The 271,239-nt window shown below is 42.8% G+C and overlaps 13 protein-coding genes and 1 long non-coding RNA gene across 25 annotated transcripts in view; 6 read left to right on the forward strand and 8 right to left on the reverse strand.

The window, feature by feature from the left end:
* Nucleotides 1-14,802, reverse strand: part of herc1 (HECT and RLD domain containing E3 ubiquitin protein ligase family member 1) — a 69,503-nt gene extending 54,701 nt beyond the window's left edge. For all 5 annotated transcript variants that reach the window (XM_035396085.1, XM_035396084.1, XM_035396083.1 and 2 more), the window contains exons 1-15: nt 14,565-14,802; nt 9,058-10,013; nt 8,443-8,538; nt 8,083-8,277; nt 7,259-7,570; nt 6,783-6,879; nt 6,490-6,633; nt 5,979-6,106; nt 4,813-4,957; nt 3,745-3,916; nt 3,317-3,451; nt 2,862-3,027; nt 2,142-2,267; nt 673-894; nt 1-37 (exon numbers count right to left, since the gene is read on the reverse strand). The exon at nt 1-37 is cut by the window's left edge and continues 116 nt beyond it. In XM_035396085.1, the coding sequence (XP_035251976.1) occupies nt 1-37; nt 673-894; nt 2,142-2,267; nt 2,862-3,027; nt 3,317-3,451; nt 3,745-3,916; nt 4,813-4,957; nt 5,979-6,106; nt 6,490-6,633; nt 6,783-6,879; nt 7,259-7,570; nt 8,083-8,277; nt 8,443-8,538; nt 9,058-9,987 (2,905 nt within the window). In that variant the 5' untranslated portion in view covers nt 9,988-10,013; nt 14,565-14,802. The remainder of the gene's footprint in view (nt 38-672; nt 895-2,141; nt 2,268-2,861; nt 3,028-3,316; nt 3,452-3,744; nt 3,917-4,812; nt 4,958-5,978; nt 6,107-6,489; nt 6,634-6,782; nt 6,880-7,258; nt 7,571-8,082; nt 8,278-8,442; nt 8,539-9,057; nt 10,014-14,564) is intronic.
* A 5,622-nt stretch (nt 14,803-20,424) lies between these two features.
* LOC118215838 (death-associated protein kinase 2-like) lies at nt 20,425-40,376 on the reverse strand. Of its 2 annotated transcripts, XM_035396850.1 has the most exons (12): nt 40,289-40,376; nt 39,295-39,507; nt 30,832-31,053; nt 29,539-29,677; nt 26,911-27,040; nt 26,624-26,672; nt 26,505-26,531; nt 26,246-26,398; nt 25,832-25,877; nt 22,036-22,125; nt 21,863-21,943; nt 20,425-21,498 (listed from the first exon to the last, which is right to left on the reverse strand). In XM_035396850.1, exons 2-12 carry the CDS (start codon nt 39,369-39,371, stop codon nt 21,421-21,423), a joined length of 1,092 nt encoding a protein of 363 aa, XP_035252741.1. In that variant the 5' UTR covers nt 39,372-39,507; nt 40,289-40,376; the 3' UTR covers nt 20,425-21,420. The 2 variants fall into 2 exon arrangements, with proteins under 2 accessions (XP_035252741.1, XP_035252740.1); XM_035396849.1 differs by lacking the exons at nt 20,425-21,498; nt 21,863-21,943; nt 22,036-22,125 and adding an exon at nt 23,834-24,799.
* Nucleotides 40,377-44,262: 3,886 nt separating this feature from the next.
* tbc1d2b (TBC1 domain family, member 2B) lies at nt 44,263-62,494 on the reverse strand. Its single transcript, XM_035396125.1, has 13 exons — nt 62,096-62,494; nt 60,639-60,789; nt 57,617-57,770; nt 55,262-55,425; nt 54,296-54,522; nt 51,240-51,632; nt 50,751-50,861; nt 49,857-50,059; nt 48,952-49,443; nt 48,358-48,475; nt 47,632-47,817; nt 47,099-47,220; nt 44,263-46,545 (listed from the first exon to the last, which is right to left on the reverse strand). The coding sequence occupies exons 1-13, from the start codon at nt 62,432-62,434 to the stop codon at nt 46,350-46,352; spliced, it is 2,856 nt and encodes a 951-aa protein (XP_035252016.1). The 5' UTR covers nt 62,435-62,494; the 3' UTR covers nt 44,263-46,349.
* A 1,895-nt stretch (nt 62,495-64,389) lies between these two features.
* LOC118214859 lies at nt 64,390-78,634 on the reverse strand. 3 transcript variants are annotated; one of them, XR_004762700.1, is made up of 3 exons: nt 78,517-78,634; nt 65,549-65,719; nt 64,390-64,792 (listed from the first exon to the last, which is right to left on the reverse strand). It is a non-coding gene; the product is annotated as an uncharacterized LOC118214859 (long non-coding RNA). The 3 variants fall into 3 exon arrangements; XR_004762699.1 differs by lacking the exon at nt 78,517-78,634 and adding an exon at nt 68,499-68,584; XR_004762698.1 differs by lacking the exon at nt 78,517-78,634 and having other exon boundaries at nt 65,549-67,018.
* On the forward strand, nt 68,609-74,264 carry si:ch211-112g6.4 (SH2 domain-containing protein 7). Its single transcript, XM_035395130.1, has 8 exons — nt 68,609-68,880; nt 69,487-69,626; nt 70,183-70,346; nt 71,098-71,187; nt 71,675-71,840; nt 71,943-72,134; nt 72,313-73,143; nt 73,287-74,264. Exons 1-8 carry the CDS (start codon nt 68,700-68,702, stop codon nt 73,329-73,331), a joined length of 1,809 nt encoding a protein of 602 aa, XP_035251021.1. The 5' UTR covers nt 68,609-68,699; the 3' UTR covers nt 73,332-74,264.
* Nucleotides 78,635-81,905: 3,271 nt separating the features above from the next.
* On the reverse strand, nt 81,906-119,650 carry cib2 (calcium and integrin binding family member 2). Of its 2 annotated transcripts, none has more exons than XM_035395177.1 (6): nt 119,088-119,650; nt 111,991-112,025; nt 92,841-92,952; nt 86,846-86,993; nt 86,484-86,679; nt 81,906-83,158 (listed from the first exon to the last, which is right to left on the reverse strand). In XM_035395177.1, exons 1-6 carry the CDS (start codon nt 119,136-119,138, stop codon nt 83,137-83,139), a joined length of 564 nt encoding a protein of 187 aa, XP_035251068.1. In that variant the 5' UTR covers nt 119,139-119,650; the 3' UTR covers nt 81,906-83,136. The 2 variants fall into 2 exon arrangements, with proteins under 2 accessions (XP_035251068.1, XP_035251070.1); XM_035395179.1 differs by lacking the exon at nt 119,088-119,650 and adding an exon at nt 112,245-112,979.
* A 1,311-nt stretch (nt 119,651-120,961) lies between these two features.
* LOC118215363 (leucine-rich repeat-containing protein 61-like) lies at nt 120,962-128,001 on the forward strand. Of its 2 annotated transcripts, XM_035396066.1 has the most exons (9): nt 120,965-121,458; nt 123,935-124,030; nt 124,141-124,287; nt 124,567-124,627; nt 124,901-124,986; nt 125,575-125,640; nt 126,133-126,201; nt 126,680-126,805; nt 127,391-128,001. In XM_035396066.1, exons 1-9 carry the CDS (start codon nt 121,428-121,430, stop codon nt 127,495-127,497), a joined length of 789 nt encoding a protein of 262 aa, XP_035251957.1. In that variant the 5' UTR covers nt 120,965-121,427; the 3' UTR covers nt 127,498-128,001. The 2 variants fall into 2 exon arrangements, with proteins under 2 accessions (XP_035251958.1, XP_035251957.1); XM_035396067.1 differs by lacking the exon at nt 124,141-124,287 and having other exon boundaries at nt 120,962-121,458.
* Nucleotides 128,002-129,108: 1,107 nt separating this feature from the next.
* Nucleotides 129,109-137,342, forward strand: LOC118215362 (isocitrate dehydrogenase [NAD] subunit alpha, mitochondrial). Of its 3 annotated transcripts, XM_035396063.1 has the most exons (12): nt 129,113-129,239; nt 129,887-129,965; nt 132,014-132,076; nt 132,606-132,689; nt 133,225-133,339; nt 133,425-133,612; nt 134,511-134,644; nt 135,449-135,551; nt 135,642-135,706; nt 135,796-135,880; nt 136,096-136,248; nt 136,787-137,342. In XM_035396063.1, exons 3-12 carry the CDS (start codon nt 132,026-132,028, stop codon nt 136,868-136,870), a joined length of 1,062 nt encoding a protein of 353 aa, XP_035251954.1. In that variant the 5' UTR covers nt 129,113-129,239; nt 129,887-129,965; nt 132,014-132,025; the 3' UTR covers nt 136,871-137,342. The 3 variants fall into 3 exon arrangements, with proteins under 3 accessions (XP_035251953.1, XP_035251954.1, XP_035251956.1); XM_035396062.1 differs by lacking the exon at nt 129,887-129,965 and having other exon boundaries at nt 129,109-129,239; XM_035396065.1 differs by lacking the exons at nt 129,113-129,239; nt 129,887-129,965 and adding an exon at nt 129,683-129,705.
* A 450-nt stretch (nt 137,343-137,792) lies between these two features.
* On the reverse strand, nt 137,793-146,263 carry acsbg1 (acyl-CoA synthetase bubblegum family member 1). Its single transcript, XM_035396060.1, has 14 exons — nt 146,086-146,263; nt 144,862-144,929; nt 144,383-144,657; nt 143,180-143,268; nt 142,645-142,765; nt 142,463-142,543; nt 142,103-142,252; nt 141,411-141,587; nt 141,077-141,258; nt 140,207-140,440; nt 139,732-139,949; nt 139,360-139,499; nt 138,582-138,828; nt 137,793-138,156 (listed from the first exon to the last, which is right to left on the reverse strand). The coding sequence occupies exons 1-14, from the start codon at nt 146,163-146,165 to the stop codon at nt 138,080-138,082; spliced, it is 2,139 nt and encodes a 712-aa protein (XP_035251951.1). The 5' UTR covers nt 146,166-146,263; the 3' UTR covers nt 137,793-138,079.
* A 1,295-nt stretch (nt 146,264-147,558) lies between these two features.
* Nucleotides 147,559-151,667, forward strand: LOC118215361 (dnaJ homolog subfamily A member 4-like). Its single transcript, XM_035396061.1, has 8 exons — nt 147,559-147,718; nt 148,043-148,188; nt 148,689-148,869; nt 149,169-149,273; nt 150,046-150,273; nt 150,520-150,750; nt 150,919-151,019; nt 151,174-151,667. The coding sequence occupies exons 2-8, from the start codon at nt 148,057-148,059 to the stop codon at nt 151,384-151,386; spliced, it is 1,191 nt and encodes a 396-aa protein (XP_035251952.1). The 5' UTR covers nt 147,559-147,718; nt 148,043-148,056; the 3' UTR covers nt 151,387-151,667.
* Nucleotides 151,668-152,729: 1,062 nt separating this feature from the next.
* LOC118215364 (40S ribosomal protein S27-like) lies at nt 152,730-154,950 on the reverse strand. The gene is made up of 4 exons (XM_035396068.1): nt 154,797-154,950; nt 153,853-153,961; nt 153,648-153,758; nt 152,730-152,954 (listed from the first exon to the last, which is right to left on the reverse strand). Exons 1-4 carry the CDS (start codon nt 154,800-154,802, stop codon nt 152,926-152,928), a joined length of 255 nt encoding a protein of 84 aa, XP_035251959.1. The 5' UTR covers nt 154,803-154,950; the 3' UTR covers nt 152,730-152,925.
* Nucleotides 154,951-156,079: 1,129 nt separating this feature from the next.
* Nucleotides 156,080-171,487, forward strand: LOC118215236 (ras-related protein Rab-8B-like). The gene is made up of 8 exons (XM_035395800.1): nt 156,080-156,320; nt 165,344-165,404; nt 166,004-166,064; nt 166,518-166,595; nt 167,552-167,641; nt 167,902-167,967; nt 168,369-168,419; nt 168,847-171,487. The coding sequence occupies exons 1-8, from the start codon at nt 156,197-156,199 to the stop codon at nt 168,937-168,939; spliced, it is 624 nt and encodes a 207-aa protein (XP_035251691.1). The 5' UTR covers nt 156,080-156,196; the 3' UTR covers nt 168,940-171,487.
* Nucleotides 171,488-171,764: 277 nt separating this feature from the next.
* On the reverse strand, nt 171,765-212,069 carry LOC118215582 (transient receptor potential cation channel subfamily M member 1-like). Its single transcript, XM_035396476.1, has 30 exons — nt 212,010-212,069; nt 210,142-210,228; nt 208,757-209,509; nt 196,947-197,066; nt 194,182-194,258; nt 192,997-193,201; nt 192,179-192,392; nt 191,177-191,301; nt 190,661-190,832; nt 189,859-190,033; nt 189,602-189,725; nt 186,377-186,449; nt 185,949-186,049; nt 184,846-185,013; nt 184,126-184,260; nt 183,381-183,431; nt 182,818-182,958; nt 182,671-182,700; nt 181,868-182,160; nt 181,157-181,385; nt 180,699-180,830; nt 179,938-180,066; nt 179,584-179,712; nt 178,779-179,030; nt 178,353-178,527; nt 176,092-176,112; nt 175,380-175,524; nt 174,657-174,856; nt 174,386-174,518; nt 171,765-173,818 (listed from the first exon to the last, which is right to left on the reverse strand). The coding sequence occupies exons 1-30, from the start codon at nt 212,067-212,069 to the stop codon at nt 172,465-172,467; spliced, it is 6,003 nt and encodes a 2,000-aa protein (XP_035252367.1). The 3' UTR covers nt 171,765-172,464.
* A 25,449-nt stretch (nt 212,070-237,518) lies between these two features.
* Nucleotides 237,519-258,228, forward strand: LOC118214911 (Krueppel-like factor 13). The gene is made up of 2 exons (XM_035395205.1): nt 237,519-238,316; nt 255,853-258,228. Exons 1-2 carry the CDS (start codon nt 237,878-237,880, stop codon nt 256,146-256,148), a joined length of 735 nt encoding a protein of 244 aa, XP_035251096.1. The 5' UTR covers nt 237,519-237,877; the 3' UTR covers nt 256,149-258,228.
* The last annotated feature ends 13,011 nt before the right edge of the window (nt 258,229-271,239 follow it).

The following is a 271,239-nucleotide window of genomic DNA, read 5'->3' on the forward strand; positions in this document are numbered from 1 at the left end:
TGTCACTGTTCTTCTCCAGCTCTCCAAATGCCTGGTCCTGACACCACCACAACACAGCCTTTCAGGACATGGGGGACGCTCAGGGGGACATTCAGGGGGGACACTCAAGGACATTCCGGTGGACACACCAGGGGGACACTACGGCGGACATTTAGGGGGGGGGGGGGCACTTGGGGGGACAGTCAGGGAGGTACTCGGGGGGAACATACAAGAACAGCCACCATGGGCAAAGATATTGACATGAGTGGTAAAAGGGTTCGATTTGGGTTTTTTGCCTGCGCAAAGCGAAATAAGTGGCATTTGTTGCTGTGAAAATACAGCCACCCATTTCACTTTTTACAAGAAATAAATGAAATCCGCATAATTTGTCACTGTTTTCGTATATATTTTCTGAATAGGACTGATCCACAGGGCTAAGATTCTGTATGAAATACACATCGCAGGAGAGAGGGGAACATGTGTACAGAATGCCGTAGCGTCTGATCCCAGCATATTTTACAATGTGACTTTTTTGTTTTTCGCTGTGTGGTGGTAAAAAAAAAGGCTTGTTTCCATGGCGAACAGCGGCCTTTGACGAATCCTCCCGCGCAGAGGAGCTGCAGTGAACAGGATTTATCTGTGAGTCATGCCCGGCTCTCCCTCATAAATGGAGCCTCTCTCCCCCTCCCTCACCGTGTAAAAGCCCAGGTTCCTCAGCAGGGTCTTCATCAGGATCTCGGCCAGGTGCGTGTCGGGGTGGCTCCCCGGGGAGCTGTAGGAGGGGTCCGGGGGCAGGCTGAAGGCCAGGCCCGCGGGAGGCGCCTCCGGGGGGTCCGGGGGGGAGCTGTACCCCAGCAGGGAGGCCACGTGGGTGTGGTCCTGCAGGCTGGTCAGGATAATGTCCAGCTGCATCCTCTGAAGAAGAAGAGGAGAAAAGAAAACCCCCGTTGACAGGCAGGAAAGGGCCGTCCGGGCTGGAGCGTGCTGACTCAGCACATTTCCCCAGCTCGCTCACTCTCTCTCTCTCACAGGCACTGCGGGCCTTTTTCCCACGCCTGCAAGGCACCGCGCCTTCACAGCGCTAGCGGAGAAGCAGGTACCAGCAGCAGGGCGGCCATTTATGGTCTTTCATTTTCAGCTTGCTAACAAAAACTACCCGCAAAAGAAGGCAAAAAAGTACATCCATAATCATATTTAAATGTCCCACCACACCCACAAATAACTGCGGTGAGAAAAAAAACTGATATTTTGAACCTGTCTGTCTGACAAATCCAGTTCCTCTGACAACTGCTGGGCGGGGTCATGCAGTGCAGATGAACAATAGATTTCAAGGCCTTCTAATGAGATCAGAATTCGCATATTTAATATTTAATGAGTGTAGTTTACATCAGTGGTTCTCAAACTCTGTGTATGCTGGTTTTCATTCCACCTCAACAGCAATCCCAGAATTTTAACAAGCTGTTAATTTTTCTTAATTAGGTGCTTTTTATGTTTTAGAGCTGGGGTTCCAGAAAGGGCCAGTTTTGGCGCACACACCTGATTCTAATAATCAATCACTAGAGTCATTGCTAAGCACCTTGATTAGTGGAATCAGGATCAGGTGTGTGCACCCACACTGGCCCTTTCTGGATAAGACTGGGGACCCCAGCTCTAAAACATGAAAAGCACCTAATTAAGAAAAAATGAACGGCTTGTTAAAATGCTGGGATTGCTGTTGAGGTTGGAATGAAAACCAGCATACACAGGGGTCCCCCAGGACCGAGTTTGAGAACCACTGGTTTACATCATGGGGGAAAAAGGACACGCCAACACATGATCACTCTTTTAGACAGCGGACAGTTTCTTTAGATGGTGGACTATTAGTTCAGACAACTGACTATTTCTTCAGACAGTGGTCTATTCCTTCAGATGGTGGACTATTTCTTCAGATAGCGAATCCCTTCTTTAGATATTGGACCAAATGGGTGTGTAGGGCCAGGGGCAGACTGCTCTCTATATGCCACTAAGATAAGAACATTCACAACAAGATACCGCATCCCATAATTACACTGTCTGTCTAGTGAGGAGCGAGGGGCAAGTAAGGGGCATCCCTGGACCTTCATTTCCTCTTACGAGGTCTAAATTTTTGTGCAATGTTGTCTGTGTATGGCACAGTACAATACCTGTCCTTTGGATAGGCTCTCCCATCTGTCTGGTCCCTGGGGGAGGAGGGAGTGCAGCAGTTCCATTCGCTCACGCAGAGGAGGGAGGAGCATGGTGGCTCCCACAGACAAGGTCTCTATAACAGCCTGGAACGCAAATGCAAAGGCACTGTGGTTCTCAAGGGTCAAACCGTTCAAACGCATATCAGCTACTCACTTCGACCACGGGGCAGCTCTGGCTCATCTGCAATGCCTTACACGGCACTTTTCTGAAAGACAATCCTACAGGGATGAAAACTCTTCTCCCACTGCACTGCAGTTTGAACCTTTTTTTGCAAAACCTGAAAAGGTCCTGCACCATGCAGGCGAATACCCAAAACTGGAACCTGAATGATGGTAGACGCCACTCACGTGTGTAATTTGTGATAACACACACTCATTAATGCTAGAGTTACACTCATTGACAGTAATTAATAACTATAGGATCTCAGAGGTAAAACAGAATGTAAAACGTGACCTCAGCATGCCACTCTTGGCTCCTGTCTCGTAAGACAATCCCGGTTCCCACCGCTCTGTGAGACGTTATTTACCCATGATGGCCGTGTCAGTCACAGGACACAAACATGGCCAAATTCCAAAACGCTGATCACAGGAGTAAACAGTGAGGTTGCTCAATGTCACAGTGGTGAAAATGAGGGAAAGGGTCGCATTCACGTAATGCTGGATCTGGAGGAGACCCACCTCCTGGATCTCGTCCGGCACAGAGGAGTCCATGAGGCGGAACAGCAGGTTCCTCAGGGGCCTCGCCTGGCGACCCAGGATGCTGGTGGCCACGCCTCCGGCCAGAGCCAGAGCCAGGTGATTGGACAGGAGTTTGAGACACAGTTTGAGGAAGTTGTGATGCTCCCTGTGCAGATGAACACAGGTATTTAAGCTGCAAGCTAACCTGAGCTGCACTAATAAACATGATCTATGATTCACCTGCTCTGTACAACTCTCCCACAACAATGGATTAGCACAAACGCATATTTTCATTCGTCTCTATACTTTCATGCAAAGAGATTCGACGTCAGACGCTTCAAGAACAAGGAGCAGTATTGTTACTAACGTGGTATGGTGAAATAGGGGGAAGAAACAACCCACAGGTGTAACCTGTTCTGACACATCAGGTGACCCGAGGGGCGGGGGGGGCGTACCTTGATGAGGGGAAGGGAAGGGGGGGCACCTCACTGTTGATGCCGTCGCAGTACCGCTCCAGAAAGGACCGCAGGTGTGAGAAAGTGCTTTCTTCCAAATCCACGCAGTAGGGGCGGTGCCAAGCCACCACTTGCCTTTGGAATGCAGAGGGGTGAAAAAGAAGAGGTGGTCTGGATCTTCTCTTTAAAAGTACAAACACAGCACGCACGTCTTTCTGTTTCTACTAAACAAAACAGCCAGACCTCCATTACTCAGGCCCTGCATAATAACCACTGCTGACAACACTGAGAGGGAAGTAAACTTCATTATTTATATGTACTTTTGACCTTTTGTTGCTTAGTAGTGCACACTTAACACACTGAAGCACCCATCCCTTCCCCCTGGACCCTCCCTCCTCCCCGTGCCATGCCCAAACTGCGCTGCTGACCTGTCCCGGGGCAGGGCGGTCCACGCCAGGCTGTGGGAGGTGCCAGCGGAGATCTGCTGGATGGCCACCCCGTCCAGGCCGATGGCCTTCTTGGGTTTTGTGATGGGCCCGGTGGAGTTTCCTTGGCCACACTGACCCATGGAGTTGTTGCCCCAGGCATACACCTCGTTGTCTGCAGTCACACAAAAAGACTTTGCACTTCAGAAAGCTTAAGCACAGCAGCAGGGACCTGCTTGCCCCCATAAAAGTTTAACCAGGGACACATTTCTCTGTACGTTTACATCGCATTGCAGATTGTACCTGTGCTCACGGTAGATGGGCTAGGATACTGATATCAATAAATCATGCGGAACAGTAACACATTTCAATGATTTATTTGTAGATGAATTACAGCATCTTTCAATGAACTTCCCCGCCATCAAACACCAACTTTAAACCAAGACATACTCTGCAGGATTTTTTAGCCTGGATTTACTATCAAAGTCTCCTCCACTGTCTTCAACCCCACCCATTAAACTGCAAGTAATCGGAAAGTCACTGACATGCAAATATACTAGGGGTAACTCAATTCCTCAGACAAGCAGTACGTTGTCTGGCCGAGAGACCGCGAACCGGACATGCACAAATAATCTGAAAACAGTACATTCCACTCTAAAAAAAATTATATTCTATATATATATATATATAGAAACATATTGAATGAGCCACACCCACCGCTCCCAGCCACACCACCACTCCCCACACAGAAAAGAGTGCCACGCCCAGAAATGTCCGGAACACATTTTAGAATAACAAATACAGGTAAGAGTGCACAAATTAGGCGAGAGCGTGTAAAGACAGAGATTGCCAGTGCATCATAGATGCCTCAGCGTGTTATTTTGCATTATTTTCAAGGTAAAAATCCTGCATAGTATGCCTTAATACAACACACTACAGATTATTGCTACGCAAGTTACACCTGGGGGGGGGAACAAGAAGAAAACGAAATCCGTTTAAATGTTTGGTTACAGAGCAGTTTCTTTTTACCCCGTGCACCGTGAGTGTGGCTGACTGGCCGGTGGGAGTTACCGTGCGAGAGGGCCAGGCAGTGGCTGTCCCCGATGGAGATGTCCACCACCCTGGTGGTGGCCAGCTCTTCGATCAGCTTCGGCCGGAGGGCGGTGGCTTCGGAGGAGCCGCACCCGAGGCAGGCCCCGCAGCCCCAGGCGTACACCTGCGGAGAGCACAGGGGGGCGGAGCACTCTTAACCTGGCCTCTCCCCGCCACACACGACCTCCACCTGACCGCCACCTGCTCCGACTGCTGCGGTTCCCAACAGCCGAAGAGACCAAGTTCACAATCACAACCGCATCTTTATGTGTTTGTTTCTTTGTTTCCCCAGCGTTCTCATTGTAATTAGCATTGTGTCAGGAACTTGGACGCTTCTGTGTAAAAGAATCTCTCTTCTCAGCTGCCTCGTGGCTGAGACTGACCAGGGCTACGCTAATTATTCTCAGAGTCAGCTCTGTTCTGGCACTTGCTATCCTGTAGTTATCGTGTAACTATCCAGTGACTACCCTGTAACTGTCCTGTTTTCATTTGGCCTTTCTGCCTTCATGGCCCTGGGAGATTGGACAAAAACTGTGGCCAAAAAAATGAGCAAATAGAAAAGTTTGTTAGAAGCCATGCAACAAGCTGATCTGAAAAAGAAAAACTCTAGAGCCAGAAAGCTGTCCTCGCAGACAGTTTCTACTGCCATCACAACATGAGAGAAGTAAAGTTGCACTTGAAGAGCTAGAAAAAATGAGTTCCTGTGAGGTAATCAGAGAGAAGCGGGGTGGCGGGAGCAGCGGTGGCTCGATGATTAGAGACGGCCAGGAAGCGGCGGTCCCTGCCCAAGCCTCTCTCCAGCTCTGTCTCCATGGAGATAAAGCACGGCAGACGCAGCACCCGCTGGCTCTGCGGCAATCTCACACGCAGCAGCAGGTGAGCGCTCGCTGATAAAGCCCTGCGCTGGGCCTGCACTGAGCCTGCGCCACTCAGGGGGCGAGGCCCAGGCGCCAGAACCGCCAGCGCCTCCCTCGCCATCAGGCCTTTCCTTTCCTAGTTTTTTTTTTTTTTGGTCAGACACATCCAAAGCATACCGCAGGACACTTTCGTACTTCTGTAATTATCAATTATCTCATAGAGAATGCCACCAAATACTTTTTGGGATTTTGTGGTATTTCCAGTACTGCAGTGTGTAAGAGACGTACCTGTCCGGTGGAGGTGAGGGCGAGAGAGGACTGGCTCCCTGCGCACACCTTCCGTATGAACATGCCCTGCAAGGCCTCCACCACTTTGGGTTTGTACACCCGGTTGGTGTCGCCATGTCCCAGCTTGCCTGTAAAGAGCGACACAGGATAGGACATTAAGCTCACCTACCTCCCTTCTGCAGTAACTATGATGCTTTTGCCCTGAACTTCTATTTACTACCATGCACCACAGTGTGGAGCCTCAACCAAATGAGTTACCCAGCAGCCCCCTGGACTACAGATCTACTCATTAAACCAGCGCAGCACCATTGCTCGCTTTCCCCTTGTCAACATAAATTCTGCTGGTCACTGAAAGGAACAGAAAAAAAGCTAAAATACCATGCCAAAACTCCCTAAATCTATGTTCATGCGCAAAGGCACACTCAGCTTAGCTGAACAGAGGCCTGAGTCTATGCTAAGAAAGGTATGTTATGCATGCTCGGTCGTAAGCCAACGCGGCAGATGAGCTCACCGTTGTCTCCGCCGCCGAAGGACCAGACGGTGCGGCCGTCTTTGGACAGCGCGATGGTGTGAGAGCTCCCGCAGGACACCTCCCCGACGTTGCTGATGTCCTTCACCAGAGTAGGAATGTTTCTGCTGTTGCTGTCCCCGTGACCTAGGCAACGGTGAGAAAACATTAGAGAGAGGGGCAGCTCAGAATGAGCTCAGGTCTCACCTGTGGACAGGCACACTGGGTTTAATGCCATCGTTCAACGGCCTTCGAATGGGTCCAGGCAATAGGAGCAGAAAGGGGGTGGGGCTTACCGAGCCTCCCGAAATCTCCCTCGCCCCAGGTGTAGAGCTCCCCGTCCTCGCTCACGGCGGCGCTGTGCCTGTACCCCGCGGACACGCACACCACCACCTGCGTGGGACAACACCGGCGTGCCGATCAAACAGGGGACAAACCAGGCGCCGTGGCAACAGCCAAAACATGCAATTCCGCTGCGTGAATTTCATTTTGGATTTCATTGTGCTGGGTAAATTTCATTTTGGATTTCATTGTGCTGGGTGAATTTCATTTTGGATTTCATTGTGCTGGGTGAATTTTATTTAGGATTTCATTCTAATGTGTGAACATTCTGATTTTAAATAACACGCAAAAACTGCTCAGCCGCCCTTGTCCACTTTGCATACAGCATGCGTCATTCTGCTCTCTGACCTGGAGCTCATTTTCTGAAGGCCCTGGGGCCCTAATGCCCTGTGCTCGGAGCACGGCAGGCGTGTCTACAGAGGGGGCCCACCTTTCCCTGCAGGGGCCCCTGGATGAGCTTGGGGTACTTCTGCGTGGAGCTGTTGCCGTGGCCCAGCTTGCCGTAGTCGCCGTCGCCCCAGCTGAACACCTCGCCCTCGGTGGTGAAGGCCAGGGTGTGGCCGTCCGAGCCCTTGGAGGACGACACCTTCTTGATGGCCCGGTGGGGCTCGAAGGTCAGCTTCTTGAGGGTGGACTGGTTGTTGGAGTCGCCCAGGCCCAGCCGCCCGTAGCTGCCCTTCCCGCAGGCCCGCACCGAGCCGTCGGACGAGATGACGAAGGTGCAGTACTGCCCCGCTTCGATCTGACGGGCGGAGGAGAGGAGGGTCAGCGCCGCCAAACACAACCGAGGGGCGGGGCTATAAACAAGTGCTTTTAAAAATAACTTTATCTGTTTACGTAAACCCTGTTAGCCGTGAAGGAGCCAGCACAATACCCGGCATAGTCCGAGGAGATAGCAGAAGAGGCTGTGGCAATGCATTATTTATGCCCTTCGCCATTATCAACAAAGATCTATGAGATTGCGTAACGGAGGGGAAAACCACACTGGACAGCTTCATCCATAGCTCTCCACCCGAGCCATAAGCACACAAGCAGTTTTCTAGAAAAGCAGGTTACAGCTTTATTACGAACCATGCATTTTTCCCTCTTTGATCTTTGCTTTAGGGCCTTTCTTTAAAGAAACGCAGGAACTCTCAGCATTAACTCCCTTAGCCGGTCTGCGATTGCATTATTGATTTCCACGGGCGAGCGCGGTGAGGAGTGTGCTTCCGCACACTGAGGGCTGCTCGTGGGAGACGTGCGCTGCCTCCTTACCGTCTGGGCGTCGGCAAAGCTGGGCGCCAGCTTGGGCTGCAGGATCTTCTCCTGGGTGCCTTCCACCAGCTGGTGGCTGCTGTTGCTGCCCCAGACGTACACCTCGCAGGTCTCCGAGACCATGGGCGCCTCCCCCGTCTGGATGCTGTCCGGGCTGGCGCAGGTCCGCGAGTAGTCCGACGCCATTCTGCACACCTGCTCCCCCCCCCGAAACGAAACGGGAGCTCTCAGAATGATGCACACGCTACTGCGCACAACGACGCAACGTGGTCAACGTTTACTGGCCGCGGCGGCGTTGTGCAAGTTACACAGAGCGGCGAGTATGAGAGTAATGCAGGCGTGAGAAGGGGACGGCGTTACCTCTTCGAACAGGCAGAGCGCCGCCTCGTACAGGGAGCAGAGCCCGTCGGCCGTCCGCGTGGGCTCCCTCCACTGGTTTCGATCCGCAGAGGAGCCCTGGGGCAGGAGAACACAGCACACAGGTTTAGCACAACGGCTCACATGCAGACTGCTACACCAGCCACAGCGGCCTACTCCTCTGCCTAGCTACACACAATCCTCTGCCCTATTCTCACAGATTCTTACTACTACAACTATCACTACCACTATTATTACTACTACCACTGTTACTACCCCTATTATTACTACTATCGCTGTTAATAACCCTGTTATTACTACTACCATTGGTACTACTACCACTATGACTACCACTACTACTGCTACCAATAACAACTTCATTTGTATGATGCTTTACAAGCATGGTGTATGAAGCACTTTACTAGGAGCAACAGAAATAATACTGAGCAGAAAAACAGTCCAATAAGACTAGGAAATGCAGCTATTGAAAAAATAAGAGCAGAACTAAAACTGAACAAATAGCATCAAGCAGACAATAATTGCAAGGATTTATAACGGGGACTGAAGGAAGGAGAACCCAAACGGGGGAAGGCGTACGGAACGTTTCGGGGCGGTTACCAGCGAGCGGCGCATCTGCATCAGGATGTTCATGAAGCAGTCGTAGCCGATGAGCCCCTCCTGACCGAGGGCGTCGCGGCTCTTCTCCATGGCGCTGACGACGGCCGACGCGGCCAGCGCCATCTCGATCCACTCCAGCAGGTAGCGCAGGGAGCCGCGCTGCGCGGCCAGCCCCAGCAGCAGCTCCGACGCCAGCCTGCGGCCCAGGATGTCCGCCCCCGAGTTGGGCATGGTCACGCCCTTCAGGAAGCCCGTCACCTGGGCCAGGCAGTCCAGGCCCATGGGCGGGATCTTGCTCTCGTTGGCCAGCGACAGCGGCGGCAGCGAGCTGACCACGTCGATGGCCGTGTGGATGACATCGTTGCACAGGTTGAGGCCCGGGCCGGGCGGCGGCGTCATCCAGCTCTGGCGCAGCAGGGCGAAGAGCAGGCTGAGGCCCGTGCGCACGCCCATCTCGATGAGCGCGTCGGTGCTGGAGCGCGGGCGCTCGCTCACCGAGTGCAGGTCGGCCGCCCCGGCGCTGCTCTCGGGCGAGTGCTGCTGCTGCTTCACCTTGCCCTTGTCGTGGTACTTGTTGGAGAGCGCGTAGAAGACGCGCTGCAGCACCAGCAGCCGCTTGCGCAGCGCGGCGGCGAAGGGCGAGTCCGAGCACACCGTCTTGGCCAGGGCCAGCTGGCTGCCCAGCAGGGCGTCCAGGTAGTGCTCCTGCTCATCGCTGGAGAGCGACTCGCGCTCAAAGTCGGGCAGCTGCGGGCCCTTCAGGCACAGCACCTGCTGCGGCAGCAGCACCACCTCTTTGTTGGCCAGCAGCTTGGAGTGGAGCACCGACACGCCCTCCCGCGTGGCGATGGACTCGCTGTCCTCTGTGATCCACGAGCTGTTGAGGTGTTCCAGCCATTTCAGCTTCACCGGGGGGATCATCAGGGCCATGGCACGTCACTCAGGCGCCATCAGTCCTGCGGGCGGGGCGGGACGCGTCACAGGGGCTCTACAGTAAACCCTAACTGACGCCCAATCACAGGGCCTTTACCGCAGCAGCCAATGAGACACAACCCACAGATTTGGGACAGCAAAAACTGTTCAGAAGATAGGCTAAACCGAACAGTGATGCGTTGGCTTAACAGACCCGTTCCTGTTCAGAAATGTGCCTCGGAACAGACAGTGAGTAACATTAATCGATCTCCTGGACCATTAAAGACCAAAGTCTCTATCCAGTCCCTAAAGAACCATGCTACGGGCGGGGCCTGTGCTAAACTGGCGCCAGCATGCAGGGTTTCAACACTCCAAGGATCCGTCCGTATCAGACTGTGCTTTGGTGCATTCTCTACATTACTAGGCCACTCTGAGCAGCCAGAGCATACACCTTGTGTCTACCAGCTGAAAGAAATAAAATGTACTGCATGGGAGTGGTCACAAATACTATTGATCTCAATCTGTGCAGATCCTTGATTGGATAAATTCACTTTTCCAAGACACTTCTCCAAAGCTTACAGCTCATCTGCCCATTTATCTGGAGGGCTCTGGGTCAGGTAATTAAATAAATCTGAATGACACATAACTCAAGGAGGCAATCTAGACATGAAATGACATATGAATGAGGAACCTCAAACCCAAAATTCTACCTGAAAATGCAATGGACAGACACAATGCAATGGAGGTGACACAGTAGAAAAGCCCACAGGACAAAGTTAAAATATCATATAACTAAAAATAAGCCAAATATCATATAACTTCACATTGCAGAGTTGCATAGCACTGCACACTAAACCATCCCTGAAAACAAAGGCTAATTTTTGCATCAAAAGCATTGTTTAAACTACTATTTACAAGTGTAGGTTGTGTAAACCCAGAGCACTAAGTAAGATAACACAGTTACCTGGATTAGCCTACATGAAGAGGTTTGCAATGCTTCAACGCTTTTTAGAAGCATCAATTACAGACATGCAACAGCCTACTTTTCTAAATTAAACCGCAACTGCCAAACAAACCCACCATTTACCATGCATGCATCATCCAGAATACAAAATAAACCTTACAACCACAAGAATCGTACCCAAAAGAGCTGTAGGCGATTTAAATAACTACAACAGTTAACATTTCTTCAATCATTAATACCAGGCAATGATAATGACCAGTTATGATCTCAGACTAGTAGAGACCTGTTGCAGAAAGTTAAGCTGACAGGGGTAGGGTAGGTGGGGTGGTAGTGATTTTGCATGATACAGATGCAGTACGCGAGGCACACGAGAGAACAGGCCCACTTTTTTACTTTGGTCAAATTATACATGCATCAGATCAAAGGATCCGTGACGAAGTAAAGAAAAAAATAAGAACTGAGCAGGCACTGTTCCTATCCGTTGTGCCTTCTCTGATGGCAAAATACTGTTATCGCAGCAGTCAGTCAGACTCCTCTAACCGGCCTATCAACCAGTCTGTGAGAGGTACCCTGTTGGTTCTGGGACTGCTTAGTTGAAAAATGATTGCCACATTAACTGTGCTATTATTTAATAAAATCCCAAATTGTAAGACCCAATAAAAGCTTGCAAATGAACTGAAGAATTCATCCATTTACAATTCATGTTTTCAACCATATAAAAGTGCCCATCCCAGAAAATGCACAGAATAGGAGTAACTGCACTGGAAAATGAAAGGGATGAAAGAAATCTGGCTTTATTCCTGGTCCAATTCAGGTAAGTTAGGCCTAAGCACTCTAATTGAGAAAAATAACCACTCTACTCCACTTTAAAGGGATGGTTCACATTCTGGAGTTTTTTTTATATTATTTCAGTTTCAGTGCATATTTTTAACTGGTCCGGGCAGTTTCTGTGTGCAGCAAAGGGTACTCACAGAAGTTTCTGTTCACCAGTCGGCTTTACAATTGCTCGTATAGGGGCACTTATGGATAAGCACTTCAAAAAAAACAAACAAAAAAAAAAACAATACAAAAATACACTTTCAATTACCTCCAAAGCAGCATGTTTAGCAACCATGTGCCTCCAGATGTTGTGCACTGTATACTACCTGATTCTCCCCCCCCCCCCCCCCCCCCCCACCCACCATTGGAACCATTCTAAAGTATCTAAAATATCTGGGCCTATTGAAGAACATACCCAAAACATTACATAAAGTCTAAAAACACCCAGAAAGTGAATTGTCCCATTTAAGTATGTTTCACTTGGATCACATTTCATATAGGCTATGTCTGATAATATCTGATAACATTTTTCAAACCACAGCAACCATGTGCACTTTCTTACACCACACCTGACATAAGACACAGCTATGGTACAACAAAATTTGCTCCCCTTTAACTTTGTTTTTTGTCCAATAAGTCAACTAAGCCAATGAGATGGCCAAACACACCCACAATTTACAAATGAACTAATTCTGACAATCCTCCCATTTTAAAACAGGGTTCATCAACCCATCTATATTACTTCTAATAGAGCACAGATTCTGAAATGTGTGCACGATTACATCGTAGGTGGTTGTACAGTTAAATATTAACACAAACTTTCACAAATTGATTATTAACCAGTTTTATCAAGTTGACATAGATCTACCTAGGCAGGTATCCATAGGCTATTCCCATATTCTGATTACTATAGCCTAGTTCCTCCATATATTCATAATTTCATTTCAGAGTTTTCATTCAATCCTGAATTTAAAAAACCCTCAAGCTAGGCAACATCTCAATAACACAACCACGTCTGAGACTTCCTAATCAAATTACAACAAAAATCAACAAGACATTTTACACGGAATGAGCCAAACTTCACCAAACTGAGGTCGTGATTAAAAAAATAAACACTTCAATTATGTAATGATGACAGTATATTTTCCCTTCAGTACCACTAATGAACCATTTCACAATGTCCTTCACTTAAACTGCGTGCAACAATGTATTGAAACTATTCAGGACTAAAGAATTACCTGAAAAAAATCTTCCCCAGAATTAATCGGGACAAAGTTCATGACAAAGCTTGCAGTTACGCAAAGTTTAATTTGTCTTATTTCCACATTACTACGTTACTTCTGGCCGGTACAACGAGCCGATCTCCTTGGTCGCACTGGTTTGGTGCAAAAGACAGGGCGGCTTCAGTATGTTCTTAGCTAGTTCATAACTGTGTAAGGACGACCATGGGAAGACAGCTCCGCGGTATGAACCCATTCATTGCCTCACAGTTGTGCCGCTGTATGTCTGACGTGCCTAACGTTAGTCAGACAGACATCAACTAAGATTGCTAGCAAGCTCGTAACCACTAGCAAAATGCTGAACAACATCGCCGTCGTGACTGCCATTACTACGACAGCACTAACCAACTATGTTAGACCGCTAATGCTAGCTATATACTGTGGCTATCTAATTGGCTACTGTGAGCTACTGGATAGTGACTGCTAGCTAGACAACTCAAATAGCCACCTCTAGCATATTCACCCATTTTACAGCTGCACAATAAACTCAATAAACAAAAGCAAGCCGGCTAGCTATCTTTCTTTATCCAATGTTAAATCCTTCTTTGATTAAAACAGCACTCATCATTCTGCATCACTGACTGTCAAATAACGATGCTGCTAACACAGCCCATGCCAAGCCCATGCCAAGTAATAGTAATAAAACTGAATTTAGCTAGCTGGAGTGGGAAACGATGCTGGGCTTGACCCTCACCTCCAATTATTAATTACCAATTGCCACTAACCACACAGACTATTCACAAAATGCATCCAGCTGCCCTTTATCGAGGCATTTATGCAAAAAATGTGGCAAAATGGCTAGCATTAGCTAGCCAGCAAATGCTGACTAACCTGAAAACTAACACTGAATAAAAACAGTACACCAGGTAAATAGCCATCCACATAACACTGACACTATACACTTCAAGATTAAAAGCTGGATTTTGATCAGCTTGGCTAGTTAGTGTTGTCTACAGCTATAACCTAGTTAAGTTACCCTTTTAGATATCTTAGTCTAGCTAGCTAGTTAATTAGGCTAGCAGACATGTTTAGCTAGATACGCATAGCTAGTTTGCTACTTTTGTTTCTAGCCAGTATGCGAAATTAGTTGTGGCTATATTAATTGAGCTCTGTAAGCATACTTCTATCATAAGATAATTGTTAGCCAAACATTAATACTAAGCTCTTCTCATAACTAGCTACCTGTACTAGCAACTCGCTAGCTCAGAACGAAGGCATGCTAGTAGCTAACTTATGTCATTATCACAAAGAATTTCCAATGCAGACACAGCAACCTAGCTAACGTAGCGAGCTGGCTACTCTTTGCCGCTAGTTGCCAGCTAAGAACCAACGCGTATCATAACGAAACCGCAAATATTTTCTTCTTGTCATTGTGACAAAGAACACCAGACTGGTCACCTCTGTCATTTAGCTAACGACAGGGCGGTGGGAGACGCGGATAAACGACGCACACCAGACTGAGGATGAAAGGCCTAACCAGCCACAACGGTTAGGAATAGGCACAGATTCCAAACAGAGAACAGCAGGCTTACCATTAACTGTCAATGGCCTCCACCGTACCTATACGCAATTGGACTTAAATGCTATTTGCAAATGATGCTGCACCTGCATGTTTACCGGTGCCGTTTTTTCAATATTTGCTGTTCTTTCTGGCGATAATTTGGTCAATCCGTCTTTGAAATAAGATATACTAAGTGTCAGCAGTCGTTCCCCATGCTCTCCCTCCCTTCTGTTAACTTCCACCGCAGTCAAGCTGGAGTCCCAACCCCTCTCCGAGCCCCAGCCCCTGCCCCAGCCCCAGCCCACTGAGGGCGCAGTGACGTCTCACTGTTTACTTTGAAAATCTGTTCAGGTACAGTGTCCCGGTGCAGGTGAAGAAGAGAAGTTTAATTCATTGAAAACACTTTGATGAGATTTTTACGAATTAATATTAAGTTACTGTGAGTCATTTAAATTGCCGAGTAGCTAGTTCTCACGAGAGTGGTTGTGTTCGCTTGGATAAACATCACAAGTTATGTCAGATGTTAGTAGGTCATGGCGTTTGTTGACTTACTTCAGACTGGTAGTAACTGGATACATTCTTTGGACCATTATATTCGGCAATTTCTGAATGTAGCAAATCAGACATTTGATTAATATTCAAATTTTAAATTTGTTTATGTATTTCAGTTATATTTCGAAATTATATATGTATAGGCCACACACACACACACACACACACACATATATAACTGAAATACAGACATTTTGAAATTAGAATATTAATGTGAAATTTAATTAAGGTAGGTACTTCGGGTGTGGTTAAGCGACCTCGGCTTTGCCTCGGCCGCATCATCATCCCTGTCGTACATTATTTTCCAATAACAGGACAGCCCCTCGTGGTTTATTCCTTACATATTAACTACAGTAAGAACAGTGAGACTACAGACATTATGTGCAGTGAAGCAAACCTGAAATCAAAGTAAAAATTGCTGAACTAGTTTTGTTGCAATTTTACAACATGGCACAACTGGTGTGTCTTTGTGTTGTTATTGCATTTCTGGCTATGGTGGCTACTGATACTTGTGGTTTCAATTTTCAGCATTTCTCTTTCATTTCAAAAGATGACTCATCTGTTTTTGTAGATTCAAAATGCATCCATTTAAAAGAGCTGAGCAAATATTGACCATTTCTTTCTCATTGTCACTGAAATTAGTGCCCAAACAGCAATATTTAAATATTTAATACATTTACGTTTACTTATATCCAAATAAAAGAAAATAATCGATAGGATTAAGGTCAGGTTTTTGAAAGATTAGTTTTCTTAGAAAGTGAAAGCGGCTGACTGTTCGGTGTTGTGAGTGCAATGAGCTGAATATACTAAGACAATTTGAGATTACATGTAATAAATTAAAACTGACCCATTTATTTGTCTGAAAGATTAAACACATTCATTAATCAAATTTTAAATAGACCGCTGATAATATATATAACATATTATGTTATATGTTTACTTTTATAGTGAGAATTTGAATGTATGAAGGTTTATAACAAAGCATGTTAAAAAATGAATTCTTAAAAATGTATAGCAGGTCTAAGGGTGCTTTTTCATTTAGTGCCATCGGTGCATTGTGAGATTATGGAGGTAGCGTTTTATAGTGTATGCTGCCCCCTATAGGGTTAAAAGTTTTGCAACCTCATTGCTTTAGATATACTGTGTATTTTCTAGGAACAAGCTCGTTATGATTTTAAGATGTGCAGTTGCTGAATGTTGCTGGCATTAATTTGTCAGCGCAGGAGATCACTATGACAAATGCACCAGGATTTTTGGAAAGTTGTAGCCTGCAGGTTTTGGTAAGGTTTGAAAGTAATAGCAAAATCAGACCACCAGGGAGTGCTATGGGAATAGGATATTGGTTAGCAAATTTAAAACAATAATTGTCGGTTTAAAAAATAAATACAGTTTATATTTATGTAAGCACTTATTCTGTAGTGGTGACAATTACAGTAGGCTGAACACAGTTGTTTTTTTTTGTTGTTTTTTTAAGTTCACTTCAGTCATAAGACTAGAAAATCTACAGGATCCTTGTTACTAAAGACAGTCTGAGAAATTTTGGAAATTGGTCTCTGCTATAGGCTACACTAAGGGTAAAATGTATTGTATACTGTAGGCTACTTGTTTTGAGGAATGTTTATATTGTGGCCTGATGCCATGTATGGTCATCTCTGTACGGACAACAATGTATGCAGTCTTGTCATTACAGCCCTGGGAACAAGTGGTCTTGGTTTAGCTGAAATTTTATACCTTTGAAAGAATGCTAGCTCTATAAAATATATTAGCTTTTGGAGAGCCACAAGCTCTGTTGGTTTTCAGTGGACACTGCACTTAATTAAACAATCAGAGCAGCTGATTACATAGTAAACTTACTTCACCTGGTTACTTGGGTGTGAATTGCGTGCTGATTTTAAGGTGAAAAAAGACAGCAGAGCTTGTGGCTCTCCATGATTAGGGTTGCAGCCCCTTGCTGTACATTGGAGTTCTGACTCCGACATGTCAAAGAACAGGCAACCATGAGAGAAGCTGACATTACTCAGCCAGAAAGGGCAGTGCCTGGGGTTAAACCCTTTGCAATTCTCACAACAGCATCACAAACCATACAATCTGTGATGAGGCCTGCCAGGAAGAGTCAGTGCAGCACATGATATCAGCATATTCCCCTATGTAAGTCCAAAGGAGTTAGTATATTACCCACTCTAAGCATTAGATCTACAGTAAAGATGAACAACAGTAGAAACATCAGGAGGCAGTGACCTAGCTTATAAGGGGGCAACAGTGTAGCAATGCAGCTTCCAAACCAAGTAAAGCAGCTTGAATGTATTCAGCACCCAAAGCCATAACAGACTGTTGTACCTCAATAATGCACTCCAGTAAGACACTAAAGTGAAAAAAGGGCAGGCCTTCCAAAATCTCTTCTACCCATTCAGCTGCAACCCACAATAAATATACATTTAATTTCAAATACCAAAATTTTCCAGATTTGTATTTGCAAAAAAATATTTTGTTGTATTGATGTTTCACTCATACCAATGTGACTGAAATCACATTGTCCAGTCTGTCTCTCACTCTCTCCCTCTCACACTGCTCCCCCCCTCTCTCTCTCTCTCTCTCTGTCTCTTGCACACACACACACACACACACACACAGTGTTTCTCTCTCACTCACAGAAACCCACGCTGGACAGCAAATTTTGTTGTTCTGAGCAGGCTTTGTATGAACTCCCATGCAGTTTATTGACTGCAAATGAGGAATGAGGCTTCAGGGTTTATGACAAAGGATAATAGAGGATTACAGAAACATGTTGGCCAAGAAGCAAGAAAAAATAGTATACAATGTACAACAGACATATTGACAAGATCTAGCTGCTTAAAAAAAAAAACTTACCCAGAGCATCAGGCACTGTCCTTTTTAGATGCGCGACAGTTCTATTGTTTGGCCTACATTGTGTAGGGTGACAGAGGCTTTGCTGTCTCTAAGCTATCCATTACAGTCACACCACTGCAAAGACCTTGGGAAAGTACAGAACATGATAGTCCATGTGTAATCCATGCGGATTTTCAAAAGGGCATCTTAAGCAAATCTGTCCTAAAGCAAAAAGGCAAAGAACCACAAATAAACTATATGCTGTAAGTTCCTGGAACCTAAGACCAATGGTAAAGACTTAAAGGACAGTAACAACTACAATAGCACTTCATAAGAATATTAATTTATATGGCCCTGGTTTAGGACAAAGTTCTCTTACATTGGTCAACACTATACCTTGCAGGTCAGGATGATGTTTTATAATATTGCTCTTCTACAAGCTAAGCTGGGTATGCCATCACTTTCAATTGTTGCAAATACTGATTAAGTCAATTTTTATTAGCAATTTATATCACCACAGGCCTGTACCTTCCAAAGCAATAAAGAAAAATACAAATTATTGAAATTGAAGCAAATAGTTCATTTAATAATTGAAATGGGGGAAAAATGGCAAGGCAGTTAAATTATATCAATAAACCATAAATATAGGAATTTTAAAAAGCCAAAGATACATTGTTCATATTGGAATGTTTAATTAATAAAGTGCACTAACTTACAGTGTACAAAAGGACAGAATAAGTAAAGGCACTTCTTAAAGTATACACATACAGCATGGGTCAGGTAACTCACACATCATGCATACTCATCAACAAATCTCCTTCTTTGTGATGCACTATAAAATATTGTACTCATTTTCAAAGATTATTGCGAGGTCATTCCTTGTAGAAAAGTATTATTCTGCTTTTACAGATCACTCCCTTCTCACACATACAATATACAGAAATTCTATGAGATGAGAAGAAGAATTTTATTTTCAATTCCATAAGGGGCTTTTAAAAGTCATGAGTAATAGCCGTATGCAAAACGAATTAGACTGAAGTGTTTTGACACATATTTGAAAGCCATATCTAAGTGAGGAAATTGTAATTACAATAATGTGCATGTGGTTTTCTGTATGTAAACATGTAAAATACTTTTTTTGTGTGTTTTAAAAAATATACAGCAATATATAACAGATAAATTAATTGTGCGGCAATCAAAAATTTTATAAAAACAGAAGCAAAATGTGGGGTTAAAATCAAACAAGCATTCCATTCTCTAACGCCTGTCAGGCACATGAAGTAACAGAATGCACATATGTCTGGTAAACAGTACGTGATACTGAAGCCAGTTTACCCTCACAGTCCCCTGGGGCCAGAACATGGGCATTAAATGCATGGATACATATACACATAAACAACATAACAACATGGATGCCACACCACTGTAGAGGCACAAGTGATAGTAATAATAATGACAAAACCCCCAAAGAAAAGAGAATTTAGTATAACATCACCTCTCAAGCTTGGCTTGAGTGAAAAAGACAGCGCTCACTTGTCTTGATCCAAGGAAATAGCATTTGGATCAAATCAAGAGAATGCTACCTTTTTCACTCAACCTCTGCTTGAGAGGTGACGTTATGCAGCATTTTATGTAAACACTTAAAGACCATCGGCGCTCGCCCCAACATTTTCTTCATTTTTATCGATTCCATGTACTGAAATATACAACGCGTGAAATAATAACGCAGTGCAGCTGACCATTTAAAGTAATAAAACATTTGACTAATTAATAAATACATTTAACTTTCCATATTACAAATTGCCAGGCAAACTGAGACAGGGGTCCAGTTAAGAGCTGTATACAGTCTTCAAGACATGCTGGGGAAGTCATACTTTCAGCAGAAGTTAAAATGCAACAAGCAGTCCCTTCTAGAGTCACAGATACTGCTGAGGCACAGTCAAGCATTTACTGCTTAAACTTCCCGTAATAATCATCACTTTGAGAAAGAGAACTGCCAGACACCAACCACAGCAGTTTGCAGAACCTATCAGAGCAAATGTTCTAGATCACATATTAAGACATTAGATACTAGCAAGGACTGAAAAAAGGGCCTTGAATCTAGGCCTCTGGAGAGACGAGAGCAAACACTCAAGGTCCTCAACTCAAGTCACGGCTTCCAAGCATTTTTTTGGCCAACCCCCTCTCCCCCCCCCCCCCCCCCCCCCCCCCCCCCCCGCCCCCCTTAGCTGAATTCTTTCACCATGGCCCATGCAGCTCTAGAGACACGCGCGGCGGATTCTTGGAGGAACAGCATCAGCATGTTTTCCCTGAATCCCGACCGGATGCCTGAACGGGCTGAACGGCTTCAGCAGAGCGGGCACGTGACTTTGGCAGGCATGCAGGCCCTCGCCCCCCCCCGTTCACTTGGCCGTGTGACTACAGCGCAGGGAGGGGCCTGGAGGAGGGAATCTACACTAATCTATTCACTGCTGACCTTTTTCCCTCTCCTGTCTTCCAGGCAGTGATAAACAGGTTTCCTCAATTGCAAAATACAAGAAAACAAAAATAATCATCCCTTCTTCATAATACTGAAAAATAGAGAAAATAATGTCAATAAATGTACATTTATTTGACATGTATGTTAATATATTGTACTCACTGTTTTTCTCTCATACAATGTTTAAGCACATTAAGCAAATTATGGCACTTTGGAATGTTGTGTAGGATAACCTGCATTGATAGTCTAGGTTTCTCAACTAAAGGCATATTATTGAGGCATATTTTTATCTATGCAGTATGATGTTAATAGATCCCAAAGAATACAAACTAGGGTACAGTAAAGCAACTCCTTCCAGCTGCTGGGAGTGACCTTGCTAGCTTGCCCGGAGCAATGTTAATATTCACTGCCAAAACAAGGTTGTGTTGAAATAAAAAAGCAGACTTACATGAGTACAGTGCTGTGTTTCAGCATACGTTTGGAATGACTCAAATATATAGAAGAACCTTTACCAAAATGTTTAAAGGGCTATGGACCATTCAGTTTACAAAGGCACTTATAGAGTACACAGTCAGTATATTTACAAAAGTTAATTGCCAAATGTGCATCTTTATAATGAAGTATACATTCAAGAATAAAAACCCTTTTAAAAAGCTCCCTTCCATGCTTTGTCATCTGAACATTGATACATTCCTCTTGTCTCTATTATTGGTCCATATGACCCAGTAATGTTGACTGCCCCTGTAGGCTTACCTCGACTTCAAATGTCCTAGATCTTTTGATCTGTCCTGAAAAGAGAGGGTACAGGAGCACCTGGACGTGGCGGCATTGTGATTTTGCCCTTTCTTTGAATGCTGAAATGCGGAATGTGTGGAGTTCATAGTGCATCATCTTGTCTCGTCTGGTCATGTGCAGTCTGTTTGTTCTTTCCTTGTTCTGACGTGTCGTCCATCCTAGGCCCCGCCCTGTCCCATTTGCAGATGTCATTCGTAGGTTTGGGAGACAGTGCTCAGGAGGTGCTGCTTCTCTTTCTTCTCCCTGACCTCCTATTCACCGGCTCCTCCTCCTGGTCGCTTGCACAGTCCCTCTGGAACAGGGTACAACCAGTCTCAACCACCAACTGCTCATGATGTACTGTACATGCAATAACCATTCCTGACTATGGGCATAAGTTGAGTAGACAGAGGTAGTTGGGGGGGAGACAGGGAGCAAGAGAGAGGTAGAGAGAGAGACAGAAAGCCTAGCACACAGCTGCTAGTCTTTCCTGAAAGGGATTGATTGAGGGATGAGCTCTCATTCCAAGGATAAAAAGATCATGCTCCCGTGACTATTTTAGTTTGATCAAGTTACCTGGGGCCTGGCTGGGAATGAGGGCCATGCTAGAGAGACACAGTGCTCAGCCTGTAATCAGTGAGCCTCTCCTAGCATTCAAACGCTTGGGCTGTACCTACCAGCTCATCCTGCAGTTTGGGATGTCCCTTCTTCATCATACGTGTCAGGTGATTGCAAAGGGCGACGATCCTGAAAGACATCTGTGGGGAGTGAGATTGGAAGGGGCTGAAGAAAGTTCTGAGCGCAACCCGTCCCTCACAGCGAAAGACCTGGTGGGCAAGATTTCTGTTACCTTCCACCTGCGCCGGGCGTACTCCCTCCGGAAGTTCTCCAGGTTGATGATGGACAGTCTGCGCACCAGGGCCTGCCTGGGGTTTGCGGGCTACAAAACAGCACAGACCCTCAGATCAGTGAGAACAAGCAGCCGACCCAATGATACATAAAGGCACACAGGTTTATACAGGATTATTTAAACACTACAGAAAATCATTTTGCTGTTACCCGAAACAAGAAAGGCTTCCGGTGTTGATCTGACCATTATATGGACTGTTATCCTGCAGTCTAATATTACATTACAAAGAATTTATGGATGTCAATTATTGTTCTTGTAACATATCTATTATCATAAAGACAGCCCTGTCAGCCATCTAGGGGAAGAACTGCAGTGAATGACTGTTAAAAGGCTCAGCACAAGTCCTTTTTGCATCTTCATGAATATTTGTGACAAGAGAGACTGTATAGAATATGTGTAATACAAAAGGATAAAATGGTACCTGCAGCTAGATAAATGTATGACATCCCATGAGTTCAGAGTGAACTCTTGGTTACTTCCTTCCCTTTGTCTGTGCGCTCATGTTGCCCAGGCACAACTGTCTGGATGATTGCTCTTTATGTGCTAGTAACATTGGTGATGTATTTAGTACAGTGTAGTGCAATCACACACAGTATTGTGTGGTGTGTTTTTGCCAAATAAAATGACCAATAGAAAATGACTCCAAAGGCACAAAGAAAAACACAGGTACAGACAATGGGTATTAAAGCGCAGTGTGTTTTAAAACCGGGGTTCAAATGAGTAACCTTTCCTTGTTTCCTTTAAATGCATAATACAAAAAAAATAGAAAAAATTCCCTGCTAATCTCTGTTGTCTTTATACGATTGTTTTAATAAATCTAATTACAGTATGATTATGGTGAAAAGCAAATGTACCTTCTGGAGAAAGGCTTTGAAATGTGTTGCATAGTTATCTCAGAGGAATTTTAAATAAATATGACCATATTACACACATAAATAGAGTATGCAGAGAAAATTAAGATGGCAGGATTTCACTTTCAATTGCAAATGCATCTTCTTCAATGACTGTATAATATAATAGAAAACACAGCATAAACTATATCACAGTTGTGCAATTCATTCATGTAATCCAGGAAAATCTGTGAAACATTTAAAGTAGTCTCAATAAAACAGCTATCAGTTGTTGTACATGTATGAATTAAGATACTTTGGACAGTATCTGTCTATCATAGCTCCAGTTCCAAAAGCAATGGTGAATTGAGGTGGTAAGATTTATCACTTTGTCAGGACACAACTGGAGGCTTGTACCTAAATTTCAGAGGGCTATAAACAACAATGGAGAATGAATTTAAAATAAATAAGAAAATGGTACAAAATTATCCAATACCCAGCAGTGCTGCATCATACAGTTTAACTGTACAGTTTTAACTTTGGGGCAAGTGCTTTACTGTACATGCTTTGCTTCATAAAAAATAATGAACAATTCATTCAGGTGGCAATTAATTCATTTAATGAATTCATTTAAATTAATAATTCGAACAATAATTCATCACTGAAACTGAAAAATGTATTTTACAATAGAATGTACATTCATTGGATTTAATTGTAGACATTGCTGTATGCCAATTAGCATGTATATACTACATTTTTATTTAATAATCATCTGATGAAATTGCTTCTTCCAAAATATTTTAATTGTAGCACCAAATATTTGAATTATAGTACCAGTTCAGAATATACTGTATATATATATATATATATAGATAGATAGATAGATATGTATTTATTTATTTATTCTTAATAAATCACATTCTAGACTTTCAGTTGTCATGATTTGAACATCATTAAGTTTATTAAATTGATTTAATTATAAAATATTTATGATGTACTATATAGCTACCTCATATACATATATCCATGATATAATTATATTATGACTTGCTTCCATGTGTAGAAAAGCGTAGGGAGTCAACCATTTTATTGAGGTGGGGGTCCTCATCCAGAGAGCAGTCATTTTAGGAGGCCTTGACATGAACAGGATCCCTGTTGAAACGCAATAAGAGCCTTTGTCTTATTTCATCCACATTGTCCTCCGTCTACCTCTGCTGGCCTGGATCTGTTATCTCCAGGTTGATGCCAGACAGAAGCTCCCCACCACAAGGTCGGTTCAGGAGCTCCTTGAGAGCCTCGTTGACGTCATTGTTGAAGACGGAGGAGAAGCTTCCATTGGGGTAGTCACCATTGCCTCCGCCAACCCCACCAACCTGGAAGGAGCTCATGACATCCTGGACCCACTTGAGCTCGGAGGAGAGCTCCTGGCGCAAGGCGTCCAGGTGAGACTTCCTTTCCAGGTAGCGGCCGCTGATTCCCGTCAGGCTGGCCCCCACCACCCTCATGTCCTGCTGCAGGTGCTTCTTCACCGCCTCCACCTTGCGGAACTCGTAGCGGATCTGCGACAGCTCGTGCCGCACGCTCTCGCTCTCCTCCTTGTACCAGGACTCCTTCTCGTTGTAGATGGAGACCAGGGCGTCCACGTCCTCCTGGAGGGAGGCGCGCGTGCCGGAGACCGCACTGAAGCTGACCTCCATCACGGCGATGTCCTCCACCACCTGGGCGAAGCGCTCGAAGTTGGCGTAGGTGTTGTTGGGAGGCATGCTGGAGTGCGACTTTAGCGTGTACTCCTTCAGCCGCTTGGTCTTCAGCTGCCGCCGCTCGGCCTTCCTGCGGCTCTCGGGAGCTTTGGCCTCCTCCTTGTGCTCGTTGGACTTCAGACACAAGAAAGGAAGATTACGGAGTGAAGCCCACGGCAGAGTGAGTCGCGCCTGGGACACATAGACACAGCAGCCTGTGTGCGGGTTAGTCCACTCACACTGCCTCAGATATCAGACCAAACGAAAGACATCCTTCGACTCCCCATGCGGTCAGTTCCCTCTTCTTTTGTTTTTCTCATTGGTTCATGCTTTTATTTCTTCCACAGAATGAACACCAATTTGTGGGTTAAAGTACAGCGTCTAAACACATAACAGCCACTCTTAAATGTGCAAAAGCCGCATATCCAAATGGCACAACAAACAGCTTCTTCTCTTTCTCAAAAAAAAGTCAAATACATTCCAGCAGAAGCAGGATGTTCTGAAGCAGAATATATTTTTAAAAGAGGCATGCTGGTCAAAAGGTTAGCCCTGTGCGATTCTGTATTTCCTGTTTATACAATGTCTTTTTTGGAATCTTCCTGAGAAAGTCATTGTGTTATTTTCTTGAGAGGAAGAAAAGGCATGAGCCATTTTCTTGCAGACCCTCTGTACATTGACACAGAAGTGAAGTATATGCACCTTGACTGGCTGGAGAGATCTGGTAGTACATAGTATTCTGCCAAGAGTAAGGCTAACCTTCAATGTGGGTCTTTACTATTTACCCAGAGGAACTATAACAAAGGCACAAACACACCTCGCCAGAGGCTCACTCTGATTGTCTGGCTGCCAAGCAGATGGAGACTTCAGTGCCTCTCTGTGGTCAGAAACTGAGTTCTTGCTCAATTTCAAACCTTGTGTGTGGGATGCTTCAATATTGCTTTGGAGTGTGCGTATGCAGCTTCAGTGCATGTTTGACATTGGTGTAAATGTACAAAAACAGCATGCATGGAGAGTCATGTGATTTTGATTACACATTTAGTGCAGTGAAGGGAAGATTCACTGTGTACAACTTTAAAATCGCTACTTTAATATAAGTCAAATATGCATGCAAATATGCAATCCAAAAAAACGCTTTTCTTAACACAAAAAAATAAATAAGTCAGTTACCTTAATCCAGGGGTGGTTCAGGGCATCCTGTATAGTCAGTCTTTTCCTGTAATGCAAACAGCACATTAGAAAGGAAGCAAAGTATGTGGCCTGAGAATAGAGCAGAAGATATCTAAACTATCTATAACTATGTCACAGTCAAAACAACAAGCTTTATTTCACTTAACACTGCCAGCTTGTGAGAGAAAGAATGTAAGGAATTTACACCACGTCGCACAGTTTTTGCATCCTCTTTTTCTTCAGCACAGAGGCACAGGCCAGAAATACAGCACTCGTGTACCAGAAATTAAGACAACACCACAGATCCGTGTGGCTATGTGGCTCCACGTGTGTTCTCATTTTAAATGTCTTGACGGAACCCCCCCCCCACCCCCCGCCAGGCACACATCCTCCATTGTGGTGTAGACCTCCCACCTTGTGTCCTTCTCCAGCAGCTGCCTGATGAAGCTCTTGGCCAGCTCGCTGGTGTGGCTGAAGAACTCCTCGTCAAACTCGTAGTTCATGGCTGAGATGTTCGCCAGCGTCTCCTGTTTAGACTCGCCGAGAAACGGAGAGGCGCCACTCAATCTGTGGGGAGTCACAGTCATAGCCAGTCACAGGCAGCCGGACACAGGCATACACTCTAGCACTTCTCAGTAGGAGCAACAGAAGCATGTCAGTGTGTTTAACTCACAGGATATAGGTGATGACTCCTATGCTCCTGTGGTAGAGGATGTGAAAGGTGGGTTAATCCAATAAAATGTATTTCTTTTTTTTATATGCATCACGACACAAGCAGAGAGCCAATCTTACCACATATCTGCTTCTAATCCCAGTGGCTCATAGTTCACTATCTCCGGAGCTGTAAGCACAAATCAAATCATAAGTGTAGCTGGCAGTCTCCCAAACACTAAAACCAACACTGAACAGAACAGTTGTTGAACAGAAACATTTTTCCAGCCATCAGTAAATACTCAACTCAGTGTGTTGCTGTAAGGAACAATTATCTCCTCTTTAAAGCAAGGTTCAAATGACCAGGTGAACTTTTGCCTCAGTCCACCCAGCCTACAATAACTGCGCTTCATTAAAAACCAACTTACCAACAAATTCAGGGGTCCCAAAAATGTTCTTGAATTCGACTCCCTCCTCAATTTGGTGAGCCAATCCGAAATCGATCAGTTTTATCCGGGGCAGGGGGAAGCTCTTATCCAGAAGCATTATGTTTTCAGGCTGAGAGAAAAGCAGAGAAAAAGTGTCACTGATCCAAACCCCAATGCAAACAACCAAAATAATACAAAGGATAAGCTAATGTTAACATGTTTCTCTGTAAAACACAATGCAATGTGTGTGTGTGTGTGTGTGTGTTTGTGTGTGTATGTGTCTGTGTGTGTGTGCGCGTGCGTGCATGTGTGCCTGTGCATGTTGTGAGACTTTCAAATTGTAGCAGCGTTATCCAGAAACCAGTAAAAAGCAGCATTCAGGAGCTGCTGAAAGCCGCAGACAGACTTCACCATCAGAGAACTAATAACCTGTAATGCACGGTATGAGCTCCTGTGCAGTTACACACAAACACACAACACTGGCTCATTCTAAGGCACTGCTCCAGAATGTGGATGCCCCCTACACACGGGTATCAAATCCCGACAGTACCGGCTGTGCAGCGCTGCATTTACCCCCGCAGACACTCCACACCGCATTCCCGGGCTGCCCGCACATCCTGGCCAACGTAAAGGCGGCGGCCCCACCCGCCATGCCGGGCTTCCCCAAGCACAAGAGCGTGAGCGCCGAGACCGGCAGGACCGGCGCCACGTCTGAGCGGAGGGGGTGAGAGCTCTCTGCCGTGGGGACCGCAGACAGACTGGTCGATGGCGGCTTGTCTGTGGGAGTCTGGATCCAGCCCAGTGACTGCACTAATTATATGTGTGCAGCACAAACACACCTAGAGGCTAATGACTATGCAGCGCTCGCCCCCCGGGTGGAAACCCATTCCCGCTGTGAAATATCTTCCAGACGATCACAGTCGGCACAGGGAGGACATCGCCCCGGTTCAGAAGCTTTGCCAAAGCTATTTCAAAGAATGCCATTATAAACATATTTGTGTCTGTCATTCTGTTGACAGAACTATCTGTTTGATAACTGATTGTCTTCCCCTCTGTGCCAACAGAAGTAGACAAGCCAAGAGCTGGAAATAAGTCACAACTGAACCACTGAACATAAATTACAGAATAACAACCATTAACAATTAAACTGCATTATCTATACCATACATATTCTTTAATGGAGCAGGTTATTTGATGGTAAAGAGGTCTTCATTATGTAATAATGAAAAATAAACTGAAGCCATCCTTCTTTCAGCTAGCGGGCATAGATCAACCCATTTAATCTGATTTCATACCTTCTATTAGTTAAAATGCATCATTATTATAACAATTATCAAGGTGGAAATAAAAAGCATGCTTCCATGGATAACCCCTCCTCCTGAACACAGTGGTCTGAGTGAAAAGGCACTTCAAAAATGTATATAAATGAATCACCTTCACAATTTGGTCACTTGTCTTGTGCTCACATGACCTTGACATAACTACACAGTCCAAAATCACAGAACCAGTGTAGAGGAAGGACCTTTTTTGGGGCCTTTGGCTCAGCAGATGCACCAGCTTTTCAGCAATCACAACGCAGCAGATAACATCAGTTAATCTGCATGAGCAGTGATGCGTTTTCTGGTTTGCAGATCCATTTCTGGCAGCCATGATTTAAAATGGCCTGATATGTACGGTCTGTAAGAGCAGAGAGCAGTTTAAGGCAGTTCAGCCACGCCCAGGTCCGTGTCCTCATTGTGTGAGGAGTGAAGTTTTCATCGCCTCCTCCTTCCTCTCTTGTTTTCCCTGGGCCAGTGGAGACTCCTTTGAAAACAAGCCTGCCTGAACACCTGCCCTTCCTCTGAGCAAGGAGAGGCATGCCACAGTGACAGAGCGCTGCTGCCCAGCCCTGCTGGAGAGGGAACTTCCTCTCACGTGCCCTGCCTCCAAAGGCCTTCCTCCTGTGGTCCTTCTGCAAGCCCCTCTGTCATCACCGGAAACAGGGCCACACCTGGGCCCGCTGACTCTGGGGCATAGCGCTTCTCTGTGTGAGGCCAGTGGTCTGCGTGTGTGTGTGTGTGTGTGTCTGTGTGCGTGTTTGTGTCTGCATGCATGTGTGTGCGCGCGTGTGCATATGCGTGTGTGTGTGTGTGTCTGCGCCTCACCGATGCTCTTTATTCCAGTCGTGCTGCACATAAAGCCTGCCGTGTGACATAATAATCGTAAAGTAATAAAGATAATCCTGAAGGTAGTGGCACTGTCAGCAGGCCCTCTTTATTTGCCACGGGCCAGGATGGCACTCACTGTTTTATTTGGACGTAACTTCAGTTTTGTGATGCATAATAAATATGGTGGTCTACAGCTGCCTGACTTCAGTGGCAGATGCTAGTTACTGTGAGGCAGCTGCTCATATTATTAAGTTTCCCATACAATGTGCTCTAGCATAGCGCTGACTCACCTAAATAAAATAAAGCCACAACGCTCGGGTTACAGCAATGATCCGTTACCATAGCTACAGCCCCATCCTCCCCTCTCTCAACCTTGGGCCTTGCATGGGTGTATGATTATATCTTGCTGACAGAGGCTTGCAATATCAAAGCGGAAACTGAAAATATGAACCAAACACGACAAAAAGTAAAAAGGGAGCACCTTGAGATCGAAGTGCGCAATCTTTTTGGAGTGGAGGTAGTGCACGCCCTCCAGAATCTGCTTAATGAACTGTGTGGCCTCCTCCTCGCTCAGGGACTCTTTCTGGGCCAGGAAGTCGAAGAGCTCGCCTCCAGACACCCTGTGGTACACAGAGACAGGGTCATCGTCAGAAACGCTCCAGTCCGACTACCAGCAAGCTTCACCCAAAACCCTGGTGAATGCACCTATGCGTTTTATTCTGTAAGTTGCCCTGGGTAGGAGAGCCTGGTAAATGGCTTAATGTGCTGTAATGTCATGTAAAAGCACAGTGTGGAAGCGTTGTGGTTATTATCATGATCAGCAAACAGTTTCTACAGGAAACGTATCATCAGTCCTGTGTGTGACTAACCACTCAGCATAGAAAAAGCAGAAATTATTCATATATACCATGAAACACACATCCTCTTTTTTTTGCTGCATTTCAGAATCCGGTGTGCAGAGTTTCATGGGGTTTTTATGGGCAGGCATTCACAGAGGGCACAGGCAGAACGGGCCCTGTGATTAGCCTTAATGAGGTCCCTGTGCTGACCTCATCACAGCCTGATGGAGCCTGGGGCAAAGGGGCCCCACCCGGCCTCGCTGCCTAGTGAGGTCACACAGCAAGAGAGTTTGGATTCCTCTCGCACTGCCAGGCAGAGATGCACAGTGAATGCTAAGCATAGGACTCTCTCAGGAGAACAACTACCACTGCAAATTACCCCACGTATTAGAAAAGAAACGCCTGAATTAGTGATGTACTAAACACTAAATATGTTAATATATATTATTCTGGGTTTTAAAGAGCTTCCCTGATGGGGATGTCCTGATTGTTAAGAGAGGCAGGTAATGTAGGTTCATTAGGTTAGAATATGTGCTGTGAGGGCTATTGTCTGCTGACTTCCTTAGCTTGCAGGGGCACTGACACAAACAAGAGCTCCAATGAGCAGGAAGGGAAGCTGCCTTTTATTGATTTCCCTGCACCTAAGTTACACCTAAGGGACATGTCATTCAACACAGCTCTATGCTGCAAAATCAGTGTTTATATGTATGCATAGTCATTTCTGACGGCAAATAATCCCTCAAAACATGAAAAGCATAATTAAGAAAAACGAACAGCTTGTTAAAATTCTGGGATTGCATTTGTGGATGGAATGAAAGGCAGCATACACAGGGGGTCTCCAGGACCGGGTTTGAAACACACTGTTATGAGCCATCAGTTCTAATTTCAGAGCCACAGCGTCTGTAAGCGGTCCGTTCTGCGTCAGCCACACTCACAGCTCCAGAATGAGCACCACGTCGGTGCGGTTCTCGTAGACGTCGTGCAGCGTGATGTTGTTGGGGTGCTGGATCTGCTGCAGGACGCTGACCTCGCGCTCGATCTCCTCCCGCCGCACCCCGCGCCTGCTCGCCCGGCTCTGCCGCTTCTTGATGAACTTGGCGGCGTACTCCTGCCCCGTGCTCTTCTCTCGGCATCTCTTCACGATGGCAAACTGACCGCTAGGGGAAAAATGAACGCACGTCCATATCTCGCCCCCAACAGACACCACAAGCAAATGTAAAGCTAGCCCTTTCGTTTTCAATAAGCTAAGGTAACCCAAAGCACTCCAGATTCTATTGGCTGAAGTCTAACCCTGTGCTGGTCACAAGGGCAGTCCGTCTCTCAGAAACTCGTGAGACAGCGGTCCAGTTATTAACAGTGGTTATTAATAGTGCCACACAGGTGTACTTTTGGGTTAAGGGTTAAATTTTTACATTAATTAAGGATTGTCAAACATCACTGCAGAAGTTTGGACAAATCGCACATAAATTACACTTAAAAACCAAAGACCCTTTGGTCTGTGCTACTTCCTAGCAGAGGTTTCCCACTAGCCCTTTACTGCTAGGTTACCACAGCTAATGCTAATGAGCTTTATTATCTCTGCATCAAATGAGAATCTGAGGCCCTGCTGACCACGCTGCTGACAGATGGTGTCTGAGCCATGTCTCCCGTCGGTCTGAAGCAGAACAGCTGCAGGACTGAAAAGTCCAGGCATCCCCATCAGCTGCCCTGGGAAACCTCCATGATTGTGTGGAAAAGGGCAGTGGAAATAAAAGTGCTCAACAGGATGATGCAAATGAGGCCAAAAAAGAGAGAGCAGCCAAGTATGCAAACAAACACACACGTATGAATTTGTGTGTATGGTCTACTTTTTTGACTTTGACATCTCTGTGTTTGTAATAGCCTCTCAGAAGGTGCTTAAATGGTATTTTAGGAACAGAATCCAATATTGTGTGGGGGGGGGGGGCATTTGGATGTAGAACAAAACAGGGAGGGGGTGGGGAGAACAGGTATCCTTCTCTGCCAGCCTTTAAACCTTTTGTCTATTAAATAAATGATGAAGTCAGCTGTGGATGGGGCTATTCAGGGTAGTGCCACCCTTTCCTGGGAGGGAAGAAAGGACAGAACATTGCGCACGGAATGCCTGCGCTACACCCTCTCAGGATGGCCAGGTCACTGCTCTCTGACATCCCAGAATGCTGTGCAGCGTGGGATACTCCTCAGAGCTCCTTGTGACTGTCCATATGCTGGCTCAGGGCAGACCACGCAACAAGCCAACATATTAGACTCTGGGAAGGATGGGAGTGCGTGCTTAAAGCAGGAAATTAGGCCAGGGCATTCCTGTTGGGTGAATTGCACTTTTACGCAGCAGATATATTGCTTGAGTACATAGACGCGGCATTAGGGTTTTAATACGCATTTATTCAGGTGTTTTAAGTTTTTACACAAGAACTGCTGTTTTAAGTGTAATAAAAACTCATTTTAGTTTCCAGTTTAATATGAAATTATGGTTAGTTCTTTCACACAAATGTTATATGCAATTTCAGGGATATATTGTAGTAGTCCTACATGATATTTGATCACATTATGTAATTTTCAAAAATTTCTACAGTTTCAGCACAGCATGAAAAAAGTAAAACTACGATTAACTCTTTTTTTAACCAAATTTTTCATATGCGGGAACCAGGTACATTGACATTTTGATATATCAATGTTGATATTGGCATATGCAGAACAATTTGACATGTATTAAAATATATTCCTTGTGTTTTGTGTTTTCACATTTTATTAGAGCACACAGATAGACATACCATTCTGCTGCATCCACAGCCCTATTAGAATGCCAGTGGGTGAGTGTCGGAGCATGCAGAGAGCCTCCTCACTCATTTTTAATTCTGTATTCTCTCCTTTACGCATGTACTTCTAGTTTTTTTTACTTCTTCTTTATTTTAAACTTTCCTACTTCCCTTCATCTTGTTCTACTGAAAGCCCCCTCAGAGACAGGTGTTGGAGATGAGTAAAAACTAGAAATGATATGGTCCAATGATTATACAGGGTCCACCACTTTATAGTCACATACAAATTATGCAGGACCATGCCAACTTTGTCCAGCTGATGGGGGTCTGCTATTAGCCCAACATTGGAAAATGAGCTTATATGACTTGGACGGAGAAGGAGCTGCAGTTAAAAAAAGACTGCTCAGCATGCATTCACACTCTCAAATTAAACACGGCATATGAGCGCATGTTGCTATATCGGGGGGCTTTTTCCACAGAGCAGTCATTTTGAGGGAGGACAGCTCACCCCTCTGACTGTCCCAGCCGCATCCGAAACCCCACGTCATGTCTCACCCCATCGATCTCACCCCGGTGGAGAGGGAGAGGAAGACAGTGAAAACACCACATCATTTTGCAACGTGAGACACGGGTGAAGGCTTAGGGTTACACAGAGAGACGGTGGTGACGGGGAGGGGGACAGTGAACCCCCCCCCCACACACCTGTTTCCGTGCGGCTGTCTGGGGCGCTGGTGGCCAGCATGCTCACACATCACTTCCTCCTGGGGGCACCCTGGGAGCCCCCCATATTACATGCACAAAGCCCTAAAGATAGATGGTCTCTTTAGGCAGCTGTTCTCAGAATGTTAACCCATCGCCTCTGCAGTAGCGCTCTACCATACTGGGCAGTGCAGCGGAGGGAGATATCTGGGGCTTCATTATGCTTTCAAGGAGGACTGTCCAGGAGATCAGAGAAATGCCATTAAACCATGTACAGCAAATAAGAGTGAGACACAGAGTCCACGTCTCTTGAAATGTAACACCAAAAATGATCACAAAATGTAAGCACAGATCTTCACCAGGCTAGCACACAATTGCGTGGCAAATTCAACAAGACTTTTTCCCTGAATTTGTCTGTCATATAGACCCTCCACATCCTCCCGTGTAGCACATATTAACAACGTCTTGAAGCCAAAGAGTAAACATCTTAAAGGAAAATATATGGTACTGTATGTACCTCAGTGCTTTGACACACATGGAAATATTAACACAAATGCGACACAACATTTCATTAAATATAGTGGCAGAAGCAGCCTCCAGTCACTCAAGAAATTCAGACCACAAAAATAACGCACAGCTCAAATTTATGGCTTCCATATTTAGAGATGTCTAAGCTTGTCTAAATGCATGCTCACATACACATACACACACACACACACACACACACACACACTCACACTCAAGCTCACGCTCACACACACACACCGTTTAAAATGAAATATAGTTTTAAAAGAACTATGAGTAAAATGCATTTATTCACTACAGGGATACACCGTCCACATCACCCGATTATACTTGATCATACTATGTATGTTAGATCACATGACATTCATAGAACTGCATTTTTGTTTCACATAGGATAAATAAGATCAGCATTCACACCAATAATGTATTCAAAGGGCAGAAGACCAGAATGCTGTGGTAACACAGATGTCATTTAACGCTGCTTTCAGTTCAGGGTTAAAATGATGAAGGCTGGCTGTAGTTAGCCATCCTGCATGTTTAAAGTGGGTACAGGGGGGGCAGAAGGTGCTAGACACACTCAATGTACAACAAAGAACCTTTCGGGGCTCCACCACTGCTGCAGGCCTGGCGCTACTGGGAGCATAGCGCTAATATTAGGCCCCGCCCAGCTGTTACTTATACCGGCCAGGTCCCTGGGGTTTAATTGCGTGGGTGGGTAAGGGGGTAAAGAGGTGCAAAATTAAGTCTGCCACCCTGAAAACATTGTACACACCAGCAGGTTTTTTGTTCAGAGCCTCAGAGTACGGGGAATTCTGAAGTAATATAATGATCATGGAGACTAATAAAAATATCAATCGCACCTATCACAACTTGAACCAGTTAAACTGTGCATTATGCCCATTACAAGTCCATATGCACAAACACAGATGGCTATCCATAAGGAAATAACAGAGAGGCATATTCCTGTTCACAACAGAAAGCTCTCTGGTAAAGGGCAGCACACTCAGGTTTAACACTATTCTACTGGTGGGAAGGCTATAACAGAGGTAAATCACTCACTGAAGGACAACAACACAGGCTGGATTTGTTTTCGAAAGGCTTACTAACCAACAGAGAATGGTAATCTATAGATTATGCTAAACTGCTAAGGATCCTAGCCTACAAAATTACTAAGTAATTAAACATTTCATATAGGTTCTTCATATTAACCTATAAAAAACATTTATATGCAGAAAATAATAACCTACCAAGAGATCATAAACCCGCAGGGACTGAAAGTCCTGTTCTTTCCACCTATTACTTCAGCAAATTCAACACTTGGAGACAACATTTAAAGGGTATTCAAGATGGAGACTTTAAGCAAAAAAAGCAGCAATGCATTGGGAAAGCAACAAGCAAGAAAAAAGGGCTACGAATGGATTTCTTGAACTTTGAGCTCGCCTACACCAACCTAAAGAGAGAAACTTTTCCACCCAGCATTGCATTCCGCTTCTGTTTCAAAAAATGCTGAATTTGTTCCAAATGTAAGCCAGAACAATGAAATCGCAATGCCATGGTTCTCACCAAAAGTTCACTCATTCAATTAATTAGATGTGAGTTTCATAGATAAGGGGCTGATCCTTCATGTGGAACATTGTGCCTGACTGAAGATACAGATGCCATGCTACGCATGAGGTTCCGTGCCAGGAGTGCCGTTGTCTCTTCAGCACATGGGACCAAAGGATGGTTATTAACCGAGCAGGGAGGTGGCCGTTTGCTCTAATATTCACATGTTCAGACTCGTTTCTCTACATTCCACCCAGGAAACACTCAGTGAAATGGCCAGTTTCACTGAATGCCCTTTCATCTTACAGATGCTGAGAGGAACTGAGGTACACTCTACTGTAAAAAATGTTTCTTAGTCAGGAAAAGGTGACACATACATGGCTGTTAAAAGCATGGTGAATTCATTCAGAATTGTAGACATGAGACTATGTACATTTATAACCTGAATCTTCTGCATCTGTATTGTGTGCAGATTGGGTATTCCTGAACAGCACTGCACTCTGTAATCACAAACACTTAATCACCTCTTCAGCCTGTGCAATAACCCAATATCCATGCAGCATGCACACATGATATCCATGCAGCATGCACATGATATCCATGCATCATGCACACATGATACCCATACAGCATACACACATGACATCCATGTAGCATGCACACACTATCTATGCAGCATGCACACATGACATCCATGTAGCATGCATGCCAGGCTGATATCTATACTGGAACACTAGTGCTGCAACTTCTCTTGCTATAAATATATCAAGCAAGTCCACAGAATCCCAGGAGAAGACTGACATAGGGCCGTATACCATACAAATCAGCTGCCACATGTCTGATATTTCATCAGTTCAGAATTACACCTAGGTCCCTGGAGCAAAAGGCCTGAGGAATATATTTAATCTTTGCACATTTTCAATTCATGCAAACTGCATGATAGAGCCTGCTGGTATGTGAGGATTGCTGCACATGAGTAGGGCTGAACAGAACACCCTCTACACTTGTCCATTACTTCCCCTTCCAGAGCCTAACCACAGCTGACGCTCTGGCCTGGAGTTCTCTCACTTCACATCCGTCTGGGGCATGACTTCAACTTCATCCACGTAGCTATCGTTTCCCCTTTTTATAATGTACATACATCACATTAGGACTCCGAATTTAGAATCAACAGAGCCCAGAATGAACCTGATAAAATGCAAGACCACTGTGGCCCCTGTACCCCAACACAAACCTCTTTCATTCCTGTTTCAAAAATGTGTTATTTAGACATTATTTCAGCTCCTGTTCTCTATACCCTTTACCTCTGCGCCTTCGTGTCAAGGTACTGTACATTGTACTACCAAAAAAAAGAGATCTATTTATGGCCGCAGGGTCCAGTCTGACTCAGAGGAGAGAGATGATGAGTCACGCATTTGCTCCTATGTAGCTCTGTCTCCTTTTTAAAATCGTGCCCACAAACACACGTGTACACACACGCATGCACACACACAGGCCTGTAAGGCCTCGCCAGAATAACAGAGGCCTACTCTCTGCTCACAGTGAACTCCACACAAACCTGGGGTAAGAACTACCCCCGTCCCCCAGTCCACACTACTGGCCAGTGAAAAGCCTCTGACCATCTGAAGGGATACACTTTCTCTTGCAAGCTGAGAAGTGTGATTATGTTGGCGGCAGAAACTTCTTTGTCTCTCTCTGACGAGCACATACCAGCCACGGACGTATCAGAGGAGGCGTCAGCAACTGCCTGGCAACTGCACAGTGTCCGCGTGGTGGGCGAGTTCCGCTTTCCACACTGCTTGTGGTGAAAACTGGCCATTCCCTCTGCATACATACACCAACTGCACATGCATTTACAAACAGCGTAGTAGGTAGGCCAGCACCGGGCCATTTTCAGCTTTTCTAGTTGCCAATAAGGAAAGGTACTACATTTACCATGATCCTCAGCAGCTCTGATTCAGTTTGAAGATAGTGAGCACTGTGTACCAACACTTGTTTCTGAAAGCCCTCTGAATAGTAGCATCAATATGTGGACATGAACTGACTGCTGAAGAATCAACCAGGCAAATGTTCCACAAGCCCTGCAAGAAGCAGCTTGAGTGGGTGAAACCATAGAAGAGTTAAGCCCCCCCCGCACCCCACCCCCCCCCCCTCAAATGCCGGATGCATCATTCAAATTGCAATTGAATGACAGTATTGAGAATAGGTTATTGCATGTTAGCTGGCATTCAGAAGGCATGACAGATGCTTAGATTATTCATGTATCCACATTACTGAGTTCTTTCTTTAAGGCCTGGATCAATTCTTTGGAGATTAGAACCCCACCTTCCCTACCTCATGCAGGGTCTCATTTGCTGGCTCCCCCCTATGCCTTCACTCTTCCTGCCAAAGAAGAGTTCCTGCTTCCTCACTGTGAAACCATATGTTCAGTCTAAGATTTTCACTCAGTCTTATCTTTATGATCTCACAAGAGCCTGGACTGCTCATAGGGCCAGATTAAGGAGATTTATAAGGGAGAACATAAAATGGCTCGGAAACAAACGCTCAAGCCAAGAAGCTTTCTACCTCCCTCCTAAGTGCACAGATATCACAGAGCTATCTGTAATAGTTTCCACTGAAAAGGCCCCCAGAAAAACAGGGCTCTAAATAATTTAGTCAAACCAGCAGAGATTTGTTAATTTGTAAATGATGTATTGTGAAAGCGACACTGGAATGTTGGGAAACTTGCTGTTTCTGGAGCTGGCAGGCTTGATAACAACCTCTCATGGAATGTCAGGAGCATCAAAAAGCCAAAAACACACTAATGAATTGAGAGGGAATATGCCAAACCCTTCCTAATGCTTTTAGGCCTGATACATTAACTGCATTAATGACCCCTGAGGAAAGACCTACAGTCTTTCAGCTGGGGTGGGGGTTTCTATTTTGTATTCTAGGGTGGAGTGAGTCCCCACAGGGGACAAGTTTAACAACTGAAACATCCAAGCCTCCAGGAAGAGATTTTATAGCACACAGCTGAGAAGCCCTCCCCCACAGTCTCTACAGACAGACTGCAGACCACCAATGAACAGGCGGAGAGAGCAAGGGGTTGGGTGAGAGACAGAGACAGAGTACAAATATGTCATGCCAATAAAGCGAATTGAATTGAATTGACAGAGACAGAGAGAGATGAGAGAGAGAGAGAGAGAGAGAGAGAGAGAGAGAGAGAGAGAGAGAGAAAGGAGAGAGAGATTGAGAGAGATTGTGGTAAAGGAGAGGAGAGCTGGATTGTGAAATTGTTTTCAGAAGGAAACCAATGGGCTTGGGTCATCCTCTGTGTTTCAGCACTCACATAATTAGTTCTGTTTTATTTTTGTACTGTAATAATACACTATAGCTGTGGCTCCAATTTTATTGTACAAAAACTGTCTTTCTATAATTCATATTTCTGTTCCATGAAGCAAATTTTCTTGGACCCTCAGGCTTAACAAGAACGCAAGAAAACCAGTAGAGACTTTATACATTACATTACATTACATTACAGGCATTTAGCAGACGCTCTTATCCAGAGCGACTTACACAACATTTTTACATTGTATCCATTTATACAGCTGGATATATACTGAAGCAATTTCGGTTAAGTACCTTGCTCAAGGGTACAACGGCAGTGTCCTACCCGGGAATCGAACCTGCGACCTTTCGGTTACAAGTCCAGTTCCTTACCCACTGTATACACTCCAGCTCTGACATATAATTTTCACCAATCCTTCAATAACTCGCACAAAAAGAGGTTTAGCTGACAGGGGAGAGAGTTGGTCCTTTGCACTTAATGACGATTGAATTTATATCTGCTTTCAAAAAATAAAAGGAAGCACTCACCTTCCCAGTTCCTCCCCAATCTCATAGAAGTCCTCTACTTCTTGTTGCTTGAACACAGCCATCACCACTGTCCTCATCGATGTAAGTTATTTCCCCGAAGGCAAACAAAACATTTAACTCCGTCTACCTTGCTTTCCTCCCATCATATGCAGGACACCCGTTGCCCAATGAAAAAAATTTAGGAGTACTTCAGCAGTGACCCAGGTTTCAATCCTGAAGGAAAGAGTATGAAGTCAGATTTTCAGCTTTTCTGTGAGATGACAAGGATCAAACTCTACATTTAAAGTCTATAGCCAGAGGTCAAGTAGAAATACTCTGAGATTCTTTGCAATGAGTGTGTGAGCTGTTGACTATCCCTCGTAAGAAGATGATGCACAGGGATGCACTTAGTCTGTCATGCTCAAGTCAGCTATATTTAGAGAAATGCAATCACCATGCTTTTTTAAAAGGAAAGGAAGGGGTAGCGAGGGAAATTTGAATTGTTGCACGAGGCCTTGCCAAATGTATGCGCAAATAAGAGCATTTATTCTATAAATGTATTAATTCTATTTGATATAATACTTTTAACCGGTCTATTATAGAAGTGAGAAAGGTTTCCAAATAATCCGCGCCGGCGCCTTAAGAATTTAGCTGACCAAAGTCGCCGAGCGGGCTACAAAAAATATTCAAGTTTTCTGACAAAAGCGACTGATAATGGTGCAGATCTCAACGGATTACACTAAATAACAATATTTTGTGCCTACCCAGTAAACATCAGAGTCCAAAGGCTATAGAATGCAAAAACGTGCGGAAGAGATTAAGATTGTTATTTTAAAACAAATGGTTCAAGGGACGGATGCTCCAATTAATAATGCATATAAATTATTTAATTTCCAGTGCCTTGTCACAAACAAAACAATCGAGTTACATTATTGTATTTTTAATCAACAAACAGTTCAAGTCGAGATTTTACAATGTAAAAAAACTGCGAGAAAGTTAAATTTATAAATCTCACCGTATCAAAACGTGCACAAAGGTGGTAACACCGCTTCACGGTTCTCTCGTATGAAACTGTCAGAAGCAGTCCCAGCCAGCAGTCTCGTCCTGCGCTGGGCGCGTTCTCAGACGTGGGCTCACTTGCGCGCCCATGTGTCTGAAACAGACGCCACCTGTTGTCAATTCACTTGATTCGTACCACTATAAGCGCAAATGGAGATGTCCATCTCAGTTCTGCAGTGTTTGTCCCCCAGTTTGAAAGTCCTATTTAAGATAGAATGTTTTTTTATAAGTTATTTATAACCATAATGATTTAAAATGAAAACGTTTTATCACACAACTCTAAAAAGGAATACTTGTTAAATTAATTTATTTTATAAGACCAGAAACCCACTGTATCATCTGACTGTACAGTAATTCATATGCAATAATAAAGTTTATTTACCACATCAAGTAGCCTATTTGTAAAATGTTTAAATTGACACACTTGTTACTTATATTAAATAATGCTATGTCTATATAGATAATTAGTGCTTATTAATCAAAATACTGAAAGCACAGGCCTATCATTTCCAATGCTGTGTGCTGAGTTTAAAGAAAAATAAAAATGTGGCTTTTAAAAAGTATATTGTATTAAAGATACCAGCATTCAATGAGTAAAACTGTTAAGCTATTGATTATTGTGATGTTTCTGTATCTCATTGAAACCATAGCAATGCCACTTAGCCCAATAGCAAATGAGTAAAATAAATAAAATCAAAACAGAAACTGGGAAACTGGGAAGAGAGTGTGTACAGTGCATTCAGCCAATTAGGATTCTTGCAGAGCATTGTTGGCATACAGTGCCAATCTATGATTTCCACATGATTAATTTCAGACTACTTGTAGATGTTTGTTGCACTCAGGAGAAATATTTATCATAGATAATGTCCCATGGTCATAAACTTTCATAGCATGGCCCACTTAATGTGTGAATACATATTTTATTAGCCACCCCATATTAAAAGGTACCTGGCATATATTCAAATAGGGAAATAAAAAAGTAAATAAATTAATGGTCAACGTTCAATAACCAGTCTGGTGATGAGCTTCAGAAGCTGTTTATGGAAGCGCTGGCCTGGAAGAAATACTGTAGGAGTGACAGAAATGCAGAATGTTCAAGCTTTACAAATGCACTGGCTACCTTGCACCAGCATGCCTGCCTACGCTGAACAACCATTCAGAGAAATCAAGGGCATGTAAGAGTTCACGGGAGTGAATACGTGACTGTGCACAAGCTCTGACACAGCAATGGCTGCTCGTTCAGTCGAGTCAGGACCAGGTCAATGAACCAAGAGCAGAAGCAACATTCCCCTGGGTACCTTTGGCCCCCTGGGGAGGCCAGATGAGCAGATGACATACACCACAGTGCTATGAGTGGGCTCTGGGGTTGTGCCAAAACGCCCAGGACACTCCCTCCTCTCCTCCACCCTCTCTGCACTCTGTACCAGATTGGCCAAGAGCTGCCTCATGTGAACCAGTTCACCAGCTCTGTGGGAGGAGTGGCCTCACGCTGCTGACAGTTTAAGCACGCTGCGGATAGTACGAGACACATAACATGGAAACATACTGCAGGATGCTGACCTCTATAAAAGCTTTATAGGAAATGACCTGTTGTTTCACTTGCATAACTGAAATCCTTATTCAGAATCGCTCAGTATGCTATCAGTCAATGCAAGTATAAAATAGATGGTGATATTAAATACATTGCATTATACACTAGTGTGCTTCTGTTATCATTTTTACTTTCAGTCTTTTGTTTATTGTTTCTTCCATTTCTTTCAGGATTTTTGTCCCTTTTTTATTCCTTTTGCTATTTTCCTCGATTTTGCCTTTTTCTTTCTTTCACGCTCACATTTGTAGCTAATTTTTCTCATTTGTAAGCTTTTTCTAATCAGACAGGAGGTGCTGTCTCATGAAGATGAGGTAACCCAGGGGGAATCTCAGGTGACTGTGATCCAGCCAATTACAGGCTGACTTGGAGCTGTGTAGGAACAATACATATTAAAGACCTCCCCAAGTATGGGATTGTGCTGTCACTATGAGGGACTTCCCACTCTGCAGTATCGTGAGCCTGAAAGGATAAATCCCTGCCTCTCTTCCACCCATCAATGTCTTCTGTGTCCTTGCATTTCCTAGGGATGTTTACGCCATGCAATAATGGAATATTGGTGTGTCTACCAGCTGTCCATGGTAACGTCTTGTTTCATCACTTTTCTGTTGAAATAGTTACCATTTTCTTTAAAGGAAATCAGGGCCGGTCATGCTGCAGCAGTCAAAGTGTTCTGTCAGCACGCTTCTCACTGTTGCGTAAGGGTCACATGATGGGATGAGATGGGACATTGGTCCACGTGGGACACCCAGAGTCTCCACTCGTACGTCATAAGTAAACATAGCTGTTCCAAACTAAAAGGTGTGCGGAAGTCTAATATGCCTGTGATTCAACCTTGGCCAACACCATTTTGAAGACCATCATTGTGGTCAAATGACACTCATCTTTCAATTTCAAAAATTTAAGTACGCACAGTTCTGAACATTGCAAAAGCTATATTGCCAATTTACTATCACAGAGCTATGCTGAAAAAAACAGACCCCATGAGTCAGGATTAGCTAATCCAAAATTAACTGCAACCCAAAGCCACCCAGGACAAAAGATCCTGGGCCTCTCTCGAGTTAGGGCTTTACAGCAGTTAGTGGTTGATGAGATACTCCTGCCATCTACTGGTAATGAGGGGAAATTAGATTTTTCACTGCATCGAGATTTGGTGTAGGTGATTTTTAAAGCACCTTGGAAGAAGAAGGAACAGGTGAAATTTTCAGGTGGTTAAAGGTATGACCACTTTACCCTTTTTTTGGATCTCCAGTTTTTGGAAAATTTGTAGCACCAGGTCATGAGTGACCACAGATGAACAGTCACACTTCACTTTTTTTAAATATCCAGATGGGATTTAAAGAATTTCATGAATTTCTGAAGCACAGATGTGAAAATACCCCCATGACTACAACAGCAGTATGTGTGTTCGGATAGGCATGCAGCCATAATCACCAGACTGCAAGAAGGAAGAGCTGTGCTGGCTGTACCTTTACATGCATCAGCTCATCCGTTTAGTTCTATGGAATTAAAATGGGCGAATGGCTGCTGCGGACACGTCGCTGCCTGCTTCATTTACCCTTTGACTTCAGCCACTGGCACAAAAGAGCAATGTCCGGCTCCAAGCAAGCCACAGACAGGTCATGTGATTCCACAGGACATTGATCCTCTTATTTCTTCATAACAGCCTCACCTTCTCTTTGTCATCCTTCATTCTTCACCTTCTCATTACAATGTCACTGTTGACTACAGATCAATTACCCATAAGGCACTGAAATTATTTCATGGCAGACAGATATTAAGATGAAGCATTGTCTTGAGAATCAGCTTTGCCTGTAAGAATGTGACTGTCCTCACTTTCATACTTTGGCATGCATTCAGAAGCTTATCTGATCCTTCTTCCCCAGTTGCCTTGACAACCAGCCAGGCCATTCCATTACAATAAAAAGAGGTTTAGTATTCTCTCTCTTACACACACATGAACACACACACAGACATGCATACAACAGAGAACACACACACACACACACACAGACATACATGTGTTTACACAGTACACTAAGAATCACATAAAAAATATTTTAAGAGTGAGTGTGCATAGTCTACATGTAGTATCATGGTTTGGAATCCGTACTTCATCCTCTGTATAAAGTGAAAATGACCTTGCCAGCCATCTTCGGTTTAGTTTCATTCCAGTTCTAAACAACAAAAATGGTTCACAGTGACACATATTTGAGCAGTTTTTCACCCAGCAGAACAGTGGACAGACACCCCATGAATCCTTATGAAAATGCACACCCTATCCTATTGTGTTCATAGACTCAATAATAAATATAAAGGAAAATAAAGGAAAGAAGCAACACTGGCAGCTATAGGAGGGTTTATTGACTACTCATACCTTTGATACAAAACATGAATATAAAGCAAATATACTGCAATACTACAGGGGAACAGAAACATTCAGAATAACATATATGACGATCAGGACAGTTCAGAAGTTTCAGAAAGACAGTGCCCATCCATGTCAATGCTAAATCTCTCGAGCACAACACTTTCAGGGTTATGTGCAATACATTTGGTGAGGAAATATAACTGGAATTCCCCATTACAGCTTATTCCATACAAGAGTGAACAACAGAAAAAGTATATATTTTTTAAAAGGCTATACTTGATTGTTTTGAATTTTTTTTTGTATGCCAGATAATACACAGTACTTCAAACAGAGAGTAATATAATACGGTGTGACAGAAAATCTCTAGCTGATTTACAAAAAAAGAGCAACATCTAAAAAACTGGAAGAAAAGTAAAACATTCTGGCTCCCTAACAGAGTATATGTTATAATTCTTTCTGTACATTGTTGGTCACATATTGACAATGAAAATATTACAGCATATAGTATCGCCAATTAAAAAAGATTTCTAATTCAGCATGGAAAAAAATATGAAAAGTTACAGATAAGGGACACTGATTAATATTTTGTCATTGTTTGGGTCTGAAAGGGGAAATAAGCCACAATTTGCAATAACTATTTTTCTCGCTAAGGAGATGGCAGGAAAAAAACAATGATGCATGTTATCAAAAAGGGACAAACTTAACAATTCAGGTCCAGAGAGACCAGCTCTCCAAATAAACTTCACAGTACTTCCATGATTAACATTCTTCATTGTTTACATTTGGACTAGACAGCATCATTCTGATAATATGCTATTATGACCAGAGGAGAATACAGGACTGTAATGACAATACCACAGCGACAAAATACAATAGAATTCATTGCAGCAACACATTTATGAATAATTATGTGAAAATGTGATTGATCGATATTGGAAGTTAGAAATGGGCCTGACATCATAACATTCATTAGATGTGCCATAAAAGGAATGTAAAATGTATAAAGTGTAAACAAAAGGCCTATTGTAAAGAGCAGGATAAAAGTTCTAGGTGTTAAGACTTTATATATAAAAAAAACAATAAAAAAAACTTCCCTTATGTGAAATGTCCTTCAACCAGACGGATAAACTAGAGCAAACCGCAAGGTGGAAAAATCCCCTTAATAACCTGCTGTCTGTAGCAGCTAATGGACCTGGAAGCCTTCTACATGAATGACTGACAACACACTGACAGTACACAATGATGCCTGAGTCTAACCTTCCACACGGTTCATCTCTCTGTAGGAAACTGTAAAACACAGTACCTTGGCTGTAAAGCTAGCCAGGTGCCACAGCCATGAACAAATAATTCAGGGGAGCACGTATACGATGTCCGGTATAAGGAGGAGGTGAACACCATCTACTCAAACATGGCAGCGACAGTACATTTAAAGCACAGGAAACAAGCCGCAGCAAGAGAAAATAGGTTGATGCAATCTAAAGAAGCTTGTGCACTGCAATAATGTGTACAGCATGCAACCAATCCGTTCCTGCTTCCGTTTACTCAGATGAGAATCTGTTTATTTTACAATAAAAAAGTGAAAAAAGTTGGTGAGTACAAATACTGATTTCGATCACTTGAAGGGCCAACGTCACTGGTAAAATTTACAAGCTGCATGGCAATGGAATTTTACTTTCAGCCCTCTCAGCCTAACAATCCCCACCATGAACGCACTAAGAATGTAAAACAAAAGGAAAAGTGGATATGATGGAACTGTTAAAAATACCAGTAAACATACCAGGCCCTCACAATCCATGGATCTGTCAAAAATACCAGTAATACCAGCAGGCCTCCGGACCACAATCTGCCAAATGCCTGCAGATCAAGAATGAATAACATTTCCAGCTCAAATACCTCTCGCATGAATACACCTTAAGACATGTCCAGCATATCAGGGTCTCTCAGAGTAGTGAATCTGCTGAGTCACCCTGGGAATGCAGCCCCGGGAATGCAGCCCTGGACCCACAGAGACAAATGCGCTCTCTCCACTGGCTGGCCCGTGAGGTGGCTGATCTTCAGTTAGTTGTCCTCCTCATCGTCGCTGATGAGCGTCCTACCGTCAGGGTCGGTCGCCCGCTCCTTCAGGAATGTCTGGCGAATGGCCTCCAGCTCGGTCAGCTCCAGGCGGACCCGCTCCAGGTGGAAGGTGCGACGGTTCTGGATTTGCCTGAGGGGGAAGGGGTTCATGTCCACGAAGGCTATGTTCATCAGCTTCCTGCAGAGGGAGACAGAGTGCAGCGTTAAGCCCCCTGTTTATGTTTCAAACAGGTCAGATATGATGCAGCTTTCAAAGACTGCCATCAAATACTTCCTTCCTTTCTTCCTTCCCTCCATCCCTGCCCCCTCATCTATTTGATGCCTTGCCAGGGATTGTTAGAATTGTTTAATACATGATGCATCCTTGTTTGCCTCCTTCAGTGAAGGATACAATGATAAAGCCTTTGTGGAAGCCATCTGACCTGAATGTGACTGCAAGTCCCACAATGCTTTGCATCCAACCAGGGTTTGATCAAGTCAGTGACTGACAGCTCACTGTAGCTCCATCCATTCAAAAAGCCTCAGTCATCCATCACTAGCTCATATATACATAGTTATATTTTACAGACAGCCAAATGAGCTAATATTAATTACAAATTGTAAATACACACATGTAAAATATTTGACCATTTGTATGGCATTCAATGTGGCATGATATAAATTGCCAATATTAATGTAATATCCAGATGAACCAGGGATATCTTTGTATCTTTCAGAAAGAGCCTTTTTACCTCGCATCCAGAATAGTGTGCGTGAAATAGCGGAGGTACTTGAAAATGGCCATGGAGTCCTGCAGCTTGAGAAACTCCTCCTCTTTGTACTTGAAAAGAGCGAGGGCAAAGCGAAACATGATCTGAGGAAGACAAAAGAGAGTGAGTAACAGTTAGAGCGAGAGAGTGAGAGGTGAGAGAGAGGGATATAACCCCAGAGAACGCCAATGTCACAGGGAAGATCCACCGACCTATCCATATATTACCAGGGCCATGCACTGCCTTGTTGTAAAGCACATTTTAATATAGCAGGTGCTCATGGCAGATGTACTTTAAAGAATATTAATATTCTACTTTATTCTATATTCTCCTGGGGCAGCATAAAATCACATTTCACTGGATACATTTTACCAGAATATACGTATAGCTACATTTCTTCAAAGTTTCTAATATTAGCACTCAGATAATCCTGAATCTCTTCACACAGTAGGAGACTAAGACTACTTTCTGACCTGCCTGCATTTGAGATTCAGTCCATCCAGCTGTGGCCTTACCTTGGGCCCCTCATACAGAAAGGCGTCCCAGATTTTGAAGAGGATGTCGCTAACCACGCTGTCCACAAACACCACCAGGAACCAGTTGAAGGTGATGAGGGAGAAGTCCACTTTGTGGAGCTCAAAATGGCTGTGGAGACGAGGGAGCTTCTCGCTCATCAGGTCCTTGAACACGCGCTGATCAACCTGGAGAAACATGGAGGGCGAGACTCAGAACCTCCACGCTTCATTCAGCCCAGTCCTCATAAACGTAGTCCACCATCAAAGTGCACATCCAATCATAACAGGAATAAAAAATTTAAAAAAATCTCCAAAAGTATATGTTAATAAAACTGGATAAAATGTTCCCACCTTAAATAAGGTTACGCTTTATTATCTCATTATATGAACTTGTGTGTTCCCTTTCTATTGATTAGATAAGCATCATAAATATCTGACATATGCAATGGTTGTGAGCAGCATTAGAGAAAACGTGGCGTAAGATGGACTTCCTACACTGCGTGCAAGTGTTGACACACTGGGAAGGAAGTGTGCGACACACACTCCAGGTCTATGTGTTTGCGTGATGTTGGCCTGCTGTTAAGCTACAGAAGACAATCACAGATCATGCCTCTGAACAGCACGCTTGGTCAAACGATGATGAGATCATCATCATGTGACACAGCATATCTCTGGGCCTCACAGAGGCCCATCTCCTCAGTCATTCAGGCAAGTAGGCAGGCTTACCTGTGACCCGAGCAGCGTCTTGGTGTAGTAGTCTCGCGGCATGAACACTTCTACGAGGACAACGAGGCACCAGAAGGCATCTACCTCTTCCAGATAGAGGAGAGCAATGGCAGCCAGTCTGGAGGGCAGACAGAGAACCACTGCATCAGTTTCTACAGTAAATAATTCAGAGAAGAACCAGCAGGGTGCTCCGCCCACTATCTGACCGCACCTATAAATATCCATCCTGTGGTTATTATTCTCTCATTGTTCACCTGGAGTACATGAGCATTACTACAATAGTACAGGACAATATGCATAAGATCTACATGAAACAGCATAAAATTTGAAACAGTGCCATATTGTTACAGTCTATCATCCAAGGTCTGGATTTCATCAACTTTTGTCCTTAAGATTAAATGTAATTTAAATATAATTTTTGGATTCTGAAAAAACTGTCTGGCAGGTTAATTGTGAGATCGATGAACTCACCAAACAGTGTATATGATGAAAGATTATTTAAGTTATTTGTAAATCTAGACTACAGATTTTTAGGCCTGGATTCTAAGCATAAAGATAATGCAGGTGGGCAGGAGAGGAGGCCCGTGGAGCTACCTGTTGAGGCCCTGGCAGTAGCCGATGTCAGGGTTCCTCCATGAAAAGGCCATGAGCACGTTCCTCAGTTTGTGGATTCCCTGGGACTCCGGGGAGGAGTAGTGCTTGTTGTTGGGCAGCGTGCGCAGCAGGTCCAGCTCGATCTGCTTGGAGGCGGGGTTCTGCTTCTCCCGGGCCACGCCCAGCAGGTTCTCATAGTAGTTGGCCTTTTCGCTCTCCGGGAACTTCTTGATGTGGAATTCCACACACGAGCGCCACACCTTGGAGCGGTGCTCGTGCGGCACGCCGCTCCGCACCAGGGCCTTCAGCTCTGGCGACCGCGCCATGTCCCGGGTACCCATCCCCGCCAGGTAGTTCTCCCACTTCACCCCGACCGACACCTCCTGCTCCGTCAGGGACAGGGACTTCAGGTCCAGCGCCCGCACCTTCGCCACCAGCCTCTCCTCCTCGTCATCCTCCGGGACGGTCTTGAAGCCGTACACGTCGTACTCGCTGCGGGAGGAAGGAGGGGGTGAATAAAGAGAATCCACAAAAGCACAGACACTGCCCCGTACCAACAACATCCATGTGGAAAAGCCACTCGGAAACACCAAGATGTTACTTTATCATTTATTATTTCAGTGGGTACAAGCAAGACACCTTTCAATGTGCTCACAGGACTGCTCACTTGAAGAAAAATGATAAAGGTAAAATTTGGGTGTCATAACATTAAATAATGAGTCAAAGTAACTTGGCAAGTAGAAACACTGGATTTAGTGTCCGGCGAGTGACACAGAATGAGATGATGTGTGAGACTCTGGCTGAGTTGTGATGAACACGGTGGGGTGATGTCACATGAAAGTTTGAGAGTGATGTCAGCGGGAGGTTTAGCAGGGGGTCGGGGCGAGGGGGTGGGGCTGCAGTACCTGACGGGGTGGGGCTTGAGGATCTGCTGCTCCTGCTGGTCGTCGCCCCCGCCTTCCACCTGCAGGGCGTCCTCCAGCAGGCGGGAGATGACCTCGCGCGCGGGACTCTGCTCTGAGGAAGAGCACACCGGGTTCTTCACCTCCTGCAGTAGCACCAGGTACTTACTCTCCACCTGGCACAGCTTGGCCTCCAGAGCTGTGTACTGTCAGCACAGGAGATACGCACAGTTAACAGAGTTACAACGCAAGAGTACTGGGAACAAGGGAGGGACGCAGTCATGCATGATCCATCCTTGCACAACTCCTCATGACGACTTTTAAAATGTAGAAGTCCACTTATGTATATTTAGAATTTTTTTAAAACTTTTTGTGCTAAAAGAAACTAATAACAAAAATAAAAAAAGGCAAATAGAGATTTAGTAGTGTACTCGCAGGATAAAAAGTTAACAAAATATTGCATAAGTGTACATACAACACATACAGCATGTGCACATGCAGCATTGGGACCAGCTATAGAAAGACACATAATAAATGGAAAGGTAGTGCACTGATCACCTTGGATATGCAATCCGGTCGCAGAATACATTACTACATACAAAAACTACACACGTTTAAAAACAAAATGTATTTAACAGCATGAATGACTTTTGTGCATCGTATTGTAGAACAAGTAATTCGGTTGAATTTCCCTTCCAAGAAAGCTGACTCAGCAGTGCTTACTTCTCAGAACTATGATAGGATCTCTCTCATTTGTGCTAAAATTGTGTGAGCCTCATTACACAGACAGACAGTCAGACAGACATGCACACACACACACACAAGCTTCTTCCTTTACTTGCATGGTACACTTCCTGTGCTAAGGCCAGAGGGACGCTAAGAGGAAGCTGACATTACCTTGGCCTCCATGGCCTTCTCTCTCCCCTCCGCATTTCGACGCAGGACAGTCAGCTCCAATATCTCTTTATTCAGGAACTTGTTCTGGTTCTTGTAGCCTTCGAGACAGTCCTAATATCAGGCAGAAATATCACAATTTTAGCACTGAGTATTTACCCTTTTTTGCAATGCCAAAGCTACCGCTAATCGCCACAATGACTCAAGTTACCAGGGATTCCCGGTTACCCAGTTTCTAAAGAATGACGCTGCTTCCTCATAGTCTACTTAGTCTAACACTGTCTTGTAATTCCTCCCAAAATGTACCAGATATCATTTGCTTATCATTGTTCATTTGAGTTCTGGAATGGAAACAGAGTATTCACAGAGGAGTGGGAGGACAAGAATGGACTGAATCAGCAGCATGAACATGCAGTGAACAGTGAATGTGCATGCAGAGAACAGATTCAAATCTTAAGAGCGAGTGCAGCTGCCACACACTGCAGGTTCTACCTTCATTTTGTCCAGCTCCTGACACTCCCGGCCGACAGAGGACGGCGAGCTGCATTCGGTGGGGCTGGCCTCCTCGCTGCCCCCAGCCCCACCCCCGGCCCCGCCCTGCTGCTGCGACAGCTTGATGATGACCTCGTCCTTGGCCTGGATGGTCTCCATGAGCATGCTCAGCTGCTCGTTCATCTCCCCCACCTTGTTCTTCAGCGTCTTCAGTTCCTGCTGCAGGTTTTCCTTCTCCAGCGCCAGCTTCTCCATGTGCCCGCAGAGGGCCTGGATCTGGCCGTCCCTCTCTTTGAGGAGCGGGGACGTGCTCTGTGGCCCCTCGGGGCCCGCCGCTGGCCACCTCTCAGTCTGAGAGCTCCGCAGGGTCTGCTGCAGGAGCCTCACCAGCTCCTGAGAGAGAAGGGAGACGGCCATAAGAACCAGCACCATGATGACTACTGGGGTTAGCACATTAAGGCCCCACACACAGCAGCTAAACAAACCTTATCGACACCTAAGTCAGACCAGCAAGCGTGCACACGCACGCACGCACGCACATGCACAGACCCTACACAAACACACATGCACAGTGACACAATGCATTTTCAGGGAAAGCTGACCTAAAGAAATAAAACCTAAATAAGGCATACAGACTGGCAGTGTACACACACACACACACACACTGCATATTCGGACTTACCAAAATAAGAAAAAATCCTAGTTTGCCAGCATTCATTATAATTTAACTTAAAGCCGACTCAATAGTTTAGATCATGATTGTGGAATACATAGATGCTACAGACTGCTTTTATACTTGACACTGACCCCACTGAATGCAACCTGCTGAACTAATCAACTCGCAGTCTTTATCCTAATGCTGGTTCTGCAACATAACTGTCATCATCAAATGACCAGTGCATGTGTGGATGCTTCCTGTGAGCACCACAGGGGCCACTCTGTGTTGCTTAGATCAACCTCCGCAGACGAGAAGACAGAAGCAGCAAATGACTCAATCACTATTCCTCGCGTCAACAGGAAGCCAGACATGTCTTCCTAGGAGTCCCTTCTCTCAACAGCCTGAGATACAGTACAAACAAATGCACTGTACACATGACACAATTCCATCTATCAACTGTTTAATCCAATAGCAGTATTTAATAAAAAACAGTAGGCTAATTACTAAAATTTTGGGAATGCTGTAGCAATTGAACATCTCTCTTAAGAAAGTTGAGTAACTCGCTATCCTGTAGCATTTTGATTTGCCAGAGACAAATTTCATTACAAAACATAACGAGGCAGCCAAGCAATCCAATTTGTTCACTGGACAGCTGAATGCTTTCCACAGAGTGTGGTTAATTTGTTCCACTGACTTCAACTAGGGGAGAAATTTGCAACAACAACAGCTCTGCGATCTAGAGAACTATTAGGTCTAATTCTCCATAATCTGCTACTAAAACACAATCAGGGCCTGGGAGTTTTGTCTACTCAAACTCCTGTTAACTCCATCTAATTTAATTTCAGGCACATCAGATTTAATTCCGAGTCAGTTCAATGGAGACAAGTACAGCTCTCATGAAGGCAACACAGTTTTTGTAAAACTAACAGCCAATGAGCTCCTGCATCATTTTCCATGCAGCGAGGCATTCATCAGGCCCAGGCTAATGGGCTAGCTCAGGAAAACACAGCACTGCCACAAGTACCGCAAGGGACCAACTCAAATCTCTGCACTCACTTATCCAAATTACAAAATGAGCTTTATGATTCATGCATTGCAATTTTGTTATTGTTTAGTTCCCATTTGCATAATGTTACTGTGCTTACTAAGGGTTTAGATAAATTGAATCTACAGCACACCCTGAGTGCTTTTACACACCCACAGCTGCAGTTTATTTTTTATGTTCGGTGCCGGCATTCAGCACATGGACGCTGAGAATTATTTCTAGCCTCATATGTGGCAGCATTAAAATGTGTGAAGAAAGAGTTGAAATGTCACGAGTTATTTAGTGCGACACCGTGCGCTCTTTCATGTCTATTTTTAGACAAGCGGGGGCGTGTGTGTTTGTGAGAACTGAGACATCTGTGCTATACACGTGGCCAGGCGTACAGCTGGGGTAAGCACATGGGGGAACTTCTCAATAAAAAAAGAAAGTCACAAGGTGGAAAACAGCGAGGTCACAAGAGCCTCTCTCCCCACCCTCTGCTAATGAGGAATAAGCCACCGTCTCTTGTGACCTGAAGTAGGCGGATGACATGTTCACCTGCTGGCACCACCATTGTGCTGTCCACCTAAGGTACTTCCCCGAAATTGCTTGAAGTTGTATACTGAAAACTCTCAGTTATAGCTGGGTTAGCCGTGTTAAAAATTAAGAAACGCAAGCCACTGTAGAATAAATCGCACAAGTAATGAGGATTATGCAATGCCAAAGGATGGAGACTTTTAACAGCAACTGCCCTATGGACAGTCGTCACAGTCTTATCACAACCTGGCGTCCATATTGCCACCCTCAGAGCCTAAGAGACTAAGCCCATCTGCTCAGGAGCACTGAGAGAGGCTCTGGGTGAGTAATGGCTCAGAAATGGCTCTGACGGTGAGAATATGAACGTCAGGCTGTGGCGGGCAGGGCGTGGTCATGTGGAATACAGACATGTCACAGTTCTGATAATACAAGCGTAAGACACATAAGCTGGAGCAGAAAACAGCATCCAAGCAAACAGACCATAACCATAAACATGGAGCAAGGAGAAAGCTGCGAAGGGAAGTGACACGTTGCCACTTCCTTCTTTCTCCTCGGCAGTGTGTGAATGACTGACTGGCCCCATGGAGGAAGGGAGAGGGAAAGGTCCAGGCTGCAGGAAATCCCCCACGCTCACTAATCAGGCCCTCAGCAGACAGCCGCCAGGCCCCGAGACAGAGCGGCCCTTCACTCCCGCGCTAATCGCCCCGGGTGACGCGCAGCCCTTCACTGTGGGGTGATGTATACCGTTCCGCCTCCTCGTTAAATATGCGGTGGGCCTGATCTATGTGTGGCCACCGTGGGTGGGGTGGGGGGTACCCACGATGCCCTGCGGCGCACCTTCTGACTGGCCAGCTCCTCCCGCAGCCTCCCCAGCGCCTCCTCCTGGCTCTGCAGCCGCAGCTGGGCCTCGGACGCCTTGCTCCCGTTACACTCCACGGGCGACGTCTCCGTGCTCCGGCTCAGCCTGCCGGAGCTCATCATGTCCCTCAGGAAGGGCAGCCGGGGGCGCGAGGAGGTGGAAGAGGAGCGCCCGAAATCGAACGTGAACGCAGAGCCAATGGAGTCTGGGGCAAAGGACAGGGGAGAGGAGAGACAGACAGGTGGATTAAACATCCACGCCACATTTCTGATTCATTTCATACTATAACTAAAGTCTGGGAATATAAAGGAAGAGCTCTGCTGGATAAGGCCATTACCTAGGCTGCTCAGTAAAGGCTTTTGTTTACTATAGCTGATTTTTCAACAGACAATAAACTTTTCACTTCCTCAAAAGAATGTGAGCACAACAGTGTAAAGTTGTTGGGGTTAGGTCACCAGACTTTACCTCTTTTAGCGCAGCTGTTTGTAAATATAGGGAAGTATCACATGTACAGCATGCCATACAAATATGACTATTTCCTGTTCTGCAGAAAGATTTCACATCGTATTTTCTACATATACCAATAATGTTAAAAGAAACAATCATTTATGATACAATATAATGAGATATATTTCTGTTTATTGAGGCCTTTAAAGTTTTCCACACAAAGTTTTAATAAGAGATGTCAGAGTCATCTGGGGGCAGGTCAACATGGTATGTAACGAATGTAGCAAAACATACAGATACGATGCAGGGTTGCATTTGAAAATTTCTTAAAGCAATAGGACTGGAAAATAAAAGAAAATGGAACATATTTTAAAAGGCTAGTGGCCACTTCACATGGGCAACTGCATCCTGCAACCACCACAGGCTATAATGCAGTGGCTATCTAACACAGAAGTACATGGAAGCATGGGTACTGTAAGCTAAAAAAGGCTCCTCACGTCTATGAGTGTCAGAATGAGGTTTTTTGGAGATGTCTGCCATCTGGTCCTGCAGGTCCTTGGACGGGTGGTCCACCATCTCCCAGTCCTCATTGCTGGGTGTGTAGAACACGCTTCGCCTTCCCTCTCCGCCCCGCCCTGGCCGCAGCTGGGACACGGAGTTCCTGACAGCGCCCCAAAGAGGACAGAGGGGAGGGAGAGAGGAGGGGGGGAGAGAGAGGTAGAGAGAGGGAGAGAGATAGAGAACACACAGTCAGTCTGGGCCAGGGGTTCCCAGCACTGGCCCCCTGGGCATGCCATGACAGCAAGTTGGGTTTTGTTCCAAACGGGACGTGATCATTAAGCTTGTTGGAGCTTTCAACTTGGTTCTGAAACAGTGCATTACCAGACCATTGTCCTGCTTGAAAAACCCTGTTGTAGCAGAGTGGCTTGGAGTACACAAACCAATTAAAATTTCAGGAGCTGTAGGACCTCGTTTCAACATTCAGTATTAATTTACCGAAGAAATGTGTCACCCTCTACTCCGCTCAATTGAGTGATTCAAGCACACAATAGGCAGTCAATCCAAACATGATTTCAATCAGTGGGGCTGTTTAGGGTACAGTTACAGCTGTTTGAGCATAGTTTGCTGTCATCTCCATAGATAAGACTTGCCGCTCTGAAGACACAATCGATCTCTTTACTCCACTATCTTATGGTAATTAGGAGGCATCTCCTTGTCTGCGAGAAGACAGGTTGAAGGTGATTCATTAGTTGAAATTTTTTGGCATTCTACACCCCACTACATTTAAGGTAATATCTGCTTTCTCAAGGCATAGCCTACTGTATGCAGGAAATTATTTTGTATACTTCTTCAGACTGGTGCAACTTCCAGTTGACCAGTTCTGCTTTTTATTTTTAAGCAAGACAAACTCTAAGTTTGTTTACGAAATGCTACTCCTGAATACCGGCAGATTTGTGCAGTTGCAGTAGATCTGGAGGGTTTTCACATCACTGTCCTGTGCAGCTGCTTTAGGAACTTTATTTGGAATTTTATTTACACCCAGCCAGGCTCAAATCTTTGGCATTCCACTGCACTACGTCACTCCTGCGGATGTTTCCAGACTTCCAGATGTGCAGAAGCAGTCTGGAAGCGCTTTTGCCAGCACATAATGCAGACCTATTCTCGCCTAACAAAGCAGGTGAGAAAAAGTTCAGTTTCAATCCAAACTGCAGCTACCTAATTTTGAAGGAAACCAATCATGAAATGAGAACAAATTTTTCAAATTTATTATGAACTCAAATTAATTACTTGGATCCGTATTCAAATGCTGGTTCATCTTAAAAACGTACGCATCATCACTTCATGAAAGTGTGTTTAAGAAGCCTGCCTAACATAGTAGATAATAAATACTGAGCATTTCCTGCCTTGCAGGTGTGAGTGAATGCACATCTCTCTGCAGTGAAATAGCTGGAACTTCAAACAGGACTTGGGAAGGACAATCAACAGGGGTTTTCTCATTCAAACATACATATAAACAAAAAAATGAATCAAAACACACATTCCTAATATCGACATCCTCTAAACATACAGTACAGCCGATATATATGAACCAGCCTGACGAATAACACTTGAACTGTGACAGAAACCTGGGTCACATGGAAGCCCAGGTTAGGTGCAATGCCACTGTAGTGAAACTAATTTCGCAGCAGCATACAGCCTCTGGAAACATAACATCACTGTGCAAGCTGCTGTGGAGCTAGTTAAAGTGCATTTTCTTGTGCCAATTCACAAACTGTTGATGCCCCTTCACTATTCATTGTTAAACCAGCAGGTCAGGAGAAACCTCCGTAAACATCTATGGCAGGGGCGCAAAACAAGGGCCAATCCGTTTCAGGATTTTGTGCCAACTTCCGCTTGTAATTATTTAATTAGCTCAATCGAATCTCAATCTCTTGATACATTCGATACCTCTTCATATCTTGATACATTTGTATAAGCAACAACTACAGCAAAATACCCGAGGTGTATTGTAAATATTTTACAGAGCTCAAGCACAGGAGTTAACCCGCATAGTTTCTTTACAGCTGTCAGAAAAGTAAAACTAAAGTAACTGGTTGGAAGAAAAGCCAGTGCGTAGACTTCCCCTCCAGAACGGGAATTGTCCTTCGTGGCACACAAAACTGTCTGATCAGAAACAAAAAACTAAAACTGAAATACCATTAAGTAAGAGAACAATCCCTTTAATGCTTACAGTGATAATAAATTAATGTCCCATCAAAGATTAGTGTGTAGACAGCTTTGAGTGCCCCTCCTTTTGACTGTCCTTATACCTTTTTAATAGTAAATGCAGCATTTTAATCGCCAGGACTCACCTCAATTCTGTGCCCCAGTGCCGGAGGGAAAAGTTGTGGGGGGCGGGGCCACGGGCAGAGTGCAGGCCCACCAGGCCATCTGTATTGGTCTCCATGGCAAAGTCACTGCGGACCCTCTCCATGCTACTGCACGGCTTCTCCAGCGAATAGGCATCTGGAACCAGCACAGGGTGTAAGTCAGTGCAGCTTGTCCAGCTCGTCAACATTCATATTGCACAACTTACAGTAAGCATGGAATTTATTTGCCACTGCTTTGCCAAAGAAATTAGCATTTTCAGTCCCAGGAATAGCGCATGGATAGTGGTGCCAAGTACAAATCAAGTCTACAAGCTCCACAAACTGCTGAATTATAGATGCTCAAAGCGGTCTACCTCTCTCTCACCAACTCTCACTCTGACTCACACACCGATTCTCACACTCACTACGCAGACAGTGATTTCATGAACAGCCCTGGCTCATATCTGGCAAAACATTTGGAAAAGAGGGTGAGGCAATCCCCGGGAAATAACCGTTCATTACGTGGGCCCGTTCAGCCGAGTCATACAGTCCCTGCTAAGTTTCCCTGCCGTAGGTCCCTATGACAGCAGATTGGGTCGCTGTTCGCCGAATGACATGCTGCTTGTATTAACCAGGGACCAGGGCTGTGGAGAACCACACTGGAACGTCCACAACAACCACAGGCACACTCAGAAAGCTGAGCAGTGACGTCAAGGTGCAGAGATGTACTGATGTGAGATATCACCTTCGCACTTTCGGGCCCTGCAGTTTGCCCATGTGTGTGGTTAAATGCAATGCTAAAGTGCCCGTGGCCTTAACGGCCTGTTGTTCCCTACTGTCAACCCAGCTGTCTGTCGAATATATAAGGAGTTGTTTTTTTTCCAATAAGCGAAAAATTTGCAGAAAGCTTTTTCGTTCATGTCACGGTTTTTTTTTTTTTCCTCAAGTGAGATACTTCAAACCTTTTTTTTTTTTTTTTACGGTATTTTTGTCCACAACACCTTCTACATGTTGTAACGGGGAAATAAGTACTTTACCAGTTACAACAGCCAAGAGCAGCAGCAGCCAATTTACAATAAATGCAGCCAGAACAGTGAGAAAAAAAGAGTCATGTAATATGTACATATCAGTCATGTCATGTCATATGCACATACCAAAAAACATTACCGACATGTGATATAGCTGAAATACAGAATTATATTCCACCACATGAACAATGCTGTTCATCCGTCTAGACCAAAATACTGGCAAGCTCACCTAATGCTTTGACTCAGAGAAGGAGAGTTGAAACAGACGGTCATAAACCCAATCACCATCAGCAGTGCTCCATAACTTGGCCTCAGCCCTGCTTTACTTTTCACTATCAGGCGAATCCTCACATTTTGCATAGTGCATGTCATGTTTCCATTCCCACAGACTTACAGGAAAGCAAAATGTGGGGGGAAAAAAAAATCTTGGCTCAGACAGGAACTCCTGGCATGGTAATGTTCTGGCAGAGAGCTAAATTAGAAGCAAATGCGACCTCAAATCTGAACCAGCAGCCGTCCCTTTGACAAGCTGAAAACTGAGGATGACAAGCAACAAACCGTATGCCCCAATTAAATGTCTGCAAATGAATGTCTGCAGCCAGGCCCAGCCAGCTGTCAGACGCACAAGAGCGACTATCGTGGCTGCAGGTCACAGCCACCTTAGATACGGGGGCCTTGCTGAAGATGCGCATGCTGATTCGTAAACAAAGATGGAGAAAACAGGCACGACCAGAAGAGCACAAATACGCTGGAAAGGCAGGTGGCTGAGAGAGCTGGGAAGAAACTTCTGAGCGATGCTCTACAGGGAGCGGTCCACACGCTGATCTCATAGGAATTAACACCATGCGTGCAGTGTGTGGCCAAGCGTTCGTGGTTATGAACGCTAGTATCAGGTTATGGGCTTGTTTGCCACTTCATATCTTAGCATGACCTAGGGTGAGTTGCAAGCCAGCCTAAATGCTATGACAGCTAAGCAACAAGTGCTTCCTGGTAATTGTTGCTTCTTTAATTCCATGAGCCCACACTCTCGAAGCTAGACTTTGTCCAGGCTAATTTTTGGTTTGTGCAACCTGTGAAAATTAAGAAACTAATCATAAAAAGACACAACTGCTTCAAAATTATACCTATATGCATATACAGTAGCAGCACTCATACATCCAGAAGTGGTGCAGCACTACTTCTACTCAATGCCAGGGGAAACATAGCACATAAATATACATGCAATTATCAAAACATCTAGTATCTTTTCTGCATGAAATAACTAAAACTGTGCATCTCTAAAACTGTGCAAACTCTTGAACAGAGAATAAGTGAAATGAAAAATGGAAGAAGCATCGAAAAAAATGCCCCACTGGGTTTTGTTCCCACAGTAGCAAGGAGGAAGAGCCATTCTCAGCCAATTGATATTAACCAGGAACAGGCACTTAAGGTAACCATGCCATGACCCTAAACAAGTGGGAACCAGTTCATGGCTGTGATAAATTCATAATTCATGCTACTCAGTAGAGAAGACACCCTCCTATCAATTGGTATGCCTTTCAGAATTTATTTCAGACATAATGCAATCTACTCACTCCTTTAACAATAATCTTTAAGCAAAAATAAGAGTAATTGTCAAATGATAAATATCATTAAGGATCACTTTATTTGCAGACATGTTTACAGAAAGAGATACTCTGAAATCCGCACAGTTATAATCTCAAAATCAAATGGATTCAGTACAACAGGAAATCTTTGAACTATGGTTTTGATGCATTATATCTGGGTTGTGAAGCATTTGACTATAATCATTTCCAAACAGATAAGTGGAACAGCACACGCCCAGTGTTGCAAGATAATGCTACTTATCTGCAGTGCTGACATGGCACTATTGCGTCAACACTACCGATAAATCCTGAACCGTGTTAATCTTTAGGGATGTTAAGGGGAGCCTGTACACCCAAGGCCCACTGCGAAGGCCACAGGTGACGCTGTGCTTTTACCCGGCCAGTCATTACCTGCGTCTCTGGCCACCAGGCCGGTGTGTGGCTGGGACTGGGTGGGGGAGCTCCAGCTGTCCTGCAGTCCGGATCCTCGCAGGTTACAGAACTCCCATCGCTTCTGTTGCAGCTGCTGCAGCCAATACTGCATCACCTGCCTGTTCGGTGCCTGTTAATCATCAGACAGAGAGAGAAGGAAGAGAAATGGAGAGTGAGCATACAGTGTGTTTGACACTTGCTCTGGTTCTGGTCGCATTGTGTGTGCGTGTGTGTGCGTGCGTTTGCGTGTGCGTGTGTGTTGCAATCACAGCAATAATACAGTATTGTATCCACTAGTGTCCACTAACAACAAAGTAGCCTAACAAACTGTCATTGCGCATTACGCTGGGCTGATGACTCTCAATGATGACGTTCGACATAAGCAAAAGTGTTCGGACCTTAACTTCAAATGCTGTGACCAAAATACACATCATACACATTAAGTCGGTATTGCACACCTTGGCCACGACTTGAATCAACTTAAACAAGTTCCGTTACTGAAGAAAGGGTGTCATTAATTAATTTTGGTTTTAACGTCCGGGAAATATGTGACAGTCCCACTGCGCCTGCAATAGTCTTTCTGAAAAGTCAGTTGCAACACATAAAACTGAATTTCAAAGCAACCTTTCTTATCTGTCCAACGTTCCAGATTATATACAGAGACTGGCTTTCAAAAAAGCATTAATTAAACAGCTTTGACAGTTGGGCGTTATGAGCACACACCGTTATAAGCACCGTTATTAGACCAACCATGTACCCTTGGAATTAGAATGATCCTCACAATTTTAATGTTAAATCGGCCGATTCTAAGATTACCGCGGGTGCTAAATAGGCTATGCATATAGCCTACTATACTAGGTCACAATTCATTCGTGTCAAAAAGTAAGCTTTTTTTAAGCTTTCGTGTGTTTAAGTCGTTTTCCAAGTCGTCTCCTTTAAACAAACGCCCATGGAACACAAATCTGTAAGTTTATGTCCCTGCCCAAAAACGGACAAAGCGAAAACGCGACTCCACACAAGAAATAAACTCCTGGCAGGCTACTTCCTAAAACGTCTTGCTGCAATATGAGCCGTGCTAGTTAACAAATATTCTGATGTTAAAAGTAATATTTACGCCAGAAACGCTTTCATTTTTATCTTGAATTGTGATGGGGTGTGTTAAGATTTGAAACAGTAGTTTCTAAGGTACAACTTGTGCTCAAATCAGTTATGGGGGCAGTTTTCATTGCCACAATTGTTAAAAGCATCTGACAGCTGATCACATTCTGACTCGATTACTGCAAACATATGTTTTTCAATGTGTCAAATAAGATATATCTTGTACTGTGTTTGTGTAAAACAATGTTTTGCCAAGACCCTTATGTGCAACAAGCCAGTTGTACAGACATGGATTATGAGCAAGATTTGCAATCTAGTGGTACATCTTGGTTCGTTACCTTGAGCAGAAAGTCTTTTCCAGAAGCGTGGATCTCGAACTGCCCCTCTTCCCCCTCGACATCATAGCTGAAACAGGCATCGGCTATTTCAATATATCCCAACGGCAGCGAGTCCTGGGGAGACTTGAAGTAATACAAATAACATTTTCGGGGATCGTAAACGAACCAGCGGGTTTTGAACCCCTTAAGCGGACCCTTGCTTGCAAGTTTGTTCAGATAACCACATAATTTCGATGCCTGGTCCTTCGTCTCATCCGAGTCGGACACCTCGACGGACTTGGTAGCCAAAATCCTAGAGCCCCGAGGACGTTTTGCCTCTCCCCCATCCCCTCCATGCATTTTTCTTTGAAACTTTCTTCTTCTGCCACAGTGGATGCACAGTTAACTGCTTCCATCCGCATGACTGGTCGCTCATAGGCTCGTGATGCTGCAAAGAATTAAGGGAACTGTAGTTTTACCTACCAGAGTTCATTTTTTGTAGTCCATTAAAACGTTTCGCTTGAAAGTGCTCGCTTTCCACTGAATATATTATTTAATTAATTACAACGTGTGTCATTTATCTACAGAAAAGTACGACGAAATAGGGTCTGAATGTAACGACAACGATGCTGAAACGTGCAACTGTTTTTTCCCCCCTGAATTTCTGCTGACTATCTGAAAGTCAAATAACTTGAATTAGTTTGTCAAGTGAAACGATTTCAGAAGCTGCTTGTGTAGGTAATGTGTTTACATCTGTAAGCGTTTCTTAAGTCGTGTTAAAAAATACGTTTTAAACCACAGAGAAAGTTTTTTCGCCGCCATATTAAATCATTTTTACACTGTGTATATTGAATATTTTTTTAAAATTAAAGACAGTTGATAACTCATCTGCGGAATTGGTGGGGACTGCAGAGCTTTTTAACAAGCATGAAATTCGTGGTTTGTTGGACATGAATGCTGAAATGTAAATTCCATGTTTGTAGCCTATTTAACCTACCACTTGGGGGAGCTATAAAATCAAGGTCTGATATTTTAACACTACCTCAATTCCTTCACAATTACTGATATATAAACACATGAAACTATGTACATCGTCTCTATGTCAAGCTTTTGTTATGCACTGGGCTATATAGTTAAAAATATAAATTTAATGACGCGCGTGGCATTAATGTACTATCTAGTTCGATCAGTAAAAATATGTATTATTTTATTACTCGATTGATATCAAGCACATTCAGTCATCCATTTTACTCTTCTATATCGCGGTATGGAAATAGTTTCATTGATGAAGTTTTTTCATTCAAGAATCACATTAAAATGTTGAGTCCATTATATAGGCTAGTTGCATTGTCTCAATTGAAAAAGCTCAATTATACCAAGGTTGTATTTCACGAAAATAAGACAGTAAGTAAGAGTTGTCTTTCAACTATGAAGTTTTAAATGTCAATAAATCAGGGAAAGTACACCTAATTTACACCAAATAATAATAATAATAATAATAATATTAACAGATGATAATCTCATTAAACACAAGAAATTTAGTAAGTCACAAACTGTTGTGTTTCTATTCTGACCACAGTGATAGAGAAATTTCAGTAGATTTATAGTGTGTGCCTGATATGACTGTCAGCCAAGAACAGAAGGTCACCTAGTGGATAACATGCAATAATAAGATACAATTATCACTGGCATTTAGTGGCTGCAGTTGTTATAACGTGGTGTCTGATGCTATATGTTATATTTGTTTAACATGGCACATTATAAAGAAAATAACAACTATATAGCATAATACAACAATATCATCAGACTACAAATATGAATTAGAGTGTTATAGTACAGTGGAGATAAAATATTGCACCACTAATGGCCCTGTGGATTTCTGCTCATATATCAAGGTGAAAATCTGAAACCTAACCCTGAACTTTCCAGGGTTAAAAAAACCTGAAATTCTCAGAAAATAGCCTCTAAATAAATCATGCTCTCACCATCCATATTCCCACAGGGACACAGAGACAATGACAGGATTTACAAAGAACAAAAAATTGGATATTATTGGAAAAAAAAACAATCTGCCTCAAATTCCTAAAATGATAATAAATTCAATTTCAAGGGATCGACATTACAATGCAGGACAAAATGATTCCTTTCCTTGCCGGCTACCGGGTGATGAGTCTCACATTTCTGCATCCTATTGCAGGAAACAAAGTCAAAAGCCTCTGGTGCTTTAAATGACTAATTGTATGATGGACACTATTTGGAGGCTACTGTAATGGAAGATTTTCAGTAAGGCAAAATTAAAAAGCCAATAAGCAGGATTTGTTTTTATGTATATCTTTACTTGACACAGGACATTAAAAAAATCAGTACCCATGGACTAAAAATGGGTCACACAAGGTTCAATACTCAACTGAAGGTTCAACATCATGGATGATGTTTGGAAATCCTTATGTTCCTAATTGGGGGGGGGGGGGGGGGGTGACTCATGACAGTCCTCAATATCTCAGTGATTAATGTAGTTATGCCATTAGGAGCGGGTAATCCAGACAAGCAGGAGCAGCATACTGTAAAAATGTTGTAAAAATGCCATTGAGTGGTTGGAGGGCCTTTTTTGATTTATTGCCATAGAACAGCAGTCTTCTGACTCCCCTTTCTTCCGAGCGGTTTCCTCCACCATACAGTATGCCTTCCCTCCATGTGGGTGAACCCTGGGGGCTGGCCCTAAAAAAGGAGATGATTGTTCATAAAGGGCCACTCCAAGGGCAGACTGTTTACCAGTGAGTCACCTGTAGGTTTTGGTGACAGCCACGTATCATTCAGGTTGCGTGACACCCATTCTACCCATGTTGGTGGTCATTGTGCATTGGGCATTTAACATAGATCTCAAATGAGAAATAACAGATTTAAATTTTTGCCAGTGTAAATCTTCCCTTGTAAAATATTCAGGGGAAATAAAACTGTGTTTCTATGAACTGCAACTCAAAAGGTAAAACTGAAGAGACTGTTCCAAGTTGCTATAGTTACAGCAAGATGTTGTTTATGTTACAGGGCAAACACTTAAAGGAAACACGTTGGCTTCCTGTGTTTCCTGTTTCCTTTCAGTAAACCTAGCGAACATAGCACCTGTTTTATGCCATTAGGCACTCACATGAACCACACTACATTATCTGGAATGACATGTTTGTTCTCAAGTTTTTATTTATTTATTTATTTATTTATTTATTTAAGTGTTCAGAAATCCAAAGCAGTACAAGAAAAGTGAAGCCAGACTACCACATGAGAAGCAGGCAGCAGCACACATCAAAGTATCTCCACCCCCCCCCCACCCCCCCCCCACACACCCAAATGAATTGAAAGGATGTCAAGAGGAAGGATGAAACTCAGGTCACATCTCACACAGGTTCTTCCATTAGCAGGCTGGGACTAAGCTGTCAGACAACACCCCCAGTGGACTGTCATCTTGCGTAACATGAGCACCTGTTTCCCTGCCGCTGTAGAGGCTGCTCTCAAAGCCTGAGAAGATAACGCCCACTAGGCCCTCTGGGGATGGCTGACTCAGTCTTTTGTCTCCCCACGCCTGTTGGAAGGGACCTTATGAGAAGCACATGACCACACCGCCAAGGGCACACAAATCAGCGGCTCCGGCACCTGCGATCACAAATGAAAAAACCTTCAATCGCATTGGCTACAACGTGCCACGGCTTTGAAAGCACATTATCGACGATATCAAAGTGAACAAAACCAATCGGCTCTAACATTTCACCTACACTGGCTTCCATAATGAAAAACAAAATGAAAAAGTATCGATGGTAATGTTGAGGCCGTATCAAAATCGGCCGATAACAGTTTTAAACAAAACAGTATAGCCAATACTTAAATGATGGCATATGTGATATGTTGATATGATGGCACACAATACATGCACCAGAGAGACAACACATTTGATGTAAATTCAGCGAAATGTCACAATGCAATAATAGTTATCTCAATTGTTTTTATTTATTTATTTATTAAAAATTAATAAATAAAGAATCATTTTTACTGGCCATATTCACAGACAAAGCCATGCAGACTCTGTACAGCAGCTGTTTTGGCTCATGTTCATTTAATAACAAAGTAAACGCTTTATAATAATTTGTTATACAAATAAAACATGCTATTTTTCCTTCGTAAGTACATATCTCTGCTCATTTACTTCTTCAGCTGATGAGTAAACTTGGTTTGTATTTGTGCAGTAATGTAAAACAAGGCAGAAAAAATATTCGTTAGATGTCTATAAATGTGCAATTTTATTCATTCTGAAGTAATTTTCACCTTTCACTGTTCACAGAAGTTAATGGGTCACGATGCCTTAGCATGGAATGAAGCCTGCAATCCACTGGTGAGAGCCTGACCTGTTAACCACTATGGTTATCTCACCCCGTCACTCGGAAAATCAGTTATCTGTGCAGATTTCTGACATTTTCTTTAGTAAATGTCAGCCCCACAGGTCTAGACATACCCTACTGTTCAGTTTCTCAGATTGAAGTCCTCTGCGCAATAAGTAAGACATCCTGGCTAATACTTCTGCTCAGAGAGAGCGTAGGTAACAACAAGACCATGAAGGGAGACATATGTCTGATGATTGCTGTTGCATACAGGATAATAAGTTCTGATTGTTACTCTCGCATATCATCTCTTAATGTGTCCATGCTAAAAAAAATAAATAAAATAAAAACAGACAGGTTGAAGACTTTGTATTTGTAGTAAAGATTATTTTACTAATAATTTTTTTAAACTAATTTAATTATTTGCTCCAAGGATAAAGTTATAGTGGTTTTGTTCAGATTCAGATGTAAATTATTGCTTTCAGACATACACCTTTGTATTCACATGCCCCAAGATCATATGCAACCTAAAATGAGACAAACCCCATTATACAATCCAAATATAAATATAAATATTACATTAATAACTACATAATAAATACTATAAATATAAAAAATACATTTATAATATTTATCATTATTATTATCTACTGATTAATGTAATTAATAAAACTTGTTGTTGTTCTTCTCTGTAATGTTGACTATTTTATTTCTGAATCAGATCCATACTGATAAAACAAATTTCTGTCCAGCTTGTGACATCATCAGTCCTGGTAAATCTGTATAGGTAAGGGATTAAAATGACCCCCAAAGTCACATCTTCCCTGTACATACTGAACATCAGAGTCAATTTATACAATCCGCCACAACCTTGTTTAGCCAAAATCACAAAGGCAAAATAAAATAGGGTGACAACAACATGATTGCTGACATAAATAAAACTGCATTGCAAGTGTATCTTAATGTATATATATGAAATGAGGTGGAATAAAATATATAGGGATCAATGGAATTGATTGTGGCCTATTTTAAAATACAAATGGCTGAATTATTTATGTTTCGTGTAATCGTTATACAGTTCTAGTAAATGGCTGGAATTTCTGAGGCTTCTTGTAACCTTGTTACAGGCATGGCTCACTCCTCCGTGGGGAAAATGAAAGGACTGCTCGCCTCCATACGATCTGTACAGTAGAACACATTAGTCATGTACAATGTTATCAGTGTTTCAGTCTCCAACGTAATGGTTTTATATTTCAATTTTACCTTTCTTCCATTGCAACATTTGCCAAATCCAGTAATGTTTTTTTTATAGTTTCTTGTCATTTTCCCTATTATATTTTAACTGCAACACATTATATAGTATGACCAATAGTTTAACATTTAAGACATTTGATTCAAATTTATACTTGCCCAGTAAACTTCATTATCTTGATAACTAATCATTTTAATCCTCAAATCTTCTATAATAAAATATTGAAGGTGTCATTTTTCTTGTGACACAAAGGCACTGTACCACCCTCAAAGTGTAAAACAGCCCCACTAACAATAAATAAATAAATAATAATTTAATGGCAAACTACAGTGATGGTGACCAGAACTGTTACTGCACAAGGTATTTTCTGAATAATTTTTTGCCACACATGCAAACAGAACAAATATTTCTATGGCATCACACACACACACACACACACACGCGCGCGCGCACACACACACACACATATGTCTGGTTTCCTAGTTTCTCCAATTCATAGATGATTATGAGTGCATCAACAACTAAATGTCTAAATGACTTAAACCACTTAATGTAGGCCTAATAATTCCATCAAACACTTGGAATAAAACCACAGATATGTTTCTGACATATCTGCAGAGATTCTAGGCTCCACGAAAACAGTGAAGCCTACAGAACACATATTGCATTGCCTTCTGCAAATGTAACATGAATGGCTACCAGACCAAAGAAACAGTGGGTACCAGACAGTCTTGTAAATGACCTTTTTCCGCAAGACAAAATATCTAGCACCATCACATTTAAACAGAAAAAATAAATGGCAACATACAGTAAGTCGTTTATATGACTTCCTGTCAGTAATTCACGTGATGCTTTGGATTGCTGTGCCTTCACCACTGTCTTCACCGCTTACTTTCCGTTCACTGTATGCTCAGGAAACTCTTGCTGGGTGAGAGCCCTACTTACTTCAGGGTTTTTTTCTGATGAAAATGGGAAGCATATTTTGTTCCGTTGCTCAACACCTTTCCGAATGAACGGAAACACAAGTAAATGTCACCCCGTCTATATTACACAAAGTTGTTCTTTGCACCCCCTCAGAACGCCCTTCCTTACATCTGAAGAAGCGGCCATACATGAAGAGACAAGCAGTTATTTTAATCGCTACAAAATGAGACTCCGATCAAACCGTATTCATCAATGCCTCACCACAGGTATGTTTCTGGGGTCTGTCAGGGGTATGTTTATTTTTTAAGAATACACATTTCAATACATATTATTAGTGATGTAAACAGCAATTATTTAATTCACTAGGGCAATGTTTATGGTGAAACAGATTATTTTCTTCTGATTCTGATGAATTGAGTCGACTTACCTTTGTCTTGAATTTCACACAGAAAACTATGTCATTCACTCACTTTGTAAACTGTATTTTTTGTAATTCAATGATAAGTATATTTATATTATATAATAAAATATTTGTTTTGTGCAACACCCGTGTTTTCTGTGGGCTGTTGAAAGAAAAATCTCCCTTAGGAAAACTGTTTCTGTACGGTAACAAATATCATAAAACATGGAATTCCCACTACCACTTTTCTGGTTGGGCCAGTAAGCCCTCATCTGTCCTTCAATCCAAATCGTGTCTAGTTTTGTGGTGGTATTGGGGTCCAATGTACGTGCATGTGCTTGTAGGCTACAATGAGACATTACAAAAAGGTTTGTGGGTCCCCAGCCAGTGTGATACACGTCTCATGACCCCGATTTGTGATATGTTTATTTATTGTGATTTAAGGAGAGTTTGTGCTGTTGGTTGTGTTTAGGGACTTGGTGGCACAGCTGGCCCTGCCTAAGACCACATAAGCACAGTCTACAGCTGTGTTGCTTCCCTGGGAAAAACTCAATGGATGAGAAACGGAAAAGGGCTAATACATTCCAGACCTGCTTGAGGTTTCGGCGGATGGTAAGATACCTGCGCCAGTGCGTATTTTATAGTGTTTCATCTTTTAAGATGACCTTATTGTGCAATCTTTATGTTTAAATATTGTGGGAACAAAGCTGAACATATTACATATTATTATAGTAACCAACCTGCCAAAAGTATTGATAACTGGCCAGCGTGAAGAAACTCTGTACAGTGTCTATATTACATACTGTAACTACCAGTCAATCGGTCCTGCCATGATGCGTTATTAGTTTAGTATAATTTGAAAATGAAAACAGCTAAAAAAAGCCAATGATTTTCTTGAAGCACGTTTAAAACATACTGAAAAGTAGTATATGTAAAACACAGGTGATACTATCAGGCCATCAGGTAGAGGCAGCCATAAATTATGTGCGAGAATTCTGTGTCAGATTCTGTGTCAGATTATGTGTCAGAGAAGCGGGAACAATGGAACCATTCAGAGGGCTGATCGCACCGGGTGACGCCTCGCGGAAAATAGGCAAATCAGCGGATGGCGATCGGCATCGTCTCAGACCTCAGCGGCACACGTTTAAAACCAATGCCCTCTTCTCAGGACCGCGCCAGGATGGAGCAGAAGCGCTCGGATGGAGCGCGAGTGGAGAACACGGGGGGGAGGCTGGAGGAGCTGGCCCTGAGGTGGTTCACCGAGACGCAGGCCCCCCTCATTCTGCACGAGGGCAACTTCCCCGCCTGGTTCCAGGGGTTCATCACCAGAAAGTAAGCACAACTGAAGACCTTCTGAAGGACACGCTGTGTGTGTACGAGCAGTGTCACAGCGAGTAGCATACAATTTAATCTTGTCCAATTATTTGGAAAATAACTTTAAATATTTTGACATTTATTTTGAGTGTATATAGCAAATAAATAGTTTTATTTGTCATATTTGTGCTGCTGTTCCATATCAAACATCGGATCAATTTGTACACATTGGTTACCTTCTGATGTTAGCCTCACAGGAAAAAATGAGGCATAAAGCAAACCATTTATAAAATCTTTTTAATTAGGGGATGTAAATTGGCAATTGTATGCTGGAAAACATTTTGTATCAATAACAATAATACATGGCTTATGATAGTTGAGAACTAAAGAAATCCCCGGAACAATTCTTTTAAAGAGGTACCCCGAGAGCCTTTATCTAATTGAACATGTATTAGAAGAACCATACTGCATGTTAGGCATTAAGTGGAGTGAGCCAGTTCTCAATGAGGCACTGGAGAAAATAAGGCTTTTAAGGAAATTGATATGCAAGCAATTATTTTAGAGAGAAAAATGTTCCTGCTATAAAAGATTGCTTGCCTGTTTGTGGCTCAGTCCACAGTCATACTCTTGCCTACAGTGCAACAAGAGTCTGAATAATGACCCTGAAAAAATGACTGACTGACAACACACAGTTAACAGGCTTCGGCCAGAATGACCTGACTGTGACATCCAAGTGGTAACCACCTGCTGCTGGTCATTTTTTTAACAGGGATGCTGAAGCTAAGCTAACAGACAAGCCGCTGGGTTGTTTCCTTATCCGACTAAGTGACAAAACCATTGGATACATCCTCTCCTACAGGTGGGTATTGCTCACTTTGCCAAATCATGTTTTGGCAATGGAAACCAAAAAAAACAACATTATTTTGGTTGGGGAAACTTTGTTCTGGTTGCTTTGTCTGGTCAAAGACTATTTAAAATGTCTGTGTGCTATCTATTAGACCTATTTACAGCTTAGGTGAACAGTTGTGGTTTGAGGGTGGTAAAATAGTGGTAACAGTGTTTTGTGCAAGCTGGGCAGCCAGTGTTCCTGCCTATAGAAGGCCCTGCGGAGATGGGCCAATGAGGAGCCAAGAGGCACGACCAGCCAGAATTTGGCAGCTGTTGTGCTACACAATAAAGTCCCTTTTGTTGTGCTCTGTAATTCACTGTAAATGACCATTGTTGCAATATCAAGGACCTAATGTATCCACTGTTACTGAACATTTTGAGCTCTTCAAATATGTGAACAGATTTCAGATGAATACATTTAAATCTAACAGACCTTTGTCTCATCTGTTTCATTTCAGGGGACGTGATCGATGTCGCCACTTTGTCATAAACCAGAACAAAGCCGGGCAGTTCATTGTTTCGGGTGACATTGAGACTCACAAGAATCTGACTGACCTCATACAGCACTACAGGGCAAGCCCCATCGAGCCCTTCGGCGAGTTTCTGACATCATCCTACTCAGAGGTGAGGAGTGCTACCATCCACCTCAGTTCCAAACTTACGTTGGGCAGCAGTGCCATTTACAGTGTTCCCTTTAATCTAACTGACTGTGCTTTTTCCCTGCAGAGCTCCTCCAGTGAGATCTATGACGTGATCCAGGGAAAGCTCAGAGAGAGGCTGGTCAGTGTGGAGGCTGTGAGAAGCCTTTGGCAGCAGCGGACAGACCACTCCCAGGGCCACCCACCCACACTGCCACCTAAGAACTACAACAGGAGGCCAAACTCACCCGTATCCCTTGATATGGACGACCCCCCTCAGGTACTGGCAGCCTAATAACTAATGAGTCCTTTGCTCCTTATATAGACGCTTTCATGTCACAAATTCAGATGTTGCAACACACACACACACAAACACATACATATGAAAGTATGTGTATACGTACATGGATAAGTATACTCATAATTTACAAATAAATACATTATGTTCATGTGTGCAGGCAGCACCCCCACTTCCCAGGAGGGCTCCCTTCCAGTCAAATCATCTTGGCGGCTCCCTGGACGAGACGAGCACCTGGCGCAGCCCTGTCCTGTACGCTCAGCTGCAGAAACAGCGAGCCAATCAGAGGGAGCAGCCCCCGCCGACCACAGAAAATGCAGGGCTGGACGGGCCCAGGTCACTCCCGGTAGCCGGCCCCATAGCGCAGACGCACAGGCCCAGGGACGGTGCCTCCCTGGCCCCAGACATCGTGTACTCTGAGCTGAGCCTGGGGAACTGCAGAAGCAGGTCCTTACCTCTGCTCGACAGCGACTCGGGGGAGGTACACTCCTTCAGGCTGAGCGCCCCTTCTTTCACCCCCCCACAAGTCTCACCCAACACCTCCAAAAAAGGCGGGGTCCAGGCGTGCTCTCCCTCAGACCAGCGGCTTCTCTTCAGACCATCCGCTGGCAGCAGCGACAGCTTAGACGATCCGTGCGACAACCCTCTTTACCAGCTGGCTGGCATGCCACGTGACGCCCGAGCAGGCCAGAGGAAGCCCCAGGGCCGAGCACAGAGTCGCCCCCCCATCTCAACACCCCCTCAGGATGAAGGCACGTACGCTGAGGTCCCGTGTGAGCCCCTCCCCTGCCCCTTGCTCAGTGACAATGCCTACGAGTTCATCCCAGACAAAGACTTCAACAGCAGCCCCTTCCACGACAACACTTACGAGCTGATCCCAGAGCAGGGCATCAAGAAAGACGCCCGGCCGGTCTCCGCAGATCACAGCAGGCTTTACGAATCAATCAAAGACCAGCAACCCAAACACGCTGATGCCTACTGGAGCTCAAAGGTAAGACTAGCTAATATTTGTCACAAAAAGATTTTTTTAATGAAACACAGTGAGCTACTACAAATAGATGGTGCAAACATCATCAGTCTGCATGAAGGAAACTCAAAATAACAGGATGGAAATGTTTTGTTACCTGTTCACAGAATGACAAAAGGAGAAGATTCTTTCCTGAACATAAGAAAAAATGAAGGTTTCAGGAAGAAGACAAACACTTGGAATGAACCCATTCAAATGAACACTATGGGCTCTATTTTGAAACCGGCGCAAAGCGGTACCTAGCGCAACGCAAGTGTCTTTGCTAGTTTCCGACCGACGCAGTTGTCATTTTCCCGTCCAGCGCCCACGTTGTTTAATGTTTAAATAGCAAATGTACTTGCGGCGTGCGCATTAAACTGTGAGCTTAGATCGTTAAAATAGAGTCCAATGTCACCCTACCTTTCACTGTCAGCTGAAACCTCGACATACTGTATAAGGAAACAAGCACAATTTTGGTGGACACTACAATAAGATTCCCTTCAGAAAACCATCTTGCAGATGAAATACTGTCTCCAGTGAAGCTGTTTCCTATTTTTATATTTATTTAATATTTCTTCTCCGAATAGCTGAGATACTGTATGTACTTTATTTAAACTGGGGAAATTAAAGACACTTTTTCATTTAAGAAATGTGCTGTATTGTGAAGGCTGGCCATTTTTGTTTGTGTCATATTTAGTGTAAAATATGAGCTATCTGGTCACTGGGTTGTTAATCACACTTATTTCATAAACTTAAAAAACTTGAAAACTTGCTGTATGTGAGGGAGTTGCTGGTGCTGGACACTCTTTAGAGCGGATTAATTATTTATACTGAGAATAAAATTGTTCTTGATGACGATTAATCCACGATCCTTAAGGTTTCACTCAAAATAAAACTTTCAAACGTGGTTTTGGTACATTTAGCTAAATATAGATATCATTGGACTATCATTATTGTGTAATGGCTGAACAATCATTTTTAGCCATTCTGTTTTTTTTCTTTTTGGCCAAAAGCTACATTAATTGCTTTCTAAATATTTATTTAAATACCGTAGACAGAATTCAATTTTGTCTTTCAATTGTAATAAAATGAACTACTTTGTGAAATGATGGTCTTTTTTGAGTTACAGTGTATTTCGTCAATGAAAATTTCATCATTTTGAATATATTATTTATTTTTTTGTAACTGTTTTCCATGAGGAAAACCCCATCATATTAAATAAATAAAAAACACCTTTAGTGCCTTTATGATCAGTCTTTTTGTGATCATAAAGGTGTTAGCCATGATAGTTATTTTTTAACTCAGTAAAGCATGTGGGTTAAAACACAATCCTGTCATCTGTGCTTGGCCCATGGAGAAAACAGCTTTACCCCACCAGCTAGTGCTGCCTTTTCCTGGAGATCAGCCCACAGTACCCCAATACTGTGTGATATATACATACAAGGGAATGCGGTTTTGTGAGGCCCATGGCATTAAATAATCTCCTGCATGGATCGTCAGTCACTTGTTGATTAATACAGTCGTTTTTTCTCTAGACAGAAATCTTTTTGATTTACTCAGCTAATGACTGACAGCACACAACTGCTTCACCCACTTCAGTATTCATCATACCTCACTCTCACCATTACCGGACAGCAGCCGACTGCACTGCCAGTTCCATGGTGAGATACGTGTCTCTATATGAAGAGAAAGCCATGCAGTCTCTGTGCAGCGTTCTCACACACTCCTCTGTGTGTCATTTCTGATGTGTTTGTGCCTCACACACTCCTCTGTGTGTCATTTCTGATGTGTGTGTGCCTCACACACTCCTCTGTGTGTCATTTCTGATGTGTGTGTGCCTGAATTTTACTTTGGCCTCTGCCTTCTCTCTCTCTGTTTGTTCTACATCCCTCCCTGATGCTTAACACCTGAACAACTGAAAGAAGAGAAATAAGTGAACCACATTTTCAGACTTTGTTTCAGACTTTAGTTTGCTCACAGTCTTCATTAAAATAACATAAGTGAGATGGAAAATGTTGTATGAACAGAAATGGAAAGTCTTGGTTGTGCAAGTGTTGGCAGTTCAGATCACCTGGGCTGTTGCTCAAGACAAAGATCAGCATTGCTGAATGTCATGGAGGTCAGCTTATAAGTGTTCCGTCTGATTTTCTTTCCGTCAGTACATAGACGAAGTCAGGTTTCATATTCCTGTTGTGTAACAGCAGTTATTTATGCAAAGATGTTTCAACTTTAAATTTAAATTTGTTTCCACTACTGATGCCTCATCAGTTCTCATAGTACAACATAGTATTAACATCAGGGCTTACAGTACTCAAAATGCCACAGCTTTTATTTTTCGGGAAATCAAAAGTAGTTTATGATTACAGCTTTCTAAATTGCTACACCCAAACATTAAAGTGACCGTCTGTCATCAGGCAACCTGACGCAGTCCACCTACGTACATTCACCATCTGGTGCCAGGGTGTGGGGTCACATAGGGACAGAGGTAGGCCAATGCAAGTCTCCAGGTGTCTCTCTCTGCCTCAGTGTCTTTCACTGCCAAATGAAAACATTAAGGATCTTCTGCTGCCACAGCATTTACATACAGTACATGCACTTTGCATATATGATGGATATAAAAAATACTTTTTCCCCACCCCACCATAAAAATCAGGATGTGAATAACCTAATTCCACTATTAATGTAGAGCACAAACATTATAGCAGAAAATGACTGCATTAAGCCTTTATGTTCTCTATAATTATGGTAAGCAGAGACATCAACTCAACAGCTGGTCACTGCCAACTCTGTGGTCTTATGTCTTCAATTCTCTCCCCAATTTTATATGAGAAAGGGTGAGAAAGATCTGCAGTATAATTTCCTCTAGGTCTAATGATTTTCCACTTACACATTACTGACGGGAGAAATTCTAACATAAAAAATGCAATCCAACCCTCTGCCGCCCTTTTTGAAACTGCTGACGCTATAACTTCCATTTTCATGTTCTTTGAAACAGCAGAGTGGAGATAAGGCTGAGAATTTGCATGGTGGAATTTCAGTGCACAGTGAACATGTTTGCATACACAAGGGATAATTCTGTCTGTTAACACTGAATAATGCTGTGATGCAGAGCAAGTTTAAATGGTATTTTAAATGCATTTTATTGTTTTTTACTATTTTTGTGCATGTAGCCCATAGCTCATGTCAGCTATCATTAAAACCAAACGTACGTAAAAATATAAAAAAATTATTAATTTTTTGAGGGACCCCGTCAGTGAGGGTGCTTAGAATCATCGTAAACACCCCGCCCCCCCCCCCCCCCCCCCCCCCCCCCCACGGCGCCCCTGAACCCTGAACCCGAAGCTCCTCTCTGCACCATTGTGCCCAGCTGGGTCTGTGGTCTGCGGGCATAACTCCGCCAGCTGTCAGCCCCCTGGACGCCATGTTCTCACAGCCTACATGTAGCTGAATGCAGAGCCCCATGCGGAGGGTAATGAAAACACTAAATTACACCATACAGTCGAATCAATGGCCATCCGTGCTGCTGCAAAGCTGCAAGCTGAGAGTTTGGGGGTGGGGGCAAGGATGACGAGTCCCTGCTTTTGCACTCCTGAAACTGTGAGGACTTATATAAAGGACGGTAATCATGGATGAAAAAATTTACTTTGATATTGTGACAAGTTTTCCAACTTCTAGTCGGTATCAATGAATAACGGAATAAATTGCTTTAATATGGTGCATTATCCTAGGATATCAACGTTATTTAGAATGAAGAGGGCATGATGTGACTCATTACGGTCTGGGCATGAATGGCTGTCACAGGTACTGGCTCGCTTGTCTTCATTGATGATGTAACTGCTAATAGCAGCAGCAGAATGAATTCTGAAGAGTACAGAAGAAATTTCACCATGTAGAAATGTCAACACTTTGTAATGAAGTTTGTGACCCCTTAGACATGACTAGGTGCCGAGTATCTTCTCTGGTGATACCCTTTTACCATACAGTATGTGAATTTTTTAAAATTCCAAATATAACATTGTACAAAGCCAAAAAAATGTCTTTGTCTCAAACATTATAGAGCTCATTATATATACATATATATATATAGTGAGCTCCATAATGTGAATATATATACAGACACACACACACACACATATAGGTAAGTGTGTGTGTTTATGTGTGTGTGCATATATGCGTACATAAATTGTTGCTGGGAGGGAAAAATTTACAGCGCTGTCTCTCCCTCCGGAAGGATTCTACTTATGATTTACACTATCATATACAAACTCTGAAACAGAAAATCTTGTCAGGCAAGGACCTCTTCATCTAAAGAAGGTTATCAACATGTCACCAATGACCAAATCAGTATGTGTAAACAAGTATTTATGGGATGCTGCAGCCATAAATAAAGCAGGTAGACATCAACATCAGAGATGGTGTAATTCAGCAAATAATAATAAAAATATCTACCATAGTGTCAGTACAATTTTCTGTGGACGTCCAGTAGTATTTCCTGGTGTAGCAGACATGCATTCATGTCTGTAAATTTCTATTTCAATAAGACATAAATTGGGTCTTATTTGCTGCATCTGGGGTCATAATACAAAAAGAGAATTATACTAGATATTTTTAAAACTGTGAGTGTTGACAATATCTGCCTGATGGTTTGTTCTTGTTATATTTAAAAAACACATAATAACGAAATAATTTTAAGAATGGGACGGCAAATATTTCAACAGCTTGCTCATTTGTATATCTGCCCGTTATTGAACAGAACTGGTCCATATGGAAACAAAAGTGCTTCTAGCAGGCAAATTGGCGCCTACAGTAACATCAAATTGTTCGGCACATGGACTGTGGAATTGCGCAACCTTTAAAAGGGCGCAGCATTTGTTCTATCAAATGAGCCAATGAAACTACGGAGGCCATCTCCAGGACGGCTCGGCGTGACATGGTTGCGCAACTACAGTATATAGCAGGCCAAGCAGTATAATGTGAATCAACGTTCTTATGGCTGCTTTACAGCCAAGGCGACTGCCTGGCAGTATCAGGTCCAAACAGAAGCGGCCCTTTTGGAATCTAGCTAAATCAGCAGATGTTCTCTGTGAAGAGGGTAATTAATAAAGCTGCCGCGTCAGCGTGATATTCCCCTGGATTTTAATACAGCTCTCATAAATGGAGCTGGAAGTAATAGGACGATGAATTAACTGCATATTAGTATGGGCTGTCTTCCCTAATGACCACATTGCAGATTTAAAAAAATGTCAGATCTCAGTTTTTTTCTGCCCTTTTTCTTTTATATTATACACCATAGTGGCAATTTCAAACGTTACATAACCTTGACAATAAATCGTTTTCAATTTGAGGAAATTCGCTTACCATCTATGTTCCGCTCGAAATCAGATCCATACCCCATGGCCTCCTGCATGCGTTTTATGGACTTGTGATGTCATCACTGAATTTCACGGACAGTGCAGGTTTCTGCTGATGGAAATTTACTGTGCCTTCACGCGCCGATATCTAACTCTTGATCCATAAAGCTAATGCACGCATAACTTTGTGCACGCAGATAATTCAATGCGTATAGCCTACATTTTCAATGTACATTAGCCTTGCTTCAGTTTCTAATGCTTTCGACAGTATTGGAAACCAAAGCACACAATGGTGATGTCTTCTTAAAGGGCAACCAGTTATAATAAAAATAAAAGCTATCCCGCTAAAATAAAATAAAAAATTTGCCATACAGTTTGCACAATCACACATGTGTACTGTATTGGCACACACACATACACACACACACAGTTTATTGACACTCATTGAAACCTACACTGTATGCCAACACCTACTAATTGAACACAAAATACGAACCCTTACACAAAAACGGAGTGGGGGCGGGGGAGTATATGAACCCAGTTAAACTTGACCAGCCAAGCCCTGCGTTAGCTAACCCCTCAGAAAATCCTTTGTGTTTTCAAATCCACTCCAAACCCCTGGCCCCTAAATGAGAGTGCGGTGTAAATCATCTTCACGCTAATATGGTCAAGGACAGTTTCTCTGGCTTCCCCGGGAGCAGATTTACTGTGGCCCTAGCGTGTAGAGCTTAATCAGGCTTCTGGATGCTGATGCAGCTCACCCGTAATGATCACACTGTGCTTAAAAACTCATTACAGGTTATACGAGAGGATGTGCAAAGACATAATCACTTTCTGATCTTTATTGTCAGGAGGCGAAGTGGAGACATTCAACTGAATGCTTTGAATAGTATGGGGATTAAAGGGTGCATCTGGGGTAAGGGGAATATGGTGGCTAAAATGAAATTCTACTTGGGTTACCAATCTTTGCTGTTCCTCTCTTACTGTGTCAGACTAGCTGTTCTCCGAGCACAATGTATGCAGCTGTTCAATTTAACAATCCCATAAACAAGTGAACAGAAGTGTGAGTTTTTTGTGTGTATTTTTTCCTTGCCATAGTCTTTACGGTAAGGCAAGGCAGCAAGAACAGCAGAAATTTATGTTCCACTGTTTTAACGGACTGATCAGTATTCTAAGAAATTCAGACTATTTACAAATTTTCTTAAAAAAAGAAAAAAAAAAAGAACATCCATTAACAAAATTGGATTGTACACTGTACCAATATAGAAGCTCTACGTTACATGGAAACTGATAAAGTCAAAAAGATGGCACAGAAATGACATTAAAATTCACTAGGGATTTCAAATTATTTTCAGCGAGTCTCAGTGGCACTTAGCAAAACCACTGTGGTACTGTGCAAGCGAATACTATAGCCTGCGGGGTTGCCAATAGTTCTGCATTAGCTTGGACGCCCTGTATTTCAGCCCACAATTGTTTTTACCTTACACAACACCTTTCTCCGGCAGTTAGCACTCTGGCAAATAAATGTGGGGTTTCTTTCTGGTTACTGTGTGCCAGAAACAGAATTAGGTCAATAAATAATCAGGATTAAATACCCCATGGTCCACTATATCATCAGCTTTTCCCCATTCACAATATTGAATCTGGCCATCTTAGAGTGCATCACTCTATACTGTCAGGCAAGTGAATGCTGGCAACCCTAGTGGAGATGCAATATATGCACACTGTTATTTAAGTATGGTCAGAATCAACAATATGACTGCTAGGTCAGATTTAATTTTTCACCTACTGCACAAAACTAATATATACTAAAATATATGATAAAAAAAGATTTTTGGCAACTCTACCAGATACATGGAACATTAATTATTGTTTGAAATACTTAATTTATGTTGGAGCTTTTGCTGTATTTTATACATTTATAATAGCTATAGTATTTGTTGAGAAGTTGTTGCTAAGGATTTAAAGGTGAAAAATAGTTAAATAGAATAATAATGAAGTCCTTTAATGGATAAAAGAAGAAAAAGCAGAAGAAGGAACCCTTAACAAGAGGCCTGGCTGTACTCATGCACGGTGGTGCTGTAAGCAACGGCAGGTCAGCTGTAATGTCGAGATCAGGAGCAAAACGTGGCTTGGGAATTTGGCTTAGAATCAAATGGTGGACGGAAGTGTCCTTGATCAAGGCCCTAAACACGATCTGGTTCTGTAAAATAGTTCTATGAGTGGATACAATGCTAGCTTTGCTATATTTTACTTAGAGTAAGTCTTCTATTTCAGCAAACAATAACACATTAACTTGAAAGCCTGGGATGTGCTACATGTCTAATCTATACAAATAGATTTTGCCACTATTACAAATGTATCTTTTTACCTTTATTACATAATGTTTGATGTTTGTACCACGGGGAACACTTGTTGTTACTCTTCTGTCCCTCGGCAGTTTGGCGATTTAAATGATCACAGGGCACTCTCTTTAATAGATCCCACAGAATTTACTCATGCATGGGAACCTACATTTTGGTTCTGCTTTTAAAGTGTAATGAAATTGTTAATGTACTGGAAATTTCCACTCCGTTTCACAGGAGCAGAGTTCTGGTCACTGTTCTTTTTGGCACGGTGTGTTAAGTGGCCTAGTGAATTTCCCAAGTGGTAAATTATATTTGGTCAAAATATTTGTCTTCAACATGAATCTATATGAAAGGGAGAACCATTTTGTTTATTTCTTTCAATTGCATCTAAAAGGGAGAGCAAAATTCAGGGGGAAAGAACCTTAGTCTGATTTTCACTCAGGCCATTATTTTTAAAGGAAAGTGAAGTTAAAGGGAGATGTACATTTTATTTTGCACTTAGAAAGCACACTTCATTTTCAAATTTTTTATCAATTTACCTTCTATCTAATATATGTTCTTGCTTAATTAACTGTTTTGGGTATCATCAACATTCATAAGCACAGTTTGTCAGATGCTAATGTTAATGGTAATAGTGGCTAACTGAGCTAAGAAATGTCCTCATGTGACAACTGCCTGGTTGTGACACAGCTAGGAATGGCATTTACTGCTGCATGGTTATGTTGGTATCAGCGTGAAAGCAAACAAGTCACTGTCTCACTGCCTTGCGCAGATGTCCACAGCATACTAATCAGAATATTCTGACAGGGGTCTGACTGATTCTGGCCTGCAGCAAACCATGCAAAAATCAACCAAACCCATTTCCATCATTGATGCACAAAGGGACTTTGCAAAGGAAATTATGAATCAAAGGTGTTCAACAAAATCTCTATAGCATCTCTTGTTAGTTACCTGTGAGTGTCATGGTGAGAACTGTTTTACAGAGGAGGAAAGAAATTTCTGGAGACCATGTATTGCTTTCAAAAGTAGATTCATTAAGTCAATAAGCAACAGAAAACTCATTTATTCAAAGTTTAGCCAAATGGTCTATATCACATCAAATACTGGAAAAGAGGTGTATTTAGGGACTGCAATGTATATGTAACATCTCAACGTTAAAGACGGGAAAAAAGTTTATTAAAGCGTAATATAAAGATGGGAGACTTCTGAATGATTGGGTGAGTGAATGAAGTGGAGATGAGGGAGCCCTTCCTTCAACTGGAGAACAGTTAGATATGATTGTCGTCATGCTCCAGTATACAGTATTAGCAATACTGGAATTAAAATGACACAGCAATTTGCAGCAGGGAAACGGAAGCATTCATGCATTTCATGGAGAAAGATTGCATAGCGGTTAAACGAAATGAAATCTTTTTTTGTGTCCTTGGTGCCAGTGCTGTGCTTTTTTTTTGCTATCCCCTTCATTTTGTTTTCCTTGGCGCACACCGGGTTTACGAGCCGTCCTGTCTGGTCATATGTGGAGTGTCCAGTTCTCAGCTACAATGTGCAACAGACACACGCTGCAGTGAATACTAAAGAAAAAAAGCCAAACAGTTCAGGCACAGATGTGCAGAAATGTCCCCCCAGGTGTGGGACAGTGTTGTTCAGGAGGTATCCATAAAGCCCACATCACTCTTTCCTTTTTCTTTCTTCTGTTCTTTCTAAAGAACACACAAAATGCAGGTTTCATCTTTCTCTTGGTTGTGTTTCCCATTAACTCATCGTAGCTCAACCAGTTTTAAGAACCCTTTGGGGCAGGGGGAGAACAAAAGCATGCATCAAATTTTATCTGTGTGTTTATTTCCCAAATCCTTTTCAGTGGAAAACGGTGAAATGGCACAAAGGCCTGTGCTTCCTTCTTTAAAAAGACAAAAAAAAAAAAAAAACAGATTCTGGAATCCGAGCCCATGTGACGATTGGCCACTGCCGAGTTACGTTTTTGCACGGATGCACCTCAGAGGCGGCCCAGAGGTGAGGGAGAGCGCAGACAGGCACTGTGCTGTAGTCAGGGTGTGGTCAGGGGCGCGGTGAGGGGGCGGGGTCATGTTCTCTGCCGTGGTCCGCTGGCCAGGGAACAGCACGCCTGCCCTCCTCAGAGAGAGACAGCTTCTGCCGCAGAGACGAGGTGGGGTTCTGCCATCAGCCCACGCCAAAGCAGGAGTCCCGGTCTGCTGAGGTCAAGAGGACCCGGTCACGTCATGTGACTGGCCCGCACCTGGATATCCTTCCTGTGAGCCCTCTCAGATTCGTATATGGAAGGTGCTGGAAGACAAAGGAGACAGATTGTGAGACATGTGCAAACCCTTTTATGTCAACATAGACATGAGATGTTGGCATGTCAGCATGTTTCAAACATTTTCTAACAGATGATATTCAGATATGTCCCCCCTAAAAGAATATATTAAACTCCACTTGTGACGTGACGCGATTATTCAATCAGCTGTCCACACACTTCCTGTGAAAAGGCTTCTTTACACTTTGAGAATAATAGTTCTTAAATGGCAAAATCCCATATGCTCAATAGGCAGTTCAACTGGTATGAAAAAGCACACAGTATATGCCTCATTAACAATATATTTTTAATATATAATAATTAAACTCAGATGAAGTCATAAAAAAGACCAGATGGCTCTTGATGAAGTTCGGCAAATGAATTACACTGAAACAAATACAAGTATGGGAAACTATATTGGCCGTAACTATTTAATGCCAGCTTTTTTACATAAAGCATCTGTGTCTCTCTCAAACAAAAGTAGGATTGTAGGAAAATCACAGGTAGTGCTAATTTTCACATTATAATGTTGATTTTATAAATATCAGTGCGACGGGACACAAGATACCTAGAAGATATATGGTAAAAAAATCTTTGACCTCCTATGGAACAGTGTAGGAATGGAGGGAGACCATTTTTTAGCACCTGACAACGCAAGTTTAGTTTCCCTCGACATGTCATTTAAATATGTGCTAAACATCATAGCTGTGACCCATTACTGACAATGAATGGACCTGTGTAGTCTGCATGCAGGGATTGATGGGTTCTGTGTGGGGTATGGAAGGAGGAGCAGAGGAGGAACTTTAGCGGTGCGTCCGCACACGGCTTCCTGAATCACTCTCGTGCTGTCCAGTTTGTCGCGCTTTATGAGATCACCGGGCAGATTAATCTCCCAGGGCATTTCATGCTTTTCTTGGCTTTTCCATTTAAAATCGTTATGTGCCACTCTGGTGCCGGAACGAGGCCGACTGCCTTTAATGATTTACTAAGCAATTTCCCGGAAGAAAAATGTGCCCAGTCCCAAAGAACAGATCACTCCACTGGTGCCAACGCAGAGTGCTAATGCTCCCATTAAACTACAAGCACTGCGCTAATGGCTACGCTTCAGTGTGAAATAGAGTTCCAAGACAATTTTCTCCCTCAGGTTGGTCTTTGATCCGGTGACCGCACATGCCACGCTGTGTTGCAGCAGAGGATCTTGGGAACTTTGCTTCTGCCAAAACCATGAAATAGCAAGTCTTTCCATATCCAGCCAAGAAAAAAGAGAATACATGTAATACATATTAGAAGCATATTTTATATATTCTATACTTCATGTATATCTATTTTAAACAGTATTCTCAAACAGCAAGCCCTTTCTTTACAAGCTCATTGTCCCTTACTTGAATTCCTCAAAATCACAGTAAGAATAAAAGGGTATTTTTGCAGTTCTAACAGAATCACCAACATACATGCAAATTGCCACTGCAGGACACATGCACATCTGTGACGCTCTAGCTCTCTGTAAAATTGTGGCCCAGGGAGCAGAAACACCATAAAATGTGTTCTGCAGCAAAATGACAGTCCCGAGCAAGCGGCATGTGGTTCTACAATGTGCTGGGCGATGTGCAAAAGGACTAGTCCAATAAAGGTTGATGAAACGTTATATAAAGGTTGATGAAACTTTATAAAATCCTAACTGTAAAACAATAAAACCAGCTCACAAAGAACACTCCACCAATTAATTACACCATAAACTGCTAATGTTTTATAATAAATGGGAATCATGAAATAGAATAAAATGTTCTGCATCTATGATGTTAAAGGAGGATACATAAACGGATTAAATATGATAAGCAATGTGTTCAATGCACAACGAGAGTGTTCTCTGAAGCCTAGATTATTATCGTAAATCATGATTAACACAGCAGAGAGGTTTCCTCGAACACAGTAAACACATTTCCTAGATGTAGTCTGGCCAAATGAAAAACTGTCAACAGACGCAGACTGTGTCCTCAGGTGAAAGTACTTTCTGTCTCCTGGTGACCGAAGACAGAAAGTACATATACTTAAAGACATAGACTATTTGGCAAAAGCAGAGAGAGGTAATCAGCAAATTAAATATTAGGCAAGTCTTTCACTCACTGTGAATGAGTAGAATAAGAATGTGTGGTGATGTCACTGTGCAGGACAAAGTTTGTGTCTGAGCCCAATATACTCTATCAAAAAAATGTAACTGGCAATTTAGTAGAATGTGGCCTTTGCATTCCTGCTCTGGTTGTTATTAACTAACTATTCAATTGTCACAAGGACACTTTACAGAAAAATAGGACTACATTAAAATAGGAAAACTTGGAAAGAATCCAAAAAATGAACAGCGACTGGAACAAAAAAACACTAGTGAGAATAAATACCTGTTGGGAAGAAATCTCAGGAGAATTCTTCCAGTTATTGCTGCATAAAACATCCCCTATCTCCTCAGCAGTCAAAGACATGCAATCAGTTGCCATCACTGAGAGATGCGGCTTTCATCCAATCACTGCTAGCTGTCCTGAGGTGTTCTCTGTGGCAAGTAGTGTGAACAATAGTCCCTGGCTCGCAGGGAAGGGAATTAGGAGTGCGTGTGCTTCAACTGCAGCGCTCCTTGCATTTGTTCGGGTGGTATGCTTGTGATACAAGAGATGCTGTGAAAAAGTGAGTTAGGCAGGGCACAGCGCTGCCATCTAAAGATGCCATGGGATTCTGTCAGTAAGCAATGCAGCCTTCAAGCACACACACAGAACATAAATCAACCTTAAACGCTGCCCGGGGTCTCTTCTAGTGAGCAAGGAAACAGATTATGCCAATCAAAAAGGTGAAATGGGGTTTAAATCCAATTCAAAACAACTACCGTGACTGACAGGTTCGTTCCAGATAGCCCCGCCCACATCACTCAACCCTCCAGCGATGTGGGTTTTTACTAGCGAGGTGCTACTGGCTGGGCTGGGTCTTCAAAAGGAATGCTGTGATGGATGGGTCTGCCATAAAATTCCCTTTGATCAAGCTCTGTTCACCTGCTGAATTTCATACATCTCTTACTAAAAGCAGCATTACGCAGAACTATTCAAACATCCCATCCAGCTCAGCTTACCTGACTTAATCTTCAGCTACCTGCAACCAGGAAATGATTCTCATTTTTCTCATTGAATGGACACATAAAGGTGACTTTAGAAGGGCAAACAGCAAAACAGAACTTAGATTCTGAGATGCTGGAAGGCCTGAAAGGGTGAGTGGACTATGTATTCAACAATCTGCTCAGCCACAGGGGTTTGAAATGAGGGCCATTTCAGCTGGTACCTTAAGAAGTCAGGAGCCCTGGAAATCATGTTTTCAAAGTCGGCGAACGAGAGCTTGCTGTCCCCATCCAGATCCGCCTCCTCGATGGCCTTCTCGCACACTAAGTTCACCTCCTCTGGCGTCAGTTCCTCCCTCGTCAGCTTGTTCAAGGTTTTCTCCAGATCCTCCTTGCAGATGAAATTGTCTGTATTGAAGTCTGATGAAATCAAAGCAAGAGATCAGCACAAAGATAGCATTAAGAAGCATCCATTAATCTGCTTGAAGGGGTTATGCTGCTAGGCATTTTAAACAACTGTTTAAAGACAACCAGTTTTTCTATTAATTCACATTATTGCAGCATATGACCACAGAAACCAGCTCACCGTATATCTTGAAAGCATAGATGGCCTTAAGTTCTCGTGGAGCCATTTCGCTGAGCACAGAGAACATGTCAACAAAGTCGTTGAAGCTGAGATTCCCTTCTCCGTCCTCAGAAAAGGACTCCACAATTCTGCTCCTGAAGGGATTCTCCTGCAGAACACATCAAACAGAGAAAGGCCCGTCTCAATCCTAGGGCCTCACTGATGTGCTGAACAGTACACAGGAGGAAGAGGAAGAGGAAGAGTCGGGGAGAGGCCTTAGAGCAGCTGATCTGTTAGTGACTGCTTTACAGGGCTAATAAAGCAAAGCTGTGAAGATTCTCCGGGAGTGGTCACCAGTCTAAAAACCCAATCAACGGTCATAAATCTAGGGAGTGTAATTACCACTGAGCGCAGGTTCAAGGAGAGAGCAGGGATTCGGTGTTAGGAGCCAGAGCCTCCTGGATGCAGTGAATTAGGAGGCTGTGTCACGCACTGGTGTGCACAAATACAACCCTCAACAAGTAATCAAGTGCTATCATCATTATGTAACATATGTAATGGAGCTGAAACTATGTGTCATTGCCGTTGAAACATGATGGCTATACAGTGAAATCCAGAGAAGGGAATGAACATGTGTGTACAATAATGCGGGTGTGAGACAGAGGAAAAGAGACGATTACAACTGTGTTCAATTCAAGAATCCTGTGGGCTGTTTGAGGCATATGTGTGTGTGTGTATGTGTGTGTGTAAGAGAGAGACAGAGAGAGAGAGAGAGAGAGAGAGAGAGCAAGAGAGGAAGAGAGAGAGAGAGAGAGAGAGAGAGAGAGAGAGAGAATTTATCTATGTTTTCATCCAATGTGCATTTCCCCACGTGTTCAGTTGGTGCTGTATCCATTCTCTTCGATTTGAATTCACATTTGCAAGTTGAGTTTTTTATGAAATAGCATTTACATGTTTAGATTTACGTGAGTTAAATTTCTATTTTAGGCAACACCTACACAAATAGGTGGTATACAAGGCGGGCTGACACGTAAGTTGTCTAGTCTATTTTCTGGGTGCTGGGTTCATTTTGACACGTAAGTTGTCTAGTCTATTTTCTGGGTGCTGGGTTCATTTTGATTCCTTCAAGAGATTAACCAAGTCTGTTTTGGACTGAGAAAACCCAACCACCTCCACAAACCTCACAGAGTCTCCACGCCCTTTGCCCCTTGACTAGTTATACACCAGCACAATACTGTGCAAGATTTCAGTCACTTAGCAGATTTCACAAGACTAACATAGGAAAATATGCAAAACTTACAGATTATGCATCCTGCTCAAAAATACAGTAGCATTGATCCATGTGGGATTATAACCTATGAACTTCCAGTTGTGAATTGAGCTCCTAATTCACACAGTTCCACACTAATGTATTACACAGCATTGAAATTCCCCAGTATCTGTAAATAAACAAAGATACTATTTCTAAGCACAGCTCCCTTTTGTTTCGAGCTGAACCTTAAATGTAAAGCCTTCAGGGTTTGCAGTGTTTCAAAGGCTACAGATCTCACTCACGGTTCCTGAGGGTGAGCTGATCAAAGACGATGTTGGTGTGTTCTTTTGAGCAGACAGGGGTGCCCCCAGATCTCACATTGGGCCCCACCATGCCAGCAACCCCATCCCTGCATGATTAAAGTACAATTTTGAGGACCCCTGTCAGTCAGGACCCTTGGAATTGCCCTAACTGTCCTTACTTATATGGTTGTTCTCAACAAAACTGCACGTCATCTATTCAGTATGTGCGTGTTTGTGTGGGTTTATGGAGTAGGGGGCAAGTCAATCACAGGAAATACACACATTGCACACATTATCAACCAATACCTAAAACACACACAGACCATATCCATGTTCATATATATGCTGCAGTCAAGCAAGCTACACGGAGGGGCATGTCGACAGTGCAATGGATTGCTCCTCGTCCAGCGAAAAGCTAATTAACACAGATATCACTCAGGTACGGATTGTGATTAATGTCCCCCATGATGCCATTTGGAATTTGCATATCGCCGTGGTGATAGAAGGTGGTGGTGATGAGGGGTTGGGGGACATTAATCTTTGTTCAAGTGGTCTCAGTTCAGTTCCATCCAGTTCTGCTGAGGCTTATATTCCTCCACCACTGTACCCCACCCCCATCCCCTAACCCCCCTAATCTCACCAACCCCCAACCACCCAAGCGTTTTTAACATGCAGGCTCCATTATGCTTTACTGGGGGAATATATTATCCCCGAGTCCTTCTAAACACATAAGCCGCAGGGGAGGGGTTGACGGATGATTGTGTTAAAGTTCTAATCCATCATGGAATTGTGCTGTGAGGGCAGCAACATAAAAAATGGGAACTGCGACACGTGCGTGTTAACATGCACGCTGCGGCTGCCTCTCTCAGGATTCACGAGCCGCATAAATGTTTATATCATTTATGCAGCTCATCAGCACACGCCGTATCCCAGCACCCTCTTCAGCTAGCTGATTCAATTTAGGGGTGGGGGGTGTCAAACAATCTATTGCACCATTCACACAGTGGGCATGTGAATACAGTGGCAATTCATCCAGGAAGAATCATACGGTTAACCGGCAGTCCTGATTGGTTGGACACATTTAATAGAGAAAGCGGCAAGCTCTGGCAGAGTAGGAGGCAGCCAGGACATCAGGGTTTGATGCATGCAATTTTAATTGGGACATTACATGGCATCGCTTCCCACTTATCTGGCCTAGACTAATGAATGGTCCTCCTATTATTTCCCTTTGAATTATGACTTCACTGCTACGGCAGTTTTGCTGTTATGAATAATGCTATCATCTCTCCAATTCAATAATATATTTAAACAAAAAGAAAGCCTTGGCTTGTCCCAACACACCCCTTGCCTCAGAAATGAAGCGTATGCTGCTGCACAACCATGAAATTATGCGGCAAACAAAAATCCCTGGCAGGGTAAAAAACGCTTTCATGCAGCATTAGCTTTCAGCAGCAGAGAACGTAACATCCCCCACGGGCAATGTTCTTTCACAGACAGCATGGCTAACATGCCCATTAAAGACCTATTCATTCCTATAAAATAAAAGGGCAAGAGATTAGATATCGAGCTACATGCCGCAAGGGTCACGGTTCAAATGCTAAATGTATTGTTTTAAAGAGCTTTGAAGTGCTTGGCGCATCATATATTCATACTGTAGAGGGTACAAAGTAGTTGTGTGCTGTCCGTCCAGGATATAGTAACATGCCCATACCGTAAAGCATCCGTAAGAGAAGACCCAGGTCTCCAGGACTGGCAAGACTGATTAAATGCTTCTGAGAGAAAATGACGTCCGAGTGTTTGTGCCCTGCTGTTGCTCTCGTAGGAGCCATTAGCGTCAGCGTTCGGTGACTAAAAATTAACAGGAAGTGTTTTTCTGAGTCAGCTAACCTTGTGAGAGGCTCATACCTCTACAAAAAGTCTGAGAAAAGCAGTGAAGTTCAAAGCAATAAGTCAGCCCAGTTTTCAGGAAATATCAGAAAATAACATGAGCTTTTGTAACCAATCACAGTGAATCAAACCAAAAATTTACACATTAACTATGGGACACAGGGAAGTGACTAAATAGCAAGAGTTTGGAATAAAACACATCACACTTCTGTAAAGCATGTTCTGAGAATCTGTCCAATGTCTAAGCTGTTTCCAGACAATAATGTCTCCTCATCTTTCATTATAAAATACCCAGTGAATCACTTTCAAATGTGTATCTACTATCTACTCCAGAAACTGAAATTTAGTTTAGATCCATTGTGCATGTTCGGGGATTATTGTATGGTGAACTGTGGATAATCTTTAATTGATTGCCCCCTGTGCATTCATTTGTTCTCAGATGTAATCTGTAATACAATCACATCTCTATTCACTCACCAGAAGATCATCATTTTCCTCACCTGTGGAGGGGGGATGGTAGGGGTGGTTCTTTATTACACAATTTCACCGTCATTCATGCTATCTGATGCTGCACAGGGACATAAAACTAGTTTATGGATCCAACTTCTGAATGACTCCTGTGTTGTTTAAGAGGTGGGTGGACATGCTGCACACCTTCCATAAATCTGAAAGCAATATGCCTACCTCACAAGAGCATTTTGAAGTGCTAGGTTCAATCAAATTGTAGTGCGCTTTCTCAAAATATGAATGACAACATTAAAACCTGATTCATCTGAACCTGAAAAGCCTGAAAATGAACATTCACTGTACTTATGCTTCTGTACTTCTGACACCAGTGTGCCTTGGAACTGAAGGGGTTAACCATGGACTGCTTGATTGAAGATTCGGTGGTAAAATGGGAAGTGCGTACAGAGTGAGCAGCCCAAGATAATGGCACCTTGAAAAGGGAATATGTGACTTAGTATATCAATGATTCAGTTATTGATAGCATGGCCGTCTTTATCAGAAGCTGCAGAATGCAGGGATACCGCATGAGTGGTCTGCATCTGGTGCCTCATATTCGTACAGTTAAACCCCTTCTGTATAAGAGAGGCTGCAGGACGTCTCTGCAACCCTCCTGCATCATTATCCGCCGTACGTGTTGAATTAGCATAATTTTGAAATAAGTACAGTTTCAATGCACTTTAATGCTTTGCCAGGCTCGACTGTTTCCTTGCATGGGCGTAATTGGGCCATCGATCAGAGGATCCTATCCCGTATCGATGATGCAGCATGCTGCAGAACATACTGGCAAGGCCATCCATCAGGACCGCGCTCTGAAAGGAGCCTATCACTGACATTATCTCTGCAGAAGCCTTCTAGGCCTTCTAAAGAAGTCTGCAGGCTTCTGTTTAGGCTTTTAATGAAGTATTCGCTCAACACTGGCACATACTGACTAAAAGCGTATCAGAAGACCTGAGCTGCGTCGTGTACCAGCTTTACCTGTAATGCAGTCATTAAGCGGCATCAGCCCAAGGTTTATACGTATTTAACAAGACTAAGCAGACTAGCAGGAATAAGCTTTGCATGGGTTGCTTGGGAAGTCTTGAATAAGCAGGGCAGCTTAAAGCAGCATTAGGGAAAGAGGCATGTAATTATGAGAACAAAACAACAATGCTAAAATGCCAACTAAAATTCTGCAGTAGTCTGTGGTTGTGCTTTCATTTTAAAGCCAGGGGCATATGACAATCCAATCTGTGCTTCTGCTTTTCATTCGCAGTCACATGTGCATGGTCCTGTCCACTCTCCTGAGTGGCAGAAACCCACTCACCACTGCACATGCAGGAGTTTTTATCTATCTATCTGTCTATCTATCTATCTATCTATCTATCCTCTGCTGTGATCCTCCAAACAACAGAGCCCAGCTGCATGTGTAACAGACTGAAGCTGACCAATCACGGGCAGGGGTGATTCAGCAGGAGGTGTGATCCTGCCCACTGGCAGAGTAACAGGAGTGTTAATGAACCAAAAGCCACATGAATTCTCAGCACTGCCAATGCTTGTGCCACGGCAAAAGAGTCCCAACCCTCCCAACCCTCCCCCTCCACAAATCTCCAGCTCTCTCACAATTACTGGCTACTCTGAGAACCTGCAAGTCTGCACTCTGGCCTAGCTTGGAGAGGCTCATGCCAAGTGCCGGCAGTGCACTATTTTATTTTGCAACAGTACGCTATTCATGCCCTCTGAGCCAATCATTACACTGTACAGGAACTAACAGTTGCACCACCACATGTATTCCCTACAATGTTTCTGCACAGTAAAATGCTTACTGTTAAATCAACTCTTGCAGAGTACATACAATACGGTCCCAGCTGGACTCATGTCCATGAATTAACACTGGACGTTTTGCTCTGTGCCCTGGCATAAAAAGCTCTTCATTGCAAATGGCAAAAAATAATAAAATCATTAGTATATTAAGTAAAACTGTCCTAGATCCAACAAGCAGACATCAGTTTGCAGCCTCCCCCCATCATAGAGAAGGTTAGCAGGAGTCACAAGAAAGAATCCGCATACTGTAAAAACCCTTCAGCATTACCTTCAGTTCCGGCATGTTGACGATGAGCGCTGAGGGCAGTTTGACGTCAGGGTCATGGGTGTAGTCCATTGGTACTAAATGTGGAGCCAGTTCATGGTATCTTCCATGTAACCTATAGCACAGAGACAAGCATTGCAGCATTAGAGACTGAAACAGGCTATGTATTTTCTGCCGAGCCCTACAGAAATTACAGGTAAATGGTATTTAGGGGACAGCTTTATTCTGTTCAGATCATATTTGCGCAGTGAGGCTGGCTATGAGACAGCTGGATTATGAGGAAATGAGAAGGAACCTGTTTGCTGGCCCCCACATAATACCTGTAATCTGACTCAGACCCCCTGTAGTAGCAACTAGCGACTGCTACAGAGCCCTCCCAACAAATGCCACATAGGAGGTCATGATCCTTTCACCCACCAAGCAACAGGCACGGAACTTTCCGGACTAATGGGCACAGTGATAGCAGGCTGCTGACTCATCACAGCCATGAACACCAAGGGTTTGATGGGAAATGGTGAGTCTACAGATATTAGCCTCCTCTCCGGGAGAAAAAATACACCATTCCTTAATAACTCACCTCCAATAATATGTGTATTTGGATAACTTGCCCTGGAGGAGCTGGCTCATAATTTACTGCGATACTAATATAGAAGAGTCGGTTGGACTTAGCTCATTTAAGCATGCACTGAAAATGACCTGTACTTGTAGTAGACAACTGCTAGCAAAAATATTATATTGTGCTCTCAAAAATGAAAAACAAACGCAAAGTGTAAGTTGAAATACCAGAAGCAATGCATTGGTGTCCATTTCAGAGAAACTGCATACCCTTGACCAAAAAAGCACAAAGCAGAACAACACACAGGTTAGACTGTGAAATTAAATCAAGCTAGCAATGACTTTTTTCCATGTACTGTAATAAGACAGTGTCAGTGAGGAACCATTTAAAGGGACAGCAGTGATTGGATGATGAGTTTCCAGATTCTGGCTACGCAATGCAACAAACAGCTGCTATCACTGTTAATGAATAAAAGCATCAGTGAATGTGTCAGACAATGCATTGAAAAAACTGATTGTATGAAAATAGATTTTTGTTTGTTTAATTATGCCAGACTCTCAGAAACCTGTTCACCTTAAAATTCACCCGATGCAGGAGACCCGATGCAATACTTCCAAGGGGGGGGGGGCGTATTTATAAAGCAAATGAAGTAAATCCAAACGTCAAGAAAATGATTATTGATGAGAGTTTCACTGCCAGGTACAGTAGGTCATTTAAGTACTTGCAGAACCAGGAGTCAAATGCAAAGAGTAGATCAGTGTAATTCAGGAATGTGTTCACAAGACAGCATTCAGGAAAGCAACACTAGACCTACTGAGGGAGCCACTGTCAGGGTCATGCTCTGCAGTAAATAATTACCTAGAGGATGAGAATAAAAATTTCTCTTGTCTGCATCCTTGGTGTTTGCTCTTTTAAAAAGAAATGCCGAGACATAAGGCTAAAGCAACAAAAAAATTAATTATTTATTGAGAGGTACTTTTCCATTTCAAACAAAAAATGGGAAATTAAAAGGTCAGTGAAAAAAACCTTGTGATTGTTCTTTACCTGAAGATTATCACAAGCTATAGGAGCTGTAAAGATAATGAAAGAGAATATGACAGAAATATGCTGGCAAGCTGAAGGTCAAATGTGGTTTGAAGAATTACTATGCATTAGTAACCCCCCTACACACACACACACACACACACACACACATCACAATTCAAGAGCTTAAATCAGCCGTTTTAATGCTGCTCTGTTTCATTCCTTCTCTTTCCTGGCAGATCCATATAAATGATGTGTGTGGACCTGTGTTAAGGCAATTGGCCGTATCCACTCTTAAGATTCAATACAGTGTGGACACTAAACCCATTTGCGTGCAGTAAACAGGAACCCATCATATAAAATCGTGTTAGCGATGTTAACATTTACACAAACAGCTGCAGTCTCTTACAGTAACACCAAGGGCAAGCAGTAAATGCACTTCCACCCATCACCTGTGCCAGGGCCAATCAGGTCCAAATCCATTCCACTATGCAGTGACACTATAACTTGTAGATACCGGTTCATTTCATGTATACAGTTACCATGGTAGCATTGGCCTGCAAAAAGGTATTGGTCATTGCAGAAACACCCACACCCCCTTCCAGATACATACTACCCCATATTGTAAAGAAATTACTACAAAATGTCGATTGATTTTGTCATTAGCTGTGTCTTGCTTTATGGAATTAACCACCTTATAATCAGTCATGTGCAACACAATGTTATTTGCTCAGCATCGTTTACACATCATGGTATTCAACAAGGGCAGTATGCCTCCGACAGATCACAGAGGTCTGGACTTCAAGGTTGGCGTTATGGACAACCTCCCCAGGAATCAGCAGGCAGGGCCCAGTTAATCATAGGCCTGCAGTGATTGGTGAAAGCCCCTTTGCTGGTCTTGCATAATGGCGCCACGATATGTGCTTGGGCAGCATTAGACAAGGTCTTGGAATGTTTTATGTAGGTCATAAAAGCTGCAGACTCCATTAGTTTCCCTGGTTACTGTTTATTTTGTCGTATGAATACTGGTAGCACTGTTATTAAGGCCTGAAACACTGAATTCATCTACCAAGGCCTCTGACGAGACAGCTGGGTCTTTATGACACGACAGGTGATGGAGAGGAAGAACATTTTCTGCAGAAACCACTCTCGGCATTATGACCACTCAATCTGTCTGAGTGGCCATAATGTCACTCTGAATGCAAGCACAGCTCAACCTAACATACAGATTCTATTCCCAAGTGCACCATTATTTTCTGGAATCTTCTGAATACTTTTTTAATGTGCCACTATATATTAGATTCAAATCTACATTATTTGTGACATGATGCTTTGCATTAAATGAATGTACATTTTGCATGACATAAAAAAACAATGTTCTTGTGCAAGTACAAGTGCAACACAAAAAAGTAAAAGCCTAAAACAGTTGATTTCATGGCAAGAAAATAATAATAATAATAATAATAATAATAATAATATAATTTCAGTCATCATCATCATCAAGCTGGTCCAGAAACCAAAGCTGCACACAGTCTTTTCCTCCAAAGAAGAGAAGTTTTACCCAGTTTCATCCTGTGAAGAAAAGTTTCACCCAGTTCAGTCCAGTGTAAAATGCAGGCCAGCAGTAGAGTGCTTAGCCAACCTGATAATATCCTTTTGTGGTCCTGCTGGTCTGTGACCCTGCTCTGGATATGGACACATTTCACATAAACTATAATAAAAGCTCTTACAGACACAGTGGCTTAGAGGAGAAGCTTAGTGATGAGGAATAAGCAGAGGCTTTAGTGGCCATTAGCACCTTATATCTCATTAACTTCGGTTAAATTCTGCTTCGCGATGAACCCTGATGTGTCACTTTGCCAAGTCAGTCAGTGACATCAGGTCTGGCTCCTCTCCACTCTCTACTCACAAGCAAAATCTCACTCTGCTTTCACAGCTCAAGAGCTTAGCTACCTGTCTGTTTACTTCTTCTTGACTGATTTGCTGTTAGCATACATATAAATCATGAGCTGTCACTACAAGCTGTTTTTGTAGTAGTTTTCGTTGCTGTTGTTATTATTCTGCCCATTTTTGCCATTAGTCAACCACAGTGCCAGTGCAAATATTGCCCACCATCTGATGAGATTAATACGATAAATTAACAATAATAATGAATACATGAACAATAGTAGATGAATTACATATTATATATACATAAAGTAGAAACCATAACAGCTATAGGAGCTAAATCAGTGCCACTACCGGACCATTGTAATCACACTCCTGAATTTATGGAGAACGTTTTAACAACTGGATGACCTTTAACAAAGGGTCTTAAAAGCTCAATCACTGTTGGTGCAGCGGCCCCCCACCCTCCATGATTATTGGTGAGTAAATTGAACATGCCTGGCCCTAGACAGCATCTGGCATGCTGGCACAGCACAGGCCTATCCACAGATTCATGCCTGTGATCAATACACAAGTGCAGCGTTAGGCACGGCCGGCACAGAATGTTCAAGATGTTATAATGTTATAATGGGACCTGATAATAAATTATGTGTGTGCTCATTATTTTCCACCCATTCACTGTATATATAATACAGAATATTCATTATCCAGTAATAATAACCAATTTTCCATGATGCCAACTTAATTTTTATAAAATGATAAGCAAAAGAAGTTTGGATTCAGAGCATTCCCAAAGTCCTACAATTAATTCAAATGTGGCCGTCTTGAGTTGGGGGCAGTGGGACGGAGAGGAGGAGGAAGCAGACATGACAGTTTATTGAAGAAGTGACCCGCCGGTGTTGGCAGGGGTGAGCAAAGGCAAACATCATTTCAGCCAATAACTCCAGTAAATAATGGCCGCCTTGGCACGCCATTAGCATAACGCCCCAACGCAACTGTCCCGATGAATAAATAACCCTTGTAAGTTTTTGCGGTTCAAATCCTAATATATTGCCTATTGACAGTTTGACTGTGGAACAGAAAAGCCTCAGAAGTAACATAACCAATACAGGCTTGGTGCTTTTTGGAATATGCGCTTTTGTACTATACTGTATATTAAAAAACATGAAAAGTGACAGTCACGCTCAGTCAGATGTTTTTGTGGCTGAAAGCCCTTTCACATGAAATGATGCTGAACATGCAAGGTATTTGCTTGCTTGAAAAAAACAGTTTTTAACATTGGGCCACATAACAGAAAAGTCTGAAGCCCTATTTGTATGGTGTGCACATTTGCTAATAGATGCTATCCTTATCCTTATCAAATCCTTAAACCCTTCTCAAACCAAATCCATACCCAGATTTTTCTTGCCTTCCAATCTTTGAATGTGAAATTGTACTTGCAAGGCCATATAAATGCTGCAACATCCTCGGTCATCTCAGTGAACTGCGGAGGAAGAGGAAATGGGTGCTGGCAGCACAGGGAGGAGAATCTTTAGACAGGGGGTACATCACTGCACTTAAACCCAGTATATTAGAAGGACGAACTGACCAACTGCCAAAAAAGCCTCTCAACCTTTTCCTTTTTGTGTTCAGAGTCTCTGTCATCTTTTAATGGCTATCTAAAATACTAATTTGAACCATTTCCAATTACTTTGAATAGTATTGTTATCTAGTTACAGAAGATTAAAATGGAGGGGTAATGAACTCAATTAAGCACACAAAGTAAGATATAAAATTTTTTATATTTGCTTTTGACCCAAATACAGCAGCCAGGCTACACGTGAGTGACATTTTGTGTGCTGTATTTAACAACACAACCATAAAAAAGGAAATGAAGGAAATACAGATTGTGGTGTGACACTTTGAACAGAGGTGCTTCTCTTGAGCCCCCCCTTACCGTCCAAATGAAGGGGGTTTTAAAAACTCCATGGAGCAAATGCCTGTACATAATCAGAAGCCATTCAGGGAAGGAAATTTTCTAAATGAGTTTTTGGGAGAAAATCTTGAAAATTTGAGTTGGTGTCAGACATTACAGTGTCTCTACTGTCTGAACAATACACTTTAGTTTCATAAATATCAGTATTTCCATTAATAGCTATTTTGTTTTTAACATACTATCACTGTGATAAATCATTCAAAGGCCAGACACTGGAAATATGGTCTCACTAGCAAGTTCAGTATGGGATGAGCCCACCCACACACACACACAGTCTATTTCGTACTAAGATGGGGTTTTTATTATAACACCAATAAAGTCATTGACTCTGCCTTGATCATAAAGGGACTATAAGCGGAATATAAGCAATGGCAGTGGGATTTCAACAAACCTTCCACAGTATCTGTCCTTGTTGAGATTGAGACTGGGAGGCAGGGAATGGTTCTGGAGGAAATATGACTTTGGTGATTGGTTTTGTTTTTTGTTTGAAAGCCAGTTGGCATGCTTTCCTCCCAAAGGTAAAACTACTCTTCACGTTGGCATTCTGAACAATGCAGGTATATTGAGGCAGTAATCTCCTCTTCGGGGCCTTTTTCTTTGTTCAGTTAGCTACAAAGGGGTGGAGGAAAAAGGTCACAGAGGGTGACGCAAGCAAGATGATCAGAATCAGAATCAGAATCAGGTTTTATTGCCAAGTAGGTTTACACATACGAGGAATTTGTTTTGGTCAGGTGGTGCATAACAATGAACATAAAATAAGATAAATAAAATAAAATAAACATAGTGCAATAAAAAACATAACAGACATAACATAACATAAACATAGTGCAAACTGGCGTGGTAATTTCCTTCAGTTTTGACCTGAGCCCATTTTAGCTGTGAAACCTGAAAACACTGGTTACAGAAAATGGGCTAATTGAAAATCCCCATCAGAAGAATATAAACACCTATTTAATCATCATAAAATCCAGCCCTTATTGGCAGGTGGCAGGGCAGCGGTGGGCGAAGTGCTAATGACTTTATAAAAAATTCCCTCCATGTATTGCCAGCTGTACATTGGTTGGTGTTGTCCTCTTGAGTGTCATAAGCCTGTTTACAGCCTGTACAGGATTGTCTCACTCGTTCCAGGCAGCGTGCGTCATGAGCCCTGTGGAGGCGTCACCTCTCTGGATTCATTACACCGAGCCAGCGCCCCCCCCCCCACCCCCCTCCTCCTCTTCCTGCCCCCGGCAGAGTCACAAAACAGCAGGGAGCTGATTTATATCACAAACCTGGCTGAGATACAAGGAACCTGGGCGATGCTGACTGAATGATTTTATATTTAAAGTAGCAAACAATGTAAGCAATCCGTGAGCCTCCCTTTAGCCTCCCATCAGCATAAGCTGAACAGGCAGAATCCGAGAGATGCTTTAGTCGGTCGGTGCTGTAGTCATTGTTACGCCATCTAGTGGTAAAACAATGGACTGTCATTAGTTTGTGGGGAGCCTCCCTATCAAAACAAAGCTACTGTATGACCCGCAAACTGTGTTCAGCAAGGTCAGCCCTTATACAACACAGATGGGTCAGTGCACAAATGACAGTCAGTAGTAAGCACCGTCGAAACTAGCGTCCTTTCGGACATCAGACATAATGAAAGAAACTCATCATTAGTAACACTCAAAAGGGCAGTTGTGACACTGAAGAGTGAGGTCTCTCCACAGTGAATGAACTGCAAGGTAGGCAAGTAAGTCTCTGACTGTGTAGAACTTTAGCAGGCCTATAGGACTCTGAATGTGTAGAAGATTAGCACTGATTTATATTAAAGTCTATAAAAACCGGCCAGGCCATGGTGGTTGTCAAATGACAAACCGTGGTCTGGAATCAAATTCTGGCCATTCTAGCATCTACTGTGACCTACAGCCCTGAAGGGCAGCACACAGTTAGTTGAAGTGCCACCCAGTGTACCCTGCTAGAGCAACATGGCTGACCTCACTGCTACCATGCATCAGGCAACTTCACATGAACATAAGCATTGCAGCCCCTAGAGACGTACAGTATGTTACAGAAGAGTGGCCCTTTTTTTATTCCACATAAACAATCGTACGGTTCCATTCTAGGGAAAGCTCAAATCCAAGACACAGATTGCACATGGCTAAGTAAATGCTTTTATGGTCCAAGGTGAAAGCTTATGCATGAAAGATGAATACAATTTTTCATGTGCCAGCTTAAAGTTGATATACTCAGACAATGAACCAGGAACACTCTACTGTATTTCAGACAATATGTCATGTATTTTACACATAACAGAATAGAGTGGAGTGATTTCTGAATAGGCCAGGCCCGAAGTCATAGGCTATTGATAACCTCAAGTGACATGACTGCACTGTAGACACTTTATGTAATAAAGAATTACGCTGCCTTCAAATCACATTTTCCAAGCCCAATTTTCCGAATACAGATACTGAACACTGGCCATCTCTGGGGACACAGAGATCCATAGATTTTAGACCTTTGGCTCCCTGTCCTCTTTTTGGGTTGGAGTTAACTATGCAATCAACTGCTTTATTCAATTCACAAAATGCTGGGTAACAACAGAAACCAACAGACTCCTTGCCTCTCCAGGACCAGGCTTAGGAATTGTGCTAATACAGACTGATGCACTGCCTTGGAGCTCTGGGGAAAGGGATCTGCCCAAATCAGGAATTAAATTAAACAACTAATGGTTCTGATGAGCAGAGTAAAACCCAAAAGGCCTGTAGTCATGGCAGCCCTGGGTATTCCCCATCCCCGAGAAGAGATTTAATTGTATCCTGTTTTTTTTCTTCTTCTGGAAGATTCTTCTCTGTGATTCAGTGAGAGGGAGGTACTGCATGGGTCAGCAGATCCAAGCCCAGGGCTGGCCTGGTTTATTAGCCTAATTAGGTCATTTGATTGCAACCCAATCCTCCCCTGTTCTCTCCCTTATCTAGTTTTAATTTTTTAAAGTAGTCACTCGATCCCCAAATAACAGCGATTAATGGTATATTCTGAAACCAAAGACCGATGCGTTGAGCGCATTAGAAAGGAAAGCAAGCGATTTGTTTTATTTATGCATCTCCGGTACATGAGCATTTGCGATGGATCATAGCCAGGCAAAGAAACACACCATAGTTCCTTGACTAATATCACCTTTGGCCGCTGTTGCAACCAATCACCAAATGCGTGACACGAAACACCTCATATTAACTCAGAGGGTGCAGCTGCTGTGCTTTTCAGGAATCAACGCTTGTGGAAATGGCTGCCATCATTTGCAAGCAGCTGCTGAGGGAAAGTGACAGTTACCGGGGGAAAGTGACCGTTAACGGGGCAAAGTGACCGTTACCGGGGCAAAGTGACAGTTACCGGGGGAAATTGACAGTCACCGGGCAAAAGTGACAGTCACCGGGGGAAAGTGACAGTAACCAGATATTTTGTAAGGCTGGACTGGCTGGGAAAGTGAGCCCTTGCAAGGCCACAGAAGAAGCTACAGACAGGTCAAGTCTTAATGAATAATGAATCATGTAAAGAGTCTTTAAAATATCTTTCAATGTGTCCTTAAACACAATACAAATTGAGTGAGAAAATCTCTCTCTCTCTCTCTCTTTCTCTAAAAATGTTTAATCCTGAAAATTCTCAACAAAGAAAAGATTAAATATTTCCTTGAATAGGTTAAAAACATAGATGATAAGGAGACAAGAGAAATGTAGGCTGATGAAGGTATTAGGCATTTAAAGAAAATGGCAGTTTAGCAGAGCTTTCTAGAGAGATAGTAGTAAATTTATCAGGAGAACACACAGACAGGTCCTCTGTTAAGCACAAAAGCCAGTAAATCATTGTGTCCGGACGTTCTCTTGCCAGACATTTCAACTGCTGCTGTAATCCATCTTGGTGGTTGAGCTGTCCAAACCTCCGTGTATTAATATGATCGATAGAGAAACCTCCAGGAAGAAAGAGGGCAGAGTTATATGACTTTGGTAGCCCTTTTGGGCACAATCCCATGTTCAAAAGCCAAGTCACAGCCAACTTGACCGATTTGTTGCTTTCATTGTGATTTTTCAGCAGTTTGAGTGAGGACAGTAGCAAGTGAAACAGGCTGTTGATGTTTGCTAAGGAAAAAATGGTTAGCTATGCAGCTACTGCAGTTCATACATTCACACCAAGCAAGTCATTTTTGCCAGTAGAAGATTAAAAGCACCAAGTTTCATCACTACTACAAAATTCATTGCGTAAATACCCAAGACAAAGCTGGGGGCAGAGAGAGGTTGCACAGCTCCATGCATCTGCTCTGATGCTCTACTTCCCCGGCAACAGGACCTCATTACTGCAGGACAATGACCTGGAGGATTTTGGCAGGACATTCTGATATGACTGAATCCATTAGCCGGGTCGCAGGGAGGGAGCCGTGTGCTAACATTTCCCAGCTGTGTTTGTACTGCTCTAGGAGAGCAGAGCAGCCAGCATGTGGGCATCTGGGGTACAAGGCATGATGAGAGCAAGTCCACTTTAAATATATAATACACTCCTACATCAACTCTGAGTGAAAAATATTTGTTTTAATGTAAACATTGCAACATGTTACTGGCCAAAGTTAGTGTCTATGTTTGGGCTCTCAGGGGGCCTCCCATGGCTGCTCATATGGGCGTGCTGCACCCATGGCACCCCCACTAATTCCACTTCTGCCCAGAGGGAAGAGTGCCCCCTACTGGTCCACTGCCATCAGCAGCACTTGATACATCAGGCTCAAACCCCTCATCCTACTCTCATTCCTGGGCAGTAAATAAAAGCTACAGCTCGTTAGTTTGTGTATGTGTTTCAGTTGCTTGCATGCAAGTGACAAAAAAAGTTAAAAGTTTCAGTCAAAAAGTTAAAACTACGTCAGCCTACTGTTCCTTCATCACCATCATACCAGAGCATAGTGAAATGCCCCCTACTGGCCATTTGCATGCACAATGTACCTGACCTTCTTAGTGACATTACCCTGCCCTTTATAATAGGTATGTATGTCGTCTCATTTCACAAATTGGATTCAGCTTCCTCAACTAGAAGTCATACCCTGATTGGCCAGGTTATGAGCTTCTTGATTGCCTTGTGTATGTGGCAACAATAAACGAATGTAGGTGTGGCAACAAAAAACTAATGTGATAAGAAAAATATATGTGACCACATATAGGATTGTTTGGATATTAATCTCAAAACCTGCATAGAACCTATAGAACAATAACATTTAAAATCTCTCTACTGTATGTTTGAAGTATTGTGATGGAACATGATAATAATATCTCTGAAATTATGTTCACATCACATAATCATAAAATTCAATAAATTAAATATTTAAAAAAATGTATCTGTTGGATATTGAGAAGCATCACAGATAATAGTGATGTAATTGCAATGAGCCAGGATCAGCAATGGTCTAAAAAAAGTCTTAACCAATCTGTAAAAAGCTCTTGATGGTTTACTGGTATAACGAATGTGGTCCTCATTCTGATCCACAACCCAAAAATATGACTGAATCAATAACTCTGACTGAGGCTATTTGTACTCATGGAGCAGCCAGGGAAAGAGGGAGTGGAGGCTCTTGCAGTCGATAACTGGAATGTAACACAGAGCAGCAGTGATAGGTGGTTAGCTTGAAAAACACTCCATCTTGCCCAGTGCCAGCACTCTCTACAGAATGCTAGCAAATTTTAAATATAACTCTATCTTTTACAGTACGTACATTTGAATCAGCATTGTGTAAACGTGGGCTATTACAGGGTCTCAAGGGTTTCAGGACCGGTAGCAGCACACTTATTTGGAGAAAGGAGTGGGGTTTTTTTGGGTGGGGGGGGAGGGTAGTTGTTAGTGTTGTTTGAGTGTTTGAGGGGGGTCTTCAAGAAATGTTCCTAAGTTATATTCTGTTTAGTGTTTTTATGGGAATTTTTTCTCTCCACAGTGTGGATGTGTCACCCTTTTATGGTATGTTGTATACAATTGGATGTAAACATGAGGAAAGATGGAGAGGGTAAATACAGTAAATTGCACAACACAGGAAAATAAGGAATCTGTCACCCTTTTGCCAGATCTCCTGACTGGGTAAATCGTACTTCCAATTACAGCTGGGATCAGCTGCAATAAATAGCTGCATCACGGAAGGAATACACTTTATGTGCAAACAGGTAGTAAGTGCCCAGTCAAGCAAAGGAGTGACTCATGCATGATGAGGTCATCCTGCCAACTGAAATTCTCCTTCCCTGGGCCCTGCAATAGCCAATCATGCACCATTGTGCTGGGTTGCCAGTGACAGGTGCAGCTGGCACAGTCACTAACAGCCTTACAGTGTATGTGCAGCACTTTCACATGTTGTTGAATTTTTCCACAACACAATGCTGAATGAACCCAAAGCACTGGCATAGACCAAGCTATAATATAACTTATGACAGAAATAAATCAATTCAGAAAAATCATTAATATGTTGAATTAATGTGCCGTGCATTCAAATGGGTTCAAAATCCATTCTGGCAGCTTGAATGTTGTGCTAAATGGCGTTTGAAACTAATATTTCAATTTATATACATTTTCATAATCCATATTTACCCTTCCTCTTCCTTTGCCATAACCCCTTTTCTTAATCACAGCATGTGTTAATTAACACTCGCCAATCAATTTCACATTTAGAAATCGTGACTATTTATGGAGAGTCAGTCGTTCACACTTCTAGCGTGCTGAGGAATATATTATGTTGTTTAGGATGATCATGGCACAGGAAAATACCTTGATACTTTCCACACTGTAGCCATTGTAGGGCACTACACAGTCTGACACAGCAACTCAGAGGGTTTCTGTTCATCACCATGCAAAATAACCTTTTTGCACTGACCTCATATATCATATGCTGATGAATGCAAACCTAGCCACATTTTATGAAAAATAATTCCATTTGAGACAACTGTGCATGAACAGATTAGATTAAGCAAAACTCCATAAAAACTCCAATATTGTGCACCAATATTTCAAAATTTCCTTATCAGGGAACAGGTATATCTCTGCAGCCTACAATAAATATGCCACGTTACACCCAACTGTTTTTGTTGATCTCAGTGGTTCATTTGTAATGAGTTTCATCCTTTGCGGCTTAACAGCTTGTAATCACTTTTTATCAGTTCCCCGTTTCAAAATTCATCACAACACCATGTGCATTACATTAACTTGCAGCAGAAATCCAAATGAAAATGCCAGCCTGAGATTTTAAAAAATACAGTGCCCTCCGGAATTGTTGGCAGCCTTGGTGAAAATGAGCAAATGTCACAGTCAATGAGAAAAATCTAACCTTCATTTGAGGAAAGATTTTTCACAGAAAAAAATTCTTTATCAAAAAAAAAAAAATGTATTACAATTATTGGCACACCAAGAAATTCTAATAGAAGTATGTTGCCATTTATATCTTTATTTTATTTTTATAAATTCATAGTCAGCTTTGTTTTTTCTTTTGGAACTCTTAAATGGTCATACTTGACTCCCTTTTTCAGTGGGGTATAAATATGAGGTAACATACAACTCCTTCTGTTATCCATCAACATGGGGAAGGTCAGAGAACACACAAATGAAATGAAACAAAATTTTATTGGCCTTCATAAATCAGGAAATGACTATAAAAACACAAAATGCCTGAAATTCTCCACTATTAGGGAAATAATTAAGAAGTTTAAAACAACTGGAGCTGTGATGAACTAGCCTGGAAGAGGACGCAAGTAAATTTAGCATGAACACAGTGACAAGGGAAAAGTTAAGAGCTAAAAAGTTTTTTTTTTTTTAAATCTCCAAAGATCACTGTTGAAAAGTTGGTTGCATCCAGGGGTCAGACACCACCTCCATGCCAACAAGTTACTTGGAATGCTTGCCCATTTAAAGCCTCTACTCTCATCAAGCTACAAATGTAAGAAAAAGAAATGCCAGATAGTTTTTATCACCTTAATCACAAGATAGGTTTTTTATCACCTTAAAAATGTATCAAAAAATAAAAGGTGTTGTATTAAAACAGACTTGATGAAACTGGTGCATGCTTTCATTACCAGTAGATCGGACTACCGCAACAGCCTCTTCTCACCTCTTCCCAAAAAAGCTGTGATGACTCCAGCTCATTCTGAATGCTGCAGCCAGAATTCTGTCTGGGACTGGGAAAATAGATCACATTACACCTGTCCGAAGATCACTGCACTCGCTTCCTGTAGCCTCAAGAATTGATTCAAAGATTTTACTTCTTGCTTATAAAGCACTGAATAGCCTGCCTGTATATTTCTAACCTGCTTGTGGGTTTTGAACCAACCAGGTCCCCGAGGTCATCTGGCACAGGCATTTTAGTCATTCCCAGGGTAAAATCTAGACCTGGTGAAGCTGCTTTCGGTTATTATGCACCCACATTCTGGACTACTTTAGACTGGCTCCAACTCATCCCGTTTGTAAGAGTGGGCTCAAATATTTCCTCTTTTCCGTGGCCTTTGACTAATTTCATATATATTTTATGTATTTTTCCCTTTTCTTTTTCTCTTTATTTTATAAATGTATATATGCAAATGTGTTTGCTTTCCTATGCATATTTTATGCATCTTTTTAACTTTTCTTTTTTCTTTATTTTATATATGTATATATGCAAATGTGCATTTTGTATAAAGTACATTGGAATTCCTTGTGTATGAAATGTGCTATATAAACCTGAACTTCAAAGCCATTGGAAATTTGACTGGAACCAGATCCTATGGTCAGATGAGACAGAAATAGAGCTTTTTGGCCACAAACAACAAAGGTGAGTTTGGGATAACAAGAGGAATATATGGTGGTGGACATGTGATGCTACAGGTCTGTTTAGCATCCAAAGTCCCTAGGAAACTTATTAGGATACATAGACATCATGTCAAGTTTGGCTGTCTCTGCCAGGAGGATAAAGCTGGTTCATGGATCTTCCAGCTGGGCAATAATCCAAAGCATTCCTTCAAATCCACAATAAAGAGTAAATAGACATAGAATCAAGCTTTTGCAACGACCATCCCAGTCACCTCACCTAAACCCTTTAAAAACCTGTGAGTTCAACTGAAGAGGAGTATTCACAAGTGAAAGCCAAGAACTCTCTGGAGACATTCTGCATGCAGGAAGGGTCTAAAATCCCTCGCTATGTGTTCTCCCACCTCACAAAACACTACGGGAGAAGTGCTAATAATAGCGACATACATCTTTTCCATAAAAAATTATTCTGCCTTAAGAAAAAAAATTTCTCTGAGCAATGACGTCACAATATGATCATATAATTCTCAAATTTCTGACCACAGAAAATATTTGTTAAACAATAAAGTGAATTTTATCCAGCATTTTCATTTTGGGTGCCAATAATTATAGAGAGCACTGTCTTTTATAGCTTGATTCTCTGCATGTGGTTCTTTAAAATTGCAACTGTATACTCAATAGATTTAAGAGCCATCTTCACAGAGACAGCAAAACAACATTAAAGGATAGGCCTACTTCATCTTAATTAAACAACAAGCCCAGTATAAATGCATAGCAGTGTTTTTAACCACTGGCAACACCCCACAGCAATAATGAAATACATTCCAAAAGTAATTCTGATCATCATCAAACTCATACAGCTGATGAATTAAAACATCTATCAGAGCATATTTTAATCATACAAAGCAATAGATCAAAGTATTGCACCTGCACTCATATGCAGAACCAATGCGTGTTATCGCCAACACTGTAAGAGACCGAGTTGTGCAGTCAGTCAAATTTTTCATGCTGCATATCTTTGCTCTCTGTGCAAGCCATAACCAGCTTGCCTTTGTATGGCCCAGGTGCTGACTCTTGAAAAATATCAGAAAATTATAACAAATTAACAACTAATACTGATTCACAGTGTCAGTGAAATGGACCTATTAGTAATAAAGGTGGTCCTATATCAGAAGCCTGATTAACATACATGTACCTGTAGGAACTGAGGGGTGTGGGTGGGTATGGGCTCAAGCTAGGGCAGTGGAGGGGTTGGATATTTATGCAACTGTACCCCTCCTATACAGTTGAGCTCTGGAAAGGGGGTGAATGACAGCATTGCCATTGTTCCTGAAAAAAGAAACTGAACCCGCATAGGTGGATGCCACATGAAATGAACACTCATATAAAACTGGACAAAGGTATATGCTGAGAAATGTAATGGTGCAGCCCTGGATTAAGACACTGCACCTTTCATTCACAAAGAGGGATCGGGGTGGTTTAAGGAGCAGCAGTGGGGTCTTAAACATTTCCAGGGAACAGTTACAGGTCTGTAACAGAAGCCATGTCATACCCAGGGCTGTTTAGCCAATTACACGCTTTACTGCTTGCTATCGGCTGGCTTTAGTAGAAGGGGAGATTTTGATGGAGCCACTGGAATGAAAAAAAAAGGAATCGCATTCCCACAGAGGGAAGAGTGCCATAAATTGTGTCAACCTGGGATCTAATCTTTCTATACCCCCCTGCCCCTCCCACCTGACACACACACACACCCACACCCACACAGATCCACTTCCCCTCCTCCAGATGCACATCTTCTGGCTTTGGATCCACAGCATATTCCCTGCACAATGCATGAACCACCACCAATAGATCGGCAGCGTGATGGATGGGAGGATCAATTCAATAAATCCCCAAAGCAATAGGAAATGTACTGCGATGATTAGCAAGATTCTAACGATCATGGGGAAGGGGGGTGGGGGTAGGGGCTGGAGGTTGCAATTATCAGCAATCTCAGTGTACTTTACACTGTATTTTCCTTGTGCATCATGGAGAGGACATTAAAGATCAATATTCATTAATGGGAATGCACGGTCTTCAGGAGCACGATACAGCTGACAGAGGGCAGCTGCTCTCGGAGTGCCAGTACGCAAAAAGGTTATTTTTTAACTGTTTTCTTTATTTTTCTACCTTTTTATTTTTCTCCCCACAACGGGAGAAAACAAGGAACAGTGTAGGAGCACTGCAACTGAAGCATCTGCACTTTTTCAAACCACTTACCACTACACCCTACAGGCCACACAATACTACAGGAAAGAAAAAGCACTAAACAGGAGTTCTCTCCCTCAAGACAGCTGTTAACCTGTGGGTGCCTGATACACGAAGAAATAATATAGTGGGGAGATGTTCAAATTTAAGTCACCCAACAGCTGGAGGGGTAAAGCAAACAACATCCTGTCTCTGCAGACTATCAGTTGGCTGCTGGCATGACTAAAGCATGAGCTTGTAACAATAGCTTGAAGTAGAATATATGTAGCGCAACACAAGACCACCCAGGGGCTGGTTACACCATTTGCTGTGTTATAAGCAGAGGGAGCTCCTGTCACCCTTCCTGTCACCACAAGTGTAAGCAACTATAGTGTAGCAGTGGTGGTGAGACTGTGAAATGTTTTCTGACAGGCCAATGGAGGCTTCCACGGTTGTACTGGGCTGAGAGATCAGAAGCGGCAGCAGTATGTTATTGTGGGGATTCCAGACATTTGACAAACAGAATATTTGTTCTAATCTTGCACTTCCCGACACAAAGGGACAGTAATGGCAACATTCCTCTCGACCAACAGCAATAAAAAAATTCACCCACCCCAGGTCTACAACAACAACAGATCACAAAATTATCTGTTAACAAGAAAGGTCTCATGTTAAGCATTTGTAAGTAAGTGCAGGGTTGATCTGGCCAAGACCAATATATCCAAGAAAACAAATGTAAATGGGACAACAGGAGCGTGAAGGTTGTTAATTGCATTCGGAACAACTGCTTACTATAAGTCTGTCCGAGAGAGAGCTAGAGTACCCACGCAGGGAATTGGATTGCTAGGAAAGTGAAACAAGAGCAGCGGGAGCAAGAGGCGGGAGATATACTGTCTGCAGAGACGTTATTAGTGCAAAGAGCAGCGGGGTGGCGAGCAGACCGTGGCGGCGGTGAACCCAAGCATGACTAGAGCACTGCTGGGGGAGCGCATGCCCCCCCCCTCCCCAGTACATCAGGTCAACACCCAAGTCCCGAGCGACTTACTGCATACAGCTTACCATCTCACTTCTGTATAAGCCTGCAGCCCTTTCTGAATTGCTCGATTTCTCAATGCAACGGTGGCTGTTCCTCAAACAGAGCTTTGAACAGCTCCCGGTAAGAGTTTTGAACTGCCCGTGGTGAGGACCATGGCCTAAACATCTTGCTACTTTTACAAACATTTATTCAAACATCTTCAAATTGAAGAGGAGCTGGGCCTCTGGAGTAGAGTATCTAGATAAGGATCTTATGCTTAATGCAGTGATGTGCCCACTGCCTGAAAATGAATCTTGGCTGTTCCTGTGTCAAACGTGACCAGGAGCCATGTGGAGCAATGCATAATTGGCCATGGTGCCAGTGAGACGGAGGGCTTCAGTTGATAGGGCCTCCCTCCCCTTATTGCTCAGCAGTGGCCTACTGGTTAATCAGACATCTGCATCAGCTGCATCGGTTTAACAGTCCTCTGGAGAGGGGTGCAAGATAAAAGCATCCTGATAATAGTCAGTGAACAGTAGAGGGGCATGGAGGTGTTACACTGATGGAAATGACAGTGTGTCTGATCTTATCCCTGCAGATGGATACATCTCATTAATGCTGAAGATGCTGCGGGAGAGGCTGCAATAATCACCCAGCTCATGATTACGTCCCTCGCATCTAATTCACCGATGGGGAAAAATATGACTTCACAGATGCATTCATTTCCTTTGCTGCATCCACACAGACAAGGCAACTATGCAGATCTCTATAAGAGATACAGTACTCCTGCTCTCAATAACTGAGACTGCGTTCTATTTCGCGCCAAGAATCCAGTAGCAAGACGGTGAAACCCTGCACTGTCTCACTGGATTTGAAAAAACTTGCCAAGACGTTGCCCAGAAGTATGTGTGCCCTTAAATGGATTAAATCATTTTAACTGTGGCTGTCTCTCTAAGACAGGAGGCCTCCAAAGGTTCTACTTTGTGTAGATGAATGAAGATTTAGAAACAAGCCAGACATGACAGACAACAGAACTGAATAAATCATTTATGCTGCACTAAAAGTCGAAATAACACAGATTATGCACACAGATCAATAACATCAGATAAGTTATTACAAACAAAATTATTACTTTCACCAGAAAATAAAACTTGTGATACAACTACTGTATACAGAAATATTCTTAGTATAAATAAAATATTTTTCACTGTGTAATAGACTTTAAAAGAGCACATTTTATCCTTGTTTGAGTCATATCAACTCCATATGAAATAATTGCACATTCTGCCATGTTTTCCCTCCTTTTCTTGACAACGACTGGTCATTTAAAGTTTTCATATACATGCAACAGGACATAAATTATTGAGACAGAAAAGCAAACTAAGCAGCAGAATTCACAACATCGAGATGTTTTATGGCTTTATCACACTGCAAGTGACGTAAAGTTTGCATCAACCGCTAACAAAATGATAGTAAATTCCTCACAAAAATAATGAAAGGCAAATGATGAGAAATGAGAAATATGATACCATGTGGTTCCAAGGACAAAAAAGACAACTCAAACAACAAAGATCTACCATCTGAAATTAAAGTGCATTTTTCCCTTTCCTTTTTTCTTTTGAAAAACATGGACGCAGGAGACACTTTTTAGATTTTTCTTTTTTCATTTCAAGAGCTGCAGCAACACGCACACTGGAGAAAGAGAAGCAGGACTCACCGAAGTATCTCTTTCCGCGTGAAGAAAGTGCAGTCCTGCAAAAAAAGAAAACAAGCATATTTGACTGCAGCTTGCTGGTTAGAGCTACTCAGGACAGTAGATATCCATTCAATAATCCTGCAGTGTACACTGAATCACAAATTTAACTGTAAGTTAGCTTTTCTGCTTCCATACAATACACAATACTGGGAGTTTGCCAGTTGCTAGATGTTAAGTAAAATGTTTTGTAAGAAAGGAAGCTTTACTTGGATTACTTAAATGGCTGAGAGAGATGAAGGGTGTGGATGAGGCCTTGAGCTAGGCCCAAGAACAGGCCACCATGTGAGTTCATCTGTAGCAGTCACCCGTATCCTATGGAGTTTGCCAGTTAGTCTCATTCAGTGCATATAATTTCATTTTTGCTAAGTTCAATGTTACTTCTCAAATTCATGCTCAGTCAGTCCGAGATCCCTTTGACTCAGTAGTTGATTGTAGGGCTGTGCAGACCAGCTGTTTGATCTGTGTCTTGGAGACAATGTTAATTAGTGAATTAGTCATTGAGAGCAGTATTGTTCTTTTGTCCAATCAGGGTGTCACGACACCCTTCCTGTTCAGATTAAAAGCGGCAGGAAACTGAATGTCTATATTCATTACTGATCCTACCATCTCATGCTAAGCTCCCCATATCAGCAGCTGCTTTTAGCAAGCAACTCTACTAGTCCTTAAGGACTTTCATTTTAGATTTTCTTTGCTTTAGTTGTCAAACCAATGGATGAGTAGTAGTATGTGTACTGGAAAGCCTAACTCTTTTCATTGTTATTTTTAAGCATACCTTTGTTGGGTCACTTAGCCATGGTACTGTCTATACAGCACATCTTGTCTAAATTTTTACCCTTCTCTCATCTGCAGTTCCTTTCGACATTTTCTGTTGAATGGAGAAGTGATTTAATTATTTAAAAGGAAAAAAAGTACAAAAACTTTTGTTTCCTTCTAAACTAAGAGCCATTTGTTCAATTCAGCCATTTTTTATGTGGTTGGACCTGGCACTCAGACTCATTCCTAATCATATGTGGTTTGGGAAAATGGTATTCCCATAGACTCATGTCATTTTTGCTTCCATTTTGGATTCATCAATTATTTATTCAAATGTTCTCTTCAAATCATCATGTTTGCATCAGTTGACAACTGTTTTATTTCTATTACTTTGGCCTTGGCCTTGTTGGTCTATTGGCTTAAAAATGTTTTTATTTGATTGTGTAGTACAAAGCACTGTCAAAGGAATGTTATTCATATGGGAGCTATATTGAATGAAGGTTGATTTATTGTATAGATCTTTTATAAGTCATCTGACCATCCCTTAGTGTATCAGATCAGGCAGATGATGTACCTTCTGTCATCACAGCCAGTCTGGGGAACACTGTAAATCATCCAGTCACTACACGCCCACACACACACATACTAGCCACCAGGCCAATCTGAGTGATATGAACCCATCCAGTAACTGTGCTTCCGCAGATAGTTAAACAGGAGTCTGGGCTGGATCTTGTATTTCTGGAAGGTCCCACTGCTGCTGGAGAGGAAGTTCTGATTCTGACCTGACCCCTGCATAAATAGTCATAATAGGTGAGCAAAGCAGCACATCTTCAGTTTCAGCAATGGCAAGCAGAATTTTCAAAATTAATATCTGGCAGGGGCAGCCAGGTGAATTATTCCGCTCAGACAAAGTGTTCCTGTAGCACAGGTGCAGATACACCGCAAGCCCTGGTATCACCCTGGAAGAGAAGGTATCAGTTAATGGGATTGCTCTTGTCTCAGTGAACACCAGTGACTGGCTAACTGGATGTCTACATGAGTCCTTCTACATGAGCTGCGCATGAAGAATACTCTTCAGGTGCAGTAAATGCATTACTCTCCCAAATTGACAGAGGCTGTTGCTGCGATTAGACGAACCCACAAATACAATTAGACATTCCACATTGGGGGTAAAGCTGGTAACCAAAAATAAAATCAGTTCAGCAAATAGCTGGTCCTTCCTCTTCCTGGCAGATTCACAAGATACTTTTACTGCAGTGGACTGAGTCGCACTGGTCACCGCAGTGTCACCCCGAGTTCGGATTTCTGTGGAGTGAAGATGAAGGCATGCTCTGGTGTCTCCGCCTGCCACTTGCTACAGGAAAGGGGAGAAGGCGGGGGGCAGGGGAGGTCAGCCGGGGCCACATCCACAGAACTGAGGTGAGGTGAGGGGTGCACACTGCTCCCCAGGGGTAAATGCAAAGCCCATCCTGCCAAGCAGAAGCCCCCAAACTGCCTCCACCATTCCTGATGTATACTGCCTTCTCTGGTACAAGGTGACAGAGAAATGTCCAAGCATACCACATAATTGGCATTACTATTCACCCATTTGTCAGATGCCCATATCTACAGTGACTTACAGATGTGACCTTGCTTTAGAATTTATGGTCATTGGCTATTATGCCCTGTAAATTGCTGCGTTTCATTGCTGAAATATTTGGACATGCTTGTGAGTGTGTGTGAGGAAGTGAGTGAGCGAGTGAATGGGTGAGAACCTGCCAGCACAGGGATCTCAGCTAAGACTTATTGTTCAACAAAGTGCATTTCATCCTTTAAATTACCACCCCGCGAAGGAAAAAATGTGAGGCATGCTTCCTTTGTGAAGTTTCAGTAACTCATATTTTGAAAAATATCCAAAGTGCCAAACTTGTCAAGGAAACAAGTTTAATACAGAGCCGAGTGACAGGAGATGACGGATGACTGTCTGAGAATGCACATCCTTGTTTTTTTCCATGCTTAGATTTATGTGCTATAGCCTCTGATGGGCAATACACATTAATGAAAAATTCTAAGACTGCTGTCTCAGGAAAAAATTCTCAACAACTGTCCAAGTAACTCAGGCAACTTGAATTTTGCAATGTGTGTCTTCAGGAAAATATGCCATATAGCAATGACCAAAGGCATCTGCTGTGTGATGCAGTGCTGGTTGTATATTTTACATTCACACTGATACAGTGAATAAAGCTGTTTCCTCGCCCCACATCTTCACTGTATTTGATCACATGCAAGTGACAACCAAGCATTGTGCACAAACCACTGACTCCCTTCCACAGTTCATTCATGCTTTAAGCGCCATGGCTGTGCAGTAAAACCTTGCTGCGGGCCAAAATGTTCACGCTCCACTAGCCCGGCCCAGGTCTGGCTTTGATTAGGGAGCATTCATAATGTGCAATTCACAAATGGGATTCTGTTCACTATCCAGGTATGCCAGGGACTGGCAGTTTTCTATCCCATATATGTGTAGTCTGTGGGATCTCTGCCACAAGGATATGTGTGCAGTAAAGCTATAGCCATGGATGGCTGCAGGCCACACTGTCTCTTACGTTAAATGAGCTCATTTCAACAATGTTGTTTAGGCAGTGCCTCAGGTTTAAAGCGAAGATGTGTGTAATGCATATGAAAATCCACTCCACTATCATGTTCTGTACATTATTTCTCTAGTGTTTTTGTTACTGAGCAAATTACGTGTCTGCTTATGGTATATATCTCAAGCTATCAAAAAGCAGGTACCTCAAAAATATCATGTGTCGAACTGTGACACTGACCTGTTGCGCAGATTTTCTGAGAGTTCTTAAGTTCTTTAGTCTGAACACTTTTCAGTAAAATGCACCATCAAGTACAAAAACAAATGGTTTGTTAATTGCCATTATCATGATGGATATTACACTTTCACTGTCATCTGTAGACAAATATAAAGCATGTCTCATTGCAAACTGTCAATATTATTAGTCTGCTTTCACTTAACATTTTATGTCATTCAAATGCGCATTGAGCAATTTTAACTTCTGTTGTGATTTACTAAAAAGTGCAATTTTACAGCATTTTGGAATGGTGCCATCAACAATTAGCCATCATTTTGGGGTTACATTGACCACGAGCTGGCTGTGTAGTATTGTACTGCAGTCAAAGATGAAACTGCAATGAGACTGAATATTGAATATAACTCACTCAAGACCATGCATTATTTTGACCAGCATTGCCTCTAAAAAAGGATGAAAATTGCAGATTTCTGCAATATTAATGAAAGAACCATTCAGAAACCTGACTAAAACAAGTCAATGGTAGCATTAATATTCCAGCCTGAAAGTGAGAGTGAATGCAGATCCCTGCAACACTGCATCGGGCCACTGACACCGAAAGAAATTGACATTTACTCAGTGTTTACAGAGGTAAAAAGCATGGCTGGGTTAATTGATCTTGCGAGTCACTGAATGTTCTTTGTCTTTAATTATTCAAAATGCACATCCCTAATCTAAAACAACATAAGACTGCCCCAGGTAAACAAAGAACCTCTGGTCATTTCATCTAAAGAGGGTAACGTTTCAAGACATGCTATCAGACCTGCTTAGCGTAAATTATTAAGTTTCTCCAAATGCCTGTAAAAGCCTGTGCTGACGAAGACAGCTCCTCATCAGTGTGTAAGTGGAGTGAGAGCTGTTAAAGAGAATGAGAGAGAGGCTCTCTCCACACTTAAGGCAGTTAACATCCCTGAGACCACCAGCATGACATCAATCATAACCAGCCTTCCAGTTAACAGAAAACACTAACAGATATTACCTGTATTCATGTATGCCATGATTGTGCTGAGTGCTGCACAAAATAGTACAAGAAATCCATCTGCATGTGGGTTTGAGATACCTTCAGTTAAACAGAAATCACTGAGACACTCTGCCTCTGCCACATCAGACACTGCTGTAGGTGGTGAGGTTTATGCTAATAGAGGTAAAATGATCCTAAAGTCAATTTAGGTCATGCAAACTGATAAGGTTTCCTATATGCTGAGAAGAATACATGCTTCTCACTCAGCTGGAAAAGTGCAACCTTTCCATTTGAGGGCAGACAATCTGAATGTTGATAATTTCCTAATGAATGTCCTAACAACAGAGCTCAAACTACCATTGCCATCTGGTGCTACATGATACCTTTCAGCAAAGTCATTTACACATTACAGTATGTAATGTAGTTTTGCAGTTTTATGAGGAAAAATCTGTAGGTCCACATTGAAATTCAAAAAGATTTTGTTGACCAATCAATTATGATGGAAAATTGTCTTTGGCATTTTAGCCAAATTAAATGAAAGGGCCAATATCATACATTACAATTAAAAAACTAAACAGAAAATGGCAAAGTCAATATCAAATTAACACAAATGTTAAAATGGAATCTTTTTGCTTAAATACATATTGCAGAGGGAAAAATAGCTTGCTACACAGTCGAATGTCCAGTGTTAATTCAACTCTAACAAAGTACATATGAGTACAATAGGTTTTACTTTATATTAAACAGTTTTACCGTTTTTAACATAAAATAACAAAATAACAGTTTTACCTTCTGGTAAAACCTGCAAATTGTGCTGTATGTAACAAACCTGTTCATTGTTGTCAGTCAGGGCACACTATGCTTGCAACTTTAATAAGTCAGCATGTGCACATTTTCCTTTGCATTTAATCTCTCTCAATCTCTGTCTCAGTTTACCTCTCTCTCTCTCTCTCTCTCTCTCTCTCACACACACACACACACACACAGTGTAGCACTCAAACAAAAAAGTGCTGCAATTCTTAGAGCTGCAGATGTTTAGTGCAACTGAGAAATCAAGCAGAAATACCTTAATCTTGTGGCTACAGGTACCTTACATACCCCAGCCAATAGAAACAACAGATGCTATTTCCATGCAGAAGGCCAAAGGAAGATTGTCCTTTCCAGCTGTCAGGCTATTCATCCAACTCTCTCAGTCATCCAATAATGTCTCAGACCACATCTATCAGAAAAGGCCCACCAGGAATAACACCCACTCTGTGTTATTTTTTTATTTTGCTATCTTTGACAGGAAACAGGAAGAATTAAAGAGATGTGTAGCCAGGCCCTATTGATCTGGACAGCATCATACAAACAAATTAAACGGTGACTCATGCAGTAAGCCAAAGACTAGTAGAAGCAGGACCACCACCCTATCAGAAAATCATATGTGAATGGTAGAGAAGAGAGCACACAATCATAATTGGGTTTCATGGGTGACCCATAGAAAATATTTCATTTCACTTGGTTTTTGGATAAAACGAGGCCTACTTACAAATGGTGACAAATTGCAGCTCATAGTAGATCATTACATATATTTGGAAGGTCAATATTATGGACTGGAATCTTAGACATTCCTATATCACTAGAAATCAAAAGCAATTGGATGTAAAATACAGTTCATGTACTGTAAGAGAAAACTGGTAGTTTTTCTTTGCCTTTTAGTCTTATTGTATTCAATAAATTATATGGTTTTTATTTAACAAATAATACAGCCAAACTGTAACTGGATAACGGAGGTTAAAACTGATTCTTCCAAATCGCCTAAAGCGAAGATGACATTCAAAGTTCACCTGAACGTAATGATGTTTTTAGCACTGTAAGTGAAAATGGCCTCCTTCCATATTGTATACACTTTTTGAATTTAAAAAAAATAACCATTTATTTTTGCAAACGTGAGTCTATGTGTTGCACTAACGTATCGAACATGATTTTGATACTTTAAAAATTGTGAAGCGTTACATTTGTATACCCTATCTCCTGCCTCTAATTCCTGACGACAAAAAACCTCAAATCTTGACAAGTGATCATATTTCGAAATGCATAATCACCGAAACAAAACTGTAACGCCGTCAGTAAATCCTGCAAATATGTTGTAATAAGGGTATAATTCAGAAGCGCGTGTAACACTAAATAAATATGCTTGGAGAGTTCTTGGTTGATCATGAAAGCCCACTTGACAAACATGATGAATCCAATTGGATCCGTGTTTCCGCGTCACATAACGATTTATTTCAGTCGAGTAAAACAATAAATTTAACTGGATTAATAACAGCCCTCAGCCATAATGTAAAATTTCTTGATAATTTCTGTCCGTCGGACGTCCAAACGGGCAATCCATATGATTCTATAGTATTGCAAAATAACAAGATTCAATGAAAAGGGCACCGATATTTAACAGCATCGAAAGCCAATGAGGTAAATATTTGGAAAATGCAATCTTAAAATGTAACCATTTAAGCAGTACTTACCTGATAGGCGTCTAGCTGTTCATCAGTAAATATCGTTTGCTTATTACCCATCTTAATCGAGTAATTTTTCTCTTATGCAGATGCATCACATTGGAAGTTCGAGACGTTTTTTCTATTGTAGGCATTTAGGGCATGTGTACACGGCGTGGTCGGACTGGAGAAAATTACAACCCCTCATTGAATTCCACCACTTGGTGACTTAGAGCCCGGAACAGTTTGTGCAGAAGGCGTTCACAACAAAAACTGGAAAAATCATCAGACAAAACGAAATCTTTGCATGTGCAATCTGTCCTGGCACTAAATCCGTTCCAAAATCGTCAGAGTATCTCTCGGTTGCATCCAAGGTATTATAAGCTCATGAAGTCCTTTCAGTGAAAATTGTTTCAGCACTGACTGCTGTCCACTGTTGCGATACGTTTATCCACTGAGAGTGAAAGCCTACTTCAGGCGCTATCTGGATATCCACTAGGCGGCGCTTGCAGTGAATCTACCCGAGCCAAAGATTACTACCAGTGATGAGCTGTCTCATCTAAATACACAACATTCTGTGATCTGAACACCTATGATTATGGTCGACTACTACCTTTCATTTTCTTTCCATTGAAATATTTAACCTAACACCCTCAAAGACAATGAGAATCGATGCGCTTGCTGTTTCGAGTTGCATCATTTAATTCTTCGACAACCAGCCTGTTGATTAACAGATTGTTGTTTATAGGCCTGCAAATGATGAATGTATACAATTTTGCTACCTTTATGCTACCTTATATTCAAGGGTGCGAGTGAAATTTGAGATTTGAACGTCCAAGCCGTCTGGCATTCTGTTTACTTCCACTGAGCACGACCTGACGTTTCTCTGTCCTTTTAGAACAATACGGCAAGGAAGATGTTTACCTCGGCCCACCACCCTTCCAACGGACGACATTGGATGTAATAGCTGCCATTAACTGTGCGAACGTGCCAGTTCTGACTACAAGTAAATGTTGTAGCCTACTGACGCATTTATGGATTAAATGCAGGCTTACTGATCATTATTTGACGTCAGATTTCAGATTTTGGCGTCGCATTAATGTCATATCAATGAAGTAGCCTAAAACACCCAGACCACAGCCTATATTAGCATTTTCTAGCTTAACAGATATTCATGTGTAATCTGTAAGGATCTGCCTTGCCATTCATGAAATGGGCGCATCTGGCCATGTGCTCTGTAGTTTTGTTTGGAGCTTTAGCCTAATGTTTGTCCAGATTGGACTAAATTAATTTGCACAAATGTCTTAATCTAATAGCCATAAGCATTGATACTGGAGAAGACAACTGTGGGTTTAATCATTAGAAAAACTGTAACCATGCCTCATGCCAAAAGCGCGTTCGGGAGAAACTGGCTTTCTCTGTAATCGCCTAAAACAGTAAAGCTGGAGGTATATGTTTCTGAATCAATTAAATAATTCACCTTGGGACAAACAGGCGAAATAAATCTAATCCTGCCTGGAAGTAATAAATTAACAGAGCAATGTATTGGGGTGACTATTTGTTGGGGTGGCGGTGGTGAAAGAGGACACAAGTAGCACAACACCTGAGAGTTCATTGAAGAGATGGCATTCCTATACCGGAGGACGTTCTTCCAAAATTGAAATGTATGCGAATGTCCTGTTGGAATTTAATCTTACATGAGACCAGCACACCGAATGAACTTGCGCATGGATTTCGTCCACTGTCATGTGTCAAAGTATAATTAATTTTACGATTTACAATGTAACCAACGCAGCAAATAGTTTCAATTTAGTATCCTAGATACATTAAACAGCACATTTTGTGGTGAGTCGACCGTCTATGCTGCAAATCCTTCTGCGATGCTTTGCGCGAAATTGACCAGTATCCTTGACGATATCCTAGTAACCGACGATTACGCAGAAATGCAACGAAACTGATTTCCGGGTGAATTGTTGGCGTACTAATAAAATGTCAGATAGTATTGTTAAATTGTCAAACTGTATTATTTCGTTATTTTTGTGTTTGGCATAACTTATTTATTATAATACACATCTTTTTGTTTACCAAGCATATTTCAATGTAAACAGTGTCCAATTAATTTAGTCGGGCAGTGTCAAGCATAACGTGAGTTTGCTTTCAAGAACCTGCTAGCTAAGTTGGCTAACACGTTAGCAGCTACTCGAGCCAATATTTTTTCACAGTAGGCTAGCGACTTAACGGTTACAAGATAGGTAGCTAAATTGTCGACGGCTCAGATACATATGGAAGTAAATGCGTTACCTAAAGTAGATGGCATAGTTTGATAGCAAACGGTAACATTACTAGTCTAGAGCCGAGATTTAACAAAGGATGGCTGCCAAGAAAAGAGAGAAAGACCAAGGTAAGTACTGCAGCAAGGTATTTTTCAGTAAACTGTTGCTAGCCAGCGACAAGTTGCAGAAAATGCCAGAACGACTAGTCAACATAAATCAAAGACGATCAGCTAACGTTAGACTTTATCGGGCAGAAGATCGGATGATGGTTGGATTAGTGCTGCTAGCTGGCTACCGTTAGGGAGCTATCTAGCTTACCCGGCTAGTGAGCCGTGGCCATGATTAACTCGGCAGAGAAGCATCAACTGATATGGGGTCGTTGTGAATTGATATCGTAAATTTTGCTGATTTCAAAGAAATTTAGGAGTTATACAGAAAGTGAAATTGATAAACATTTCAACAAACGCAAGAGCTACATCTAGGCTATATGTGTAATGAACTGTTCGACCAGCTTGCTAGGTAATTACAACGTGCACGAAGGTGAGCAAATTGCAGCAACAAAGTGTGGACGTGCCCCTGCATATGGGTTGAATAACTTTTTGAATTAAGAATAGAACACTATATTACATTGCACAATATTCATGAGGTTTAGATACATTAAGTGACTTAGAAGATGCGTTTATGAGTGACAAGAATCGACTCGTGTGCAAACAGTGTTTAGGGTTCCCTGTACGTCAACATCATCTCTTCCCAACCTACGCAAAGTGATTCTGCATGACGCTATGCACGGTTAAAGTTAGTGTCAGAAAACAAAGTTAATCTGGTTAACAGTTTGTGAGACTGACAACGCAGCAAAGAAACTTAAGTGCTCCAAAGGTGGCTTTTGAGACACGTGAGCTGAGAAACGTGAACTCTTCTTGATTCTCCCTCTTTATCAAGGGCTGTTAGAAAAATACAATAGCAACCCAGCTGCAGTGATCAATGTCAGTAGCCCCAAATGGAATCATAGCACCTGGATACAGTAGAAATCATAAGATTTGTATAGTGTGTTTATAAGTGTACTGGCTTCTGTTTAGATACTTACTCTGGATGTATTGCAGCATTCATAAGAGGAGTGTGCAGAGGCTTGGGGGAATCAGAATGTACTGTTCTGCTGCACTTATGAGTCAGACTGTGTGGCATTTTTTATGGTGGAAAATCAAGTGACAAAACTCGCGAGCACGAAAACGAGGCATTGCATGTTAACAAAATCACTCGTGCGCAAAATTCTCTCCATGTCACCAAAAGGCGCGCAGCAGTCGCAAAAATTCCACAACAGTGAAGGTACTCCCACAAATATTCTCTCCACGCGAGTGAAATACGCATAGTCTTTGCGAGCAAAACTACAGTTCTGTATGCTCTGTCTTTTGTACTTTTTTAGTTTTTAGGGGCGGGGGGTTTTGTATCCAAAGATCTCTCATTGGTTACTGACCGTGTCCAGAACTCTGTTGTGACTGGCTGGTACTCTGTTGTGATTGGCTGGTAATCAGAGATGTGCTGTATGCTCATTATTGAATGCAAATAAAATTAGGCTAGTCCAAACAATCTATGAAAAGAGATCATGATGCCTGATGCCTTGAATGTGACCACACATTGACCCATTACCAGTATATGCATATAGTGGCTGGCTTGTATGCCTGTTTGGATAAACACTGCGTTTCTCCTCTAAATACCGGTCCATACTGGGTTATAAATCCATTGACAGGATGGAACAGGGGTCTGGCATAATTTCATTGCTCAGAAGTTTCATTGCATAACTGGTGGTGGTGACAGGGCAAGGTGTGGTGATCTGATCAACTGCCCTCATAAGCAATTTGATTGTTTAACATTGCTGTCAATGCTGTCAATGCTGTCAATCCCAGAATGTGAATGTCACCACTTTCTGCCACCATCTTGTGGCACTCTAAGGGATGGCGTATTGAATCTGTCTGTCTGCTGGTATATCCGATCAAATAAAGCGTATCAAATTATTTCTCCAATGGAGATAGATATGCACAATTATATTTCACTGGAAACAATCGGAAACAATCGCTGAAGTACATAATCCTGAAGCTGAGGGGAGGAACTTCCCTTTAGCTCCTTAATCTAGTCATGGAAGAAAAATGCGAGGACTGCATTGTGATGTCTTACCTGGAGTGGAGACTAAAGGTGAATTCTGCTATATTGGTGAAATAACAGGATCTGCCACGCCCTGCTGTGACAACAGTGTTTCAGACACAGGCAGTAACCAATGAAATTGTTAGACACAAAAGTCCTTTGTTAAGACAGCCCCCCACCTGTCAAAATGAAATGAAATTTGAGTGCAGGGGGAAAAAAAGACTTTTAGAGCACACAGTTTGCTTACTTCAGACTGACTTCAGTCATGCATGAGTTAACACTGTACGTGAGTACATTTTATTTGTGTGGAGAGAACACTCACACATGCGAGTGCCTTTTTCTTGTGTGAGTGCATGGTCTTGTCTTCATCCTTTTGAGTTTTGCCACCATAATGCTCATATGCTGATGAGTAAAGGACAGACTGAAACTTGCCACAGCCTCACCCACCCTCTCTCCTGTGTCTTGCAGATTCAGACTTTACAAAAATTACACCTGCACTGTTGAAGTCAACAGCAGGGGAATTTGAGTTGGAGTCAATCTTGATCCTTAAACTCAGAAGTCTTGGTAAGTCTTTAATCAAATTTAATATGTAAGATTATTGTGCAACTCGCATTGCCCAGTTGGCTGAAGTTCAAACACACAGTGTCCTCCTCTATATTTTTATATTTTATCAGGCATATTTGATCTTGGATGTGTAGGAGAATGCAAAAACCTGGAGAGACTGGACCTTTCAGGGAATAACATCACAAATTTAACTCCTCTGGCCTCTCTCAGATTGCTTCTAGTGCTTAATCTGTCTTCTAATCGGATTTCAAATTTAGGTAAGAAAGAATGCTCAAATATCTAAAGTTAAAAGATCCTAAACTGTACAACATTTGTAGTGTCATACTTGCTATGTCATTAAATAGTTTTGGTTGCAATTAGGCTAATATGGTATTTTTGTGTTCAGGAAAATTTAGTGAAAAATATTGTAATAAGCACGCGTGTTTTGGTTTTATTTGACTTTTTTTATATGCAGTGTGCATTCAGAAATGTGTATTTTATTTGATTTTACTAGAATTTGAATTTGAATAATAGGCATTTAAAATTTTTGCTTACAGAATCCATTTGTAATTGTGACAGTCTACAGAGCCTCAATGTTGCTGGTAACCTTATTAGCAGGTAATGTCTACTTTCTCAAGCAGTGCTGACACCCTAAAATACACTAGAAGACTGACTTTTGTTATCCATTCAAAGGGAGGAAACTGAAAACAAGAATAATTGAATTATGTTTTGGGGAAAAAATACGTTATAATACTTGTTTTTCTGAGCAGTTGCATTAGTATAAATTGATATAATTTCCTCCATTTTTATGAGCATGCAATATTGCTCATTACCTGCATTGTAACAGAAAAGGTGTATAATTTATTTTGTTTGCCTGTGACTTGTCTACAGTATTGAAAACCTCCAGTGTCTGCAGTCCCTAAGAAAAATCGAAAGCATACGTCTGAAGGACAACACCTATAACTACACAAATCCCAGTGAGCGGTTTGTGCATGTACAGTTTTCCCTTGCCAAAATTTCAATTCAGGCATTTTGTGCACTGAAGGGAATTTAATTAATCTTGCTTATACAATTTTGTTTATTTACTGTCATTTTTAAAATAAGATTTTAGGGCATTTTATGAATCATTACACATGAATGTAATCTGTGACACATGCTGTGGCAATTGTGTCTGTAAGAGTGCCATTTCTTATTGTAACAAGTTCTCCGGTCCTTCTCCCCACAAACCACACAATCCGTTGTTCTTAGACGCACTACTGCTTTATTGTGCACTCACACAAAACACGGAAACACAAACAAAACAAACCACACACAATAAGAATGGGGATTAGCTGAGACGTCGCTCCCACGCGCATCTCTCATTCCAGGCCCCGGTCTCACCGCAGGTAGAGCATATAAAGAGTTAGCAATTAATTGTCATTGCATACACCTGGGGTTGTAACGCCAGCTAAACCACTCCCTCTCTGCCCGCAGATGGCGCCCTAACCACACCACCCCTCCACAATATTAATTGTTCAGTCAGATTTGGGAAATGTGTGTAATTTGTTTATTTTTTGCTTTTTTAGTTTGCAAAAACTCTTCATATAGAAATGTACTTCTTGAAATGTTGCCAAGCCTGAAGGTGGTGGACGGTAAGTGTATTTAACTCTTTGTGATTTTAATACAAAGTGATTTAAGAACTCAGCAGAAGTGTACTGAACTTTGAATTGTTTCATTGCTATGATTATATAAGGTATACAAGTAGTTTAGATGAAGATTGAATGCAGCAATGGCATGTAACAGCCTGGAATACCAATGGCAGTGTGCATATATTGAAGAAATTGTCTGTCAATAAACACTCATCTATGATGTTCAGCTTTCAGTCTCTGAAATAAAATCCTGTAACTCTGGCTCCCTTTATCCTGGTCCTGCAGGTACTGTATCTGTGCCAACTGAGCCTCTCATCTGCTTCCAGCTAAATGATTTTAATAAAGCCCATTAAAGTACTCTACTCACTGCTGGGATTGTTCATTGTACAGTATGAAGAACAGAAAGCCCTCTGGGCTGTGGAAGCCCTGATCTGGATATTTATTTTAGTTTGTCTTCTTTGTTATTTACCTGACTGTTCTCTCTGTTCTTCTTAGGTGAGAGAGTGGTAGGACGTGGCAGCGATCTATATCAGCTATGCAAAGACATTGATGACACTATTAAAGGTTTGGAGAAATGGCTTTGAAAAATGACTCCTTTGTCCTTGATACCTGAGTTGCTAATGGTAGAAAGTTGTATGTTTTTGTATAATTGCTGCAGACCCTCTCTGTTCCACTCAGTGCTGAAGGTCTTGCAGCCAGGGTCACAGCTGAATGAAGCACACATCTAAATCATAAATTCATATTTAACCATTTCTTAGAAGTTACCCTAACTTGTTGGTATAGTAGTTCATGTGCCATTTTATCACACCTCAGTGGACAATTCCTGATGCACAACCCAATTCCTTAACTGTGATATGTTTTGTCCTCTTCAGAAAAAAGGTGGTCTGCACATTTTTAGGTCTTAATTAAAATGGTTCTGATAAAGTTTGATGTGTGGTTCTCATGCTTGATGTAAGGATAGCTGGTAGTTGAGGAAATTGGTTAATACATTCTAATAAATATTAATATGCAAAATTGTTATGTCCTTCCCTGTCTCCCCCAGCTGGCACGTTAAAAAATGGGCAGATGCAAGAACTGCCTGAGTGCAAGCCATGGGTTGAAGATGGTTTCTGGGAAATAAAGAGATCAAACAATGCCATCATTGAAGAAGCCTGTAAACAGTTCAATGGTAAGATGTTAAAGGAATATAATGTATGGCATATTTCTGAAGAATGTGGCCACAAATGGAAGACTATGCAACTGACACAACAAAATGACAAGCATAACAAGAGAGGTCACTGCTGAGCAAAGAGATGGGGAGGGATGGGTGGCCTTTTGACCAAAATTGTCCTTCGCTGGTGCTATGCCAAAGTATTCTGTTATGCATATAGAGATGAGTTCCTCAAATAATTCCCCATTTGATGTTTCTAACTTGTTTGTCTACTGTCTTGTGTAACTTTGTGTTTTATGTCAGGTCCCCCTTGCAAAAGAGATTTGGTCTCAATGGGGGTTTCCTGGTTAAATAAAGGTGAAATAAAAATAAACATGAGTACGTCAAATACTTTACTAAGGTCCAGGAAATTCACATTAACATGCATTTTAAGTAATATATGTATAATATATTATTTATATATATATATATATATATATATATATATATATATATATATATATATATATATATATATATAAAATCACATTTTCATAATTTCAGAAATAATATTTCTATGTGGATTTTATCTTAACCATGTAAACTTTTTTTTTAACTCCACAGATATTCTTAGTGAATGCCGACTCCTGAACCACAAAGCTGCTAATGTGATCACCCAGACTGAGAGGACCCTGAGCAGCAACAGTCAGCCAAAGCAGTATGCTGTGTGAAAACACTGGTCTGTGAGAAGGCATTCAAGCTTATGCCATTTTTTGTACGATGCTGAATTTGGATTTGTCATCATCAGTGCAATAATACCTGCAAGCTTTCCATGTTTCAGCAGGGCCCTTTCACCAGTTTCTGCTGAGTCCTGGCAGCTATGGTGTGTGTGGTACCCTTTTTAAAAAATATCAGAATGACGGTTACGTTGCACGCAAAGCACAGGAAAACTGCTAATTGTGTTCCTTTAAAGTTATGCTGCTATATAGATATGGAATCAGTCTTGTACATTAATGTTTTTGTTTGTTTTAAATATATGGACAGAAGTAAAGTTTGTCAGTATTTATTAACTGCATTGATGATTTTACTGATGATATATACTTTACTAATGTGGTGTATGTCATGGTTTCCCCAGAATACAGATGTTATAGGAAGTGTTTTGGACCTGTACATATTGAATACTGACTGAATATGTAAAATGTTAAATTAAACACTGTTTTCAATTAGACCTCAAATATTGATGTTTTTAAACAACCTTGTATCCCATTATATTTTCTGTCAATTTGGAATGCCCAATTTTGAAGTCAGTGTGGGTGATATTTCCCATTTTTTATTACGAAGTAAGCAGGGACTCGTCTGCTTATTCAAATTTGTTTTTTCTCTTCTTCAAATATAACCAACTTGGGAAATAGATTCCAGAAAACAGCACTTGGCATGTGTCTTTCCCAATCCACGTTTTGAACTCCATACTGTGAGAAATCAAACGCTGCACCACCGCACCAGTAGGGGATGTCAGCCTTTTAGGTGATAGCTGCAAGTGCGTTATCCACTAGTGCTGAAATCGGTCACAGTTTGTGGGTGTAGTTCTCTGGGTGGAGTTAGTGAGACTGTAGGCAGGGCGCAATCAGTTCATTGGCCGAAATCACTCTAGCACGCGTGAGGGAAGCAACTCTTGCCAAGTAAGGTTGCCAGGTAAGCTAGATAATTCCCCATGTGTGGAAAAAGTCGAAAATACAGTGATTGTCTGGACAGATTTCTGAATTTCTGAATATAGAAATTTTAAATATTCTGTGACACAGTAGAAATTCCTGAAGCAGGGATGTGCACAGGCATTTTGGTGTTCAGAGGCTCAAAAAAGGTTTCTCCATCTCAAAAGTGAAACTGACATGCTGCTCCACTTAGATGGTATGCAGCCAGCAGCTATACTTTTAATAAGAACATTCTTCAACATTGATCCTGCTTAACAGATCTGCAAGGGCCATGTTTCATTACTGAGTTAGCTGGGTACCTGCACTGAGTAAAACCCAGAATCCTCCCAAATCTGGAACATGGACTGAAGTAAAAAGAGCTGTTCTGGGTTTTACTCAGTGCTGTTATCCACTTAACTTAGTTATCCTGCTTTATAAAATACCCCACTGGTATGTCAAATCTAAGTGTTAAACATTTTTCTGGTTTTGACATAACTAGGAAAGCCACAAGACATTCTTAGTTCGTAATAAATACATGTCAAACTATGGATTCGCTGTGAAGTCCCTGCTAAGCAAAAAGATTCCTGTATTGTGAATACAATTCTTATGATTTTAAATCACATAAAAGCTGTATTTTATAATATGGCAACCCTGTTTTTAGTCGTAGTGCAGTCCATCACCGCCCACCAGCAACCTCTGCGACGCTTTCCACTGTGGTGAATTGTATTACCGGACAAGCCCACCACATACCTATGAGAATGGCTGGGAACGCGTTAAGGTCAACGGTAAGGGATGGGTAAAATACTTTTACAATGACAACCATGCATGTGGAGCACACGTGTTACTGGGTAACCTGGAATTTAATGGCCACTCGAATGCTTCTTGATCTATATTACGGGTGTAGTTTGCTAAAATTGTTGAAAGCGAGGTAGTCAGGAATTCCACAAGAAGGCCTCCCTGCCGGTGTCCTTCACTCATTCATCCAGGATAGAGCTAGCCAGTTACCACTACTGCCGCAGAAATATCCTGCTACTACTTAGCTTGTACGCAACAAAGTTGATGACAACTTCAGTAGATCATTAACGTCAATTACTGGCAGATCGGAGAAATTCATAGGTCTAGCCGAACGTTGTCAGGAAAACTCGGAACAAGTGTGACGACAGCTAGCCATAACGTTAGGGAGCAGTCTACATGTGTGGCCGTGGTAACGGAGGTGGAATGCAACAACCAGCTAGCGTTATGAATGAATAGGTACACTATCCTAACGACGTAACGTATTCATTTGTCTAGATGGCGAGCTAGTAATATTAGTGAAAATGTTGAGTGCTGGGTGTATAGGGCTATGGACAACGTTTGCCCTGTTCGAATCAATTGACAAGAATCAAATCAATTGACGTTTTATATGCTGGCACTGAAACGTTTGTTTTTACAGATTTGAAATCTTCTGGGACAATGGCAGTTACGGCTAGCTAACGTTAGTCTAACAGAAGAATTCATCACTGACCGATTAAGTAAGAATTAAAATAGCTGGCTACTAGCTCGTTAGCAGAGAGCAACCTTGCCTGACTGACGTTTAGTTATCAGTAGTTAGCTAGCTAGCTAATGTTGCCTAAATTGGCTTTTGCTGCCTTTCCATTTAATGATAATAGAAATTTTGAGCAGTTTGATCTGACATTTTCTAATTCGTTATTCATGGAAAATGAATCAAGCTAGCTAGTTAACCGTTTTATGTCGCTTTAGCTCATCCCCTTTCACGGCAAAGCCAAGGTCACTTCAGCAGCAGAGCAGGTGCAGAACACACAGCGAATGCCCCACCTAGCGTAGCAAGCTAACCAAGCTGTAACAGTTGTGATGGTGTTCATTTGGAACACCAGGTGTCTGCAACGCCACAGTTTGAGTTTATATTCAGGTGCACTGCATGTTTGTAAAAAAATGCATAATTTAACTGAAACACTGCCCCGCGTGCGTTTATTTCTTGACATGCCTATAATAAGACTTATGCACTAGAAGACCACCATTTGTAGTATCAAGTAGTAGAATATGTCCAGGATCTCTGATAGTAATTGTTACGTGAAAATATTTTGTAATAGTCCATATAAACTATGTTGGAACGGAGCGCTGTTCTTAAATCATACAGCTCAATTTGACCTTTTGCAATGGGGTATTTAACAAAAGGCGGAGCGTGAGTAAAACATTTGGCTACCCAAGTCAAAATCGACACAGAGGCACACAACTTTACATTTGTTCAGGCAACAAGCAAAACATGATATATGAGTACTGCTCTGAAGTGATACGGTTTCCATTAATTGCTTTTTATTTATGTATTTATTTATTATGTTGTATTCTTAGTTGTGCCTCTTCAATGGTGGAATTAAAAAGTCACTCAAGTCCTCATTTAGAACACAAAACCACACTTATTCACTTTTCATAGGTCCAATACAGATCGGTAGTATTTATATTTACATTGTGACTTTGCCATGGTCCACTGTATTGCAACTTTAGGTTGCAATCCATGGCCAATCAGGGCTTGTGACATAATAAGCTTATCTCATCCTTTGATTTTACACCAAAGATTAATGCACAATATTTCTCTGTTGTCAAATAAAGATGTAATCAACCTCTTATCAAACCAGTGAAATCGATCATAAGTATATTCAAAAGATTGGATTGGAGAGCATGGTGCACATTAATCCCTGGTCATCCCTGGCTGCATGTTCTGAATGCATGTTTTTAAACTGGAATTTAACGAATGATTTATTCAGGGTAACTTACGATGGAAAGACAAGTGCAAAGTTAGGGGTTTGAAGTGCAGTAATTCCCCACAATCCCACATTTCTTTGAATCTTGTGTTTCGTAACTTTTTATAAATGGCAAATGTTAGTTGCTTGTAAAATCAGCAGTTTCTTTGGTACAGGAAGATTCTGAAATTGTTATTTCCATTTTTTTGATTTGGAGAATTTCGAATGACATTTTATATTGACTCCCCATTCAGTAAGAAACATTGCTTTCATTTGCACAGCATCCATATTTGTCTTCGTGAAATGGCTATGCTGCTCACACTTTCTGACTTTAATCTTATTTCAATGTGAAAAACAAATTAAAGCAAAGCATATTAGAAATACGTTGTCAATTGTGAGCCTGCTTACAAGTGACTGACCCATAAAAGTCTGAACCTTCAGACTTTCTCTGCCGTGGTATTTCTCTCTTTTCCCCCCACATGTAAAACAGCTTCTCTGAACTCAAAGTTGATGTCACAATAGTTTGACCGCAAGATTAACAGGCAGTGGATGTTTGACTAAAATGGCAGGTCTCCCTGTACGGGGAGGAATAGGAGGACCACACCACCTGCTAATTTTTTGGGGCCTTTTGTAATGCTTGTGGCAAACTCATTGGAATTCATGGCAGAAGTGGTGAGGTCATACAATTTCAGATGAGCATTATAAAGTACAGTATTATGCTTCCTGTGCAGATCCATGGTTATGAATTTGTTAACTGCCAATGTGAAAGTTTGAGCTGAGGCCTGCGACTGATGTTAACCACCTGATTCTTCTGTTTCTAGTTGTCCCGCGTCATGGGGGCCGCACAGAGCCAGGTACCACAAATGAGAACCATAACCAGAGGGGTAAGTTGGCCTGCACCAAGTGTCCATCTTTTAGCAAGTTATCTGGAGTTGTTAGAAAAGATTCTGTATTTTACTCAGAAGAAAAGGCTGTGCAAATGAAAGGCTGAAATAAACTCATAAAGCAAAAAAAAAGTACAAATCCTGCTTAAATAACAGGTCCTGTTTCACTTATTTTCTTCTTACTGCATGAGGTTATGATTTAGTAACAGGCGTTTCTGGTTCTATTGAGTATTAATGTATAACATTCACTGCCACCAGTATTTTCCCTGGTCATGCCCCCATGAATATTAGTCAGATGCTTCAAATTGGAATGTTTTAATTTCTATCAGCTTCTTTGGTAGAGGCAGAACTTTCAGTGTAAAGAAAACAGAGCTGACCATCTGTAGTGTGTAGAATCCATCCTTAAATTTCCTATGATTAGATTAATTGATTTAGGTACCTTTTGCCTCATGTTGTAGGTTGGACCCATATAAATGAATCTTTGACTCTGTGCTTCAGTGGTTTTCTTTTTTGCTGTTTTGCTCTGTAGATACAGACGGTCACATTAATCCCTGGAGATGGAATTGGTCCAGAAATTTCTGGTGCAGTTATGAAGATTTTCGATGCTGCAAAAGTAAGCTGAAAACACAGGTGTCTGCACCTTAAATTTTGTTCCACGTTTTGAGAAAATGTATTGTGCTTGTTACTTGATTTACATAACTGTGTGTCGCGTTCAAGTTAGAACCCTTGTGTGGCATAAAGTGAGCTAAAAAGAATTTTTTCCGCCAGACTGCTTTGGTGTCACTCTTCTATATACATGTGCACACTCAGAAATGGGGAAAGTAAAGGAATGGCGCTTAGTTGCATTACATTACAGTGCAGTATTTAACAGATGCTCTTATCCAAAGTGACTTCCACTGCTTACATTCTTGTACATACAATCAGTTTGTACAGCTAACTATTTAATGCAGAAATTCAGTTTAGGTACTTGCTTAATGGTAGTGCATCACCTAGGAATCTAACCTGCAAAGAGTTACATGCCCAGTTCCCTAACCATTATATTACACTGCCACCCTGCAGTGTGGTTGAGGGGGTTGAAGTACATTACTAGATGGTAATTATGAAGATAGTGACAAAGACAAATCCTAATGTTGTCATCTTTCATCTAGGCTCCTGTTCAGTGGGAAGAGAGAAATGTCACCGCCATCAAAGGACCCGGCGGACGGTGGATGATCCCACCTGAAGCGAAAGAATCCATGGACAGGAGCAAGATTGGGCTGAAAGGTAGCCACACCTTCCATTCCTTCAGGCTGCACTCTCTGTGCATTCAAAGGCTCCCACCGGGCTTTCAAACGCTTTTTGTGCACAGGGCCTTTGAAGACACCTATTGCCGCTGGTCACCCCTCAATGAACCTGCTGCTGAGAAAGACCTTTGACCTCTACGCCAACGTGCGTCCGTGCGTGTCCATCGAGGGCTACAAGACGCCGTACACGGACGTGGACCTGGTCACCATCCGCGAGAACACGGAGGGCGAGTACAGCGGGATCGAGCATGTGGTACGCACCTCGCTAGCAAATGTCTGCTGGTCAGGGAAGCAGTGTGCAGAAGCGTACTGTCTCAGAGAACTTTAATTAAAAATACTTCCATATTTTCATTTTCTCCTCTCTCAGCATTTTTTTCCCTAGAAAAAAATCTATTTTTAAATTCTAGAAAAGCATAAGTTTTCTACTTCTTTTACTGTTTTGCCAAGTGAGTAAAAAGCATTGATGAGTCATAGGCTGGCTTGTATAAATATTCACGCTCCAGGCTAGCCACGCCTGCCATGCTCCTGTTCTTTTATTCTCTCTCTCACAGTGCTAGCAGACCTGCAGAATGCTCACAGCTCATTTTCAGGTTTTTACCTTAGGTAAGGTGGTCTAAAGCTGAATAAAACCAGGTTTTACCACCCCTGCCATTTTTCCTGACATAAATATCCTGACTTTTGAATTGTCTTCTGTTTATCTCATTGTCCCTTATTGACTTTCCTTTCCTGTGTGAAAACTGGTCTACTAATTTATTGCTGTTCCTTGTGACATCGCTTTCTGCATAACAGAATCTCAGGGCGATAAAAGGGCTATGGCTGCCTTTGTGCTTTCTTTATTATAGCGAATGTATGAAATTTTAAATGAATGAAATTCCATTGTTTTTCACTTTCTCCTACAAAGTAGTAAGGCAGGGCTCTACAGTATCCCCATTTTAAGAGCTTTTGCTCCTGAAAATTGATGTGTGCTGAAAAAAGTATTTTAGGAGCGCATCTCTAATTGGGATACATTAATGTGCTTCTAAATTTTAAAAAAATGTTAGTGTAGAGCCCTATACGGATTGTCTTGTTTTACAAAGATATATATTTGTTATTTTTAATAGTATTCAGGAATCAGTTGGACCAAATTGTGGCCATTTTCCCCCTCTTTTCAGATTGTCGACGGGGTGGTACAAAGCATAAAGCTCATCACTGAAGAAGCCAGCAGGCGTATAGCTGAGTACGCATTTGAATATGCCAAAAATAACCAAAGAACCAGTGTTACAGCTGTCCACAAAGCCAACATTATGTAAGTCTCATTTCGAACCTAAAGATTTTTGAAACCATTGCTTTAGTGCATGTTTTTGTTTGGCCCAGCTTCCAACCCTTATGTGTGATGTAGAATATTTTAGATATTTAGAGAAGTTTCTGACAACTTGTCAGCTTTACAATGGGCATTGTAGGGCATTTGGGGGTTTGTGATCTAAAGCAAAAAAATGTCAAATAAATTTTGAGTAACGCCAGTGCAGCTTGTACAATGACTTGCACACACGTAAACCCCAGAATGTGAACTACCCCTTTAAATACAGACCTGTATGTTAAGCGTCTTGTGTGGCTGATAGAAAACAGCTTAAGTTCTGGAAAAAACTTTTGAGTACAATTTGAATCTTTAATTGCTATTACAGCTACAGCCATTTGAAATTTTTGTTTGTATAATAATTGATGCACAGAGGTTGTTACAGTTATGTGTCAATATAATACAGTTTACTGCCCAAATGTGATGCTGTATAATACTGACTCAAGGCTTCAGACTAGGTTTTTCAACTGGTGGCACTGTTGCCACTTTTTCAACTGGTGGCGCAATCGCAAAATTTGGTGGCGCAACACAAGCCGTTGCATCACGCACTTAAGTTATTATTTTGCAGTGATCTTCACGTGTAGATTTGTCATTACAGAATACATAAAAAGGCTTGCAGAAACTGAATCTCAAAGAAAGATAATGTGACCAAAATAGAATATATTGTTAATTCATTGTACATTGTCCTAATTGAATGCTACTATGTTAAAGAAAACAGACTTAAAATGAAATTTTTTCTCCACACCTTTATTTCAGGCGCATGTCTGATGGGCTTTTTCTACAGAAATGCAGGGAGGTGGCTGAAACCCATAAGGATGTGAAATTCACTGAAATGTACCTGGATACAGTGTGTCTGAATGTATGCAATCTCTTCTCATTTGCCTCTGTTTCATTTTACCTGTCTCCCTCTTCACTTTCCACATTGAATGTCACTGTGTTTCCTTTTTAGATGGTACAAGATCCCACACAGTTCGATGTGCTGGTAATGCCCAATCTCTACGGTGATATTTTGAGGTATGTTGAGCATTCGTAGCCGTGTAAATTATATTTTAGCTGTGTCTTGCATGCAATAAATGCATGAATGGTTGTTTGTGTGTTTTTAGCGATCTCTGTGCTGGTCTGATTGGCGGTCTTGGAGTGACACCTAGCGGGAACATTGGAGCCAATGGTGTCGCCATATTTGAATCAGTATGTCATAGATTGCTTCACGCTCTGTATCGTTTACCTCAGTGGATTTCCTGGTTGTAAAAATCACTGTCATTTCAGATTTTTTAATAGTTTACTGGTGCATTAGTGCTCTCTGTCAGCTACTGACACCAATGCTCGGTACATGCCAGTTGACTTGACTAAAATGTGTCTAAAACTCAAAACATTGCTGTAAACGGCACCTTGGTCCCCGCCAGGTCCACGGGACTGCCCCGGACATCGCCGGGATGGACATGGCCAATCCCACGGCCCTCCTGCTCAGCGCCGTGATGATGCTGCGGCACATGGGTCTGCATGGCTACGCTAAGAGGATTGAGACGGCCTGCTTTGACACCATCAGAGACAAGAAGGTAGATCTGGCCACTGTGGGGCTCCTTCTGTCCAAACACTGACAGTGTGACATCACTGTAAGGGCCACCTGAAATAAGGAGACCAAAGGGCTATACTTCCTGATTATAATCAAAATTGGTGTTTCACTAAAATACTGTAATAACAATAAATTATTTTTCTGAATAAGTCATCCTAGTGAGTTAGTTACTAGTGAATTCCTTCAGTTTGATGTCAGAATTAAAAATACCACAGATTATTGACCATGTGGATAGATATATAGTTCTCTATACTGTTCATTTTATCCAGAAACCAGCCATGCTGTTAATACAAAGATCATATCCTCATATCATAACTTTTTCAGCATATTAACACTAACATCTCCCACTGCATTAAAGAAATAAATAAAAGGTCTATATTAATGGAAAACAACAAGGTATTCACAGTGTACAGTATAACATCTTAATATTTCCAAACTGATCCACCCTACGATTGTTTTCAGGTGTTCATGAAAGATGTAACATTTTTTCTTTTTCACTCCCCGCCCTCCCCCCCCCCCAGGTTCTGACCAAAGACCTTGGTGGAAACTCCAAGTGCTCGGAGTTCACAAATGAAATCTGCCGAAGGGTCCAAGATTTGGAATGAGGGGAGATGCTGATAGAAGACATCCTCCTTTCTGTTTGAGCTCCAGGCTGAACCACAGCTTCATATCATTCTTATATTAACGCACAATATTTAGTCTTTGTATACTGTATGTATGTGTATATATACAGTATATATAAATTATATTAAAATATAATGTATGTATCTATGTGCTGAAAGAGTGACAGCTGTGGGATGACCACCAGAATGTTTTAATCAAAACACAAACCTGTCTTATTCTTCACTCACTCTGTCCTTTGGTTTCTGTGATTGTGAGATGTATTGTTATTTGTTAAAAAAAGAAAGAAGTCTGCTTCTGTTCTGTTTATTGACTGACTTTGGCCTTCGGTCTGATACATTTTGTTTTATTAAACAGTTCTCCTGTGATCTGCTGATGAGTCATTGGTGGATGTGACCTAATCTGGTTTCAGAATTCATTACAGTGCATTAAAGGTTGAAAATATTTTGAATGAAATTGGTCTTTTGTGGGCTCCTTTACTGTAGGATTAAAAGCAGAAAAATAGCATTTTGTGATCCACACAGGGACGATAAATTTGATTGTTTTTTTTTTTTTTTTTTTAATTTTGCATGCCTCAGTTCCTCACTGTCCATTTTAGGATGGTTTGATAATTGGGAATGGCACGGCTTTCCAGATAGTCCCCAACCTCCCACCACAAGAACTGTGCAATCTAAGTTTGTCCTTTACTCCACTGCCCTTTTGGTGTTTGTATCAGCAGATGTAAAATTTCTCAGCTTTTTGAAAACAAGAGTGTCTGTCTCCACTCTGAATAAATAACAGGTCCTCCACTTTTCACTATGGACTGGTTATTTCCAAACAGAATAGTGCCAATAAAACAATACAATATTCCGCCATTATTTTCAAAAGAGCTCTGGAAACTAGTTCTAGAAACGGGAAACAAAAAAATATATGCATATCTTCACTTTTAATGATGTCAGCTTCGCGTAAAAAGAATTGCTTTTAATGAAACAGTAACCAAACATATGCTAGTTTGCACTAATTATTATTAAAGACAGATTAAAAGGTAAAATGACAGATTACATTAAGAAGTTACAAAGGTGAAATCAGCAGAGTATTTAAAGGTATTGAGCAGCAATGAGACGATAGAAACTGATGATTAAATTAACGTTAAAGAGACAAATGCCCACATGCCTTTCAAACAAGTAGTTGTGATCGAGATGTCCACACAGCACTCATTCTGTGTAGAAGCTTTCAATTTCCTTATGATACATCTCCAGCACAACACTACGCCGTAGTTTCATCGTGGGGCCTGGAATGAGAAATAAGAATGGTTGTCTGTATATTTCTTAGGAATGGACTCCACTGTATTTCATATTCTTTCACAAGCTGTGGCTGAGTGGCATCAGTTGAGATCACTGTCTTCTCATTCAGCCTACAGCAGCACATAATGATAAAGCACATATATGACTCTTGAAGGCATATAATGTTAGAATGTGTGCATTAGCTTTGCACAACCGATATCCTGGAGGGTGAGTGTCTCTTGTTTTTTCTTAACAAATTATGCCAGATGAATAAGCTTACAACTAACTAGTTCACTCATCATAACAGTAAAACAATGTCAATGTTTTAAATGATTGAACTAATTAAATAAACATGCAGAAGCTGGCAAGAAATCCTGAGAGGATCCACCCGCCTTGTTCACCCTGCATTAGACACTATTGAAGCAGTCATTACCCAGCTCCCCGCCAGCGATGGAGAAGTCTCTCCCCAGCACGGCCCACTTTTGAATGCGCTGGGCATTGGAGATGGCCCTGGAGTTGACGTGGTCAATGCCCTCCTGGATGGACCGGTAGATCTCCTTGTCTTTTCCCCCAACGATGTCCGACACTTTGGTGGCCTGGCTGCCCAGTTGCTGGCAGTATTCTACAGCCTCCAGGCTCAGCTCGTCTGTGGGCTCCATTGTCTCTGCATTACAGGCACACTGAACAACGGCTTACTGTATATTAGTGTTTAAAAAGACAGCTTGCGCTCTCAGAAATGGCCCAAAACCTGAAGAGCACAGCAAAAATAAATGATAGGTTCTTTTTCACATTTACAATTACTCCATAAATCCAGCAAATGAATACCGTGACTCTTGTGTATCAAGACAAACCATTTTAGGAAGCACATTAGATCAAGACATTTGACTGCATGGCATATAAAGTAGGAAGCATCCAATGATTATAAGCACATATACAGCACAGCTCTGACCATATTTTACCTTTTTTACATGGATATCAAGCACAATATCTCAAATGAATGCATTAAGAAATACCATTATATTGAGTTAAGCACATGTGTTCTCACTTCAACCATACATGATGAATGCAAAAACATAACCTCTTCAAAAAAAAACTTCTAGATACATTTCAGATTAGTAGGATTTGCTTTTTCAGTTGTACATCACTTACACAGCAAACTATGTCTCCATCCGGATGGCATTATGCAAAGGCCTTTACCTTAAAGCATTTACCTTAAGGGTCAGAAGCATGGATAGAAATTTCCTTTTGTCCCCGATCAACATGGCATTGCTGATAATGGGCAACTCTTTCTTCACAGCATCTTCTATGGGCACCGGGGGCACATTCTCCCCGCCTGCTGTGATTATCAGCTCTGTGTGAAGTCAGAACACAGTGACAAATTGCCACGACTCAAAGCCATAGTACATGTTACAGGGAGGGGAAAGAAAGGAGATACATTCAACCACGGTGTGATATTACTTCATGAAAGGACAGACATAAAATTTTCTATCAAAAATGAAAAGACTCTTGTGCAGGAGAAAGAAGAAGAAATTTTTTGAAGCCATAACCAAGTGTTTCAGCTGTCTAGAGCATGCCTACTATACCTTTTATGCGGCCTGTGATGTACAGGAAATTGTCTTCGTCCACTTTCCCCAGATCGCCTGAGCGTAGCCAGCCATGTTCATCCAGGGTCTCTCTGGTCTTGTCCTCCATGTTCAAGAAGCCCATGAAGATGTTCCGGCCCCACAGGCACACTTCCCCAATTCCCACTGCATCTGTGTCCGCCAGTTTGAACTTACAGCCAGGAACCACCTTGCCACAGCTTTGTACAACCAACAAATCAGTTACTTTACACTCACATCCTAATGTGACCTCAAGCAAATGCAGGTCAATTGCTTAGATGGAATATAACCACTGCTCATTATACGGCCTCACAGGGGGGAGGCAGGTTCAAATCCCAGATATACCCTTCTAGAACCCTTGGACAAGGTACTTAACTTGAACTTTTTCAGTAAATATCCTGCAGTAAGTTGCTTTGGCTAAGGGTGTCATGATAATGCAATAATTCAGTGAACCCACCTTTGCAGTCTGTAGGCTTTGGGGCCTGACATGAAGTGTGGCCCAGTGCTCTCGCTCATGCCATAGGCCTCATATAGCGGGATATTGAGACCCAGGAAGAACTCTACCGTCTCTCTGGCAATGGGAGCCGCGCCAGAGAAGAACTTCAGGCAGCGGGAGAATCCTAGTTCAGCCCTCAGTTTCTGCAGAACCAGACCATCAGCCAGAAGGAAAAGGAAAGGTTTATCCTCGTTCCTGGCAACAAACAAACAAAATATACATCAATATATATATTCATTTTATATATCAATATATATCTATATCTATATATAAAATACTTGTTTTGCAAGTCACTCAAGATAACACTATCTGCAAAATTACTGTGGTTATTACGTTATGTAACATAGGGATAGGATGAGGAAACCAGCTAACTAAACCTGGGCTGTAATTCTTTGTTTTCTTTATTTGGGATGCCAAATTGTATCTACAAGCCACGCTTATTGCTGAACCACTTCCATCAATTCAGGTGAGTGCAGGCAACCATGCACTCTCCATCACAACATCTGATGTTCACTGCTGACTTGTCACACCTCAGTCCACAATGACCTGGAGGAAGACACTTCATGTGCAGTTTGAGTAAGCACATTGTGAGCACCAGATAAGGGTTGCTGCTATACAATGAGACACAGTCATTCCCTCCAACCTCTACCTCTCAGGGAGACACTATAGCCAATCATGCATAGCCCTGCATGGCTGCCCACTACAGCTGGCAAGGAGAGCATCCACACACTGCATTTAATGCAAAATGAGCCTACCAGTCGCCCTATAATGCTTTTCATGATGTTTGCTAAGCCTTAGGTCACATCCAACAAAAGTCATCGCAGGGCTTACTTGTTGGCCCAGTTTTGGTTGGCCTCCAGGCTAACGGACATTGCCCATGTGGCCAGTTTCTTCTTCACATATCCGCTCTGTGAGATCCCTTCTCTGATCTTCTCCATCATCTTCTCCCACACCCGTGGAACGCCCATATGGGAGGTGGGGCTGACCTCTCTCAACGTGCTTATGAGACTTCCCTGGGCAGGCAAAAGACTGCACATGAACACTGAACTTCAACGCAACAATACATGGGACCTCATCTTGTTTTTCCAGAGAGGTGTTCTAAAATGGGAACTAGACAGAATAAGGGTGAACAGGAAGTGTGACTTCACTGCCTCTGCTCTAGTACCTTTAAAGCATCCGGCTGTGCAAAGTAAACCAGCTCCCCCCACTGAATTCCGGTCCACAAGTCGTAGATCTGAGCAGCAATGTGACTTAGCGGGAGGTAGCTAACAAGGGATTCCTGCTTGGTGTCGGCTGGCTGCATGTCTCCTGCTCGGCTGGCATGATGGGTGGTCCATGTGATCTGTTTATAATGCAGGGAGAGGAGCATACCTTTGTAATCCTGTGTTATTCTACTAAATAACTCCTTAGTGATACATACAGTTAAATAACATTTATATTTCAGCCGCAAGGGCTGTCTATGGAGCATTATCTGAATGCCCTTTAAATAACAAGACCAGGTTAAAACCTAGTATATGGCTGGATCTAACACACGTGATCCGGCCGACGAATGGTGTAACTTCATATCTCGGCCGACCAATGACGTAACTTCATCACTCACTCAGTCACTCAGTCATAGACATTCGCGTTTGTAGGGCTGGCCTCGCTGTTGCGGTCCGGCCACAAAAACAAAACAAAACATGTGTTTACAAAAGTTTCCTTTTCAGGATCTAGTAGCTGAACTTGTCACAGTCATGTCTTATAGGAGATTGAATATTAATTATATTTTATAATCCAAGAAACCAGTAAACAAGGGAAACACTCTGATTGTTCCATTCATCACCTTGTAACCATCACTATAGTCCTCCCCAGACTCACATTGTCATGGCTGAGCATCACTCCCTTGGGCATTCCCATGGTGCCAGACGTGTAAATCAGGACACAACACTGATTGGCTTTTTGGACAGCAAGGACATCATCCAATTCTTTGTCAGGCACATGAAGTCCTAACTCCATAAACTCCTCCCACTGTTCCAGGCAAAACAACAGGAACCAGTTACTTATTTATCCACTATCAAGCATTACATGTCACTCTGCAGTACTATTCAGTCAATGTTAAGCAATGTTTATTAATATACAGCAATGTTAATTTTGTCCAGTTGTCTAACATAGTATCCAGTTCTGTTCAGTAATGCTCAGTTGTGTTCAGCAATGTTCAGTAAACAGTACCAGACTCACTGAATAGAGGTTAGGCAATTTCTTCTCCAGAGGTCCATGGTACTGTACTATGGCTTTCAAGTGAGGCAGCATATTCTGTATCTGCGGTATGAAGAGATACTTTTTCAGCCAGGGCCCTTTTGATATTTCAGTTGTAACACCACAGAAAGCAGTACACGGTGGTACCTCAAAACACACATCACCTGCAAGATTTTGTCCAGCTGTTTTTGGTTTTCCACCACAATGATGTCTGCCCGTGAGTCATTAGCCACATGAAGGCAAGCCTCTGGGGAGTTGGTGGCATATATTCCTGTCATTATTCCTCTAATGTGCAGGTTCATGAAAAACAAACAGGTTGTAAGGCAGTGTTTGATTCTTTAATATCCACTTGCATTATAGTTACGTTTCATTAAATAAAATACCGCCATCAGGTATCATTTGTACAGGCAGAAATAGCTAAAATACATATTTCTTTATACAGATAATCAGTAAATGTATAATTCACAGCAGATTGCATGTAAATTGTTGGAAAGTATGAACTGTTCTTGCAACAAATGAAATGTATTTTGTCCATACCATATCTAATTCAAGTATGCGCTATCTTTTCCCAGTTATAGCCAGAAAATGCAATGCATGATTATATTTGAGAAAAATGCACATGGTGGTTGGATAAAACAAAAGCCTATGTGATCCCAGTTTCCCCACAGTTGGGGACATTAATATCTCATTGAGACTCACCCTGCAAATATGGCGCCAATGGCAGAAAAGAACCACTCTGCCGAATTGAATCCCAGGATAGCCACAGTGTGAAAGCGCTCCAAACCAAGCTGCACACATAAGGTGAGAAATTCAAACTTAGTCGCATACTCCTGCTTTGTTCTTTCAATGTTATCATGTACTAAGATCCTATGAAAGAGCACGTTGTAAATCAAGATGATTAACAACCACATTGACTCTCATCCCACTATTTTCCTTTACTCTCTGGTTTTGGACAAATAATGGTAATTATAAGGCTGTCTCATTGCTACAGAGCACTCGTAAATTTGGGAGAGTGCACACTAGCCTTTAAACCACGTTCTGCCAGCTGCTCGTCCCTTCATCTCTGCAATCCACCAGCTGACCTGTGCAGTTAATGAGCCAACGGACTGTGCACAGCTGGCAGAGGTAGATTGCAGGTGTCCAATGACCTTGCACAATGAGGCACATTACATGGATGACCCTATAGACTATGTGGCTCGGTCCTACAGTACTCCAAGCCATTAGCGTTCCAATGGGACTGTACTATAACAGATCTTATCAAAATAATATAGCTGCTGTGCTCCTGTATGCCATCAGGTCCACATTTGAAACAAGTGTTTTTTTAATACTTTCACGTTTTCTCCTCTACCATATAAGCATTTTGTCCTTTTTACATGTATATATCTTTACCCAAGCAATTCAGTAATATATTTACAGATTCAACAATATATAAAGAATACTAATACTGAAAATAGTGTGGTAATGACCCGTGGCCACATCTGCCCATACTTGTGTATCTCTTTGCAAAACCAACAAATGAATATACGCAAGATGCAATTTCATCAAAGATATTTCATATGCAGTGCAACTGTACATAAGCTTCATGGTAAAAACTCAGTGCAGCACTACTAATGCATGCTCTTGCTTCTCCTTGGCTACCACTATTTTAACATTTTGACAACATAACAGAACCAAGCTTGGCACAAGAGTCACTGGGACAATGAAACCACTTACAGTTTGTAATGCAGCTAATAGGGTTACATAGTATGTAGTGCTATAATGAGTGCTATAATCATAATGATGAACTTCCCACTTTTCTTTGACATTTTGCCTTTAGGAGACAGAAGTAGTGAAATCCTATTTCACACCTTTTTGCAAATAAATTTTAGGTTAACATTTCATGTTTGCGTTGTGTTCGTGTACCTTTAAAAAACTCTTGCCAACTGTCCGGCAGGTGTGATAGTATTCTGCAAAAGTCATCTTTTCCCATCTGTCCTCTTTCTTGGTGGCCAAGGCAGACAGGTCACCATACTTCTCCACAGAAGCCTTGAACATCTGGTGGACCGTGATGGGTTCCTCAGGACAGGTCTCATCAATCCTCAGCTGGACATAACCACTGGCTTCTGTGGTCCAAAGTGACTGTGCTGGAGCCAGTGATGCATTGGCTAAAACCTCTCCAATGCTCCTTTTCCGATCTCCTGCAGTGATAATGAGAAACACACACACACACACACACCTGTTGCAAAGACCACTGATATTCCATTAGCAGGACACATTTTACACCATCCCGCTTGTGTCCTTAAATCTATACAGGTGAACATCTTTGCAGTTTGAATACTCAGAAAAGGCAGTTTCATGCAATGCGGTCACATCATGCCTGTTCTTATGTTTGAAGGTCTTACCATCCTTGGTGTGCGTGTCCCTATCCTTCCTCAGATGTGTCATGGACCCTCGCACTGAGGCCACCGGACTGGAACACAGCGAGGACAGAGACAGTGGTGAAGACCCTGACACTCAGAGAGGGATGCCCGCTCTACCTCGCATTCCAGCTGCGGCCAGAGCAGCCTCTTTCACCAAATCACATGGCCCGGTTCAACAGCCATTGTGCCCTCCACACAATGTCAGGCTTTAGCTACACACAGTTAAAGCCCCAAGGCTTTGTTACAGAGAGGAGCTTGCCGAATGCAAAAGAACAGCTCATACCCAGCGGTCGTGGAAACTTTTTGAAAAATCTGAGGCTTTTCATCCTTTGCACAGAGTTGTGCTCCTGCAAGGCAAAGTGCAAAATGAAAGCAAACTTTTGTCTCCATTTTAAAGGAGCCGGATAAGCTTGAGCACAGAAATGCGTATCTGACCCGATCCATTGACTAATCAAGTAGGAGGGCCAAGCTTGACAGTCAGTTTGAACAGAGTTTCCGTTTCTCATTCTGATTCAAAGTGTGTAAGCAGCAAACATAAATTACGCACCAAGCGACAGGTTCTTTTATTACACCAAATGGCACAAGACACACTGTTCAAACAACTGCCCGTTTTTCATTTAGAATAGGAAAAAGGCCGAGTCTAGTTGCTTGTTTGTTAACTAGTCATGTGACCCAATCCCTTGAAAACAGGAGGAGGTGTCTACAGAGTAATGCTCTTCCTATCGGTGCTATGCCTAGTAGCTTCTCAGAAATTTCACAAATGCTTTTATTTGGAAACATAATAAGCATACACAAATTATTTTCCAGTCGGACATGGTTTCCAGTTGTGGTACAATAATCAGTACCATTCCTACACAATGTAGAAATCTTAAATTTAAATTCTTGTATCTAGAAAAACTGATCACCATCTTAGAGCAAAATGTTATCAGTCATCCCTCAATGGCCTTTGCTTTCAGCTGTTTGATTCCTGTAGTTATTTACTGCACACCATATTACTAAATCCAATATCACATTTAAACTATTAAAAAACAAACAAAAAAAAAAACAATTAAGTGTTACTGGTGGTAAGGGCTGCATTGTGTTCCATCTATTCCATGCCGTTCACCACCAGGCAAAAACGCACAACGGGCTGTTGTGGAGCCGCAACACAACTGACAAAGAGAGACCAGATGAGCCATTGATATGCATCCATTCATAATTCCCTACCTGCTCTCTGCGTTTTTGGCATGGTCTTGGTGGTTTTCGTTGTAATAAGCAGCTCTGGTTATCTCATCACTGTAGGACATGCTGGCTACTAAATGAATACTACCATGGAACAACTTCAGGCAGTAGGCTAAGTAGCAGCAGTGAAAAGCCTGCCCCCTGAGACTGCTTGAGGCACCAAGAGTGGCTGCAATTCAAAAAGCAACAGGGAATAATAGAACTTGGGGTACAATAACATTCACTAATGTTCAGACGTGACGGGCAGTTCAAAGGTTTTCAAAAAGCATACAAGCTACTGAGCTATATGCAGTAAGGTCATTTCTATATCCTGTTGTTCCTATTTATAAGAGCCACAGAATCCTGCTAGTTATACACACAGTTTTCTTTTTTAAAGTTGAGAAACCTGTATGGCATGTTAATGAGTCCAAAGCCCCCTTTCAAATGCAAATGCATTATAGGTTCCAAGAACATGTGATGAAATCCATCAAACAATGCTAGCTCATTAAATACATCTTAATTAGAGGCTGGTGCATAGATTGGGGTGTATTTACTGCACTTTGTGGGAACATATTTAACAAATAAATATTTATATATTTTGTGAATCCTCACACAAAGATTAAATCATTGTTTCTGCACTACCATATGAAAACATTTACTCTAACTTGTACCCTTCCCACTGGAGGAATTCATATGATTGGATATTGCCATCTGTCTTAGTATATCAATACTACTTCAGTACTATACCATTAAATGGCAACCCAAAAAATATACATTGTCTCACAATTGGCAATACGAAAAAACACAGAATCATATAGTCACAAGAAGCTCTCAAAGGTGGGATGGTGAAAAATATCTGAGGTTTATTTGTCCATCAACACTGTAAAATTGCACAGAAAGACAACAGATTCCCTCCTAAGACTCCACTGGACTGTCTCCCCCTACTTTCCAAAGCCAGACTGAGTGATTAGATGTTACATTTACTGACCTTATAAATAGTGCTGGAGATTGGGGCATGCTGCAAGAAAATATATTAAACAGGTTAACTTGTTTGACAGCACACAGTAACCTAATTGACAGTGAATACTGTCAATTAAACACAAACATATAATTATTTTTTCTGCCCAGCAAGACATTTCAGCTAAAAAAATTTCAGGTCAAACTGGTGGACTAGCTGACTATATAAAATGGAATTTTCATCAGGGTGGTGCAAGCAACCAACAAAATTCATTTCAACCTCTGTAATAAAAAGTGAATGTTTTGCTTAGTTTCACTTGTTTTTCGACCTATCTTTCATCATGACATATCCATAGTAAGCCATGTAGCCTATTAGGCGTTTTGAAAATGCGGTTATAGAAACGATATTATAGTACCCTAGTTGGCATTTACGGCGTTTTCAAGAATTCGGCCCATTCGCTAGAGAATAGCTCACAGCCTTGAGGAACTTCCTAGAATTGCATAATTTTTCCGGAATAATCGAGAGAATTTTCTAGCGTCACGGGCTGCATAAACGCTCCAGAAAGTTCTGCGTCTCGACGCTGTATAAATAGTAAGCGGCTGTTAAAGCCGAGAGAGATTCCAGCCCACGAACGTCTAGCGTGTAAGACAAGGAGTTGTCGGTAATTCTTTTGTTGAAAAGGTAACGTTACTGTACCTTGACGTCTTTGTATTACATATATTATCTTCAATAGCTGAATGTCATGGATCAAAGGAAAGTTAAGCTCCAAGTCTTGCTAGTTTAAATGTCAGTTCTACCTTTCTTTCTAGGTGTTTTAAAGACAGTGACACTGAAGCTTCAGTCCATATGTTTCGTAACGTGAACTTAATCGTGGAATAAAATAGATGGCCACACGGCTAGGTTACTAGATAGTTATGTTGTCTTTTGTACAAACAGCTGTCATCTGATTGATCGAATTAACTAATTCGTTTTGGCAATTTGTTTATTTGTGTCGTTTGTCTATAGCTGCTGTAGTCGAGATGGTTCGGGAAACCGGTTACTACGACCTTCTTGGCGTAAAACCAGAAGCCTCGTTGGATGAAATTAAGAAGGCATACCGAAAACTTGCTTTGAAATATCATCCTGACAAGAACCCCAACGAAGGAGAGAAAGTAAGTCACGTCTGATTGTGTTGAACGGGGTGGATGCCTAGACACAGCCTGCTCGATTTACAACACAGCGAGAACGGCTTCTGGAATGATCTGGAACTAGGATCATCGAACTGTCAATTTCCGAAAGTTAAAATCGCAATTTGTAAGGGATTAATTTATAAACATTTCATTGTGTTGACATTTAATGCTCAATGTACCTAGTTAGGGTAATATGATTACGTTAGTTTATTTGGCAGGATTGTTTTTGTCTGATTAGGCAAATGTGATTCCAGTGCTAGTTTGTACTTGGTAGGATTGTTGTTTGCTGAACAGGTTACTCTACAGGGTTGGAGTCCTGATCGATGTGGTCACTTCTGGCACTACGATCTTTACTCACTCTAGTGTGTTTCTTTTGCAGCTCTGCACCTTGACCTAATGCACTTGTTGTACGTCGCTCTGGATAAGAGCGTCTGCTAAATGCCTGTAATGTAATGTAATTTAATATTGTTTAATTTCTACAGTTCAAGCTGATTTCTCAAGCCTATGAGGTTCTGTCCGACCCAAAGAAGAGAGACTTGTATGATCGTGGAGGGGAACAAGCCATCAAAGAAGGAGGGATGGGAGGCCAAGCGTTTTCCTCCCCTATGGACATTTTTAACATGTTTTTCGGGGGTGGTAGCAGAATGCAGAGGGAAAGGAGAGGTAAGGCAACCCCTGGCTTCAATCCCTCATATTTTACAGTTTGTTATAATTATAGATTATCATCTGATACTGATTCTGCTGGATACTGTTAGCATTTAGTCCTGGACATTATATTCAGGTGCTCAACATCTCAGTCTGTTACCGAGGTAATACCACAAAATATTAGATATCAAGCAGAAATCATTATTTATGACTGAGTACTTATACTAAATTATTCCTTCAATTAAAGTTAATGAGTGACTTCTCCTATCACTTTCAGTTTGAGTAATTTTTTGCTTTTTTGTTGTTGTCCTTTTTAGGGAAGAATGTTGTCCATCAACTTTCTGTTACACTGGAAGAGATGTACAGTGGCGCAACCCGAAAACTGGGCCTTCATAAGAATGTAATCTGTGAAAAATGTGATGGTATGTGCCATATTTTCCTATTTTTTTCCCTTAGAGTTTATTCAAAAACTTTAGAGTTTATTCATGTTTTTTTCATCTCCCCAAAGAGAAGTTCAGTCTAGTGCATTATTGCATTTGCATAAATTGCTTGTAACAAACATACAAAGAAGAAGAAAAAAACCACCAATACAGTCCACTGTATATTGCAACTGTAGTCTGGTATTTCATCTTAGGTCAAGCGTCTTGTCCTTAATGTACCTTCAATGAAATGGAATCTGGAGTTTGTGACAATACAAGTATTTATGATGGTCAGCTTGGTTCTGATCAAGTGTGTATTACGCCTGCTTATAGTAGTTTCAAAATAAGCTAGTAAATGATAGATTTGTTAAATTGCAACAGTTTCAAATTAAAGCTCTAACTGGGTCTTAAACATGTGAAATCTTTAAATACGTTATAATTACAGAAATAAATATTACAGATTAAGCAGATCAGTATTCAAAAAAGGTGGCTATGTATAGCTAGACTGAGTCCTTTGCCATCTAAAACCAAAATATAAAATACTGAATGCCCAAAAATAATTTTTTTGTATCATACGAAAACTGCCACACCCAGGTATATCCCTTCATTTGCATGTTTTCCCACAAGGGTCAAAACCCAAATACTTTCTACATGTCCTGAAGTACCCTCTATTTGTTATATACAATAAACTGGTATCTAGTTGGATGGAGAGATGAACAGCTGTCTATTATTCTGATGAAGGCCAGGACTAAAAGCCTCCAATGTTTCGCTGTAGGTTACGGAGGAAAGAAAGGAGCATTGGAAAAGTGCTCAAACTGCAAAGGGAGGGGTGTTCAGATACAGGTGCAGCAGATCGGGCCGGGCATGATACAGCAAATCCAGAGCATGTGTGCGGACTGCCAGGGCCAAGGCGAGAGGTTCAACTCGAAAGACCGATGTAAGAACTGCAATGGTCACAAAGTGGAACGCAAGAAGAAGATCCTGGAAGTCCACATTGACAAAGGTGTGTAGGTTATCCTGGCAGTTCCTGTTAAAGTCGTGCTCTACACCAAATCGATCAGACCCAACTTGTATATTTGTAGCAATGAGCTTGTGAGATTTTACTGTAAATCACAATTTTTGTGTAATTCTACAAGTCCCAGTGGTAAATGCTCTTGCCTGAATATATTTAGCTCTCTCATTCTCAGCTTTTTATGGTGTGCATGGGTTGGTTCACTAACAAAGTGCAATGCATGACTTCAATGTAAAGGCATGAAAGATGGGCAGAAGATTACATTCCATGGGGAGGGTGACCAGGAGCCTGGGCTGGAACCTGGCGATGTCATAATTGTCCTGGACCAGAAGGACCACCCAGTGTTCCAGAGACAGGAAGACAACCTCCTCATGAAGATGGAGATCAAGCTGGTCGAAGCACTCTGTGGGTTCAGAAAGACTATTCGCACTTTAGACAACAGAATGCTCATCATTACCTCACCACCAGGTAAACTGCAAACTCATCCTTAGTCTAATACAGGGAGGGTTTTAGTGAAATTGGTTTGACTAAGCCTTCCTGTATTAGATGCCCATTTCAATTAGGTGCTCACAACCTTTCTGTTCTAAGATCCAGCTTTACTATGTACACAAGTATATCACCATTCTATTGTTGCAGGGCATGTAGTAAAGCACAATGACATCAAATGTGTCCAAAATGAAGGTATGCCCTTGTACAGAGACCCTTATGAGAGAGGACAACTCATCATTCAGTTTGTGGTAAGTTTATAGTCTCCCTTTTCTTATGACAAGCTCACTGCTGAAAGAAATGGCTTTTTAAATCTGCTTTCCAGTTAGCCACAGCCAAGTCAGCAGATTATTCAGTCAAGTTCGGGGCTGTTGCTTATCCTGTGTCCTGGCGGTCTCTTCTCAGGTGGAGTTCCCAGAGAAAGGCTGGCTCCCTGATCACATGCTCCCTCAGCTGGAGGCCCTGCTCCCACCCAGAGATGAGGTAATGATCACTGATGACATGGAGGAAGTAGACTTGAGTGACCTGGATTTGCACTCCCAGCAACGTAGATACAACACGGAGGTCTATGAGGAGGACGAAAGCCCCAGGGGTGGGGTGCAATGCCAGACGCAGTGAATGTGACCCCCTTTCTCCTTGCAACGATTGGTGTATAAACATGGGGACATTATTTTCTGTGTGTACGAATCATCTGTTATATGTTACCTGTTAATGTTTTCTTTCTGCTTCATGGCAGTGGATGTGAACAAAATAGGCACACGCTTCATGTGAATTGCTTTATTTTTTCCCCTCCACCTTTGTTTGGTTAAAAAAGGCCATTGAACTGAATAGAGAATTTTTCACCTATGCTTTCTGTGAAGGTAACTTGATTTTTCTGAAATAAATAATTTTGTATACTAGCAAGGTTGCTTTGATTCTCTAAAAAAAAAAGTGCAAATTTAAGTTTACTTTCAGAGAAGCTTGAAGGTGCTTTAGCATACAACAAGATGGTCATACGACAAGATAACCTTCTCATCCAAAGGTAGAAGCTAAGCAGGGCAGCACTTCTTTAGTGCTTGGATGGGAGATCTGTGAAAATATAAATAGCTACTTAAGGTGGTGTTGGTGAGCCAGCAGGCCTTAGGCCAAGTTGAAAAGAAATTCTCAATTAAAGCATTGGGGATACTTCGTTGTTGGACACAGTGTAAATCTGATTCGACCAATTTAGGATTCCAAGGCATTTAGTAAGTGGTTCTAAGTCAACCTGATAAAATTCCCAATATGACAACTAAACCTTCCCCCGTCAATATAAAATCCATGCTCCACCTTAGCTCATTCGATTGAGTTGTCTGGTAAAAAAGTACATGATAGCAATCCACGACAAACTAAAGGCCTTAATAGTTGCAGATTCCGGACGTGGCTGTGTTATTAGCCAACTATGACTGGGAATCCACAGCAGCGTGAAACATAGTGTTGTCCTGTCTGGGGAAGGGTAGGCTTAAGACAGTCGTGGTTCCTTCTAGCGTGCCAAGTGTCCACAGCCTCAGGGTTGTCTTAACTAGGCGATACTGCATGCCTCTCCTCAAATCTTCACTAAATCTTCTATTGAACTACATTGTCTGTGGAGTGTTAAATATACACTGGCATGGATGCAAGTTATAGTTGCAAAGTCATACTTGCGTTAAATCATGTTGATCCTTTTGGATGCTCAAAGTGAGTGTACCTCTGGCCAATCACTGACATTATTGGACTACTGACTATCAGGCAGAAGAGAACCAAAACTACTGCCGACCTTGGGGCCAGATTTGAGTATCTTTGGCCTATACCAACAAGATAATATAGAAGCGAATGCCATTAATTTCTGAGACTCAATGATGTGTCTGTGGCAGGGAGCACTGCACTCAACTGCACTCATACTGTATATGCATATATTAGGCCTACTTACAATTACAAATCATGTCAATAAAATCATGTAACACTTATTTCCTGCATCATGTATAAGACTTTATTTCAGAAAACTGAACAGGTTACACAACAGAAAAAACTTGCCATGTACCATTCAGAAGTTGATTAATTTTCCAAGCTTCATTCATTGGAATCAATGAAAAGTTTAAGGCATTGATCAGTGGTCTGAATCACTTCTTCGCATTCATCATGGCCATTCCATTTCAATCCCCTTTAGTGCTGCTTTCTTCTAAAAGAGCAACCTGAAATTAAATTGAAAACAATAACTTATTTCCCACTTTAAATAAATTGCAAAAACACTTGGAAAGCCTGTATGAAAGGTATGTTTACAGGATATTTCTGATATAGCAGTCAGGTATTATTCTGACATGAAAACTAATATAGCATTTGCTGTCATTTAGGTTCTACTTAAATAACAGATACATGTGAATTTAAAGTTCTACCTATGAATTCTCTCTGAAGTTGGTGGCCCAATATATGAAAAATCTCAAAGACATACACTCACCCTACATCCCAACCTACACTCACTGCCCACTGTATTCGTTATACCTATCTAGTACTGGGTAGGGCCCCCTTTTGTCTGTACCACTTTAAAATCTACCAATTACACCAAGTTAATTGATTAACGGCATTATGTTATAGTAATTCAATGCCAATGGAGCAAAAATACTCCATGCAGGTATTCCAAAGACATAAAAGCAGTATCAGATAATTATTCCTATGCCCCAAGAATGAGTACTGAATGCATTTTTCATTACTACATAAAATTGTGAAAATGCGCTCGATTTTAATGAGGCCTTCACACAGCCAAAAGATGACCACGTGACATTCTAAATCATTGCATCACATTATTTAAGCAACTAACATCTTTAAGCATTCTTCTTTCCTACAGCAGTAGTGGACATAATCTGTGCTGCTGAAATCCCTCCACCTACCCTCTGTGAGTCTGGCTTTTCCCCCAGTTGGCTGGCAAAGCACTGTTGAACATCCCACACACAGAACCACAGTCTGGGCATGGCTGAATACAGTGGTGATCTTGTAGCAGCCTGAGAAACAAATACAAGTGTGTCACAGACAGAGTCATACAGGACAGCAAACACACACCATGGAATTCAGTGTGGGGATAGGCACACGGGTTACCTGGGCATTTGACATCCATGAAGTAAGAATTGGGGCTCTGAACCAGTCTTTTTTTCTTGTGCTGTCTTTTCTCAAGTTCATGAGAAGGATGGAGAAGATCCTTTGCGAGCTGAAACAAAGGAGGGAGTTTAGTAAAAAACCCAGAAATGCCATATGGCAAGCTTTAAATCCATTAATTTCACCATGTCCCTGGAGGTAAACATTAATATATTTACATTTTAAATGTATAAAAATAGTTTTAAAAAATGTTTTATCTACGTGTCTAAATAAGAGATAGCTAGTTGGTCAATTGTTAACTAACGATAAGCTATCAACGTGCGAAAAACGATACACACCCCCACAGTTAGCTTAGATACTATTAGCTAGCTAGTTTGCTAATATTCACTGGCAAGTAGCCATCGAGTTCTTAAATCTCTAGCTAGTTGCATGTCGTTATAAATAGCCAACGCCATTAAATTACACAATGGTTGTCTGATTAAAACAACAGCATATATTTCTTATTAGCCAAGTTGCTTTCACTAGACAACTCGTGACCACTTAGCCAAGTAATGTAACATACAAGCTCTAAAACGTACTGACGCAATGACAATATCTACTAGCAAACTATTAGCTAAATCACAACAACAAAATCAACCTGCTAATATTGTAAATCACAAGACTAGCAAAACATAGCCAATGCAACGAATAGCGGACGATGATTTAATCACAGAACTTTGAACGGCAGCTAACTAGCTAGGCCCAATTTTATTATGGCTACCCATGCAAGACAAGAGCGCCATGTGTCTTCCAAAACAGAAAAGAAAAAACTTCAGAACACGTGCGTACATTGGTAATCAGAAAAAGTAAAATCATTGACAATTTAATATTAATAGATATAAATAAATCAATTTCAGGTTCTGATATTTCGACTATATCGACAAACAATATGTTTATTATTGACTTACAGGCATTTTCACTGACTTAACGATGTTCCTTGCATAGACGCTCGCGAGACTGATTGGTTCAAAGGAGCTGTACTGAGGTTGCCAGATTGATTTACATCAGGATTACACTTCAACATCGCTTTCTCGTAGCATTGCCAGCATTGAGTAGCCTGTATTGGACAGGTTGGGAAACACACCTGCTTTATTATTACTGCAGTAACATTGCATTCAAAGGCCTCGGTATGATAATACTAAATATATTTCTGAAACAATTTGAAGATTCCTAAAAATGAAGCCCACGTTGTGTATTCATATGAAAAACAAAATGTACTCCCACATCTTTTAGACACCGGTAATAAACATTTTAAGCCAAAGCCTTTTATCCAGACCATAAAACTGCACACCGTGTAAACATTTGATACCACAACAAATTCAGGTTTCCCCTTATCTACACACTATGCTGAAAACAATGCTGACCAGGAAGCTCAGCGGCATCAACAAAGCATATAAACCAACTTGAATTACAGGCAAATTATTATCAGAAATGCAACCCAGCATGACCACTACACACTTTTACATTACAATGCAAATTACAATATATCTGACAGGTTGTCAGACATGCACCGCTTTAAACTTCAATAATTTTTAACATTTACAATAACCTGGCAACCCTGAAGACAACCTAAAATCGTCACATTCAACACTTCCGCTTCCTGGAATAGAACGTCATTTGCGTCAAACGATACCAATGTTACTGCGAAATTGATCTGAGCTACAGCTAACGTTAACTATCCACATAAATTTGATGAATTCTATTCATTATTAAGTAAAATAAACTTGATTCTAAGTTGTAACTAGCTACTGTACGTCTGGGTCATTTTTCTCATGTTAAGTTGAATGTATTCGGCGGCATTAGATGGTACTAGAGAGCAATTTAGCTAAAGTAATATTTATTTTAAAAAAGCTAACATTTATAGAGGTCGTCTTTGTATAAATTTAGTTAAGTTTGTTTTTAGCTATTTAGCTTTGTACACAGGCGTTACGAATCATTTTGTTTTTCTGCACAATGAAAAACATTTCTACCTTCTACTTTTGGATATAGCTTTAATTGTGGCTCTTGTAAAAAATGAATCACAAGTTTCGGTCGCAGCGGTAGAATACCTTCTCTCGTACCTGCACCTTTTCAGTACATTGTACTTTGAAAAGTTGTATAAATTGTTTCCCGTGAAATCGAATAAATAACAGACATCTTAAAAAACTACACTGACCACAATCCTACGTGGGCTCTGTTATTGACGTCATCACACTCACGCCCTCTCTTCCCATCACTGTATGGATACAGTTAGAAGTACCGAGTAGAGGCTAGTCCGCTTGTTGGTACATTGTCATTTATAAAAGAAGAGGGAACACGGACGGGAAAAATGGCGAAAACGTACGATTATTTATTTAAACTATTGCTCATAGGAGACAGCGGTGTGGGTAAGACCTGTCTACTTTTCAGGTTCAGCGAAGACGCGTTCAACACAACCTTTATATCCACAATAGGTCAGTTTAACCGGGTTCTTCTTTCTTTTTTCTGGGAAGGGGGGTGTGGATGGTAATTTAGTTACTCTGAAAACAGACAAGGCAGTATGGGGGCACTTGCACAGGAAAAGGCCTAGAAACTCGAGCACATTTTACTGAATGAGACAGGAAATGGCTTACTTCTGGTATCATCAGCTAGCTCGCTAAGTTTCTTTGAAAAAGAAACGGATCATTGTATTGTAGCTCGCTGTCAAGCTGATTTTGATTCTCACTGACTAGCTATACGTATAGACTGGGATCAGTAGTGCACGGCCACATAAATGGCTTGCTAGTCTCCTATGGTAGGTAACAGGTTGTCCTTTTAACGGAAGCATATGGAAAAACAATTCTGTATCCAAATTAGCCTATATTTATTAGTTTTTAATAAATATATTTAAAATTGTGTTTTATTCATCCGCTGCCAGTGTTTGCTTTCAAACACAAAACCTTACTGAAAAAGGAAGGGACTCGGACATTAGTTCGTGAGGAGTGAAGTGTTGATCGACACGGAGTTTAGAGACTTGTTGCCTAGTTGGGTACGCTATATATGGCAGCGGTCATTGAGACTAAGTTTAACTGCCTGTCATGCACCTGTCATAGAATAGTGTGTGCGCGCGCGTGTTTGTGAGAGAGAGAGCGCACACATTAATATTAGGAAAATATGTTGTTTATTTCTTGTGGCTACAGCAATCTCAATGGAAGTTAAATAACTTGCATGCTTTATTTTCAAATATTCCAAACGTCAGCTTTGTGATTGATATTTGTCCAGTCAAGTGATCACTAAAGGATGGAATTTTTTGGCAACTTAAAAGTCCTACATTTATTGTGATATTTTATTCAGCAGGTAATAATAGACTCCTGCTACTTGACCGCATTGAGAAAGTATCTGATGAAACCACATCATCAAACACATTTTGTTAATGTAGGCCTGGCCTTAACTGGAGTCCGCTCTGCATAGATATGACAGGGTAGTTGTCCTGTTTTTGGTAGTTTTGAATGGATTTAATTTGCCAATAAGTGCATATTAAAATTTAAAACAGTTTAAAAAAGTGCACACTAGATTAACATTGAAACAGTCTTTTGATGGGGTTTGAAATTCATGTAAAAGATAGTCATCTTAAGAATATTAATCTTATATTGCTTTGGGTCATTGTAACATGTTCACAATAGGAAGGCATTTGTTTCCTGGTCCCTCTAGTTGGGTGGGCATCCAAATGTAGTGATGGCAGAACTGCTGGCAATCCCTCGCTCCCAAAACAAAAACAGTAAAAAGTGCAAACAGTAATTATAAATGCTTAAAAATTAGGCACAAAAGAGGAGGACAGAGCCCTTCTTGTCACCACACTGAAGTGGGTTGAGCTTCTGTGTACTGAGAGCAGACAACCACCACGCTAAAATAGACGCTGTTCTGTTCCTCTGAGCCCCAAACCACAGTCATTAATATGCTGTGGACGTCAGGGAGACCAGTACTGTGCGTGCAGGGCCCAATGGATTTGATGGCAGATGCTGCCGGCAGTTCTGCCTGTGCACTTTGCAGTAGCCAGTATGGAGGATTGTGCATGTAGCAATGAGATGAGGACATGTCACCTCATCAGAGCCTTTGGAATCATCATCAAGCCTGGTTACTGTTGAAAATGCGTCGTGTTGCCCAAATACTACATCTGGACCTGTATCTGAAATTAGCTAAAATAAAATTGAAACGCTATTCATATATTTTTTAATTAATTTATGTGTTTGTATGATTTTGTCATGATCTTGGTAATGTGCAACATACACATTTTTTAAGGCATGAGGTTTTAACTGCCTAACACACCCTTGTGGGAGTTTCTGGACACATTGACTAGAAAGACAAGAAGATGACAAGTGTAGCTGTGAATCTGAACATGTTGTGGGTTGGACTTTCTTTAGCAGGCTTGTTATACATATTAGCTGGACTAGTCGGAGGTGACATAGGTGGTTCTCCCCCGGGGGCACCAGATGGGTCCGCAATTGCTATCTCCAAATCCAAAATTAAGTATAACATGTTCTATAACCACATTTCCGTTTCAGCCTATTTTACTCGCATGCACTTTTGACCCCAGGATCAAGAGGGTTGCACATGCTTGTAACATAAACTCCAGCATAAAAATACATGCAGAGTGCAGCAGGTTCCTGCTATTGTCCTGTCACATCAGAGCAAAAACAAAAAAGATTGATTTATTCCTCTGAGGTAAGACTTGTGTTTAGATGAAAATGGGGGAGTTTGCATGGGAATTCTGGCCAGGGCTAAGACAGGCGTTCTCTACTATGAATACAGCACGAACAAGAGTCCGAATTAGACTTCCCTTCACCTTTTTCAGCTCTTGCTTGGATTTATAGGATTTATGAGCTGGAGCCAAGCATATAACCGAAGGCTGTGCTGGTTTATATCAGGATCCATCAGCTTTACCAGTTTTAGCAAAGCCATTCTGGAGAGCCTGACTGTTAGTTCTTCCTTTCTTTAGCCATTAAAGAATCTCAGGACACACATGATCAAGACAGAGGATTCAAATAGGCATATATCCCATGAATAATTTGATAACAAAAGTATTTAGGCTAGTGATGCTATTATGTCAGATTAATCATTAGTCATTAATAGCAGTGAAGATAACGCAAAGAATATTTAAGACTTATTCTTTGGGGTGTTCTTGTGTCCCCTAACTGTACTGTCTGTCTGTGGGTTATATAGTGTAGGATTTACTCACGGTAAATGATTAGCATTTAATACTGCAATGCTGCTGAAATACAGAGGAGGTGGAAGTGGTTAAAGGCTGTGCCATCCAAATGGTGGCCAAGTTATGCTTCTGAAAAAGGGCTTTCAGGTTGTTGTCCTTTTTGAAACCATACAGCGAGTACTGGTAAGAGATACCAGATGAGCAGTGCTGTTATTTGCCTAGCTAATTAGTGACCCGGGACTGGCCAAGCTGTTTTGAGTTCATTTCTGTGAAAGGAACATCAGTGGAGTGTTTGATTTTTGCATACGCTAGTACTAGAGACCCTAGCTTGCTTGTATAAGAACCAGCAATCATATTGAAATATTTCTGTTTGGTTTGCGCAAATGGCTAATTGCTGTTTGTGTTGTGGGCTAACCTCTACCATTTTAGACTAATTAATATCCCATCTCAGCGATAGTTTATTTAATACTTGATTTTGTTCCAGTATTCCAATTAAACGTGGCTCTTTAGAAATTGGAGGATTTAGTCGGGTGCACACCAGTGTCTGTGCTTGGCCTGTTTGGAATGGCTCATGCCAGTTTGGCAGCAGTTTAAGAGCCCTGTTGTGTTTGGCAAAATTTAGATGGGTTGTGCTAAGTAGCATCTTGGTGATTTGTAAACAACATCCATCTGTAATTAGACTAACTAGCGAGATAGTGTTGTACTTAACATGAAAGAACTGATTCACATGTCAGTGATTGCACATTTACTTTCTTGTTCTGGCGTTCATACAAAAATTATGTTTCTGCTTCAGCACTTTGAGAGGCATGCTCAAATTTACTGCCAGTTGCAGTATACAGTATGATGCATCCCTGCATAAGCATTTTTTGGGCTTTACTGTCATGCTGAATCTGCTCTGAAAACAATATCAAACAAAATGAAAAATTGACTTTTCTCAGTTGATAAGTTTGTTTGCAGCTATAGTGTCAGGAAGCTGGCTTTGTTTGTGCTCTTAGCTCTTTTTGTTTGCAATGGTGAAGAGTACTTTTTTGACCTGATGGTAAAATTTTAGGCCTAACTGCTCTGCCAGAAAATAGTATGCTACCACGATGCGCAATGTGAACATGAATATGGCTAATATGGGTTTTAATTTTAATTTTAATTTTAATTAGGATTGAGAAACATAAATGCAGTTCTTTCAGATTTCATACAGCATTAGCTACATGAAGAAATTACTTGGAAAATCTCACCCTGGATATAGGCTAGGCTATACAGGCCAATACGCCTATGGTACGTTTTTTTGGGATGACGCCAACAGCAATATGCTGAGAGATAGTAATGATAGATACATCAGCCAATATCAGTTATCACATGGACAATTTGGCAAGAACATTTTACATATTACTGCCTAGGGTAGAACCCAAATTCTTTCTGATAAACAGGCCACTTGTATTCTAAGTTAGTGCTAGGAGAGTCAGGGCTTTGCTTTGTGAGGAGATAAAAAGGAAATGTAGCTTGGGAGGATATGCAGTGAAGAGGGCAATGTCAGATATTTGCCGTAGCAGGATCACATGGTTGACACATTCCTCTTTTTGTCTACATCCCTCCTTAATAATTCAGCACAATCAGATGAAAATGTATTGGGTGTATCCAGGGCGTGGCCAAGAAAACTTATTTTGAACATTTTTATTGTTGCCCTGAGTGGCGGGAAGGGGTTTTTTCTTGTTTGTCTTTTCATGTGAATTCAGTTGCGTAACATTGCAATACACTCCCCCCCCCGTCCCGACCTGATTTCTTTTAAACAGTGAGTGCATGAGTCACTTCTCCAGTGCCCGGGGGCCTGCTGTCTTTCCTGGATATCAGACTTCACACAGTTGTATTGTTCTTTGTTAGTGTCACAAGTGTCTTCCTAGACCCACAGTCAGAAGCGTCTGTTTGTCGTTGACCCGCTCGTTTAGCGCATGTAGTGAGTCCCGTTACAGCGTTGCCAGGTTACAGCAGGCCAGAGTTGGAGACTCTCCTGTACAGATGTGGTGCATTGAGCCAACCCTGCTGAATAAAGGCCTGAATCCATAGCCTTAATTCAGTCTGTGCTCTTTCATATGTAGCAGTGAAAAACAAACAGGTTTGAACAGGCTCTACCAAGGTGCTGTAACCACGAAGGAGCCGTAAATTTAATTAATTCTTTTGCCAGGAAATCACTTCTGGGGTTTTCAGATTTTTTAACTAACTTTATGCTGATACAAATTCACATTTCAAGTGCTAGGCTAATTGTTAAAAAAAAAAAAAAAAAACCCAGTGTACAGTCTTGCTCTTGAGCATGACCCGTTGATCTTCATAGAATTATCCACTTGGAGTTTCTTTATTAATTTCAGTGACATATAGCCTACTGTCCGATGTCCTGCTCTGAAAAGGAGTAGGATTATTTGTCATTTGCTTAATTGCATTTAAAGTTTGCAGTCTTAATTGTTGAATAAACCATAAAGGGGCAATGCTGTTAGCCTACGCCATGCCCACACTAACACTGAAGAGCCTGAATTTGTGAATGGCAGCTTTTCGAGCATGTCCATGGCTATGGAGATGTCATTGGATGGTCAGAAAAGCCTTGTCCTTAGAAGTCCTGGGAAATACTCTTGTGGTGCTGGAGTTATCTGTAGTGTGACATCTGCTGTGGGACTTTCCCTCCACAGCAGTTAAACGGTTTCTGAAACAGTCACAGCACATCCAGTGGAGGATGGCGAAGTGGAAAATGAAATTCCGGCCTGGTGACTTTCGATCTCATAGCGGTTTCAGAATGCCATGGCTTCCTGCCAAGCCATTTCCCCTCAGGTCCTTTCTTACATGTGCAGATATTTAAGCCTTCAAGTAGTGTTTACAGGTTTAGAAAAATCCTGAGAAATTATACCTAGATGCATAGCAGAGTCCTAAATGGTCTGCTATGCCAACAAAGAGTATTCGTTTACATTTGCGCCACTACGCACAAATTTGATTTGGCATTGTTATAATGACTGCATACTGAGGACGAAATCATAGCGATACATAGAGTTCTTCAACATTCCTAAGTTTCGTATTAAAATGGACCAGACAGCTGAGTCACCTGAAGTTTTGGATATTGATGAAAAAGTGTGAGCACCCACAAGCCCAAGATCCCTTATGATGCAGAATCTTATGATCCCCTATGATGTGAGTGGGGGGGAATCTTTGCTGACATATCACATCCACAGTCATGGTGGAGCATTGGCTACAGTTGAGGTAGCCACGCCCCCTTGCCAGTGCCAGGACCTGCCGCAGTAACCTGACTGAACAGAGACCGTTCTGTCAGAAGCCCTGACCACGTCTCGTGACTGGGGTGTGCCGTTTGTGTGTGTGTGTGTTTGTTACTGTGTTGGGGGCCTGCATTCCACTGTGTTTAACAGTAAGACGGCACCACTTCCTCTCATATGAGAGCGAGGTCATTGACCCCTGAGCCCAGCCACACTGTAGGCTTCTCTTCAGTGCTGCTTCCTGGTTCAGGCATGCGAGCGCAGAGGCAGGGAGGGGCGGAGCCGATGGCGTGGTGACATGGCCCTCTCTCGTTCTCTGCGCCGGTTTGCACCAGGGTTGGGCAGCCGGATCGTGGCCATCGGATTTCTCCCGTTGTGGAGTGGATTCTCAGCTCTGAATTCTCCCTTTGTCAACAGCAAGAATTCGTAAAATTTCGTCCCTCCGTAAGGCAGCTGTGTCAGCGCCATCCTTGACATTCTCATAAATATTTAGTGATGCTTTTCCCATATTTCTGCACAGAGCTTTGAGGGCTTGTGGGTTGAGTCCTGCCAGCCTAGGCCTCTCTAAGACTCTCTAGGAAGACTAGGACTGTTTTGTCTGTCCACTTTGACATGGTTGTAGAGTTTTCCAGGTGATAACAAGGTCTTTACGTACAACCCTATCAGAGTCTATGAGTGAAGCCTCCTCAGTTGGCCTTTCTCCAGAATGAGAGGGTCACCCCAGGATGATGTTCTTGCATCGCTGCTGCGGTTCAGCAACCTTTTACCCGCTTAGAGTTTGTGATGTCAGCAGCAGTGAAGACAGACGGCAGGAGGGACGAGGGAATGTGACTCACCCTCTCGGGGCCCGTGAGCGACACTTGCGTGTAGCGCGCAGCGGAAATGGTGGGCCTCTGACGTAGGTCTGCTCGCAGGAGCTGCAGCAGAGCTGGCCACTTCCTGTCAGCCTCCAGCTCTGGGGCTGCCTGCAGCAGGAGCTCTGTTAGCTAACCGAAAGCTCCAGCTCGCCCGCGCGCATGCCGTTCATTGTGACAGGGAGTGCCGTGGCTGGAGCCAGCCATCGAGACGGCCCAGCCTGGTCCAGAGCCCCGCTCCACTGTGCTCGCTGGCGGTGTTGCCCTGGAGGTTTTTTTTTTGACAGCACAAAGTATCTTCACATTGGTTGTTTGGAAGAAAATATCAATGAAATCCATCCACTTTGTGACCTTTGTGTCCTCTTCATTGCAGAGACCCCTTACAGAGGATTTGATAAAAAAGGGGATAATATGAGGGCTTGAAATAGTTATATGGGGCCACTAATTTGAACACATTGAGGGTTTATTAAGTAAAATAGAAAGCTGATTTATACATTAACAGGTGCAAATGAGTGCATTTATATTCAGTGTGCCTAGTGTCCTTGTATTTGACACTGTAACTGTGACACAGAGGACAATGCTGAATAATGCTGAGAGAGAGAAATAGATAGATGGATAGATATAGTAGATCGACAGACAGATAAATATGCACTGGTGGAATAACGCATTCATAAGCATGAGCAGCTGCAGAGCGAGGCCCTATGCCCAGACTGGCGGTCTCTGATCCCGCCCAAAGAGGTGTTCTGGGACGGATGAATGTGACTGTCAGCCTGGTTCCCGCCTCCATCTGCCCTGCCCCCGCAGGTGAGTGTAGAGCACTGGTGGGGGCTGAGGGCTGGGGGCCACTGCATACTGAATCTGTGCTAATGTCCCTGTGATTTATTAAAGGCCCAGTTGCTGGTTGTAATTTATTCAGGGGCAGTACAGTACACTCAAGGTGCTGAGCTTCTTACTATTTAAAGAGACCTTAGCAAATCAGCAGCGATTGTGGCTCTCCAGTCACACCTCACTGTGCATAATATTCCCCTGACGCATTTCTGTCACTGAGAAAGAGCCGTCATGCTATTCAATGCTTTTCCCTGCACTGGCAATGTTACACACTGTTACGCGGCACCGAGTGACGGGTGGTTGATTGTTTGAGTGTCGAACAGGGTTGCACAAAATGCAGCTTTACTGCGAAGTGCACATTTGACACAGTATGATGGCTCTCGTTTCAGATAATTCAAATAATCTCTACCGTCACTTGTGGATTCGGGAATTCAGGTGTCATTACCCTTGAATATTGTTAATGTGTTTGCAGTTGTAGTATGTTGCCATTTAATGCTTGTGATTGCCCATTGATGCACACTGTCACTTGTTTACGGTTTAATTCAGTAACTGCTATGATTCTTTGATCTTCTGTCTGTACAATATTTGTGTTTGCTGTTGATCAGAAGCCACTGTCTGTCTGTGTAAGTTTCTCTTTTGTCTGTTTGTTTATGCGAAAAGCAGCTACTGAAACACTGGGCACTTACAGGATGTGTTTCTTTCCCTAATGACAGGAAATGAAAAAGAGCATGTAAAAATAAAATAAGCTATTCTGTGATGTGCTTGTTACATTACATTGCAATCACTTATCCAGAGTGACTTACAGAGTGGAGAACATCAGTGTTACTCTTAGGAATACAAAAGTACAGTATGATCAAGAAGACACAGAAGGCCTGTTCATAATAAATTAGTGTAACGTTAACATTAGCCTAACAAACAGCCATTTGTATTGTAACACTTGAAATTGCTGATACCTCAGGATACTATGTTCCTCTTAATGTATGCAGTGGTGTCCTCAGTAGAGTTAGAGGGCAGTAGAAAGCATCTCATTAGCTGCGCTGAATAGCATCTCTGGGGTCAGGTCTCAGTCAGAAGCTGTTCCAAAGGGCTGAGCTTTGACTTACTGTCATTCAGGGCCTGGCTTCGATCGAACCTCGACTGTTTCAGCAGCTCTGCAGGAACGATTGAGACTATACTGAAGGCTGCGCATTTTAAAGTGCTGTAAACCCTCCTAGACTCCAAGACAGAATAGGTACCATAGACATGCTGTAGATGTCTTGGTTTCCCTCATTGAAGCACAGCTCATGAATTCTGAACTTGAACTGTTATTTCAGTGTCTGTTTAGTGCAAGTCTCCGTGCGTCGACAGGCTTGCAGAACCATGAACGTGTTCCCTTCTTCTGATTTCAGGGATCGATTTCAAAATCAGAACGATAGAACTGAATGGGAAGAAGATCAAACTCCAGATCTGGTGAGTAGAATAACTTGGCTGTGAGCAGGCGGCCTAACAGGGCGTTGCTGATGTGAAGGCGCTGCGGCTGCTGTGAGGATTAATGAGACTCTCTCGGCGTATGACGGCTCTCCTCAGAGTGACAGCTGGAGATGGTGGTTTTATGAGTGAGCGCTGCATGGTTGAAGCCAGTGAGCACTGCTTTGCACTGAAGGCTGGTGGGGGGTGACCGTGGGCTGGGGAGATGAACAGATGACTTGGATGGTGGGGAGTGGCCACCTCTATACATATTGTATATAAACACACACACACACACACACACACACACACACACACAGGAAATGTATCACAATGGACACAGATTAGGGATGACATCCAGGCTGATTGTTTATGCCCATGTTGTTTACAGGATGTGTGACTGAGAATGGGAAATCATTATAGGTTTGCATTCTGGATGTGTGCAGTGTGACTGAGGGAGGAAACCGTGATGGATGAGCTCCTCTGCCCTGTCTCTCAGCACCGGCTGAGCCCGGGGGAGTGTTTAGTGTGTGTGTGTGTGTGTGTGTGAGAGAGAGAGACAGGGAGAGTCGGGGTGTAAACCAGGTGTTACTCTCTTGCAGGGACACTGCAGGACAGGAGAGGTTCCGGACCATCACCACAGCGTACTACAGGGGTGCGATGGTGAGAGCCATATTCTGCAGTCTGCTGTTTATCCCAGAATGCACTCCATTCTACACACACACCTGTGCTCCAGTGTATATACACACACACACCTGCACTCCAGTCTACGCACACACCTGCACTCTGATCTACACACAAACACACACGCACACACACACACACCTGCACTCCAGTCTACACACACACCTGCACTCTGATCTACACACACCTGCACTCCAGTCTACACACACACCTGAGCTACAGTGTATACGCACAGTATTTGAGCTGGAGAGTTTGAAGAAATGTTTAGGACAGAATTTTTTGCCATTTCTTATGAATTTTTATTCTACTGTGGAAAATATGGGAAATCAAATGAATTAGTCATGAAACTGAGTGCCCCGGGTATACTTACATACTTATACTACATTCACTGACCTTGGACCTATGTGTTCCTTGGCAACCTCTGTCTTTTAGGGCATAATGCTGGTGTATGACATCACAAACGAGAAGTCCTTTGATAACATCAAGAACTGGATCCGGAATATCGAGGAGGTGAGTGCTATTGAAGGCCGATCTCCCATTGGCTGTCTGAGCACGCTCTCTCACATGGTTACTGTACAGAGAAGGGTATGCCTGTTTCACAATGTCTGAATTTTGCACTCATCCGTAAGAGACACTTTAACTACGCAACCCTTGGATTCATTCACAATAGGTCCGTAACTTGACTCACAAATAAATACAAGAGTTGTTCAGTGCAAACACAATTGGATTTTGCCCTCAAAACATTTGGTCAAATTTGCGGGCAGTGTTGATTGAATCCAGGTTATTTCTCATGATATCATGAGTTGATGTTATGATGAACATGATCTGTTACTGTTTTCTCTTGGCAAAAGCAGGCTAGTGACTACAGTTATAATGTCATAACTCACAATGTTGGGTATTAATTAAACATCGCTAATGTTTGAATTAACAGGGGTTCTCCAGGTGAGGTAGGTTCATTCACTTTGCAGTGTACGACAAAAACTGTCAATGAATTACTGTAGGAGGAAACAGACTTTTTACCCTTTAGAATGAACTAAGGTGAAAGAAGAAAAATGAATCCCTACAGTCAGTTATATCATTCATTTTGCTGCCACACACTGGGGCATGTGTGTAGTGCAGATTATATGATCTGTTCATGCAAAGCAATGAGACATGCAATATTACAGAGATGCATCTAGCTAAATCATAATTTTATTTGGTATAAATAAAATCAAAAAGCATAGAACATGAAAGTTCAAAAAAAAAATCTCATTGCTTGTTTTCAGACCTGGCTTTTGCCTAAATTTCCTTATTCTATTTTCTCTGTAAAGCATCTTTGTGATTCTGTATCTGTAAAAAAAAAAAAAAAACCGCAATACAAATAAAATTGAATTGAATTGAAATAACACATGGTTGAATCATCTCGTATGATGTTGCATGTCATTGTTTATTTAGTAATGCCTCTTCCCTGTTACTCCCGCTTCCAGCACGCCTCATCTGATGTGGAGAGGATGGTCCTGGGGAACAAATGTGACATGAACGAAAAGAGACAAGTGTCCAGAGAGAGAGGAGAGAAGGTAACCACTGACATAACCATTATGCATTCCACCTGTGACACTGCTAGCTCTGATAAACAATGACGCTGCTTTCAAAATGTACTTTTCTCATCAGCTTCTGCTTATTCTAGTTTATTCATTGTTGACATTTTTTTATTTTTTCCTAATAAGATACTATATTGTTGGTGATATACTTGATACCGGATATGAAAATGCATGTAATTTCAGCTATGCTGAACACATTGTTTATTCTTTTCTATATGTGCTTTGTTTTTTTGCAGTTAGCAATAGATTATGGAATAAAGTTCCTGGAAACAAGTGCAAAATCCAGCTTAAATGTGGAAGAGGTGAGCAAAAACCATGGAAACAAAACAGCGCTTGCCATTATTTCATCATTGATTAAATATATCATATTAGCCAGCTGTTTATATTATATATGCTATTATCCAATCAGATTATTGTACAGAATGTGTAACGGCTGGATAAACATATAATAGTAGGACATTTGTTTACATTCAATGCGTTTGCCTTCATTCACACCTATGAAGACGTAAATGTAATTTAAAGTCTACCGTGTGTCATTGAGCTGGATATTTGTGTCAGTCTGACCCAGATGCTGTTGGGTAATGAAGTCTGTGACTTTTGGGTGCCATGTGTGATAATGGAACCCTTTCAGATTTGGGGCTTTGTGGGTGATAATGGATCCCTCTTAGTGAGTGTAAATCACCGTTTCCTTTCTCCACTCCAGGCCTTTTTCACACTTGGCAAGGATATTATGGCCAGACTCAACAGAAAGATGGTGAGTTTGCATTATGTACATTAAAATGTTAAAATTATGTACATATGGGAAGGAGGTTATTTGCTACCCTTAAGCTGAGCTATGATTAAATAATTTTTAAAAATAATGGTGGTGCAGTGGATAGCACTGTGACCTCACAGCAGGAAGGTGTGAGGTTCAAATCCCGGCCTGTGCCCATGTGTTTTCATCTGGATACTCCGGTTTTCCAAATTGTTCTGTTGTTTAAAAGTATTCAAACTTTTCTAACAATTATTTGATACAGGTCTGGTCATAAACAGCCTCTTTTGATCATATGATCATGTCTCTTTATGATTTTATGGCCTCATGAGCATTTTTCAATGCTGGTAAAGTAATGGGGTAGAATCTGCTTGACTGAATGGAGCAGTTCTCTTGCTAAGGCTTGTTGCACATCTGTTCCCTTTCTTAGAATGACAACACTCCTCCAGGGGGAGGAGGGCCGGTTAAAATCTCAGAGAACCGGTCCAAGAAAAGCAGCTTCTTCCGCTGCACGCTGCTGTAACAGAGCCCCAGTTACCCCCCACCCCGCCCTCCGCCCCACCCCAAACACCATTTCCCCAAGCCCCGCCCCCAAACCAGCCGTTCCGTGTCCTCACCGCGGCCAACGCCTTGCTTCTGTGAAAGCACGCTATCGCACTGGGCCTGTGAGGAACACTGTTGCCGAGCACCGCGCATTCCGCCAGCATGGGGGGACGAGGACGCTCAAGGCGTCCTTTCGGACCGCTGGGACGAGCCCGAGGGACAGGCCTGATTTGGAACGGCGGCGCAGCCCCCATACAGCAGGACATGTTACCCATCAGCCACAGCGTTTCACCTTTTTACGGCCTGCCGGCTACCTGGCTTCTGTGCTACGATGAGCAGAGCAGAGCAAAGGAAAGGACACAGGGTGGTGGAAGATTTTATATTTTATACCAACGAGGCAAACACCCAGCAGAAGGAGGAACGGGCAAAACATACTGCTACCAATTTGTGTGTGTGTGCTTGTAGGTGTGCATGGCTGTGTGTGTGTGTGTGTGTGTGAAAGCATGTTTGTGTGTAGCCCCTGCATTGTACTTTTTATTTTTTAAACTAAAGCTGACCAAATCATGTTGATGTGCAGTAACAGATGTCTTAATTTCATGTTGCTTTATTTCAAAAGGCTTTCAAATAGTCTTTATTGTGTCTTCTTTTACACATGTTCAAAATGTCTTAGTCATTTCATATTGTGTTGAAATCATAGGCCAGTTATTTGTTAACCTTAATGTGTGGTTTCACAGGAAATCTGGAAATATAAAGAAAAAAAGGAAAAGAGACAGTTTGCATCTTTTACTGGATAATATGCTGTTGAAAATCGCAGTCTGCTTGTTGCACTCTAGCCTTAAGACGAAGTTGAGAGGAAGGATATTCTAATAAATTGTACATGAAGCTAAATGATGTCATAAGAGGACTGGAAGGAAATCGTTATCGTTGCTCTTTGAGCAAAAATGTAATTTGGATAAGCCAAATGAAGGAAGTGTGTTTATTTCAGATTTGTTTGAAATTAGGAATAATTTTGACATCACAGATGTGAGGGTTTTGCAGATGTACTATGTTGCAGGAACTGCAAACGTGCAATACACTGCTTAGGCTTAAGTCTTCCAGACCATAAATATCCCTGCACCTTAGATACTGACAACACACCAAAGCATGTGAAAACTAAACACAGAGTTAACTGGCAAGAAGGTTAGATGGCAAGATGCAGCCCTTACATTCAAGTTTTAAATCTCTTCTCAGAACTTTGCTTTCTGTGTGTTTATTTAAAGTGGACAGGTGTTTGTTATACTCGATGTGTTAAGGGGGCGTGACTGATGTGACGTGCGTTTTGCTGTCAGCAGTCAGCAGAAGGTCCCTGCCTTCTAGCCACTGGTAATGGCTTTGACCTGGGACTGTGGGTCATGTGATGCTGTGTGTCATTGGTCAAAGGTCAGGGGTCAGTCCTGAGACAGGAATTGAGAGCAGGTCTCCATACAAGTGCTTATAGACACAGCAGCACAATAAGACTGCTGTGACCATTGTGTATTAATGTTCTTCATAATTGTTATTTTTTTATGTATACTAAAACTGGACTCGTACACTTTCCTATCACTGAGGACAGAAAAGGGGTATTCTGCAATGTGTATGTGGTATATAGAGTGTGTGTGTGTGTGTGTGTATGTGTGTGAGAGAGAGAGTGAAAGGGGAAAACCATAGGAAAACCACTTACTGCATGCTTGAATTTCCTGTAAACTAAACAACTGAAATGTAATACCACTGTTTAACCGTATTATTTTTATAGTTTTATATTAACATACATAATATTTTTTAATGTTGTTTGTGTAGACCGGGAACGATCTGGCTACATGCTTTTTTCTCTTTTTTATAATTATGTTTTCATAAAAAGCAGTTATTATATAGTATATTGTTTACAAAACATCTGCTGCAGCAGCTTTCTCTCTTCAGCTGCACTTTATTTTCTGTGTGTTGGCTGTTAGTCTAAGAGTTTTTCTTTAACACAAGTGGCATTTCAGTGTCACACGTGGCCATGATTGTGCTTAGGGGGAAACCACTTGTACAGTTCACTCAAAAACAGAATGGTGTGGGTCTGAGCCCCTTGGCAAATGAGTCGCAGACTGAGGCCTGTTATGTTAAATGTCCTACTGATAGCTTGAATTGCATTTAATTTATGCCGGTGTGCTTTTTTACCCCATATTTCAAATTGCTGAAAATAACATTTTGTTATTATGTTCATGGGACCATAATTTTTATATGTGTGCATCTACATATCAACTATATATTCATACAGTGCCAAAGCACAATTCTGATAATGTAACAGTGATGGCACTCCATTGAACAGATTTAGCCATCTAAGATCTGAAAAACATTGTTATATGTGTCCTTAATATTGAGCAGACACTGTTTAATGTTTGGTTAATGTGTTTTTCATGCATTGACATGGTTGCAGTTGTAACATGTTACAAGGAATGTTGGCTTTGTTTTTCTGGGGTTTTTTCTTACAACATTCAACTAAAATAAAGATTACATAAGAAACCTTATTTGGTGGGGGTTTTATTAATCATACTGGTGATGCAGATATCTTGTTTTTTTGAAAAACTAATAGTTTCTCAGGGTTTTTTTTCCTACAATATTCAACTAAAATAAAAATTGCTAAATAAATCTTGTTTTGGTGGAGTCTTTATTGGTAATGCTGAAACCTTGTTTTTGTGCTATTTTTTTTTTTTTAAATGTCATAATAGGTTGGCATTGTAATCAGGTTTTAAATTCTCAGTTCCCTAAAAGTATGTAAAAATTGTACAAGTAAGCCTTGTTTGCACATTTATTTTCCAATGAAATTATTTTTGCTACAGAAGTCCTTCCCCTTTTTACTTCACCAACTGGTTGCCAATTGTGCTAAGAGCACAACTTTAAAAGTTTACCTGCTTTAGACATTGCTTTCCCAGTGGTCTCTATTGTAGGTGGACACAATTAGAAAGGCTGTAAATGAACAGACTAGTGTTAATATTGAACAAATCAGTGTTTTTGGTTGTTTAACACATAGTATTATACATAGTAAAATGGAGATCTGCACACAATCAGGGCATTTTGAGTAATCCGTTTTGGGATTAATTATGAAAAACTGTGATTGTTTTTTAAACATTAGATGGATTCAACAATTTTATGTTTTCAGTATTCCATACTTCCCTCCCCCTCCACTTCACCCATCAGCCCAAATACACATTTTAATGCCTGAGTTTTGCTTGTTCACCTTATGTTAAACAATTGTTGCTTAAAGAGAATTTACTTCTTTGTCTTGGAGGGGATGGGGGAGGATCAAATTTCATTTTGGAATTTTGAACTACTGATCATATATGAAAGACACTTTCATGTCCTCTCTACCTTTGAGGTACCAATTACTAGGAACACCACTGATATTTTGGGAGGGGCAAATAAAATGACTATCAGTTTCTCTTTCAATGTACAGTGGAGACTCATGGCTTCACTCTTGGCCACCTAAAGGGTTTGGAGGCCTTTGTCAGCAGTCTGTTTCATCTGTGGTCCTCGTGTCAGGACTCGCCTTTTTCTCCACCTTAAGCTGATTTGTCGAGATCTCGTACGCCGCCATGATGTCCCTCACGCTGCTGCTGGCTTTAGGCTTCTCCACGCTGTCCCCCTGTGCTTTGAGCTTGCGGGGGTTGACATTCAAACTTTTAGACCTCATAGACGGGTAAATCCTGTCCTCGGCCACAAACAGGTGGTCAGGGTCTATCCTCCACGTCACCGGCTCTTTGCCTTTGTCTTCACTCATTGTTCTCCCCCGGTGCTCTGCTCTGATGTTCACTTTCACTTCCCCGTCTGTTCTTCCCTGGCGTGTACTACCTTGCCGCTCTGGAGCTAGCTGGCTCTTCCTGTCCTTGGCCTGGTCTTCAATTTCTCTTCTCTTCTCTGTGCCTTCCTCCGCGTTCCCCTGGCCCTCTGTGTTCGGCTCTGCTGGCTCTTTAGTCTTGGTTGTGGCGGGAGGCTCTTCCGGAGGCCTCACCACAGACACTTTTGGCTGGTGGCCGAAGAGGGCGGGGTGGACTTTGTATTCGAAACACGCTGTCCACTGGCCCACAGCTGGAGCCTTGGCCGCATGCTCCATTAGGGCACTGTAGTCTTTGGCCCAACAGCCCTCATCCGTACCCTCGGCCGGCGTGAAGACGATGGCACTCTTGGCCCCGACGCCTGCCGAAGACAGGTCTGCGCCAGCAGCCTCAGAGGGGTAGTGCTTCAGAGCCTTTGACTTCTCTAGTGGGTACGAGATGGCAGCCTGCAGCTTGGCTTTTTCCAAGGCCCCGCCTCTGACTGCGAGCACCGTGTCAAGTGCATCTTGGCCCTTCGGCGAGGCAGCCTCTTCTGGTTTTGATGCCTGAGCATTCGGGTCGTCCCCGTTCTTGCCTGTGTCCTGATCACACGGGGAGATCAGGATGTCCACACAAGGAGAGCTGGGGACTCTCCTTTCTCCAGGGGCAACCACGTCCAAGGTCTGTCCGTACTCGCTGGGGGCGCGGCGGAAGCTGCTCTTTCGCTCCGAGGTCAGTTGGATCTTCTTGTCCTCGTCTTCTCCCGTCCGGTCATCCAGGTCCAGGTGGTAGCGGTAGAGGCTGTAACCGTCAGCGCTGTTGATGCTGCTGTGCCGCTGTAGGGTGGTGTGCTCGCAAGATGACGCCCCAGAGCGTGTCCGGCACAGGTCCGTCTGGTCCACCCCCGCAAGCTTCTCCAGCGCATTCATCATCCGACCGGAGAACTCCTCCAGCTGCATCAGCCTCAGGTCCACCGTCTGCAGGGATGCTTTCATGGAGTGCTCCCTCTCGTTCACCTCCTCCAGACGCATTGACATATTCTCCACCCTGGAGTGAGCACACAGACAAAGGATATAACAACATAAGCAAGGACAACAAGTGGTACTTTTTTTTGGTGGTGATTATGGTGATTACCATGATTTTCTTTTCAAATGAAATGAACTTTTTTCCTAATTGCTAAAGATGACATGGACTAAAGCATTACTATTTGAAAGACTAGCTACTGATTCGCTACACAACGAGTAAGGTGTGTAGACTGAAGCTTGTAAAAAAAAAAAAAATACACAATATAATTCGATTAAACAAGCAATCTAACAACTGGATACTTTCACAATTAAATATATCATGAGGAATACAAATATAAGTCCGTTTGTATATTAGTAACATGAATCGCTACTTCAGGGAATTATGACCTACGCAAACTCATTATTTCAATCAGATTAATTCCCAGAATGCACCTCTTCGAAGAGCAGGTGGTAGTCCTGTTTACAGGAGCTACAAAAGTACGATCATGCTGTTTTCCTTTTGTGTGAAGGATTGTATCATAACAAATCTGTCATTTGTTATGAAAATAGCTTTAGTAGTGAAAAGCTCAATGAAAATGAGAAAAATGACCTTTCAGACGTAACCCGAATACGTTCGTCATTGGAGGACTGCTGCTCATCTTCCTTTTCGCGAAAATATTCCTCCAAACACTGCTCTTCAAACTCATACAAACTCTTTAGCTCCTCTGCCGTCAATCTGAGTTCTGTGGAAAAAGCCAGTAGTTAGCATATTGAAATTAAAATCGACTTTTGCAGCAACGCGCCTGGATAAGCAGTCCTGTAATGTTTGTTTTCCTCATTAAAGAAATGTAGTCTAAATTCAGAATCGGTCTCTAACTCACTCAATCCGCGATCACGCTCGTCTGGGTCCCCATCCCGTTTTTTGCAGCGCCACCAGATGCGTTTGAAAAGGATGTACATGTGGCTGAAAATGATGAACGGTGGCGGGAGGACCGGGCGGTCGTGGAACGTCATGATAAGCTGGTATCGCTGGAATTTCCACACTTGGTTGGAAATGGATTTGACTTCGAAGAAGGTGTTGCTGTCAGAAAGGAGACGTTAAATCAATCTGTTATACCTTCGTCAAAGATGTCCTCAAGTTATGGTGAGTTATCGGGGGTTTGTATAGATTAACAGTGTACCCATCTTTAAAAAAACAGCATAGACCAGCACAAATTCCAAACTTGATAATTATGGTTTATTGTTGGTCCAAGCTGGGCTGTGTTGGTCAAGCTGATAATGGTGAATGGTAAATGGACTGCATTTATATAGCGCTTTTATCTAAAGCGCTTTACAATTGATGCCTCGCATTCACCTGAGCAATTAGGGGTTAGGTGTCTTGCTCAGGGACACTTCGACATGCCCAGGGCGGGGGATCGAACCGGCAACCCTCTGACTGCCAGACAACCGCTTTTACCTCCAGAGCTATGTCGCCCCTAATGAGAATAACTGTGCAGGTAGCCATCTTAACTCAGTGCTGTAGTCAGGCATGGTGTTGTGACAGTTTTGGACCTTGGTTTCTGTATCACTTAGTGTGCCTTGCAGGCCAGCAATGGATCACTTACTTGAACACGGCGATGAGTAAATTTACTAGAAGGATGTTTGCGACCAGTAAGTAGCAGGCCATGATGGCAGGGGTGAGCCAGGCCCCAGGAATGCAGGGAGGCAGCTTCTTCCCATCTTCATCATACAAATTGTCCCCACAAGGAGCTGCCAAATCAGCCAAAATACTTATTATTCCTCTGCAAAGTACCGGAACTGTGCCAACACGGGCACGCTGACTTCATCATTGTATACAGTTTCTCTTTATCAGATATTATTTATTCACAGTACATAATAGGCCTATATATTTATGTTATTTATGTGTTGAGTGCACCTTGAGTACATATTATGCACTGGCATTGTGAAGTAGGCTATTTTGGGCCACAATTGGAATGTGCCTCATATCAAACTTTTAATTAAGAAATTGAATAATTTGGTATTACCCAAGGCTTAATGGAATTTCTTTAACAACAAAAGCATGTCAGTAAGTTATGTTAATAGAGGACGGTGTGTTCTTATAGTTTTAACTTTTTTTTATCTCTCACCCACCACCCCCCTCTTTGGAGGTAAACATTGTTTTCATTTACGATTATAATTTGCAAAATGATGTGCTGAAGCCTCTGAGAAGGAGGGGTATAACAAAAACAAAAACCAGAATAAACAAACCTGCGATGAAACAAGACAAATCAAAAAAGAAAAGAAACAAATACAGCAGGCTAATGTGTTCTTACTTACGGTTGATCTCCATTGCGTAGACTACAGGCATGTCCAGAGGTTCAGGGATGTTCAAGAAGGGACACAGAATTACAAGATAAATAGCAGCCAAATATCAAGCAAAACAAAGAAAAAGAAAACTCATTTCCTGTCACAAGGAAGACATTTTGTCTATATTGCATGTATCACATGCTAGGTTCATATACTGTACTGTACATTATACTGTGCACTAGTGCATAATCAATGTAAAATTGTAAATAGTTGTGCACTATCTTTGTCTTTACCCTTCTTTTCTGCTATTTTAGTAGCTAGCAATTACATTATGTTTGTGCTTCAGTTCTACGCCACCTGCACCTATGCATGGAGCTTTGCCTCCGCATAGTAACCCACAGGCAATGAACATAAACCACACCGTGTGCCACAGGAGAGCTAGCACCAATTAGAAGAAAGATGCATCATTGACAACTGGCAACTTCTAGATGCAAAAACTTTGCTAGGTGGCACTTTTGCAACTTCAGCCTAAGGAACCATATCTGACTGGCTTAAAGGGATAGTTCACTTTTTGGAATTTTTGACACAATTTCAGTTTTTGAGAATTTAGGTATTGTGTTTTTTTTCCCCCTGTATTTCTATTTTTGCAGGGGGAAAAAAAACATTATAGCACAGACACAACCAGATTGTATGCAATCAGTTCATATGTTCAACTGTTCATTGGTGACTTACAGATGATCGACATACGTGAACAGGCCCTGTATCATGGTGCGTATGGATCAGTTGCATTAAAGGAGGAGTGGGTGAAGATGTTCCTGGTATTCATAACTGAACACTGTATGAGCTTTAAACTACTTAATTAGATCCGTTATGATCCTCAATTAACACCGGTGGCCTTGTGATACCCAGTTGTTTCCCATTAAGATGAGATAACTCCATTGATATTCCATTGAATGATACAGTTGTGTATTTAAGAGATCATCACAAAAACCAGTGTTATCTGTGCCCCTCCAGGACCTGGGTGGGCCTGAGGATATTTATGAGGCGATGGGATGCATAAGTTCAGGTGCAGTCCCTGGCTTGTGACAGAAGGGGGCACAGTAAGAATACACCTGAGAATACTAGCAGGCGGATGATCCTTGGAAGATTTGGGAGATTCTCGGTTTAGTCCCCTTAGTGACAAAGTTCACTCTCTACATTCTGTGACAGCATTTTAGCCAAACTCAAGAGTAGGAATGATAATTAAAGAGTATATCATTCAGGTTTACTCTACAGAATGTTGGAAAATGCAGTACAGATCAGAATGAAGTTTGGTATAATAGTTAGGGAACTTGGCTTGTAACTCAGATGTTGTGGGGTTTGATTCCCAGCTGTGGCACTACCATTGCACTTTTGAACAAGGTAATTAGCCCAGATTGCTTTAGGAAGAATATATAGCTGTGTTCATTGTATGTGAAAATGTAATCTTTGTAAGATCCTCTGGATAAGACTGATATAATATAACATGAGTGACCTGACAGAAAGTCTTGAATTACCTGCAGTTAGCTTCTAAATGCAAAATATAAGTAAGTTACGCTGAAATACTTGGCTTTGTGTACTCATAAATGCTGTGAAATTTGAACTTCACGATGATTCTATCACTGACATTTTTACTTTAAATGAAAGATATGCCAATGCTTTGGCTACCTTTTAAAACATTAAAACTGCTGTCGTTTTACAAAAACTGACAATGTAATCATTAGATTCTAGACTCTGTTGCCCTTACGATTTAGTACCAAATATAGCACTATAGTCTCAGTCAGTATTATATGAATGTGGGTGACTGACTGACAAAGGACATTTGGCATACAGCAGTAGTATAATGGAGCATGAATTTAAGAGAAACAAGAAATACAATTTAAGGATATTTTGACCATTTCTTCAAAAACAGTGTTTATGAACTTCTGAACATTTTTCTAAATATGTTTTCTCGATTAACACTGGCATATTTAATGGTATGTCTCTACTAAATGCAACCACGGGAAACCTCATTCAATCTTATTCTTTGCTTATGCATTTTTTGTTGTAAAACTCAATGTGTGTGTGCACAGGTTAACCACTAGAGGGAGCTGAGTGAACAGGAGACAGTGTGACAAATCGGAATTGGATATGAGGTTGGGAAGTATTCAGGACAAACTGGGAGAGACAGGTCTAGATGGCTGCTGGGAAAGAGTCATTGTCGTGGGAAACTGGGAACTGATCATCCGCCCTTGAAACAGGAAACAGAGTCTTACTATGAATTCTAGTCTTACGGTCTATGGAATCCGCAAACACCTCTCCATAGATCATCCAGTAGGGCATGTAGAAGATGTTCCGTGCCAGGCGCCATGTTGGCTCTTCGTCGGGGTGTAGAATGGCTTGCCGGGCCACGCCGAAGCTCATCAGCACCACCAGCATGATCACCACAAAGTACAACATGTCGATCATCTGTAAGTCACAAAGTACAGCATGTCAATCATCTGTGAGACCCAAAAGTAGAGCACATCAGTCATCTAATTCACAAAGTACCGCACATCAGTAATGTATGAGTCAAAGTATAGCAGATCAATCTATGAGTTGCAATGTATGGCATGTCAATCATCTGTGAGACACAAAGTACAGAATACTGATCAGCTTGGTGTATGGCAGGATGGTCATCTGTGAAAAACAAAGTACAGCACAGCAGTCATAACCCTCACCATTTTCCCAATCATCATGACATAGGGGCCCAGGTACTTGTTGACTCCGAAGATATCGAGCACGCGGATGTACCAGAAGATGATGTCGACGCAGTAGATGACACGGCCATAACCCATGTACGGCTCGCTCTGCAAGCGGAGCAGGAAGCCCATCATGAAGGTGGAGATGGCCACCAGGTCAGTGATGTTCCAGTACTCCTGCAGCCACACATTTATCTTCTGCCTCAGCTTTCCTGGCTCCGACATCAGGATCTGAGGAGCCGGAGAAACCGTGACCCAGCGTGCACGTGACGAAGCCCCAGATTCACCGCGTGGTGCAGACCCGAAATCAGCACATGCTAGAGCTGGGCGATACACTGCGTGGATAATTATCGCATGCAGTAACGGTCATCGCCACCATGTGGCGTATTGCATTTCTTCCTGATGCGATAGCAAACATCCAAACTTCAGAGGCCAAGTGAAATGCTTCCAGGAGAAAATTTTCACCACTGTTATCTATTGGGAGTTGACAGGCAATCAGCAGCAGGGTCACACAGCTTCCATGTGACCATGTGATGTATTTTTGGCAATTCAGTCACACATCAACACCCAATAGATAACAGTGGTGACATTATTCCTGGAAGCATTTCATGCGCTCTCTGAAATTTGGATGTTTACTACTGTATCAGTTATAATTAAAAAGAAAAATATGAAAAGAAAGGCGATAAATTCTGGCTCCATCGGATTACTCTCAAGCAGTATCCTTCATTCATCCATTCACTGATTTGAAGTGACGACTGATTGATTTTGAGGTAATCATCTATACCTGTCTGACTTTCTCCAGCCCCAGGGTGAAGATGTAGGAGATGACTGTCCACTCTTGGAGGGTGGGCCAGCGCTCCATCTTGACCAGAATGACATAGTTGTACATCATCAGGTACATGAGGTATGAAATCTGCCCAGGGAAAGAGACATCTCAAAATGACTCCACAAGATCACCAGTTATGGAGACCTGATGGAAGACACGGTAAGAGCTTTACTAGCCATTTTTGAGGAACGTTTTGAATCATGATGAACATTCAATGGAATAATTACACTGACTTCATCAGTCCACATAAACATTGTAGGTTTAATGTACACACAAAAAAGTAATTCTGAGTCACTATTACAGTTCACTTACAGTGTTGAACCAGAACTTGGTGAAAGGCGCGTTATAGAATTCATATATCTTCATCCCGATGGGAATTTTCCTAATGTTGCTACCTTCCTCTTCATCACCTTTCCTGGACACGGTGTCAGCAGCACCATCCTGAAAAACATGGTAGGTATAGTCACGACTGGGTCGAGCCCAGTCGACCCCAGAGTGCTGAAGTTATAAGTCCCCCACCCTCCATCCTACTATCTCTCTATCTACACATAGTGGTGTTTGTGAAATAATTTTACCACTTATTACATAACTAACTTTGGTATTGCGTAAAATTTATTTCCTTGAGATAACCTAGCTATTCCACTGCTCAGAATGTGCGCTACGTGCTAATGGCATTGCGTGAGTTTGTTCATTTGAAAGATTTGCGAACTGCCCAACACTATTCCCCGTTGCATTTTTATTTTCCCTTGGACATGCAAGGGCCCTTTGGTCACATTTTCTTATTTTTAGAATAAAGAAATGGTATTTTTATTTGTTAAAGAGGAGATAAGTTGTTCAGAATGCTGGCTGTATTCAGTAAGGATTAGTGATTAGTCAAAGCCTTGCTGCCAGGGTGATGCCCAACCACGCGTGGCTGATGCCACAGCACAGGGGCACGTTAAAGCACCATGTGCTGCTGCTTAACTGGCCGCGTTCCGTTAGAGAGAGTCTGTGTCTGACAGCAGGACTCTGTGTCTGGCAACGGGACACTGTGTCCTGCGTTTTGTGATGAGAACTGTCGGTGGGTACGGCACCTTGCTGGATTTGGTGTCGTCCTCCTTTTCTTTTCCTGCTTCGTTTTCAGCAGAACCTTGGTATGACATGTCCTCTCCGATCCGGAAATCCAAGAGCAGAATCGAGGGCGGGAAAATGATGCCAAGAATCACCTGCAGGGAGTAGGGAACACTGCTCAGTGAGAGGGCACAGTGCTTCGGTTCAGTCTGTTAGACCTTATGTGGGCTACTCTGTCAGGCTTCAGAATGCAGCATTTTAGCAACAATCACAAGTGTTTATGCAGGCATGAAGGTATGCGTAGTGACACTGGGAGAGCTGGCCCTTCCTGCTTCCTGTCATTGGTGGAGCCAGCCGATTGGCCCTGCTTTGCTGACTTCCTACTTCTTGTCATGGGCGGAGTCAGCTGATTGGCCCTGCTTTTATGACTTCCTACTTCCTGTCATGGGCGGAGTCAGCTAAAGCATGTCTGAGGCTGTACCTTGAGGCCCGGGCTCTTGCCCACTCTCAGGCAGCCCATCCACATGTCGGTGAGCAGCATCTGGCTGCAGGTGTGGGCGATGAAGTCGCGGTGTTTGGCAGCTACGGCGAGCTTTAGGCAGGTGGAGTTGCTCCAGTTCGTCAGCTCGTACGTCAGCAGCTTCATGGCCACCTGCTCGTCGTGCTTATAGGACTGGTCCAGTAGCTCATAAGCCAGCTGCCCAAACTCCCTGCAGCACAAAAAGCAAAATTCAGCTACCAACATTCCTTAAAGTATAAAGTTCAGAAGGGTAAGAACAGATCATGACCATATTTCCAACCATGGAGAAAAACACCATGATGGAGTGTACTTGTGATATCCTATTTTGTACTTTAGAATGCTTGAGGTATAATTAAAGCTTACATAATTATACTTCAGTAGAAGTATACATTTTTTACATGGGCACATCTGCATTGTGACCAAAATGTACATTTTATATAATGTATACTAATTATTCAAACTCCATTAGCACATTTTTATTGTAATATTGTTTTGCTAGTGTTGTACTATGTTGTCGTACTTTTTGTTTTTGCTCATACATATCGATTGGCTGAATGCTCAGTTTTTGTCATTAGATATTCCTGTTTTTGCATTCGTTTGTTAATGAACTCGAGAAAGTGCTCGTTTACCAGGCAGGGGGGTGAGGGGGGGGGGGGGGGGGTGGCTACTCACTTGGAGTTGTTGTCCAGGTCCTGGGAGATGTCGTCCACCAGCTCGCTCTCAGAGGACTCGTGAGCCATGGCTTTGTACAGCTTGCAGGCCACCAGGGCCTTGGCCATGGCCTCCTCCCCCCTCTGCCACAGGAAGAGCGCCATCTTCTGGCGCTTCATCAGCACCGCCCACACCATCAGCTCGTGGAAAGGGTACTGGAACCGGCTGACCTCGGGGTCGTCCACGTCCACGTCGATCTCCTCCTCCTTCTTCTTCTTCATCTTCTTCTTGCCCTTCGGGCGTGGCTCGTCATCCTGGTGAAAGATTGGCAGTTATTCATTGCTGAAGGGCCGATAGAAAGAGTAACAGAGGCTGACACTGTGGAAAATGCATCTCCATCCCAGAAGTACTGACAGGAATGTACTCTTCTATGGAGCTTTAATCCAAGCCAAGTTGTATTTTAATTAGAGATATTTCTATGGTACCTTATACACTGTGCCTTACAGTCAACTGAATGCAGTCAACAATGTATTGTCCACAGTTCTATACCTTTAATGTGGAACAAATTGTCAACAAACTACTACATTTTTAGGGCGAGATTAGAGTGTGCATTATTGCATACAAACTGAATCAAATAATTACTCTATGCACCACGCAGACACACATACGCAGACACACACACACGCACACCAGCTTTGCTTTTGAAAGGTTTTCAGCTTTGCTTTTTTATTGAAGTTTAGATTTTTGTGCTCATTTGTACTGTATAGAGGTCAGGAAATACAGAAATGGTGTTTACTGGGGGAAGAAGTACCCTAGGTGCTTACCTCCATTCCCAAGAGTTTGAGAGCCTTTGGCTGCAAATGGACGAGAGAGGAAAATTAACACAATCTTCAATCCAGCATGTTATACAGAATTACTGATTTTATAATAAAAGTTGTACCAAGAGCTTTGCGTGAGAAGGCTCCACTCACCCGTTTCAGGCCATACAGGTAATTGTAGAGTGCGCGGAAGCTCTTCCTTGTGTATTTGCAGCGATAAGCCCCGCCCATAAGGAACTCCAGCACCAGCCCAATGTCGATCAGGGTGATTTGATAATCGGGGGGGAGGTTTCCCTGCAACATCACATCTTTTATCGGCTTAATGCTCCTAAAAATCCCTTATCTGCATCTTAGCTTGAGGATATGATTGATTTTCTTTGACTATCAAAGCATTGAGAGTGCTCTGACAGACAGAGAGTACTGCCGGATATTTTTGGAACTGGCAGCAAGGTGCATTGTGGGTGTCCAGCTGCAACATGTGGGTTCTGTTGTGTCTGCTGTGTATTAGTGTGGGGCAGCCTGTGACCTGTCTGTAACTTGCAGATCTCTTTATGTTGCCCCCAACGAGGGCAAATATCAAATGGATAGATATTACTATACTATGATAAGTAGTAATTATTATTGTAATCTTGGTAGTGTTATATCTTAATGAGTGAAAATGTAGCAGAGTTGTCAGTTTGCATGGAGGTTTTCCTGAGAAGGATGCATCAGCTCACCTTCTTGACGTCTCTGACTACGAAATGTAAGGTGTTAGTCGGCCCCAGCCTCTGGAAGAGAGAGAGAGAAGGAGCACAAGTCAGAAAAGCTGTGCAGGGAAGCTTGTGTTGAGATGAGGATGCCCCATCAATCAAACCCCAAACTGGTATATGAAACAGTGCAAAAGTGAAGGTACAAATTTCAGACATTTTGGTCGGGATAGCTCATGTGGACACCTGTGTTTGTTATGCCATTTGTCCTCATTATGAACATAGCACATGCTAGTCGCTGATATTTCCAGAGAAAACGTGTGTTTTGTGTGTTTCTCCTGGTATGCTGGGTTAGGTTTAGGGTTGCCTGGTTCTTCCCCATGTGGGTTATTCATTGTATTCACAGAGGGGATGCGTGAATGCATTTTTGAACACTGTGTATATTTTTGATGTCTTCTTGTTGGGAAATTTTCTTGGAAATGGACCACGTGATACCAGTCTTTGCTCACGTATTTGTTATCATTGGGAGTCTCAGTGTTCTGCTTGGTCATGTTTATTGTTGAGAGGGTTATAATTTGTATAGAAAGCCTAATCTAAACCACAGTACCACTTGACCAATATGATGACTTTTCCCCTGTTTTCTGATCTGCTCAGTACACCTATCTGCTTAATCGCTCATATCTATCATGTAATATAAACACTGACACACACAGAGACTTAATTGGAGGGCTGGTTAGCTTGTGTTAACAGTCACTGAGGTATTATTCAGACACACCGTGTTGTACAGCTCCTCGAGTCGGGGGATGGTGAGAAAGTGGTGGATATTCACTCCGTTTTCGATCAGCAGCTTGACGAAGTCCACCCTGTCTAGCACCAGCGCGTCCATCATGGCCTGCTCCAAGGAGTTCACCTGTGGTAGCCAGAGAGAGCTCAGGACCCAGTGCAGCTCACCCCACGACCTTCCCTAAATCAGCCCGACAGCAGCGTTGACTGAATGTGATGTGACTGACTGCTAGAAAACCTGTGTGTTCGCCATTATTGCCGACAGTCAATCTCTCTCTCTCATTTGTGTAAATGGAAAAATAAGACGCACACATGCGTGTTTGTGAGTGTGTACATGTGTATATATATGTATATACTGTATATACATAGTATATACCAGTGATTCCCAACCTTTTTCCTTCTGCTGCACACTTCACAATTTTATAGTCTTATGGCACACCACTCTGAAAAGTGAGTGACTTACTGATGTTTATGTGGCATGTTTTAATTAAGCAATATGTATTTTAATGAAATTTATTTTGGCTTTTATGAAAAGATTTTTTTTTCATAAATTGTGTTAAATTCATTTCAACTTTCAATTCTTGAACAAAAAAAAGATTTCTCGCATGGCACACCTCCCTCCCCTGACGACACGCTAGTTGAGAAACACTGATATGTACGTACAGATATATATCTACATACAGTAATGTGGTGAGTGTCCAGAGGTACTCACCCAGTTCATTAGCTCCAGCTTCCTGGGGTCAGTCTCTTCCGGTGGCTCAGGCTTGGCTTTCGCTCCCCTCCCCTTCTTGCCCCGGGTCTTGGCCTTGTTCCGGGAGGCATTGGTTGGGCTTTTGGGCTTCTCCTTGGTGGAAATGGCAGAGGACAGGCTGCCTGCGGGCTGCGAGGCAGGAAGGGCAGGGGAGGAGAGGGGAGAATGTGCTGAGGAGGGTTTCTTAAGGATCCAGCAGTGTGTTTCTTGGAGATGAGTGTCTCTGGAAATATTCCATGCTTCCCAGCACGTTAACTCCTCTCAACATTTCTGAATGTTTGTGGGGATTTAGACTTTGTGGCAGTGTTAGGTTGAATAAGCAGGATTCAGAATAGCAGTTTTATGTTTTCTGTGCTCTCCTATTATCAAATGGGTACCTGTGTGCTCAGTTTAATCGGTAGGCTCTTTGTCTGCAGTGCCAGATTGAGATTATGACAAAACTGCCCGTTCACACACACACACACACACACACACAGCCAAGCACAGAGCATTGACGCATGGTGCTTTTACGTGCAACCTAAAACCAGTCACCATACAAAAAAGAAAGGGAAATGAACTGTTTGGTATTGGATTGTTCCTGCATTAGAAGTGGATTAAAATGGAGGGCACTGAGGTTCAAAACTCCCAGACAGATTTAAGGGTGCATTTTCTGTCAACAAAAAAAATAAATTTTTTAGGTCCTCGGAAAAAAACGAAATCATCTAGTGCCTTCTGCAAACCAGGACTATTGCTTCAGCTTTCTAACTTAAAATTCAGGGAAAAAATTTGGAAGGTCGTGCCAGGGGTGTGAGTTTAGTTGAAGGCACATGAATGAAGAGGTTAAATTTGGCAGTTCTTGACATTCCCAGATTTGGTTGACCATTTTGGTTTTCATTTCCTTTTTATGAATTAATAAATATTTGACCTACCCACGTGGCAGATACATAATGCTTGACATTTACTTGCATAATAAAGTCCAGTCTTGCGAGGGTTTTTATCATCTCAAGTGTTTTCTGTCTGTGAGATGTTACGGAAGGCGAAGGTGTTTGCGCGGGTGAAGTGGAGCTGCAGGGGGCTGCACTTACAGGCCAGTGGAGCCCGTAGACAAAGATCTGGCTGCGGGCGATGTCCACCCTGTTCCAGGCCAGCGCCAGGCTCAGCTGGTCAGGCGCCGAGGCGTTGGTGCCTGTAATCAAACGGGCCAGCCCCATGTCACACAATGGAGGATCCACAGCTGGTCCTCTCCGTTTAGAACACCCAAGTGCACTCTTAGGCTTGCCTCGTCATTGTAATGACCTCCGTCAGTATGGCAGGGTTCAGACATACAAGTGCAGTCATTGAGGTGGAGGAGTGCTCGACAGGCACAGCTAGCCCACGCAGACTGCATGTGCAGACCGTGGAGCACTTTCACTCTTTGGAACCCGTAGCTTTAACAGGATAAGCACCCCCCTGGCCGTAAAAGATTTTGTGTGAGTCATGGTACCGTGCAGTGTTACACAGCAGAAGGGTGTACCTTTAAGCAGAGCCGTCAGTATGGCCATCTCAATGTCCTGCTGTCCTTCAGACCCCATGCGAAACACTGTTATCTGTATCAGAGAGGAGAAAAGAAGCCACCAGTTTCTACAAGAGATATTAACAGGTGAAAAATACCACGTATATGAACTGGGGAAGTGGACAGGACTTAACGTGTGAGGTGATGGGCTTTTGCCATTTGGGGGGGTTTTGTGTTTTCCTTCAGTGGAGGAATTTTCACTTTAATTGTCACATACATCACTAACAACAGAATGAATGTGTTTGAGTGAGTAAATGAAGTAATGAATGAACGTGCTCCCATGGCTGTTTCAGTTTTGTACAGTACAGTGGGATCAAAGCAGTACAGTTTTGATCCCATGATAACAATTAATCACTGTTTCTGTACCATCAAGTAAGACAGATATAGTATGTAGCCTAGATCACTTTAGCACATACCCAGCTGTGTAAAAAAGATCATCCAGAAACTATGCAAGAGATTACATAAAGCAATGCACCAAATCTGTTATGGATCAGATTTGGTGCCTGTGTCCCACCACAAGAAAATGAGCTGCCCTGAACACATTTGTGTCAGAAATGGCATTTGAGAGAAGACATTCCCGATATATAGACATGCGTGAGCACACACAAACAATTTCACATTTCACCAGACTTACAACTTAATTTTTTTTCTAAGGCAGCAACAGTGCGGCTCTTGTTGCAGACGGACCGCAGCAAATGCAATTACGGCAGATCCAGTGTCACATGTTCTGCAGTTGCTGGTAATGCGGTTACCATGGCGCTGGGCGCAGGCCGTATGCCTCAGATGGCTGAGGCCATCTTGAGAGCCGTTGATAATGAGGGCCCTCACGGCACGGGGGACTGGACACTCGTGCTCACGGTGTTCTTTGCGATAATGAGCTCAGCACGGCTTTTTGGCTGCGTCTGTCCTTTAGAACCATTCCAAACTCAACGCAGAGCCAAAACATTAATCTGTTGCGTGATTTCGTTTAGAGGAAAATGAGCCGCAGCGGGGGAAGGGTGGTTTATGGGAAACATAGGCCCTCTGTGAATGAAGACACTTTGTGTGTTGAGGGATTGTGAGGTATTGTGGAACTGTAGCATCACTATGTACCAGCTTTTCAGCAATTGAGAATGAATGAAAAGATAGAGACTTCATGAAGAGTCCGCCCATTTCCTAATTTCTCACCGAGATAGCTGTTCCACAACTACTGAAATGCATTTGTTAATTCAAAAGGTGGGCTGCTGCTACTTGCTATTACCTTATTCTCAGCTATTTGTTCTTATATCACCTGGGTATATTCAGGGAGCAGGGGCATTATTTTAGGTAACACCGCTACTCAAATTGCAGTTTGCCAACTGCGATAATGCATTAAATTGCAATTGATAAGCAGACGCTCTTATCCAGAGCGACTTGCAGAAGTCTAGATCATCAGTGTAACCCTCAGGAATACAAAATTTTGTATCACCAGGAAGGCACAGAATGCCCATTAATTGACCCAGAATGCCCATTAGTTGACCAACAACGATTTGTCTTGTAACTAAAGAAAGTGTCATAGACCAATCAGCAGCTTGATAACTAGATGTTAACCTATTTTTACACGTTGGAAGACATAGGGATAATACATTGCTAATGTAAAAATAGGTGTACATGTCCAGAATATAACACATCTAATTATCAATGATGGACAAGGTGTGCATATGTCCATACATTATCCCTACGTGACCCTAGCTAGCCATCTGTTGTTGCCTTCAGTCCATAATGCAGTCAAATTGCATGCATTCTACACAGGGGTGGAAGCCAAAGTTTCCCCTGGAAGCAAACTGCAGAATCTGGCCATAAAAGAAGGACCCTGGGAGAGCCGGCAGTACCGGTGACATTTCAGCAGTTTAAATGGGTCATGTCAGCAAATCTCGTTTATCTAAAATAATGCGGCATCCCAGGCATTAAATATTCTAATGCACGATAGATACAAACGCTAAGATTAATGATATCCCTCCGGGTGAGCCATGTCAGAAGAATTAAAGCAGAGGAGTGGAGTGGGTGCATTAGAGGAGGAAAGAGCAATATTGCTCCCTCCATCTGTGTGACAGAGGCCGTGGCGACGGGATGACCCATAATTCCTTCCCGGGGCAGAACCGCAGGAAAGACGGGGCACTTGGGCCGGTGGGCTCACCCTGACCTCTGTAGCCCAAATGCGTTGGGTCTGAGATTACTGCCGAAGGGGCTTTTAAAGCTACTAATCACCATCACTTCCTGGGCTGAAAATCTGTGACTTGTTTGTAGGAATGTGGTAATTTCAACCTATGGAGTCAAGCCTCCGTACTCTGAAAAAAAAAGGCTACAGGGCAGAAGCTGTAATCTGATAACTGTGAAGATGCTTAGGCTTTATTTTTATCGCTCATGAGCATTAAATCCATGAAGATTACATGAGGGTTCTTTTGGTTAAGTGTAGTAAATGACGCCGTTTATATGAGCTGTCTGTGGAGGAACTGGCAGTGAATCAAAAGAGCAGGTTATTCGGATGGTATTTGGAAATGGAGACAAATGAGATGACGTTGGGAATTGTTCTATATAAAATCAACAGACAAATAACTTTTGTTGCCATGTAATTTCTCTTTGTGTATTTAAACATTTAAACAGAGGATGGGGTACACATGGGTGAGAGCCCTGTAAGGTGGGCGATGGTTGGATGTAACAGCGTATGAAAATGACATTCATGGCGTTTCTGTACATAGTGTAGAGAAAGGGGAGGGGCTGGAATTACACATCGAGTTCACAAAGGGACAAATGACACATGAATGAAAATGCAGGCGAAAGTGGATCATTAAAAAGCATGTTTATTGAAATTAGTTTATTTGTAATCAGTGTAGTTCAACAATATTTGTATAATAAGGCCTAAAAAAAGATATTAATATTAACAGCAGCCTTCCCCCCATTCCCCTGCTCTGTCCACATTTTCCCTTATTTTTTAATTCGGGAATACATTTACATAATTTTGTTATAATATAACACTTGACTGCTTACCTCAGTATCCTTGAAGGGCTTTGCCGGCAACATACGCTATTATCAGGGTCCTGCACTGTTGTGACTTATCTCCTCTTTGTATGACTAAAGCTGGCCTAATCTAGAGTTTATCTTTGACTGAGACCACTGGCTGAGGGGCTAAGGATGTCTCTGCTGGTACGTTCTTCCCCTGCTACTTACAAGTTCTCTCTTCTTCATGCATTCCATGACCATCAGGAAGACCTGCTGGGCCTGGTTTCGGCTGTAGTTGAATGTCTTCTGAATGGTGACCAGGAGCTGATCTTTCACGCTTTCAGTCACCAGCCTGAGCAATGGAGAAAAAGAAGACGAAGAATGGAACCATTTACTTCACCTATGACGGGAACCCTTCAGGTTGAACCACGCACCATATTTTTGGCGCAGGTGCGAAGCGGGTTCGGTGGCCGTTTCGTTCTTACCCGCCTTCCTCCGAGTATTTGTGTGCGAAGGAGACGATGTCGGAGGCGCGGCCGCTCCCATCGCAGACCACCACCGGGACGGGAGGCTGCTCCCGGAGGCTCTCCAGCACGATGGAGATTACATTGGGGCCCCCCTCCACTATCAGACACACCACTGGGACGCCCTGACCCAGGCCTAACAGGGATATACATGTGCACATGCACACACATGCACACCAACCCACATAGGCATGCACATACACATACACACACATACACACACATGTATATATAAGTAAGAGAAGCCATGCTCAAACACTGCTGCATAATCTGAGGAACCCCTGTGCTCTATGACAGTGTTTCTTAACTCTTATTAAGAGATTAAGATGTGCACCATTGACCAGTATTAGGAGCCACATGCCCAAACTCAAATCAAATTTAAATAACAGACAACGACATTTCATTGCATAAAAATGGAAATGCCAAGTCTTTTAACTTGGGATACTGTTATGAATTATTTCTGAGGACATTTCTATTTCTACCCTATGTTAGGTATAGGTCATGGGGAAGGGGGGTGGGGGGGGGGGGGGCTGCGACGTCAGTGGTGACAGCTGAGCATCCCTTTGCTGTCCCTGCCTTATTGCTAGCTCCAGGCATAGGATGACAAAGGGAAACCCACAGGTCACATGGTACATGACTTCAGGTGACATGGGACATGAACAAGGACTTTGAACTTTGAAAGACTTTTTGGGAGATTTTATTTTTACCACAATATCACGAGACCTAACTGTGCTATGTAAAATAATGAACAATGGCCACCTACGGGTGTTGATCTTCTGCAGGGAGATATGCTTCTCCAGCTGTCGGCGCAGTTTGACCTCGGCGCCGTACTTCCCACAAGTTCCGTTGTCAGACAGGATGAAGTGAGAGTGACTGCTGTTCAGCACTGACAGCTTGCTCAGGGGGTTGGACATGGTCTGGTAGGGCTTCGTTACCTGTTGGTGGACCTCAGAAGTTCAGAACCTGATCTTCCGAAGGCAAAAACAACAAGCATGCACACGGACTATGTAGTCAGATGAGACTGTCTCTGCACTGTTGCTGAATTAAATGTGGCCATTTGGGTCACCAGTTCACCCTCAGCCATCTGTGGGTCAGAGCATTGATATTCTGACTGAGTGCTCCTTTCAAGCAAGGTCTATAGTATAGCAATATGCATGTGTAGCTATCATTGTGTCTTAAGTTCTACTCAAATGAATGATGATTAATAGAAGTCTTACTTTGGAATGGCAGCTGTCTTAGTGGACTGTTCATAGGACATTAAGCTCCACTTTGAACTTACATCTCTACCAATGAGGTCCTCTTTGTTCTCCACAATTCCCCATGGTGCAATTCCTATGGCACAGACCTTCCCTCGGGACTTAGAGGAGTGGTCTTTCAAGGCATCTCCAACATGACGGACAACCCCTGTGGTGGACAGACAGAAAGTAAGCTTTGACAAGTTTGCAAGTCGTTGATCCTGACAGATCAAAGTCAAATCATTTTGTGGATTTTTTTTGTGTGTAATGAAGCAAAAGCCTTTATTGCCTTTTTATAAAGGAAGTGCAGTATTATTATTCATATTAAATGAGGGTTTTCACATCACATAAAAAGTAGTGCCTTGGGTTATTTTACCAGTCGTTTATCTGGAGAATCTCTTTATTCGTCTAAAGGCAATGTGGAAAACATTTTATTTCCATCTTTTACTATTCTTTTCAATTTTAATCCAATCACATTTTTAAAGAAGATGTAGAGTGTGTATATTAGCATTATGTGTATATTCCTTATCTGACCTGAGACCAAGGTTTGTCAATGGAATAATTCCAACTAGCATGGTAAGACTCACGTTCAGTTTGAAAAGTTCAGCTTCTCACACATGGTTCAGTTGGTTACAGTACTAATCTCCCTCTAAAATCTGTCCATCCATTTTATTTCCCTCTGGCTAAAGCACTTCTGCTTCTGATTATACATATATAAAGTATTACATGTAATCTATTAATAGCATCACAGGGTGGTGTGCCTAATCCATATACCGGCTTTCCTTCTGTGAGCGATTATAAATGTACGAATATCCTATGAGAGGGTATGGGCTTCTCCAGAGAGCAACGGTTATAGTTAATGATGACAGGAAACTCTAGAGGTGTCCATTTCACAGCAGAGAGCCAGGTCTGCATTTGTGGGTGTTGTGGAAGGAGCGTGCATCTGTAGTAGCCTGCATTTCTCATAGCGTCCTTTGCAACATGCCTTTTTCATCAACCTTAGAACAGATACGACGGGCATGCATCCAGGCGCAAAAGGCGCTTACCGTTACTGACTCCCCCGGTGAAGATCCAGGCCCCTGTGGTGACGGCGGCCTTGATCAGGCCCTTCCCGAACACCTGCTTGAGCTTGGGCTGCATGTCGAAGTTCTGCAGGCCACCGTGGACGGATATGAGCAGTGTGGGCAGCTCCAGCTGCCACTCCTTCACCATCAGGTGCAGCAGGTTGTCTGGCTTGGAGTCATACGTCACCCTGATGTACTGTGAGAGAGAGAGGCGAAGAAAGAGCGCCTGTGAACATATGCTGAGGTGCGACAGAGTGACAAAACCGTTTGGTTGAATTTAGGTATTCATGACATCCCTAAAGTTTGTATGATGTTAAACTGCTTGATGTTTCTGACAGCTGGCATGCTTCTCACAGGGGGGATGTGATGCACAGGAAATACACTCTGAGATGTGTGGAAAGATCTGTGTGTAAATGTAGCCTGCAGCATCAGGGCTGGGTGTTTTCAGTGCGCACACATTAGCTTTGGTGCAGTCAGTCTGCAGGTGCCCTATTGTGCAGTGAATCAGGGAGAACTCTGCTCACTGAAACCCTCACTCCCAGGATGGCGCTTTGGCCAACAACGGACTGCCCTGTGTGCATTCCATACCAGACCTCTGGGCACATCTCTACGTCAAAAAACTTTACCAGGTCTAGCTACTTGGCAGCCCCAAGCCACTCATTTTAATGTAAAGAAGTAGAAGTCTAAAGATAATATGACCTTGTTTCATTTGTCACCTACATTTTCAAGTGTGACACCTTGATGCAGTCAGGTGTCCGAAAGGTGCATGTTGTTTGGGGTTTACCCCTGTAAGTCCCTACCATGGCTTTGTTGACGTGGCCTCCGCCCCCAAACTCGATGATACCGTAGGCGTCGGTCGGAGAGGCCCTTGTGTGCTTGAGAACCGACCATCTCTCCTGCGGGACGTCCAGCGGCACAATCTGGGCGTTTTCCTCCGCTCCCTTGTTTATGGTGGCAGCGGAGGGTATGGCAGGGTGCTGGGTCACTATCTGCCCACAGCTGCACCTGCAGGGGAAGGGATCAGGAGGAAAGAGACAAAAATTAATAAAAACAAAACACACAGACTGAGACTAGAACAGTGAGTGCAGCAGAAGTGACCAGGGAGAGTGTGAAGAAAATGAAGGGGGTGTGGCTTTGGAAAAAAATAGCCTCTTCCGATTGGAGAAGCAGGGACAGGCAACAATAAACTTGCTGGTAGATGTGTTTGTAATGTATCTATTCTTGATTTTGCTGGCTCAGGGGTGCATGGTGATGTCATCAATACTCATTGTTCATTCAAACAAATGCAACACTGAACAGAAGCCTGGACACTATCTCATTCCAGACAGACTTGGACACTAGTGAGTCTGCTCAGAAGAAGAAAAGCGCAATTAAGGGGAAAAAGAACAGACAAAAAATTGCATTTGTTGAGACTCAATTAGTGAGACTCTGCGGCAGTGGGAGAAGAAAACGGGGGCGTGGCCTTTTTTGTGTCTGCATGTAGGCCGTCGGTTGTCCCTGCTCTCCTCCAGTCAGCAGGGGTTTTCTCCTCCAATCACAAGTCATCAATGGTGCTTTGGCCCTCGAGCAAAAAACCACGCCGACTGGCAGCCCTCCACCACATGCCCGGCAACGGAGCGATCCGTGGCACAGCCCTAAAGAGTCATGTGATCACGCCTCATTCATCACGTTCAGTTTCAGATGCAGCAATGGGGAAAGATACGTGATCAGGATGTTTGAATGCCAAGCTTCGCTTCAGATGCTTGTTAAGGCAGTTTAAAGCCATGATACTTTTCCTTTCACTGTAGCGTACCTCTGCAACACTTTCCTTCTGCTTAAACTCACTTACAATAGTGAAATTTGGTATTTGACATCTTTTTGTGGGGAATTTTCCTTTACAGACAGAGCATTATTTATTGTGTATTGTAGATTTACAATATACAAAACACAATAAATAATTGTATATATAATTTAATATATTCACATCAGCCCATATCTCCACTTACTTGTTTGGTTCTTTGCTGGGTATTATCTGAATACATTCTCTTTTCTGAAAGGTTTTCTCTATCCAGGCTTTCTGGGCCTACAAAACAAATCAAAGGCAAAACAAGGAATTAAGTGAAGATCTGTGGTAGTTATCAGTGTTCTTCATTAGAGAAATGCATTCTGTACTCTGAAAAACACCACATTAGTAAGCCCTGCTCATGGACAAGGCAGTTGCCCAACAAATTTAAGTAAGCTTCTGAGACCTTGAGCATTCAATCAATATTTGTCGTTAACTTGCATGTGAGTGTGTCTCTTCTTACCGGAGAAAACTAAAACCTGAATGAAAAAAACTAATTACTGCATTTAATTGAAAGACAAAGTTAAGGTTCGTCCTGATTAAATCCCAATTGATTAAATCCTGGCCCTGGTTTTTTTTCCTTTTTAAATTTAACTGAAATAACTGGGTGTTTGACAGCCCCACAGGTTTACCTCTAAAAGTATAAAATATTCTGTTTATACCGCTTGCAGGGTTTCACAGAATAAGGCCTGTAACTATAGGTTTTTAGGAACAGCTCACGGAGCATGGGTGTACCGTGAAGCTCAGCACAGGATACGGCACAATGCCGTTTTTGCTCTTTTTTCTCTCTTTTAAGATAAAGATAGTACTGTGCCAATAAAGACAGGACCACAAGGAAGTGCCTGACAAATAAATGCACTGAAAGGCTTTTTTGCGCTCCCACTGTAAGCCAGTTTACAGCTGCTGCAGCAGGCGTGTGCATTGGACAGTCACTGATCCTGCTTCCATTCCCCTTCAGGATACACATGCACATATGTGTGACATTAATTACTGCAAGAAATTCTGCTTTTAGTCGTGCAAACACCCAAGTTTCAGTGTCCTTCATGGAGCAAATCCTCTTACCCTGAGCCAGATCGTAATCCCTCCTAAATGCTAAAGTGGAGGCCCTGCCTGCATGCCCAAGGATGCTCCAGTACATGCCAGTGGAAATGTGTGTGCAAAGCCTGATACTTTTAATGACTTACACTATTATACCATGGCGATTAACACTGCACTCGCTATGAAAGCTCTCTCTCTCTCTCTCTCTCTCTCTCTCTCTCTCTCTCTCTCAGACTTCAGGGTTGATGGATAGCCAACATCACATCTGAAGCTGTTGTCTTTTTCATAAACATAAACATTACAAACATGAACATTTAATTGGATCTAAACTAAGGGGATGGTAACAGACAGAAATAAAAAAAAAGTCCAGTTTTGTTCGTTCAACAATAACAAAAGTTTTTTGTACTGAGTGTTTAGCTCCAGTAAACCTAGGATCACAACACTCAATACCCTTCTCTATGCCCTCTGTCCTAGAACTGTGGTAACAACGCACAAGGTTGTCTAGTATGGGGTTTTTTGACCCTGTTCCAGTGCTGGACCAAAAATATCTTTTCAAAACAATGTCTGTCTGGGCTTTTAGGTCCTAATTAAAACCAAGGCGTTTGAAGTTTAGCCTGTTCTGGATGTTCTGACACGGTTGACACAAAGAGGACTGGAAAAGGCATGAGAAAATGCTGGAACCCCCACTCCCCACACGCACCCACACACCCACCTGTACACCCCCAGCCCCCAAAAGTAGCCTGAAAAGTATAATGAGTACAGGGTGCACTACTTCCTCACATTATCAGAACAGCAGAAGTAATGCCCTCATTTCATTGGGTGAGTTGGGCTTATTCCAGCCAAAAACATTTTTCAAACTTTTCTAGGATTGTAACAAACATGTACCTGAACTCTCAGCTGCCTTATGAGATTTAAAAACTATCAATGTTTAAGTGGAAGTAAAAGTAGTTCTGTGGTCTTTTGAACCCTGATAAACGACTTTACGTTCGTGAAGATACAGTGCTCTACAGTTATTGTGCTCTCATTTGCTTTGCAGGCAGACATACATTAAATTCGTCATGTTGGCTAGTTTTCTAGCTGGACCTTTTCTGTGACTGTTTATGTTGGCAGTCAAGTGTGTTGCAGTACAGATTAAGGGTGGTGCGCCTCCCAGGATTTGATCTGTCAGAGTCCAGGTTTCAAACCCTTACTCCCACATGCCTGCCCCTGTCTTCTACCTGTTCACCAACCAAACTGATCTGATGACGCCGACATGACAGGTTTCTGTTCTCTTTGGAATGGTGTGGTAAACGACAAAAATGTGTCATTTTAAACTTTCCTACAACTTTTCAATGAGAATTCATATTCTCATATAGTTGCATGCAGTTAGCTTCATAACTTTTAGGGAGCAATATTTTAAAGGAACCGTTCTGAAATATCCTGGATTGTTCCATGGTGCCTGATTCCTAATCGCTAATATGATTTTTTCAGTCACCATTTTTTTTTCCTGGCAAAAATATTTAAAAAAAGTTTTTTTTTACGAAACAGAACAATGACAAAGAAAACGAAGAAACACCCTGAATATTTTTTTTATCTGTCAAACTAGGCTATTAGCAGACGTTTCTGAAATACCTGTGGTGAAGAATGACTAACGGAAAATGAACAATCACAACAAATGTCTTGTGCACAAAATATTGAATGATTTTTTTAAAAATGGCTGTTGAATTATATAATACTCTAACCAGCATATAAATGAAGGTTGTGGGAAAGAATGAACATTCCCCCGATAGCCCGCATTTAGTGATCCTCCACGCCTAATTGGCTGCATCAGTATGTCCCCTGAACAGTGCAGCCTCCACCACAGAAAGCTCCAGCAGACGTGAGCCTGTGTGTGTGTGTGTTCTGTCCTACCTGGAGAGCACCTGAAGAAGCAGGCAGGCAGGTGGGAGCTGAAAAAGGCTCTCTCCGAGGCCGGTCCTGGGGACGCCCCTCTCCCTCCTGCTCTCCTCCAGTCCGCCCAGCGCAATGAAGCTCACAGCACAGGAAAGCTCATCACTTTATGGGGAGCGGTTCATATGATGAGCATGTGAGCAGGGCCTTTGTTCGGCCGGGTCTCATGACTCCAGTTCAGGGTAATCCTTTTGGGAGTCTCATGACCCTTCTCCATGACCACTGGGTGTTTTCAGCCCTGGAACAAGGCACAACAAATCTACTCTGATAGCACCCACCCTCCACTTCCACCCCCGCCTCCACAGTCTCCAGCTCTTTGAGCTTTTTCCTTAGCGCTTCTTTCCCACAGCCACGACGAGAGTCCAGTTGTACGCGATGAAGGCTGAGATGGAGGAAGAGAATGCGGGTATTGCCAGCCGGTGGAGGCAGAGGAAGAAACAAAATTTCCAAAAAAGGGGGGTGCCAAAGCACCCAGAAAGAATGAAAGCTCCAACTTTTAATTTGAGAGTGCCCCCCCTCCCGCTGCTTCAATTTCAGTTCCCATTTGCATAATTGAAACAATTGGACACAGACATTCTTTTGAAAGGCTCCTTGTTAAGAAATGACGGGGGCTCCAGTTGGAGGCAAGGTCATCCACCCTAATTCTGGTTAATCTTTTTTCCCTGTAATAGACATTCAATAGCCAAGAAAATCTTTTCAACTGAAGTCAACCTGGGCTGAACACGAATGGTCTCCTGGACTTGCAAATGATTGTACCTCTGAATAAATTCTGTATGCCACTGACCAAAAATATGTCGGACATATCTAGTGAACCTCTAACTTCTCTCTATGAGGAAAGGAATCATTTTTTTGTTTCTTGCTTGAATACTGTCTACTCCCTCTACAGTATCTCTCTCAGCTGAAGAATGGGGAAAGGCTAGTTTGAAATGAAGCGTAACTGCAGTGGAGAAAGGCATTTAGCCTGCTACGCTGTTTAGCATTACAGCAGCTCTTAACTCAGGGCCAGTGTTTGGTGATGTGACAGGAAGCTAAACCCGATGCGCTTCGTGTTACGCTGCTTGGATTCCTTCGGCGGTACAGGCGCTCCCTGCCTTCGTTTTCCGCCACAACGTTACTGAGTGTTTCTCAAACACTCTGGACGTGTCTGTGCAGCATGCAGCCTGATTCAAAGATTCAGATTCAGCTGAATATATTGATTGATTTTCTGAATTGCGTGAGCACAGATGGGCTTTTAACCTGGTTTAATTGTGGTAAATGTCAGACAGGTATTGTTAAAACAAATCGCCTCATTTGCAAAATTAATACATTACAACCTTCAATCATTGTATTTCCTCAATTTTTTACTGACCAGTAAATGCTGATACTGTATAACAAATGCAATTATGAAGGGAAAAATTGACATTTGCATTGAATAGTTAAAGATAATCACAAATGTTGTTTAATCCAGACTGGCACTGCTTTTTTGACCAAAACAACAATTAATTTAATTGCCCACTGTCCGTCAGCTTCCACTTATGTAATGTTTTATGTCAGGGTGTGAAGAGATGAAGAGGGTGCTGCACATGTTTATATGTGTCATTGGAAAGTCTTTGCCTTTGTCCAGGTGGAAGATGGCTGTGGGTCAGCGTTTATCCACCAGCCGTCCAAAAGCAAACACACTGGCAAGGAAAAGAGTTAAAGGCAAAGCTTGCTTTCCAAAGTCTTCCTTTTATGGTCCAGACAGACAGTTGGAGGCAGCGGAGCCACAACCCCTTTTGTAGCCACTTTTCTGGGCCGGCTTTTCCCCTTCGCATGCAGCGTTAGGGGGAACTTCAAACGCCGGCCGCTTTGTTCCACGCCAGCGTCCGTGGCCGGTGGGATTAGTTTTGCGTGAGGAGTTAGTCGTCCCTGTGCCGGAAAATCATCCGGAGTCGGGTGTGTAGCAGACTGTAAGGAACCCAGACAGTCTCTTCAGTAAACCTGCCCCTGAGCTACAAAAATAAGATTTACTTGCACACGGTGTGCCATGTTAAGATTCCAGCTTATCCTTCCAGGATTTTACAAGGACTTAGCAAAGAGTAATTAATTGAATCCTATTGTACAATTCCCTGTGAAGCGGAAGAACGTACCAGAGAACCAGGCCCAAAATTATTGGTGCAGGAGTGTGTAAGTGTAAGGGGTGTTTGACTGAATCTTTATACCCAATTCAATGATTCGGCCTACTCGCTATTGAATAATTGGTGAGATATGAGGCACATACTGAGCCCTGTTAGGAAGTACCTCAGTGTAATTGAATACAGCTGAAGTTCAGAGGTAAGGAAGCTCAGCAATTGTTGATGTTTATTTAAGAAACCCCAGAGTTGGATACAGCGTGGTGTTTCGCGTATTTGATCATCTGTGAATGCAGTCTTGTGTCATGGATTTGGCTCCGTCCCAGAGATCATGCTGGGGAGGCTCAAATTTTAACGGGAATACCGCCAACTGAGTCCAATTCACTGTATACAGTGGTTATCGGCATAGCGAGAGTGTAAACAGGAAGTTAATTATTAGAAGTGTACGTGGGTGTGAATTTTGCCTTTGCTCTTAAGTAAAAACAATTATCAAAAAATATTGTTCAGTTAGATTTTTAACTGGGAGCTTAAAGCTGGGAAAAATTGAGCAGAATATAAATTGATCGAGAGTTTAGTGACAGGCCAGGCACCCAGGAAATGTAATTCCTAATCAGGAAACTATATTTGGACCTGGATTAAATCAGTGTTTGTCCTCACGAATACGTTGACTCGTAAATAATCACAATTTGGTTCATTTTAGTGATTGCATTTAACTGTGAGTGACAATGTTAATTGAATCCAGGCCTCAGTTTCTTGTAATGCACACAAATAAAGAGCTTACAAATCCAGCCATTATAAGCAAGTGCACACAGCCACAGAGACATTAACAGGCCTCTTATGGAGACTGGGGCATGCAGTACAGGTTGGACTATAGCATAATCTGAAAGCAGCCACATGGCCTCTTTGAGCCCTGGAAATACACCTGAATGTTGATATCTTTGTTACAGGCATAAACAGATTAATTATACCCTCCAGCAGCGATCCTCTCAGTATTTACCATGTCCAGGCGGGGAGTGACTTCCTGAATTGACTGGCTTTAAGTCACAGTTTGGAAAGTGGCAGAGGGCTCATCCGTTTTACAGTGACGCATCTTTGCTGGCCTCCTAGCTGTGTACCACTATGGCAAATATGGGATGGCTGGAACAGCTTGAGAGGGGGCTATGGGGGGTCCCCCCCCTCCCTGTTCCCCCTATGCCCTGTGCCACAGGGGCTGCTGCTAATTACAGATGTAGAAATGAAAAGCCGCTGACGTACTTACAGCTGCTTACTTTAACTAATTATCCTCAGAGACTAAAGTCCAAATCCAGCAAGAGAAGGAACCGCCTTGTTCCAAGATTCCATAAGTAACTCAAAATCCCTAAAATATTCTGAAGTACTCAAATATGGTGGAAATCTGATTTAGTTTCTCTAAGCAAATTAATGTGAATTACAGCCAGTTTCCATTGCAGTTTCAGTTGCAGTTCAGTAAATACCGCCAATTTAATAAAATCCAGCTCTGTACTGAATTTTAGGAAAAAAATATTTGTTCACAAAATATTGCTGTAAAATGATTAGAATAAAATGGGATTTTTGTCTGCTGGATTTTCAAAAAACAGATCATTGACTGCTAATTAAAGAATTATTTTTTTCCATCGACACTCATTTTGAAATTCCCACTGTAGACATGGCACTGAAAGGTTTTGACATCATATACATTTTGATAAACAAGTGGAAAATCTTCACAATGACAAAAAATGTCTACCACTACTCTATTAATTGCCTCAAGGTCTTACGCCATTTTACCTTGTTGTATTTAAAAAGAATATATGGGTTTCTAACATGCACTTTTACATTTAATTGTGAATGCTAATGCATAGCAGCGTGTCTCTCACTAAAGAGAGCACTGTTTTTGGTCACCTGACCCTTTCAGCTGCACAATCCCAAAGTGCCCTTAAGTCTCCCCTCTGTCTGGAAATCACATGGTTATAATCTGCTGATCCTTCAGCTTTCAGTCTGTTAGCAGCAGACACGGTGGGCCAACATCATTGCTTGCACCTTGCAGTATACTCTTATACTCTGATGCTAACACACAGTCAGGTCAACATGTTTCCCCTCACAACTGTGCTTAATCATATATATTGTGGAATTGTCAAGTTATCAAATTTAGGAAAACAAACACAATTAAAATTGACAAAATTGTGAGAGATAGTATACATTTTAGATTTGGAAAAGTAGTACATTCTCATTTTTATATACAGTGTTTCCTGAAAACAGATTCTGGAACTAAATCCATTCACCTAAAATCACCGAGGTTTCCCTTGGGTTGAAAAGGCTGATCCTGGCACATTCATTTTGAAGGAGCTCAAGAACATCTTCATATTGAGTTATTGCCACATTTGGGATATAGTTTTCTGTACAGATTTTTGAGCCCTTTAATCTGATGAAATGGAACATTGGAGGGACGGGAAAACAGTCTTGTTAGAACGTGAGGTCATGTTGTCATTTTTTTTAAAACAATGCAGTACGTTGCCTTTCTTGTACTCTGTAACATGTCTGCCACGCCTTGTTGAAATGGACAACGCTAGCACAGACTACAAAAGTGGAAAAACATCACATAATCGCATTTGTGTAGCCGGGAGCGCAGTCAGCCAACATTCAAAGCTCAAATCCAGCTCATCTCCTCACAACGCACAGCCCACGGTGATGGCGCAATGACCACATGACCTCAGCTGCTGCTGCATATGTTGGCAAACAAAAAAAACGATCTTGCCACATTGGCCATTGAACAGCGGTCAACAAGCTGTCCAGCTGTTAGCATTGCGTGACTGGATTTTACACTGACTCTGCATCAGACAACAAACATGTCAAGTGACGTTTTCTGGAAGCAGCCTTGCTAGCATGGTGGAAATATGAAAGATCTATCATTATTTCACCCAGCCATTATTTTACAGTTATGCATCAGCAGACAATGCATATCTCAGCTGAAACAACTGAATAAGCATTAATGGATTGAAAGTATTTTAGTTGGCCATACCAAATGCATCCCCAGATTAAATAGACATTATGAAGTCAATACAAAAATGCTTCATACATCCAACTACACACTTTGTTTTCCTATACCTCCATATGTCTTTTATGGGCTTAGGACTGCAGATGAGGAGAGAGAGAATCTAGCTTGTTATTGACTACCTGATCAAAGTTCAACATAACTGAATTTGATCAAGACTGACGTTGGTAAAGTATGTGGAATGTGATGTCACCAGGAGTGAAGATAAAAGGTGTTGCTAATTGAATCTGCTCGGCTGAGTGGCTGAACTGAATGCATGGGGTTAGATGCTAACAAAAGGAGACAAGGAGCAAAATGGAGAGCTTTTTTGTTTTTGCATGCAGAATGCTGGATATTTGCCCCCACACTGACTCATTAGAAATAGGTGACTTTGGAGGCAACAAGAAGCTGTTGAGTTGAAAGGTGGAAAGGTTGTTCGTGTGTTGCTGCCTAGTTTTACCCTTCGTGGAATGTTTGAGAGACAGCAGATGAAGCAGTGTTTCAGTCCCAAATGTAATTTTTTTTACTTTGAGAGGTTCACTTTATATAGCTGTTTTCCTGTCAGCTCATTTCTCAAAAGGCTGATTGTCCTCCCAGCTATGCAAATCCAGTTAGCCATCACATGAGAACAACATGCCATTGATTAGCCCTGAGATTGGAAAGAGTCATAAGATCTGTGCTTTTAAAGAGTGTGTGTGTGTGTGTGTGTCTGTGTGTGTGTGTGTGCGCGCGCATGCGTGTGTACGTGTGCGCATGGGGCATACCATAAGAAAATGTTATTAAAATAAAGCACTATAGAGCTATCTAATGTTTAGGTATTTTTGTATATATTACATTTACATTACAGTCATTTGGCAGCCACTTTTATCCAGCGAGACAAAGAGTAGTGTGAAAATATTGAAATAATAATAATTCTCTGGATCCTGCACAACAAATAAAAAAAATAAACACAGTAATTAAAAAAACTTATATTGGTGGCAAGTTAAAAGTAAATGCATCATTAGCCCTGCACAGACTCTAAAAAAACGGATGGCAACAGTGATGCAAACAGCAACCCGAGGATCAAATCCACTTTAAAAATGAAGGAATATTGGGTGGACATGCACTTATGCTTAAGTAACCAAATTACAGACAACATAGTTTTTGGAGCATTGCCATGTGTAGTTTTACTGTGCCAAATTTAACAGAGAAATGCATCACGCTCCGATAAAAGCAGGTAATGTGGAGCTTTGTATGTCTATGTATATCTATATGTGCTATATTTGTATACGAGAATGAATGCAGCCTGTTAAATGGCTGGAAAAGGAAAGATTGATGTCATGCCAGTTGACTCTGGTTAGCCTATGCTTTTTGTTTCATTGTATCTTTTATAAAAACAGTCATTCAAGGTAGAGAGTAAAATGATTTTGAGCAACAGTTTGGTAACAGCCTGTGTTTGAAGCCATTTGCTACAATCCTGTATCTCCACATAAAAAAAGGAAAGGTAAACCCAGGTTTCTGGCATGCAGTCCAGTCCTCCAATCACAGAGTCCGATGTGAATCAAAGGCAGAGGTAGTGAGCAGTTTAGGAAGGGAGGGAGTGATAGCAGCTTCCCTCTCTAATGTGAGGGTAGGAGTCCATCTGTCATTTGCCCCAGTTTTAGAGTCTGGCCAGCAGAGCAGGTGAACTGACGCTCACTTTCTAGCTGCTTTTTCCAAAGAACGCCGCGATCCAGACACGCTCGTTCCTAGACAGATTTGGGCCGGTGCCTTCGACACACAGACAGGCGGCTAGGCTAAATACAGTAATGGCAATATCCCGCCAGAAAAGCTGTAATTATGCTTTATGGGTTTTCCACATGTGCACATGGCGAGCTGAGAGCCGGGGAGAGGGATAGAGCTGTGTGTGCAGGCACACAGACCATGGACACAAATATTATTGATTAATTATGCCTGGTGACTGCGAGTAAGGATTCCTACTTTCTCCCCCAAATTTTCTCTGATAGTGACATTCACTCACTGGATATAAAAAATAGGAAACTCTGTACTCTCATATCCTGAAATTTAATCCCAAGAAAGGGATCCCAGCTGTTTACCAGCTAGCCAAATAGCCTTTAAAAAAATGTTTTTTAATGTTGTGGATTGTTTACTTTTGTGATTTTGTTGAGTCCCTAACACATCCTTGAAACATTTTCCCCTGGGGAAACAAGTACACAATGAGCATGATACTGACCTATCTACAGTGTAGTTGGAAAGCTGTGGTTTGGGGCAGGGGAGGGATGGTTAAAAAATGTTGTAAAACCTAAAGCATTGTGATTCACCGCAACCCTACGGCGGTGTTGTAAATCATTTTAATAGTGTCTTATGCTGGCGGGGTTGTGCTCATCAGCACAAGGAAGAGGTTTCAGATTTAACACAAAGGTTGCACAGAAGGGATAGGTTACTCTGAGACCCATGGTTGTCTGTGTCTGCAGACCAGTCCTGATAGCACACTAAGACCCAGTGCCAGAGATGGAATCTATAAAATTATTACGGATTAAAAAAACAAAAACCGAAAAAACAACAGGATTAAATTTAGCGGTGCAAACAGAAAAAATGAATTGCATTAGTTTCCACTCTTTTACTAGACTCCTGGAACTCAAATTCAAATAGCGGGCTGATTTTATCAAAAGCTGGGATTAGGTGTTATGAAACTCACAGGCTGGCACATGGATTAAGTTTTCAGTCTCTGTGGCCAGATCCCAAATGGAGGGTCAGATCAATTATAAACAAAGTACAAAATGGGAGGAGGGTGGGGGGCGTTGGCTCCAGGATATGCTTTCTAAGGCTAAATTCATATTAATACTCAATTCCCATTTTTTGCTTTGTTCTGGGGCCTCCTGCATAAAATGGTCGTATGCACAGATTTGATCGTGCAGATTTGAAATTGTGCCCACACCGAAATCCATGACAACATTGAGGTTTATGAACCTTGAAATTGTTGTGAAAATATGCGTTCCTCTAAGCAAGCTCCAAAGCATGTGTACAAACTATTTCTTGTTGGCTGTTCAGCTGTATTGCAGGCATAAGATACATTTTCTTTTTCATGTTTCAATTACATTATTTGGCAGCATTTTACTGCCATTTCCAAGCGATTTAAATGGTGAAATAAGATGTACTAAGTTACCATATAAGGATAATTGAGGGATTTCACTGGATGGAATTGTAAAGCTTGTTCACGTGTGCAAACTTTTAGGAAAATCTTGATTTAGAAATGAAATGCGCATATGTTTGATTCACGAAACTTATTTCATTCGCACGCACATTTCATAAATCATGAGTGCACACAACGATACATTTTAGTAGGAAACCCATGAAAATTCTATGCATGAGGCCTCAGATCTTTTTGCATTGACTGTTCACTTTCACGTTCACGTTTGCAAGTGACCAGTATCAGACGCAAGTGTGAACAGACCTCTGCCCTGAAAGAACCCGCGAACAACATAATATTTGTGAGACAGTCCATCATGGAAACAAAAGTAATAGCGGCACGAGCATAGAGTAAGGCTGTGTCTGAAACAGCCTACTTGCTGACTATTAAGTATACAAGTTGTGTACAGGTTGTATAGATACAACTCGTACACTCAATAGAAGGCACGTAAGATGTTCCGAACACGGCCCAAGATTATTTGCTGTGGAGGTGGGATGAGGATGAGGGTGAGAAGGTGGAGGAAATGGAGTGATGACGATAGTGATCTACAGCTGCACAGTGAAGTGTGAAGTTTGAAAAAATACATGAATTCTGATATGACAGTTCTCACAACTGTCACATGGCCACAGATCTGATATGTATCCAGTCTAGGACCACATATGGAAATGGCTCATAGCTGATATGGAACGATCAGATTTTGTTTTCACACAGCGCAGCAGAAAATCAGATCTATGTCACATGTAGACAAAAAATTGTTTTAGGCCACTTCAGCCTGTAATCTAAATGTAGCCGTAATATATATTTTATGTTGTTTGTGTCTTAGTGAAGTCTGTCATTTTAGTGTCTGGATTCATTCATACCACAGTACGGTTTCAGCTCCATTGCATTTAAGTATACTGACTGCAGTATAACAGTAAGTAGCACCATAAACACTGAAAGATATATATTGAATTGCCCTGATCAGTACCAGAATTAAAATATTTTAATTTTAAAATATAAAATCTGCTCAAAAATGATTTACTGCTTTATTAATGACAAAAGGTTTGTCACACTTCAGCATACTCCCTAATGTTACAGTATGTATCTGTTACCCATAAGTTCCCCAGTAACATTGAATAATGATAAAGAGTCAGTTATTTGTCAGTAATGCGATTTGATTAACTATTCCAGTGGCACTCAAGTGAATATCAAAACTGTTCTTTGGGCGATCAGCCAAATCTTTCCCAGGTCTCACGGCCTTCCTCACGCCATTTCCCTCCTCTTCTGGTCTGTAAGTAGGGTATATGCGTACATTAGTGTGTTAATCATGTGAAAGCAGATTTGGGAAGGAATGAAAACTACCGCGTTAATCTGAAGCAGCTGCTGGAGCGCATACTGGGGCCATTATGCCAGATTAACGGGGCCCAGCATGGCCCACTCGTACCCTCACATAGGGCTGCCTTCAGGCCGTCACCGCCGCCCCCTGCACGCGGGTCCCCCCCCGTTATGGTCTCAGGCACTAACCCGGTCGCAGTGACCGCTCATCTCATAGGCTTCCCTCCCCCCTGTAATGTTACATAGACAGGTACTACTGAGACCGGTGTCGCCATATTGCCTACAGAGTTTGTTACAGAGGCATAAACGATGTGGTACAGGTTCCAAACCACTTCAAGTGAGAGCTATCCTTCACTTTTCTGACGGTAATATAAAAACTAACAACTTTTGACAAAGGCTCAGAAAAACATAATATGCAAGATATTTTATTGATGCTATTCATCGACATGGAAGTGATCCTTTGATGTTAACATGACATCTTAAGGGGCTGCTGCGTTGCTCACACTGTAGCCTACATGTACGGGCCCCATGGCCTGGTGTCCACAGGGCAATGTACAATTGGCTCTAGCCTCGCCAAGGGATGAGAGGGTTTCTGCCAGTTGCTCACTAGTGCCTCCGGCTGCTTGATCAGGAACCAGTGCATTTGTCTGTTGAGCTGCAACAGACAAATGCACATGAAGTGTCTTCCTCTGACTCATGTTTGTGGGTCTCAGCCTATGAGTAGCTGTGCGATATAAGTGGCGGCTGACATGCTCTGCTTTAGAGGAGAGGGCATGCTTATCTTGAATCAGCAACCAGGGTTGAAATGGACAGTGTACTTCCAGCATGACTGAGCGTGGAAAGCATAAGCAAAATTTTTGAAAGCATTAAAAGTATTTTTTAATATTCTTTTTATATTTATTTTTTTTAATATTCTGTGCTATGTATCCTTATAGAACTTTTTTTTTTTTTTAAGGAATCAGAAGTTTCCTATAAGGAACCGGGTCGTGTTACCAGTTTTTCTGTCTGAGACCTAGAGGTCATCCATAATCATAACAACCTACCCACTTTGTTACATTACATTACATTACAGGCATTTAGCAGACGCTCTTATCCAGAGCGACTTACACAACTTTTTTTTACATAGCATTTTACATTGTATCCATTTATACAGCTGGATATATACTGAAGCAATTTCGGTTAAGTACCTTGCTCAAGGGTACAACGGCAGTGTCCTACCCGGGAATCGAACCTGCGACCTTTCCCACAGTTCCTTACCCACTGTGCTACACTCCGTCATTAACTGCAACCTTTCCCTAAGCTACACACCCTGCCCTTACTTTTGCCACAGCCCTGAGGTTCATTATTAGACCTTCCATGGTCGACACTACGGCCTATTATGTGTCCCTGTGGTGCAGCAGGGCGCAAGCCAATCAGCAGCCACTTATGTGCAGCCTTTATGAGTTGTGTCCTTTGTTGTTCCATTCAGACAATCAGATATTTGCCTGGTTATATGACCTCTTCAGAGGTTAATCCTCCACATGTTTACTTTCAGCTTAAATGTTCAACGGCATAAGAAGGTGTTTTAGATGCAAGGACAGCAGTCAGAGTTATGGTCAGGTTACAGCTGAAACTGTTTTGGTTTTTCCAGTGGCCAGTACAGGGCCTTTTTCTATTTGTTTAAATGTGTTTTTGTATCTATTTGATGTTTGCTTACGTCCATTTCATGTCAGTAAGCCAAACTTTACTTTGTGGTTTACCTGAACTCCCCAGAACTCGGGACAATAATGTCCCTGTTCAACAGCTCTCTGACCTGAGAGATTCTCCAAATCTAAAGGGCGCCAGGATGGTGCTGAGTGAATTTAAAATCGTACATTCTAGAAGGAAGTAGCTCAATTATTTAATCTGGCGTAGGCACCCATGGAATCCACAGCCTGTATAAACTTTGATGGCAGATATGTGCAAGTCTGCATCCTTCATTACTTACTATACATTACTTAGTGTGTGTGTGTGTGTGTGTGAAAAAAACATATAAGATAAATCATAAGAACAGAAAGTCAAAACAACCTGAAATATTTTGGTTGAAGTTAAGCAGTGTTAGAACTGACCAAATCCTATGCACCACACACACATACCACTCCCCACCACCACTGTACTGGCAGGATAATTGTACTGGCATTACTCTGAAGGCTACCTGTGGATGCTGTGAAAGACTCCCTGAAGATGATCTAGGTCCAAAGAGCCCAGACAAGCCCCCCAGCCCCCCATGCTGCGACCGCAGCCCGGCCCCAGCGCTTCCTCCAGCGCAGCCCCAGCGCAGCCCCAGCGCGCTCAGCCCCAGCGCGCTCAGCCCCAGCACGCTCAGCCCCAGCACGCTCAGCCCCAGCGCGCTCAGCCCCAGCACGCTCAGCCACAGCGCGCTCAGCCCCAGCACGCTCAGCCCCAGCGCGCTCAGCCCCAGCACGCTCAGCCCCAGCACGCTCAGCCCCAGCACGCTCAGCCCCAGCACGCTCAGCCCCAGCGCGCTCAGCCCCAGCACGCTCAGCCCCAGCACGCTCAGCCCCAGCACGAGCATGCTCAGCCCCTGCACGCTCAGCCCCAGCACGCTCAGCCCCAGCACGCTCAGCCCCAGCACGCTCAGCCCCAGCACGCTCAGCCCCAGCGCGCTCAGCCCCAGCACGCTCAGCCCCAGCACGCTCAGCCCCAGCACGCTCAGCCCCAGCGCGCTCAGCCCCAGCACGCTCAGCCCCAGCACGCTCAGCCCCAGCGCGCTCAGCCCCAGCACGCTCAGCCTACCTTCTGCGACCCGGAAACGGTTCTCTTGATGGAGGCGCGTTTGAAGGAGCCTGTCCCTTTCCTGGTCCCGAAGCCCCTGCCCTCCATGTATGACCCCCTGGTGAAGTGTCACGGAGAAGCACGCCGCATCTGCAAAACCAGCAGGGTTCCCCTGGGTGGGGGGTCGGGTGGGGACACACGCTCCCTCCCCAAAATTAAAAAAATTAAAAAACTCAGAAATAACGCAAAAGAAAGACAGAAAGGTCACGGGAGCGAGAGCAAGCCTTCCAAAAAAGCGAGGAGAAGTTGCGAAGAAAGTGAGGTCATATCCCTCTTTCCTCTCCTCCTCTGCTGCTGGTGCTGTCTGCTGAAGAGACAGAGCGAGCGAGAGACGGAGAGATGCTCGGCTGGGATGAAAATCACTCGACTTCTCGCTTGACACATAGACCCCCTTTGCTCTCTCTCGCCTGCTATAATCAGGATTAATGCGCACGGCTCCTGACAGCTCTGCTTTTTAATGGATGGAGATTTGATAAATGGTGATTGAAGGTAAATCCACTGTGGTGCAGAACACCATGGCCCGAAATATATATATAAATTTAAAAAAAGGTTTTAAAGCAAGCGGAGCGAATGGGGACAGGCAAGTTGAGTGTGAAAGGTTCTTGAAGGCATTATGGGCCAGGGCAGGGAGGCTGAGAATGGAGATGTTTCGGATGAGGCGGATGAAGTGATCGTAGCTGAGGGACAGTCCCATTGCTGAGGTGTGACGGCAGACTAACACTGCTAGCTCCCAGGTGGGCACACCTGGATCCCTGGGTCCGTGCCGTTAGCAGAGTACCTGATCTGAGGGGAGAGCGTGGCCCGGTGCTGAACCCCCGCAGCGATGGCTAGCTGCGGTGGTGTGAGGTTCGCCGAGTTCACACCCCTCTAATTTCTCTGAAACAGCGCACTGTCTGATTCCCCTTACGACTTCAGAGAATGTGGCTGGAATGCATCTGGCTGTGGGGCGTCGGGTAAATGAAAGAGTGCTATATTTGTCCTTCTTGGACTGATTTCAACAGGCCGACCACCCACCAGCGCCCGAAAGGGCTGTGAAGTGGGTTTCTCCCACGGAACTCCTAGAAGACATTCTGTTCTCGCCAAAGATAAGTTTGTGTTAAAGTTGCATACGTTGGCCGTGCATCCTGACCTCGGCAGAGCTGGCTAGAACCAGCAGCACTCGGGAGAGCACATAACCGGCCTTCGATTCACCCACAGAGGGAGGGTTTTGGTCAGGGCCTTATCATGTAACGGTGACTTCTGTCACCATCAGGCATCTGCTGTGTGTCTGCTGCAGCTGAGTGTAAAGGTCACAACACAACATAACACAAGACAAGGACTTATCACCACTGTCCACATGTTTTTCACCTTTTCCCCCGTAACACAAGTGCAGTCAGACTAAAGGCTTGTTGAAGGGAATGGCTAAAAGGAAGGGGGTGTACAGGTTTAAATTATATAATTTCTGTTTTATAACTGATTAGTTGCATAGAAAGTCATCAGTACATAGGCAACGTCTGTTTTGAAGGAATTCCTTAAAGTGTACTTAAACCCAAACAGAACAGTCTATTATTAAGTTTATATTGCACTGTGAGGGAAGCAAATAAAAAGGCATACTATTAACTTATTTCTTTCTAGGTTAAAATAAGAAATTATATGCTTTTTTGTAGTACAGACGCAGCTGAAATATGTATTGTCTTTTCTACACCAAATGTAATCGGACCCCCCCAGAAGTATAATTTGCTAAATACATTTTTCTCTGTTTTAAACGCTTTGCACGTGTAACAGTATAATCTCATGAATGAGGTATAACTGAAACTCTAGCTGCCCCCTCTGGTGGTTGTTATGTGATATAATTATGTTTAAAACTTAATATGCTGCTGGGAGTGCGGCTGTATTTTTCAGAATATATTGCTCACTAATAAATTTGGAAATATTTTTTAAAATACTATGTCTCATAGTTATGAAAATTAAAATGACTTTTAGGCCAACACAAAATGTGTTCTTATTAGAATAGGAGAAAGGGGCTACAATGTGTTAATTTCTGCGACTGGAATTTATAATGCTTTAGTGAATGTGGCATATGTGTAAAATGTTTCACAGGGGAACAGGCTCCTGAAATACTGGTCCCTATTTAGTATTGTCAGTAATCATGCTGCAATTCATTTTGTGTCCCTTCATTAGGTTATATTATTTTATTATATGTAATTACATCACATATTACATTATATTTTGGGTCTTAATTATAATTACAAGCCTGGTTGTGTTAAACCTGGTTACACAAACATGGTAAATGGTTCTATGCCTCTAAAGTATATGGCTATCCTTGAGTTTTACCAAGCTTACATCTTAAATGTTTTGAACAACACCAGGAATGCAGAATTAAATATGGATCCTGCTAACGCATGGATCGAGGCAATCGCTTTAACAAAGGCAAGCACAGTCCCTCTTGACCTAGAAATAAGAGGATCAAATTAAAGCTAATCCCCTCCACACAAAGACGTCCAGTCATCCAGCAAAGTAAACCCCTCTTACAGCTCTCTCACACACTCGCTCACATGAGAAAGCAGTTGACTGCACTGTGAGAAAACAGCTCTGTGGAAGGGAGTGGGCAGCGGTGGGACCCCGAAACTGACCTGCTGAAAAGCAGTCATGAGCACGCAGACTCGGGTCGGGGGTTGCAGGCTCAGATCCATCTAACCTCAGTGGCACATAACAGTAAGAGACTGATTAATTGTCACTTCAGCTTTGTTGCATTCTCATCATTGTACAATAATGTGTACGGATTTGCTTTCGCTCTCTTACGTTTGTAACTCACAGTCCAGGAAAAGCACCATACAGGCTTGATAAAAGAATTCCGAAAGTAACCGAGGTCAGGTACAGACAGGCAGACAGACAGACAGACAGGCAGACAGACAGACAGGCAGTCAGTCAAGGCAGGCAGGCAGGCAGGCAGGCAGACAGACAGACAGACAGACAGACAGACAGCAGTTTGAACTACACATGACTATGTTGCAGATGCCCATGGGTACCGCCATCACCTCGTATTCACACACATGCATACGCACAAACACACAAATGCCGCCCGTGTGTCCTGAGACCGTGAAGCTGAATCTGCTCATGTCTCCTTTCAAGGCTGGGAAGAAACGACAGATATTCTCCACCTGCCAGTCATGCGTGTTTTAATCCTCTCATTCGCATAGTCAGTCCCAGCATTTAGGCCTGATTTAAAAGAGCTCCTCAACAATGATTTTAATAAAGTGCATACATCTGAACAGGACAGCTACTACTGTGAATCACTGAGTAGTAATGTACTGAAGAACAATATTTTACTTTTTTTTTTTTTAGCAAACACCTAATATAATCATGTGAAACAGGAATGGATTAAACAGTAAATTGCTGACAAGCTTTTGCAGAAATCTGCCTTTAGGTTTGTAAGCGTCAACTGTGCATTGCATCACACTTGGCTGTTTTTTAATTCAGTGCTGCTACTCATTTGCTGAAACATAAGTACATAAGTATATTCATTGACTGTGCCAAGGGAGTGCGCTGTAATGATGCCTCCCGGTCCATTGATTTCATCATCACTATAGATAAAGAGGGCCCTTCAAAAAGAGAACGGCTTGCTCTGTTCTCTGTGTGGAGTGTCAGGGAGTTGAGACGAAAGCGTTACCTGCTCAGGTCTTGACCTGGCGACGGGGGGAGTGGGGCCCACCTGAAGATGGGGTGTTTGTTCGAGCGCGGGATGTCCTGTGTCCTCTTCCTGTGATCGCCCCTGTCTCGCGCTGTCCCGCAGCAGGGAGGAGGCTCTGCGTTGTCTGTCCCTAAGAATGCATAATGCCTAATTCCAGCTCGTAAGCAGACGCAGCTTTAATGAGCTCTCAGACCGATGACCACGGGCCGCGCCAGGCTGCAGCGGGCTGCTGGCCGTAGCGCTAGATTAATGTGCGTTTCACTGGGCGGGATGCGCCCAAAAAAAAATGCACTTTCTCCCTGAAGAAGCAGGACAGAGCTCACTGACATGTCTGTCTGTTCTGCTATTGCTTTGTGTGGTTGCATCAGCATGCATACTCAGTTATGACCACACTATTACCCCAGTCAAAGTAAAGATACCAGCCTCGATATGCCACAGAAAGGACTTATTTTAATCTGTGTAGTATTCCTTCTTTTTGCTGTTTTTATTCTCAACTCTTAAGTTGAAAAATACAATATTCGCTTCTGTATTACTTTTCAGCAGTGCTAGAATTTCATCTTAAAATGTTCATTATATAACCATTATTGAAACTTTTTAGAAAGTAATGACCTGCTGAAAATGTGTAAGTAAACATGATGCACCAACACCTTTATTCAAAAGCAGGGTTTCCTATAAGGTGTACTCTAACTTCTGGTCCAAGCAAATCGAGTACTTTCATCCCAGTGCAGGGTGATGTGTGTGTGTGTGTGTGTGTCTGTATGCATAAGTATTATATGTTTTGTATCTGGCAATGATTTTATTCTGTAAATGTTCTAGTGAGTGAGTACTTAATGGAATTTTACTTGATTTTGTGTTAATGTGACGCCAGTATTTAGGCTATATTACAACATGAAGGGGAGGAAGCTATGTTGTATTTGTAGGGTTAAAAAGAAGGTGCAGTTGCTATTTATGGGCTCAATATCCAGGTTTTTTGATGTTTTTTGATACAATACCCAATTCTTTTCCTCCCTTAATTACATTATTTTTTATCACTGGTACTGTGAGTATCTTATTTTACTGTTCCCTTATTCTTTAATCATTAAGCAGTTAACATAGGACTATCTTCAATTAATTCCATGTTAAATCATTCAATTACCTTCAGTTTGTGTTTTTGGACACTAGAGGGCGCCCACATAAAGCTTTGGCTGCCAGAAGTGGGCGATTGCTTGGAACTGGTCATTCATAATCCATACAACACTGTGGGCATAAGGAGTACACTAGCACACGCATGCACATTCAAAAGCAGGTTTTAGATGAGCTCAATCTTATTTTCTCTTAGTGTTAGATGGGTTCATATAAACTGAAATAAGAGTCAGCACATTAGTTACTGAATGATTACCTCTCTGAGGGGACAATGAAGTAATACCCAGAATCCCGTGTGTAGTGGTCACATGCTGATTTTTTTCCTGGGTCTTTTGGCTTGGCAGCTGGAGGTTCCAATGCCTTATAAGCCAGGAACAAGCCCTGGGACCAAACCAAGCCCATTCTCAGCACAGAACACATACGGGACGAGATCACATGGAAAGAAAGTGCTGCTCTTTAATCTAATAAATACAGCGAGGCAGGTTATCATATTTAGAATCAGAGGTGATGATACAGTGCACTGGAGAGCAGTAGTGCTTTCACATCTAGCCATGTACAGCCGTTTGCGCAACAGGTCCCCTATAAGTCTGGGTGAATTACACAGCTCATAGATTACTTTATTGTTTTATTCCCGAAAGCAGTTTAGATTTAGATAACCTCACCCAGCATGATTTCAGGAACACACCACACCTGTTTGAATGTGCAACCTTCCCCAATCGCAGGGCTGATCTGTACTGTACAGTCACTAAGCTGCAGATGAGGTATTGACCCGACCACGCCCTCCGCATTGTCACTGCACTGAAACAGGCTGGTAGGGCCTTCAGCCTGGCCTTGCTATCTGAGGGCAAACCATCTTTGTTGGTCTCTCCGTGACAGCAGCAGCGGGGGACACGCCCCTGTCTCCACAAGATTAGCGCCTTCATTAAAGAAGATAACGGGCTGAGGTTTGGACAGTGCCCCGCTCTGCGCCTACCCCTCTGGCTCCTTACTGAGAGCCGAGCCGTGCCCTCCAGCCTCCTGCCTGCATTCACATTCATTCATTTGCCAGACATAAATCTCCACAGCCACTGTGGCACGCAGCACAGAGGGAGAATAACTGCAGGCACCACAACAGCAGATATTGAATGCTGTAGATATTCAGTGCTGACCAGTCACTGCACAAGTGAGATATTAATTTCATTTCATTCAGGCTTGAGCTTGCGCTGGTCTGCTGGCTGTGAGTGCAGTGGAAATGCTGGTGGTAAAGGTGGTAAAGGTGAATGAGAGTGAACAGGCAGCCTCATACATTCATGCTCTCACTTGCTCTGCAGGTGTTCTTTCACTGTAAAATTAGTTTGGAGCCTTGAAAGAGACTGCATGATATACGTTCTTATTCTTTTAAAAAATGTATTAAAGTTTTCATTCCTATTTTGACTTTATTCCCCAGTTTGGACTGGCCAAATAGAACCGCAGGCCTGTCTAATCTCTGTGACATCCTGAATGTGAAGTCTGGGCGGCAGTGCGTACGTCCTTTGCCGTAGGCCGCCGATTCTTTCGCCCGCACCTGCAGATCACCTGCTGAGCTGTGCCGTCTTTGCACCGGTGGACTTTGCAGGTGACGCAGAGAGACTGAGAAAGCACGTGACCAAGAAAGTTGCTGTTGTGCAACGAAGCGAGGAATACCCAGCCTCTGTGGGTGACACCACTTATGCATTGGCACGTGTGTGGGGCTGACACTGTCACCACTTGATTCTTGCACTAATGAGTGGGCGTTTCAGCTTCACATTACACCCTGCTATTGTTACTGATGTAGTTCTTCTTCATCCAAAGTTCATAAGCATGCAGTGTATTGGTGATTTGCAAATGCTTTTCCTTTGTGAAGTTTCTTGATCTAAACCTTTAGGAAAAGCAGGTGAGAAACCAGCTGGCAGGCAGTCTGAAATGAAATGAGTTGCATATGTTATCCTGGGGAGGGTGCGATCTAAATATGGAGAACTTGGAATCCCGTCCAAGGGTTTCATTCAAACCAGGGATTTCAGACGTTGAAGTCCTCCTTTGTTCAAACTTAAGTGGCACCTTTTGAAAATCTGCTGTGGGAGTCTCACTTTTAATAGAAACTTAATTCTCAGACGGTCTTGTGTATAGATACAGATGTGGTGCTGACAAGTGAACACTTCGGCCTTTAAACACCAAGTCTCTTTAGAGTTATGTTTTGGGAAGAGGGAAGCTGAATACCATCATCCTTTGTACCATCACCATCCAACAGCAATGGCCATCAACAATGATGCTATATGCCCCTGCACCACCAAGGTGTGACCTCTAGGTTGCCATGGGGGCCGATTGAAAGTACACCTGGGAAGAGGATGTTCAGGTATACTGGAGTCCACCAACAGGAGCCCAATGAGTGTGGTAAACCTGCATCAAAACCCCATTCTATTCGTACAAATGACAAGGATTTGTACGAATAGAATGAATACATCTGTAGCAGGTTGTTCCTCCTGTTTTTATCAAGGATGTAATATAGGGCATCAAAGCCAGTGCATGCATTATCTATTTTCTTTGCACAGACTTTCTAAAACTCTGTGGACCACTAGGGTACTGCCATAACCCCCCTGGTGTTCAAAGTTTCATTATGCAAATTACGTTAGTATATTGTAATATATACAGGAGCTAGCTGGTTTGCTGGCTGCTATGTTGATATTTCAGACCGTAATCAATCAATAGATATAACCATCAATATGTATAATCATTCAATCGATGAGTGACAGTTCATTTGTGCTTATTATACATTTCAGATATGAAGTTTTTTGTGCAGTGACCAAGGCTTGTTTTATTTATTGCTACCCTAAATGACCTTTCTTGAAAAAATGACTGTGTGTATGCATATAGTGTGTTCAGCCAGTATGTGTGTTTGTGTGTAGTGTGTATTTCTACTGCTTGTAGAAGTTGGTTTTTTGTATGCAGTGGTTTTGTGTATTTGTGTACAGTATATAGCCTACTGTGTGTAGTGTGGAATAGGCCTCAGTTAAATGTGACAGGAATCATGGTGAGAGGGGATGTTGAAGCTGCTCTGTTCTTCACAGATGGTCTGATAGGGGGCATGTTTGGACATGTTGGAGTTCAGTGCATTTTGGGATTTTCCTGTGTAGCTCATATGGGAAGGGAGAGAGAGAAAAAGAAGACAGAAACCCTTTAACCGGTGCCTCAAGTTCAGTGAGTTCAGAGATGGAGAGAGAAAATTATCACAGAAAAGAGAGATTCCGGCAAAGTTGTTGAAGAAAAAGAGACAGGGATGTCAACTGCAATTGAGGTGCCAACAATAAAGACAACTTGTTGTCGCAGGACAATGGAATGGTCAAAGCTGGGTGCTTATTCGATTTAATGCACCTACTTTCTCGATTGTAGTCTATGCACTATAATGTTTAGTGCACAGTTTTATTAATGATAAGAGCAGTTTAAAAGTGGGCATATATGTCAGTGTGTGTGTGTGTGTTTGTGTGTCTGTATGTGTGTGTTTGCACCTGTGTGCACGTATGTGTGTGGGTGTTTTAACGAGACAGAGGGAATCTCCTTGGGTATACAGGTTTATTAAGTGTGTCTCGTGTGCTTGAAGCAGGTGAGGTTACTGTACTGACCTGGTATGTACCACCAATTCCGTTGAAATGAGTTCACGTAAGGCTTGCTTCTCATGTTGCAAATAAACACACCACAAATTTGAGTACAATCTGAGGGCAGTGACCTACTGCTGGCACTGCTTTTTGAGGGTTGCTTTTGTTTTGGTTAAAAACATGCTTTAAAACTATGAGAGATTTCCTGACTTTATACTACGTCTACTGTAAATATTTTATTCATTTTTATCACAATTAAAGCTTTACGTCAGAATACATTTACAGTTAAGTAGGAATATGTGGGAGAAAATATTGGATTTTATTTCACATACTCTTGCAAATATTTATATATATATGGGTTGTTTTCCATAGTTGGTAAATCAAATATGCCTGCATTGCCTTTTCGTGTGAGGCTGATTATTCATTCATGAAATGCATTTTGTAAAGTATTTCTGACTCTCCTTGTGCCTGGTGGTTTTTCTGTTTGCCAAGAAAAATGAGAAACAGCGAATGCCTCATGAAATGTCTCATGGCAGAAGAGAGCTCTTGTAATGGCCGTCTGTGGACGCCGTCTGCGACGTTGCAAGTCCAGGCTTGGCAGTGAAATTGACTGTTAAGGCAGGGGTTCCATAATCGTGTGGTTTCCTGCATAAATGAAACTTCCAGAGAATGCCCGAGTCATTATCTCGTTTTCTCGGGGGTACATGTTGACCAAGGGGCATAATTACTCTGAGCATGCCTTTGAGAATTGCTTCTATCAGATGGATTCTTGGCTCAGTTTTAGACTATATTCTTTATGTAACCACACAATGCTGCCTTGAAGGCAGCATTAAGGAAGACTTACTGAGTTAGTAAAAAAAACTCACACACACGCACACGCGTCTGTGTGTATTCAGAAGGAGAATCTCAGGACTTTAAAATTTTTGGAAACATTTTCTGCTTTTACTTTTCCCTCAGTGTCTCTGGGGGGTGGGGCTGAAGAAGCACTTTGAGCGCGCTCAGCAGACTGCAAAGCCACAGTTAGGGTGGGGCTAACTTGGGGGGTGGGGTTTGTTGCTAACCATCCAAGGCAAGCCCAGCCCACTTCAGGGATTGCTGCCAGAGGGGATGGACCAATTCTTAGAAACCTGTCCTCCCGGGTACAGCCATTCCTCGAATCCACACTCTGGACGTACTCCAGCTAAATTTTTGGGGTTGTCATGGTGCATGTGTTCCCCTCCCCTTCCCCCTCAGTTTTCAGAAAATGCACTTACAGGCATGCAGGCAAGAAAGGCTGAACTGTCATTTGTAGTATTTTTTGATGTGATACTTATGGGACAGTTGTGGACATTGGCTACTAGTTTAGATGCTTTAGCTACAAGTCAGTGCACAAATCAAATTACAGGACTATTAGAATAATCTATAAAGCAAGGAAATAAACTATTTGTTGTTCAGGTCAAGCACTTGTTGGAAGAAAGATGGCCTTGAAATTATTGCTTTGGCAAAAAGCTGACTTCAGGATGAGTGACTTCTCTAGTGCGAAAAGCCTAAATGCTGCTCAATTCCCCGTGAAATGAAGTTCCTGAAGCTTTTAGCATTATGTGAAGTTCACGCTCCTCTGCTTTCTTCACAGGAGAAAGTACACATGGAGGGGGAAGGGAAAAAATCCCACAATGCAACTGGGCTTGTTTGACTCTTGTGCTGAAGGGGGTTTAGAATTGCCTGATTCTCTGTGTCAGCTGTGTAAACTGACCAAAACTGTCATCAAAACTAAAGAGTCCTTTCAGGAAAAACAGATGTGGGACCTGACGTGCCTGAAAACAAAGGCTTCAGTTTCCAGTGCGTTTTTGTATATATGTTCTTTTCTCATCTTTTCTGAAAACAGAGCGTGCTGGGCCAGGGGTTCCTGAAGGCCCTTCTGTTTGTTTGCAGTGATAGAGGACTGGATTTCCTGGAATTAATAGGCAGCCTCAAATCTCAGCCATATTGTCTTTGGTAGTTGTGTTTACAGTGTTTATTATTGTTTACATTGAAACTTTGCCTCCCAGCCCCTGGTACAGTCCCGTCTGAGCAGTCAGTGGAGAAGGGAAGAGGAAACGCTGTCCTGTCCCCTCTGCACAGCATTATCAGAACATTCAGCACCTCGCTCCTGCAGATCTGTGCTAGAACAGCTGTAAAACATAACAGACCCAAACTCTGGCCCAGAATGCCACCACTCAGGCTTTTGGCATCCAGCCCGTGTCCTTCAGACACACAGCAGTTACTCCCGGGCCCTGCCCCCTGCCCCCTGCCCACTCTCTCCCCAGTCGACCCCACCCCCAATTCAATATATCACAATTAATTTCTACATATGATGCAATTATTACACAAAATCAATGGGCTTGTCCCCCATGCCCCCCATTAGACTGCTGTGCACGATTATCAGAGCAGTCAATATTTGAGTGTTTTCTCACAAGCCGTAGAATGCTGTTCAGCCCGTACATTCTCCATGATCCTGACAGACGTTTTATGGGTGTTTCTGTAACATCATGGAGATATGGAAAATCAAAGGCTCATTTGAAATGCTTGGAATATTCCATAGAGGGAACATATGAAACAAAATAGAGACAAAGAGTGTGATTGGCTCTAGAAACCAGACCAAAATCCCCTTTAAAGCTCATTTCAGTACAAAACCAAGCTTATTAAAATGCCTTTGAGTTTAACAACCACAGAAAGAAAAAAAGTGAGTTTGACAAAGAAGATGTTAATATTTTGTTTGTCATGTTATTGCTGTTATATATGTGTCTTTTTATAAGCACCAGACTTTCAGCTGGCTCTCCAACTGTGAACCCCATGCTTGATGGCTTCCTTTATGAAGCTTTTAATACGTATATAACAATTGGATGCCTTTCTTACTGTTTTAATGTCGTAAAACTGGAATAAGTGATGCTCATCCCACAGCAGGATGTGCAAAATTGAGCTGAAAACACAGTTGCAAAAATACACCATTGCAGAAAACAAAACAGTCTTGTAAACATATATTTCACTGAGGTCACAGTTGTTAATGGTATAAAGCACTGATGGTTTGGCTGAGCCGGTGGATTTCATCAGCATACATAGCGAGAAGAATTTAGAGGCTATATAGGGTGAGCCTTATAAATATCCTATATACAGTGTTTACAGTCAGTAAATAAATAATAAATGGCAAACCAGTGGCCTGTAATCAGTCAACTTTCATCGTTAAGTAAGCATTACAGTTGTCACAAACTCAGTTTCGTGAGTTATGGTTAGTGATCTCTGAATTCAGCAAATGGTGTCAATTTTTTTTTTTTTCCCCCAGCCTGAGTTTCAGAACAAGGGAAGGGAAACAATAAGCCAAACATTCCATTAGTGTAATTGAATATGTGGTCCTTAAAACTCTATGAAGAGAGGCTTATTTGTATTCAGTTGTTAAAAATGTGCAGGGACTCCATGTGTCTCCATGTGCGTTAGACCCAAACTATTTCTATAAGCATGGTAAGCATTAAATACCAGCTTGAACACTCTAAGCCGATACTCAGTATGAACATAAGGGTGTTACTGGGAGGCTGCCGTGTGGCACATCCTGCTGAAAAATGGGATTTATGTGCCACACGATCTGGCATGGGGTCCTGGCCATGGCTTACTGCGGTTGGCAGTCCTCTGGGCTGGCGCGTAATCAGTTGTAGCATTGCCCACGGAGGAAGGTATAAGTCATTGGGATTGTCCTCATCCCCCTTTAGTTTGGCATCTTCAGGCTGTCTAGGTTAGCTATGGAGGAAGCATACTCCTCAAATGCAAGAACTACAGTTCAGCTGGTATACTGAACAAGTAGTGACCAGCAGCAATTTCTTTGAGAATTGAAAAATGTGTGCACTTGCAAATTGATGAAAGTTGTTGCAGTGATGAGACAATCATACAGATATGAACAGACATTCCAAATGACATTCCAAATTTGAATTTCTAAAGATAAACTCACAAGAAACAATAAAAGAGTGCTGTCAATTTTCATTCTCTGTGTGTATCTGTACAATTTGTTATACATTTTCCAGTCCATGTTTTTAAGTGTAGACTGGTGCTAAAAGAAAACGAGTGTGCTTTAATTACACCATGGGCTCCAGTTTAACATGTGAGAAATAGTAATTATATGCTAAATTGCTCATATTGTTTCAGGTAATTGCCCTAGGTATACTTTAAAATAGGGAGTTTTAGAGAATCCTGTCCCAAGTTCCATTCATTGCCTGAAATATCTGTGACTAATTCAGGAGTTTTTTCTTCTTTTTTTTTTTTTTTTTCTTCTTCTCACTAATATTTTCCAGACATGTTGAGGGTGTGCTAATTGTCAACTGTGATGGTATATATGCAGTATAAACACAGTTTTGAAATAATGAAAGCCTGCATTGTTTGGGGGATTGATGGATAGGTAGAGGTTGTAAAACACGCTTATGAAACATATAATTAGGATTGCAGAGCTCAGTTACTGTACAGGTTCTATATAAGGTCCAGCTCTGTGGCATGGCTGCTACTCTGCACAGACATCAGCAATAGTCCCTCACAAAATTTGGGGTGTGGTGCCAATTGCTGTTTATCACATGAGCTCCACCCCTGACTCATGGAGTTTCAGCAGTATTGTTAAGCTGTAAAGATACAAATGTTTATTTTTTGAAAAAAAGACAAAATGTAGATTCATGTGTTTCTGTGTGGCACTACCACATCTGTCTAAGATTCACTTCCTTAAAATGAGCTGGTGATTCACGCACCACCGCCCTTGGCAAAAAAAAACATTATTTAATTTCCCTGAATCTTTTCACTTCAACACAGGTCAGTGGTGAAACATTAGCTGTATGCTTCAGCTGCCTGAGACGTGTTTGTTTCATTCACATCATAACAGTTTGGTGTCAGTTTCAAAATCTATATTGAATTCCATTCCACAGTCTACTGGAACAATGCCAAAGGTCACATTTTCCCAGGTGAGGTTTCTTATGAAGGATTTTCACAATCCGCCATACAGACTCTGAGATCAGTCGCACCAGCTGTGAAAATTCCAGTCAACCTTTCACCCGCTCCAGCAATATAGATGGCTATAAACTAAAATGGTTTCCGTTTTGTCTTGGACGTGTCAAAACACATTTTAAATTATTTTGGCCATTGGCGTCTGTCCTGGTTCTGTGATTTAGCACGTGGGATCTGTGTGCCACGTTTCAAAAAGAACATCCCCTTTTCGACGGTGTGGAAAGGCCTGGGTTCCTCAGACAGACGCTAGAGAGAGATCGATAAATGCAGATGAGTGCAGGTTCTGAATGTAATCTCCAGCCCAGCCGCTGACAGCCCGTCTGTCACTCTGAAACCCGAGACCCCGTGGTCTTAATTCCTCAGCGGGGGCATCCAATCACGAGAGCTGCTCGCACTCCACGGGAGCTCTCTCAAATTAGGAGGAAAACAAAGCCCCCATCTTGGCGGTGATGCTGGCTTCGTTAGGCCCCTCATGAGGAGACCAAATTCCATGAGTGAGGCGGGCCCTGTTACCTTGGCGGTTGACGAGGCAAGACTCCGTAAAGTCCTTGACCCCTTCAGGGGAGCACAGTCTAGTAAAATCAGTATAATCCTGTTGATGATAGTGACCTCAGATTTACTGATGAGGCCTTATCTGTGGCCATTTTAAATAGCTAGCAAGGTTGGGCTAATCCAAAAGCACAGATGGTGAGTGGGAACCGAGCCCCTGCTGATCTGGGAGAGAGGACGGGGTAATTGGCTCAGGCTAAAAACTTGCTGTAGCAGCTCAGGCCACTTGAGGTCAACAATATGAGGTTGTTAGTTTTCTTTTTTGCTGATGTTTCATGCACTTGGGAGGAGTACACCGTTGACTGTTACCCTTGCTCTGTGATGTTTTTCCAGCAGGATTGTGTACTGTGGTGTGCAGCACTTAGCAGCAAGACTATAGTGTTATGTAGAATGGAACTTCAGTTACGCTGGGTATTTCCCCATTCTGGTTGGAAGAATGGAGCGGTCATTTGGAGGTCTTATCATGTAGTCATATTGGCAATTGTGACTTGGTCTTACAGTACAAAAACAGGACTATGCTGCTTGCTGTTCTTAATCCTCTTTTGCACATTCTGGTCCCCATGGTTCTCTAATCTCTGAAAAACATATGTGTGCAGAGTAACCTGTTTCGTTGCATTTTTGCATCGTTGCCACCGGGGACTGGAAGATATTTACTGTAAATGCCGACCTCTTGGCGCTGCAGATGCAGACAGAGTCCTCTGCTGGGTGGTGCTACACCGAGGACAGGTGTCATGGGGCCCCTGACACAGACGGACATGGAGACACACCGCAGAGGAGGGGCGTGGGGTGGCGTTCCTAGGGCGCTCCCATTTCGCAGAGACTCTGCTCAGACCTGTCATTATCCCTGTCTGGGAACAACCTGTGGCTTGCTGGGTCATTTTATGGACCTAATTGGACAGGGTTACTTCAACCACTCTTTGTGTATGTCACCTTCCCCTAATTGGTCAGAAAATGTGGGCTGCTGATGACATTGAGGCATAGCACTTTTGTTAGCCAGGATTCCCTTAGCAACATTGTTACCACTTGTATGTTTTGTTAAATGTGGCATGAAATGCGTTTCTTGAATAAAAGTTGAAAAAAGGTGATTCATTTGTTTTATGGCATCTGGCTTCCTGTAAACTGCTGTCTGAAAACAGGCATAAATTAACCTTTAATCTTGGCTTTGTGGGTAGTTGTAGATGTATGATGATTATAATTCTAATAAATATATGTTTATTAAGCAAGGACGGCCGCGTGGGGGAAATCTGCTGTATGTTAATAATGCTCTTTCTCTCGGCACACTGGTGGATGGGAGGATAGTCACAGCTTTGTGTGGCCCATGTAATTCATGAGCGCACATGTGACCCAAAATCCCCATCTGCAATCCCTCTGGAATTTTCCTAGTGACTCAGTGACTTTTTTTTTTTTTAAGTATATTTTGCCAGTTTATTGCACACACCCACAACCCCTTTGTGTGCATGAGATTACATCTTGGTCATGTGATTTCAGTTGGTCCACATTTCCATACACGCTCCGCCTGTGTGTGAAGTGATGGTAGTGTTGGGCATTGTACAAAACTTCTCTTGGCAGTTTTGTTTCGTGACAGAGAAATTACTCACCACCTCTATGGTTTCTGGCTAGAAACACTAAAGACAAGAGAAAGAGCCTGAGGCGATCTCAGTGTGTATAGCAGTGCCCCTCACCCTCTTTTCTTTCTGAGTAACACGCTAGTCACTCCTCGTTCATTTAAAGCTCATTGATTCAGATGTTTGCAGTGAAGACAGTCAAGTCTTCCTGCCCCAGCTGTTACGGGGTTAATTCCTGCTTGTAACTGTGGGTGGGTGTGTCTGGTTCGGACTGTAATTTGCATGGTGCCCGTCGTCTGGAAGTGGCGTGTGAAACCGGCTGGGCCGGCACAGGAGAGACTGTGCTGTGGGGATAGATGGGTCCCGCTGTGTGTGCCGTGGCACAGTGGAACCAGGTTTGAAATAAGAGGGGGGGTGCATGTCTGAATCCGGGATGGGGACCTCCACTTTACCCCCCAAACAGGGCACTGCTGTTGTTACCTTAAACCAAATACTTCATTCAAATTGTCTGAATTATGAGTAACATCCTGCTATTTACATTCAGTATTATGTATCTGCTGGGCAGATGAGCAGCAGTGATTTGACAGGATATGGCCTAGATGGGCGTGACGTGAAGAGGCCAGGCCATTATGGGAGCTGGCAGTTCACGCTGTTCTTCAGCGGCGTGACTCACACGGCGGAACAACAGGCCCTTCTCCCTCCCGGCAGCAGCATTGTTCTGCGGCAGCATCTTCTTATAAAAGCCAGCCCACGTTCAACCAAAGGTCTTTCCCACGTCCTACTCCGCAGCCCACTCGCTAATTCATTAAAACGCGAGCTGTGCTTCAAGAAGCTTATTGTGGAAGTTTGTTCAGTTTCTCCTGAGTTTGATTCACTAAAACGATGGTGGTGATATATGCCTCTGCTCTGCTGCTCACTTTACTTTGGGTTTACTATCTGTTTTCAAAAGGAAAATCCCGTTAATCTTAGGGAGGGGAAAATGTTTACCGAAACATCATTTCATAAAAGATCACGTGACTGATAGTTGATAGTTGGGCTGCCTAGACTGTGGTTCTGTCATGTGTGCACACTCATTCTTTGTTCCTTTATCTGACCACAGCTCGCATGCAATGTCAGATTTCAACAGTGAAAGGCTCTAAAAAAACTGTTAACACAACGAGATGTGTATTGACCTGTGTCTTAACCTTGTCATGTTCAGAGTTGTCTGCCAAACCAGGTCGCTGCTCTTGTACATTCCTGGGTCACGTCAGCACTTTTCCAAGTAAAAGAGGCTTCCTAATGCATGCCGTGTCCCAGCCAGCTTTGTCACGATGAGGCTGATCCAAATCTCTTGCTGTTTTTCTCTCTCTCTCTCTCTCTTCCTCTCTCTTTGTCTGTCTCTGTCGCTCTCCAGCCTTGCTGTTGGTATTCTGCCCGTGAAATCAGTGCTTTGCACAAATAAAACGTTAAAGCAGAACTGCAGAAAGTCAAACTGTTCTTCAAAGCTTTGTTAACCTGTTAATTTCTGGGGTCTCTTCGTGCTGTTAATCCATGGTCATCTGGACATCTACCGTCTTCAGTATCAGCATACAAGTCTCAAGCGTGGCAGCTCTGTTTTAGCTGCGTTGTCCTGCTGCACCTCTGCCAGCCATTGGTGAAACTCTGAATCTCATGTTCGCACCGCTCTCGCAACTTCCCTTTTCTGTGGCAGATGCGGAATTTATGCAGGTGGCACATGCTCCACAAAGCATAAAAGTCCTTGCCTGTGTAGCAGTATAGGAGAATGAATTTCCTTAACATCGTTCTTAGCCCGGTTGTTTTGTGTGTATGAGAGCTCAGAGAGAAACCACACTTCCCCACCCTTTGGTTCTGCCTCTGAACCCAGCGATCACAATTCAGCCCAACCTCTCCTTCCCCTCCCCCTCAGGACTGGGCCAAGTCCTCACACAACCCCAGCTCCCTGTGAGCTGCTACAGCCCGCTGCCCCACTCCAAGCTGAGGGGAAAACTGCAGGAAGTAACAAAGTTAACACAAGGCCATGTATGTGCATGGTGTGACACTCCATCGAAAAGCAGCCTGGTAAATACAGGAGCCAGGGTTTTAAATAGAACCTGAGTTTAACGTCAGATGATTGTGATTATGAGGTATTCTGGTTTGATTGTGAGTGAGGCACTATGAAGGAAAATTACATTACAGATAAAAACAATAGGCTAATGCATAAAGAAAAACAAACCTAACAGTTGCCCTTTGTCCCCTTAATCTCTGAATTGTATTGAAGGAACTTGTGTGATATAACAGTTAGCCATAAATGTTGTCTGTACGTTTATAAACAACGTTAAAAACAATTATAAAACGCTCGATTGAAGCATTAAGCACGTTTTGGTGAGTCTGCCCGCAATGATAGGCTACGATAACCCTGTCTATGTGTTCCAGTGAAATGAGTCAGATCACTGCAGCTCGCTTAGGTGACAGCTGACAAGTGTTGTGCAACCGTGTTTACCGTTGACTAAGTGTGCGCTGCTTGGCTGTGTTGTAGTTACATCGCGTGTGTAGAAAAGCAGTCTGGCACAATTTGGTGACGCAGGCGGCGCTATTAATATCACAGGGACTGGATGTTCCGTATTCGGCAGTGGGGTCATTTGAGGAGAAATAATACGCGGTCTCCCTTCGCAGTGTTATTGTGATCAATGTGGATATTTTCTTATTTCTTTATGTTTGCTGTTACAGCTTATGCATCGGAGTCTCCAAGTTCAAGTTCGCTATAAGTTCATTTTCATGCTCGCGCCAGTGTCGGTAAATGCTATTGTCGAGCATACTGCAGCCGAATGGTAACGCCCACTTTCGAACTGAGTTGCACTCTGTGCACGCGGATCAAAACAACCACACAAAAGAGGGTGTAAAGAGCCCAGGGGCAGGCCTCCACAACAAGTGTTAGAAAATTATTTGTTTGTTACATTTTAACCTTTGCTTCGCATTTAGCTTCAGCCAGCTTCTACAGTGTCCTTGTAGAAGTATGTGAAGTTTTTTAATATGCTGAGCTGACCGAATGTGGAGAAATAAATGAAACAATTGCAAATATAATTAGGTTAATTATATGCACTCAGATTTTTTCAGTATACATTTTTCGTTATTTAAACTTACTCCTTGTTAAATTTTGATATATAGGCTTTATATATTTTATAGAGATAAATTTATCTCTCCGTCCACATGCATTGCACAGTATGTTTGTTCTAAACATCAGTAAACTCAAGAATCAAACATAACAATAAAAAAACTAGGCACCACTTCAGGGCAAGGCAAATTATCCCTAAATTTCAGATCTTTCCAATGAAATCATCTAGCTAGAAGCTTATAGTCAGACAGCCAAGTTGCTATTCTAAGGTTTTTGGATAGAAAAGAAGACGGTTTGGGTCTGGATATGAACTCCAAAAAAAGTGGGGGAAAAAAAAAACCACAGCGCTCAACATCCCCAGGAAGTCCTAAATCACAGCTGGAGATACCTTAATGTTTCCAACTGGCAGGTTTCCTCCGTGTTAATGCAGAAAAGGCTACAAAAAAGATTCAGCTCCCTCTGAAAAATTGCAAATGTAGTTTGAATTTTATCTAAAGTGGCAGAGAGTCCATCGTGCACCAACTTGACGTCCACAGCCTGACATGCACCTGTGCCTTTCTGTACATGGACAACTGGCAAGACTGCTCTCCATTGCAATATAGTTATCATTATTGCCGTGGAATTCTGAGGTCAGGTCAAGCAAGTGCTCTGATCTCAAACTAAACTATAGTGTAAGGTGTAGTTGAGCCAGATGTCATTCTTGTGCAGGAATTAGCTGCAACATTGAGGTATTGTCTTCTTTTTACACATCTTATGTAACATTGCATGCCTGCTAACTCAAATAAAAGCTACTGTTTTTAAAAGTTTATACATTGAAGTGGTCCACAAATGATGTTTATATGTGATCTGATACAACTAAGGAGAAGCTGGAGAAGTGTGAGTACTGGTTAATTTATCTGTAAAAAATGGTGGGTTGATTTGATGTTTCTCTGTGCAATAAGGACTTTCCCCCTACTCATACAAATTGAATTAAGTCGATTTTAAACAACTGAAGGACTGTGGTACCTTTCCAATGGCTTCCAGTTGAATACTTATGCATAGCACTGTTTTAGCCTTTTCTCACTGATGTGTAACTTGTTGCTCTGTTCCTGTCTTTGTTCTTGTAGCTCTCACATGTTTCTACATGCATCTTGCCATGACAGTCTTGAAGTCAATCTGGAGGGATGAGAGTATAATAACTACATAAATAAATAAAGAAATAGTTGGAGATGTAGTAATAATATTTCACATCCTCCTGCACTAATACAGTAGCATTCAGTTGTAGACAGCAGTTGCCATAAACATTAGACTAAAACACAGTAGCAGGTGGTTGTAAGGATGTGTGTGCATATCTTATTGATTTTTGTCCTCTCATTTTGAAAGCTAAAAGTACTTGCATCAATAAGTAGTAGGTTTATTGTTACTTAATTCACAATAAAATTTGTCAGAAGACAGTAGACTCCAGCACCATTAGAATCTTTGTGTTTTTTTTTGCATTTATATACATTAACATGTTGCAAGTGGTTAAGATTGCAGTGTTTCTCTGGGCTGTAGTCATTTTTATTTTGCAATTATTCATTTTATCCTTTAGAGATTTGGATTGGATCTGTTTTTGGCTAATTCAGACCTAAGGGTATATACAGCTGGATGTAATGCCTCCATTAACACGGGCACATAAGCACTTTCTCAGTTGTGAGCGGGAAGCCAAAATATCTCCTTCTGTGGGAGACTGATGTCCCAGGCATGGGTTTCTACAGTTCTGGAAATACAAATGGAAAAGGAGTCACAAATATAACTCCTAGAATGAAGTGCTGCAAGTTTTTTCCTTCAAGATTTTATCATAGCCATACATCCTGTTCATTGGCATCTTGTGAAACATTAAAAGAACATCAGATGGTAAAATACCCTAGAAATTACAAATACCCATAGATGTTACCAGCTGATAATCCAGTTCTTAGATTTTCTATGAAGATCTAAGCAGCAACGCATTTTACTTTGGCAAATCAAAATCACAGTTCTCTGCAGACATGTTTGCGACCATTTTATTTTCAGACCAAACAGGGTGGGGTCCTGACCATGTGTACACACTGAAGATCGATACAGCGCTGCAGAAACAGGAAGATACCAGCGCTCAGTCTGACAGCAGTGCCGTTTCAGTCACAAAACTGATCAAGTCTCAAAGATTTGTTTTGTGATTGTGTGCAGTAACAGAGTGCTTGAAATTGCTGGGCAGTGAGACTGAACAGTCTCAAGGCGGAGGCTGAAAAAGCTCTTTGTAGCTAATGCGTTTTGTAGTACTGTAAGTTTAGAGATGGGGTCATTTGTGCCCAGCCGTGTCCTCCGGGTCTCAGCCGGTCACCTCAGCGGAGCTTCCTCCGTGGTGGAAGCTGGTGATTCTGGTGCCGCCGCACTCAGGCGGCCAGGGGTCGTCAGAGCGCGCTCGTGGCTCTTCCCTGGGCTTTTGACAGGTCCACATCAGGGGGAAGAGGCAAGCACATGATGACATTATCAGTTTGGCGCAACGGCCAGCTTCCCACACCTGGGGCAATCCATTCCAGAGAGCGCCGAGCAGCGATTGTGATGTTTGCCACCCACCCCCCTCCCTTTGACCACAATATATTAGACTGTTTCTTTGATACGGATGTTCTACTGAACCTATGCATTTATTCTTTTGGCTCCCATGGAGCATATTTTTACATGTATCTTGTCATTTGGAGGGAAAACAATATCAAAATAAAAAATAATTCTAATAATAATGCACAGCATTAATACTGTAGCTTTCAGTTGTCGATAGGGATTGGCATAACACTGGACTAAAGAACAGTGTTAATAGAGATCAGTCGATGTGCATGTGTTTGCACGTGTGTGCATTACCACTTGTAGCTCTCACCCTGCGACAGCTTCATCTCCCGCTCCAGCACTCAGGATGCTGGGTAATCTAAAGAGGCCAGTCCATGCACTTTCCCAGCTCGGGTGGGACCGCCGTCCGCTGCTGCGCACGCGGCGGTGGAAGCGATCGTGTCCGAGCGACAGCCTGAGGAGAACACCCCCTCGGCGACGGTGATTAGTGGCGACCTGACAAATAAGCCGCAGCAGGGTCATGTAGCCCCTTATTAAAAACTGCGCCAAGGAGACCACGCTGGAGGGGGGTGGGCCCTGCTGAGAGGCGGCAGCTCTGTGGAAATGAATGGGCGTGGGCAAGGCCGCTAAGTGCTAAGGCAGCTGGACACCGATTCATTAGCGCGCTAGCTGCGTAAGTGCATAGGACATTTGAAGGGGGCCGAGGGGTGCGAGGTTGGGAGGGCCGTCCCGGGTTAGCACGGGGCTCTGGGTCACACTGTGCCAGTGAATGGAGCCTGTCAGAGACCGGTCTTCTCAACGGTCACCCCCTTCCCAGCTCCGCCCCTGGGGGCCTGCGACCGCCACCGCCGTCTGAATAGAGAGGCCCCCCGGTCGAGGGCTGAGCACGTGAAAACGGCCAACCTGCATTTTGCTTTATTTGCCTTTTCTTTTTTTTTTTGGCGCCATTGTGCGACTGAGACAAAGCCAGCATGTGGCGTGGGCTTTGAGCTGTGACAAGAGACAAAGCCTGCAGCGACCGCGGATAGGTGCAGCACTGCCCAAAATAGCCCAACGAATCTGAACCACTCAGTGTTTTCTGCTAATAGATGTTTTCAGCTCATTTCCTCTGTGCTACACCTTTCTGTGCCTCAGACAATAAAGTCCACTGTGGAAGGTTTTTATACAGAACTGTATTTATTTATAATGAACTTTATTCATTTATTATAAACTTTAATTATATAAAAATATTTGCATCCATCCCAACCCTGGAAACAATACCCTGTTGCTTTTATATAAGCATTAATAAAGCTGGCTGTATGTCCCAAAGCAGTTCAAGTGAAGTCCCTGAATGTGACGTACAATAGCTGTGCCTACTTAGGAAACTTCCTGGATAATTAGTGCAGTAATGTGTGTGTGTGTGTGTGTGTTTCATAGCTATTGCAACAGGGTCACAGAAGATGGTGATAAGGATGTGAATCACATTGAAGCACGTGAATGCTCAGTCCACAGGTGGCTAGAGGCCAAACATTTGTTGGAAAACATGCAGTTTGAACTTGTTTATTTCACTTTGAAACACCACTCTCAAGACCTGCCAATAGTTAAAGGTAAGAGGATTACCTTGAACACAGTGTTATCCTCAGACCAGTGTGACAGTTTGGACCCTGATAAGAAAAGGAGAGGATGCAAAAACACGCTCCTGTGGGTTTGGATATCTTGTTATGATGGTCGACCTGTCTGCATATCCATTTTGTCAGGGGCACTGTGTCAGGCTGCGCCATGTAGTTATCTATTTTTAAAAAAAGCAACATAACCTAAAGTTTTAATACCATCTTGGAACAAACTCTTGCCACGCTTGGTCTCTGTATTGTTAGACTGACTGAACTGTTGGAAAGTGTCTTTCTTTCAGATCTATATAGCAGAGTCTACCATGCTCGTTTGGCCTTCTCTGACCCACGTTGTGCAGGTGTTTGGACACCTCCTGTAGGCAACGTTGCCTCTTGCTTCCCTTTGTAAGACTGAGGTTTGAGTCATATTTGAATCATAACTGCACACAGCTGTGTGAATTCCTCTGGGAATCCTGGTGGGGTTTTCACCCTTGAAATCAGCACCTGGAGAAGCAGATTCCCCAGAGCGCAGGTAACTTCTGAGGCCAACTGGAAGCGAACACCCCAGGTTTCGTTCTCTTCATCTCAGCGCTTCATCGCGTGATGATTTGCTCAGCTTGAGATCTCAGAATGTGTCACTTTATGACATTTATTCATAAATCTGTACTCATCACATACTTTTCAGGTTCATGAGAAAGAAAGAAAGAAAGAAAACGAAATCACTGAATTCATCTTTGTACATCAGTTTAAAATAGCCAGTAAATGGTATCAAAAATGTCACGGCTGAATTTTCATGACATGTTTTCCTATTCTGCGCCAAGGCTGCCGTTGAGGAAGTCTGTTTGTTTGCAGGATGTGTGGTTAAGTAGTAGTGCAGTTTGGTTGTGATGCGCTTCACCTGAGACACAGCAGAGGTCTTTCTCTTAGCGGCCAATGATGGGAAATGAAACATTTGCTTATTCTGAGTCAAAAGAACAAAGCCAAACCACAAGCAGTGAAAAACAGCTTGGTTTCCATTTGATTTTTTTCTTCTTCTGCCTTCTCTCGCTCTCACGAAGAGCACAAAGATTGTACCGCGTGGCAATTAGGGTATTCCTAGCAGTCGTCTGAAAGACTGTACAGAAGAGACCCTGTCAGACATGATCAAAATAGGTGCCGGCAACTAAAGGGGTTTGTGGATAAAAAAAGAACAGAAAAAATGACAACAATGCAAAAATGGCCCACAGTTTCATTAAAGAGAAGCCTGGCAGACGCGCCCCTTCGGTTGTTGTTTTTATTCTGTGAACTGCTTTCTTATTCTGGACCCGTGGAAGACTAAGGAACTTTTGAACAGCATTTCTAAAACAGCTACAAATGATTGTGTGTAGTCAGCTTCCCCTTGTTTTCACTCCACCAGCTGAGTTGTGTAGCTGTAGCACTAGAGGGCTGCGCATCTGCCACACAGACAAGACAGCCAGTTGGCCAGAGGTGCTATTGAGTAATGAACAGTGGGGCATATGCTACTAGCTAAAAATAAAACTCTCCATTGCCAGTCAATATTATAGCCAATTGTGCATCGAAATTCCCGGCCACAGTCAGCACTGTGTTACCCACAGCCTCAATGGAGCGCACCTCTTTGGAGCTCATGTCCAGCAATCTGTTATAATATGGGTTATGGACGCAATTTAAAATAGCTACAGAAACGGAACCAAAGGGCACCTGAGGAAAATCAAAATTCTGACTGGCGCAAGAACCTGTTTCATCTTGCTGCTTTTATTAATGCATATAGCAGTTGAGTAAGAAGCCCTTGGATCTTTCCAGACCCAGCTGGATGCTAATATAGATTCACTCAGACAGATACAGTATGTTGTCAACTTAATCTGATTTGTTACCATTTATCAATAAATGTCTAACTTATAAAGGGTTCTTGCTTTGTTTTACTGCTGTAGTTATTGTTTTTAATGCATAAAAACTACTACACAAATAAGGCCTAGCTTCGTTATTTGAGAAACAGGCAGGATAACGAGCTAAGACAGGCTATAAATGGTCTGGTCTCATCATTGCAGCATTTTTTATGTTTCTTCTTGTTTTCTGCTGACGGAGTCACTGCCTCTTAAAATGCACCAAGGTTTTTAATTAAGCTGGAAAACCAAACTACACCAACAAAAGCAAATCTCCTGGGTTTATGAACTCCTCCGAGCTGCTTCCATACATCACTTTTTCTTTGTTTGTTTTTTTTTATCTCCCAGTCCTGCTTTTGCAACATCTCTGAGGAACAGAGGAACATCCTCTTTCAGCCTATGTGGTCAGCTTAGAGCGCCTTCAGTGACCTTTTTTCTTTCACCAGGTGGGGGAACATTGTAGACCTGGGACTTGAAGGACAGCAGCTAAAATTGTACAGATGTACTCCTCCCCCCCATCCAATATTTGCACTATACACTTGCTTTCCAGGGACCGCGTTCCCTGTTGTTTAACAACTGATTGCAAAATGCCACTGCAGGGCTCCGCCCCCACCCTTCATGTGCTGTTACACTGTTAATGTACTGTGCCTAGAGCAATCGGTTCACATCCAAGAAAATTAGGTGAGGTTAGAAACGTCCTCCCTGAGTCATGCCACATATATTATGTGGCAACAAACACAGCTGCTTTTAGCAACTTCATTGAAATATGTCTAGCAATCTTTTAAAAAAATAAATGCAAATGCAAAAAAGTTGCTATCGATGTTTGCATCTTACATTCCCCACACCTGTTCTCGCTGACCCCACAAACAGCTGCAGCCTCGGGAAAGACCGTTTTCCCCAGCCGAGGTGGCCATTTCCAAGCCCCCTGGTTTCCACGCGAGCCAAAGAAACCCCGAGATCGAAGTGCGTCCCCTCCCACTGCACGTCCTTTTCGTAACATGGCCTTGAGCGCATGCCGCTGTGCCAGCTGGACCAAGCTGTCAAGATTGTGCTGTACTTGAACGAGGAACTCTCCCTTCTCAAACATGTTATGAAGCAAGGACACAAATACCTTTCACCACTAAAAACCTTTAGGCTTCGGTGCCATACTGTACTCGGGGAAAGGGCAAATTGGAGCACAGCATTTTTCTTTCCACGCACTCTCCCTTGAACAACCACATGAGCTACAGACACACATGGAACACACCTCTATTGAAGGCACAATACGTATTATCTCTCTAAGTCAAGATTTATATGAGAAAATAATCAGGATGTAGGTTACATTGAGACACACTACATTTCAAACTTTTTTTTATGTGTTCAAATTTGCGCACCATTTACATTTGGAAAATGTACCCACCCCCGCTGGAGCGCTTCAACAAGCGCAACATACTGTTCAGTTCATTGAATCAACAGCATTGTGGTGTAGCAACAGAAGTACATTTTTGTGTAGTGCTGCTGACTCTGTTTTGTTAACTGTTAGCACATTTTGGATGTGATATTTCACTTTGGACTACGTCGTTCCCTTTGGGTGATTATTTGGTTGCAACCAAAATGACAATAACAATTGCAAATAAGTATTAAAGACATTTTTATCAATCTTTTTCTTTAGTCATTGATTATTGAGCAAAGCAGGCTTGCTTTGATTCCTGCAAATTGAATAGCTTTGAGTGCTAAACCGCTCAGTCTGTCCTAACATCACTGTTATTGCGTAGTGTTAATTCATTATGGTCTTATAAGGGTAATTCCCTCTACAGGATGCAGGCATATGCTTCTGTCTTAGAAATATGTGCCAAAAGAATCTGATGGCAATCAGTCATTCCAAATTCCTGGGAGAGTTACTTCGTCTGATGACCGATTTAATATGCAAATATATATGCATCCAAATTAGATAACAGCAGGGAGGTAGTCAAATTATTCATATCTTTTTGCATAATGTGCGATTCTTTATGAATCTCTTCCCACATTATGTTTACATGCCTTGAGTGTGTAAGGTACACCCACATGCATAAACAGGCTGTGCTGTTCTCTGGTTGTTCATGCAGAATTCAATGTTTTTGTCCCACTATGAGAACACCTATTATTCTTGTTTATTCCTGTAATTATTTGCATGATTTGCTTAAATTGCATAATGCATTGAAATAACCATGACATAGGATTTTATTTAACAACAAATAGCAGTCGCTATCTAGTGAAAAATGATGGCTGGCTCATTGAGACTTACTGCACTTCCTTTTTATTGTATGTTTAAGAAAACCCTATTTCTGTATCCCATATTATCAACAAAGATATGCTTTTGTGTTCCAAAGACCACTGCAGTACACGTGCAAATATGAAATTGGTAAACTTTATTTCCTTTGAGAGGTTTTTGAGCCTTTAGTGTGATATAAATGCTGTTTTGTTCTATTAGCAGTTTAAAGATCAAAAACAATGGACCCTCGATTCCCGTGAGCAAAGAGAATACAGACAAATTAGTGTGGAACAGTCGTCACCTCATTCATTACCAGACTATTTAGGCTGGGCTTTTGTGAATAAGACCAAGGACTGAAGAAGTTAATTTGATGGTTGCATGCAACTAGGCCTAAATAATGTTAATTATCTATCAGATATAGCCCACAAATATTGGGTTTGAAACTTGTTTGGTGATAGCAAAACAATTATTAGGTTTAACTTGTTTTGTCAGATGGGAGGGGGTGGGGGTGGGGGGGGGGGGGGAACTCCACAGTACCAAGAATCTGTTGTCACTACACTGACAAGGACCTCTTTGTCATTTCATATCTGATAGCGTGGACTTCCGCGCCCAAAGTGTCACTAAGCTGTGCAAGTGGGCAAATAGTTGCGGACTACTCAACACGCACATGGCTGGCTGGCACATAGCCAGTTGGCTTCAACCTTGAAACCCCTGGGGAGGAGGATTTAAAGGTGTAGGCCTTCTGTCTGTTCAGGACTGTATCTACGTGTCAGGGGTAGACTAACACTCGGAAGCAAAAGACTATTTGCAAATTTAGGCCATATCCATAATACATTTTACTATTTAACCAACATCCGAACTTTACGTGATCGCAGGCCATATTTAAGGTAACAATTTAGATTTTGTTTAAAGAACTGTTATTATTGTTAACTTCCCCCCCTTTTTGAAGCTTGTGTGGTGTTTGCTGATTTTGGATGTTCTGTAAATTATCCATTAATTCCGTCTGCTTTATAACACCAGGCAGAAGGATCATGCTCTGAACATGACACCACCCCCTCGCTCACATTTGCTGGAGAACACGCCGTTATTTGTGAAATTATTTTTACTTTCGGAGGTGTAAAGCTGTGCGCACCCAGCCCTGAAATGCGTTACTCAACTTTGTATCTGAAAGTTTTGAAAGAAGCAGAAAAGAGGCACTTTGGGACACAGGGTATCCAATGAACATGCGGCTCCAGTGACTACACCGCCCAATGTTCCAGGCAGACACGCCCCCAGCGTGGATAGAAACAGCACTAATAAGAGAACAGTATACTGTCACTATGCAGGGAAGAGGATAGAAGCAACGATGGGAGTTTTATTTTTAATGATTGTTAATTTTACTGGCGTTTTATCATAATCAAAGCTTATGTAGTGCGAGGGAACGTGTTGTCTAATGTATTTGCGTTTCGATTCAAATGGTTTTGCGACCAGGATGTTATTTTCGCTGAAAAGCCGGTAAGCTCATAAAGTGAGTTTTCTCTAATGTGACATCCAGCTACCTCCACATCAGCATCATAAAAAAGGGAGAGCCACGGGGGATCGGGATTTTTTTTAAACCGAGCAGTCATTTTTTGAATGTCACGAAGAAACGCAGGGGCAATCTCTTTAACGAAATGGATCACTTTGCTGCAGAGTGCCTTGTGTCAATGTCCAGTCGTGCCATTGTCCACGATCCCAAAGGGAACCGAGAGATTAAACCAGAAACTGCGTCTGCCCCGCGAAACGGAGAGGAGACTAAAGAGACTCTGGTGAAAGACAATCCCTCTATTTTCGTCGTGGCCAGAATTTTAGCCGATTTCAACCAGCAAAACCCTACCAGTTTTGCCAACCAGGCAGAGGAGAATAAACCACCGACCCCTTCAAGAGAGGACGGAAACTCTGCCACACCTACCACCGTCAACGTCGAAGCGGGTCCCAAACAAAGAGGCAAACGTGTGAGGGGTCGAATTGAACACGAATCTCCCCAGAAAAAGCACAAATGCCACTATTCAGGTTGCGAAAAAGTTTATGGCAAATCGTCCCATCTCAAAGCCCATCTAAGGACACACACAGGTCAGTTCATTTTTATGCAGAGCGTTTGCTAATCCCAGAATAAAGTACAACGAGGGCGATGAAATATAAATTATTTTCATACGTATGTGGATTCTTACTGTGTGATGAAGGGGGGGAAAAAACAAAGTCAACATTAATGTAGGCTACAATGTGCAGAACAGAACTCCACCCACTTGTGAATTCTAGTAGTAGTTGAACAAAGGCACTACTGGTTATCTGCGTGCAAATATACGCGTGCAAATATACGGGTATATATACACACATTTTAATGAACGGTTTAGCGAAGCGTTTGGGTCTTAGGCTACTGCTTACACGCAATTGAAATATAGTAAAGTTCAGAGGTTGGCGGTTTTGTAAAATCCATTTATCGTTTCTAGCCAATAGTATAGCAATTCCTGAATAAAAATTTAAAAAAAAATAAAACAGTTTTTTGGTCTATATACTCCCAGTTTGTCCATGTCCTTTCTACTTCGACATCCGAACCTCATCGGCTTGTATCAGGGCGCCTGACGCCCGGCTCCTGCGAAAATGCGGTGGAAAAACAAGCTGCTATGTTGCGCGTGTAACGTTTACACGTGACTTTGCTCTCAAACAAGTCGAAAGTGCTCGACAATATCGCAATTCCTCACTTGAACTCGAGCGCAGGTAAAATAAACCATGGCGTGAAATTAATATAATTTACAGTGAATAAAACGACAACAAGACGCAAACCTGAATACCACAACTTCTCGAAACTAGCAAGACGTAAGCGGTGTTACCCTGCAGGGGAACGACGATTGGCGAATACAATACATCTGTTAATATTTCGGTAGACTGGTAACCGTTTTATAATCCTCTGGAACTGTAGAAATAGCTCTTCAGTATATAGGAAAAGTGGGGGTCGGTAAGACTTCTGCAGTTGCCCATCTCTGACTCTTTTGCTCTTTGTTGTGACGTGCCACACCCCCACCAGAGCAGACTGCCAGCTGATCTGGCTAGCAACAGACGCAGCTAGCTGAGCTCAGAAAGGAAGAAAAGGGTGTACGTGCAGGCAGTCCAATGTGATGTCGATGGGGTGAAAAAATAATAAGAGAAAGACCATCTTTAGATCCTACGTTTCCAAAGACAGTATTGTGTGGGTCTGAACGAAATGAATGCCGCAGTGCTGCTTTGTGAAAACGTCTTTAGTCTCCAAGCTCCACCCCTATCCAACAACAAGCATCTCCTGCAGCAGTTAGTGATGCACGGTCCCACTCAAACCATGGAAATCCTTTACTTCTGTGGGGGAAATACTGCTGTTTCACGGTCATGTTTTAATTTTAATCTTGTTAGCATTGTGACTAATTATTTGACTGCTACTATAGATGGCACTGAAGTAATTACCTGGAAGAAAAGCAGGATTGTTCAAATGCAGGTTACCTCCTAGAAATTGCTTGTAATATTATCTACTGTGCTGTGCACTTCAGTCACCATTTACAATAAGCAGTAAATGGAGGGACAAAAAGTTCTATTTATTAATGACTTTTATGATTACTTTTTATGAAAGTCCATAGACTACAAACCACCCAACATCCTAAATTTAAGAGTAAATATTATACACATATAATTATACATGCAATTGTTATAACCAGAACATCAAAATGTTTATTATTTATTCATAAAATGGCTTGGGTTATTGTTCCTAGCTCTGTGGAGCCATGTCTATTCTCCCTTTCACTCCAAAAAATATATGTTTTTAATTACAGTTCTGAACATGCCTGGATGATTTTCTCTTATGTGGGTTACATTCATTGTAGACGGTGTGTGTAGTTGTAGAATTTTATTCATAATGGCTAAATATTTTTGTGGCCCGAGGGAAAAGTCAGTATTTACAGATTAATGCTTTGCACACGTTGCATGTAAACGGTCTATATTTTGATGCTCTTAATATTTCTGAAGTCTCTGAATGTAGATGTGTGCATCTTACTGAATTTTACAGACATCATAATTTGTAAAAGGGGTGTGAAATTTTGTACCTAATCTCCTTTAAAAATATATATTTTGGAGAATAGGTTCAGCTATAATGACAGTATCTTGCTGAAATGAAACAGCTTTTTGCTCCACCCTCCTTACGTAGCAAGGCTCTTGTTTCCTGCGGGCGTAGCCTTTAAACAGCTGTCGCATTGGCATCTCACCTGAGGACACGCGACTCTGTGAATAGAAAGCCAAAGGCTCCAGTCGTCTCACTGTTTTCATTTTTATTTTTTTGCCCACTCCTCGCATTTGATTGGGCTGCACCCCTGCCCTCCGCAACTGGTTGAATAATGAGTTCTCCGTCTCATTTGTTTGGGTAATCAGAGAATGTGGGTCATTTGAGTTCAGCGACAGCCCCGCCAACCTGCGCTCTGTCCTCGGCTTGCTTTCCTCAGCACTCAGCACATTTTCCCCCAGTCTCTACTAGCTGAGCAAAGAGCGAACCGATCACCATCCCCGGTTATACGGCGCTATCCGACCCGAGGAGGGAGCGCTGTGTTTTTCAAAAAAACTGACTCCAGAGCCAGGAGAACTGTGAGTCCTCACTTGACTCCCTGCTGTATATCATTTTGTCTCAATGCAGTGGAAACCAGGGGAACTGTGTTGGATTGCAGTCTGCATAGCACTGTGTGAGTGCAGAGGGCTCTGCCACGGTGTGTCTATACCGCTTCAGACTGGGGCAGCAAAGCCTTGACCCAGAAAAATGAGCGGAATGCCAAACCATGGATAATCACCTGTTTTGACTATAGGTTCTTTGAATAGTATCACATTGAACTAACTGTAATTGCTTCCCCACCCCCTTACTGCATGCACAATCATGCCATATCTGATGGCTTGCATGCAGATTCCCAGAAGAACTGTAAATCAAATCCGGAAAGAAAGTAAATGAGACCAAGACCTTTACTTTAACAGACTTATGCACTTTTTTTTTGCTGCTTTTGGGCATAACCTCCTAAATGTGGATGCATGTCCTGTATTTTTTGTGATTGGTTCGTTGTAGATGTCAGTCTCCTTTTACCAATATGACACCGACTGCTGCATTTCTTCTTTGTTTTTTTGCTGTGTGCATGCACTGTGGAGGTTATTGCACTCATTGGCTCAACTATACTGATTGCTTCATTGTGTATTTATGCTCATAAGTCATATGCATGTTGGTTGTTAAGAATTGATGCGGATTGAAAAGCAGTGATATTTTACAGAATTTATTATTTTAAGTGCTTGTATTTCTTATTTAAATAAGATAGATGGAATACAAAGAGACAACAAGGTGTCAGATGTTCTGCCCTGGAAATTTTTTCCCACTTTTTGCAAATGTAGATTATCTGTACAGTTGAAGGAGCATGTGCCAACTAAACACTTGCCTTTGTGCTGATCTGAATCAATCCCCGTGCTCTGCATGTCCTGGCATTTTTTGGGCAGCTGGGTAGGCTGGACCAGAGAGTAAAAATTGATATAATGAGTTATATGAGTTATAAAAGTGTCACAAGGTCTGGCAAAATGGAATTTTTTGAGAAAGGGTATCTGGCTTTGGAATTACTAGAAAGTAATAATTACTGTCTGCCTGAGTAACAGTGAATATGTATGTCATACGTAGTCAAAACAGCCCAGAGGCATTGCTGTGCACACAAAAGGGTGGGGGGTGGGGGGGAAGGGGGGGGGCAGGGTGATCGTGGGAGTCGGCCAACGCTTTCTCAGGATCAAAAGGGAAATAAGCAGAAAGAAGAAGCTGACTTTGTTCCAGTGTTGAAAGTCAGAATCACTTACTCAGCAGCTTTAACTATCTTTGGCAATGCAGACATGTCTCACGCCAAAATGAACAAATCAAGAAAAACTCTTTGGGAAGGTTGAGAAAGAAAGAGATTACGTAGTTAATACAAAAGAGAGAATGAAACTCAAAATTTTGAATTAAGAATCAAACCTCTTAGTGTGCATCTGAAACTCCCAAACCGTATTCTTTAGCTTCAGATATACTCTCCTCTCTGTTTAAATAGTCACCGTTAAGACTGGGCTTGGGCTGAGTTGCATCAGCAGCTAGCTGTGCCGCTCAACCCTGCAACCAGCGGGAGGATGGGTCTTTGGTATAGAGGCGCGGGTCGAGATGAGCTGCTCATGGAGGGCCGTGGCCAGCACTGGGTCCACGGCGAGGACCTGCGGCCTCACAAGTAACAGGGCTTTACATGGGAATTAATCAAAGGGGCATTTAGGCCAAGCTGGCTTTTCCTAAGATGTTAATGGGGTTCTCTGGACTTTACTGCATTCAGTCCTCTTTGGAGCCGCAGAGACTAGGAAAACGAGGAATGGAGATTTTGGCCTCAGCTCCTTCCAAAGCTGTAGAAACGGAGGCGTGGCCACCCCGGCGTACCCCCGTAACCGCCCGGGGTGATTCCGCAGCAGCGATTAGCATAAGATCCACACACGCTCCCTCAAGGCCTAATCGAGTAATGGAGGTGGTTACGAATGCTTTTTTTTTCTTTTTGGCATTGAGCCTCAGAAGAAGACACACAGATCTATCTGCTTCCAGAAGTGGTGCAATTTAATTAGAAATACAAGTGCTGTTTATTTGTAATGCATCTACAAATTATTCTACCATTGTACAGTTCTATTCATTCAAAAAATGACTTGGGTAGAAAGCAGAAAGTGATTGCACCCCCCCCCCCCAGTTACAGTGCAGTTACCTGATTGACAGCTCAAATTTAATAGCAAACTCTTGTGGCAGAGTCTGAAATTTAGCATCAGTACCTACAGAACAGTGGTGGAAGTTCGGCTGAAGTTTGGAATCAGCACTTTCTCCAAATTATTTTTGAAGATCCTTCCTCGTGTCCTAACTTCACTTTAACCCTCAACTTGACTGTGAGGGATTACTGTAATGTGTGTCACAAGACATGCTGTTACAGAAGATATCCGTAATGCTCTCATAAACTCATCAGACTAGCAAAAAGTTTTGTGTTTCTTGTGACATTTATATTGACATATATTTTTGGCGGTGTTGCTGGTCCTGTGGGTAGTGGCGAGATGTCTCTGTTATCTAATGGTCATCATTGCCCAAACGTGATCCGTGTTCAGTAATCAGAGCCTGTCGGCAGTGTGTCTCCCCTCCGTCTCAATTTCTGCTTCTATTCAAAGCTCCTTTTTTCCTCGTCTCTTGGTGTCGGAGGCTCACAGTTACATAAACTCATGCGAAGCCTTGTCATCGAACAAATACAGTGTGGCTTGTTTAGATTTCAGAGCACCTTGGCTGATTTGTTTACGAAACCGTTTTGCTTTTTACGTACATAATGGCTGACTGCTAACAATGTTTGCGTCTCAGTTTTTAATTTTCGCTGAGGGAGTAGACCGAACAGCTCGATGACAGAAATGTTTTCCTTTGTTGTTTTTTCTTTTTTTCCATCTTTCCAGTCATTGGGAACAGTGAGGCTCCAGAACAGATGATACTGCAGCCAAAAGCAGACACCTTATGTGTCATAAAATGAGGGTGGGTAAACTCCTGGGGCCTTCTTTTATGTTTTTATTGTGACACTGAAGCAGGAAGGGTACGGGCTGGGAGGAGGAGTCACGCACGGCAGACAGGGGATCTCAACTCCTGCTGAATACAAATTGCTCATTATGCCGTGTTCTGTTTCGGCTCCGGCTGCTTGCGGCAGGTTCGGGTCTAAGGTTACCAGACAGCTTTGTCTGATCTCCAGGAAAGGGAGGTGCGGTTCCCCCCGGACTCAACGCTCTTGTGCTAAGCTGATGGAAAACGGGGGACATAAAGTCAGGAGTTGATGCGCAGGATTGGATAAGCACTGTAGCTTGTATAAGCACTGTAGCTTGTATAAGTGCTGTAGCTTGTCATCTGCTGGGACTAGGAAGTATGTGTCAAGAACAGGACCCGCTTCGTAAACTGAAGGGTTTAAACACAAGGAGAAGGCGACCTTTTTAGATGCTGTTTAGAAGTGTCCTTTTGTTTTTTCAGATGCGTTTTTTTAGGCCGCTCTCTGGAGCCTGGCTATTGTAAAAAGTGTGCCTCATCAGAAGGTGCTCACTGTTGGTGTCATTTAAAAAAAAAAAAAAAAATCTGGGCTGCGGAACTACTGTTGCGTGAGGTGTTTTCGTCCAAACGCCTTTGTCCGTAACAGGGTTTTTCTCCTAATGGGGCTTAAATCCACCATACAAGCGCGGGGGTGATGTGTGGTTCCACACATACCATGGCACTGGTAATGTAAGCTGGCAGCTCAGGCTACACGAGTGGCCCTTTGACGAGCTCATTAAGTCACATCCTTTTCACAGTGAGCCTCGCTAGCCCTCGCAGTCTCCCACAGCCCGGCTAACACAAAGAGAAAGTCTGCCCTCCCCCCAGCCTAAAGAGGGACTAAACTTTGCCTCTAATCATGACTGGGAGCCGCTACATTTCCACACGTACAGTAGACAAAGGCTGTAATGACATATTTCACAGTCTGTTACATTTATTGTCTTTATCGTCCCAGTCTTTGTCTTCCAGTGGGGTCCTTTGGAATTGTACCGTAAGTACCCCCTACTGTCCCCTCATACACATTACCCCCCCTCCCCCTTCTCAAAGGGATGTCACTATGCCTATTGCCGTTTAGTGTATCCAACTTTACAATCAAGTGAGGAATCACATATTCAGAGTGAAAGCCTTTAAAGTAAAAAATGTCACCATTCCAAAAAAGGGGTTTGATTTATTTTAAAACTGAGAGGGGCTCCCTTCAGTCACCAAATATTTCTGCTCAGAGGTTTTCCTTCCCACATGGCTCTGTTATTTTTGGGCCTTGGCACATGTAGTCCCTCTGCCTCTCTCTTCCCATTGCCAGAGATAGTGGGGATGGCGGTCCACAGCTGTCCCCCTTGGTCCAGTTCATGACTGATCCTAGAACATTGTGCAGGCGTCTGAGGCCCCAAGGTCAGCGTGTGCTCTTTCCCCTGGGCCAGGTCCTTGTAATCCTTGTACAGATTAACCTTTGGCAAGCTGCCTCCATAAATGTTTCTACTGTATATTGGTTCACCTGCATATACCTTAATAGGCATTCCTTTCTTGCTCCGTTTACCTACCGAGCACTCGTTCTGGCCTAACCTTGCTGGACAGTGGTGGTCTTGGAAAAGTATATAAGCGTGGGGAAAGTGAAACATCATAAAGTAGCTGAGTGAGGAAATGTAAATTTATCCCTCAGAAAATATTTTGCCCTTTTTTTAGTTCCAATTTTATTTGGCACCCAAAAAACCTTTTTTTTTTTTTGATTTGTCAAAATTAAAAGATGTTAGATTTGTCATTTGCAATTTATATTAAATTTGGATTATTTTTCATAACTCATTTGACTAATTATGTTTAAAGTGTATATTAATGTTATGCTGCATACCACAAACACAAGCCAGCTGCGGTGTCTTGTTAGCTGTGTCAGCTAGCTGTAAATAACAGCACAGAACGTTCTAGCTTTGGTTCAGAGCTGTTGGATTGTCAAGGACTCTGTCAATATCGCACAAGCATGTAGTTGTACATGTCCTGTGTTCTATGTAGCCAGTTGCCTTGGAAGAAGATACCCGTTCATCTACGTCATTGAACGATATACGTTTTCAAAAATTAAATAAAAATGAAAAATATAATAGTTAACTGAAGCGCAAGCGACAGTTTTTACCCAAACCTGCTAGGCTTTGGTCGTTTGTACAGTGGCAACGCGTGCCTAATGCAGAAGTGAATTTGTGTAATGGGTTGTAATAAATGTTTGTGTTTTGTAAATAAATTAGTGTCATTGCTCCTTTCCTGCTCTGCTTGTCCAGTGTGGCTGAATGGTTCCTCTCTGTGAGTTCCTGACCAGCCATCAGTGTTGAACACTTTTTCCGGTTCCTTCTCCTTTGGGGGTCGTTTCCACGGTGTTCCCTCCCCGTTCGTCCCGTTTTCGGCTTGCAGTCAGAATTTCAGTGACGAGGTGGGGGAGGACGGCATCTTGTTGGGCACAGACAGCTTCTTTCCTGGAATGACAGATGTATCCTGTAAAATTTTGTCTGTGAAGAGGCACACTTGCCCCCTTCTATTCTTCCCCTCCTCAATAAAATATATATCTCTATGTCTGTGTAAATACATATAGTATCTACAGACAGTATAATATAATAACTATAGATAGCTGGTTCAGTTGTGATTGTCGTGTGTGAAAGAAAGATGAAAAGGCTTTTGCTGTACCTCTGAAAGTAGCCTGTCAGCCCAGAGGTAGAGTCTGGTACGGGACTACGTGCGACTGCCTTTCGTACACAATAGATCTCACGCGTTGAAGGTCTGCTTCAGTTTAATGAAAGCAGCTCTGTCTCCACCCCGTCCCCCCAGCTCTTTGGCCCACTGCGGGTCAGAAAAATAATGGCACGACGGTTGGCGGCTCTTAGCTTTGGAAGGCCTCGCCGTTCCGGCGGTTGGGAGGGTGTCAGTTACCGTGGGCAGGAAGAGGGGGATCTGGAGATGGTGTGTTAACCCCCCCCCCCCCCATGCCACGAGCACCACCCCTGAGCCTCTCATGCAGAACAGCAGAGCGAACACTTCTGCGCTCCCCGGCCCTGCTGTGGGAACGGGGAGCGTGGAATGGAGTGTGTGTGTGTGTGTCTGTGCGTGTGTAGGTGCGTGTGTATGTGTGTCTGTGCGTGCGTGTGCATGCTTGTGTGCATGTGTGTGCGTGCGTGTTTTGTGGGGACGCGTTGCTGGGATAAACAGGGCTGCCCTCGGCTGATGTAGGTCGTTTGCTCAGCTGCCTGTGCAGGATTAGCATGCTGAACGCTGACCTCTGCTGCAGGGGCACTTTGTGAATGAAGTAAGGCTGCTCTGCCCTCTGTGCACTCGCCGCCCAGCTAGCGCAAGAAACGAGCGTACATCTCCTCAGACCTGGTGTCAGAAACGGAAGCGTGTGTGCGTCTGTGTGTGTGTGTGTGTGTGTGTTTGCATGTGCGTGTGTGTGTGCGCGCATGTGTGTTTATCTCTCTTATGTAATGAAGCGGACAGCCTGCGCTGTCTTGTCCCTGAGCCGCTCATAGCCGGGCGCACAGATGAAGAAAAGACACATTCAGCAGATGGGGGAAGCGGAGGAGGAGGAGGAGGAGGAGGAGGAGGAGGAGGAGGAGGACATGGGGGAGGGGGGACGCTTCGATTTCTCATTCAGAGGTGAAAGCTCCGCCCTCGGTGCTGCCAGTCACTGTGGAGATGGTGTGCAGAGATCTCAGGCTGGGCTGTGTCAGAGGGGGTGGAGTCGCGATTTTGAGCTGAAATCATTTTCATATCATCATACTTAGCTCCACAGAGAGGCAGGGTCGTTTTAGGTGTAGGTTGAAAATTCAGAACGTGTTCTTTTTTTGGTTTGTTTTTTTCTTAACAGAGGTCTTGAGAACCAAATTAGGGTGGGAGTTTCGGAGAGTCACACATTCTGAGATACCGCTTCACGCCTGCTCTTCGCAGAAGTCACGAACGCTCCAACGGCTTCAGCTGTCTTTGTGTCCTCAGATAACCACAGTGAAAAAAACAGAAGGAGTTTGAAAAATAAATAAGAGACCGCGTTCTCCCTGCAGTGAGATCAGGCTTCGAGCGTTTTCAGTTAAGGCTGTGCACAGAGCGCAGTTCTCTGCAGGCTGTCTAGTAAAAGCAGATTTATTTCCATAAGGAATCTGAAGTCTGATGCAAGGTGTGGGCCCCTCCCTGCCTGCTGCTGGGGCTGGGGGGGGGGGGGGTGTTTTGTTTGTCACGGCAGGCTGATCTGGCCCTGCACAGGACCCTGCCGAGGGCGTGGCACGCTGAGCGGGGGGGCATGTGACCACTCTGACTGTTCGTTTGATGTAGCAGCCTTTGCTGGGGGTGTGATGGTGTGATGTACCCTAACACACTGATGTGCATGTGCGCACACACACACACACATTCACGCACACACACACACACACACAAGCACATAAACACACATACACACACATGTATGCACACACACATACATGCACGAACTGGCACTTAAACACACACGCGCACAAATACAGGCACATACTTATGCGTTCGTATACGCAACCACACACGCGTACATTCATGTGCTCACACGCACAGATGTGCTTCACCACAGGGGGCTGCAGAGGGTTTTGACTGAACTCTGCACTATGCTTCTCTCACGCACTTGCGTCAGCGTGCACAGATGATGTCACACACACACACACACACACACACACACACACACACACACACGGGTCAGAGGTGCCGTGTGTGTTTTACTCTTTTAATCTCAGCCTGACTGGCCTCTCCTCACCCATCTCCCTGTCTCTGGATGCTGGAACAACAGAGACCTCAAGGAGGTCTCTCCGTTTGCTTATATGGTGGGTGGGGGCTGTTAGCAGTGTCTGTTTTCTTTCTCTTTAGCATGAAGATTCCTGGACCTTTTTCCCTCTTTATGGAAATTCACGTCCCCCATGCACTCCTGTGTGAAGCTACAGGGTTAGCTTTCTTTCCTACGGAGAGCGGTCTTTTGATTGGTCACACAGTAGTGATTGACGCCCATTTTCAGCTTCACCCTACTTCGGGGTTTGTAAAGCTTTTGTATCCCATCAGCCCTGTACTGGGACAGAAGGGTTTATAATGAGCAGAGAGGCCATTCTGGTCGCCTCTTCACACCAACGCACAGACAGCTCATCAGATTCTCGCACATGGCGTTCCCTCACAAAACCGTGGTTAGCCTCCAGACTGCGTGGTGTAAGCATGAGTGTAGCTTATCAGTCAGTGGCGAAATTAGACAGAACTCCAGAAAATCCATCTAGATCTTCCTTCTTTCTTTCTCTCTCTCTCTCTATTTTTATGCCCCTTTAACCTAGCTCTGTATGTTTTTTTCTGAAAAGCAGGGGCAGTGTTTCCACAGTTTCTGCAGTGAAGTCATGGAGTAAATACTGTTTAAGTGATTAGCATAATGAAAAGCCTGCCCAGGCAGCGCGTCAGTGTCTTCTCATTACCCACAGTAGAAACCCACGTCCGGCCTCTGATTGGCTCGTGGCCAGAGCCGTAAACTTCAGCAGTAGGAAGTAAATTACAGTCTTGTGATGAGTCAGCCCCCTGACCCACCCACCCATCCATCCCCCATATATACATACATACATGCACGCACGCACGCATGCACGCACACACACGCACCCACACACACACTCTCACACACACACACTTCATCTTGAGTATACATTAATTGTTGTTGGGATGGCCAGAGCCAAACCTAAATTGATTGCAAGCAGTTGTGTGCTTGATTTAAAGTGATTCCCTGTGTCAACGCCCTTCTTGGGCAGTTAAATTGGGCCACATGTGACTCTACCCATCTCTCTCTCAGATTGACCAGTGGGGTTACAGTATCTTTTAGGGCTTATCATCTGTGCCCCGCCCGTTTGTGCCCGCTGTTTTAATAGGTTTTTACATAAGCTTCTCGCCACAGGCTTGAGTGCAGCAGAAGCATGCGGGGATTGGCTGTCGCTCCTGCCCGTCAAGGAGGACTGGTGAATGTTCTGCCCCAAACAGGTGGTGACGCCACGCCCCCCGAGGTTCGGCTCCCGGCTCCCGGCTCGGCCAGATGGAAGAGCGATTTGGCCGCGATCTCTTCCGCGGTGGCCCGAGCGCCTCTGTGGTCTCACACTGTCTCAGATTTCATCCTGCTGCACATTTTACCTCCATCTTAATCTGACTAACACCCTGATCTGAGAGAGAGAGACTGACAGACAGAGAGAGAGGGAGGGAGAGACTGACAGAGAGAGAGAGAGAGAGAGAGAGAGAGGGAGGGAGAGAGAGAGAGAGAGAGAGAGATTTGGGGAGGGATTTTGCTCAGTGACCCAGTGGCACAAAACCGGAGTGCTTACATAACCTAACTAGCTGTGACATAATCGCACGGCTCCTGAAGAAGGTGCTGGCTTTTGGGCCGCGAGCACGTTACAGTATACCGGCCTCCCGTTACCGCCGATCGGGGTAAGTAGGTCACAGCGGCAATCCGAAGCCTCCTTAATTACTCCTCCCAGTCCGAGAAGGGCCAGCCGCGCACAGCGCACCTTCCACTCCTGAGAGAGCCTGCCCTTCCCCCTGCGGTGCTGACATCACCGCCCAGGCTGTGACCTCACAGCACACGTGCAGTTTTGACCGAGTGCGCGCGACGCGCGTAAGAGCAGGGTGTAAAAATGGAGGGCGGCCATCTCCTGCCGTAAATCAGCTGCAGAGACAGTGGTCTGCGGTGTGAGGGTTACACACGTCACCACCGCACCTCTGTTCCACTCCCTCCAGAACAAAAGCTCTGTTTGTACCATACAAACTGAGCCAGATAACCTCCTCCATGTTGCAGAACTAAAAACCTGCTTTTTATGCAATTAGTATTTGGGGTCCATAATCAAATTTTTTGTTGTTTTGTTGGGGGTCATTTTTGAGGGGGGAGGCTAACAGGTGATGTGGGCCTGGAGCAGGGGGCCTTGCACGGATAGTGGTCCCCCATTTCGAAGCTCGCACGCCCTTCCCCACCCCCCCTGTGCTGACGCATCGCTGTGTGCGTGTGCGCGTGCGCACGTTTCTGGGACTAACCACCTCCAGCTCCCCCCTCCCCCCTCAGATAGCTTACTCCTATTCACCAGTCATCCGTGCTGTGTTTGACCTTGTTTTGAAGCACACCACACTTAGCTGAGCATTTTAAAACAGGAACGACGGGCCCTATTTTGGTGACACCAGCAGCACAAATGCTCCTGGGTGGGAGTGGAATTGCTCTTTCGTCCTGTGCAAATTTTCTTTTTCCACGTTTTGTAGTTTTGTGGTCTACAGTCAACCCATTTGCGTCAACAGGGGTTTGCGTGGTGCAATTGGGGGTGTGTCAGTAAAAACACGAGCTTGGTGTCTATAACATGCTTCCTCTATTCTGTTTCATATTTATTATCAGCATCTGGGTAATTATTTGTGTTTTTTTCCCTCTTGGGTACATTTGAGGGCGTCGACTGTGCAGCATTGCTTCGTGGGTGGTGTTCATAAACTGCGCAGTTTATTAAGCACATTTTTTTAAGCACATCTTATATTTCACTACAACTCAATTCTTTATATCAAACACTTTATTTTTACGAATATTGTTCTCTAGAAATACTTCTGAGATATGCCCCCTTTGTATAGCCTTTAGGTTACATTACATTACATTACAGGCATTTGGCAGACGCTCTTATCCAGAGCGACGTACAACAAAGTGTATAACCAAAACCAGGACCTGCGTAGTTTAACTTGGTTTCTTGTAAAAGGAAAATGATTTATATGGTTTAGTGCTACCTTTTGTGTACCAGACGTTTATATTAATAATGCATAACTGAGTTGCTACTTCAGATTTCTTACGGGTTTGGTTGACTGTGGTGGACCCATTGAGGCTGTGGAGCATCACAAGTGCCTCAATAAAACAGAACTGAAGCATGGAGTATGTATTGTGTCTCTTAATTTCTGTGGTGCATCCAAAGTGTAGTACAGTGTATAAACAATTTGTACTACTATAAAGTCTTAATAATAAAAAAATAAAAAAATGACAGATAATAAACGGATATATCAAGCTGATATCCAGTGAAGATGGGGGGGAAAGAACCTCCTTGTTTCGCAGGCTATTTTTACAACATTTCCCTGAGGAGGTTTTTTAATGTTCTATAAATGTACGTATGACGACTCTGTAGCTCCTGGACAAGTGCATCAGGCAGGATCAAGCAGCCTGCTGGCCTATGGCCTTTATGAAGCAGCACTGAAGGGAAAGAAAAAAACCGATCTGATTGGAGATACTGAAACCAAACCTCCACCACATCCACGTAATTTATTTCCCTTACGCCAACCTTCGACTGCACTGCGAGTGCGCGAGTGCTACAGTTTACCGAAACTGAGTTAGACGCGCCTTAATGCCCCGCCTCCGTAGGTTAGCGGATGCGTCTGACGGTTCGCACCTTGTCTGCGTAATAGGGCTCGTTATCTGATAAGGTCTGTCTAAATTATTATGCGGGAGGGCAGCAGACTTCACATATGTGCTCACTCCGGTCTGTTCTCAGATGGATCCCTCTGCCTGATATACACCCCGGCGGTTTTTAGAGGCTGCGTGTCGAGGTGTGTCTCTGTAGCCAGCGCCACGTGCTGCCCCAGTCCCCTCTGGTGCCCTGTGAAATATTGATGGTGCTGGATGGGATGGCTCAGCTGTCAGGCCTCCCAGCGTGCGGTTAAGTAAAGGCTACGTTTCACTCGAACCCGCCGCTCTCTCAGCGGGGCCGCCGCCCACCACGGGCTCCTTCTTTTATTAATCAGCCGCTGAGCTCCGATCAGGATCAGGTTCCCGCTGAAAAATAAATCCACTTTAAAAAGCCATGAAGAAAACAACGATGAGGCCTATAGTCCTTCCTCCCTTAGGATAATAATCTGATGTGTTCCGCGTTGTGTATTTATAGATCAGGTCCAGGATGTTTAAATGGGAACGAACATACATGACCCTCTGTGTTTGTTTGGACTGTTGCGTGTATGTTTTTCTGAGTGTGTGTATGTGTGTGCATCTCTGTGCCTGTATGTACAGTATGTACTGTGCTGTGTGTGGTTTGGGTAGTTCCTTTGTGAGTGAATGCGTGTATGTGCTGTGTATCTCTGTGTGTGCAAATGTCTGTATGTCTGTGCGTCTATGTATGCGTGTATTTGTATGCCGGTCAGGGTTAGGTTAGGATGTATCTTTTTGTGTGCGTGTGTGTGTGTGTGTGTGCGTGTGCGTATGCGTACAGATCCCTACAGATCCAAAGGGAGCAGTGCTATCTCCTCTGCGGCTGTCTGTAGGTGAGGCTGGCTCAGTGCACATACAGACTGTGGGAGTCTGGACTTGCTTTGCCTGCTGATTACACTGGCTTTGTATCCTAGCAATGGAGAGGGGGAGGGGAGGGGCCTCTGTAAAGGAGCATGTTTTCCCCTCCTCTGTGTGTTTCATGTGTGTGTTCCAGACAGCAGAAGGGATTTTTTCCCTACCGGGGTCTTCAGGGAAGGCAGACAGGGGAGGCAAAGGGCAGTCCAAAATGCTCCTGTATGCATCTGGCTAGCTTGTTGCTTACAGTTTAACAACAGATTAGTCAAAAATGTCGAGACCAGTTTTTTTATTTATCCATTTTATATATCAAATGTCAGACAGGCGCTGACCTGTGTGAAAAAACATTTTTAAAAGCATGAGCCTGTATCATTGGTGTTGCACAACAGAAACACTCCGGGAAGTGGGGATGTTGTTCAGTGTGTAATGGTGCCTCTTGTTGTCGGGCGGAGTATGACTGAAGGGGAAACAAAAAGGAAAACCGTTTTGGGCGTGTTTTGCCGCCGTATGCGCAATGTTCGATTTAGACTCTGTTTTCACACAAAGAGCGCACAATGAGAGAGCCACACCAAGATATATTGTAACAGCTGGTTATGGGTGGATTTGCGCCACAACCACTTTTATGGCTTTCATGGAGAGGGTAGGGGGTAATTTCTCATGCACTCAATCGTAGATGCTTATACTGTATGGTGGAACGGGAAGGGAGCTGTGAAAGATGGCTGCCTTTTGCAGAACCAGGCTAATGAACCCGTGCGTCTGGCCTCCTGACAGAGATGACTGTAGCGTAGTGTGGTTTTTCCGGAAACCTCTGCGGTTTGAGGAGAGCTGCTTTGGCAATGAGAAGCAGCGACGGGCGTCCCTGCTCATCCTGCCTCTCTCTCTCTGGCCAGTTTTCCAAGCCCCGGCTGTGGCGTGTCACACGCACTGACCTCTCTATCCTGTCACTCTATTGGCTGTCCCCCCTTCTCCCCGGGCCAATCACAGTCAAAAGCCCTCCAGGGCCGAGCAATATGCAGTAGATATCTTCACCGGCTGCCATGGGCTTTTCACCAGTGAAAATGGCGCCCCATTTAAGCCCTTGGAGCCTGAGAGAAGGTCACCTCTCTCTCACCAGTGACCCATAAAAATGGAGGGCTTGCAAATCTTTTATGCCTGTGCGGAGGTGGTGCCTGTTTTGCTTAGCTGCTGACTCTGAGCCTTGGTGCCTTAGGTCATTGCCGTTGTGTCAGCCAGAGGTCATAGGTCACCTCTGAGCGGTCATTGTCAGAAAGCATCCTGTGAATGTGATAATGAATTCTTTTTTTTAATGGCCAGCCAGACAGTTCGTTCAGTCTACCCTCCAGTCCGTTTTTTTTTTACTTCATTCAAACATTTAAAAAGCAAAGTGGGTAACAGATGGAGAAGGGATTACAGCTCAAAAGGTGCCGTAGCAGGGGATCGAATGCTTGCCCACATGGGGGACCCGTATACAGGTCAGGAAACAGTCACTCTAGGTACTGCACTGCACTGTCTTGGCTGATAAGTAATTCTTGGCAGGGAGTCCTCTGTACAGCTCTGTGGTCACCGAGGTGATCGTTAGAGACTGAGGGACGGGTATCTGGTATGAACTGGCTGTGAAAGTCCACGTGTGCATTATTTTAAGAGGGAGTTGGGGGGGTCACACAGGGTTCAGAGCACACCGGCATGTGCACCTCCTTAACCCAGGCAGTGGTCGTGTGTGACGATGCCGCTGAGGAAGCGTTTGCGAAAGGCTCAGCGGGGTCGGCTGCCGCGGCCCTCTCCATCCTGTTAGCTGACGTTTCCCGCAGAAAAGATTTAAAAGCTTTTTAAGGCCCCCTTGTTTGGACAACACCTTTCAGCTCGCGAAACAAAAAGGCGTCCTGCTAATTCGACAAAACGCATTGTGGGCGCAAGTGTCTCTGTGAATGGAGAGGAAAACAAAGGCATCTCCGCTGTTACGGTGGCACATCAACCTTTTTTTTTGTTGAGAGAAATTACTGGAGGGCCAGTTTTGGTCGGGCGCCAGCTTTCATTCAGCTGCGGCTTTCTCTGAAACGTAAATGGGGCGCGTACCGGTTTGCAAGTGAGATGAGATCTCTGCAGTTGGTTTCTGTGCTTTCACATTGCATTTACTTGAGTGACAGTCAGCAAGATGGCAGAGGGGGGGTGGGGCTGTTTGACCTCAGTCAGCACCAGCTCACCCTATGAGGATCAACATTTTTTTGCCTGCCTGTTCTACCTCCTAAAGGGTATGCACTGACTATTGCCTGTTTCTGAACTTATGTATTTTTTTAAAGAGAGAGCATACGGTCCAACTTTTTCACTTCATTAAGACAGGGGGAAAGCGAGAGAGTTACAGATCGAGATAGGATCGCAGTACAGAAATGACAAATGGCAGAATCGAAACCCCAGCCACACAGTGTATTTGTATATGAGCCAAGAGCTGCCATAGAAACTGCACTCAGTCTTGCCCTGTGTCTTAAGTTTTGTGTTCTTCAGGTAATAGTCTCTGAGTGAGAGCGACTGGGAGCAACATTGCAACATTGACCTTAGGAGAGTGCTGCTGATGTTATTTCACTGATGATTCATGTCAGGGTTGTCTGCACTTCTGGCAAAGGATATATGAACACAGACAGGAGAGGCATCGACACTGACAGTGTTAATCTGTCCTCTGCCAGTGCGGACATGTCCTGTTTGAGTGCCGTGTGAGCGCTGTGTCTGACCTGGCTGCTGTCCCCGTGTCACAGGCGAGCGTCCCTTCCCCTGCACCTGGCCCGACTGCAACAAGAAGTTTGCGCGCTCGGACGAGCTGGCCCGCCACTACCGCACCCACACCGGGGAGAAGAAGTTCGGCTGCCCGCTCTGCGACAAGCGCTTCATGCGCAGCGACCACCTGACCAAGCACGCCCGCCGCCACTCCGACTTCCAGCCCGGCATGCTGAAGCGGCCCCACGGCGGCGCGGGCACGCGCACCGGCTCCCTCAGCGACTACAGCCGCTCCGACGCCTCCAGCCCCGCCCTCAGCCCCGCCAGCTCGCCTTAAGCCCCGCCCCGCCCCGCCCCGGCCTCTCCTCCCGACTCTTGTGTTGCACAGTTCTCCACGCCCCTTCTAGCTCCTCCCCTGCTTGCTGTACTGTACTGAACTGTACATACATACGTATTGTAGTGCAATCTCTTGTGCAACTCTGAATACGAAAAAACAAGCCTTTCACAAATGGCAATATTTGCATAGTGTACAATATGTCTGTAATTTTTATATAGCTTCTGGCTGACTACCTGGTTGTCCATTGCATTTTTATTTAATTTTCCTTTCTGTCATTTAAACAACCCAGATCAGAAAAAAAAATTGCAGGTATGCAAGTGATATTATTCTTCACCTTTATTTAAAATGAAACGGGGGATGGGGGGTTCTCATCCACACCTCAGGATCTCAGTACAGTTGTTTTCTTAACTACTTAACTTGACTGCACAATACAAACATCACTTTACTCTGAAATTCAACGCAGTTGAATTTTGCACCCTGCTCAGGGATGGCCTCCTTAGCTTGAAAGAATGAACACAACGAAGACATACAGCCTTACATTCGAACAGGATTTGCACTCTGCATTTATTTTGTTAGTTTTCATATCGGGGGAGGGAAACTAGCACTGGATGAACGTTCATTTAAAACCATGGTTTTATGTTTTTTTATTTACTTTTTTCCCTGCTCCACTCTAGGATGTAAGTCAGACTAAGACCACTCTTTGAATGTTTATTTGACTGGAAATAACACGCAGGAACATCCACGCCTGTCGTCGTTTGCTTTTCATTTCAACAAAATGGTAAACCAGACAAAATTTTGACAACTTTTGAAAGCACATTTCAGCGAGCACAGCTTCCACTCAGAAGTGCTTTAGCGTTTCAAAGGAAACGGGGTCCTTCCTGACTCCGCCATGCCCTGCGCTTTTAGGGAGGGTGCGTGTGCCCAGTGCTGCGCTGAGGCCGGGCCTGAGCTGGGCCGGGGCGCCTGCTGCTGTCCCGGCTCAGTGAAACCCGCCGCGTGCACCGCAGTCGCCCCAGTTACGCGCCTATCTGCGCGGGGCAGGGCTGCGGGTCTGAGACGGGCGGACCCAGATAAAAGGGCCCTGCTTTATCGGGGTCGCCCGATCCCATGGAAACGCCGTGGGACACGCCCCTTGTCTGTAACAGACAAAAGGAAAGCGCAAGCCCCACCCGGTCGGGACTGGGATTGGGGTTGGGGCACACAGCGGACCTCCCGGAGTGGGGGTCCCCCCTGCGCGGGATGCTGGTATTCACCCCTGCTGTTGTTCGGTGAGAAAAAAAAACCAAAACATGCTCCTCGTCCGTCAAGTAGCACGTTCCCCACCGAGCAGAGCTTCACAACCACTGTCAGCTGGTCCAATATGTGGTGCAGCACCTCCTACTGTTACCCAGGCAATATCAGGGGAGGCGCCTCCCATATTTGGTGTGATTGATGTTGTCCATGTTGGTTGAATGGTTGATAGCGGTTACCGCAGCGCCATGGTACCTCCTTGACGGATGGACAGGGGGCCGTCTGTCTCCTGTTTATTGGGGAGGCCCTCGTAAAACTTTAATCGCGCCGCGGAATACATTAGACAACCACTTTCAGACTCCTTCCTCTCTACAAACGGGGTTCATACCACCCTAGCAAAAAGCTTTTGCTCTCAAACAAACCTCATCCAACTGGATTAAAAAAGGGAAATGCGGGCGAAGTTTACATTCGCTGCGTGCGGAAAATGGCGGTCCTCTCCACAGACCCAGGCCTGGCTAGCTCAAGGCCCTTCAGGAAAAAAGCTGAACAGATTAAGCACTGGCTTTGAGACATGAGACACCAATGCCGTCAAAATGTAAAAATAAAAAATAAAAAATGAATGTCTGTCCTCAAGCCTGTGCCCGTCTCGCCTGCTTTTGGGTCTCCCGGCGGGTCCCCGGGTTCGAGAGCCGCTCTCTGCACCCTGCCCCTGCAGAGGAACATCCCGCGCTGGGACTGGAGCCCAGCTGCAGTGGGAGGGGGGCATTATTCGGGGGGGGTGGGGGGAGAAGGAAGCAGGTGTACTTCTGTGAATGGCCAGCCTTGTCTCCCCCAAACCCCCTCCCGACCCCGTTTCCCTGCAAATGTTAGTCCCCCTTTCCCAGCCACCGAAAATAGGGCACATAATCAAGCTTTTTCCCCCGCCCCGTAAAGAAAACACCCTTCATAAAAATATACTGCCCCACTGCAGCAGTATTTGTGCAGTTAACCACATATAACGCAGTTCCTCTATAACTCCTATTCCGTTAAACAGGATCCAGACTGCAACGCGATGCTTTGAGTTCTAAAACGGAGCCGCTTCCCCACCCCCCCCCCCTTCAGTTTTTGAAAGGCATTTTTTAACGGCACACTCGCCAGTCCCACTTGCCGTACTGCTTCGAAGCCGTGCCGCATCGCGCCACGCGGCACTCCGCGAGTACACACGTTTGAGTTATTAGAGCATGCAGTGTAGAACAACGCTTGTGTACAGAAAAGGCCTAAGCAGGACCACTCATTTTAGTTCCTTTTTTTCAGTGTTTTTTTTTTTTTTTTGTTTGTTTGAGTATTCCACATCTTCAGAGTGTAATTTACTCATTTCATAATCCAGAATCATGGGAGCTGCTTGAGTGTGCAGGCTGCTTCTTGTTTCATTTTAATCCATAAAAGACACATTTACCTCAGGGCTGATTTCGGTAGGGCGTACTCGGACAGTTGCATGTCCCTACCTCTGTTTTTATTTTTTTTCAGTTGCTTATCTCGGTTAAATTGCACATGCAGTGCAAAGTCTGTCACGGGCAGCTCTCCTGTGGTTCCCTCAGTCTGTCCCCTTACTGCCGGTCAGTAGGAGCAGACACGCAGGAAGCTGTCCTCCACCTCACCACAGATATTGTATTTACCAACCCCAGGTATTCCTCCCAACCACACCCCTAGCAAACTGGTGAACCAGAATTCTCAATGTTGAGAACCTCAGAGCTGGAAACCTGGTGCGATGAATAGAATATCTGTGGCATCACCTCAGTCCCTGAGACAGTGTCCATACCTGGTCTCTTTCTCTCAACTGGATATCACCTCTCCACACCCCCGTACGGTCACACATTCCCCACGTAGATGCTATTTCATCTGCAGAACCTGTCGGCCTGTGCTTTTAAATGGACACAGGGCAGGTACAGTCATAGACATATATACAGTAACTGGCTACTGCCTGACCTCAGAGTCAGATCTTCAGTAGTTTTACATGCCAGCACTTCAGGGTTTCCCGCTCAGAAAACAGGTGTAAATACACGTTAAGCATTCACAGAGGACATATTTCACTTGACAGGGTTGTGTTTTGGGTGATTAGTCTCTTCTAATAGATCCTGGAATCATATTGATTTCATTCATGTTATCAGAGAACTGTTGACTGTTTGAATCATTCATGCACCTGTGTTTTTTTTTTTTTTTACTGTACCAGATCTACCTGAGTTTTGAAATATGAAAGAGGCTATAGAGAAACTGGGATCTGTCTGGTTGCGATGCAAGTGTTTATTGTACACTTGGCTAACAAATCAACATTGGCGAGTATTTTAATGAATAGTGGGTATATTCATTTTTTTAAATCCATGCTATTTTGGGGTGATTTTCAGATACTTTTTTCTGTTTTCAGGTCACATGAAATTATTATTGTTATTATTTCATTTATTGTCATTAATATGTTATTTTATTTGTTTTGTCTATATTTTAATTTTGTGTGTTGCTTTTTCCGGTTTTTGGCTAGAAAGTGCAGATAATTTTCTTGCATTAGACGCAAAGTATATCTAAAATACTGAGATAAGATAAATGTATTTCATTCACTTCAAGACACTGAATGCTGTTTGTTTCCAGAGTTTAAATGTAAACTCTACTTCTATGAAACCCTGCAGCATCTGCTGCTGGGAAAGAACAGAGGAGGTTAAGTTAAAAAGGGAATTCACCCAAATTTTCTAAAGGTGCATTTCACCATTTAAAGGCTTTGTGCTTTTTCTCTGTTTCATTTTGAAAGTCGCATGACCATAGAGACCACAGCATTGTGACGTAGGTTTTCCATCTAGATAGCTCATCTCTCTGAAATTCAAGACGTTGCTCCATGCTGGCATGCTGGTAGAAATTTTGATGAGTTTTAGCGTAGGAGATGGGGAACAAAACCTATATCATCATAATACACATTTAAACAGGCCAGCAAACATTTTTCCAAGACTGTTTGGAACAAAACTCCAAATAAAAAAAATAAATTTGAAATGTAACCATTTAGGGTGCTCAGATAACTGACTTAATTATTTTGTAAACTACAAGGGGGGGGGGGGGGGCATACTAGATTAGCAAACTCAATGCTACTCTTTTTTTGGGGAGGGGGGATGTATTTTATACATGCATGTACATTTTGCTTTGATTCATTTTTATAGGTCTGTCTGTCCCCTGGGTTGATCTGTTTTTTGATGTTAAGTTGTGTTATTATGATTTTTGTCATTGGCCATGTTGACGAAATCTTAAATCTTATTAATGACTGTTTATAAAGGTTATGTTGGGGATGAACTGCGAATGATGTGTGGACACAGGCTCTGTGTGATTGAACTTTGACTTGTGTGACAATAAAGGCATAGAGTGATCATTCCATTAAAGTGACAATGAACAGACAGATTCCATATATCTGAAGACATTACAAAACAAATGTATAGTTTTGTATGTGTGATTATATATATATATATATATATATATATATATAACATGTTTCTATGTATATGTACAGGATTGAATGAAAATTAAGTTTTTGTGTATTGAATATGCAAGTATTTTTACGTTCATACTCTTTGCTATTGGCTTGATATTAGCTAATTAACTGATTTATTGTTATCTAACTAAAGAAAGTATAGTTTTAATTCTTGCATTTCCAAATGCTTTGTATTAGTGTTTTATTTTTGTCATCTTGAAAAGTTTTATTTTGTGTAGGAATAATATGTAATGCAGTCAGGTGTAGCAAATCTTTCATATAAAATATAAATGCGCTCTATATTGCAAGAAAATGGCCACTTTGCTCCAAAGGATTGCGGTTGCTTTTGACATATTTGCTGCTTTGCATCAAACCAATGTATTGGACCTTCATTTGAATATTATCTATTTATTTTTTACTTGTACTGTATTTTGACTGTGATTCATTTATTTTAACATCTTGTGAATAAGAGATAGACTGGGTACTAGTCCTTTACATGTTCTGCTTTTTTTCTTTTTAATTTGTTTTCCAGTTAGGTAGCTTCTTTCTTGTATGTACGTATATTTCCCAGAAATATCATTGTTTATGATTTGTAGGCTGGTCCTTTGACTAAAAAAAAGCAAACATACAGTACAAACAAACCATATGACATACTGTCATGTTCAAACAAACTCCACCCCCAAATCCTGCCAAAAAAGGGAATTAGGAAAGCTGCTTTCTGGTTTGACATGTCAGTGTATCGAATGAAACTTCTTTGAAAACCTTTCTTCCCATCAGAATTTGCATTACCGCAGTTGCTTATGGTTGTGAGAGGAATGGTGACAGGGCGCACTGGCTCGCTGTGACAACAGGACCTATCAGGCGAAGCCTGTTCTGCGGGTGTGAAAGTGACTGAAATGGATGCCGTGCGTCAGTAGCCGGGCTGAGTGACAGGCCACACTTGGCACTTGCCACATGGCCTCGCCCCTGTCAGGAGTTTTTACCAAAGGCTTCAGGAATGGATGAATGTTGAAATAGGACTTTATATCTGTTTGTCCCTTGATGATTGCCACAAAACTTTGCACAGCAATTGGATACCCTGTCTCTTCTCCATGTAGATTGATGTCCCATGCTATCTACTCTGTCCCATCTTTTCTGATAATGCGGGTGTTTTTCTTCCGATAGGGGGATAGCCTTGTGTTCTGCAGCTACATTTTCTCCATGGGCCAAATTTCAATGGAAATATGAATGCTGTCCTGTGCTTTTGTGCAAAAGAATGCCCATAATTACTTTTTAACACCATGTTCTGCTTAAAACTGGACCTCAGCTATTTTGTGGCTTTCATTATCAGTATGTATTTGTTCACAGATTAGTGAAGGGCTTGCAGGTTTTAGTCCAGTGATAAAAGAAATACATTGAGGCATAGGCCTCTACCTCATTGAGTTCACGCAAGTGTAATTGAGTGTACGCGGTCATTGCACACCTCATTCAGAAGGCACTGTGTTCCTTTGTCACAGAAGATAGCTGGGGACCTGTGGCCCTTGCGCTCCTTTGCGCAGTTGTTTCATTCTCTGCATGGCCTAATGCACGCAGGTGAACAAATTCTCACTTCTTGGCTTGACCTGTTGAAAGTAACCTCTATGATTCCCATTCCCTGTACCAAACAAATGAGAAATTCTTTACTGAGTAAATATAGGTGTTGCTCAAGTTAAACCTTACTTTTGGCTTAATGCTGATTTACAGCTCATTTTCATCTGTTCAAAGAAAGGGCAAGGTATACACGTTCTTCTGCTTTCTGTTTTTTTTCAGTGGTTTCATATTTACATTTTGTCATCTACATGCCGTCCTTTTTCTATAGGACATGTCATGCAGTCATTTGTAGCAAACATTTTTGATGGCAGTATGTCCTCAGTTATTTAGGTATGAATCATCTATCCTTCAGTAACCTTTGAACCAGAGCTCCCCAGCCCCAGTCTTGGAGAGCCACAAGGTCTGATGGTTTTTATTGCTACTCAACACTTGATTGAAATCAAATTGAGTGATTACATAGTGAGGTCAGCTCACCTGGTTCATTGGTTCGGCTGAGTTTGTTCAGTTTAATATGAAAGCACTGGAGGTGACGCTGTGGCTCTCCAGCACTGGGGGGTTGAGGTTGGTTTAAATCGTACTACCTTCATCATAGACTTTTAATGATACAAAGACATGTGTCCTCCTTGTGAACATAACTTGCCTTCCTACTAAATCTCTCTTTTTTGTACACCGCCATGCAATGCCTGTTTCAGTGACTCGATGGTGCTGCTCTCTCTCTGTTAGCACCTGTGTTACCTGCTTTGTTTGATAACGTTTGATGAACTTTGGCCAGTTCCTTATTTTTTCCACAACCACATCAAAGCTGCAGTTGTATCATATTTTTCACAATCAACCAAATCACTACGTTCAAAGTATTGCGGTTGTACAGTTCCATATATTCTGCAGATATTAATGTGCTGGTCTATTGTTGCTCTGCTGTGTCTTTTTATGACATTATTTTTTACTCGTTTAGACAATATATTGTGACTATGTCCTATGCAAATACAAAAATTAACAAAATTGTAAAATATTGAACGTTGTCTTAACTTGTATGCATGAATTAGTGAAGTTTACATTTGGAAATAAATTCATAAATAAGCAACTCATTTTTCATCGTGTTGTGGTTCACTGCGTTTGTTTGATTCTTTGGCCACTAACTAGGTTTCACTTTAATATTACAGCAATTATTCACGGATGTAGGTGTTGATCATTTTAGTGCAAAACTGAGGTATGGTGAATGGTGGGCGGTGTTTAAGTCTACAGGGTGTGTGTTGGGGTAGAGCAAAGCCATGCTGTCCTGGGATGGTAGTGGAGGGATGGAAAATTAATGACTAAAAAGGAGGGGTTTAGAATGCGATTTTATTGTGTTGGGTTTCATGTTGTGCAAGAAAATCTATTTTCTTTCACAACATGAAAAAGAGAGTATGTTGTGGAATGATGTGTTTGATGAAATGTTGCGATCCCTCTGAAGAACACCACGCACTGGTGCTTCCCGAAAGTTTAAAAGACGTGCAACCAGTTGTTCTCCCCCCCCCCCCCCCCCCCCCCCATATCTGCCAAGCATTTCCTACCTGCAGCCCTCCGGCCATCCTGAGCTGGAACTCTTTATTCCAACAACACACACCGCTTGAACTCTGCGTACACTCACTGCCTTACAGGAACACTATTAACTGCACAATACACAGTGATTAGCAGGACCAGTCTGCACACAACCAGAAAAGGCCGGCTTGTTCTCAGGGCAAACAGAATGTCTGTCACGTTGTCCAAGGCCAGCAGCAACAGGTGCAGTGGTGCATCATAATATAGTGCAGTCCATAAATATCTGGACAGTGACAAAATAAACGTTGTTTTGGCTCTGTACTCGAGCACCTTGAATTTGGAATGAAACAATTTGAGGATTAAGTTCAGACTATCAGCTTTAATTTGATGGTGTTCACATCCATATGAAACATATAGGAATTGCAGTGCAGCCCCCATTTTATGGGACCAAATGTATAAATCAGTTTCCCCTGCTACTGCTGCTGCAACTGTTACACCGTTGCTACTCTTGCCACTACTGTTATTCAATATTACTGCTGCTATTGAAGTGACTCCTAATGGTGATGTTACCACTACTATTATATTACTACATCTCTTCTGCTCTAACGCTATTTCTACTGCTACTCAGTGTTACAGTGGTTTCTAGTTACTGTTACTGCAGCTACCTGCACTGTATATGCTAGCCATCTCTACTGTTACAGTTTTACTGTTACTACATTCAGTATTGCCATGGTTATTGCTGCTGTTATTGTTACTGATACAGTTACTTCTACTGGCAGTGTTACTACTTCTGCCACTGATATTGCACTGGGATAAAGGGCTGTTCTCCAGTCTCTACCCATCAGCAAGCACTGGCAGTTCTCCACAAGGTTGTATAATCTGAGCTATCCTGTGTCTTCTAACAAAGCCAATGACCTAAACTTCTCCAGGGAACCTGAGAGGCAGACTTGGGCCCAAGTCTCTGCACGACACACCCGTCACCTGTGTCTTCTGTAGGAAGTATGCACTGTTCTCATTCACCAACTCAAATATTCACTGGAACTGATAACATAAACAGCAAGTACAATAAAGTGGGCATTTGTTGTTTCTTTTGGAAGAAATTCTCTGTTACCTCTGGTTAATGACATTTGTGCCGCACATATTTTGTGCCTTGTAGAGGACTCTCGTGCACTTGAGTTCATCCCCTTTGGGTCTTCCCTAATCTGACTTAAGATCTGAGGTTCCCCTTGCACACCTTCTTGCCAGTAACGTTATTTTGAATTGCACAGAAATTGTTATAAGTTATACTTAGGAACTGCAATTATGATGGCCCTGTCCTGCATTTGTACTGAATTTGCTTATTTGTTATTTGTAGTCTGTACCTCATAATACTTTGTCATATAACAAATGCATTGCTAATCTATTTGAATGGCTTCCAGGTTTCTTTTTTTTTGATGCTTTCTAGATTCCAGGTTTTGTCACTTCTGGAATGACAGTACATGTGCGAATGTTTTAGAACTGATCTTGTTCTTTATCTTTTTCCTGTGGAAGCGCCAGCCTTTCTCGGTATTTCCCTTGTTGTTCTGTCTGCGATTGGGCTTAAGGTTTTAAATACAGACAGCCTTGTCTGTGCTATGTCAGCGTGACATGTCTTTGGAATGTTTGATTGCAGCTGTTGCATTGCTTGAACTTTCTGTAGCGTTCGAATCAGCAGTTATTTCTAAAATGCAAAAACACACCAGCATTACTAGGATTTCCCAGTGCTTATTATGTTACTGGGTGGTTACAGATAAAATCACTGTGTGCAGCAATCAGGCATGATGTCATAGACCCTGGAGAACAGCTCCTTAGCGTTATGTACCGCTCTTATACGACAACTGGGGGAGAATTAGGCGATGATGTTAGCTCTTCATTTAAATTTGAAAGGGAACTATCCTTTCTATTACCTTTCAGTAGAGAGGGAGTGTTTTACCTCACAAAAGAGAACATTTATACACGCAGGATGAAAATTATGCACAGCAGCTTCTCTTAAAAAATGAAAAACATACCCCTCTCCCTCTTCACATGCTAAAGATAGAGAGTGTCTCTGTCCTCACCACCTACAGACAGACCCATCCTTCCTGAACTTGAATCATTCGCTCCTGAGTGAAGCAGGAAGGAACAGGGCCCTATAAATAGAGTGAGAGAAGCCCGGTGTTCTCTACACTCTGGCTGCTTATCAGTCCGCAGCCTCTCCTCTGTGCCAGTCCAAACCGCCCACATGCCAGGCGTCCATGTCAAGCACACTATCGGCGCTGGCACTGCCAGGGCGTGCGTGGCACCGGGGCTGCTTATTCACCACCTCAGAGAATTTCACTCTGCTTTTTGGCACAGACCGCCTTTTAAGAAGCACATCAGGGCTACTCTCCACAATAATAATAATAATAATAATAATAATAATAATAATAATCATCATCGTCGTCATCATCATCAACATCATCATCATATTTCAAGAAAAAGGGCTTTTATTAGCTACATTCACAATTTTAATTGTAAATCAAGTTCAAATGACTTGAAATATAATTTCATTTGAGAGGTATACATCGCAGGTGTGTAAGATATGCCACTTTAAACCAATCTAAGAAGCTTTGTGGTCTGTTGTTCTTATTAATGAAATGCAACTACAACTTGGAAAATTATCTAAAGACTACGTGGATATGATCTGATTTCTCACCGTGAAGTTCGGACATTTTTAGAAATGAGTCCCCAGAACAGAAGCAGGCTGCCAGTTCCCGCTTCTTTAATTGACGTATTGGAGAAGTCGCTCATGGCAGATGATATGGGGGCAGTCTTGCCAACTGAAACGCTCCCTCTCTGAGTGATGCTGAAACCAGTTAGACACTACCCTGCAAGGTGGGCATTTAGTACCACTCTACACCCAGCCTAGTACTTTCACAGGGCACACGCTTTCACAGTTTCATGAACACTTCACACATCCAGCGGTCACTTTTCCCTTAAAGCACATTTTCTCACTATCTTTGTGCACTGTTTAATGGAAAAGCTCTGCTATAGCAGTTCTGCTTCATTACAGAGCTGGTGGCTTCAGAAGTGACAAAGAGTGTCAGGAATGGTTGTGGGTACTGGTTATTTTTCACAACCCTATTTTTGGACACAGCTGTTAAAACTGTATGAAACTGTTACTGTATAAATCTATATGTTAATAGTTTCAAAATCCTTTCTTTTAATAACATGGAACCAACCATTCTGGGGTCTTTTAAAACAAGCACTAACATCTTTTAAATGCTTGCCTTAAAATGTAATCATTAGGCGGCTATTCAAGATGCAACATCAGAACCACCCTCTTGCTGTGAAAATGTGTAGAGTGTGATGACAATATCTATAAAGCACCAGGATAACTATCTTTTGTTCACTGGCACTCCCACTAGATAACCTTTCCCCCTTCAACTATACAATGAGATCACTTGCTGAAACAAAGATCTCACTGTATCGTCTGTTCATTGAGTCCTTTCTAATAGTCTATCTCTCATGACAATGGCATCATTTACTTCAAATGATACAAACTGATTAAGACATATTCTGTTGTCATGTCATCATGACAGTTGTACAGTATCACTGTCATTCCGATTTATTGGTATTGTGTTGTGACCATATCCATTTGTTTTCAGATGATTGATTTACATACTGTATCTGTAATCATTCTATGAATCATTGATATAGACACACAAATACCTCTGGGGTGGAGCATCCTCTCAGTGTTTTTAAAAACCTGACTGCATTGCCTTTAGAGCAGCAGGCATAAATTGTGTCTTGTTGCCATAGTAATTCAAACTCACAGGATATGGTGTAGAAGTAGTGTACTGGGAACAGTTGTATTTTTTAAAACAATTTAGAGTACACATTGAACCGTACAAAGGGTGTTGGTGTTAGTCGTATAGAGCATAACTTGTGGACATGTCTTCTGTCCTTTCTGTCCTTTCCACATCACACCAAGAAATACACACACACACACACACACACCCACACCACACATGCATGCACACATACACACCAAGCATCTATCACACACAGACATACTCATCTACAGACACACACAGTAAAAAAAAATGTATGCTTTCTCTTGATGCAAATCAAAATGAAACCCAATATCAGTCATCAATGATAAATGAATGATACATTTGCAGACAGCAACTGGAGGGGAAATAACATTATAGAACTTAGAACATCTTGGACACTCACTTTTGTGGGTGGAAGCATTTTTGGCTGTTAATTGAGATATTATTTATTTATTTATTTATTTATTTATTTGAGGGAGGTGGTTACAGTTAGGAATATTTCAATGATAACTTCTAAAATGTATCATTCCAAACGGCCTCTACGTTTCATTAAAAGTCAGTTATTTTTTATTCTGTAGGAGGACATAATTAAACAGATTTTTTTTTGCGCATGAGTCTGTGTATTCACTTGTGTCTGAACACTGTACAAGGGGGGATGCGTGCGTGCGTGCGTGCACGCGCATGTTGATAACAAGACGCCCACGTAGAACAAAGAGTACTTCTCAGAAAATGCAAACAGCACGACAGAGGATTATGTCAAGGGAGCCGTGGTCGTGACCGTCTGTTCTGGGTGCTTTTCCGTGGGCTGAGTGCCGGTATTCTCTGACCCGCTCCTGAGCCGCTATCTGTAGGCGGTCCGACCCTTGACTGCTGTTGCGCATACTGGTTTTCCTGGAAATAGCAATAGCAAGACGGAATAGGCGGCGCGGGCAGGTACACCGTGTGCAATTCCTTCTCCCTTGGTTTCCCCAGCGAAAGCTGTCCAGCCCCTCCCACTCTTCGTCAGTTAGGCGAACGCTTCACGCTCTTGTGGAACTGGATGTGCTCCGAGTGTAGAGCCTGGCACCAGGGAACAAAGCTCGCCTCTGTAGACGGGATTTCTCTCTCCAGCGCGGGTCCACAAAGAGCAGTCTCAGCACTAACACGCGCTCCGAGGTTAGACCTTACCCTGGCTAGAGGTCTCAAATTTTAACAACCTCAATTAAACCTATTGAAAATCAACACGTGGTTTATCCCCGACAATTTCGTGCTTCATTCTCAGATGGTGTGCTACCATGACGTAGGGTTTTTAAATATGGCATCACATTATTTATGAATTGTCATGATCAGTTTTTTCTGCAGTAGATAGATACGGTTGCTTACATGTAGGCCTAGTTTTTGTTTATATGAATATTAATACAAATCATGATGCATTTTATCTATACGTCCTGTTTCGTGCTAGATTTCATTCGAATCTGGAAGTGTCTACAAATTAGTCATAAACCTGAGCAAAAATTAATCGAAAGACTTTGGTGTTTGCTGTTTCTCCAAATCTGAGAGCTAGTAAAACTGAGAGCTAGAAGTACTATTGAGAGCTGTAGCTGCTGCTGTTGAAATTACGTGAAAGGTGAGACATTAATTAGTGGTTTTTAGAAAGTGCCGTCATCGGGGAAATTATTGACATGCAAGTCGGAACAGGGAAGCAAGGCTGCATGTCATTTCAGCGCATAGGTACTTGCACATCTCTCTCTCCCTCCCTCCCTCTCTCTCTCCCTCCCTCTTTCCCTGTGGACATATACGTTAGAGGTTGTATATATTTATGTCTGTACTAGAGTTTGCAAGTGTCTGTGTGGGCTTATTTTATGCATCCTATATGCGTTTACAGGAGTATGTTTGCATGTGTGTGTGTGACTTAGAGCTCTAAACCCCACTTAGAGGGGTCCTGCTTTTTTCATCGTAGGTCTGTCCAGTTCAACAAAACTAAAGTGCTGTTGCGCATTTACCTGATCCATGTTCATGGGAGCAGGTTTCCCTGAACAGCATTGTTTGCTGAAGTCTCTCCAAAATATTTTATCTTGCTGCCTCGCTACCTGCTAAGCCCCTGTGCTAAACACCTTTACCACTTCTTTTAGTCTCCCCCTTGTCTTACCTTCCCTTCTCCCCCTCTCTCCCTCGGTGAGCACTGCGTCTTTACCTTTGTGACAATCACAGTTTCTGGTAACATACCAATAGGAGAATATGACCTGCAGTTTAGCTGTTTCACTTGAAGATGTCTTGACTCCTAAGGGACTCCTAAGGATGTTTTAGTGCGACAGAACCTCATAATAATGATTACGACTGTGTGGGAACTTCCTTCATAGATGCGCTGACAACTACGCAGGACATTGAAAGGCCGTAGGACTGAATTACTGAACTCACTGATTATTTATATCCCAGGTTTTTGTGTGGTGGAGACGTGAGCTGGAGATGCGTGCTCTGCAGCTCTCCTGTGTGGGCGAAGGTGCGGATGCAGCGGGGTGCAGTGCGTGGGACGGGCTGCTATTGCACCGGCTGCCTGGCAGCAGTGACTGGGCTCTGTGTGCAGACAGAATGGGAGCCATTGTCTATGAGGGAGGGGAGGTCGAGCCAGGGGGGCTGGGGGGGGGGGGGGGGGGCGGATGATGGGGGGGCTGGTGGGGGGGGTTGCAACTGCAGCCTTGTGTCCGCTACACTGTGCTCTCGTGTTTCGAGTCAGGGTTCAGGCTGGGTGAGACAGCAGCCGCCATACAAAGTGAGTTTGGGTTGTGAACTTGGTGACTCTCAGCTCTGCACTGGTATGGCTGTGCTGGTGTACACCCAAGCAGCCTAAACCAGGCTGCGTTTTTGAAGCTCACTTCCTTGTCAAAGTAATGTACTTTTGTGAATACTGCATCCCTGTAAGGTTCAGAGGTCAAGGAGAAATCATTAAATGTATACATATGTTCTTAATATAGTGGCACGTGGCCTTTTTCAGTTTTTAGCTCTAAGAATTTACAAGCCAGTCTGAGACCATTCATACCGCAAAGCCCATTGTGAAAAGGCTATAACTTCATGAATCACGCAAAAAAACTTGTATGCACTGTTTGAGTAGGTGTAGATAGGCTGTGCTCTCAATCCAGCATTGTGCTTCATTGAGATTCTTGACCCTGAATTATTTATCAGCCCCTTTACACTAATCCATAGGAATGGTGTAACAACACCCAAAGGCGCTGGCAGATTTTTACTAGAGAGCAAACAGTCACATACAGGAATCTATATACTTGGCCTTAAGGAACATTGATGGATCTCTCTTGCGTAGGCTGTGGACTTGAAGTACACTTGCTGCATCCAACCAAAATGCTTCCCCCAGGGCTTCATTTTGGAAACACAAAATGAAATTTGAAGCATTATTTAGATATGTGTTAAAATAGACGACTGGAGGAGAAAAAGTGAATAGTTTGTCACAGAACAATCCATTTCGGTTTGGCAACCTTCCCAAGCGCCG

Source organism: Anguilla anguilla, chromosome 16, assembly GCF_013347855.1.
Source record: "Anguilla anguilla isolate fAngAng1 chromosome 16, fAngAng1.pri, whole genome shotgun sequence".
Lineage (NCBI taxonomy): Eukaryota > Metazoa > Chordata > Actinopteri > Anguilliformes > Anguillidae > Anguilla > Anguilla anguilla.

Coding starts and splice junctions, on each gene's coding strand:
- LOC118215838 (XM_035396849.1), bottom strand. CDS start 39,371: ATGAGGACAGTGGTGATGGCTGTGTTCAAGCAACAAGAAGTAGAGGAC. Junction 31,054..39,294: donor ATTGGGGAGGAACTGGGAAG/GTGAGTGCTTCC, acceptor TTTTTCCCCTAG/CGGTCAGTTTGCCATCGTGA. Junction 25,878..26,245: donor CTGCTGGAGAAGGACACAAG/GTGGGAGGTCTA, acceptor TTTGCATTACAG/GAAAAGACTGACTATACAGG.
- tbc1d2b (XM_035396125.1), bottom strand. CDS start 62,434: ATGCATGGAGGGGATGGGGGAGAGGCAAAACGTCCTCGGGGCTCTAGG. Junction 51,633..54,295: donor AGGAGCTGGCCAGTCAGAAG/GTGCGCCGCAGG, acceptor CTTCTCTCTCAG/GAGCTGGTGAGGCTCCTGCA. Junction 47,818..48,357: donor AGACGCTGCTCGGGTCACAG/GTAAGCCTGCCT, acceptor ATGTTTCTCCAG/GTTGATCAGCGCGTGTTCAA.
- si:ch211-112g6.4 (XM_035395130.1), top strand. CDS start 68,700: ATGAACGGAAACACAAGTAAATGTCACCCCGTCTATATTACACAAAGT. Junction 70,347..71,097: donor CAGGGGTTCATCACCAGAAA/GTAAGCACAACT, acceptor TTTTTTTAACAG/GGATGCTGAAGCTAAGCTAA. Junction 71,841..71,942: donor TGACATCATCCTACTCAGAG/GTGAGGAGTGCT, acceptor TTTTCCCTGCAG/AGCTCCTCCAGTGAGATCTA.
- cib2 (XM_035395177.1), bottom strand. CDS start 119,138: ATGGGTAATAAGCAAACGATATTTACTGATGAACAGCTAGACGCCTAT. Junction 112,026..119,087: donor AACAGCTAGACGCCTATCAG/GTAAGTACTGCT, acceptor CTTTTTTTGCAG/GACTGCACTTTCTTCACGCG. Junction 86,680..86,845: donor CTATGCTTTCAAGATATACG/GTGAGCTGGTTT, acceptor TGATTTCATCAG/ACTTCAATACAGACAATTTC.
- LOC118215363 (XM_035396066.1), top strand. CDS start 121,428: ATGGCTGCCAAGAAAAGAGAGAAAGACCAAG. Junction 121,459..123,934: donor GAAAAGAGAGAAAGACCAAG/GTAAGTACTGCA, acceptor TGTGTCTTGCAG/ATTCAGACTTTACAAAAATT. Junction 124,987..125,574: donor CTATAACTACACAAATCCCA/GTGAGCGGTTTG, acceptor TTGCTTTTTTAG/TTTGCAAAAACTCTTCATAT.
- LOC118215362 (XM_035396062.1), top strand. CDS start 129,207: ATGAGAATGGCTGGGAACGCGTTAAGGTCAACG. Junction 133,340..133,424: donor GAGCAAGATTGGGCTGAAAG/GTAGCCACACCT, acceptor TTTTGTGCACAG/GGCCTTTGAAGACACCTATT. Junction 135,707..135,795: donor CTCTACGGTGATATTTTGAG/GTATGTTGAGCA, acceptor GTGTGTTTTTAG/CGATCTCTGTGCTGGTCTGA.
- acsbg1 (XM_035396060.1), bottom strand. CDS start 146,165: ATGTCCTACAGTGATGAGATAACCAGAGCTGCTTATTACAACGAAAAC. Junction 141,259..141,410: donor CACAGCCGGATGCTTTAAAG/GTACTAGAGCAG, acceptor TTGCCTGCCCAG/GGAAGTCTCATAAGCACGTT. Junction 140,441..141,076: donor AACCAAAACTGGGCCAACAA/GTAAGCCCTGCG, acceptor GTTTGTTGCCAG/GAACGAGGATAAACCTTTCC.
- LOC118215361 (XM_035396061.1), top strand. CDS start 148,057: ATGGTTCGGGAAACCGGTTACTACGACCTTCTTGGCGTAAAACCAGAA. Junction 148,870..149,168: donor AATGCAGAGGGAAAGGAGAG/GTAAGGCAACCC, acceptor TGTCCTTTTTAG/GGAAGAATGTTGTCCATCAA. Junction 151,020..151,173: donor AACTCATCATTCAGTTTGTG/GTAAGTTTATAG, acceptor GTCTCTTCTCAG/GTGGAGTTCCCAGAGAAAGG.
- LOC118215364 (XM_035396068.1), bottom strand. Junction 153,759..153,852: donor CATGGATGTCAAATGCCCAG/GTAACCCGTGTG, acceptor TTTGTTTCTCAG/GCTGCTACAAGATCACCACT. Junction 152,955..153,647: donor AAAAGCCAGACTCACAGAGG/GTAGGTGGAGGG, acceptor ATTTAATTTCAG/GTTGCTCTTTTAGAAGAAAG.
- LOC118215236 (XM_035395800.1), top strand. CDS start 156,197: ATGGCGAAAACGTACGATTATTTATTTAAACTATTGCTCATAGGAGAC. Junction 156,321..165,343: donor AACCTTTATATCCACAATAG/GTCAGTTTAACC, acceptor TTCTGATTTCAG/GGATCGATTTCAAAATCAGA. Junction 167,642..167,901: donor CCAGAGAGAGAGGAGAGAAG/GTAACCACTGAC, acceptor GTTTTTTTGCAG/TTAGCAATAGATTATGGAAT.
- LOC118215582 (XM_035396476.1), bottom strand. CDS start 212,069: ATGGATCTGAGCCTGCAACCCCCGACCCGAGTCTGCGTGCTCATGACT. Junction 184,261..184,845: donor AGCTGGAGCTAATGAACTGG/GTGAGTACCTCT, acceptor TGGCTACCACAG/GTGAACTCCTTGGAGCAGGC. Junction 179,713..179,937: donor CCAAGTTCTGGTTCAACACT/GTAAGTGAACTG, acceptor TTCCCTGGGCAG/ATTTCATACCTCATGTACCT.
- LOC118214911 (XM_035395205.1), top strand. CDS start 237,878: ATGGATCACTTTGCTGCAGAGTGCCTTGTGTCAATGTCCAGTCGTGCC. Junction 238,317..255,852: donor CCATCTAAGGACACACACAG/GTCAGTTCATTT, acceptor CCCGTGTCACAG/GCGAGCGTCCCTTCCCCTGC.